Source organism: Triturus cristatus, chromosome 12 (genome assembly GCF_964204655.1).
Source record: "Triturus cristatus chromosome 12, aTriCri1.1, whole genome shotgun sequence".
Taxonomy (NCBI): domain Eukaryota; kingdom Metazoa; phylum Chordata; class Amphibia; order Caudata; family Salamandridae; genus Triturus; species Triturus cristatus.
The window spans coordinates 411,766,716-412,055,073 of record NC_140595.1 but is presented as its reverse complement, the minus strand read 5'-3'; the positions used below and the strand labels follow the sequence as shown (position 1 = coordinate 412,055,073).

Here is a 288,358-nt window from a genome sequence, read left to right as displayed (position 1 = left end):
CACCCACCCCTCCTGTGTCTGGGCACTGCTGGGAGTGATAGGCACCCACCCCTCCTGTGTCTGGGCACTGCTGGGGGGACTCTGCACCCACCCCTCCTGTGTCTGGGCACTGCTGGGAGGACTCTAACCCACCCCTCCTGTGTCTAGGCACTGCTGGGGGACTCTGCACCCACCCCTCCTATGTCTGGGCACTGCTGGGAGGACTTTCACCCACCCCTCCTGTGTCTGGGCACTGCTGGGGGGACTCTGCACCCACCCCTCCTGTATCTGGGCACTGCTGGGGGGACTCTGCACCCACCCCTCCTGTGTCTGGGCACTGCTGGGAGTGATAGGCACCCACCCCTCCTATGTCTGGGCACTGCTGGGAGGACTCTGCACCCACCCCTCCTGTGTCTGGGCACTGCTGGGAGTGATAGGCACCCACTCCTCCTATGTCTGGGCACTGCTGGGAGGACTCTGCACCCTCCCTCCTGTGTCTGGGCACTGCTGGGAGTGATAGGCACCCACCCCTCCTGTGTGTGGGCATGTACGCTCGGGACATACACGGGTGTTGGTACGCTCCATTCATTCACGGGTGGGGGTACGCTCCATTCATACACGGGTGGGGGTACGCTCCGTACATACACTGGTGGGGTGTGGGTACGCTCCATACATACACGGGTGGGGGTACACTCCGTACATACACTGGTGGGGTGTGGGGACGCTTCATTGATACACGGGTGGGGGTACGCTCCATACATACACTGGTGGGGTGTGGGTACGCTCCGTACATACACTGGTGGGGTGTGGGTATGCTCCATTAATACACGGGTGGGGGTACGCTCCGTACATACACTGGTGGGGTGTGGGTACGCTCCATTGATACACGGGTGGGGGTACGCTCCATACATACACGGGTGGGGGTACGCTCCATACATTCCCGTACCCACGATCTGCAGGCCTGGGTACGGGCCGTACCCATGCCTTTGGAATGTGGGTATGGTGCGTGCCAGCATTGTTGGGGTGCCGTAGGGGTACGCGTGGTACGACCCGTACCCACGCTCTTGAGGCCTGGGTAGGGTGCGGACCCCCATTGGGGTGCCGTAGGGGTACGCACCGTACCCAGGCCTTCGGAGGGTGGGTACGGGTCGTACCACGCGTACCCCTACATCAACCCCAACGATGCTGGTACGGCCCGTACCCCTGCCTTTGGAACGTGGGTACGGGCCGTACCGCCATTGTTGGGGTGACGTAGGGGTGGGCGTGGTACGACCCGTGCCCACGCTCTTCAAGCGTGGGTACGGTACGTACCGGAATTGTTGTGTTGCCGGTTCGCGTCAACATTCACTTCCGTTGTGGCGGACGCTTGCGTTGCTGGACACGCCCCCACCCCCTCGAGGTGACCAGGTCCTGCAGGTCAGGTATGTCCAGGGCATGTCTGATTTGGAACTCGGGTGGGGATTATGTTTCCTGCCCCTGCCTCCCCCTTTGCCCCTGGGTGTTGTTCTGACCTTCTGCAGCGTCTGCGTCGGTTCCTGTAGAGCAGGTGGACTGCTATGAGGGCCGGGATGACGCGTAGGTTGGGGTCCATGGCTGTCCGTCGCGTACAGGTGCTCCTTGTGCGCATCGTCCTGATTTCCCAGCAGTTTTTGGCAGCCGGAGAATATAATCCTTGCGGGGTGACGTCGGTGCGGATCGTACTTCCTGGTTCGTGAAACGCTGCCAGAATGCGTCCCGACGTCACGTTGGCGCTTCTCCGGATCACATTTGTATGTATTTTTTCGTCGGTCGGTGTTTTGTTCGATTCGCACGGAAATAGTGTTTCGATGTGAATCGTACTTGCATTTTTGTAATTTATTTTTGCCGGGTACGAGTCGGACGGAGAAAACGCTCCATCCGACGGTTCGTACCCGGTTTCTCCAGGATCGAAATCGGCACCTATGTCTATGATCATACATGTGGCATTTTATACATGTATATTTAAAGAATGTTGGTTCTTTCTATTGTAATACACATTCTCTGTCTCAAAAGGTGGTCAACTTAGAACATATGTATCGTCTACATATCCAATCACCTGGGGGAAATGTGCTACTTGATAGAATTGGATTTTTGTAGCTTCCAACTTCAGCAGGGGTAATTGAAAATGCAATGTGTGACTATATACTAGCCAACATTCCATCAGGAAAACATTAGAAAACCCTGCATAGGGCCCTTTACCATATCCGTCCTGCAATAGTGCATTGATAGCTTCCAGAGATAAAAGGTGCAAGCTCCACAAAACTTTAATGTGTGTAGGAGTAGAATCACAGCTTTATGTAGGCCTGCTTAGTACAGGGTCCAAATCACTAACTAAACTTAGAATGACCTCTTTGGTAAGCTTGCACCTAGAAAAACCTCAACATCTATTTATTGTCACCCTCTATTTGAAAATCCGTACTCTCCTCCTCTTCATCCTCTGTGGCACTCCAAGATTCCAAATCCTCCTCACTACAGCATATGCACAGAGGACCACCCTGACCACCTGGCACACCATTAACATTCTAGAAACTGCAGCGATTATGTTCCCCACAAACTCCGGGGCACCATAAGACCCCGATCCTTATCATGTAATTACTGAGCAATTCAATTAACAGAGCCACCTTCCTGAATGCGTAGCAACAGACCACATTTCTCAATCTTCTAAAGAAAACCTCACGAAACCATAAAACACTAGCCAACTATCAGCCCACTACGCTTTCTGGTGAAAGTAAAGGGGAAGATCATCGGTATTTGGAGAAAATATTGAGTAAAAAATATTGAGGTGCAGAAATATCAAGTTTTTAATATCATGATACACTAATATCGTGATGCAGGAATATCGTTGAGAAGAATATCGATTTTCTAAGGTTAGTAATATCGATGTAAAAAAATATACATTGTTAATATCATTTACAAAAATATATATGTTAATATCGATGTTAAAAATATCTATGTTGGTAATATCATTTACAAAAATACAGTTGTTAAAATATATATATTTAGTGTATGTTTAATTGTCTATTTTATGAATAGTTTGTATAATTATTGTTAATGTTTTTTAACCCCTTGTGTGCCACGCCCTTTTTCCCGCCCTGTGCCGGCCGTTGCATTAGCGGGCAGGGTTCATGACGAGCTGGACTCGTCATGGGCACAGCGCAACCGCGGCCCATGACGAGTCCAGCTCGTCATGGGCACACAAGGGGTTAATATAGTTGTCATTTATTATTGTATTTAAAGTTAATTTAATTGTTAATTGTTTTTTCAGTGTCTTAGCGGGTTGTGGGGTTTGTAGCGGTACAAGGACGGAAGTAAATTATTTGTAATTAAGTACTAATTAATTAATAATGATGTAAATTGTGTAAAAAAATATTTTTTAAGTTAAGTAATAGGTGCAGGTTGTGGGGTTTATAGGAGCACAGGGTGAGAAGTTAAATAATTATAATTAATTTATAATTATTTTTTAATTATTATTCTTTATTTAATTGTTAATTAATTATGTTATTTGTGCAATCAATTTAATTTTTAATTTATATTTTTGGTGTGCGTTTTGGGGGTTGTAGGTGTAAAAGGTGGGAAGGTAATTGATGATAATTAATTAATAATTAATGGTAATTAATAGTAAATATTGAAGTGATAATTATGTAAATTGTGTAATTATTATATTTTCTGAGGTATATATCAGGTGCAGGTTGTTGCGATTGAAGGGGTGAAGAGTGGAGAGTTAATTAGTATTCATTGATTAATTTATAACTAATTAGGTAAATTGTGTAGCTATTATAATTTGTTAGATATATTTTAGGTGCAGGTTGTTAGGTTTTTAGGGGTACAGGGTGGGAAGGTAATTAAGAAATAGTTTATTGATAATTAATTAATAACTTGTTATTAAATATTTCATTTTTAATTATGTACATTGTGAAATTATCATATTTGTTAACTTATATTTTAGGTTTGTTTTGTCTAGTTTGCAGAGATATAGGGTTGGACGTTATTGAAGTAATAATACATTTAACATTATTTATTCAGTTATTAAAAACTGTGTTATTTATTATGTTATATGTTAATTTTGTTATGCTTTTTAATTTCAATTGCATTTTATTTGTTGGTTGTCATTAATGGGGAAAATATATTGTGGTTTTTAATTACATTAACATTATTTGTTTTAATTGATAATAAGTATTAAACATTGTAATAAATACGTAATTTGTTTTGCTAAATGTAAACATATCATTTTAAAATTTAAATATTTGTATTTTTTGTTATTCAATAGAGTTGTTAAAATATGTTATTGATTGGAAGTGAACTACTCTCTCTCTACTGTTGCACTGACAGGAGTGGTAATAATATTTTTTACCCCTCCTGAGTCCCACACTTACCCTACTGTTGCACAGAAAGGAGTGGGAACAGTAAAGTTTACCACTCCTGAGTCCAATACTTTTCCTACTGTCACGCTGACTGGAGTGGGAATAGTAAAGTTTACCTCTCTTGAGTTCAACACTTTCTCTACTGTTGCACTGACTGGAGTGGGAAAAGTAACTTTTACCACTTCGGAGTCCAACGCTTTTCCTACTGTTGCACCCACTGGCATCGAAGTAGTTAATTTTACCCCTCCTGAGTTTAACACTTTCTCTACTGCTGTATGTATTGGAGTGGGAATAGTATATTTATTATTTATAGAGTTGATTTTTTTAACGTATTTCTCAAGTATATATTATTATTATTTTGTGATTGTGTATTTAATTTTATATTTTTTATATGTATATTTATGTAATTGTTAAGATATTTTAAGGAAAACTTGTTTTTATATATTGTTTACTTTTTATGTTCAATTGCATTGGAAATATTATTGGGAGTTTATTTGTGGCCGTTTTTAATTTGTTATGTGTATGTAAAAATATATATAGGAGGTAGCAGACTGGATGATAGACTGTTGCCTGAAACTCAATGGAAACAAAACCGAAGTGATGACTTTAAATGCTCGTCCATGGTTTGCTGACCTGGTTCCCTAGGCATCCATCCTTTGCCAAAAGCTGTGATAAAAAACCGAGGCATCTGGCTGGACAATAAATGTACTTTGGAGACTCAGGTACAGAAATTCGCGTCTAGCTACTATGGCATTCTGAGAATACTAAAAAAGAGCTTAGAATTTTTACCTTCTTCCTCACTGAGGACCGTGGTCCAGGCCTTAGCTCTTTTGCTTAGTAGTTATGGTAATTCTCTTTATTTAGGATGCCCCCACTATGTGTAAGGAGAATGCAGGGGGTGCAAAATGCAGTAGTCTGTCTGCTATTAAAGATACCGATGCATCACATGGTCGCTAGTTCATTGGCCACCCTTCATTGGCTACCTATCAAACAGCGGATCCAATTTAAATCGCACCACCAAGTTCATCACTAAAAGGGCTCTGTGCTGTAACATCACTTGTTACAATCTTATATACCCACCTGAACCTTGAGATCTTCAACTTTACATCTGGTGGTGGCCCCAATGGTTCAGAAGTGAGAAGTGGTGGGTGTTCTTTCGCTTACCTTGTTTCTAAGTTATGGAATGCTCTTCCTGTGAGGTGATGGAAGATGAACTGAGTTTTAGAAAGTAGCAAAAAACTTGGCTGCTTGTCTAATCTGGTTGAGTTTGTGTCCTAAACTAGGTCTAGTGTTGGGAGGACAGTCCTGCTTAGCTATGAGCTTTTACAAGTTAGTTCCCTGAATAGAATAGAATAGAGAATAATAGAATAGAATACATGATGTTGACATTCAGGGACCAGCTCTCAGCTGGATCTTCTCTTTCCTCACAGACTGCACCCAGTCGGTCGGCCTGACTCCTTTTGACTTGGTCACTGCCTAACTCACCTCAGGAGTTCCGCAAGGATCCTTGCTCAGTTCAATACAGTTCAATGCCTACCTGGCTCTACTCACCATGGAATCAACATTATATCCTATGCAGATGACAACCAGCTCCTTCTCTCCTTCGCTGACAAAACATCGAACATTGAACTGACTTCTCCGCCTACATGGAAAAAAGACAACTTCCTCAAGCTCAACACACACAAGATGGAAGTAGTCATCCTCGTTCAAGACACCTCGCTATGAGACTCCACTTGGAGGCCTGCTGATCTCAGACCCACACCCAACCCAACCACCCAGGAGAGAACCTCAGAATAATAGACGACAACCAGCTTGCTATGACAGACCAAGTGAAGGCAGTCTCTGCTTTCTGTATCCAAACACTCAAGATGATCAAGAAGATTTTTAAGTGGATTCTCTTCAACACCCGCAGAACCATCACTCACGCCCTCCTCACTAGGAAGTTAGACTATGGAAACACACTCTATGTAGTAATCAATGCAAACCTTAGCAGAAGACTCCAGACCATACAGACTTCTGCTGGCAGACTCACCCTCAGACTTTCCCTACAGACACACATCACCCACGCATGAAACACCTCCACTAGCTACTCCTCCACAAACAGGCATTGTTCAAATTACTCATACACAAATACAAACGCTGCCGAGTATTAGCCCTAATTACCTCAACAATCGCATTAACTTCCACATACCTACCCACTCCTCTGCTCAGCCGGATTCCTACATACACACCCCCCCACATATGTAAACCAGATCCAGCAGCTAAACCCATGCTTACATCGCTCCCACAGCCAGGAGCAACTTTCCCCTGCTCATTAGAGCCATCTCCTCAGTTTTTTAATTTGACCAGAAATTGAAGACATTGCACTTCACCTAGTCTCAGACCTGGCTCTGCCAAGGCCCCTCCTGCTTTTCTGTGGCTTTATCTTCTCCATATAAGTTCTGTGCTTTACAAATACCCATAACATAACACGCAGTCCAGCCCTTGTGCAAGATCGCAGTGCATTTTGCTTTTAATTGAAGGCACTATTCACAGGCGAAATTGTGTATTTTAATTAATTTCCCAAATGCAAATGAGGTGTACATCGAAATAGATATTCACTACTTTGAATCACATTTAACAATTCTTTATTTTCTGTCGCAAAAATAACAAATTGCGAAATATTCAGAGTGGTGTGCCAATTTAAGAACTGCACCAATAGTGATTCTTTGTAGATCGCAAATACCCTACTTAAGGGCCGTGGCGGCTCGCCGAGGGAGTGCTGTGGGGTGGTGAGGCGGGGGAGGGGTATGGTGGAGTCTAGTAAACTCTGGCATACGGCCGAATGGAGTTAAGTATATAAATAAAGAAAGAAAACAATTTACATTGCGCGCGCTGCCAATTGTTTTATTTATTTATGTATTTATAAACTTAACTCCGTTCAGCCGTATGCCGGAGTTTACTACCCCCCACCCTGCACCTCCCCCACCCCCACCACCCCGCAGCACTTCCTCAGAGAGCCGCCACTGCTTAAGGGTCATTAACCAGTTCGCCAATGGTTAGCAACTTGATATTGTTTCCTACATCAGGCCATTAATTGCTTTTCTCATTCACCTTCTTGCTGTGCCTTATCTTCCATATTGGTAGAAGGAGGCTTTAAGTCAACAAAGTATTTATTTCTTCATGATATACTGTTTTTCATAGTGTGCAATAATGACATTTTCTGGTTATTATTTGGCTAAAATATTTGGAGGATTTGGATCTGTTTATCAGGCAGTGGCACACCAGAGCAAGCTTCCTATATAAGGTGGACTACAATGTGCCAAAGGAGTGTCATGTCACGCAATTGTACATTTGCACAAGGTCACACAGATTGGGCAGCGTTGGGCCTTGCTCATGCATGCGCTCCCTGCTGCAGTGCAATAATATATTCAGACAGCCATCGATTTTTCATAACTCTACAAGAGAAGGGAATTACAAGGAGATATTGCAGTTCATTCCTAGCTTCCCATATTCCCCATCGTTTATTGACATCTTATTTTTTTCCATTGTGCAGTGCGTTTAAAATAAGGATGTATAGCTGCTAAGAGTGGGTTGCAATACCACTTCAGGAACAAGTGCAGGCAGCGTTCCCTTAGATGCTGAAAATATTCTTCAGCGTCCTATCATTCGTGTCTGTGTTCACACAGACTCTGTACTTAGCCGGAATGTCAGCCATCAGCCAGACAATGAAAAATTGTCCAGCAAGCTCCTGGTGGCTACTTGGTAAACCCTAATTAAATATATGAGGTTTTGCCTTGTCATTAACATAATTAATACTTGTAAGCATTACAATAAAAGATGAATGGTCAGAAATGTCACTGTTCTTATTATGAGGACAGGGAATATCCATTAAAATGATACATGATGACACATCTAATTAATCCACTGTATCAGTTCAGTAGTGGTCTAATACAGCTTATTATAGTATACAAAATAAAAGCAACATATTGAAGAGCATAATATTGTTGTTAGCACATTGTATGCTCTTCTGTAACAGGTGTTGACGCAAATTGTGTCAGGCACCCTATCTTAAAAATGTATGTTAACCACAGCAATTTCTTTTGAGAACTACTTGTAGAATATATCGCTATTTAAACCAAATAAATCCACAATTGCTAAACTGAAATGATTAACAGAGAAACATGCATTGATTCAAAGACAAAGACAGCCACACATTTTTAATATATTTGTTTTGTGGCCTTTTTCGATGCTGCATATCACCCCTGGCCGCCCTCCTTATGATTTAATTTCCTATACTATTGTTCTCTAGTCCAGGTGTCTTTGAAATTGACTTTACAAGAGGTGCTTTCATGCATTTATTTATTGTTCCACTTCCACAGACATTATTTTTGTTATTGCTGAGACTGCAAGTCCCCAATCCACCTTTGAGTCATATTATGGCTTTGGGGTCCACACGTAGGACCTGGTTCACTAAGGTAAACTTACACTTTTGTGTAAGTTTATGAAAGTTTGCTGTTCACAAAAGTATTTTACTAGTAGTAGCTTCAGGACTTCACATAAGAAGAAAGGAGACTCCGCAGTCGTAAAGATACTACTAGTAAAATACCTTTGTGAATAGCAAACAATGGTGTAAGCTTAACTTTGGGAATTGTGCCCTTATTGTTCCACATACATTGCTGCTTGAACGTCTGCCCATGACCGCCCACCTCTTGCAGAATTTCATTGTATGAAATTCTTCTGCAACCCTTCCTAAACATTTTAGTTTTTTAAAATTATTTTCTTGTATCAGTCACAAACAGTGTTAAACATAGTGTACTTTTTAGGCCTGGCATTAACCAGTGTACCTGTGTTACAGACAGGATTGTGTTTTTTTGCTGGAAGAGACACCTTCTGCTCAAAATCAATCTGGAGAGGCAATTCCCTCTTTCTGTATGTGATGCAAAATGCAACACGCATGGAAAGAGGAAGTAACAAGAAGACAAAGAGATATTTCTCCTCATTATGCCTCTGTCATGTAGCTGCACCATTTTGGCGCAATCACAGGTTTACAAGTCTTTGTAAATCAAAGTTTATGGCAGAGAACATGGGGGACTGAACGGGAACCCCCATGAGCCACCCATGTAACTCCTACCCAATAGTAACGCAAAGCAGAGCTATGCACTGAGTTTCTTTGCATTTACTAAACGATGCAAAGCCGCCACGCAAATTGATTTTGCTTTGCTTAGTAAATGCCTAAATGGATTTTGTGTCAAGGCTGCACCACAAAAGTGACGCAAAATTATAGTAAATCCGGACCCATGTTTTTCAAGTGCATTGCCTTTAGGAATCCTTGGATATTCTTTCCCTTTTGGAATTGGTGTAGTATTTAATCATTTTTTGTGGCAAGGAGGGGGATCTGGAACTCCCGCTTTAGCAGCTAAAGTAGGGATGTAGTTCTCTATGGGTCTCAGCAGACAAAAGATCAAAATGAACTCTATAAAGGGATATCAGGGTCAAAAGTAGAGCAAGAGGGAGCAAGGAAAAATGAAAGATGGGAAATGGAAAATGGGAAAGAAGGAATGGATATTTAACTGAAAGAATGGTGAAATAAAGGTAGACAGGATGATGGGAAGGATGGATGGAGGAGTGGGGGAACGAATGTGTGAGTAGATGGTTGAATGGGTAATAGGATAAGTAAATAGATAGGTGGATGGACTGGTGAAAAGATGGCTGAGTAAAGGGAAATCTGGGAGTGTGTATGGGGGGATGGATGATAGGCTTTATAAATGGATGGGTAAGTCAAAAGATGTATGTGTGCATGGATGGATGTATGAGTGGATGGGTGTATGTATGGATACATGTATTGATGATGGATGTTTTTCTTGAAGGGATAGATGGAATGGTCAATGGATGGAATGGGGTAGAAGTGAATGAATGATTGATGGAAGAATTAATGGATGACACAATGAAAAGGTGAAATTCTGGACCTCAGTGGGTGGATTGAAAGGTGAAGAAATACGCAGATAGATGCTTGGTTGGAAGAGATATGGGAGCTCTTTTAGGGAGGGTTGGGCTCACTTTCTTCGCTTGCTGTGTGCCATCAGAATTTTGGCAAACACTGTGGAGCATTTTCATTTTCTGGCTACCTTGGTGTTAGTGGGTGGGGCATTTTTCACAGAGGATTCCTAATGTGTCTCTTAACTGCTTTGTTGAAAAAGGAAATAACCAGGTCGACCACGCATTTCCATGTCACAGTCAGAACACCGACAGCCCATGTGTACTGCTTCAGTACAGGATTTTGGCTTTCTTTCACACATTTATGAAGAAGGGTTCTCATCTCACATGCAGAACTTCACTGGCAATGGTAGATGAGACATTTAAAAATGCTGTTGAGATGTCTAAGAAAGAGCAAATTATATTCAACTAGTTTCCAATGAATTCCATTACCCATGTTCCAGGAGATTTCCTTCAAATATTGATGAAAATGCTGTCTGCTTTTTATATTTACTTTCTAGAAGAGCACTTACAATTCAGAGGTTGTTAAACTGACTGTAGCTGCCTCGTATTCAGAAAGACCCACAGACATATCAATACTTCCTGCTTGTTTCTTCACCTTTACTAATTCCCTGTTTGTAAAAGCAAGGATTTTCTGGGTTGTAATCTGGATTCAATTCACAGATTAAGGTGTAAATATTAGAGGCCGGTCCTACTCATTCTCAAACAGAAACATTGGCCTTTGCTCTTTAAAGTATATAACTACATGACAGGATACTTTCACAATTATCTCCTATGAATTTGTTTGAATTGTAATACTCGAAAATGGTGAGAATCACAGAGAGATCATTTTGGGAATCTACCTTGATTGGAAAGGAGCGATTCTAGAGCTTGTGGGGGTGTTTTGTGTCTTGAATTGGAACACCTTGGTAAACATATATAATTAAAAAGGTGATGATGATATAAAGATCCTTTGATTATCAATAAGCACCTCCTGGGACAATTTGCAAATGATGGATACACACAGCTGATGGTAAATGAGGGCATGCCCAGTGTGATCAATAACATATTATTTGTGTACATCTCACCAATCACAAGGTGCGATGATTTAGAAAACTTATGACCACTAGGTTAGAGTCCGATAGAATATTTTAGGAAAAAAGTAAGAAAGCTTCAAGTGGGAAGACCACAAACATTTGCTTTTTCTTGAACTTAAAAATGTGTCCCCAAATATCAGATTGCTAGTTTCTCAAAATGCACATATTTTTCTATCAAATACAAACGTTAATGTTAGGTCACCAAACCGCATTTCCTCATAGAAAAGTTTGTTGTTTGATGAAAAATCAGTACACATGTCCTGAAATATGATATTTTAATTTCTGGTAAAAGTCCCCTATCTCCCAAGCAGTAGAAAGTTAGCTATATGTATTTCTGGTGGACCTGTAGAGTACAAACATATAAACCCATGCAGATAACATTTAAAACTCTCATATAAAACACATCACAGTAGAAATGCTTTATATACAATATTGCATTTGTAGACAAAACATAGAAAATACATATAGATATAATAATTTAAAATGAGGCCTACCTCTCTAACCTAAACTACCACATACTACACTAACAAACGACACTCTAATGTAACACTCACAAGCAATTACGTGCCTAAATTACTCTTCAGCCTCCCAAAACCACTAAACCCATAGTAAATAAGTGTAAAATTGACTTATCTAAACCAGAGTCAAGAAACAGGAAATCACAAATACACAGTCCACAAACAAACCAAAAGGACAAAGAAAGTATATAAAATCAAAGAAATTAGAAAAATGGCAGAAAATGAAAACACAAAAGGCTGCTTCTTGCAGGAATCAATGTAATAAAAAATGTGTTTCATTCAATAATATTTATGAAATAATAAATAGCATGTTTAAATTGTTAAAAAGTTACTATGTTAAAAAATTTACAAAACTGTTTTGTAATTATATATTAAAAATACGGATAAAAAGAATATTGTTTTTAATATTTATAATGTTTATAAAAAACATAATTAATTTGAAAAAAAATATTTGTTAAAAATGACTATGCAACATGATTTAAAAAACAATAAAGCTACAAATAACAATCCAAATACACTTAAACTATTTTTATATGGGTATTGCTAATTATCTTGAAACTATAAAAAAATGTTACTATAAAAATATTTCTGATACTTTTTGTAATTCTAGTACCCAATGTACAGTAAAAAATGGTGTATGTGAAATAAGGTGTTTAAAAATGAATAGAATAAAAAAAAAATGAAATTATACTTAGCACAAAATTTTATAATAAAGAAACAAACAATTTATACTAGAAATTACTACAATTACTAGATTACTGTTTAAGGTAAAAAAGAACAAATACAAACAACAATTAACACTTTATGGATATCACATTTACCATTCCCACTAAAAACTTAGCCACATTGGAGAAAGTGTTGTCCTTTGGAAAAGGTTTAACATACTAGTCCCACCCAAACTTAACCACATTACGGAAAGTGTTACACTTTGAAGTAGTTAGATTTACTTTTCCTTCTTCAAATTTAACCACGCTGGAGAAAGTTTTGGACTTTGGCAGTAAGGAGGGTCAGAGTTACTATCCCCACTCCAAACAGAACCACAGTGGGGCAAGTGTTGAACTTTTTAGGTGGGGGAGAGTTCACATTTAGTATTCCCACACCAAACTTAACCATATTGGGGAAAGTGTTGGACTTTGTGGGGGTAAGATTTACTTTTCCCACTCCAAACATAACCACATAGGGGAAAATGTTGGATTTGTTGGACTTTGTGGAGGTGCGAATTACTATTCTCACCCCAAACCTAACCACATTGGGAAAAGTGTTGCACTTTGTGGGGGTCAAATTTACTATTCCCACTCAAAACTTAACCACATTGGAGAAAGTGTTGGGGAGCTTTGGGGGATTCAATGTTAATATTTTCACTTCAAAACAATTACCCTTGCCTTTCTCAGATTATTTAGGGCCTGATGACGAGCTTGGCGGTCTGACCCGCCGACCGCCGCAGCGGTAGTCCCAAGAAGACCACAGCGTAGGCATTCTCACGCCCTTCTTATTGCGATGAATGGAGTTGGAGCAGTAGACTGTCATTATGGAGTGTTCCTCGTCAGTAATGCGGTGGACTGAAATGCTGGATATTAGTTCACTGACTAGACCACTGTGGCAGTCTCACCCCTGCCCAATTAATGAAATGCTGCAGTTCTGGGGGTCCCCTGATGGCGATGCTCTGATGGCGGGAAGATGTTGTGGTTCACGCAAAGCCAAGCAACAGAACAGTAGCCATTGGATGGACTCAAATACAACACACCTGGTGTTCCTTAGATAATTGGAAACACCTGCATAGCACACTATAAAGACCATGGCCCTTTGCCACTCCACAGAACCAGAGCAGTCTGTTAGGTAAGGTGTGGAAAGAGTGAAAGCAGGTTATTTCTACCCCTCACTGGTCACACTACACATACTTTTCTTGCTCCATTGTTTTTCCTGTCTCCTGGTGTCTTCTCCATTGTTTTTCATGTCTCCTGAGTGTCTTTTCATTTTGTAGTGTTAGTCCCTTTGCTGTTTCATTATGTCACTTAAAAAAACAGATCTCAACAATGTTTGTAGCAAATATTTCTCTAACTTACAAACTGGAAACTATCAGTGTCAGTGGTGAAATTATTCCTCTGTGAATGTGTTTTGCGGAATAAAGGCAATGTTGCAGCAAATCTCACACAATACCATGATGCCAGTAAGTGTACTGGAAAACCAAATAACACCTGATACATCTGATCTCACCCAATATAAAGGTATAGCTCATACCAACAGATCAATGTCTACAGGTATGACACCAACCCTCAAGATATGGCAGGCAATATGGTAATGAAATGACTACAACTACCGTGATGTCCTGTGTCAGTCATCCAAAACAAGATTGAAGTTTCTATGTGCACAATGCCAATTGTTACACAAAAAATAACGGACCCACAACTCCCATGGAGTGAGCAGGCTACATCCAATGTACTCTATACTGCCCTGTACTGTCCTGTATGTAGCCCTGGTCACATCAACTGGAATATAACATGGCACGATGTATGACACAAGTGTGTTGGGCCAACATAGAAAGCCAGAGACCCTTTGACTCAGCACTGCTCACATGAGCACAAATGGCAAAACGAAGTTGTCTCAACTACGGTCTTTTACTTGTATCTTAGAAAGTGTACCATTACCAAACACATCTCTAATGTGTTGGAGAGAATGGGTTTTAAATTTCATATATACTACAGTAACAAACCCCCTACAACTTTGGACATGTTATGAGCTGCGTATCCAAAGTTCACAAATATGTCATCTCTAATTGTCAGAATAACATGTGTATGAAAACTGAAACTATCAACACATTTATCCCTACCTATTGTTTTCCTCTCTTTAGGTCTCACTAACTGTGTTACAACATCAGAAGGTGCATATCACACATCAAACTATAACAATGTTCTCCATTACCCAACAGGTCTATCGTTCATACCAAGTGGCCAGATCTCTGCCAGCGAAGAGACCACCACTGCACCCCAGGAGCATGCCAACAGTGAGGATGACAGTGCAGGACAGGCTGATGTGGACGACGGTGCCTGTCCATCTGTTTAGACTGGGCAGACCCCAACAGTGAGTCTCACTATGCCCACAACACTACTCCCTCCTGCAATTACTCAGCCACACGTTGTTGCCACAACTTATGTCCCTAGCCCCGTTGTCCCCCATCTTGTGCCCCCAGTTTATCTCCTGTGGTCCCTGTCACCACCCCTGCAACTGAAGAGCCAGGAACCAGTGGGGCACCCCAAACTGTGCCGAAGGCACAGTTTAGTCGGGACAGGGGAAGTAGGAGGGTATCTGGGGGCTAGCAGAGTGAGGTCACTCGGGACAGTCACCCCCAGTCAAACATTGACCAGGTCTTGGGAGCATACTATCAGTCCCAAGACAAGATGGACCAGGTACTGACCAAACTCAGGGAGATGAATCAGGTGGGTGCAGAGGGACACACATACTGTGTTGCCAGCCCACAACACCAACATTGGCTGCCTCATTGGGGTGGTGGTGGACATAAACAACACTATGGCCAGGGCTTTTCCACCACCATCCACCTCTTCCTGTGGTGGCTCCCCCTCAGGCCCCTCTACATCAGCGTCATCCACCGAAGGAAGACCCTGCCAGAGGACCAAACCACAGCTAGCACTTAAGTCACTGTATCTGCAGACCCCCAGCACTGGCAAGCCGGGGTGTACACATAAACATCCAGCCTCTTTGGTTGGCCAGACCAAGACCACCATCAGCAAGAAGCTTTGGGCCTAATTGTCCCCAATGTATAACTACCATTCACTTTGTGGACTATTTCTGGACCCATTTTCCTTTCTGATGGCAGGAGCATGTTGGTCATTGGTAATTGGACTCCAAACAACTTGTCCTCTACAATAATACCTCCATCCATCACAACTGACTCCTTCACTTTTCATTTTCCTTGTTCTCCATATTACATATTATTGAATTCCTTCTTTTTCATGTAAATATATGCACTTCTGTGCATTTTCTTGACTGTTGCAATTTATCTTATATCTACTAACTCATTCATGTATTCCCATCTGAATTTTTACAAATCTACAAAGTGTTGCTTGTGGAAGGAATGGGTATTTAGCATGTACACCATTTTTACCATAGGTTCACAACCATGTGTCACAAAAACGCCCACGAAAACCTTTTGAAAAATACCTTCTTCCTTCCATGTGAAATACAATGGGCTGTCATGATGTCAGTTACGTACAAAAGAAAACAATACACCAAAATAAATTGGTAGAAAAAGTTTTAGAATCACAGACATAACATTCATGGAAGAAAGGAACATGTTAGATATATTGGAGGTGCTGAGGCCATTCATCATGGATCAATGTCATAACGTGGTTCTATATCTCCTGGTTCACTCCCACATGCGATTGGAGTCCGTGATGGTACACATAATGCATCAACACTAACAGGGAATAAGTCCATAGTACAAGTCCAAGCTCCCATTCAAATACTCTGGAAGTTGTCTTGCTTCCGGATTTGTACTCCCAAACTCTTTGACTACCAGTTCCATGAGCCAGCCATGTCGCCCTTGTACTTCCAAACAGCAACAAACGGTTGCAGATGTCACAACTCTGAAATTTCCAACTGAAGATGACAAGGTGTAGGTACCTAGAACAGGACAACATTTAAAGAGTGAATTAGAATTGAAACATATACAAAATTCAACATAGTCAATATCTGAAGAACAGAGTCTTGCCCTACATTGTAACATAAACAAGACTCACATGTGTCATATTCTTGTTCCAAATGCACCTTTGACCACAACTTATCCTCGTCTGGATTTACTTATAAATTAGCTTAACAGACTTCTGTCATCATCACAACATGAGGTGTTGTAGCAGTCTTAGTAATGTATGGTAATAAAAGTACTTATACTCAGGAGAAGAAGTTGCTGATGAGATCCTTACGAATGTCCCTTCCATCTTTTTCATCACCATCATCTTCAATTGGACTGTCATGGTCTTCACCCAGTGGGTTGCCTTGGGCGTCATCCTCTGGGATGATAGGGATATCCCGTGGCTGGGCAATGTTGTGCAGCATGCAGCAGCCCGGAGCAATTTGGCACAACTTCTCGGGTGATTAGAGGAGGACTCCCCCTGTTTTGTCCAGACATCTGAATCTGGCCGCAGGAGCACAAAATCCTCCTTCACAGGACGCCGTGTTCTCCCCTGGGCATCACTGAAGTGGACTTCCCCTGTCATTGTTGGGTACCTCAGCGGTGTCAACAACCATGGTTGGTTCGGATACGCAGAGTTGCTTAAATGTAAGTCAGACATATGTGCAAAAAAAGTAACACAGTGTGCTGACCTGCCTTGATATTACCCAAGCAGAGTTAGGATACCAACAAGCTAGGCCCTCTCTGATTGGAATTGTGACATCAGCAGGGGTATGCTACTGTCCCTCAGTATGAAGGAGTCACATGCTGATCCTGGAAACCGGGCATAGACGTTTGAGATGTACAAGGCAGACAATTTGCATGTTGATTGAATGGAAGTGTTTGCTGTTTCGGTCAGCTTGTTCCCAGTTGTGCGTTGGTACCAAGTCAATATGGGTGCCATCAATTGATTCAATCACATGTGGCATGCAATCTATTCCACAGAACTCTGCCTTCACATTTGCCAAATTTTGCTGTCTGGGGAACAGGATGTCGTTGTCAATGTGTCTCATTAAAGAAGAAAGGACTTCTCCCAGCACACGACTGAACATTGGTTGAGACTTACAAACATACATTTTCACTGTGTACTGCAAGGAACCTGTGGCAAAAGAATTCATCAGTTTATCTATTTGTGTGACACATGTTTGATGTGTTTTCTGAGGCAGGAGATCAGGATCCAACTGATGACATAAATCAAGTGTTGTTTGCCTATTTAGCTGATTTTTTTTATCACATCTCCCCCCTTCCATGGCTTGTAGGTCTGGAAGTGGGCGGCACACAGGAGGCTGCCTCCTTCTCTCTCTTCCAGGGTACGTATGTGTGGATTTACAACAGGGTTAACATTGGGCACAATGTCCAGACTGACATATGTTTCACAGAAGGGTAAAGTTATGTTGAAAAATTGTAAATTGTAAATTGATACTTGTATAGCGCACTACTCACCCGCAAGGGTCTCAAGGCGCTTGTGCGAATACCGCTGTGGAACCCATCCTGGCTTTCCCTGTGAGGCGTCCACTCCTGGGCACCCCCAAGGTGGAGGCCAGGCATCCTTAGCGTTGTGGGGGCCGTTGTGGAGATTAAGCAAGCTATTGCCCAGAGTTGCAGAGTGGGACTCCATGATTGGAATGGCACCGAGGCGAGAATTATCAGGTCCGTGGAATTTTGAGCCCAAGATCCGCTGAGGCGGGGAATTGAACCCTGGTCCCGGGCTAGACCTCTGCATCAGGGTCTGGCGCTCTAATCAGTGAGCCACACTTCTCCACTCCAAAATAGACATCTTTGTGAAACCTTCATACTACACATATAGGGTACCATTCGATGGCGGGCGGACTTTCCGTAACGGAATACAGGACCGATCGCCAAGGGTGCGGCAGTCCCGCTGTGCCCATTAGGATGCAACCGCCACCCTGGCGGTCGCATCCCGCATATTGAACATTGTGGTGGGCGGTGCTTCAAGCAGCACCCGCCACAATGTCCAATATGCATGTTGTGCATTGGCATGCACAACGTGACAGGCACCGCACGGTGCCTGCCACCTTGTGTATGCCAATGTTGGGTACCATAGGTACCCCCCAGGTGCAGCCCCCGTACGGGGGCCCACAATGGGCCCCCAAAGTAAACACTGCATGCCTTTCCATGGTGGAGTCTCCGACATGGAAAGGCATGCCGCCGCACACATCACAATATGTCTCCCTTTTCCGCCCGGTCGGCAATCCGACCAGCGGAAAAGCAGCGGGCGGTCTTTCCATCTGCCGTGGTCACCCTCGCCATACTAATATGGCGGGGGGTGATGAGGGAGCATCTGGTGGGCGGATCTCCACCGCCGACTCGGCGGTGGCGATCCGCCCGTAATCCTAATGGACCCCATAGACAATCACTATTGTGCTCTTCACATGTCTGTCATGGAAATGTGCCAATCATACCTTCTAACATGTACAATGATCCCTCTTATTTAGTTCTATGGGATTTTCCCAGAATTAAGTTATTCAGAGCCAGTGTACAGTGTGCCGTGGTAAGGTCGAGTTTCTATACAGGAATGCAAAACACTGTCCTTTTGCTGCAAATGAAAGTGCAGAGAAAAAGTTGTATAACCCTATCAACAATTGTGAAGTTACTTCTAGTGGTGCTGACCTGATTAGCATTCACGTATACTGTACTTGCAACCGGATGCCTGATCGCGATTGTAGGACATGGTGAAGCTAAGACCACTGGCTGAAGTCAACTGTGCAGAAGGTGGTAACATCCACAGCACACACAGCCAAAGGATAACGTTACTGTTTTGACGGTTGCGGTCAAATGGCTATGACCATCAATGTCGAAGACCTGTGTATACCATGTATACCGCTTTTTTAAAAATAACCCACTTGCCTCTTGGCACTTCTGCGAACAACACCTTCTCAACTTTAGCTGCTGTTTGCCACCTCTGGGACCAGCCATGTCAGGCCAAACAGGTGAGAGGGCTCGTACCTTCTCTCTAAAAGAGCTGGAGACACTGGTGGATGGAGTCCGTCCCCTGTATGGTCAGCTCTATGGCTTACCAGACGACCAGGTAAATGTCTGACATACAAATATATCTCTGTTCAGCTGCCCCATTCCAATCTCCCCAGGCTACAATGTGCATCAGAGTTCCAGAGAGTAGTTAGATTCCTGCAGTAAAAATTTCCCATGTAGGGTAAATATGTAATGGATTATGGAGTACTGTACTGTGTAAAGTTTACATCACCATTGTGATGTGTGATGGTTGAGAAACCCTATATCCGACTTGAGTTGCATGCACGTTTCAATGCATATGCGTCCTAATTAGGCCTGGGCCAAAATTCCGTTCCGTTTGCGGAAATTGCGATAATTTGGCATTTTCACGTTCCGCGGAACGCACGAAAATGTCAAAATTTCCGCATTCCGCAGCTTAGCGATAATTTGTTTCTTGCTCGCGCTGTAAAATAATACATTCTCGCGTGCGCGCGATCGCCTTACCTGAATCCCCGCGTTCGCCGACAAGTTTTCCCGATCCGGTCGCGTTCTCCACGAGATGTTGGATTGTTGGTAGCCATTTGCGCTGTCTCACGACAGTTCGCGCCCGCAGTAACGTCATGCGTCGCGCGATCACATCTTTCTTCTCGCGATCATGCACCGCGAGACACGTGAAAACTAGATGGCCGCGCCCGCGAGCAACCGCATGGGTAAGTTGGCGAGCCGCGACCACGCAGAAAATACCGCGAACGGGCGGGAAAAAAACTTCTGCATCTTTGCGATATTTCCGCGTGTTTGCGGAGATTTTTAACATTTTCGCGATAATTTGCGAAAGTGAATTTCGCAAATTCCGCCCACCCCTAGTCCTAATCATGATACCTATGATACATGTGCCAATGGGATCATGGAAATGTGCAGAGACATGTATAGGCTTTAGTGGATGAGCAGTGTATATATACTGGATGGAACATTTGAGGATAGTGGTAGTTATATGCACAGTTCCACATATCACTGAGACAATTCCATGGCTCGCAAAACGGCTATCTGGAAGCTAAGTATGGCTCAAAGACCCCTTCAGAGTGCCACACACCCATGAGGAAAAATATTCAATAGCCACTATGTGCACTGTTATGTACTGATTTTCATCTGGAATCTGTATATTTAGCCCTAACAATGAGTTGTAGCCAGTATGACCCATGGTGTTCTCAGTCTAGCACATGGGCCAGGATTGCACAGAGGCATATTGGCAAAACTACAAGTGCACAGAGTATTCTCCCTGTAGACCTTCAGATACTTCGTTGTGCACTAAATCTGTAATATGCAGACGACACACAGCTGGTAATCACCCTCAATGGACCCCGAAACTTTTCCTCCAACTTTGAAACCTGTTTGGAGACACCTGTTTGGAGAAAGTGGCCTCCTGAATGGAGCAATCCTGCCTCAAGTTAAATGGAGGAAAAACTGAACAAATGATTCGGGTAACACCTCCAAAATGGATCTCAGACAGATATGGCCCACTTGCCTTTGTCCCGCCCCAACCCCCAAGACCAGGATGAAAAGCCTGCGCGTTTGGTTGGATACATCCCTTAAGTTCAATGACCAAGCAGTGAGATTAACAGGGGCCTGCTTTGGCACCATTAGACTACTCCGAAAGGTTCTCCCTCTCTTTCCTATGAATGCAAGGAGGACCCTGATTCAGACCTAGTCCTATCGCGCCTGGATTATGGAAACTCCCTCTACTTAGGGGCACCCAAAGCAACAATAAGAAAGCTCCAAGTCGCACACAACTGCGCTGCTAGACTGTTGCTAGGGGTTCCGAAAAACCAGTCGGCCAAACAAACCCTGAAGACCCTACACTGGCCACCTGTCTTGGAAAAGAGTAAGGTTTAAGGCTCTGTGTATAGCCCATAAGTCCTTGTGAGGAAAGGGTCCTGCTATCAACAGATCTCTAATTACCCTATACTGCCCTGGGAAATGCCTTTGTTAGGCCAATCTCAACCTCAAAGTCATCCCTAGAATCAGAAGGGCAAGAAGCGGAGGAAGATCTTTTTCCTACAATGTAGCCAGACTCTGGAACACAATGCCATTACACCTTCGCTCAGAATCCCGCCATCTTCCCTTCTGAAAACTCCTCAAGACCTGGCTATTCCAACACTCCTCCCTATAATCCACCCACTTACCCTTTTGTTTAGCCGCTAGCGCTGGAATGCGCTAGGGTAGCTACGCGCTCTACAAATGCTAAATAATAATAATAATAATAATATGAACCAATAGTGGCCCTCATTGCTCATACATCGACTGCATGTTGATTAGTGGCTATAGTACACCCTGGACCAGCTGTCTCTTTACATTAGGCCACATTGTCACTGTGTAAAATATTTCTCATCATCACCAGCCACTTCCTCACAAAGGTATGTGGTCACCTTCTCATATGTAATTCTTGCACTGTACAGGCCTATTGCACATGTGACACATTCAGTTCATATCATTATTTGATCCTACTGTAATCTTGTTATTGTCAGGGTACCCTCTTAGTTACTTTTAACTCACACCACACCAATCTACACCTATTCACACTCAGTGCACTGCCACGCATACTTCACAAATGGCATCTAAATCAAAAGATCTCCCCCAAAGAGCCCCTTCAAGAGGCCCGCTGGACATTGCAGTGCCGGCCCAATGAGTAGCTGCCCTATGATGAAGCATTACACCCATTTGGGTGTGTGAGGGCCATTCATCCTGAGCAATCAGATACCCCAGTCTCGATTCTCATTTCACCACCAACCTTTGTCTCTGTTGCATTTTTCACTCCTCCTGATAGGAACTGCATACTTTATTGATTGACATAGCCTATCTTTGTGCCCTGCAGAATATTGCCCTCAATTTTGACTAAGGAGGTGAGGAAGACTATAAAGAAATAATGATAGCCCTATTCCAGATTCATCTCAAGATGATGTAAATGAAACTAAACTGAAAGTAAGGGTTGCCTTTTACAACCACATTGTGCAATACAGCAGCGCAAATGGAGACTACTCTGGAGCCCTTTTCATTTCAAATCATAAAATGGGATATCACCACAAACTAGTAGTATAGAAGCCTTCTTGAAGGATGCTGTTTTAATTGGGAACAGGTTCTTCACTGACCCTGTGCAAAGTTTTATTTTGGGTTTCTTTGTGGAATTCTAACCACCAAGAATAATTATGCCTCAAGATTGCTTCAACACACAGTGGTATTGAGTTACAAAGGAAGTTGAAATCGCATTCCATAAACATATTAATGCTGCAGTCATCATAACAATGACATTTCCAATAGCAGATTATGTTTGAATTTGCTTACCAGAAATCAATACATTATCTAGCTAGTTTGTTGCTGCATTTATATTATTTTGGGACCAGAACAAACGTTGATCATTTTTGATAAAAAAGGAAATGGGCCCATTTTGGAAAGACTTTCTCCAGCCTTTCAGACCTTATGATTTTGTATCAAATTGTAGCCTAGTAAAACAATCAAAGGCTTTGTATGGTCTCTGAGGACTTCACTTTGCCTCTGCTATCATACATATATTATAATTGCAGTCACTTCCTCTGGAGTTTGAACTGATACTTTATTAGCTGGAGATTCTCTTGAACCATTCTTGCGAATTGCAGAAAGATAAGGATTTTGACCAGATAGGCATATGGTAGACACTTTTGAAGTCATAACAGGTGTGTTCCAGGATTGTAACCGGGTGCACATTCATTTTTTAATCTGTCCTTGAAAAGAGCAGCCAAACTTCTATTTGGAGTTAAACAGTTATGAGGGGCAGAGCAGACTCTGTACCTATGTTTGCAGGCAGTGGGGTCAAATTGGCAAAAACTGAGACTTCTTAACATTTAATTCCCATGGTGCTTTTGTGAGGTCAAACAGACATTCTAAACTCTAAAACAGTAAAATCATGACTGTATGATATCCTTTTGTAGTTACCAGAAGTGGAGGTTACAGCTGATCGCTGACACCTCTGCTTATTTAGATTTCCTTATATTAATACATTGGATGTGTCCAACAAAAGGGCAATATGAACGGAATATGCTACATGTCAATGAAAAATTGGTAATGGAGCTATTATTCTTACCCTGGAGAGATCTGCATTAAAGGCATTGTATGGTACAAGGAATGAAGACATAGTTTGGCGCATGAGTGCTGTTTATTTAATACAAGACGCCAAATCAATAGTGAAGCAATTTCTATATTCTCCTTGCACATCCTGCAATGAAGTAGCTTATCTAGGACATGGCTGTTGTCTGCAGGTGAATTCAGAGCATTAGCCCCTTTGCTTTTACGGGATCAAGATTTGGTTGCTCTGAAAGCATCTTCTTTCAAGAAAATATATTGAATTGAAAAACTTTATTTCGATCTCTAGGATCATAAAAGCAACATACATTGCACAAAACAAATATCATATGAATACAAATACACACACTTACATAAAAACTTTAAATATAATTTCCCTCCCAAAATAGGTACTTTCTGAGACCAGCCCATCAACAGCTCTTATACTATTGACTTATTTAAGAAAATATATATGATATGATTACTTCTGGAGTGTCCTCCAAAGTCTTTTTTCTATGTGCCTTATGAAAAGGTCTATCTTCCAATGGTCTAGATATGTATTGCCATGAAACGCATGAAACCAGAATATTGTGGCATAAATGTCGTCTGACAAAAATATAGGGCCATATTCAAAGTTTGGTGGACTGAGTTCCCTTACCTTGTCTGTGGAAGCATTGGTCCACTTGCCTCAATTAGAGTTAGGCAGACCAACAGCTTTCTGTTGGCAGAGCCACAGCTGACTCAGGCAATTGAAAGCTTTCTCCGGAGGCACAATGATGTGGGGACTTTTGGAGAAAGGACATTGCACTACCCGCCCTATTTAGGGTACATAGTGTGATCTCCTTTTTTTCTGTACATCACCGCAAGGTGAAATCTGATGAAGATGGACATTGAAAAAGAAATAATGACCCCCACAACCAATTTAATAAACTACCTGGGTGTGAGGGTCAAATTAATTTGTTTTTCGATATGAAACTCCTGATGGGAGTTTGTTTCTGAAAACCAAAACCCAAGGTTTGTTTAACTGATGTCGGCTGACCGTTGCATTTGTTGTACCGTGACAGGAACCGCCATGACATCGGTTCCTGTCACGGTACAGAGATCACTCCAGGCCACGGTGACGTAAAGTTCTCCAAATCCCTGACCGACTGCAACCCATCCACTAAACTTTAAATCTAGCACATAGTGCCTTAAATATTGTTTACAGAAATATCAGCCCATTGTAATTAATAATAGAAAATCTGCACTCAAAGAAGTGATATGTTTTAAACGATATTTATATTTATAAAGAAGAACAGTTTTGTTATTGATTTTTTGAAATTCAACTGTGATGAACCGGAGAACCATGTCTCCCAGGTCAGTTACTTAAGAGACTACTTATGATTTGATAGGATCACTTGTCAGATATTTGACAATTATCCTAATACTTGAAAACAAACTGGGTTAGCAGTGATACTGCTTCTATGGCATCAACATAACAAACGGTCCTGGGTATTCCACGCCAGAGAAGAAATAGATGATTCTTGTTGTGAAGAAGTTCAGTATAGGAAACAGAAGGGAAGCTGACAAGTTCTGTTAAGTTTGAATTGCAAACATTCTATGTTTGATACCTCAGATTTCTAAGTGCATGCTTCTGGAGACACAAAATGCTGCCTATGATTTTATGTGTCAGAAATTGTTACGTTTTCGCTTTGATAGCTGCTGATATCACAAAAACCGAACTTGTTTTCACGGAAAAGCAATACCGATGTAGGCAATTTGTTATTGTCACTATATACGAACACTCTTTTTAACTGTAAGGATTTTGTAAACCGGTAAAAAATTGGGGGGTAAGACACATAAACAACATTCGTCACTGTTTTGCATAAAACTGTTTCCAAGTTGTTTCCACTTTGTGTATATTGTTATCAACATGTATAACGTGGTGATATGTGCAAACAAAACTTAGAACAACTGCAATTTTCGCTCACCTCTAAATCAGTACTAGAACCTAATGTCCCCTTAAGTATTTGTACCTATGGTTCTAAATGGATGCAAGTATGTATCATTGTATATTCTTAAAGTGTTAATGTCATCTTGCCTTTCATATCCATGCAATCAATTTTGTACTTGATTAATTTTCAGTTTTGCTGTTTGTTTGACTATGGGTTCGATGTAAACACTCGTAGGATTCCTTTTTCTTTAGTACTTCATTTTCACGGTCAAATCTCGGGAAAAGGGGTATTTCTTGCACCCGGTAAATACCGAATTGTGAACCTGGCGTGGTAAACACCTCCAATGTTTTGCAGATCTCATAATAAGGGACTTATTGTGTCAAATATACTGCAAATGTTGACGCGTACCTTTAATTTTTAGTGTCAGATAGGCACTTAGTGGTGTGTTATTTCAAAAACATATAGCTGTTGTTAGAGAAAAGCAAATCTATAAGGCACAAATGATAGGTTAGCATGTCGATGCAGTGCCAGACCATGAAATGCACCACTGCAAATACTTTTAGTAGGCATGGATTAAGCAGTGGCACAAACAGATGTGAAAAAGCACATTCCTATATGCGTTGGGGCTTAACATATGCACCAGGGTCCTCAGCTTTGACGTTCAAAAAACAGAGCCTAACACGAATAATGAATGCAGAGAGCTCGTGGCACGAAGATTTCAGTTTTGCATAGAAATTAAATCTTTCAAATATATTTCATTCGCTTCATACGATTTCTTATCAATGGCGTGCTTTGAAAAAATGTGGTGAACTTAAATTAACCCAGGCAGGGGATGAGAAAGGTGAACGTAACTCTCTTAGCAGCAGATGCTGAGGCACCAAATAAGCATATTGCACAATAAATAGCAGTCACGGCTTTAATTAGGAATTCAATTGAAGTTGGAGACCACTTGCCGACAGTAAAATGATCCCATTTAACATGTCTATCAACCTTTCTAATCACTGGCGTTGTGGATTTTATTGTGACTTTCTGTTTAATATATATAATCTTCTCTATCAGATTTCTGGTGGATCAATTTTCTAATTCAAAATTCTCTTTTTAGGTCTAATGCAGGCAAAAAATAATTGTTGCAGGTTTATTGTATTCTCTGTACTGTAAATTGTGGAGATGCATCTGTTCAGAATTTCTTTAGACAAAAGGCTCTTCAGCTTTTTGTCCATCTCTGTGTTACTTTTGTGTGGATTGCCTAGTGCGATTAAGGGTGTGCATGTGATTCTGTGAAGGTCGAGGGGCATTATGTGCACTCTCAGGTAAAGTTTGCTAACAACTAGGGTTATTCCAGTCACCATGTAAGATGGACAGTCAGATTTAACCTAGATTCTTTTTAACACGGCATACAAAATATTTCATGGGAATTGAATTAGGACTTCACCTCGTTTTTTATATAGAGCATTTGTAGATTTTTTTTCCTCAAACTTTTTTTTATTGAATTTTGCACCACAATTGTCACAGCACATGGCAATGCACATAATCAAACATCTCGTATACAGCTGTCATAATGATATTTCCATGTACAGAGTATTGCGGTTATTACGGGTCCCAGGGCTTCCTAAAAGTCATATAAAGATTACCAGTACGTTGAGGGCAACAAATTTGTCTTAAACTAACCCCACCCGTGTACCCCTAACCCTCCCCCTGCCAAAACCCCTGCCCCTTTGCCAAGTAATCACTCCTGCACCCACTTACAGTGAGCATATAAGGGAGCCTGAGAATGAACCCTCAACTGTGTGTGAACAAAACACCAAAAGAAAAGGAGGAAAAAACTAAAATCTGAGCTTGTGTAACCCATTCTAAATATGGCCCTGGGTGACTAGAAAGTGGGGAGCGAAGCCTGTGACGCGCTCTGATATTGACGGTAGGCTGGTTAGAATTGGAACAGGTGGAGTGCTCTGACCCACGGGGAGCATGTAGTCATAGCGAGCCCAGTGGATAAATACTTTTCTAAAGGACCCCATGTATATTCGACTTTTTTAAAAGTGTCTCTGTGAATATCACTCAGTCGTTCCATGGTTAATGCCCTCCAGAGGCGTGCTTGCCATTGCGTAATAACGGTACAAAAGGGGGTGGTGATGGACGGAGCATCAGAACCAATCAAACACTCACACCCAGTCAACAGATCTGGGTTTGATCCATCACCGTTCTTTAGCCCACTCTGCCACCCCAGTTCAGACATGGCCATATGCAAATCAGTCTGACCCTGTGCCTCATGGGAACAGTCCAGCCCAAACTGCCAAGCCATGCCTTCCCTGGACCGGAAACAAGCTTCCTAGGACCGGTTTCTGGCATTTCAGCCGCCTTCAGCCAGGCTTGCTTGAATCCAGTGGCAAAGTGAGCAAGGGACTCACGTCTGAGCATACCCTGCCAACTTATGGTGAACAAAGCGGTACAAAAGGGGGTGGTGATGGATGGAGCATCAGAACCAATCAAACACTCACACCCAGTCAACAGATCTGGGTTTGATCCATCACCGTTCTTTAGCCCACTCTGCCACCCCAGTTCACACATGGCCATATGCAAATCAGTCTGACCCTGTGCCTCATGGGAACAGTCCAGCCTGAACTGCCAAGCCATGCCTTCCCTGGACCGGAAACAAGCTTCCTAGGACCGGTTTCTGGAATTTCAGCCGTCTTCAGCCAGGCTTGCTTGAATCCAGTGGCAAAGTGAGCAAGGGACTCACGTCTGAGAATACCCTGCCAACTTATGGCGAACAAAGCGGTACAAAAGGGGGTGGTGATGGACGGAGCATCAGAACCAATCAAACACTCACACCCAGTCAACAGATCTGGGTTTGATCCATCACCGTTCTTTAGCCCACTCTGCCACCCTGCGTCATGGCTGGAGCCTCCTGCTTTTTCCAGGCTGCGGCCAGAGCCATTTTGGCTGCACCCAAACAAAGCCACGTGATGGCTTGATCCACTGTGGTTTGATACTTCAACCCCGGGTCTCTAAGCCCTAGGAGCACAAATGCAGGAGAGTCCGGGATGGGGTATCCTAAGATGTCTTTAATATGGACGAGAATTTAATTCCAAAAAGGGCGAATGACCGGACAGATCCACCATATGTGATGAAAATCACAGAGAAGGCCGCAACCCCTCCAGCATAGGCCTGTTGTGTTGGGGAAAATCTTTTTGAGTTGGGTGGGGTATAGGTACCAATCATAGAGCACTTTATAATGGGCCTCTCGTTGTGTCAGTGATTGATTGTGGTGCCGTATGTCCCTCCATATTGCTTTCCACTGGGCGTCCGTGATATCTTGGCCAAGTGTTCTTTCCCAAAATTCAAGATACCAGGGACGAGGGGATGGTAAGGTGCGTAACAAAAGTTCGTAAAAGTTAGGAGATAGCCCCTTTCATTGTGTCTGCTTTTGTCAAATAGCATTCTAGAGGTGTGCGTTCCCTCGTCGCTCCTTCTCTAATCTCGGGTTGTAGGGCCCAGTGGCGTAATTGGAGATAGTGAAAGTATTCTGACTTGGGCAAGTTGAAATCACGCTGACAGTTTTCAAATGTTAGGAAGTCCCAATTGTGGATTAGGTGTCTAAGAGCGAGGCATCCCCCCTTTGTCCATGCATCGAAAGGGGCCAGCTCTAGTGCAGGGAGGAATGCTGGGTTGTAATGTATAGAGGTGAATGGGGATGGGAACGTCGTCCAATCAGTCTGACGCAGCTCATCGTCCCATGTGTGAAGAGTCGTTTTAGTGGGAGTGCTAATATAAGCATGTGCTGGATGATCTGGTTTCGGCTTCCAGATAAGGTCCCAGATCACCCGACTGGCTATCGCCGGGTCCATATGTAGCCAGTGTTTGTCCGAGTCTCGGTGAGACCACTCGACTATTACCCGGAGTTGTGCTGCTTTGTAATAGAGTGTCAGGTCAGGCATAGCGAGTCCCCCTTCATCTGTGGATTTTCTCAGGAGATGGAATGGGAGTCTCGGTCTCTTATTTTGCTAGATTAATTTTTTAAGCAGTATGTTTGCTCTGTGCAAAAAGTGTTTCTCGAGGCTGATGGGGAGGCTCTGAAACAAATGCCGAAATTTCGCAGTATCGCCATCTTAATTGCGTGGAGTCTGCCGATCCAGGACAAATAAAGAGGTGACCAGCGCTTTAGGTCAGCCTGTAGTTGGGTGGGTAGCGGAGAATAATTGGCAGCAAACAGGCCTGAGACTTTGGGGATCAATTAAATCCCTAGGTAGGTCAAGTCCTTCTTGGCCCATTGAAATGGTGTAGATGCCTCTAAGTTTCTCATTTCAACTTCTGGCAGCGTTAGATTTAATAGGAATGATTTATGGAGGTTAATTTTGAGACCGGCTACCTGCTCAAACCGGGTCAGCTCCTCTTGTACTGCAGTCACTGAGCGCAGGGGGTCCGACAATGTCAACAAGACGTCCTCTGCGAACAAACATATCTTATGCTCGTCAGAACCAAAGGGTACCCCTCTAATCTCCGGCGATTCCCTAATAGTTTCCTAATAGTTGCCTATTGCGAAGCCCCCCGCCAAAGACAGTGTAGAGTGAAGGAATTTCGCCTGATTAGTATTGGGTGCGTATATCGTTGCTATGGTGCACTGTCATTCCCGATGGCAATCCCTCACCATTAGGACCCTCCCCTCCTTTTCCGTTTTGCAGTCCTCAGGTTGGAATTTGATAGAGGAATGAAAGAGCAGGGCCACTCTGTTATGTTTTGTAGTGGCGGAGGACTTGTTGAAAAGTGGGTATGATTTATGTTTCAATCTATGATCTTCAGACTATTTGAGGTGGGTCTCCCGAAGGGCCACCACGACGTGGTGTTGATCTGTGAGGTATTTCCATACCTTTTGACGCTTAAAGGGAGCATTCATACCTCGTACGTTCCAAGACAATGTGGTGATCACCATATTGATGATAGCGGTTTAAGTAGCCTCACACAAATATGTCTTAGATCATATCCCTTCTCACACTCCTCCCCCCATCCCTTCCCTTCCTCTGCCCCTTCGGGTCGCTGGATAATTTGTCTCCTCCACCCCTTCTGCTCAGAGCCCTCTGTGTCATCCCCATCACCCAGGGTCAGAAAGAAAAACACAAATTAAAAAGAAAAAAAAACAATGGATTTAAACAGTGTCAACTTTGGGACTGTCTGTCCCCAGTCCCTCATACCTCCAGAGTGTCCGACCGACACTGTGAGGCGATTAGGACCAAAGTACGTTGCCAAAAGATCAGTGATGTAGCTAGTTGTGAAGACAACCACCGACCCCCTATGACCAGCGTAAAATGCTCCGATCCCCGGAGCACATTCAGAAAGATGGGGTAAACAGCTACCATTTCACAAACGTCTAGTGTCCAATAGTACTGAGACTGCAGAGAGAGTGGAACATAGTCGTTTCCGTCCGTTTCATAGTATTTATAAATCTCCACTCTCCCAAGCCATATCAATGCAGCTCTTTTGATCCGGTCTGCTGTCTCTCTTGTCAGAGTCTCTCCATGGCATTCCTCAATTTGGATCAGTAGTATCTTGGGTCTTCTTTGATCTGGGGAGTCGACGGGGTCGCCACGTGCTTGATTCACCCCTACCAGTCATGTCGATGCTTGGAAAAGCCGGGGTATTCTCCCCAGGATTATGAGCAGGCAGTGGAATCCCCAAGACCCTTCACGCCTCCTGGACCTCAGTGATGTGGCGCTCCCTGTTTTTTAATTCAAAGCTAAGACCAAAGGTGTATGTCCATCGGTAGTGGATATTGTCCTGTCATAGCTTGTCTGTGACGGACCGAAATTGCTGTTGTCGTGCCAAGGTTGCCGGGGAGATATCTTGGAACAGCTCACATGCGTACCCCTGAAATTTCACCACATCCCTTTTCCTGGCCGCCTGGAGTATCGCTTCCTTAGTTTTGAAGGAGTGTAGTTTGGCGAGGATGTTCCTTGGTCAGCGTTTCTTCCCTTGTAGGAGCCTCCCCACTCTATGGACTCTCTCCATTTTCACCTTCACCGTCGTTGCTCCCAGTATTTCAGAGAACAGGCCCGTTATGAAGGCCTCGAGGCCCAGGCCTTCTGTTCTTTCTGCCAGATTGTGGATCCGTATATTGTCTCACCGAGAGCGGTTTTCCGCATTTCTAGTCTCCGCATCCAGCACTCTCATGCCCATCGATTCGATATCTTGCTGTAGAGGGGTGAGTCTACCACTTAGATCCGCCTTCACAGCGTCTAGTGAGTGGGACCAGTCCGCCTTCAGTTCATCCCTCAGCTCCTGCTTGAATGCTTTCAGAGAGGCGAGTAGGTCATCCTTTAAGAGCGCCATTCCGCCCTCCTTATGCACGCTCTGTTGTGGTTCCGTATTGGAGGTAGGTGCAAAGGAGGTAGACACCCTGTTGCTCTGGGGTTGTTTTTTAAGTGGCGTAGAGTTGTAGTCAGCGTGATCCGTGGGATGTCTTAAGCCCTGATCTCCTGAGTCGCGGAGCCTGGAAGGATCGTGAGCCTCTCTCCAGCGCAACCCTCTGCAGCCAGTCAGGATGTGGGGGTAACACACTGTCCAAGCTTCCTGCTCTATCCTTGAGTTTCCGTTCATCGTATTTCCCCCCTCTGCACCTACAATCTCTCTTGCATTGGGTGGCCTCCTCAGTCCTCAAACATGCATTCTCGGCGTGTCGCCGTTGTGGGTTGTTACAGAAGCTGCTGACTGGGTCTCCTTGCACTTGTTAAAGCTGTGCGTTGCAAGGCGCTCCAATGGTGTGTGCACTGTGAAGAGCGGGATGCACCCCTCTGTTAGGTTAGATAAACTACCTTGTTTGGGGGGCCAGTGTCCACACGAGGCATGCTGTCTGCCATGGGCGCCATGTTGAGGTCAGGTACCGCTGACTCTATTGCATACCAGGGAGTAGTGTTGAGTTTCTACCCAGAAGGTGAGGGGACCTCATCCAGTGAACAACACTCGCTGCAGTACTTGCTGTCTCTGTCAACTGGCTGCCTCCTCCCCGCTGAGCCCTACGCTCGTCTCTCCTATCTGCTCCGCGCTGCTGGAAAATGGCAGCTGCCGCGTCACCAGCCCCGCGGTCACTCACCAGGCCGTCACAGAGGGGGCATCTCTCCAGGTCTCCGTGCACGGTCCACGTCAAATTGTTGTGCCTCGCCGCTGGCCCCAGGAAACCTACTCTCCACCTCTGGCACAGCACCGCTGACAGCCACAGGGCGAAACTCTGGCAGGAACAGAAGCCACCCACTTGGGCCTCAATCACTTGCCAGCCGTCAATCCAAACGCAGTCCCAGGCATTGCAAAAGAGATCAGAGCCATCTCCACTTCATTCCAGGTACATTTCTGCACTGTTGGTAGCTGTAGCGCGATGGTGTCAGTAGTTAATTCCATTTTGGCAACGGAGCCGTTATGGATCACGTCCACACGGCTGGCCACCCATTTGTAGATTTTTATCTAATAAACAATAAAGTAACTGACACTATTTTACTCAATACCATGTCCTCCTTGTTGCCTCAGTTGGATGAAAGACAGAAAGATCTACTGCGAAGAGTGGGTTCTCCTGACTAACCAAACTTTTTTCTCATGTTTCACTCAGAGGGGCTGAACACACCAGAAACTCAGCTGGCTCTGCTACAGGAATCCCTGGACACATCTGCCTATGTGCCAGAGGACCTCTGAGTCATAATGGCAGTATCCCAGCCCTATTTAGGGCAGTGCTAGTCCCACTGGTTGTCTGTGCTTGGGTCCTCCTTGCAAGGCATCGTGGATCAATGCAGAGGAAACAACAAAGGTCCCAGGTGTAGTGAGGAAACACTTGACATCTTAGGGCCATTGTCTTATTTATTTATATTTTTTTTTACAAATTTCTGACTTAGGTGTTTATTGGTGAAAAACAGTAAAGAAAGCAGAGCAACTTGAAACAAAAATAGCAGTTCATTGGGCATTGTGCATAGTGAAAGTGTCTGTCTCACACTGGAATTACCTTTTGGCATAGAGATGCCCTCCATGGAAGCAGGGAATATTGGGCAGCTCTCTCCTGGGATCGACGTCGACGTAGTGTGTCCCGCCTGGGCCACAGCAGACTACAATGGGAAATAATAAAAGTAAAACCACAATTGTTTAGAGCCCAAGTCCAATTTAATCCTCTCAGTAGGAACATTGAAATGTGGGACAGTATAGAGTGAATGCTGTAGGTACTACACTGCGCACAAAGGAGGAAATTAGTAAGAAGTGGAATGACCTGAGGGGAACGATGCCTGACCTGGCCTCTAAGCAACACCTGGAGTCCCAGAAGACTGGTGGTGGTCCTCCCAATGCACCATTACATTTATTTCTCTGGAAGGAGAAGGTCTTGGCCATCCTGCATTCTGAGGACTTGTCAAGAACAGCTGTGGGAATGGAGTTTGGTAAGTGATATCTCACCAACTGTCACAACACTTCAATGTCCTGAATGCTCTCATCTCAGCTTTTGCTGTTGTGTTGTCTATCTACTTTTCTAACATGCTAAGTTCAAAGTATTAGAGATGTTTGATTGTCAGTGTCAATGTGTATTGTTGCATGTAAGATCACATGTATCAATCTCCATTACATGCCACATGCTGGACTTGTGTTTGTAAGTGTATTACTATTACATTTTCATTCCAGGACCCATGATATGTGTCAATATGTGAATGTATAGTCCAGCCCAACTGCATTATTGCTACAGGTATGTTACACTAACTATTTGTCAAGTGTTGGGAAGTAGAGATTGAAATTATCACAACCACCATAAGGCCCTGATTCTGTAACAGAAAACAAGATGAAATAGTGATTTTGCCCATTCTCCCTTGTCTGAAATGTTACAGCTGATGTACACTTCTCATGGAGTTAACCATTTGTCAAGTGTCAGGAAGCAGAGATTGAAATGACTACAACTACTATGAGGCCCTGTTTACGTAACAGAAAAAAGATGCAATGCAGTTCATTGGGCATTGTGCATAGTGAAAGTGTCTGTCTCACACTGGAATTACCTTTTGGCATAGAGATGCCCTCCATGGAAGCAGGGTATACTGGGCAGCTCTCTCCTGGGAGCAGAAGCTGAGGCCTCTGCTGACTTGGTGAGCTGACAGGCCACCCTCCAGAGTCTATATTGCCTCACAGGTCTAGCTACTGTGATTCTAACTTTGAAAACACATTGATGCATTGTCAGATTTAGAATTGGAATGGAATACATGAACTGCTTCGATGGTGCTAATTTTTACTTCTATGATGCATAACACTATGGCAAGGTTGTGGTATTTTTGCTCACTTTATTTTTGATGGCTGTCAGTGTCACTTTGTTATTGCAAAACTATTAATATATAATGAATGTCTATATTTATTATTGTAGATCTATAAATGGAAAAACATACTTATGCAAATGTATGTGATTATAGTGCATTTCGAGTAGAACACATGCATGTGCCTCATCTTAGGCATACTTTACATATTTGTAAGCACCAGAAATCTAAAAATAGTATGAAATGGAAAGCTGACTCACCAGAAACAAATTCCATACACAAACACTCAAACACACACTCACACATACCTGCATACGCAGACGGACTGGTCATTGACCGTAATAGAGTGCGTATTAACTATTCTAACTCCATTCGTGCTTTGAAACTGGGGTAGGTTTGTCCTGTACTCGGAAAGGCACGGGAGGCGACGTCGTGACCCAGGATATACAATATATCGGAAGGGATACTGAGAAATTTTGGACGCTACTGGAGCCCCATAAACTGAATGACTGCAGACGTCGTCTTCGTAGGAACCCCTTATTTGTGGGTTGGAATTATCACCGCAAATCAAATTTGACTACAAGGAGAACATAGCCTTGATAAAGTCGCGGGTTTATTACCCATGTGCAACGAAACACGTGTCGGCTGTTGGATGAACAAAGGAATAAAAGAAAGAAAATCACAAGAATCATCGCACTTTGTTTTACTTGATGCTCACAACGTGCAATTTTAACCAATATATTACTCTTTACGTGTGCTGGGGACATTGTTCATTTAATTAATTGGCACAGGCCGATAACCTGGGGAGATCAGTGGTGCTCCTCACCTTTCAGCACCGTTGCTAATATAGACAACCCTACATATTTTTTTAGATGGTATTCTCCTAAGTGGGACCAACAGTCCTATACTCCAAACCACTACCCTTTTCTCATTGCAGTAGGAGTAGCTTGTGTCAATGAGTACATCTATCAACACATTAATACTTTCTCCTAAAATATAATCTTGTAGGCTTTCCCGACCAATATGGCTAAAGATCCTGTGCTGGCTATGACATCTCAGGTAATCAAGAGAGTCCAACCTCACAATGTTCCTTAACTTATATTGTGTGGTATACGTCTGGTGAAGGTATTTAAATTGAATAAGCCTGAAGTGGGAGACTGTTGTTGCCTCCTGCAAAAGTAACAAATGATGGACAGAATGCTGACCAATGCAAACATTTACCCCCAGTCAAGAGATTTGGGTTTAATCCATCGTTCTTTTGCTCACCACACCACCCCAGTTTAAACACAGCCATATGCAAATCAGTCTTGACCCTGTTCCTCATGGGAACAGACCAGCCCAAACTGCCAAGCCAGTTCTTCCTGGACCGGAAGCAAGCATCCTGTGACCAGTTTCAGGGCATCACTCCTCATCTGCCAGGCTAGCTTGAATCCAGTGGTGCAGTGAGCACCCACCTGACCCACATCTGGGCATACCCTTTCCACTTCTCCACTGCAGATATCTATAAAACTGGTACTTAGATGTACTGTAGCTATCCATAATTTTGGAAATGAGCCCATGTGGATTCCTTCAAACTTGGGAATTCTGACATTGTCCTACCTACAGAAACTCTGGAGGGAACTAACCTCAAGCATCCAAGTTTCTCTTGTCAGTCTTTGTGCCAACCTATAATCCACACCCTTTCACACATAACTGTACTACTGTTACCATTGCAGATGGAAGCTTGGGGTCAATCTTTCCTCCTAAAGCTAATGTAAGGAAATTAGTATTTCCTGTTGTCCATCTCTCAGTGCTATATGTTGGCTCTGACAGCAACTCACGATAACTTCATAAATCATAATTAAACGGGTCGCAAATTAGTGTGCATCAATGTATGCCTCACCTATATCCCCATCAAAATGGGACTCATGACATTTTACCATGGTGACACAAGCAGCCATTCATCTAAGAACAAATCCTGATCATTGCATTTACATGTGCAAGAAAAGATTTAGGACTATAAAAAGGATAATTTTGGAGCTGTAGGCAACTATCTTAACTATGACAGACCTTCGCATCAGGGAGAGTGGCAGGAGTGACCAAAAACAAGAATGTTCTGTAGTCTCTTCAATAGAAACACCAAGCCTTTGCATTGTTCATGCATCAAGCAAGGTGACACAAGGCAACCCAAAGGCTTAAGTAAGATTTAAAAAGCCACGCAAGGGTTGATTTGTGCTACCTTGCATAACTTTGGAAAGAAATGTAACACAACACAGCAGTTTGCACTGTGTTGCTTTATATTTCATGGTGATAAGACGCTCCATGGGTGGATCATGGTTGTTCCCACGCATTCATCCATGGAATTTGATGCAATCCATGATTTACTGAAATCAGTCAATCTGAAGTTGCAGCAAAAGGAAGGAGAAATATGTTTATTTCTCCTTGCTACTTCCTTTTACTATGCATGATACATTCTGCCTCACACATAAACGGTATCCCTTTCAACATGGAAACAACCCTGAAAATAACTCAGGCATCCTTGCATCGTGGTGCAAGGGAGCCCACATTAGTGTTGAAGTGTGCTAGAGCAGGTTGAGAGCTGAAGAGCTTCATATCTAAGAAGATATGGTGCTGTTCAGCTCTCTCTGGTTCATGCAACGCCGCACAGAAACTTTGCTTGCTGTGCTGTGTTTTACGAACGTTTTTATAAATATGCCCCCTGGTTTCTCTCCTAAGATAGGGACTTCTCTCTAGTGGTATATATAACCAAGCACTTGAATCCCTCTGTAGCTATGTATTGTAGGGCTGCCCAATGGAAATCCCACCACGTATAATACTGATTTAGGTATGTTAATACTGAGCCCAAAAAATCTGCCAATCTTTTGAGAACATTAAGTTCCCCTGGACCCAATTTGCCTGGGAGTTGTAGCTATATGAAGGAATTAGACAGTTTAAATAATTAGCAGTCAATTAAATAATCAATTACCAATTAATAATTCATTGCTAATTCATTATTACTTAATTAACTTCATACCCTCTACCCCTACAAACGAGCAGTTCACACCTAAATATATTTAAAATAAATCTGTATTGAACAATTAACATATGAAATCAATGACATTATTAATTATTAATTGATTGACGATTAACAAGTGGTTAATTAAATTCCTCTATACCCCCTTCAAACCCAGCAGTGCACACATAAAATATAACTAAAATAAATCTGTATTAAACAATTACATAATTAATTACCAATTAATTAATTGTTAATTAATTATTACTTAATTAACTTCCCACTCTATCACTGCACAAACCCAACAACTCACTATAACATTATAAATTACTATTAATAATTAAGTAAAAAATCTAAATTACTTAAAAATACAAACTAATAACAATTATGCAAACAATAGTAACCCATAAAATAATATATTAACTAAAACACATTAAAATATTTTTAAAACAATACTTTTTACCACTATACTACTGAAAATAATGTCAAAAACAACAAAAATCTTAAAAATGACATTACTTGCACAAAAAGCGATATTCTTGACAGCGATATTTTTGCATCACAGTATTTTTGAATCACAATACTTTTTTCTGATATTTCTCTCTCCCGATATATTGTACTTGATACTTTGTCTAGCTACCTGTTGCAGCATCTCTCATGAGGTGGTATGACTATATGTGCTTTGCATTTGAAGAATTCCACAGAAAAAATAGTGTTGGGATTATCCACAATTTGTTGTTGACTCATGGATTCTGAAAATTCTTTCTCTTCGATCGCCTCTGCCAAAAGGTCTCTGTATTCATTAGTGAGTCTTCTCATGGAATTTGTCTCACAAATTCCTTCACCTCCATAAAGTCCTTGGGCCTCTTTTGGCTAAGAGGTCACAATAGAACTCTGCAAACAACTGTGTAGTAGGGTGGTGCCCCTTATATTTCACATGTATGAAAGTTTTCTGTACCTTATATGGCTTGTGGCTTCTTTACTCTGACTTAAACAGTGCAGTTGTTTGCTGGCCTTACAACCCCACTTGTATATCCAGCTTTGAAAACCCTCAATGCAATGTTGTCTACCTGTAAGGATTTGGGTTCTAAACAATTCTAATATCCTAAACGTTTCAGAGTTTGGTGATGTTATATATATATTAGGAGCCTAACTGCAGAACGGGGCTTGCCAAATAAGATATTGTTTCTTGATGTTGCTGTTTGTATCCAGTTGTGCAGCTACTGATTCTTTTACTCAAATGTGTCTTGAAGGCCTCTAGAGTGTCTCACTCAACTCCACTGAATCGTGACTCAGAAAAATATAGCTTTCCACCTCCTCCATCATATGTGTCTTCAATTTTGCCTCGGTTAGTCACCACGCACTAAGGCACCAATGGCTACCGCCTATGTCCCCCACTCTTTAAATGTGAGTTTAAGTGGTGAGCCATTAGATTTCTCATTGCTAAAATCTACACATACATCACATCGGGTAGATTAATATTGCACATCAATAGGATATCAAACCTGGAAAAAGACTTATGTGGCACAGTGTAGAAAGTGAAAGTTTATGAGAGATTGAAGTTACACCGGACAGCCTCCATACTGGGTGTTGTGAGAGCAACTAACCCACTCTTTGCAAAAAAGAAGGGGTCAGAGAGTGGGGTGGGGGCATCTATGTACGCAAAGGATATAGGTTTCCCATGCTGGACACCATTCACTGCTATTTATTTACATTGTGAATCCTGCCATGAATGTACGAGTGTTCAGAGGAGCAATTGTTCCACAGTATTCCAACTCCCCCTGAACCAGTGAAGAATACCTTTACAGGTCTCAACTTTGCACTCTATAAATAGTGGAGTAATACTATTAATACTTTGCCCGTAACTTATTTGACTTTCTGAAATTTTGCATTTGCCTACTGTAGTAATGAAGAATATAGATCATTTGATGTAATAAGTGACACTGGCTTATAAGTACCATGTATATTTATGCTGGCCCTGTTTTAAATTTGCCACAACTCTGGGCCCGATTACAAGTTTGGAGGTCTCACAGCTGTACCACGGCAGTCCGAAGAAGACCACCGAGGTGTCAATCTTCCGCCTACCATATTACGATGCATGCGGCCTGAACCGCCGATCGACGTTGACGTAGTGTGTCCCGCCTGGGCCACAGCAGACTACAATGGGAAATAATAAAAGTAAAGCCACAATTGTTTAGAGCCCAAGTCCAATTTAATCCTCTCAGTAGGAACATTGAAATGTGGGCCAGTATAGAGTGAATGCTGTAGGTACTACACTGCGCACAAAGGAGGAAATTAGTAAGAAGTGGAATGACCTGAGGGGAACGATGCCTGACCTGGCCTCTAAGCAACACCTGGAGGCCCAGAAGACTGGTGGTGGTCCTCCCAATGCACCATTACATTTATTTCTCTGGAAGGAGAAGGTCTTGGCCATCCTGCATTCTGAGGACGTGTCAAGAACAGCTGTGGGAATGGAGTTTGGTAAGTGATATCTCACCAACTGTCACACCACTTCAATGTCCTGCATGCTCTCATCTTCGCTTTTGCTGTTGTGTTGTCTATCTACTTTTCTAACATGCTAAGTTCAAAGTATTAGAGATGTTTGATTGTCAGTGTCAATGTGTATTGTTGCATGTAAGATCACATGTATCAATCTCCATTACATGCCACATGCTGGACTTGTGTTTGTAAGTGTATTACTATTACATTTTCATCCCAGGACCCATGATATGTGTCAATATGTGAATGTATAGTCCAGCCCAACTGCATTATTGCTACAGGTATGTTACACTAACTATTTGTCAAGTGTTGGGAAGTAGAGATTGAAATTATCACAACCACCATAAGGCCCTGATTCTGTAACAGAAAACAAGATGAAATAGTGATTTTGCCCATTCTCCCTTGTCTGAATTGTTACAGCTGATGTACACTTCTCATGGAGTTAACCATTTGTCAAGTGTCAGGAAGCAGAGATTGAAATGACTACAACTACTATGAGGCCCTGTTTACGTAACAGAAAAAAGATGCAATGCAGTTCATTGGGCATTGTGCATAGTGAAAGTGTCTGTCTCACACTGGAATTACCTTTTGGCATAAAGATGCCCTCCATGGAAGCAGGGTATACTGGGCAGCTCTCTCCTGGGAGCAGAAGCTGAGGCCTCTGCTGACTTGGTGAGCTGACAGGCCACCCTCCAGAGTCTATATTGCCTCACAGGTCTAGCTACTGTGATTCTAACTTTGAAAACACATTGATGCATTGTCAGATTTAGAATTGGAATGGAATACATGAACTGCTTCGATGGTGCTAATTTTTACTTCTATGATGCATAACACTATGGCAAGTTTGTGGTATTTTTGCTCACTTTATTTTTGATGGCTGTCAGTGTCACTTTGTTATTGCAAAACTATTAATATATAATGAATGTCTATATTTATTATTGTAGATCTATAAATGGAAAAACATACTTATGCAAATGTATGCGATTATAGTGCATTTCGAGTAGAACACATGAATGTGCCTCATCTTAGGCATACTTTACATATTTGTAAGCACCAGAAATCTAAAAATAGTATGAAATGGAAAGCTGACTCACCAGAAACAAATTCCATACACAAACACTCAAACACACACTCACACATACCTGCATACGCAGACGGACTGGTCATTGACCGTAATAGAGTGCGTATTAACTATTCTAACTCCATTCATGCTTTGAAACTGGGGTAGGTTTGTCCTGTACTCGGAAAGGCACGGGAGGCGACGTCGTGACCCAGGATATACAATATATCGGAAGGGATACTGAGAAATTTTGGACGCTACTGGAGCCCCATAAACTGAATGACTGCAGACGTCGTCTTCGTAGGAACCCCTTATTTGTGGGTTGGAATTATCACCGCAAATCAAATTTGACTACAAGGAGAACATAGCCTTGATAAAGTCGCGGGTTTATTACCCATGTGCAACGAAACACGTGTCAGCTGTTGGATGAACAAAGGAATAAAAGAAAGAAAATCACAAGAATCATCGCACTTTGTTTTACTTGATGCTCACAACGTGCAATTTTAACCAATATATTACTATTTACGTGTACTGGGGACATTGTTCATTTATTTAATTGGCACAGGCCGGTAACCTGCGGAGATCAGTGGTGCTCCTCACCTTTCAGCACCGTTGCTAATTTAGACAACCCTACATATTGTTTTAGATGGTATTCTCCTAAGTGGCACCAACAGTCCTATACTCCAAACCACTACCCTTTTCTCATTGCAGTAGGAGTAGCTTGTGTCAATGAGTACATCTATCAACACATTAATACTTTCTCCTAAAATATAATCTTGTAGGCTTTCCCGACCAATATGGCTAAAGATCCTGTGCTGGCTATGACATCTCAGGTAATCAAGAGAGTCCAACCTCACAATGTTCCTTAACTTATATTGTGTGGTATACTTCTGGTGAAGGTATTTAAATTGAATAAGCCTGAAGTGGGAGACTGTTGTTGCCTCCTGCAAAAGTAACAAATGATGGACAGAATGCTGACCAATGCAAACATTTACCCCCAGTCAAGAGATTTGGGTTTAATCCATCGTTCTTTTGCTCACCACACCACCCCAGTTTAAACACAGCCATATGCAAATCAGTCTTGACCCTGTTCCTCATGGGAACAGTCCAGCCCAAACTGCCAAGCCAGTTCTTCCTGGACCGGAAGCAAGCATCCTGTGACCAGTTTCAGGGCATCACTCCTCATCTGCCAGGCTAGCTTGAATCCAGTGGTGCAGTGAGCACCCACCTGACCCACATCTGGGCATACCCTTTCCACTTCTCCACTGCAGATATCTATAAAACTGGTACTTAGACGTACTGTAGCTATCCATAATTTTGGAAATGAGCCCATGTGGATTCCTTCAAACTTGGGAATTCTGACATTGTCCTACCTACAGAAACTCTGGAGGGAACTAACCTCAAGCATCCAAGTTTCTCTTGTCAGTCTTTGTGCCAACCTATAATCCACACCCTTTCACACATAACTGTACTACTGTTACCATTGCAGATGGAAGCTTGGGGTCAATCTTTCCTCCTAAAGCTAATGTAAGGAAATTAGTATTTCCTGTTGTCCATCTCTCAGTGCTATATGTTGGCTCTGACAGCAACTCACGATAACTTCATAAATCATAATTAAACGGGTCGCAAATTAGTGTGCATCAATGTATGCCTCACCTATATCCCCATCAAAATGGGACTCATGACATTTTACCATGGTGACACAAGCAGCCATTCATCTAAGAACAAATCCTGATCATTGCATTTACATGTGCAAGAAAAGATTTAGGACTATGAAAAGGATAATTTTGGAGCTGTAGGCAACTATCTTAACTATGACAGACCTTCGCATCAGGGAGAGTGGCAGGAGTGACCAAAAACAAGATTGTTCTGTAGTCTCTTCAATAGAAACACCAAGCCTTTGCATTGTTCATGCATCAAGCAAGGTGACGAAAGGCAACCCAAAGGCTTAAGTAAGATTTAAAAAGCCACGCAAGGGTTGATTTGTGCTACCTTGCATAACTTTGGAAAGAAATGTAACACAACACAGCAGTTTGCACTGTGTTGCTTTACATTTCATGGTGATAAGACGCTCCATGGGTGGATCATGGTTGTTCCCACGCATTCATCCATGGAATTTAATGCAATCCATGATTTACTGAAATCAGTCAATCTGAAGTTGCAGCAAAAGGAAGGAGAAATATGTTTATTTCTCCTTGCTACTTCCTTTTACTATGCACGATACATTCTGCCTCACACATAAACGGTATCCCTTTCAACATGAAAACAACCCTGAAAATAACTCAGGCATCCTTGCATCGTGGTGCAAGGGAGCCCACATTAGTGTTGAAGTGTGCTAGAGCAGGTTGAGAGCTGAAGAGCTTCATATCTAAGAAGATATGGTGCTGTTCAGCTCTCTCTGGTTCATGCAACGCCGCACAGAAACTTTGCTTGCTGTGCTGTGTTTTACGAAAGTTTAATAAATATGCCCCCTGGTTTCTCTCCTAAGATAGGGACTTCTCTCTAGTGGTATATATAACCAAGCACTTGAATCCCTCTGTAGCTATGTATTGTATGGCTGCCCAATGGGAATCCCACCACGTATAATACTGATTTAGGTATGTTAATACTGAGCCCAAAAAATCTGCCAATCTTTTGAGAACATTAAGTTCCCCTGGACCCAATTTGCCTGGGAGTTGTAGCTATATGAAGGAATTAGACAGTTTACATAATTAGCAGTCAATTAAATAATCAATTACCAATTAATAATTCATTGCTAATTCATTATTACTTAATTAACTTCATACCCTCTACCCCTACAAACGAGCAGTCCACACCTAAATATATTTAAAATAAATCTGTATTGAACAATTAACATATGAAATCAATTAAATTATTAATTATTAATTAATTGTCGATTAACAATTGCTTAATTAAATTCCCACTCTATACCCCCTTCAAACCCAGCAGTGCACACCTAAAATATAACTAAAATAAATCTGTATTAAACAATTACATAATTAATTACCAATTAATTAATTGTTAATTAATTATTACTTAATTAACTTCCCACTCTATCACTGCACAAACCCAACAACTCACTATAACATTATAAATTACTATTAATAATTAAGTAAAAAATCTAAATTACTTAAAAATACAAACTAATAACAATTATGCAAACAATAGTAACCCATAAAATAATATATTAACTAAAACACATTAAAACATTTTTAAAACAATACTTTTTACCACTATACTACTCAAAATAATGTCAAAAACAACAAAAATCTTAAAAATGACATTACTTGCACAAAAAGCGATATTCTTGACAGCGATATTTTTGCATCACAGTATTTTTGAATCACAATACTTTTTTCCGATATTTCTCTCTTCCGATATATTGTACTTGATACTTTGTCTAGCTACCTGTTGCAGCATCTCTCATGAGGTGGTATGACTATATGTGCTTTGCATTTGAAGAATTCCACAGAAAAAATAGTGTTGGGATTATCCACAATTTGTTGTTGACTCATGGATTCTGAAAATTCTTTCTCTTCGATCGCCTCTGCCAAAAGGTCTCTGTATTCATTAGTGAGTCTTCTCATGGAATTTGTCTCACAAATTCCTTCACCTCCATAAAGTCCTTGGGCCTCTTTTGGCTAAGAGGTCACAATAGAACTCTGCAAACAACTGTGTAGTAGGGTGGTGCCCCTTATATTTCACATGTATGAAAGTTTTCTGTACCTTATATGGCTTGTGGCTTCTTTACTCTGACTTAAACAGTGCAGTTGTTTGCTGGCCTTACAACCCCACTTGTATATCCAGCTTTGAAAACCCTCAATGCAATGTTGTCTACCTGTAAGGATTTGGGTTCTAAACAATTCTAATATCCTAAACGTTTCAGAGTTTGGTGATGTTATATATATATTAGGAGCCTAACTGCAGAACGGGGCTTGCCAAATAAGATATTGTTTCTTGATGTTGCTGTTTGTATCCAGTTGTGCAGCTACTGATTCTTTTACTCAAATGTGTCTTGAAGGCCTCTAGAGGGTCTCACTCAACTCCACTGAATCGTGACTCAGAAAAATATAGCTTTCCACCTCCTCCATCATATGTGTCTTCAATTTTGCCTCGGTTAGTCACCACGCACTAAGGCACCAATGGCTACCGCCTATGTCCCCCACTGTTTAAATGTGAGTTTAAGTGGTGAGCCATTAGATTTCTCATTGCTAAAATCTACACATACATCGCATCGGGTAGATTAATATTGCACATCAATAGGATATCAAACCTGGAAAAAGACTTATGTGGCACAGTGTAGAAAGTGAAAGTTTATGAGAGATTGAAGTTACACCGGACAGCCTCCATACTGGGTGTTGTGAGAGCAACTAACCCACTCTTTGCAAAAAAGAAGGGGTCAGAGAGTGGAGTGGGGGGATATATGTACACAAAGGATATAGGTTTCCCATGCTGGACACCATTCACTGCTATTTATCTACATTGTGAATCCTGCCATGAATGTACGAGTGTTCAGAGGAGCATATTGTTCCACAGTATTGCAACTCCCCCTGAACCAGTGATAGCCAGCACAAGAATACCTTTACAGCTCTCAACTTTGCACTCTATAAATAGTAGAGTAATACTATTAATACTTTGCCCATAACTTATTTGACTTTCTGAAATTTTGCATTTGCCTACTGTAGTAATGAAGAATATAGATCATTTGATGTAATAAGTGACACTGGCTTATAAGTACCATGTATATTTATGCTGGCCTTGTTTTAAATTTGCCACAACTCTGGGCCCGATTACAAGTTTGGAGGTCTCACAGCTGTACCACGGCAGTCCGAAGAAGACCACCGAGGTGGCAATCTTCCGCCTACCATATTACGATGCATGCGGCCTGAACCGCCGATCGACGTCGACGTAGTGTGTCCCGCCTGGGCCACAGCAGACTACAATGGGAAATAATAAAAGTAAAGCCACAATTGTTTAGAGCCCAAGTCCAATTTAATCCTCTCAGAAGGAACATTGAAATGTGGGACAGTATAGAGTGAATGCTGTAGGTACTACACTGCGCACAAAGGAGGAAATTAGTAAGAAGTTGAATGACCTGAGGGGAACGATGCCTGACCTGGCCTCTAAGCAACACCTGGAGGCCCAGAAGACTGGTGGTGGTCCTCCCAATGCACCATTACATTTATTTCTCTGGAAGGAGAAGGTCTTGGCCATCCTGCATTCTGAGGACTTGTCAAGAACAGCTGTGGGAATGGAGTTTGGTAAGTGATATCTCACTAACTGTCACAACACTTCAATGTCCTGCATGCTCTCATCTCAGCTTTTGCTGTTGTGTTGTCTATCTACTTTTCTAACATGCTAAGTTCAAAGTATTAGAGATGTTTGATTGTCAGTGTCAATGTGTATTGTTGCATGTAAGATCACATGTATCAATCTCCATTACTTGCCACATGCTGGACTTGTGTTTGTAAGTGTATTACTATTACATTTTCATCCAAGGACCCATGATATGTGTCAATATGTGAATGTATAGTCCAGCCCAACTGCATTATTACTACAGGTATGTTACACTAACTATTTGTTAAGTGTTGGGAAGTAGAGATTGAAATCATCACAACCACCATGAGGCCCTGATTCTGTAACAGAAATCAAGATGAAATTGTGATTTTGCCCATTCTCCCTTGTCTGAAATGTTACAGCTGATGTACACTTCTCATGGAGTTAACCATTTGTCAAGTGTCAGGAAGCAGAGATTGAAATGACTACAACTACTATGAGGCCCTGTTTACGTATCAGAAAAAAGATGCAATAGTGATTTTGCCCATTCTCACTTGTCTGGCACGTTACAACTGATGTTCATTATTTTCATGGACTGAGCAATCTCCATACAATTCTCTACTCAGAGACATATCTGCCTTCTAGCTTTCTATTGTCCTAGTCTGCTCAACTGAAACTAATGATGGCATGAGTGATATCATACCAAGTGTGCACCTCAAACATTTGTACGGCATTAAGGTACCTCAGCTGATTAGAAGTGGCAGGTGACCCATTGACTCTGCATTGCTCACATGATGACTAATGCTAAATATACAACCAATGTGTGTGTTTGCCTGTATTGTACACAACTAGGCCTTGGAATTGTCACATACACATGTTACTTCTCCCCTGTGTTGGCTAAATGTTTGTGAGATGTCATATTCATTCCTTAATCCAAAATGCAACATATCAGCACATCTAAAGAGCTGCTCAATTCTAGTACATGTATGGAATGTCTCCAAATGTCTTGTTAACAAGTTCAATGGAAATATATCACAATAGTAATCTCTACCTAGTTTGTTTTTCCTAGGTCTCTACTTACTATGGCACAAAGCATTTGAATGTAGATACCACACGTCTACCAATAACAATGTTCGCTATTTTGCAACATGTTGATATGGCACAGCTCCTGGGCAGAGCTTGGCAACCAAACAGACTTCCACTCCAGCCCTCAGTGATGACAACACTATTGGACATGTGGATGTGGTTGATGATCCTGCCACATCTGGTCAGCCTGGGCAGACGGCAATAGTGAATTTTACTGTGCCCACACCGACACCTACTTCCGTAGCTGCAATACCTCAGTCAACCCCCATGCCCGCAACCTGTGTACCTAGCACAGTCACTATCATCTTGTGCCCCCTAGTCCTGGATTCTGAGGTGAGAATCACCAGCCCAGTCACAGAGGAGCCAGGAACCAGAGGAAGAGGGAACCCTGGACCAAGGGCACAGGCCATGGTGGTACGGGTTGTGGGAGGGGTGACTGTGGCCCCGCTGAGTGACACCACTGGGGCCACTCACACTCAGGCCACCACCAACCAAGTCTTAAGAGCCTATCAGGACTCCTAAGATATAATGGGCAAGGTATTGACAGAAATCCTGGAGATGAAGCAGCGGCAGAGGGATATACACCAGGAGCTGGCCACCCACAACACCAACATGGGCCTGCTCATTGGGGTGCTGCAGGACATCAACAGAACCCTGTTCAGGGATTTTCCACCACCATCTACCTCTTCCTGTGGTCCAACTATATCCGGGCCATCTACATCTGTGGCTGCCACAGGAAGGGAGGCCCTGCAAGAGAAACATACGCCTGCAGACACCCCTGCCCCTGCAGCAGCGGATCAAACCTGTGGTCGCTAGCAGGGACGTCCATGCAAAAATCCAGGAGGTGCTGATGGCAAGACACCCACCACCGCCAGCAAGACACCTCGATCTGCATGTTCTCCAGTGTGTGTAACAAATTCACTCTTTTGACTATTTCTGGACTCTTTCCCCTTTCTGATGAGAGTGGTATTTTGGACTTGTTTTGTTATGTTAGTTTTTGCACAATGTATCTCTTCACCATGGCCATTTAAAAAAAAAACACAAACTTATTGTCTTCTGTAGTAAATCTCACATCTAGCAATGTATATATGTACACCCATGTGAACTTTACAATGCCAAAACAAGCTACTGTGTAAGCATGGATATGTTTAGCTCAGGATCACAGCAATGTCACACCAACACGTACATACAAATGTCTTGTCTTATAACATCTTTATTCCATTGTTCCAATTTTATTATGGCATGATCTCAGAAACACAGCAAATCAAACATGACTCAGATATTCTGTCACAGCGATCACAGTTTCTGGTGCAGACCTTACCAACATGGAAGGAGGGGATGCATCAAACAATTTCCTATCGAATAGGCAAAATAAAAATGTCCTCAACTAGAGCCATATCACCTACCTCACAAAAGGAATCCCACATCATTTAAAACAATAAACAGACACATGGCAGTACAACAGTTTCAGATCACAGGGTAATTCCAATCCAGTGTTGGTGCATCTGGTGGAATGTCACAAAAAATGTCATGAATGTGCTACAAGCACTTTAGCCTGCAATGAGGCAGCACATCAACAGCTACATACAGTTTATACACAATGAGGATTTAGCCAATGTGAAGGGAGAATATCATGATTTGGCCCCACTACAGCATTTCCGAGCAAATGATGGCACACATATTGCATTAGGACCACCAACCGACAAGGAACAAGCCCACAGATTCCACTTAACTTCAATCCTATTGCTGTGCAAGCTGTCTTGGTATAGGTTTTGTACACCCAAATTCTGTGACAGACATTCCCAGGAACAATCCACGTTCACTTCGTATGTCCACACAGCATCATATACCTGTTACTGTCACAATTCTGAAAATGTCCAACAGAAGATGCCATGGTGAAGGTACCTAAAACAGACCAAAACAAAGAGATCAACTATGAAACCATGCATATGACACATTTCATATGGTAAACTTCTGGAGAACGAAGTCCATGACAACATTCTAAGCTAGACAAAGCAATACTAACAAAATTAGCATGTGGCAAACCTTCCCCCACAAACACCTTCACCAGAATTTGCCAGAGTTTTATCTTCCTAATTTCCCCCTAAAAATACTCCTCACATCATCACAAGAGTTGCTTTAATAGTCAAAGTTATGACCTCTCATAACATACTTACACTCATGAGAAGAAGTTGTAGATGAGACCTTAATGCAAGTCACTAACTTCCTCTTCACCAGTTTCATCATCATTTCAGGTTCCTCACCATGTGGCACTTCTTGGTCTTCATCCACTGTGATATAAGGGATGTTCCGTCCAGGGCAATGCTGTGGAACATGCACCACAGTGATTTGACACACCTTCCCGGGTAAGTAGAGGAGGGCTTCCAACATCTGAATCTGGCCTTCAGGAGCCCAGAAGCATGCTCCACTGGCCGCCATGTTCTTCCATGGGCCTCATTGAAGTGGACTTACCCTGGCGCTGTTGGATTCCTCTGCGGTGCCAACAACAATGGACTGTTGGGATACACTGAATCTCCTAGATGGACATAGGTGCAGCAATAAGTTGCACGCTTTCTGATCATACTATCTGACATCCCCCACACAAAAAATTAGGGCATATCAAACTTACCATCAAGCCAGGCCCTCTCTGGTAGTAGTTGTGACATCATCTGGGGGGAAACAGCCGTTCACATTGCATGCAAAATAATCCCGTTGTTACATCGCAGTACCATCACAGCGCAAGTCGTTACAACGACTTTCACTAGAGGGTGCTCTAAACTAAGGAATAGTATAATTTACTATTCCAACACGTTCCCTACTGTTGCACACACTGAAGTTGGAATAGTAAATTATACTATTCCTAAGTCCAGCGCGCCTCCTAGAGCAAGTCGTTGTAATGACTTGCATTATAATGGTACTGCGATGTAACAACGCAGTCGTTGTAACGTCCGCGTTGTAATCGCATGCGTTGTAAACTCATGCGATCTAATTGCCTATATTCCAGTCGGCGTGTGGTGCTTTTCTGCAGTACGAAGGAATCATGGGCTGATCCTGGAACCGGCAACAGGTGTGATGTAAACGCCTATATTCCAGTTGGGGTGTGGTGCTATTCTGCAGTACAAAGGAATCATGGGCTGATCCTGGAACCGGCAACAGAGGTTTGAGAGGTACAAATCTGGTAAGCAGATATCTTGCATGTTGATAGAATGGAAGTGCTTCCTGTTACGGTAAACTTGTTCCCTGGCTTGCAGTGATACTAAGGCAATATGAGTGCTATCTATGGCTCCAACCACATGTGGGATGTGACCAAATCCATAGAAGGCGCCCTTCACATTGGCTAAATCCTCACGTCAGGGGAACCAGATGTAGCTGTCCTTGTGTCTCATCCTTGCTGAAAGCATGTTTTGTAGTACACCACTGAACATTGGTTGTGACATACCACCAGATACAGCAACAGTGTTTTGAAAGGAACCTGCAGCCAGAATATGTAATACTGCCATAAGTCTCACAATACGTGGGATATATGGGGGATTAGGGTTTTGAGGAAGAAGATCAGGCTCCAACTGATTACATAAATCCTGTATTGTTTGCCAATTCAAATGAAACTTCTTGATGACATCCATTTCTTCCATGGTCTGAAGGTCTGGAAATGGGCAGTACTCTGGAGGCTGCTGTCTCCTCCCTCTCCCAGGTTACATATGTGTGTAGTGACAACAATTTTTAACATTGGTCACAGTATCCCGAGTAACATATATGAAGAGAAAGCCAAAAGTCTTGAGATAAACATAACTGTTTCAGAAAGCATTGCACATAATTCACATAATAATTGTCTACTGTCCAATATCCACCTATAATCCCCATTGTGGTCTTCACATGTGTCTGTAGCAGAAATGTGCACATTATGCATCCAAAAATGTATCATGAGCACCCTTAGATTGTAAAGTTTGAATAGTTTTCACAAAATACCATCATCGGTGGTGTACAGTGCACCACGGTGATATAGCGTTTATGCACAGTAATGCACTACACTGATGTTTGTGTAAAGCAAATTACAGAGCAATGGAGTAATGCATCTGTAAACATGTTACAACAAATTTGTAGTCAAGTGCATGGTGAGCGGTTCCATTCACGATGGACACAGCCATAAGCCATCATTGGTGATTGTGATGGTATGGGCCCAATGTCTCTGTTGATGACTGCGTACATGGCCTACGTGTATGACAAGCTTTGAAAAATAGCTCACTTACGTTCTGACACTGCTGCTATCAACACCTCCTCCAATTTCTGCTGTTGTTTGCCACTTCTGGGAGCAATCATGCCAGGCCACGCAGGTCAGAGGGGCCGTGCATTCTCTACAGAGGAGCTGGAGAAACTGGTTGAGAAGTCCTTCCCCTGTATGGCCAGCTCCATGGCTCACCAGAGGAACAAGTAACTATCTCATAAGCATATTTTACTCTGTTCAACTCCATCCTTTCCATTCCTACAGATTCCAATGTGCTCCTGAGTCTCAGAGTGAATTCGGATTACTGTTGTAACATTTTGTGGGCCTATAATGGATTGTGCAGCACTGTACTTTGTGTAATCAACATCACCATTGTGACATGTGATGTGTGATAAGTCCTGTGTTGCATGCACATATCTATGCATGCATACATTTCATGGTACCTCTGATATATTTCCTAATCAGATCATGGTAAATGTGCAAAGAAATGTATAAGATTTACAGAATGAGCTGTCTATGTATACTGTAAGAAGCAGCTGGGGATGATGTTAGCTATGTGTAGAGTCCGATATATCACTGTTGGCTGGGAACTATACCTCACAGACCTTTGAGTGCCACACAACCTTGCAGTGGATGGCCACAAGATGTACTTTTATGTATTGAATTGGTGGAAATGTGATGTTCATGTGGGATCAGTATGCTCAGCCTGCAGAGAGCAAGGCCTGACAATGAGTTGTGCCCAGTCTGGGCCATGGCCCAGGCTGGGGAGGAGTTACTGTGGCAATACAATTGATGCACAGAGTAATCTCCCTGTAGACCTGCAGATCCTTGGATGATCCCAAAATTAGTTTTCTGAACCAATAGTAGTCCTTCTTGTTTTACATGGACTACATTTGTAATGGTGACTTCTTTCCACTGACCCACATTGTCAATGTGTGGCTTGTAGTAATGACAGACCCCTTCCTCCCACAGGTCTGTTGTCAATTTTCAATATGTAATGCTTGCACTATACAGGCTTATTGCCCATGTAACACATTAACAGTACAGATAGTTGGTTACTTCTGAAGAGAATTTGATATGATATGTGAATCACCAGCTTTGTTATATTCAACCAATCAAATAAGACATACAAAGGTATGTTGAATGTCATCCCTGTAACAGTGCCACATAAGGCAAAAGGTGTGTCCTGTGATAGCAGTACATACCACACACACTCAATTAGACATGGTATGATATCTCATTAAGTAGTCTACATGTCCACACATCACCACAGAGGAGGCTCTCAGTGACACACATGCCAGCCCTTTCATTGTGACCTAAGTCGTAGTATGTAGTCTATACTATGGTATCAGCCTGTATGGACTCTATGCATCAAGTCAATGGGCCTGGCTGTAAAGGTGTCTATACAGTCTTGCACAAGTAGTTTGCCCTTCAGAAGGTAACAATGGTGTGTTGTGTTTCATAGTAGCTCACGTCACAGTACATGGAGGATGGCCCTGGGCTACATGATGCTAGTGGACTAGCATAGTCAGTGTAGGTCATGACCAGGGTTGAGGATAGTCAGCAGATGACTACAAAATTGTGTACTCATGTATTTGTAGTCCTTAGTATCCGAGAATTACACATGTAGTGCATTAACTATTGATTCATGCTTGTGCTAGGTGTGTACAAAATGTGTGTCAACCAAAGAGATATCTTAAAACTTGCAGTTATAATCTGTTTTTTCATCTATTGCATCCATACAGATCAACGCCCATCAGAAGCAAGCCATTTGGATAGCCATCACCCGGAAGGTGTGGACCCTGGGGGTATACCACCGGTGCATCATCCACTGCAGGAGAAGGTGGGTGGACCTGAGGCACAGGACCCAGAAGATCACAGGGGTCCAACTGGAGATGTCCTCCCAGTGTGGACTGGGCGCACGCATGACCCCCTAATGGCCCGCATATGGCGGTGGCCTACCTGGAACTTGATGGACAGTTCAGGGCCACCAGCAGCTACAAGGGGGTGAGTTCCGGCAGACCTATATAAGCTGAATGTGGCACTTTGGTCTAAAATTTCAACTCATGTTTTTAATGTGGCAAGTCATTATGGTTTCCTGAGGTCTTGGTCCCAATCTAGGGGAGAGGAGTTGGCCTAACGGCTAGGGTGCTCGACCTCGGACCTGGGGAACTGGGTTCGAGTCTCGGTAATGACGCTGAACATCCTGTGATTCTGGGCAAATCACTTAATCTCCCCGTGCCTAACAAAGAATGAATGTGTGTCCTAATGTAACGTAACTGGTGCTATGTAAAGCGTTCTGATACCTGATTGGATTCGGGTCAAGTTCGCGCTATATAAAACTCTGCAAAAAAAAAAAAAATCTATTGTTATACCTGTTTTTAAGAAGGGGCAGAGAGAAGATCCACAATGTTATAGGCCCATATCACTGATTGATTCTGCTTTGAAAGTATGGGGGAGAGTGATCCTTAGCAAACTAACAGAATGGTTAGAAGAGAGTTGTGTACTATCAAATCTGCAGTACGGGTTAAGGAAGGGTAGGAGCACAACGGACCAATGCCTAAACCTGCTGCTGTTAGTTATGAAATACACAGACGCTAAGACAGGGCCACTACGCCTGCCTCTATGGACCTGTCTTCGGCCTTTTACCAAGTTAATAGATCGAAATTATAGGTCCTTTAATCAAAATGGGAAAGGACCGGTGTACAGTAAATTTCCTGTCAGATTTGCACAGAGACCTCTCTGCCATGGTAAGATATGATCAGAGGCGTAATCATACCAAGCACATTCGCATTGGAAGAGGAGTCAGACAGGGCTGTATCTTAGCTCCCCTTCTTTTTACTCTATATATAAATAATCTTGACTCCTCTCTGTGTACAGCCTTCAAAGATATCCCTCGAGCGGGAGATCGGCTATTCTCAGCTCTTTTATACACAGATGATGCGGTTTTACTAGCCCGTACAGCGGTGGGGCTCCAGAGCCTTCTGGACTCCTTTACGGTCTTTATGAGATCCTTGGATTTAAGTGTTAACTTTTCCAAATCACATACAATGACCATGGGTCTGAGACCGAAAAAGATAAAAAAGTATTTCTGAGAAGGAATCGAATTAACAAGAGTGTCAGCGTTTACATATTTAGGGGTATTGTTTGAGAGGGGCTCATGAGTATCGCAAAAGAAAGAAAAAAGGCATCCTATGGCAAAATCAACAGTAGCAGTCCTGGGATTTGCAAGCAGGCTGGGGGCTAAGCCAATTGAAGCCATGCTCAATATTTACAGAGCCAAATGTTTTGCAATCTCCAAATATGGGTCTGAAATTTGGGGCTACAAGGAGGCTGAGGAACTACAAGTTTCTTAGAAATCTGCTCTCAGTCCCACAATCAACGCCCTCTTATATTGTTCATCAAGAACTAGGTATAGGTTTTGTTTCGGATTTGATAGGTTTGGCTCCACTCATGATCTGGATCAATCCAGAACTGGTGGTGAACCGTGAGATTGCCCGAGATTGCTTATCCCTGGACAGCGCTAGCAACATCTCGTGGTTAGGGTATGTAAAGAACTTAACAAAGAAATTAGGGCGCCCGATCTATTTGAGTCCCCAGATAACCTTAGGAAAGAGGACTTACCTTGGGTTAAAAAGCATTTTTTAAATATGATGCATATTGAAAGAGCTATTGAAACCCAAGGTACAAGCCTATCTTTTGCTGAAAACAGCCCCAACGACAGAACCTTATTTAACCCCTTCAGTGCCCATGACGAGCTGGACTCGTCATGGGCTGCGGTGGCGCTGTGCCCATGACGAGTCCAGCTCGTCATGAACTCCGCCCGCTAATGGAAGGCGCGGCACTGGGCGGGGAAAGGGGCGGGCATGCAAGGGGTTAAGTGCAGTAACAAAACCTTATCACCGCTTTCTTTTAACCAGATTTAGATTTAATCTTTTGCACTGTATAATAGATGAACCTCAGGGTTGGAGAAAGGTGGAAGATCTGGGCCCCTGCTCGTGTGATAATTTTTTTACCCTAGACACCTTGCACTTTTTTATGTTTTGCGACTATTTTCATGATATCCGTAATCGTTTTTTAGTGCCTATTTGAAAAGAAAAAGGTTTTATTCAGGTAAGGCCTGCACTAGTGTACTTACAGATGCTGAATAATACATGGGAGTGTTTTAATATTGCCAGTTTTTAAGTTGCGGCCGTTAGGGAAAGGAAAAGAAGGGCCACTTTGGCATGAAATGTTGTTGTTCTTTCACAACTGCAATGATTTGTGCTTTAAATTGGATGTCTTTTTTTATTGAATGGTATCCTCGTTATGAATTCTGTGATGAAATGGTTTTTAGATTGATTGTCCTCTGTGCCTCTGAATTTTTTTTACCAATGAATTTTTGTACATGCTTATTTCAAAACAACTAAAAGGCAGAGAACTGTTTATTTGTTGAATCTTTACGGTGGCCAAAGATTACCTCATTATGACTCTTGTATAGGTTTTATTGTTGTTGTATAATATGTTTGTAGTGTACTTTTATGGTTTATATTAACCGAATAAAGTGAATTATCGCCGTGGTTATCCATGTTACATTGCCAACTTTGTGTGTTACAGGCAGACATTTCACCATCAACATGGGCGGTGGCCCATGTACGATGCACAAGAAGAGTTATTGGTTGTGTAGGTCTGGTAGTAGGTGCATGGTGATGTGCTTTGCCTATTATTTATATTTCTTTATAAAGTTTTATATAGCGCGAACATGATCCGGAAGGATATCAGAGCGCTTCACAATTAAGGTAGGCGTCAAATACAAATCAAAGGAAACAGTTACAGAGGTGACAACAAAGCAGTACAATAGTTGAAGAAACAAAAATAGCGGTAACTGGGAGGGGAAGACAAGATTAGGTCAGGGGATATAAAACATCAGTACAAGAGATGAGGGTATAAGATCAGTATCTTAAAGCAAATTAAATGAGACAAATTAGGGTAAGAACTTGCACATAAGGAATCGTTTTACTTCCATTTTGAAGGCAACCGTGGAGGTGATTCTGCGAATTTCAGGAGGGAGAGAGTTCCAGATCCATGGAGGGGAGCCAGAGAAAGCTCTTTGACAAGTTCTCTTTTTGCGAAATATCTGTGGTTTAAGAAGGAAGGTGTTAGCACTTCTTGAGGGTCTACCACCTCCCGATAGTTCTAGCTTTTGGCATAGGTATTTGGGGGTTTTGAGATGGAGAGCCTGGTGAGTCAGGCAGGCGATCTTTAGCTGTATTCTTGCTTCAAAAGGCAACCAATTTAGAAATTTTAGAACTGGGGAAATGTGCGCAGATCTTTTTGTGCCCGTGGTCAGTCTGGCTTCCGCATTCAATACAGCCTTAAGGGGTGCCAAGGTATATTTCGGGGGGCCACATAGTGTAGCACTGCCATAGTCTAGCCTTGGCAAAACCAGCGCTTGAACCACGTGCTTGAAGTCAGCTTGTGGGAGGAAAAGTTTGAGATTCCTCAGTAGTCTCATCTGGTGATTCGCACCCTTACAGACTAATTACTAATTGTCTTTCTTACCAGGAACACAGCAAAGTCCAGCCCACTACCAACTCACTGTCTTGAGCAGACACATGTCTGAGTAAAGTGATTAATCAGCTCATCTTGTTTGATGTTGTGGGTGGCTATTGTACCAAACAGGCCACTTGTCTTCGGTATGTCAGGAGTGATGCTCCCTCACTACTGTGTCTCATGTGATGGTAGCCCCCTTACATGTGACATAGCATACAGTGCACCTTGAATGCAGTCACTGAGCAATAGTTCCCCTTGGTAAGTGGGGAATGTACAGTAACATGAGAAAGCAAACATCACTGGTGCCATCAGTATTAGTGCCTACATGTAGGCATTTGTACCTTTCCCTGTTGTAGTATCATCTGCACTACTGTTTCATAAATGATCTACTTGTCTCCATGGGTTGATATCTGATTCCATCACAAATATGTGTGTAGGCCAATCTGTATTTGAAAATAGTTATTTGTGATGGGTATACAGTTCATGTGTTACCACAGCCAGGAGTCTTTAGACATTGGTAGGTGGGTCACATATACCCTAAGCCACCACTCAATGAAATTAGTTAGGTCCAATTGATGAAGCAATGAAGGACATGATAGATAGACTTATAGTAATTTCTCACAATGTGAATTTCCATGCCATTGATGTGGGAGTATTCAGTTATGTGAATTGCACAAGTTGACTTGTCAAATTTCATTCACTGAGTGGTGACATGCATCAGGTAGTAACATGCAAACATGTAGAGATCATGTGTGAGTGTCTACACTCAGTAATACAATGGAATTAGCATTTGTGAGACAAAAAGGTACTGTGATGTGCCTTCCCACTAGGACACAAGTTAAACCACCTCTTCATGTGAAGGAGATTCCCTGGGCCTCAACAACCTTCAATGGCCTATTGAATTATATTTATGTAATGTAAGAATGGAGTTCTTACCAGCACCAATCTGGACTGGGGATGTCTCTAGGCCTAGCTGATTTATTATGCTGTGGATATTTGTAGACAAATCTCCCAAATATTTGGGCCAGATTGTCTCCAGTCTACTTTGATGTGCTGCATATGATACATAGTGAAGCCACTTAAGTACAGCTTTCATGAGACTATTCTGACATATGAGGAAGTTTCCATTAGGAAGTGTCAATTCCGCGAATTTAGCATTTCCGTTTCACATTCTTCCTTCTTCTGTACAAATTGCTGCAACATAGCTATTAGTTGACCATCATATCATCATGATGTGGTATTAGGTATCTGACCATTTGCTGATTGCAGGGCCTTGTGTGGAATCTGTAGTAATGAATTTGTCATTGCCATCCTATTTTATGACATCAGGTTACGAAGGTATATTACAAGAGCCAAACTATTCAAGGTGATCAAGTATCCTAAATACATGAGTATGGCGATCAGACAACCTCACTCATGCAATTGAAGCTGTCTGTGGTTATGACTTCACTGTGAGCAATTGTTTACAGTTAATGTAGCATGCATGTATGTGTTCATTCTAATGCTGAAGCTAATATAGTGGACCTTGTAGCTAGAGTTTTCTGTATACTTTATTAATGTTCTGTGATCAAAGCTGTTGGTCAAGGGTGTTCTGGCACATGCAATAAACCTATTTTAAATGTCATTTCAGCATTGTCCCAGGCAATCGGAGGGGACAGGGCCAATATCTTTGGGGAAGCAGCTAGTCACAGTGGCTCCTGTCATCACTCAAAAGACACTGAGGAAGCCAGTGGCCCAGAGGGTGAGGGGAGTGCCACGGAGGGCAGAAACTCAAAGTCACCATCTTTATAGTCAACCTCCAGTAAACACTCCCTAGTGGTGCCAGAGCACACAGGACCTGTAACCACACTGTCCTTGTCAGCCACCCCCCTTCAATCTCCACCCTCCCTGTTCCTCCCCACCCAGTTGGCAGAGCCCGCTCCCTTAAGGGGGAGCTGTCTCCTTTGCTCCAGGAACCTCAACCCCTGTAACCCCCGCTGCCCTGAGTGACAAGGCTATTGACCTCCTGAGAAACATCTCTGTGGGTCAGACGGCACTACTGAATGCCATCGAGGGGCACGGCAGCCATCTGCAATAGATGGTGGCCTACCTGGAGGGCATCACAGTGCTATGTCAGGTCTACAGATATCTTTTCAGGCTCTGACCTCCTCCCTCATGACAGCCTTTCACCCATGCCAATCTTCCACCCCACCTTCTTCCTCTTACTCTTACTCTTCCCCATCCAAATTCCCTATTCCCATGCCTGTCACAAACACACTAACACATACGCAAGTACACACTTCAACAGCCCAAAGCAACACACGCAAACACAAAAACACCAGAAAACACACAAGCACACAGCCACTCACCTGACACTAACCACCTCACCACCACCTCCACTCCCAAAATACCCCCAGATACCACACCTGAACCCACAGACCCTTCAACAACCCCAGCATTATCCCAGGCACCACATCCGTACCACCAGACCCATCCACCACATCTCAGCATTACCCCAGACACCACACATGCACCACCAGATATATCCACCACCCCAGCATTACCCTAGACACCTCACCCACACCACCAGACCAATTAGCAACCCCCTGCATTCCCCCATCCACAACACCCAGCACATGTAGCGTGCCATCACACACACCTAAAAACACACAAACGCACACACCCACCCACACAACAAATAGCTGCAAACATGATAATCAGAAACACAGACACCTGCCACACACTCACCCACACCTGACATTTCCACTCCCTCTCCCTCCCAACACCTACTCCCTACTGAACATCCTGCCCATTTTCTCAGTTAAAAGCGTATTCTTTGCCCTTGCCCTTACCCATGTCAAACCCGACCCCCCCTCCCAAAGCCAAAAGAACCTTTTCCACACTGGACCCATTCCTTCCAAATCCCATTACACCCCTTGCAGTGTCATGAAAGGCAAGTTTAGTGGCACAGCAGTGTGCTGGACCACACACTGTGTTAATGGACTGACCATTGATGTTTGCTTTATTCTATGTGTTTATTTTTGACAAATTAAAAACTTTGCTTGTTTCAGTACACATTAGTCCTACCATTACATTTTTAAATGTTTAATATTATTGGATACTTTGGGATTTGTGACTACAGTTGTGTTTGTTTCACCCTGAATGATCATCCATTTGAAGTGGTTAGTATGATCTGACCTTGGAACCAGTGCTGGAGTCACACATGACAGAGGGAAATGTTCTATGGATGGATATGTGGGATGAATTCCAATTGGGACTGACCGCATTGGGTGGCATTTCATATGGTAAGTATTTCAGCTTGGACTGGCCAATGTCAATATCTTTTAGCTTGCACTTCTCCCTATGATGTAGGTTGGATATGTGTTTGATGTGTGCAAGTTAGATATTTGTTTATCCACACATGGAGGGTGTTAAATTGACATAACTTACTAGACATTTTTATGGACACGTGTCCAGTTTTGTGTGTGTACCTTACACCTACTGTATCTAAATGTGTGACAACTGCTGTTACTGCTGCGTTTGCTTTCATGACTTGCACTTATACATTTCCAACATATACATTGCACTTGTTTAAGCTACCAGTTGCCTTGATATACTTCAGTCCACAGGACCTGTGCACATAGAGGTTTTGAGGCATGTGCAAAGTGGACTGTGGCCCAGGACCCCAGCTTTAATGGGTCCCCCTGGTAGAGGCATCCCTATTCTGCAGAGAGTCTTTTCATTGTGACATTTGAATGCTTCTCACACAGATTATTTGGAATCCCATTGACCAAACATAACCTTTTAATGTGAGTGATATGTGAGTCCATTACAGAGATTTAGCAGAGGAGGCGTGTTTCAGTTTCATGACACATCCAAACAGATGTATCTTTGATATCACAACAGGACCTAGGATGTGAGCAATGTGAGGGTGTCACAGAGATCAATAGGTGTGATATTGATGAGGAGGTGCTGTTGTGTGACACAATTCAATGCACATATTACTATCCTTGATTATGAGATGTGAACACATGTACATTTTTGTAGAGTTTGTCTGTGCAGTGTCAGTAACCTTGCCAAAGAGGGCATCATAGAGCTGTAATTCAATGTTATGTTATGTTATAAAACTTCTAATGCGCACGAATACCCGAGGGTGTCTTAGCACTAAATTGGGTATTGCAGTGTAACAGGAACAAGAGGAAGCTAGGCATTGAAAAGCCAAGTTTTTAAAAGTTTCCTAAAACTCAATAAAGTGGGAGCTGCTTTGATATTTTTGGGCGGACTGTTCCATAGTGCAGAGGCTTCAGAAGAGAAACAGCTGCCCCCCCCCATTTGAGTCTCTTAAAACTGGGGCGAGAGATCATCAGTGTAATTTTTAAGCGTAGGCCTCGATTGGGTATGTGCTAAGAGAAGGATTTTTTAAGGTGTCTGGGACCAGAGTCATGTAAGGCCTGGTAAATAAGGCACCGTGCCTTGAATTTAATACGGTTAACCACTGAAAGCCAGTGGAGCTTCTTGATGTAAGCTGAAACAGGATGAAACTTGGGCAGATCAAGAATAAGTCTTGCTGCCACATTTTGAACGCTCTGTAATTTCCTTGTGTACTGTTTATGAAGCTTAACATACAGTCCGTTACAATAATCCAGTTTGGAAAGAATTTGTAAGGAAATAACTGTTTGTCTTGAGGTAAAGGGAATGAAAGGGAGAATCCTCTTGATAGTTCTCAAAGTATTGAAACTGGAGGGAATGACCAAGGAGATAGGCTTATTAAAGTTCAGTTTCTCATTAATGAGTATGCCCAGATATTTTGCTTTTTGGACTGGGATGGGGAGGGTTCCTAACTCTGTAGGCCAGCATGCTGGGTTCCAGAAATGGGGATTATTGCCAAAAAGAATGACCTCGGTTTTCTCTGAGTTCAGGTTAAAGCAATAATTACCGATCCAGTTGCTGACTGCTCTCATACAGTTGTGAAACTGCGAAGTGTTGAATTCTACATTGCTGGAGGCCGATGCGACAATCTGCATGTGTCCTGCGTACAAAGTGGGAGAGAACCCAAAGGATCTGAGCAGGGAGGAGAGTTCGATAACATAAATAATAAAGAGTAGGGGACTCAGGGAAGATCCTTGAGGGACCCCACAAGGGAGGGAGAAGGACTTTGATGTGAAATTTCCCAACATAACTGAGTACTCCCTGTCTGTTAAGAATAACTCGAGTAAGTTGAGAGCTTTGTCAGTGATGCCCAATTTTTTAAGGCAATCAGTAAGGGTAGCATGATCCACTGTGTCAAACGCCGCCAACAGATTGAGGAGAATAAGTGCTGCAGACCCTCCTTTATTCAGAATATTTTTATTTTCATCTATAGTCTTAATTAAAGCCTTCTCTGTGCTGTGTTCGGCCCTGAAGCCCAATTGGGCAGTGTCCAGTAACTGATTATCTATAATGAACTGTGTCAGTTGTGAATTAATACATTTTTCCACTAACATTGCAGGAAATGGCAGACTGGAGAGAGGGCAATAGTTTGCTGTATTATCTGGGTCTAGATTAGGTTTCTTAAGAGGCGTCAGAATGGAGGCCTTTTTCCACAATTTAGGGAAGGTGCCGGAACTGAGCGTCCCATTAAAGATGTTAGTGAGATAAGAGACAATAGGAATTGGAATCTTTTTATGAATCAGTTGGTGGCAGGGATCCTGAGGAGAACCCAATTTGGTGGAATTGAGTAGATTAAGGACTTCTGCATCAGATAAGAACTGGACGAGTTTGGGTTGAAAATTTTTGTCCAGTGAATTAGAGTCAGGAGTAGGAACTTATGCTGTAACAGGGATAGTGTTAAGGTCCTGATTCTAGAATAAGTAAACGGGTTGTAAATTGGTTCAACTTTCTTACAAAAATAAGAGGGCATTTTCTCACAAAGGATACTCTGCAATTATTGCCTCTATTCTCAGGGGATTTGGTGAGTTTGTTTATAACTTGAAAGAGTTCTTTAGCGGAATGCTTGGATGTTTCAATTTGTTGTAAAAAATAGGCAGATCTTTCCATATTAATGGTTGCATCATAACTATCCATGGACTGTTTATAGATTTCTCTGTCAGAGGAATTATAATTTGTCTCCATTTACTTTCAAGTCTTCTACACTTTTGTTTTTCCAGACGGAGAGTTTCAGTGAACTAGGCTGCCGATTGTTTACATTTGTGAGGGCTCCCACGCTTTTTGGGCACAGCTTTAAAGATGGCAGAGTTTAGCCTTTGTGTGTAATTTGCGGTGGCCTGAGTTGGATCGGGCCATTGGGCGTGATGCACCTGAGGAAGGTATTGTTGCATAATATCCCAGAGATAGTGTAATGTAGGGTTGAAGTCTGTTATCCTACTTTGAGCGGGGGGGGGGGTACAGTCAAATTTAAAGTGATGGCTTTAAGGTCAGACCATGTGAGTGGAAGGAAATCTTTCACTGAGATTAAATGATTGTTGGAAAAAATTGCATCTAATATGTGACCAGAACTGTGTATGGGCTGCTGTAGAAGTTGGGGAAGGTTAAAGGCATTCATTATGTTCAAAATAGCCTTAGTATCTTTATCCTCCTTACAGTCTAAATGAAAGTTGAATTCCCAAGAGTACTGTGAAATTGCTGTTGCAGGCCCCTCCCTCGACAAGAGTAGAAACAGAGTGTCGGAAATCATGTTTTGGCCCTGGGGGACGATAGATAAGCAATCCTTAGAAAGCTTATTTGTTTGTTATTTCCAAACTAAAGGGGAGAGCTTTACAATCCAGGTTAGGCTTGGGGTCCATTTTACACTTAAAATGACTTTTGTAAATTATTCCTAAACCTCCACCTTTTTTTCATCAGTCTGTTTGCTCTAATCATTGAGTAACCTGGGGGGTTTGCTGTAGATCTGGGCTGGAATGGTTAGTTTCCCAGGTTTCTGTAACAAAGAGGACATCTAACTGTTGACTCTCAATAAATTCTGCAGTCTCGTAGACATGTTTAACAAGAGATCGTGCATTAATCAAAGCCAAGCGGAATAAATGGGAAGTCAAAGACTGAGGTGCCGATCACGATCCGGCAAAAACCGGGTACGAACCGTCGGACGGAGCATATTCTCCGTCCGACGCGTACCCGGTCGTCAAAATTTACAAACAAGGAATTACGATTCGCACGGAACACCATTTCCGTACGATTCGTAAAAAAGCCCGACCGAACAAAATAAACCTACCAATGCGATCCGGGAAAGCGCCGACCTAACGTCGGGACGCTCGCAGCCTGCCATTCACGAACCAGGAATCACGATTCGCACCGACGTCATCCCGCACGGTGAATATTTTCCGGCTGCCAAAAACTGCCGGGAAATCAGGACGACGCGAACAAGGACCACCAGTACGCGACGGACAGACAGGACGACGCGAACAAGGAGGACCAGTACGCGACAGGACGACGCGATCAAGGAGTACCAGTACGCGACGGACACACAGGACGACGCGATCAAGGAGGACCAGTACGCGACGGACACACAGGACGACGCAAACAAGGAGGACCCGTACGCGACGGACAGACATGGACCCGAACCTACGTGTCATCCCGGCCCTCATAGCAGTCCACCTCCTCTACAGGTTACGACGCAGACGCCGCAGAAGGTCAGAATAACTAAGGGAGGGGGGAAAGTGAGGTGGGGTGGGGGTGGCAGGACCAGGGCAGGCCACAAAACCCCCACCAAAGTCACACACCACACATGCCCAGGACATACCTGACACCCATGCCCTGGTCACTACGAGGGGGTGGGGGCGTGTCCAGCTAAGCCAGCGACCGCCACAACGGAAGTCCGTCACCACGCGAACCGGCAACACAACCAGACCGGTACGTCCCGTACCCACGCCTGAAGAGCGTGGGTACGAGACGTACCACGCCCACACCCACGTCACCCCAACAATGGCGGGACGGATCGTACCCACGTGGCAAAGGCCTGGGTACGGCCCGCACAAGCATCACATAGCGTGGGGACGGATATGTACGGACCCTACCCCCACCCGCGTACGTATGGAGCGTACACCCACCCCAACAGTGTAAGTACGACTCGTACCCTCACCTGCGGACGTACGGACCGTACCCCCACCCCACCAGTGTAAGTACGACTCGTACCCTCACCCCCGTATGCATGGAGCCTACCACCACCCCACCAGTGTAAGTACGACTCGTACCCTCACCCCGTATGCATGGAGCGTACCCCCACCCCACCAGTGTAAGTACGACTCGTACCCTCACCCCGTATGCACGGAGCGTACCCCGACCCCAACAGTGTGAGTACGACTCGTGCCCTCACCCGCAGACGTATGGACCGTACCTCCACCCCCACCAGTGTAAGTACGACACGTACCCCCACCCCCGTAGGCATGGAACCCACCCCCACCCCACCAGTGTAAGTACGACTCGTACCCTCACCCCGTATGCATGGAGCGTACCCCCACCCCACCAGTGTAAGTACGACTCGTACCCTCACCCCGTATGCACGGAGCGTACCCCCACCCCAACAGTGTAAGTACGACTCGTACCCTCACCCGCGGACGTACGGACCGTACCCCCACCCCCACCAGTGTAAGTACGACACGTACCCCCACCCCCGTAGGCATGGAGCCCACCCCCACCCCACCAGTGTAAGTACGACTCGTACCCTCACCCCGTATGCATGGAGCGTACCCCCACCCCACCAGTGTAAGTACGACTCGTACCCTCACCCCGTATGCACGGAGCGTACCCCCACCTCAACAGTGTAAGTACGACTCGTACCCTCACCCGCAGACGTACGGACCGTACCCCCACCCCCACCAGTGTAAGTACGACACGTACCCCCACCCCCGTAGGCATGGAGCCCACGCCCACCCCACCAGTGTAAGTACGACTCATACCCTCACCCCGTATGCATGGAGCGTACCCCCACCCCACCAGTGTAAGTACGACTCGTACCCTCACCTCGAATGCATGGAGCGTACCCCCACCGTGTATGTTCCAAGCGTACATATCCAGAAATAGGAGGTGTGTGTGCAGAGTCCTCCCAGCAGTGCCCTGAGACAGGAGGGGTGGGTGCCTAACACTCCCAGCAGTGCCCTGAGACAGGAGGGGTGGGTGCAGAGTCCTCCCAGCAGTGACCTGAGACAGGAGGGGTGGGTGCAGAGTCCTCCCAGCAGTGGCCTGAGACAGGAGGGGTGGGTGCAGAGTCCTCCCAGCAGTGCCCTGAGACAGGAGGGGTGGGTGCAGAGTCCTCCCAGCAGTGCCCTGACACAGGAGGGGTGGGTGCCTAACACTCCCAGCAGTGCCCAGTCACAAGAGAAGTGGGTGCAGAGTCCTCCCAGCAGTGCCCAGACACAGGAGGGGTGGGTGCCTAACACTCCCAGCAGTGCCCTGAGACAGGAGGGGTGGGTGCCTAACACTCCCAGCAGTGACCAGAGTCAGGAGGGGTGTGTGCAGAGTCCTCCCAGCAGTGCCCTGAGACAGGAGGGGTGGGTGCAGAGTCCTCCCAGCAGTGCCCTGAGACAGGAGGGGTGGGTGCCTAACACTCCCAGCAGTGCCCTGAGACAGGAGGGGTGGGTGCAGAGTCCTCCCAGCAGTGCCCTGACACAGGAGGGGTGGGTGCCTAACACTCCCAGCAGTGCCCAGTCACAAGAGAAGTGGGTGCAGAGTCCTCCCAGCAGTGCCCAGACACAGGAGGGGTGGGTGCCTAACACTCCCAGCAGTGCCCTGAGACAGGAGGGGTGGGTGCCTAACACTCCCAGCAGTAACCAGAGTCAGGAGGGGTGTGTGCAGAGTCCTCCCAGCAGTGCCCTGAGACAGGAGGGGTGGGTGCAGAGTCCTCCCAGCAGTGCCCTGAGACAGGAGGGGTGGGTGCCTAACACTCCCAGCAGTGCCCAGTCACAAGAGAAGTGGGTGCAGAGTCCTCCCAGCAGTGCCCAGACACAGGAGGGGTGGGTGCCTAACACTCCCAGCAGTGCCCTGAGACAGGAGGGGTGGGTGCCTAACACTCCCAGCAGTGACCAGAGTCAGGAGGGGTGTGTGCAGAGTCCTCCCAGCAGTGCCCTGAGACAGGAGGGGTGGGTGCAGAGTCCTCCCAGCAGTGCCCTGAGACAGGAGGGGTGGGTGCCTAACACTCCCAGCAGTGCCCTGAGACAGGAGGGGTGGGTGCAGAGTCCTCCCAGCAGTGCCCTGAGACAGGAGGGGTGGGTGCAGAGTCCTCCCAGCAGTGCCCTGAGACAGGAGGGGTGGGTGCAGAGTCCTCCCAGCAGTGCCCTGACACAGGAGGGGTGGGTGCCTAACACTCCCAGCAGTGCCCAGTCACAAGAGAAGTGGGTGCAGAGTCCTCCCAGCAGTGCCCAGACACAGGAGGGGTGGGTGCCTAACACTCCCAGCAGTGCCCTGAGACAGGAGGGGTGGGTGCCTAACACTCCCAGCAGTGACCAGAGTCAGGAGGGGTGTGTGCAGAGTCCTCCCAGCAGTGCCCTGAGACAGGAGGGGTGGGTGCAGAGTCCTCCCAGCAGTGCCCTGAGACAGGAGGGGTGGGTGCCTAACACTCCCAGCAGTGCCCTGAGACAGGAGGGGTGTGTGCAGAGTCCTCCCAGCAGTGCCCTGAGACAGGAGGGGTGGGTGCAGAGTCCTCCCAGCAGTGCCCTGAGACAGGAGGGGTGTAACACATGTGTGTGAGGCTGGAAGTACACACATGCATACTGCCTACAAGGGAACATGTCCCCATGAACTCATGTCAACAGACTCCATACACATGTACAGTGATCACCAAGGATGCCACGAATGTTGCAGGTGGAGACATGGCCCTGCATGCATGGCCAAAGTAGAAGGGCTCCGTCACACACAGCTCATGTAGACACAGCTCTGCGCGAAATAATGGGAACACCCTGCAGGGAAGATATCAGGGTACACAGAGGGAGGAATACACCCTGGGACAATTGCACCATGCAGTAACTGCTTACATGAACAAAGAAAGTTAGCTAACACCTTGTGATGGCACACAGATCCCAGGGTCCCCCCAATGAGCAGCCCACTACTACATTTCCCACACACCCAACACATAAACACCACCCAAAACCATGTAGCAGCCCCACCAACACCAATACCAGCATAGCAGTAGTGTCAGAATGAAAAAAAAGTAAAGCTTTATTCAGCATGATCACAGTGTCCGTGGATCGCAGGCAGTTAAATATTCACAAAGCCCATAGGGCAGTCAATAAGTCTCAGCTGGATGGGGGACACAGTGGGATGCGTGTCCCCTAGCTTGCCTGCACAGTTACATGCCGTCGTCTTCCACAGGGGTGAGGCCATCAGGGGGGGGAAGCACCAGGCACCGCAGGGACATCAGGGCAAAGGGGAGGCGTTGTGGGTGCAGGGATGGAGGACTCCACCACAGGGGGTGGGGCAGGGCCAAAGGCGGAGGCCAGGATGGCACTACACACCTTTGCAAGGTCCGCCAGGGATTCCCCTGCACCCGAAGGATCCACAGGCCCCAAGGAGGGGGGGGGGGTCAGTGGGATGGGTCGCAGCGCCACTGTGGGAGGGTGTAGACAGGGGGGGGAATCAAGCACCCTGACCGGGGACCTCCTTGACCGCTTGCGGGGTGGTGTCACTGTGGGGCTCAGGGACAGAGCGGCCATGAAGGAGTCTTTGGGGGAGAGGTGGCCAGGAGAGCTCAGGGGAGGGGATTTGGAGGGAGTGGATTGTGTGGAATGCGGACTCCCACTCTGGCTGCGTGTCACACGTTTGGCCCCGACCCAGTGGGTGTGCCTACCTCACCCTGTGTGTGCGTGTCAGGAGGAGTGCGGTGGACCTTCCCTGCTGGTGTGGTGCCTGTGTCTGTTGATGTGGGTGCATGCCGACGTCTGGGTGTACGTGGGACAGGCATGGGAGTGGGAAGTGTGGATGGGGCAGGGTAGGTGGTGGGAGGTCGCGCTGCAGGAGACCCACTGCTGCAGTCAGTGTCGAGTCTATCTACCTCAGCAAGCTGCGTTGGTCAGCCTGCGATGAATGAATGCCCTCCAAGTATGCCTCGATGTTGTTGAGGGTCTGGCCGTGGGCATGGAGGACATTAAGGATCGCAGCCTGACCAACCTGCAGCTGCCGCTGGATGTCCACAGACTCGGCATAGGCGGCAGCAGTGGAGACAGGGGCAGGGGGTGCGGTGCCTGGCAGGAAGGAGACATGCGGTGACCGGGCACGCTGGGAAGGGACACGAGCAAGTGGGAGGCGGCTGATGGGAACGGAGGGGGCGGTGCGAGGTGTTGTTCCGCTGTCAGCTGCTGGTGCAGCCTCCGCCCACTCGGTGACATCCTCCTCGGACCTGTCAGCTTCATATTCTGACGTGCCAGTCGACAGGTCCTCGGCCACACTCTCCTCCGCCTCTGTCCCACTCGATGTGCCAGCCACGATGTCACAGCTGGCACTGGTGCTCGGTCCCTCCGCCTGGTCTGTGTCCATGTCTCCCTCTGTGTCCCCCGACGATGCTGTGGGCAGGGTGGAGAGACAGAAATTAATCAGACACCTGTACACATCTGTCACATGAGTCCAATCTACATAGGTTACATTGCATAGCCTGAAAAGGGAGATCCCTAACATCTACTGAACAAGGTACCGATGTAGGGCATTACACACACAGTTGGTTGAGCCACCCATGCCACTGAAATACCATGGAGAGCATGAGACAATAGCAAATGACAGGAAACGGAGTCTGACATAGCACCCAGGCCCTGGGGACAATCCAGCACTGCATCTGCACCACACAGCGTTGGCGAAAATAGGGATGACCTGGGACCATATCCATGAACTTGAGACACATGCTGCATAGGTAATGCTGAAAACATGCCCAACATGACTGGGTCACTGCACCTTGAGTGTATGTTCAGACAAACATCACACACTGCCCATACCCAGCAAGTAGACATCAGGATTTGACATATAGGCTTTGCCCGCCCCAACCACCCCCTACACGAGGCAAATTGTTGAGACACAGGTGGCACCAACATCTCATAGTCTGGGTGATAAACACAGGGGCAGGCAAAATGCAAGATTGGACGCCAAACACCCAAGGTGCGCCTGTACAAATAATGAGGTACCAGTGCCCATCCTCAGATGAGTATAACAAGACACACAGGCACTGGCAACTGTGAGTATGAAGAAGGACATTCAGGTCAGGCTGCACAGTGGACACCTGTACTAAATTTCACGTCTATATACATGGTGCCAGGGGACAATGGCACAGAGCACAACCTACGCTGTAGACACTGAGAGTGTCCACGTTTTTGGATGACACATACAACACCGAGGAAAAGGTGCCCCGGGGGACAGTAGTGGCCACACAACTCCATGCTCCTGAATGGTAATGACTGCAACACACGCCACCATCCCTGCACTATGCGTATCGCACACTCATGCACATCATGTCACAAGCCACTACATAGGACATGCGCGCTGTAAGGCATGACACTTGAGAGACTAACTCCCATGTCTGGACTCAGCATCAGTGCCAACTGACATGGAACCCACATGCAGTGAACTGGACAGGGCACAGGCAAGGTCCCAAAACCTGTTACACACCACCCCCACACATGATGCTACAGGCATAGTTCTCGTGGACAAAGCACCAGCCTACATTACCTTGTGAAGGAGTGACCACACACAGACCAGGGAACACATTGCATGGAGGGGAAGGGTGGCAGGAGCGCTGCGCTATACTGGGGCAAACTGGATCTGCACAGCACCTTTAAACCCTGGCAGTGAATTCATGCTACTGTGCCCTTACAAATGCCGGTGACACACAACAAACACACATGTACCTACCCCCTTCCGGCTGCTGCATCTCCTGTAAGCGCCTCTCCAAGTCTGGAAAGACCACCGGCAGCACACGCCTGTGGAGGTGGCTCAGACGGCGGCGCCCGCGGTTCTTGTGGCTCACAGGTGAGTCCCCCAGCAGGACCCGTGCGATCCTCCGCGTCCAGCACCGGATATCCTGCCAGCGTTTCCTCACCTGGGACAGGCTCCGCCTCCGACCATCCACACCCCTCACGGCACTGACGGCGGTCAGCCAGATCTGCTCCTTGGCAGTGGCGCCTACCTGTGAGGAAGAACAAGTGACACCACATCAATACACCAGCCACATGTCACAGAGAGACATATGAGGAAAAATTAGCTGGTTACAACAAGGCATGTCATGCAGCCAACGCATTGCACCTTTGTCATGGGGACATGATCCTCTGGGGAGGGAAGAAGCAGTACGTGCCATTGTAGGTACACAGGTGGAATGATGGCAATGTCACAATCAATGATCAAGGCTCACACTGTGCATCACACCCACCCCTCCTGTCTCAGGGCACTGCTGGGAGTGTTAGGCACCCACCCCTCCTGTCTCAGGGCACTGCTGGGAGGACTCTGCACCCACCCCTCCTGTCTCAGGGCACTGCTGGGAGGACTCTGCACACACACCTCCTGTGTCTGGCCAGCACCTCAAAGCAGTCACATGCCACAGGCCACTGACGCCACCGCAGCAGAGTACACAGACACAGGACATTCACCTGCCGTTGCCAAATGCAGATACAAACCTCACTGCACATGTGCCACTAGATCGGGGGGGCTCACAGGTGTGGGGCTGGCTCTGCACGTCAGACACACAGCACTGCTCCCTGCTCACATGAGATGTGCAGGGCATATCCAGGCCTCATGCATCTGGGTGGTCCACTACACATATGCACCCACACAAATGACATTGGACTTACACACACAGATGTCCAGGGGACGAACACATCATGTGGACACTCTCAGCATAGGTACAGTGGACAAACACACATCTGTAGGTACAGTCACCTGTCACACTGGGGTAACCACAGAATCACAGGAGGACTGTAGTAGCTCCATACCCTGGAGGATTAGACAGGCACAATGTGTAATGCCACATGCAGTGAATGTCACAGTAAACACAATGCAAGTGAGGAGAGCAGACATGCACCACAGCATGCTCTGGCTGGGAGACATCAGGCATCCCCCCCTGGGACCCCCCCTACAGTACATAGCATGTGTGTCACACCAGGACACAATGCCAGAAGTCACAGTCACAACAAAGGGACAGTCTGTGCCAGTGGCCTATGCACTCACCTGATACTCTGGTCGCCCATACAGAAGGGGGTACTGTGGGAGGATCACATCCAGCAATGCCAGGTTCTCCTCCAGGGTGAATGGCTGTGACCTCTCCACAGCCCTTGACATGGTTCCAGGGAATCAGTAGCAGCAGCTGGGTCGACGAATTCAAAGATGTGCAGGCAAGTTCTCCCTCATGGGACCTGGCTGCCTTATATCTGCCTTTCTGCCCTGTCTCATGCACAGGAGTACAGAGTGATTGGTCACTCACATTTGCATCCTATGTGTCCTCCAATCCCTTCAAACCTAGCAGTCTGTGGGTTCTCTATCGGTTTCATTCTCCTGCATGATGTCAGCCCCACAAACACATTGCAACAAAGTAGATTAATTCCAACTGACTTCTGCGGTGCACCTTCCAGAACAAATTCAAATTTTGAACTTGGTCTCCATGACAACCAGCATGCATGTAGGCCTTAATACTTGTCCCTCATGTGTCCCCTATGGAATTTGGAGCTTCACACACACAGGTACGGTGCGTTCCGGGGCCCTAGGGCACCCCAAATGCCTTGCAACGGGCCGTACACGCGTGCCTACGTTCACTATCACTATGGGTGGCCTCGCGTATGCATACTCGTAGTGGTACGGGCCGTACACACGCCTGTACGCTCCCTATCAGTATGGGTGGCCTCGCGTATGTGTACTCGTAGTGGTACGGGCCGTACACACGCCTGTACGCTCCCTATCACTATGGGTGTCCTCGCGTATGCGTACTCGTAGTGGTACGGGCCGTACACATGCCTGTACGCTCCCTATCACTACGAGTACGCATACGCGAGGACACCCATAGTGATAGTGAGCGTACAGGCGTGTGTACGGCCCGTACCACTACGAGTACGCATACGCGAGGCCACCCATAGTGATAGGGAGCGTACAGGCGTGTGTACGGCCCGTACCACTACGAGTACGCATACGCGAGGCCACCCATAGTGGTACGGGCCGTACACACGCCTGTACGCTCCCTATCAGTATGGGTGGCCTCGCGTATGCGTAGTCGTAGTGGTACGGGCCGTACACATGCCTGTACGCTCCCTATCACTATAGGTGGCCTCGCGTATGCGTAGTCATAGTGGTACGGGCCGTACACACGCCTGTACGCTCCCTATCACTATGGGTGGCCTCGCGTATGCGTACTCGTAGTGGTACGGGCCGTACACACGCCTGTACGCTCCCTATCACTATGGGTGGCCTCGCGTATGCGTACTCGTAGTGGTACGGGCCGTACACACACCTGTACGCTCCCTATCACTATGGGTGTCCTCGCGTATGCGTACTCGTAGTGGTATGGGCCGTACACATGCCTGTACGCTCCCTATCACTACGAGTACGCATACGCGAGGACACCCATAGTGATAGTGAGCGTACAGGCGTGTGTACGGCCCGTACCACTACGAGAACGCATACGCGAGGCCACCCATAGTGATAGGGAGCGTACAGGCGTGTGTACGGCCCGTACCACTACGACTACGCATACGCGAGGCCACCCATACTGATAGGGAGCGTACAGACGTGTGTACGGCCCTTACCACTATGGGTGGCCTCGCGTATGCGTACTCGTAGTGGTATGGGCCGTACACATGCCTGTACGCTCGCCATCACGATGGGTACACATACGGCAGAACTCCCATAGTGATATGGGAACGTACACAGGCCCTCTTGGCAGCAGTACAGCGGTTTTCACACATCACAGTGGTGACAGGCGGCACACAGGTAGGGATAGGGCGGACATACTTGTACATGGATGGACATACTTGTCCATTAATTGACAGCGAGGCATCGTCTGTGCATCACTACATGTGTGGGGCACAGGTGTGACGGCCTGTGATGTGGAACATTACTCCTGAGTCGAGAAGGCACCAGATGTATGATGAGATGTGTACAGATGTACTGTGTGATGGTGCGATGTGTGCCAGGCATGCCCTTGACTCCTTTGACATGTGTGCATGTCATACTGCGCACTTGGGGTGAGCGTCACTGGCATGGCACGGACAACAACACACGGAAGTGTCCCCTGATGCCCGGTACAGGGGTTATGACACCTGACTTGTCACTACCCACGGTGCACAATGTGACTATGTCATGTATGTGTGGGGGCTTCCCATCAGGTTGATGTTGGAGCACCCTCAAAAGCTGCAGCCGTTGCAGCAACCAACATGTGTCTGTGTGTAGTTTGTCATTGCACACTGTTCCGCACACCATGCCACATGTGCTATTGGATGTGAGGTGCACATGTATGCATGGGACACGGAGTAGCGTGACAAGGACATGTCAGCATCCTCACAAGGTATGTGTGGTGAGTCATGACATGTGCACCTTCATGGCAAGGTGTGTGGGCTGTCCTAGTGTAATGTCATGTGACCTGTGGCTCCAGTGTTCCGCTACCAGTCTCTGCAATCGGCATCCTACTGCTGCTGATGTGTGGGCGTATGTCACTCCTGTGTTGCGTCTGGCTGTTCACTTGCACTGGGACACAGCTATTCCCATGGCGTGGCATGGGGAGGTTCTCAATCTCCGTGTGTAGCTGGGTCTTGGAAGGAGTGTCACCTTGCATCCATACGTGTCCTGGCCATGTAGCACATACCTGACTCCCTATGTAGCATGTGTGTATTGACAGATTAACATGTGCTCAGTACACATGAGTTGTTGTCGTAGTGCACTCACTCTTCCTTGTCACTTCAAAATTACTGCAGAGCGCCGCCTCTTGCCCGAAGAATTCCAGACTTGGCTGCCATGCAGGAGAATGACAGCATCCGGCTCTACCGCTTCACCCAACCGTTGATTCTGGAGTTGACGGCGAGACTGGCACCACACCTGCAACCGCAGCACAGGTATCCCACCGCACTGACACCCCAGCTGAAGGTAATGGCTGCCCTACATTTTCTTGCCACGGGTACCTTTCAAAATACCATAGCTCATGTTGGTGGCATGTCCCAGAGCACGTTCAGCGGTGTGCTGCATGATTTCTTAGAGGCCATGTTGATTCACCTGGATGACTTCATCAAGTTCCCAACCCCTGAACAGATGACTGAGGTCAAGCGTGGATTCTATGCCCTGGGAGGGATGCCCCATGTCATTGGGTCCATAGATGGTACACATGTAGCTTTGGTACCACCACACGCACGGGAGGTGGCGTACCGCAATCGGAAGCACTACCACTCCATCAATGCCCTTGTGGTGTGTCAGTCCAACATGGTGATTTCACATGTCTGTGCTCGTTTTCCAGGATCAGCACACGATGCCTACATCATGAGACGTAGCGGGATGCCTGATATGATGATGCAGCTGCGCAACGAACGGGCATGTGTTGTTGGTGGGTACAGTCTGTCTGTCCTGTATTCTGTATAGCCTACCAGCACGACCGCTTCACCACTTCTAACGATGAGCATGTGCTTCCCATGTAGGGGACGCTGGCTATCCCAACATGCCTTGGCTGCTCACACCTCTCCGCAACCCCATCACGCCGGCCCAGCTCCGCTACAACACCGCCCATGGCCGGACAAGGCGAGTGATAGAGAGGACGTTTGGCATGCTGAAGAGCCGATTCAGGTGCCTCCACAAGACCGGCGGCGCACTCCCATATGCCCCGGCGAAGGTCTGCAAGATCTTCATGGTCTGCTGCATGCTGCACAACATGGCAGTTGAAAGAGCTGTGCCACTTATCCTGGATCAACATGACGAGGAGCATCCACCCGTGGAGGACGAAGGGCTTGGCAATGGGGCTAGTGATGTGGAGGATGTGGAGCCGCAAGAGGACATCCGGACTCAGCTCATACGCGACTTCTTTGCTTAGTGGTGAGTACCAGTGTCTGAGTGTGCACGCATTTGGCCCCGTGTGGCATGCGTTGTGATGTGTGTCTCCACCTGCATGTATGGCACGTGAGTCAGAGGTGTGTGTGGGTGTGTCACTGGAGTGATGGTGCCAGTGATGGTTGTACTTCCCCCAGTCATAATTGTGACCTAGCATGTTGTCATCCATACATGTGTCGAGTAAATGCACATGCAAGTGGCTGTGCTTTTTGTGGCTGACTTCTTGTGTGTCTCTCTTCCCCAGGTACTTGCGCATGCCGTCTGCTGCTTGCATTGTTGTGGTACTGCTATTCCTCAGGGACACGTCATCGTGGGCTGACTCAGCGTTACAGGCACGGACACGTTTGGAAGTCTCCATGGGGTAAGGGATGCATCAGGGGTGTATTGGGTGTGGCAGTTGTTCACGATGTATGCACACTGCCCCTGTCGATGTTTGGTTCCTCTGCAGCCATGTCGCATCCCCATGGGACACGACATGCAGCTGTGTACCCCTGAATAGATGGTCTGCCTGGTTGACAGTCATCAGTGATGGGATAGGGGATTGTGATGATGGCATCAATGTGTGTGACACTGCCCTCGGACACATACGGTTAGCTTTGGCTTGACATGGTGTGGGACTTCGACATCAGCGGATCTATGGTGTATGGCAGGCTCTCCGTGTGCAGCTGTGGGTATTTAGCTGTTAGCCGACGCTTGTGTGCCAGTTCCATGGCGAACACGCATGTGTGCTGCTGAAGGGGGTGCCAGTGTTGGACCCACATGTTACTCCACATGATGTGTTCATGTGTACTTCGAGTTGCCTCAGCAATCCCGAATACATGACTAATAAAGGTGTCCCTATGCCTCCAAGGTGCCTCTTCTCAGTCAATGCTGGTGTGTTGCCACGGTGCATCCTGCTTGTCTGGCATGGTATTCCCTGATTGTGGCTATGTGTCAATGTGTCGAGTGGCAAGATGCAAGCTGTGTGTGTGGGCTGAGACTGTGTATTGGGCATGATGTCCATGACTGTGTGGGTATTGTGACATGTGCCATCCCCATGCATCCAACGTTGGCCAGGCCCCCATTCTCTGCATCCACCGGACTCAAGCTTGCAGGACATGGTTCTGCCACCTGTCTACACATACCTGGGTGCCCCCCAGGACACTGGACTGGATCCCTGACCTCTGCGCATGACTGTTGCTGTACTCAATGTGTGTGTCAGCACGGTTGTTCGGTAACCCCCTCAGCTGGTTGGGCCCATCACGGGTGTGTATGGTGCTCCATGTCTGTCTTGCCTAATACACTGTGACCCATGTGTCCTGTGCCAGACTCAGGCCCCAGGGTGTGTGTGATTGAAGACAAAAGATGACTCAGGCATGTTTTGACTTTACAAGACACATGTTAGATAATAATGCTACCAGCAGGCATCTACTCTTCATAGTGTGATTTATTATTGGGGGGGGGGGGGGGGGGACAAAGTGAGGGTCTTTCCGGGATTTTGGAATCCAAAGTTCAGTAGGGGAGTTGGTGTCCTTGCCATTGGAAATCCTCAGAGTCCATGCCACAGTCTTTGTCAACATTGGTCAGCCAGTGACCAGCAGGGCCATGTGGCAGAGAATGTCTCTTGATGCTGTGATGCTGTTGCTCCAGTGGGCCAGGTGCCAGGCCAGGTGTCCTGGGAGATGGTGATGTAGCGCCGACCCTCACGGTCCTTTCCGTGGACGACCCGCCCTCCTGCGGGGAACCTCAGCAGCAGGCTGTGACGACATCTGGGATGCTCCGTCGGATGTTTCCTCCTCCTCCTCCTGATCCCTCCCTGTGGGTGGTGATGTTCTCCGCCTTCTGGCACAGGGAGGGTCGGCCATGTTGTCGGCCATCCGACGGAGTGTAGCGTGAATCCCCTGGAATGCCGTCACTTGCTCAGCCTGTCTGTCCTCCATCCTCCGTTGGTGTACCAGTAGACAGGCATGTAGCTCCGCATGTTGCTGGGCCTGCTGGGTCTTTATCTCATCGAGGCTCCCCTTGATCTCATTGAGGGTGGACACAACCTGGGCCTTGCCCGTGGTGTCCTGCCGGTATGAGTCCAGGATGTTACGGACATGGGAAAATACCGGATCCCCAGCCAACTGGTCAGGCTCGCGCCTCCGCCGTCCTCCACTCCCACCACCCCTGCCCACTTGTGCCTGGCCTGCCCTTGTGGGCACATCGGGTCTCCGGGACCCCTGAGGGGTGGCATTGGCGTTGTCGCCTGCCTCCTCCTGGGTGCCCGGGACACCGTGTCCCTCCTGGCCAGCCTGGCTGCATTGTGGTGTTGGGGCAGGGATCCTGGGTGTCTCCTGGGATGTGGCAGGAGTGGGGGTGGTGGTTGGCACAGTTGTACCTGAAGCAGGTGCTGCAGGTGGTTGGACACCAGAGGGGCCAGGTCGGTCGGGGTCGTCCACAGAGTGGTGAGAGTGGTCGCTGCCGGTGGGATCGGGCTCCTGCAGATCCAGGTCCTGTGAGTCTTCCCCCCCTGTGTTGGGGGGTGCACCACGACGTTGACCTGTGTGTGAGAGAGACAATGTTAATTTTGGTCCATGCAACATCCATGTTTCATCAGTTTCAAAGTTGGCACATTTCCTCTTGGAATTAGGATTTGTCTTGCATTCCACTCACAGTGCACTTGTGCATGGGTGTGTCCCTTGGGCACCACTTTGGCCCCTTTAACTATGTGTGGCACAGTCTTACTTGCTGCGTCAAGTGTGACTGCAGGCAGCAGTGGAGTGGGCAGGTGTGGCGAGCCATGCATTGGCGCCTTCCGTGTAGCACTGTACATGTGCACATGGAGTGGATCCACACACTTATATGATCCAGGTAGCTGTCGTTGTGCTCGTGAACAGGTTGTGACATGGCCCTGTGTTTTGTCATGGTGAAGAGGGGGGGTTCTGGGACTGGCCACCCTTGTCTACATGCACGCAGTCTACCTGCTGACGAGCAGACATTCGCACACGCCACACGGCTGATTTGCTCTCCCTGTGTCTCGCTCCCTCTCTGTCCCCCTCTCCCTCCCTCTCTGTCCCCCTCTCCCTCCCTCTGTGTCCCCCTCTCCCTCCCTCTGTGTGTCAGCCTCCTCCCTCTGTCCGTCTCCCTGTGTCTCCCTCCCTCTGTGTCCCCCTCTCCCTCCCTCTGTGTCCCCCTCTCCCTCCCTCTGTGTGTCAGCCTCCTCCCTCTGTCCGTCTCCCTGTGTCTCCCTCCCTCTCTGTCCCCCTCTCCCTCCCTCTCTGTCCCCCTCTCCCTCCCTCTGTGTGTCAGCCTCCTCCCTCTGTCCGTCTCCCTGTGTCTCCCTCCCTCTCTGTCCCCCTCTCCCTCCCTCTCTGTCCCCCTCTCCCTCCCTCTGTGTGTCACCCTCTGTCACCTCAGCCCAGCTTCCTGGGAACACACTGTTAGCAGATCTTTGAGTGGCCCTTGGCTTGTTGATGTGAGTTTGTTTCTGATCTCCAGGCACCCATTGGGTGTGATGTGTGTCTGTGCGCTGCTGCTGTGGTGGTGTGTGCTGCCACTCTTTCACAATGTTGGCTGTTCATTAGCTGCTGTCATGTGCAAAACAGTGCCTTCACCCCCATGTGTTGATGCAAGGCGTCCGCCATTTGCTGGCAAGTCATTCCTGTGTTGGGACACACTGTTTGTCTGGCTGTGACCTAGGCCATATGGGCAGAGTGCATTGTTGTCTGCTTCGGAGTCGCACTATGTGATTTTTGGTGCCCAGCCTCCCGCCATCCGGGTTACCGTGTCATGTGTTGTTGTCTTCTGTGGCCTGTGACTTGACATTGTCCAGCTGGGTGCATGGGGCATGGTGGCAGCAGTGGCATGTGCGTGCTCATGAAGTGTGGTTGAGTCATGCGATGGCTTGTGGTGGTTGCGTGCCTGTTAGTGATTTTGGTTGTGGATGCCGTTCCCCCCATGTGAGGTGCGTTGTTTGTGTACTCACCCGGGTCTCGGAGTCCTTCTAATCCTTCGACTGCCTCCACCGGCAGTATGGCCATCACCCTCTCCTCCCAGGGATGGTAGTGTATGGGTCTGCGGGAGGGCCCTCCTCCGGTGGTGTTGGCCTGGTCGTGTTCCTCCTGCCTCTTGGCTCGGACCCTCCTCCGCAGATCGTACCACCTGTTCTGGCATTCCTGCCTGGTCCTTCTGGTGTCCGCAACAGCATTCACAGCATCGACGATGGTCTGCCACATGGCTGTTTTTGCTGCCAGACTGGTGTTTCTGACCAATGTTCCAAAGATCTGTGGCTCGACTCTGAGGATTTGATCAACAAGGACCTCCAACTCTCGGTTACTGAACTTTGGATTCTTGGTAGTGGGCATGGTGAGGGGTGTGGGTGGGGATGGTGGGGGGGGTGTGGATGTTGGGGGGGGTGTGGATGGTTGTGGGTGTGTGTATGTGAATGTGATGAGGGGGTGTTTGTGAAGGTGGTTGTGTGAAGGTGTGCAAGTGTAAGGTGTGGTGTAGCTTGTAGTATGGTTCTGTGGTGTCTGGCAGCAGTGAGTCTGTTGCAAAGTCTCATGGTTTGTGTGTGTGGGCCCTTTTTATTGGTCCATGGGTGGGTGTGGCAGTGTTTGAAGTTTGGGTGGGTGTGTTATAAGTAGTGGTGGTGTTTTGGGCCTCTGTTTGTCTTTGGCAGTTGCAGGTCAGTGAAGGTGTTTTTGTAGTGTTTGTTGGCCATGTTTAGTGGCTTTGTGCCATTCGTATGGTGTATTCTTGTGTTGTTTAGTTTTGGCCTGGTTGCGTACGTGTGTTTTGAGCGTGTGTACGGTGTGTACATGGGCCATTTGGTTGTACGGTGCTGTCCTTGTGTGTGGGTTGGTACGACTCGTACATGCGGGTGTGATGTTGGGGCCTGGGGTGCGCTCCGTACTTAGGAGGTTGTGTTGGGGGTAGGACCGGAACGTACTGGGGTGTAGGTACACGATGGTACGACACGTACAGGGGTGGGGGTACGACTCGAACGTACTGGGGTGTACTTAGACGGTGGTACGACACGTACAGGGGTGGGGGTACGACTCGAACGTACTGGGGTGTAGGTACACGGGGGTACGACACGTACAGGGGTGGGGGTAGGACTCGAACGTACTGGGGTGTAGGTACACGGGGGTATGACACGTACAGGGGTGGGGGTAGGACTCGAACGTACTGGGGTGTAGGTACACGGGGGTATGACACGTACAGGGGTGGGGGTACGACTCGAACGTACTGGGGTGTGGGTACACGGTGGTACGACACGTACAGGGGTGGAGGTACGACTTGAACGTACTGGGGTGTAGGTACACGGGGGTACGACACGTACAGGGGTGGGGGTACGACTCGAACGTACTGGGGTGTGGGTACACGGTGGTACGACACGTACAGGGGTGGGGGTACGACTCGAACGTACTGGGGTGTACTAAGACGGTGGTACGACACGTACAGGGGTGGGGGTACGACTCGAACGTACTGGGGTGTAGGTACACGGGGGTACGACACGTACAGGGGTGGGGGTAGGACTCGAACGTACTGGGGTGTAGGTACACGGTGGTACGACACGTACAGGGGTGGGTGTACGACTCGAACGTACTGGGGTGTGGGTACACGGTGGTACGACACGTACAGGGGTGGGGGTACGACTCAAACGTACTGGGGTGTACTTAGACAGTGGTACGACACGTACAGGGGTGGGGGTACGACTCGAACGTACAGGGGTGTAGGTACACGGGGGTACGACACGTACAGGGGTGGGGGTAGGACTCGAACGTACTGGGGTGTAGGTACACGGGGGTATGACACGTACAGGGGTGGAGGTAGGACTCGAACGTACTGGGGTGTAGGTACACGGGGGTATGACACGTACAGGGGTGGGGGTACGACTCGAACGTACTGGGGTGTGGGTACACGGTGGTACGACACGTACAGGGGTGGGGGTACGAATCGAACGTACTGGGGTGTACTTAGACGGTGGTATGACACGTACAGGGGTGGGGGTACGAATCGAACGTACTGGGGTGTAGGTACACGGGGGTACGACACGTACAGGGGTGGGGGTAGGACTCGAACGTACTGGGGTGTGGGTACACGGTGGTACGACACGTACAGGGGTGGGGGTACGACTCAAACGTACTGGGGTGTACTTAGACAGTGGTACGACACGTACAGGGGTGGGGGTACGAATCGAACGTACTGGGGTGTAGGTACACGGGGGTACGACACGTACAGGGGTGGGGGTACGACTCGAACGTACTGGGGTGTGGGTACACGGTGGTACGACACGTACAGGGGTGGGGGTACGACTCGAACGTACTGGGGTGTAGGTACACGGGGGTATGACACGTACAGGGGTGGGGGTACGACTCGAACGTACTGGGGTGTGGGTGCACGGTGGTACGACACGTACAGGGGTGGGGGTACGACTTGAACGTACTGGGGTGTACTTAGACGGTGGTACGGCTCGTACAGGGGTGGGGGTGCGACTCGAACGTACTGGGGTGTACCTAGACGGGTGGGGGTGTACATACACGGGGGGTACGTGTCGGACGTACGGGGGCTGGGGGGAGTGTTGGGCGCGTATGCGGGCACATGTCTCCATGGTTGCTATAGGAGTTCGGTGCGGACTGTGTTTTTTCCATACGGTTGTACCCTCGGATGCACGGGATGGATCGTGATTCCTCGGTCGGACTTCACTTTTCACGTTTGTACGGTAAATCGTCCGAGGACGTGTCGGACACATTTTCCTACCCGAGGACGTGTGGGGAATGATTCCCAATGCGGTTCGTATGGACTTTTTACCATGCGAATCGTGATTGCCAGTTCGTACGGCACTTGTACGATTCGTACGGTAAAAAGACCGGATACGAGTCGCACGGGGAAATTTTTTACCGGATCGTGATCGGCGCCTGAGTATTTTTAGGGAGAGAATGTTTGACATAAATCAACGGCTCATGGAAGGATACCTGAAATTCACAGTTATTACATTGAAGATTAGGTCGATCCTGACTGGGATCAGCCCGTAAGCAGCAATGATCCAGTATATTGAGCGAGTGAAGATCTTTTCCTGACCTGGTGATCCTGATCTCTTTTTCAGGGGAAATTGGGTAGCTTTTTTGTCCCTCGCCGTGATCTTGGCACGGACAGGCGCAGACAGGCTTGCCTTAGGCGCATCCGCTGCGCGTCCAACCCAGCATGTGGTTTTATCGCTGGCCGAATGCGCCCTATGACTTCCCCACCGGAAGTGATTAGGGAAAGGAGGAAGGACTGCAACCCTCCGCACAAACAGCAAAGCCGTGACGGACCAGGGGAACAGAGAGTGCAAAAAAGCAAAGAGCAGCCAAGAGAGATAAAATTAAGTTGTACTTTAAAAGGTCATAGTTTAAAAAGAAGGTGCTGCTTACTCTATGAGCCTGTACTACATCAATGGGTTCCACCTACACACTGAACCCGCTGTGCTTCCGGCCAAGCATGTGGTTTTATCGCTGGCCGAACATGTCTAATGACATCCCCACCGGAACCTGATCATACATTGAGAACAATTCCGAACAGGGGCCCACAAAATATGTTTAACTCAGGGATGCCAAACCCCTTGCATCTGTTTGCTGAGGAGTCAATGGAAACAGGTAAGAGTATAGCTTACCGTTGGTTGTGTCCACAACGGTGTTGGTTTTGGACATCATCAAGCAGGAACAGCAGCAGCAGGATGTGTATGATCGGCTCCATAGCAGCACAGGATGTGTGAATTTGAGTACAGGTGAGTTTCAGCCGTATATCCCTCCCTTTCCGCCAGCTCAGATGTGGTGGTTGGACACCCACAGTCACATCAGTGGGAAGGTACATTGCAAATGTGCAGGTTAGAAAACTGGCAGTCCGGCCTCCGACAGATGCATTGGCCTATCCCGCTGTGGTTGAGATTTCCTGGCGGTGGCAGTGGAACTGCAGCAGTCTTTGGTCTATGTAACTATGTGCATTGTAATAGGGAGATCAGACCGCCAACTGTGCAGCGGTGATTCCGATGCCGTTTTGACAGCGGTACCATGACTGCCAAACTCGCAATTAGGCTCTCTGTCTTTCATGTTGCATAATACTTTTCCTTGTTCACCTACTCTATGAAAAATAAGAAACCTTGCTTTCTGTTGCATCATCCCTGTTTTGGACTGTTAGCACAGCCAATAATTCTCCTGGCAAAACTCCTACAGCAACCTTTACTCACAGGAATTGGAGAAGTTGACTGCTGTCCCTACTCAGGTGAGAAAGAAGAGAAGTTTGAATTTTCGGGACAGCCGTGTAATGTTGCATAAATTCATAGATATGTTTACAGCTCGTAATACAGAATAGATGTGATTTAAATTACTAAGTTATTTCAAGATAAGTGATGGAATACAGAGCAAGTTTGCAGTATCACTCCATCTGAGTTCCAACAATTCAATCATGAACTAAAAGACAAAACAAAAAAGATTTGTATCCTTTTAAGTAAGCAGCTAATCATGAATAAATTATAAGTTCTCTGAAAAGTCCTTTAAGAATACAAGATCAATTGAAAGTAGTGAAGAGGGAGATCATGTAAAAAGTTGTTTTGGAGTAGGTTAGAGGACAAATTGTTGAATAAATAATATTGTGTCAAGAATATCGATTTGTCAAAAATATCTTCAACGAATATCGAAGGTAAAAATATTGTTTTAAAAGTTGTTTTTAATATTGTAAAAACTATTGGTTTAGAAAATATCATACTTAATATTGTTTGTAAGTGTTATTTTGCATGTAATTTATTGCACTGTGTTTGATTCATATGTTTATTCATTTTTATTTATTTGAGTCTTTAGTAAGATAATTTATAAATGACAATATTGTTGAAATTATTTTTTTAAAGTTATATTAATATATAAAATGATGGTTTTATAATTTCTTACAGCAGCAGGATATTGCGTTTTTAGAGGATTAGGGTGGGGAGATTTTTAAATAGAGGATATTTTAATGTATATTTAATGTTGATTATTTTCATGATATGCAAATTAATAGTGTAATTTTTAAAGTGCTTTCTGTTACATTAATATTTTTTATCAATAATGATTTCTACTTAAATAAAACATATTATACTAAATTAAAACAAATTTATGCTATTATAAATATTAAAATAATTATTTCAATTAAAAAAATCTAACATTTTAGAAAAATAAAATTAAAGAAGTAAATTGATTTTACATTTTTAAATAAAAATATGCATTTTATAATTGTTGTGGAAAAAAGTTCATACCTGAAATATTATTACTTTTTTATGTAGAAATTATTTTACTGTAGAAAGATTATTTACATTTTTATTTAAAAAATTGGTTATATATTATGTTTTATTTTATTATTGTGAGTTTTGGATTATGATTTTATTTTCTGGTTTAAAGTTTAGGAGTGGTAGTAAATATTTAAAAAATATATTACTCCTTAATAGTCAGAAAATAGTATTTGATATGTTAATGTTTAAATATGTAGATATAGGTTTGTACTTTTGGTTAGTGTCTTTTATGTAACTTGTAGCTTATTTTATAGATGAAAAATGATGTGTGAGTATGGATTAATGATTGTGTACAGAAAACTTTTCGTCTGTAGCACTTTGCATAAAATGTTTTAGATTGTAGTAGAAATAGTCTTTTTCACTGTTTTAGTTTCCAAAACCTTCCACAAATTGGCATAGATTGCAGTTGGAATAGTAAATGCAATTCCTTCAGAGTCCAACACTTCCTCAAATTGGTTTAAATTGGAGCGCGAATAGTAAATGTCACCCTTTTAGTGTGCAACATGTTCCCCAACTTTGTACAGATTTGAGTGAGAATTGTAAATATCATCCCTTTAATATCCACTCTTTCCCCAAATTGTTTTAGTTGGCGTGGGGATAGTAAATGTCATCATGTCAGTGTACAACATCTTACCCAAATTGGTATAGATTAGAGTAGGAATAGTAAATGTCAACCCTTTACTGGTCAACACCTTCTCCAAATTGGTATAGATTGGAGTGTTGGAGTGCGAATAGTACATATCACACTTTTAGTGCCCAACACCTTCTCCAACTTGGTATATACTGGAGTGGGAAGTTTAAATGTAACCCATTTAGTTTTAGTTGTTTTGTCAGTTATATCCTTCTATGGTAAATGCTAATTTAGGCTTTCTTATAATGTTGGTATATAGTTTGATAGTTTTGAATATTATTTTATTTATGTGTATATGTATATTTATTAGTATGTAAGTTGTTGTTTAAATGTTTGTAGTTATTGGAAATGCCTTTTTGTTTATTGTAACTATTTTGGTGATCTGATATTTTTCTTTTTAATGTATTAAATTATTCCATTACTACGATGCGACTTCCTTCATGGCGGCCGTAAAGTGTAATTATTCTATTGCGGCTTGTACTGCAGGCTGTATCACAAACCACAATACAAAAAATACACTTTTAGAACACACGATGCATGGATATTTGGAGGGACACCACAGGTGCCTTCCAGGCTTCAAAGCGGAGGCCGTGGGGTGGATAGAAGCCCTGCTAGGGGCTCCCACTAGCACTTTCCGATAACCTTTTCATATCGGAAAGGCTGACATGGAAAGGCTGTCGTAAACAGACATCATAATCCCTATGACGGTGCCTGAGCAGGCACCGCCGCCATGTGGAGATTATCTGTGCGATCAACACCCCAATGGCAGAGAGGTGGTCCTTTGCAGGTTTAACTCCAACCTCCAGTATCGTAACATGATATTGGTCCCCATAGTAATGTATTGCTTGTGTAATATTAAGCATGCAAACATACTAGGAAATGCAGGTAATGTGTGCATCCCAATGGGTAACTGCGAATTACCTCAGTTTAGGCATTGCTTACGTGTTAGTCATACAACATGCGTAAAAAGAGGAACAGATTTTTGGGGACTTTGTGAATCAGGAACATTGGTTTACAATACATCAAAGCACCACGTGTGCAGAAAAGAAATCAAACCAGCAAAGTACCACTGGACATACTCAAACATGGCCATTTGCTCTATTTCTTTTTTTCAGAGTTCAGTGTTGTTTTTGCCTCATCAGTCAAAAATCTTAATATTCTTTCACACCAAAAAAATCAAACTATGAATGATGACTTTATTCTGCCAAAAGAAAAGTACAGGACATCACAAAAAGAAATAACAGCAAACCCACAGACTGTTACCATAAGCAATATTGATCTTATGATAGAATGGTTCAAATTCTTATAATTCAGGTAATTCATAAAATCGTGCACTACCTAACAAAAACTAAGCTTTTAGAGTTCTGGCTAAAAAGCCTCAACAGAAAAATGAGTGAAACATTATTGTGGTGTTCTCCATAGTCATCCAGGTGGTGAAAACATAGTTACCTTCCAAATGATGGTCGCTACAGCTATGCATTATCTCCCTGCATAAGTGGGGAGGGAGCTGACTTTATTTGCTGAGTGTGCAGAAACAGCTAAGCAGTGTCCTCAGCTATGAAGGATGTAGTTAGAGAGGTTCTGTGAGATCCAGTTGCAGCAGACATGATCAGAGCCTTAGACCTTCCAACACAGAAGTCTGAAGCAGTCATTAAACCAACAGCGCTTCCAAACTGTAGGCAGAGATGCCGCCATAATTTCTCTTCTTTGAATTTTCCTGCTGTTGTTCCCTTTATTAGGCATGGGTGATCCTGGGCCATTAGATTATGCTGTGAAATGTTATTGCACTAATCACCCAAGATTACATGACTCACAGAATGAGGAGGAAACAAGAGACAGCACGTCGTACATTTTGTGAGGGTTTTATTTGTAAGACCTGATTATGCTAACATGAAACATTCTAAACTGGCTAGTGAAAAGACAGAGGAAAATGGAAGGAATACTAAAAGCACTTGAACTGGGTATATTGCGAGGTTAGAGAAAAGGTTCAAGAAAAGGCACATTGGAAAAGTAGATGATCTAAAACCTACACGTATTAAATTACACAATCTAAAAGCAAAGTTGCAACAAGCACACAACAAAAGGGAAGGGTGGACAAGGGAAAACATACTCTATCAGATATAGGTAGATTCCCCCCTCTGGTTGTTGACACAGTTATTGCATATAAGCTGCCCACTTGGAGACGTGCAGTGCAAAGAGAGACACGACAGTCGCGAACACAGTCTCAAAACAGATGCAATGCAGTTCTCATTACATTGTGTTCTAACCTTTACACTCCTACATATATAACACCATCTGTGAAAACCTAATAGATAATACTGGGGCAGATATAGCATAATATTTAACACAATCCCTTTTATCCATCCAATTCACAGCTGATATTCCTTCCTCTGTCACACTGCTAAAAATTCCAAAGAATGTCTATATTAAACTGATATGGTCTCAGTACTAAACACACAAGGCCGTATTTAAGAAGAATTGGCCTATGGCAGCACCACAATTAATTTTGGTGCGCTGCCCTACTCCAATATGAGAGGGCAGGAATGCACTGTATTTACAAGATGTAGTGCATTCCTGTCCTTTGTGCAAGTGTGTCTGTGTTGTTGGCATGATCACAAGCGACATTTCTCTCATTCTATGCAAGCTGCAGAATGCAGCATACGTGGAAAGAGGAAAAAAGGAAGAGAAATGTAAACGATTCTCCTCATTACGCCTGCTCTGGGGAGGCGTATGTTTTGGGCACTGCCCCAGGTTTAAGTGATGTTGTAAATCTGGGGCAGTGTCGAATTCCATGAATGTTGAGTGGGAACTAGACCCAGAAAGTATTTTACTTTTCATCCAGCATCAGTTTTTAACGTACTTCATACCATTCTAGCAAGCGTTTCTGATAATACACTTGGCTCTCATTCTGTGTCCTTTTTGAAGTGGCATTGAGGTATGTGACAGTCTGTTGTGCAAACTGTGTCTGAAAATGTAACATAAAATCTGTCTGAAAAGTCCAATGTAAGTGGGGGTAGACCCTTTGTTATCAATCAGTGTGGGCTAAATCTCATATTATTGAATGAAGTCCATTGCTCAGTTTTCCATTCTAAAGTGATTATCCATTGCATATGAACTTTAAGTCAATTAGCAAGCTGTTGATTGAAATGAATCGATTTACTTAACTGGTGAAATCCCATATCATGTAAGGGATATTGCAACTCAACACAACAGTCAGATTGAAAAGTATGATGTGTCCTTATGAACAATAGATTCTAAACTAGAAGCCTCTGGAAATCAGCAGTGGGAACAAGGAAAGGGTTGTTTGTAAAAATGGTGCAGGAGGGAATGGACATAAAATGTATCACAGATATATTTACACAGATTGGTTTTGTCAAGGTAACAATGGGGCTTTGCCAAAGAGGTCCAGAGCAGTTCTGGGAGGGCATTTTATTATGCCTGTATGTTCTAGTGAATTCATGGAGTTTCACACTTTGGGCCAGATTATAAATCTGGTGGTCCACAGACCGCCAGACTCACAGTGGCACGGCAGTGGTGGTCTAGCCACTGCCGCGCCGGCGGTCCGACTGCCCCATTACAAGTTGGGCGGTTGGACCTCCATTGCACCACCACAACCGCCAGGAGCGCGGCAGTCTTGAGGCCGCAATATGCTTGGTGGTACGTGTTTCCTCTCCACCACAGTTTTCATGGTGGTTCCTCCTCCATGTAACCGCCTTCATATGGTCATGCTGGCAGTCTGTAGTACTGTGTGCAGTACATGTGCTACGTCAGAAAATCAGTAAAATAGCACTTTTTGTTTAATAATGTAGCCCACAGACAAGTTAGGGCACCTAGAGAGGGGATGCTTGTTAAGCAACAAAGACGGAAACCCACCATACATATTCTGAATTGTTGGAGTTTTGGAGAAAGAAACAGTCTCAGACCAATTATTGAAACAGAAATCAAAAGGGTGAACTGCTGGAAAACTATGACTATGGTGAAACAATTGACATCTGTGACACAGCAAGACAAATCCAGACTCTGAAAGACTCTGACTAAACTGCCTGTCTAAAGATGAAGCCTTCAACTTTTAATTACCACTTGTCTTCTTCTTTGTAATAGGGATGCTTTGATACAGTGATTACTTGTTTTTCTTCTTTGTCGTAGTGATGTTTTATTGCAGCGATGACCAGGTTCTTCTTCTTTTTCATAGGATGGTCCGCGGTTGAAGGACGTGTCCCCCAGGAGGCTCAAAAGAAAGGAGAGAGGGCAGTAAGAATTTTAGACTTCCTTACTGTGTTTATTGGGAAAGGCCTCCACCACACCGAGAAGAAGTGAGCCAGGACTGATTTTGTTGTAAGTGAGGTAAAAAAGAAAGTGGTAAAACTGAAAGAGGTAATCTCCTAGGTTTTCCTTACTTGGGAGAATACCTAGCCCTCACGAAAAAAAAAGAAAAAAAGTTAAGAGGAAAAAAAAGGGAACTAAAAACAGTGCCTTTTTTTTATTAAGCCCAAATATGTGGAACATCTAATATACTGAGGGTTCAAACTGGCACTCCTATTTGTTGACATAGGTTGCCTTTTTTTATATTTAATTCGCTTTCGATACGTATTGCGGATCCTGAGACAAACTTCAAATTAACACAGCACACAAGAGGCAGAGAAAGAGGGAAAAGAAAAAAAATAACCCAGTAAGGGTGCTGTGGAGACGAGGAAGAACGGTGCCCCAATACAAGGCCGCATTTACTGACACTTGTGTCGAGGAGAGGTAATGGTACCTTCTGTGTGCTCCCTCTCTACCCCTCACTACCTCCCCTCCTTTCAAACAGAGTCCCACTCCCTTTCCTCCCTCCTGGTCACTCACCACCGAGGCCGCAACTCTCCTGAGTTGCAGCTGCACACAGGATTCTCCTGGGGGCGTCCACCACTGTGTGCTCTAGTCTTCTGGAGCGTCGCCCTCGGTGTCACCATCTCCGGTCTGGGTGCTGGACACGAACTGCTCCTCTTCTTCCACTTTCAGCATCCGGGTTCCTTCTCAGCGTCTTGTTATGGCATCTTCCGGGTCTTGGTGTCTTCTTACGGCATCTTCCTTGTTTGGGCCCTGTTCTTCCTGCGGGCCCTCCTTTTCTGGGATGTACTGAACAGCGGATTGGCTCTCCTGTTGTGCGTGCTCACCATTGGACTGCACAGGAGAGTTCAAAGGTTTAACCCTTTGGTTGCCTCTCTCTTCTCCTTCGCACCATCGCTCTGCCTGTGCATCGGGGAGGGTGACATCAGGTAGGTGCCGGGGTTTTGGGGCTTGACCCTCCCTCACAAACACCTTCAATTAATTAATGTACAGTGAGACGTAGCTTGTTAAGGAACTGTTTTGGGTGGTAAGAACAACTGCCTCTATGAACCTACATTCCTTCTCCTAATAAATGTGCCTCAAAAATATGGGTTCTCATAGCTCACTCTGAGCAATGCCATCCAACTAGATTGAAGTCCCAAATTGCTGGTTTGATTAGGCCCCTGATGAAGACAACAATATACACAAGCTTAAAACAACCTGTACTTAACAAAATCTCTGTCCATTATCTAGGTGCAATACTTGTTGAAGTACAGATTTATGACTAAAGATACTTATAAAACATTTAAAAAAAAAAAAAAAATACAACAGCATAGCTTTTTATTAGTTGGTGATAAAATTAAAGCTAATGTATCACCTACATTATACACTTTCAAATTATAAAATTGGGTCTATGAACTTAGCACAAAATGTACAAGCTCTGCACACTTAAAAAGATATGGTCCAAGTTCTGTATTCCATTGTTACATAAAGGACAAATAATAAAGTTCAGTTGGAATCCCATTCCAAGCTCCTAGAACTGCTGCAATGGGCACTTTGTCTGCTAATAACATAAATAAAGTGCTTATAAAATTATGAGCAATCACCATTAATAAAATAAATGTGAGTGCATCTTGCCCATTAATGATGAATTTGCAATGACGTTATACTTTTTCAATGAAGAACAGTACAATCTATCAAGATTAAAATTAGTGAACGGAATTCGGGTTTTTTAGGCACATCTTTGATGCTATATTTTCAAGCTAGTAGAAAATCATACGGTATTTTCAGAATGGATAAAGCTTGATGCAGATTGTGTTTGAACACATTCAACTATTTTCTATCTAAAAGAAGTTCTTACATTAAAACCCATCTTAAACAGCCTGCTCGGAAATGTAAAATAGTGTACCCTCAGTGCACTACAGCGGCACATAATAGAATAGGTATTCGGAGTTGCAATTTTATTTGCAGTGCTTGAAGTGATATGTTTTTTAACTAAAGACCAATGTTTGTAGGAGATGTATCCATCCCATAAGACAGTGTAGGTGGGAATTTGACCTTTTGATTTTGGATGTATAGATTGTTTTAAGTGCCTTTTCGTAATGGTTTTATAGAAAGTATTTATTGTTCCAATATGACTTTAAGCCTTAATACATCTGTGCAATGTGAAGTTTTGCAGCTAGATTTTAGCAGAACATTCTACATAAATAGGCATGAATTTTCTCACGACTCAATGTATTGTCCCCAATTTCCAGCACTCTGCTCTGTTCTTCTTGCTTACATCAAAAACTTACATTTTACTTGTCTGCTCATTGATTTTAGGGAAATGTCTCACAGTATAATTCTACAAAACATTTACATTTCTTTGCAAACCAATTGGAGTTAGATGTCATAAAATTAAGTCATCAGCATATAAAATAGAATTGCAACTAAAGTTTTCTAATTTAAGAGGGAAATTGTTAATTGAGGATATTAAACTTATCAGTCTTAGAGTGGTCTTACCGCAAATATTTTGCCATCCTCCTCCATTTTTACTGACCTTGTTTTCGCTAACCATAGAACTCTGTGCACTTTACCACTGCTAAGGAGTGGTAAAGTGCTTGTGCTCTAAACATTATAACATTGGCTTACACCCAATTGGCATTTTTAATTTACTTGTAAGTCCCCATTAAAGTAGCACTACATGTGCTTACGGCTTGTAAATTAAATGCTACTAGTGGGTCTGCAGCACTGATTGTGACACCCTCTGAAGTAGCCCTTTAAACATGTCTCCGGCATGACTGTTGCAGCTTATGTGTGCAGTTTTAAAACTGCCATTTCGACCTGGCAAAATTAATCTTTTGCCAGGTCCGAATCTTCCTTTTTAATATATATAAGTCCCTCCTAGGGTAGGGCCTGGACTGCCCAAATGGGAGGGTGGTAGTATTTAAAATGTTGGATATGTAATTTTAAGATTTACATGTCCTGTTAGTGAAAAACTCTTAAATTCATTTCTCACTACTGTAAGGCCTTTCTCTGCCATAACATTGGAGTTATCTTATTATATTTTATACGTGCAATTTCCAAATGGGAAGAGATAACCTGTTCCTGTTTGGTGTCTCCAGAATCACAATTAACAATCCAAACTTACGGCAAAGTCAGATTTTAAATAATAATTCTAAAAATGCCACTTTTAGAAAGTTGCCATTTTCCTGCCTGAGCTTTGTGTATTCCTCCTAGACAGCCACACACAATATGGAGCTTAAGTCTGCCTGGCTCGGCCATCCCTGGCAGGATGGAAGGGCGGAGCTGGGTACAGCCCCAGGAACACTTGAATAGGCTGTGCACTGCCTCCAAGCAAAGGGCTGCATACCTTCTACAGATAGCCAGGAAAGGGAAGGAAGGATGGCTGGGGACTTCAAAGGCAAACCTCTAGAAGCTTCTCCCCCACTTCAAAGGCACAACTGGGTATAAATACTGCACCTCAGACACCAACTCTTTAGTACGTTTCTCGACCTATTAATACTCTGCCAGGAAGAAGTACTACTGTGCTGCTACAAGGACTGCCACTCTACTGAACTGCTGCTCTAAAGTAACTGCTGCCCTGCTGTGCTTACCTGCTACCTGCTGCCCTCTTACCTGAGATGAAGAATTGGACCTGCAACTTTATCTTGAACCCAGGATCCCAGAGTGACTCCAAGGGCTAGTCTGCTGGTTTCCTGATCTGTGCCTCAGGGACATAAAACCTCCCCAACCAGCTCCTGCACCCAGCTGCACTGGGCTTCTGACTCCCAAGTGGTGCTTCTCAGGTCCTGGATTCTTGGTGTGGCTCACAGGCTCTTAAATCAAGCTTTTGGGCTCTCCGCGACCGCAAACAGACCCGTTTGCACCAAGAATGAGCCGCTCGCTCCGAAATCCAGCGCAAGCTGCTGCTGGTCTGTCTTTTCAAACAGCAGCAATGAAAGCCCACAGGGGACTGCCAATGTGAAGCTCCAGCCACCCATTTGCAATGCCGAGACTGCTCTTTTAGCTACACTGCCGGCAACATTCTCCTTGCTCCTCCCGGTCCTCTGCAACACGCACCGGACTCTTGCACAAAACCTGAGAAAGTAAACCTTCAGCAGGACTAATCTGGGACTGTATCTGACCTACGTTCCATCACGGTCAGCCTAAACCTTTGACTTTGACGCAGTCCAGCTTGACCAGATAGCTGTGGTTGGTGCTTTATGCTTTTAGGTGCTATTTTACAGTTTATACTTTACAAATTCATAACTCCGGTTCTACTGATTGGTATTTTATTGTTTTGGTCTTGTCTTATTTATTACATTTTGCTCTATTTTTCATTTCTAACTTGGTGTGGGATTTGTTTGTGTGGCGTTTTCACTGTTTACTTGTTTGAAGTGTTGCACAACTACTTTACACATTGCCTCTGAATTAAGCCTGCCTGCTCTGTGCCAAGCTACCAGAGGCTTGAGCACTGGTTAATTTGGGGTTCGCTTGCGCCTTACCCTGACAAGGATTGTGGTTGCTGCTTGACCAGGGCTCACACCCCAGTCAACCAGCAACCAAATTTCTTTCAGAGGAAAAATGGTTAGGCAAATCACTTAAATAAAGGAAAAATAGCAAAGGAGCTAAAAGGCATCCTTGTTTCAATCCATTCTCAGTCATAATCAAATCAGATAGCCCTCATCTCCTCTCAGAATAACATTACACCAGGTTGATGAGTGCAAAACAGCTATTAATTTCAAAAGTGTCAGAGAGTTTCATAGCTGTGTTAATTTTTCCTTTTTGTCTTTTTCTGTGGGCTGACACCTAAACATTTTTCTGAGTCCACAATGGACCAAAACTTCTCCGAGTTGCAGCCGCACCAGCAGCATCATTTCATCTTGTTTCTTTAGAGTTACTGGTGGCTTACATATGCTTTCATGTTTTTTTAAAAGCTTACATAAATGTGACTTCAGGCAAAACTTGGGTACCTTAAACTGCTAGTTTTTTTGCAGACTTTTTAATAACCAATGGGAACATATGTCTCCAGTGAAGCAATATGTCACTGTTGCAGTAATACACAACATGTCTGATTCTAAATAATACCTTAAATCAATTAAACTAATATTTTTAGAACATTAGAGTGACAGTATATTTCTAAAACGTTTTATGAAAACAGAGTTTATTGCATTTCGGCTGCAATTCAATTGCCATTTCGGGTATCTGTAAGAATGTTGACTTTGTGGTTTTCCCAAATTTTTCACCATTCACCATACCTATTTTTGCTAATAATAGGACTCTTTAACTGTGGAACTACCAATCAGTGCCACAGTGTGTGTTCTCTGCCCTTAGAATGGTATTGTAAAATTGGTTTTAGCCAAATTGGATATTTACCTTGTCAGTAAGCATAGTGAAAATAGATGCAGAAATTGCTCCAATGGCATAGAAGTTAAATATTATAGGTGGACTGTAGTTTGTATTTACCCCACCCACGTATATTACATAAATTGTTTATTGCCAGGAGCATCATTGTGCTCTGGTTGGGCTACAGTGGCACATGGCATAGAAAAGTGCCTTTGCCATGTAGGAAAATCTATCATTATCATCTAAATATTTTGTAATCCCTAAAGTTTGACTTGTAAGACCACAGTGCTGGGTGCTTAATATCTCAAAAAGTGATACCCTACATATTAGGAATAGGTTCCCCGCAGAGTGAATAAATACTAAAAAGCTGTTTTTCACTTTGACTGTTTAGCTAGATTTTCCATGGACAGGTAGGTCTATGTGTGATTAAAATCTTTATTTTACTTCCGTGGGTGGTAAAGAGCTAGAAAATGAATTCAAAGTTATTGTTCACTTCGTTTCAAAATTCTAATTTAATAGTTGTTGCTAACTTTAATAGAAAAAAATGTTTTTAAAGGTGCTCTTTATGCTGCCTGAGACAAAACTGGCATATAATCAGTTTGGCCCCCTTAGCCTATCTCAGAGACCCAATACATATCGCTGGCTGAGATTTATTGACCCTGCTCTCAGAGGACAATGGCTTTGCCTCTTGGAAGAGGAAAGTAGGAATGCTGCCAACAACTGCCCCTTAACAGGGATTAGCTAATGGGGGAAGGGACGGATGTCAAAATAAAGGACAGCCTTCATACTTCACCTCTGGACTTGGAGAAACCAAATGGGTCTATACGATCTGCTCCCATTCATTCCCAGTTCTTCCTAAATTTTAGACTCCAACCCCTACTGGAGGTAATAGCAGATTTTTGCCCAGACAAAGAGGAGGGTACCTCAAATAGGTAGTAGAGAGGCTAATGGAAGACGAGATTAGGAATTTGGTTTTAGGTCGTCTGCGAACGTTTACAGTAAAGCAAAGTAAAAGCAAGAGGAGGTGGGTTTACGGTGAGAAAATAAAATTAGGTAAGAAACATTCTCTGATCACTGCCTATTGTACAGGATAAGATCAACAATATCACATCACTCCAGGACTCAGAAAGGCAATACATCAAGAAAGAAAAACCTCCTGGAAGAAATGGATTTAAGGGCTCCTCACTCCATCTGGCACCCATGGATTGGAAGTGCTCTCAGATTGTCAGGTGACAGGTCTCCTGCTTGCCTACTCCAGGGACACAAAAACAAAAAAGACTGCTGACTTCAAGATGGACCTGCTGACTCCAGAGGACTGGACGCTGCAGGAACTCTGGTTCTATAGAGATGTGTAACTAGACCTGGGGTCAGTAGGAGTGACCAGAAAGCACTTCTCCAGTAGTTGGAGAAAAGTAGGGGGGTGTCATTTGTTTCTGCCTCCGGAGGACTGGGACAAGATGTTGACACTTGCACAGGAAGGTCACAACCTGGGTGACCAATACAAATAGGTTTGCCCCACTCTGAGATTTTTGATACACTGAAAATGGATTCAGCAGGATTTAGTGGTAAAGGTTGGTAGCCCTGTTGAACCCCACCTAGCTACAGTTTGAAGCCTTGCGCCACTGTATATATGATGTGTACAATGTACTTTATTTCCAATGTAAAATATATACAAATGTTTAAAAAGTACACATAAAACTGTAAAAATAGCATATAATAAAATATAGTTGAAAATATAAACAAAAAGAATTAATACATGTAAAATCCCAAACCCAAATATACACAAAAGCTACAAAATATTACCCTAGAGGGGTAAACATACAGAATGTACACTTCAATCTAAGCCACATTAGGGAAACTGTTGTAATTTAAAGGGTACTAACTTACTACTCACCTCGCCCTTCAACCTAAGCCATATTGGGGAAAGTGATGGACTTTGAGGGGTATACATTCACTAATCCCACTGGAATCTAACACGTATTGGGGATTGTGATTTTTACGATTCCTAATGGATTACCAATTGCGACCTACCCCATTATTATTCATGAGGTAGATCATTTGCAACCCACTGGGAATCGCAGAAAGTGTTCAACACACTTTCATACAAGCCGTTTTGCGATTTTCTAATTGCGAATCGCAACGATTCACATTTAGGGAATCGCAAAATGGGTTTTTAATACATCTGGCCCTTACTATTCTCGCTCCAATCTCCCCAAATTGGTCAAAGTGTTGATCATTGACGGGTGCATATTTAGTAAGATCTCTCCAATCTAAGGCTCATTAGGAAAAGTTTTGAACTTTAAGAGGTAATACTGATTTACTATTCCCACAACAATCTACATATATACTACTTTTTAAAACTAGGAAGAGGGAGATTTCAAAAAGTAAATTGGATGACTTCATATTCCAAATTGACATACATTATAACAAAAGCAATTTTAGTCGGGAGGTAACTAAAAATAAAACCAATTTGGCTTACAAAAACAGGAGACTCTTGCTTGAATCACGTTTGCATATATACATCTAAGCCATATTAGAAAAAGTGTAGAAAAGTGAGGGGTACTCATTTTCTATTTCCACTCTAACATAACACATATTGGGAAAGATTTGGACATTGAGTAGTACAATTTACTATGCAAACTACTAACTAACACATATCGGGGAAAGTGATGGGCCTTGAGGGATGCCGATTTATTATTCCCACTTCAATCTAAGCCACATTTGAGGAATTGTTGAACTTTGAGGGGTACAGAATTTGTATTTCCACTCCATCCTAACACATATTGGGAAAGTGGTGGACCTTGAGTAATATAGATGTAATATCCCCACTTCAATTTAAGCTACACGGGTGGAAGGGGGGGGGCTCATATTTATTATTTCCACCCTAATCTAAGGAACGCAGGGTAACATTTTGGAATTTATGGGGTACAGATTTACTGCTCCCACTCCAATATCATAAATATTGTGGGGAATAAATAAACTTGAAGGGTGGTATATTTACTATAACCACAAAAAAAAAAATCACCATTCAACTAATATTTTCACAAAATAAACTCTTAACTTAGTAAGCAAATTACACTACACAACATAATGAAAATAATAATGATTCTCAAACAGCTCAATATTTTCAAAACAAAAATGAAAAATAAAATGCATCATATATAACAAATATGTTTACAATAATTAAATATTTATACTTAAAAACAAATATTTGTGCATATCATTAAACATGCCATCATGCTACATTAATTAAAAAAATTTATTAATATATTAACTATTTTAGAAATATGTTTATGTAATGATCAATAATTACTGTACCAAACTTTACAAGGTTTATATAAAGTGCTAATATCATAAACTACTTACAAGTGTAGTATGTTCTACATTTAATTAAATGTATAATAAACTATTATCAAGCATTATGGAATGTAAAAAATGCTAATATATTTTTTATTGTACATTGTACATTAAAACCAAACACATTATTTTACAACAGTGCTCACTCTTAATCCTATATGGCCAACACTCTGAAATTAAATTGCAACCAACTTATTATATTAATGGTTAGTAAATATAAAAGAGTAAACTAAACTTTAAAATATGAACATTTAAACACATTTATAAAAAGAAAACATACACATAAATTATCATGATATGACTACCTACCCCAATACCCCACTATAGTCATCACCCCAATTATTTCAACAAATACATTACAAGAAAACAAGTATGACTTTACAAAAACATTAGTGATAAATATATTAATTAAATGTATACATCATAAAACAACATTATATAACAATAAGAAATTCAATAAAAATATAGAAAATGATATGAAATATACAAATATTAAATATTTTGACATTTTGAATTTTGATATTATTCATCATCATAATAATTTTATTTTGATCTTTAGGATCACCGGAGATCAGAAACATGTGAGACGTTCATTGTCATAAAAACCACAATCTTAATGTACATGAAGTTAAAAACATGTTGGCATGGTATTTGATGCAGGTTTAAGGTGCAAAATTGGACCACAGAAAGAGTAACTACTCATAAAATAAATTATAAGAAAAAGAGAATATTCATAATGAAATAATAGGGGCCTGGTGTTGAGTAAAAAAATAGACATACAACTACACAACTTCTAATTAAACATTAAAATCACAAGTGCAAACAATTGTAATCCAGATACTGCCTTGTTAGCATTCCAGTGCGTGTTCTAGCTTGTACCTATTGGAGACAACCCCTATAACAAATGTGCAAAATAGCATTAAAGTGCAAAATAAGCTTCCTACATAGGACGTGCAAACTGAAAACTCAATAAGCACAGAATGGTCGACGGATAAGAGAACATTAAAAACCATGAGTGGGTTTGCCGCAATCAGCATGACACTTTCTTTATTGGAGGGTCAATACTTAGCCATATCCTAGACTGCTGCTGCTTGGAGACACTTACAACGTCAGATACAAACTAACATTAGGAATCTGGCAATTGAGAAATGCCATCAATCTACTTGTGTCAGTGGAGAGGATTCTATGTGCCTCCATACATCGGCCAGTTCCCAAGTTTCCAACTTCCAACAGAGAGGGGCTATCCACTTCCTCCTCTGTTATTGATATACTAAGAATAAAATAGAAAATGCATTAATGATTCTATAGCCTCTCCACAGGTAGAGCATAGGTCTTTCTCAGGTACAGCTCTAGACCACTTGCTACAACATTTCTTAGTTGGGTGAGTCCTGTACTTGAACTGAAAATACAGTTTCTGACCCAGAAAAGGGTAATTTCATCTATAGTGGGCTCACTGCAAGTGAATGATTTTACATCCATAAAATCCCTTGTCAAAGCACCACAGCTGTATAGAATAGTTAGGGTGATAGCAGATTCCCAATATTTTTTTTTTAATCAGGCTTTCGCAATTGAACATGTCTATTCTGGAGAGACACAAATGTTTTTCAACCTGAATTTCCCCAGTAGCAATCTTATAGAATTTAGCCATGGAATTTTACAGACACATGCGGGGGACAGAAGGTCTTCAAAGCCCACACAATAAGAACTTAGCTCTGCTGTCGACCACAACTGATGCCAATATAAAAGAATTCCACTCATAGCTTTAAAGGAAATGCATAATTGGACCACATCTACGCATAATAGGCTCATCGGGGTACTTACACAAAGGTCTACAAGTGATCTAATGAACATATTTTCTACTTTAGTTCAAATTTGTGTACTCAAAAATTCCCATATTTCACAACCAAACAAGGCCGCACACTAGGCCTTTATGTTAAAGATTTCTAAGGCTGGTGCAGCACTCCTGGAAGTTGTCTATGAATGTTGGCAAGACAAGCAGAATGCTGGGTTAGAACTGAGTGCGATTTCTGCAGTTGCATACCCCAATTTAAGTTTGTCGTTAGCCTAACACAAAGATAATCAATATAGGATACCTGATCAATTGTGTTGCTACCAATTGACATTTGCTTCTTAGGATACATTTGTCCAGCTGAGCTAAAGACCATACATTTGGTTTCTGAGCTGTCAATTTCAAGCCCCTCTCCAAACAAAATGCATCAAAATCATGTAAAAACTGCTGAAGGCCCTGCAGAGATTTTGAGAGCAGCAAAGTATCATCTGTGAAGAGAAGTGCTGGCATCCTCTGGCCACCCACCTTTGGGGAGTCGCACCCATCCCTAATCAAGTACTTCACCACCCCATTAATATAAAATTAAAAAAAAGTGTCTGGGGCCAAAACACAGCCCTGTCTGACTCCCTGTTGGATTCTAAAGGGCTCAGTCAGTTGTCCATGTCTTCTCCATCTCACATGAAGCTGTACCACTATATCCAAAAGTTTGCTGGGATACCCATTTCATCAAGGATGTTCCAAAGCTTGACTGTAGGGGGGGACAAGTTTGAAAGCAACAAAGACAACATACAGTTTTCCCCTGTTGATTATCGATGTCTGCCAATTGATACATGTAAAGTAAAAAACCTGGTCTACAGTGCTCGCTTTACTTCTGAAGTCTACTTGGAATTCAGATATCACTTCTTGATTCTCCATCCACTCTTGGAGATGGGAAAGCACTTTTTGTACAGCGTCAATCAGGCTAGAGGGCCTGTTGTTGCCCCAGTCACTGCATTGCCCTGTTTTAAGAATTGAGATTAACCATTTTCCAGGAGGGTGGAATCTCCATACCTAAAAAAATTGCGCTGGACAAAAGATTCATTTAGATCCCCAGACTTCCACATTAGTCATGTATAGGCGATTGGGGATCTTGTCGGGCCCTGGGGCTCAAGCTGCAAAACAATAGTTAATAGCTAAATTAATTTTTTTTAGATCTAATTCCATATTGCCGGAGTCACTAACCTTGGTGTATTCATAATATGGTGGCAAATCTGAGCCATCCTGGGCCAAAGTGCTACTGCCTATGTAGAGGTTGCTAAAATGGGTGACCCAGTGTTGGTGTTGGACACAAAATTATAAGTTCCTTTTATCCCCCTTGTGCGTATGGCAGCAGTCTCCTAAAAGATTTTGGTTGACAATGTATTTTGGAGGTTTGTCCACAGGGAACTCTCTTTTTGCCTTCAACAATTTCCTCCTATACAAAAACCTACACTTCACCAGTGCATCTCTATAATTGGCCTTGGCTGCTTTTAAAAGCTTGGCTTTTGCATCCCTGCATGAATTTTTAAACCATGCCGTCTCCTTGAGGTCATTTTTTTCAATTCTGCTTTTAGTGGCTAGAGAACTTCTGATCTGGGTATAAAGCTGATTGTGCTCTCCTTGTAGTACCTTTATTCTAGTATCAGGGACGAGATCAACCAGGTTCATTACTACCTTGTTTACCTTAACTAGACCTCATTTGAGCCTAAAACTGATTAAAAAATAATCAATTCCACTTGAGTGACCAACTCTATTGTAGATAACCTTGCCATCTCTATCTGATGGGGTCCTTCCGTTAGCCTCTCTAAGATCAAAGTTGAGTGTTAGTGCTGTGACTTGTGCTGCTCTAGCAGTCCACTTCACAGCGGGAGTTCTACATGTAGGATCTGCCACTGAGAATCTTGTTCTAGAGTCAATTCTGGAACATATGCTAGTAAAGCCTCCAGAATTGTGTTAAGGTCCCCAGCTACTATTATGTTTGAATCTACGGGAATTTCAGCTGGTATACAAAGTAGCTCCATTAATACACTAGTTTTGACTGAGCACCCTTCCACCCGATTATAGACATTGAAGATGATAGGAGTCGTAGCTGATGGAAGCTTCAAGCTGACTGCTAAGAGATCAGGTGAATCTGTACTAATGGGGGTAATTACACATTGAAGCGTAACCGTGACCCAAATTGCTAGGCCCACCTGATGGTCTTCCCCTGCATAACTGCACTGCATTAGTACAAAAAGATGAATACCCATATTTGAAATAGGATCAATACTTCATGTCTCTTAAAAGAGGCAGATATCATGAGCTTCAATAAACTGTCCCGAATCAGATTCTGGCAGTATGCTTCTTATCCCCGACACTTTCCATGACAATTTTTTTATCATATTTAGTTGTTCTTCTCTATACCCCTCGTCCCCTGACATAGCATCCCTACAGCTCTGAGGACCCTCCACAATTGGGGCTAATTCTATTGGAGAACATCACTGTCCCACCCTTCTTGATACTGATCGTATCTTCTGTCATTTTGGATGTACCCGCTCCTCCAAGTCATTTGGGTCTAGTAGGTACTGCTATTTTGGAGTTGTTTGCATTTACTAGGTTTGGAGGGGCTTGCGTGTCATTAGACATTCTGAAACTAACTGAAATTTGTGTATTCACATTACAAATCGTATGTGCCTCAATTGACATTAGACCTACCACCAAATCCTTGCTAATAAGGGATCCCTTTAGCACACCAAAAGGGTTCCCTGGAAGGTTTATCCTCTCAACACTGCTAATATTCCTCCTAATGAAAGAATAGCAGAGCTTTATTTCATGAAGCCAGTAGATCACTTTGTTAATTAAGGAATCCTGTTCTGCCTTGGCACCACAAGACAATTTGGGGACCTAGTTTAACAAAACTGAATATTTTCCTACATGGCACCGATGTTTAGAGTAAACCCCATTGTGCACCCTTCCCCATAAACATGGCAAGTTTAAAGTTCATGAATATCGATTCCACAGGGGGAACAAGAATACAAGGGGATATGTTTCCTGATTGAGCTCCCTCACCGCCTACGTGAAATAATCACTTATAGGGTACCCCATCTGGTGGATCTCAGGGTAATCTCCCCAATGACTCAACACCTCATCTGGTTTGTTTGCCAAAGGAGGGGATGACTTGAAAGGATACACTCAGGTTGTAAAATAGAGCCACAGCTCTAGGTGCAGGGAATTTGGACAGAGCTCCCACCCAATTAGTTGCCTCCCATCCCCATCTTTCCCATGCCAACTTCATAGCTATAACTTCCCTAACCTTTCTTTCTAGGCCTTCAACTGTTTTTTAAGTGAGGAAACTTCCTCTTTCATGCCACTAATTAGATTAAAAAGACTTTCAATGGTTTTCTGTCCCAAGAGAGAAGTACCTCTCTTCTCTGTCACTGTCCCCAACTCCAGATTTATCTCATCACTAAAAGGTGCCGAAAGTACCGAAAATGGTTATGACACTCCACTACTAGATTGGCATACTCCATAGTCAGAGCCCCTGGGTCTACAACCTGCCCATTGAACTTTCAGGGGGTTCTGGTCAGGTTAGCTGTTACAGCCCTGTTTGCTATTTTCTCAAACATTTGTGGAATACGCTTATTGCTAGTGCTTAAGGGTGGTGATTTCATTACATTCATCAAGCAGGGAATTAATTCTGTCTAGTACGCAGTTATCTCCTGCCGATATCAGGGATTTGTTTTGTTTGCTCTCCCAGGGCCTTTTGCCCCCTTCATTGTCTTTCTTTTGCCCATTAGCTAAATTTTACTATAAATAAATTCACACTATTTAAGCTGTTTCAACAATGTGTTTAGACAACCAGTAAAGAGAATAAAACCGTCCCACCACCCAAAGTACTAAGAGGGGCAGTAAGACTTCACTCGGGTCGCCAACAGACAGCATATAGAATCAATTAAGAGTCCCAACTACAATAAAATACAACTTTAGGTCACTTAATAAGTGTCACTGTAACCATAATAAAAAATACCAGCCAGGTTTAACAGTTAGACAGGTCTTGGGGGGGGGGGGGTTATGGCCCAGCCCATGCTCTGATGGGTGCTGACAGGCCCACCCTTGCCCTGAGTACGTCCCACGCCACATAATAGTTGCACCCCTTTTCCAGGTACTGAGCGTGTAAAATCAGTTATTTCCTCCTCTGTGGAAATGCGGTGCAGGGTGGGATATGGAGTCCCCCCTGTTGCTGCAATCACTGTTTTATAATATTATACTAAACACAAATACAATATACTTACCTCGATATAAATATGCTCACGATATTCCATCTTTGATATGTAGTGCTATTGATATTTCGACTTCAATATTAAGGGTGCACACTATGACAAATTAAGCAGTCAGCGTTTAGATTAAATACTGCAAATATATTCATGTAAACTTCATAATTGCATTGCAGAACATTAATACTACAAACTAGTACATATGCCACATTCGTATTAGCACATTTACGATAAATAGGTCGCCACAGACACACCATTTGGCCAGACCTTTGCACACGCAATTCACGGAGAACTGACACTACCTGCACATAAGTATTAAAATGAAACAATGTAAGTAAACATGGCCCAAAGAAGAACAAAAACATGAAATAAAAGAAGTCATGTGAGAGATGAAAACCCACTGTTTAGTTCCACCAATACAAGAAAGTAGGTGAACTGTCAAAACTAACAATGGCAGATGGCATATGGAACTTATATTAAGTAGTTGGCAAGTCCTTTATGAAAAAAGGAGGATAGATGTTCGGGTCCCTCTTTTTTGTCCTAGCACCAATGATAACCATTAGGTTTCATTATACTGGAAAATCTTCCTCTCTGTTGCATGCGTCATTCAGCCGGGGTCTGTGCAGGTAACAGCGGTAGGGTGGTGGAACCGCGTGGGGGGGATTTCGAGGGACGATGCAGAGGGAAAATTAAATAAATAATTATTTTTTTCTCTGCATCATTCCTCGAAATCCCCCCCACCCGGCACCACTGCCCCACCGCTGTTACCTGCGCGGACCGCGGCTGCGTTCATTGACTACACACAAGTTGTTCTAACTGAAAATGAGGAACAGGGCAACAGATTGACAGCTACTAGAACCACTCAACACACGAAGTGACAAACATGAATATGCCCTTAAGTCCCAGAATCATGTTATAATTGCCATAAGTGGGTGTCTTGGTTTGACAAGAACCCATAGCGCACATATAGAGCTTGCTGGATTGGACAACAAGAAAAAAGCCAAGCACAAATGTGAGCTGATGAAAGGAGTGACCTGTAAAACTGTGGAAATCGGTTTTTGGTTCCAGTGGCCTCAATTTTGAAGACTCTCAATCCAGGATTTAAGTATAATAAACAACCATATAAAGCAAAATTTAGATTTGAAATGGATTTTATAACTTGTCCAAAGTCATTCTCCAACACTCCTTTTATCGTAAGCAAACATTTTTTTATATATGTGACATGAATTCATAACAAAAGTTTTAAAATTGCATTGAATTATATTTTACGATATGTTTTGGATTTATACTTAACCGTGTTGTTTTATACGTGTTTACCAATTTGTAATGACTCTAATTAGCTGAACAAAAACAAATAAACTTGAAACTTGAAGCAAAACTAGCCATTCATAAGACACTATGAAAGTGCTGACCTAGGAAAAACAATTCTATAGGTGAACTTGCAATAATTTGGGAAAATAAGGAAGCATCAGGGACACCTGGGATAATCGTAGGGCGCACTGTAGTGTCACAGGAAGAAGGAAGGCTAGACAAAATAGGTATGTAATAGAAAGGAATGATGGGCTGATCCTCGAATAACTTGATGCTGGACCAATCATTTTACCTGTATAGTTGTAGGGGCTTGAAGGTCAAATGAATACAGGACACTTATTTGCAAAAATATATTAAGATACTATGTCATTCAGCAAATACATTGCTGTGCAAATAAGATCTTCAGTGCAGGGAACTGAAACTGACAAAGCCAAACACTTTAGTTCGTGTATAGTGCTTACACACAGAGACACACAACATATTGTCAGCGATACACACACAGCATGCTCGCCTTCACACAGAGACATTCACCCACTGATCCTCATTTTCGTACCGTTTGTCACAGGTGCAGGCCCCTATTCACACATACACAATCAATCATACAGGAATCAAAACCCACAGGCACACAGTCATATAGAAAACCTGTGCAGCAGAAGTCACAGTGTTGTGCATCAGTGCAGCACAGTATGGTGTGCAGTAGAAGCCACAAGATGGTGTGTGCTGGGATAAATGACAGAACTGGTGCACAGGCTGCATTGCACCAAGGAAGTACTTGGGGAGGCATCTTTTGAGGGTAATGGGTGTTGTGTGCCAGGGGAGCATTGAGTAATGCACCTCAGAGAAGCCCAGGGTGATGTGCTTCGTTAAAGTACTGGGTCATATGCCTCCTTAGAACACAGGGTGCTGTGAATCAGAGGAACACTGACTGTTACGCATAGGTAAGCACTAGATGGAGCATAGGATGGTGCACAGCGGAGAACATAACGCCTTGTGCAGCAGGGATAAGGGGCGATTTACAGCAAGGGGTCACAGGGGAGTTCCACCAGGGAGAACTGGGTGATGCATCTCTAGTGAGCATGCCATGCCAAATGTTGATCCCTGTGCAAACACAGAACCAGAATTACGAGTTGTGTGATAATCATCACACCTTCACAGTTTTCCCCCTGGTAAATTCCTTCTGGCCATATCCCCCAACACTCCTGGGAGGAAAAGGCCTGTTAAAAAGCAAACATGCAGAATGCTGTGTGTTAAATGCCAATTTCGCATGTTATGCCTCGTTTGCAAGGTCAAAAGTTGGAATAGAAGGTATTTCTCAGAGGCGATAAATACCTCACTCCGGGGTAATGGAATTTGCCACATATGATATGTGCCTATCCTATTTCATATAACTTGTAATGAGCGCCTTTATGTGGGACTGGGTGCTATGCCTCAGGGGAGACCTCAGTATTATGCCTCATGAGAAACAGTGGGCAAAGTGACTCATTAGAGGACTGAATTATGTCATCAGAAGAACTCTGTTTTTAATGCCCTGGACATTGTGCATCAGTGGAGCACTGGGTGAAATCTTGTTCATAGGGACAAAGAAGTGCCATTAGGGGATACAGATGGTGTGCAAAATTCAAAGTAGGGGCACAGATTGATGTATAATGTGGGTACATAATTAGGGGACGTGTTTCAAGGCCTCAAATATACTACACTAGGAGCCAGCGGCATAACCAGTCCTTTTTTCCTTTTCATTCAAGGACTATGAATATTTTTAGTGTGGTATACATTGAGTTATTAGTGCAAAAACAAACACATACATATTGACAGACATAACTCACATACAGACACAAATGAATAGCTTCAGGAGGCACCATGTCATGTGTGACAACTTCAGACAATCCAGCATTTTGCACGCAGACCTTTTAAGCCCATACCTATAATAGTAAGAGCAAAGTGCCAGAAAGCAGAGTTCTGTTGGCTGAAAAGACAGAACTTGATGAAGTGTCTGACAGACATATGCCTCTTGGAAGCTATGAACGTGGAAGGATGGTTAGAAAAAAACACATTTTTGCATTTCCATTTTATGACTTTGAATGTTTGAGTTGTTCGGTTTTCTGCCTTAAGTGGTCTCTGCTTTTACAATTTCCGACATTCTGAGCAAAAACAAGTCTTAAGTAAACATGTAACTCTTTTTTGTTACTCTCATACTTAGACATGTTTGCCTCTCAAGGCAATCACAAAGGCCCCGATGCAAAAATGAACGGGATGTGAGAAAATGCTATACTCGACGAACTCTGTTAAAGCCAGGCACAGTAGTGTCTGATATAAATGATTTTTAGAAGTCTGTATTTTCTTTCTAACCACTCCCTAATAAAAATGACACAATCTTAGCATTCAGATAGAGCCAATCTTCATTACTAAAGCAGTCAGATTGCACACCGACCAAAACTCAACTAACCTTATAGCCAACAAAATGACATAGTATATCCAGGTCCCTTATCATGGTGATGCTACCAAAAGGCGTGGTCTGAACTGTACAACTGCAACTAAGCAAAACCTTAAAAGGAGCATGAGCGACACTCAACAGTAAAGCTATGCAAATAAACAACTGTAGACAAGGCCAAGAACCCATCAATGGCATTTAAGAGGGGAACACCACGAAGCTGGACTTGACCAAAGTGAGGGTGACTGTCTCGTCATTGACATCTGTAGGCCGAGCCTTTTTCTTGGGCCCCGTCTGTGTGCCTTTGGGGAGTGCAACTTTAAACAAATGGTCATTGCCCTTGGGAAGGGATGGAGCCTCTGTACATAGTGTTTAATTTGAGCAGGTTGTTTCCCGTGTTCCACAGCGGCACTTCATTTTTAGCACCAGGGCTTATGACAGTCCAACACATGGTGGGGCAGTTTGTCTAATTTTTGGATGATCATAACAACAGGGGCTGTATTACATAAGGTGCCCTAGGGGCGCAACGGGCGTTTGCGCCCGCTTTCTGCACCCCCGGGGCACTTTGGTATTATAAAAGGGGGCGCAGGCTCTTGTGCGTCCCCTTCTAGAATAACAAAAGCACTGGCGCACTTAAAGCGCCAGCACTACCAAGAGAGGTTGTTCCCTCATTTGCATAGGGGTGTGCCCTATGCAAATAAGGGAATTCCTTTGACTCTGCGCTCGTGCCATATTACAGAAGTGGGTGCAGTGTCAAAGAAGCCCCCAGGAGGCGCACTGACAGTGCGCCATTTAAAAAGTGGTCCTGACAGCAGCCCTCTGCAGGGAGTAAAGGGGATCTCATGGACCCCCCAGACATCCCCTTGCAGGTGGGTAGAGTCACTGACTCCATCTGCCTGCAAGGGGATCTCTAAACCCCTTTGAAAGTGCAGGCGGGTGCCACCTGCACTGTGAAAACACGGAGCAGCTGCTCCATGTTTTCACATGAATGCGGTGCCCCCAGCACGGGTTCGCGGCTGCCCTTGGGGCAGCGCATTCACCCTAATAGGGCGCATTGGCATTGTTTGCGCCCAGCGCACCTTTTCAAAGGTGCTCAGGGCGCAAACAATGACAATACATAATATGGCCCCAGTTTTTAATAATTCAATATATTTAAAAAATGTCTAATACCTTAGTCATTTTTAGGTCACAGTCTGCTGGGGCCATTCAGAAAATTGACCTAGGAATGCATTCAGCCTGTTGCTTACCATTGGCTTTGTGGTGTGTAACTCACATTTTCTGACTTTTTATTTGCTCTGGGCTGTCCAGCCCGAGTTCTTCCCTCCCGTTGCCTAAGCCTTGGTTACTATATTCTCCAACAAACTAGCTTTCTGTACACAGGCTTTTAAATCTTGCTCTTATCTTGTCACATTTGCTGCACAAAGACGGAGGTCAAATGTTAGGCTGTGTCATCCAGGGAACTTGGTGTTTATTTTTCTTTGTCTGACTTCAAAGTGAGAGGATTTATGGGACAATCATGCAGGCTACTGGGGTCTGCTTGAGGATGGTTGTACAATGTTATCTTTTTTCTAGCACACAACAAAATGTTAACGTCTTTAAATGAGAACTGAGCTGATGATCAACTCAATACATTGGGTAACAACCTTTCCACATAATATTGTTTGTGCTCTGTATACTTTCATCAGTAAACTGTATGTGAGTGCAAATGTAATGGACATTTCAATTGAATATGTGTTGTCTGTAATGGCAGTGTGCTACCACACCATGCATACTCCACTTTACCACACTCCACTGTACTCTGCACCACTCCACACCACTGAATTCTACTCTGCACCTTCCACACTATGCCACTCTACTCCACACTGCATCACTGCACTCTTATCTGCACCGCTCCACGCTATGCCTTTCTACCCTATACCAATCCACTCTACTCTATGCCAATGCACTCTATCCAACACTACTCTACTATGCACCACTGCCCTCTTCACCGCTGCACTCTACACCACTCCATGCGACTCTATGCCACCCTACTCTGTAACACTGCACTCTATGCCACTGCACTATATGCCCATACACTCTACTCCATACTACTCACTATACACCAGTGCACTCTATGCCAAACCTCTCTACACTACACTAATCTACGCTGCACCACTTTACTCTACTCTGAAACAATCTATTCTATGACACTGCACTTTGCGCCACTCCACTCAGTGCCACTCCACTCTACTCTGCACCACTCTATGCCACTGCACTACACGCCAATGAACTCTACACCACATTACTAAAAAACAATGCACTTTATGCCAATCTACTCTGCACAATACATCACTATACTCTACACCACTGCACTCAGCACAATTGTAATGTCAGTGCACTCTACGCCACCCTATTCTACTCTGCATCACTGTACTCTATGCCACTGCTGTCTGCGCCACTCTACTTTGCACCACTGCAATCTATGCCAATGCACTCCATGCCACTCTACTATGCTCCACTGCACTCTACAACACTGCACTCTGCCACTCTATGCCACTGCACTCTACATCACTTCATTTTGCATCGCTGAATCTATTGTGCAACACTGCACTCAGACATTGCACTCTACACCACTTCATTCTATGTCTCTCTACTATACTCTGCACCACTCTACACTGAGCCACTGTACTCTACCCCACTCTACTATGCACCACTGCACTCTTCGCCTCTACATTTTACTCCACTTATTTCTAGGACACTCCACTCTGCATCACTATACTCTGCAACACTGCACTCTATGCCACTACTATATACCACTCCACTCTACCCTGCACCACTCCACACTATACCACTACCTTTCCTTACTTGGCATTAGTTCCCATTGAGGCTCCATAGCCAGGTGTGTCCCCCCCTCTAGCCATTGGTGGTGTGTACAGCTGAACTTTAACCTAAACGATTAGTTTGGCATTGCTACAAGCACAATGCTGCTAGTCTTGGGTTTTCATGCTGGTTTCTGCTGCCCATGGTTTGTCTATACACCCATCGGCTCATCTGGCAACTGTGCTGGTGATTGCATTGAACTTCGTCTTGCAACACTCATGGGTGATTTCTGAGCCTACTCTGGAAGAGTGGCTGAGCAAGATTTCTGAATTGTAATTTGTGAGACACTGATGTAATTAACAATCAGCTGACAATATTGTACTGAATCTGGGCCCAGATTTGCCAAAATGATCACACAACGCAGCACAGCAGCCAAAAATGCTGTGCTGAGTTGCATGACAGGGAGAGAGCAGGAGAGCACCATATCTAAATAGATATGGCACTCTCCTCCCTCTCCCTAGCACCTAGAATTTACTGCTGAGTGCCACCCACGCTCACACCTTAGCGCCATTGTGCAAAGGTGCATGCGTGAGTGTAGCATCGGCTCCTTCCAGAACCAAATACTAAGCTTAGACTTAATTTAAAACTTTTCCTACTTTGTATGTGTACTGTACAGTGCAGCACGCACGCAAAGTCGGAAAAGAAAGAATAAATAATTTTTCTCCTTTTAGAGCCTCCTTTCAAGTGGCATACATTTTGGGAGCAAAACCCAGTCTACTATTGTTAGTGGAAAGGGTTTTGCATTAAAAAAAAATGTAACATCTTGGTGCAAAGTAAGTGCTTTGCGCTACTTTTAGGCTACTTTCCAGTGCAACACAAATGTTGCACTGGAAAGTTAATTAGAAAAAAACATTTTGTTCTGGTTTGCGTCACTTTTGTGAAGCAAACCCAGCACAAAATGTTTGTAAATCTACACCCTAGAATCGGTTCTTAGACATCTGAGAATCAGAAATGCCAGGTGTGCTATTGAATTAAGGCATCTGTACCAACGTCCACTACCTTCCACAATTTTATGCGACCTTTCCCTGCTCCTTACCCTGTTGGGATCCCACACCAAGAAACTACGGGCAGATTTACAAGAAAGTGACGCATCTGTAGAGATGCGTCACTTTTCCTGCGCCACCATGCAAAACCCTTGCGTCACCATGGATGCGCCGTATTTACAATACAGCGCACCATGGCGCAAGGGTTGACAGACACGTCAGAAGTTCTGATGCATCTGTTGACGGAAAAGTCACGCATTGCTGGAGTCGTGTCGCAAGCATGACGCAACACCAGCAATGCGTGTTGCGGCCTATTCCCAATACACTGCGTCCCTCCTTACGCCTGCTTCAAGCAGGCGTAAGGTTTTGACACAGTGGCATCCTAAAAGTCAGGCAGTGAAATCTTGTAGATTTCACTACATCACGTTTACGAGACTTCCCTGCGTGGGAACGCCTACCCTGCATAAATAATACCTGACGCAGGTATAATGTCACGCAGGGCTTTACAACGTGACGCATCTCCCTAGATGCGTCACATTGTAAATGGGCCGCAACTTTTACGCCGCTGCTGTGCCACAAAAGTGACGCAATGACGACGCAAAAGTGATGCAAAGGGCTTGTAAATCTGCCCATTCGTCTTGGGGACACCCCTTAGCCCTAACATTTGGATAGAACACACACCAGTCCAACGGAGTGTAGGCTATGTTGTTGGTCAGACCATAGCTGAGATCTTGGGAATAAGTGCTCTACAATCCCCTTGGCACGCCCCTCCTGTAGATCTATGTTGAGCATCCTCAAGATCGCCCTGTAATAGTGGCCTTTGGACCTATCATTGCTTATTTACCCGCTGGTACTTGTTTTATGTTCCTTTGAGATGTGTAGAGGGATCTCTATGCTTGTGTGGCTCTTTATTATATGCACTTTATGCCATGTCTGTCTTGACACTTATTCACCATGAATTTCCCTTAATAAAGAATTGCTGCAAAAAAAAGGTCAGTTGTGTGGAACTCACTTCCTAAATCCCTCCGAGACTGTACTTCTCTGCTTGCATTCCGCAAAGGCTTAAAGATGCCAATTGTGGCACTTGTTATGCTTAGCGCCGGGAAGCCTTTTTGGGTAACTGGGCGCTTTATAAGATTATAATAATAATATTAATAAGTGTTGAGGGAGAACCTGCCGATACTGCTCTAGCTGGGTTCTCAACTGTAACGCTTGTGACAAACTCCATGGCTGTAGAAGGTGGAAGGAGCAACAGTGATTCTGTGAGTATAGCATTCCAACATAATCTGTGTCACACATTCTATGAAAGAAATGAAGCAGACAGAGTTAGCCGCATTAGAGAGTATGCGTCTCTTCCCAGCGTCCAGCTGCTTGCATTAGTGCATGCTCCGGTTGCTGCATGCCACAAAGGTTGTCTTTCATTAGCCAATGTGCAGCCTTTGTGCTGCGTCGCTTTGTAGCATATTGTATTTAAGATCTGCTGATTGAACAATGAGGGAGAGATTATCTCCCTTTGTGTGCTTTGCCCTAGGTATTATGGGTACGCCTATCCATGCCTTTTCACCCCGTGGTTTATCATACCTTACTGCAAATAGCATCCTGTTTTCACATTCTAAAGGCTGTTACAAGTGTTACATTAACCAATTTAATGTGATCACTTTATGGACCTCAGGAGATGGGGCTGTTCTAATCCTCCCAGATCACACCTAAACAATTTATGCTGAATTTTCTTCTTTTCCATTATATTCTCTAATGCTAAGAAATCACACTGCAAACCCTCCTTAGTTGTATTGACCGACAGGCAGAATTCAATTTTTTTCTTCACATAATGTGCGTAATGTTTATGAAAACTGTGCATGCTGCACAAAATGGGGGTCATATTTACAAGGGGTTATTGCCACCGGAACTTCCTTTTTTGACATTCTGGTGGTGAGAACCCCTTCGCCTTATTTACAAGGCCACACTAAGTGGCTTAACGCCGCTTTCTAAAAAATACCCCAACTAATACAGCACTAAGCATGAAAGGGGCGGGCAATGGGTGTTGCAGTGGGCGTCCTGCCGCAACACCCAATGCTTTTTGGCGCTGCCCCCTATTTACAAGGCTGACATAAATATGGGGCAGGACCAAAAATAGGCCCAGGGAAAACCTAGTCATAATCTGGCCCAACAAGGAAAAATTATTATTTTCTCCTTGTTTTTGCTGTTTCTATGTGTGAATATGCCCCTTGGTTTTGCTGGTTGTCTGCAACAAAGCAGTACTCGTTTGAATACTTTGCGTGAAAAAGGTAGGTACCAGAGAGAGACGGCTTGAGTGCAAAATGCCTCATTGCCATGTTACAAACAGATCAGTTTCACAGTTCCCAGAAGATATTTTCTGCCCAAGCTAGCCTCCCACATCTGAAAACTACAAGAAAAAGAGAACAAAAAACACATGAAGTAGGCAAAAAAAAAAAAAAATTACAACACTTGCAATTGCATTAGTAAAGAGCTTCATACCCCTTGCTGGTTGAGGAAGTTTGGTGTCACACAGGAATTATGCACAATTTCACCAGCATAACAAATTCACCTAGAGCTAGTCTTATTCAATCATTCTCATGACAGCCTTCAGTCTCTGACATCACAAGGTTCAGCAGCTCAGATCATCAAAGCGCCTCTCGTTACCAGTCATTTTATAGTTGTGTATAAAAATGTCATCTCCATTGAGCAGTTCACAACGTTTTGGGGGCTCATTTGGCGCTGCTGGGCTCTTATGAGAAGCTAGGGTGTTTATCGATTAATAGTCGGGGTGGCAGGGCTCCTAATTTCAGCCGCCCAGCGTGGATTTGGCAAAACTGCATTAAAATCGAATGAGTATTTTGTCTCATTCTGCTCCACTGACCTTTTGCTTAGCTTTTCACTAATGTCATGTTCACTCTTGGATGGGCTTTCCTGACAGCCGAGATGGCTTCTTTATGCAGATGCCGAGCTACGCCGGGGTCGCGCATTCATTCACATCAGTCAGATCACTTCATCAACTGCTGCTTCCATCCGAGATCTTCCTAATTTAATCACAAACCCATCACACGTCTGCAGTTCTTCCTTGCTAATCTTGATATTTACATCTTAGACTACGCCTTAAATTTTAATTTCAAAAATAAAAAGTGTGCTATTTTTAGAACGTTCGCAAATGGAAAACTTGTAGTTAAAGAAGTTACAGAGTGTGCATACATTATGGAAGTATACCAAAGTAAGGGGGATATTCTCAAGAATGTGTGATAACCATCTCAAAATTAGCTTAACGCAACTCTTCACATTGCAGTCTATCGCGGGAAAATAACTCAGTGTTAACGTGGTATTCTCAACACGGCGGTAATATGCGATAGACCCACGATAACGCGTCAAATGAATGCACTAAAATCAACGCAACGCCGCAAAAATGCAAAACACCAACATGAAAAAAGTTGCGATGCCCCAAAATCGCGATACAAAAATCAGCGACAACCAGCTACAGGCCTGCAATTCCCACGCTTCATGCGGGAAAATGCGCTATAAAAGCAAAAAAACAAGCACACCAAAACCAAATCAAACTGCGTAGCACCATGGATGCACCCGGACTGAGTGCAGAGGACAACCCAAACCCCACAAGCCCCACGGGGGACCAGCCAGGAACCCCGTGTTCGGGGAAGGGCAAGGAGGACAGGAAGAGGAAGACGGAGTTCAGTCCGCAGGAAGACCAGATCATCGTCACGGAGATGATAGAACACTACCAACAACTGTCCCTCACCTCCACTGCGTCATTGGCAACACAAACGGAAAAATGGCAGTCCATCATCACCAACGTGAATGCAGTCGGAGCGTTGAGGAGGTCAAGAGGCGCTGGCATGAAGTGCACAGCCAAACCAAGGAGAAACTCGCTGCCAACAGGAAGGCAGCAAAGGCGACTGGAGGTGGGAGTCCTGCGCACAGGAGGAGCTGGATGAGCTGGAGGAAATGGTGGCCACAGTCATCAGTGTGGAGATGGTGGCAGGAGTTGGGGGTCTGGACACAGCTCGATATGATCTGACCCAACCGCAACAGGGTGAGTAATGACCAGGGACTGGACGGACGGAGGGAGATGGGCACAATGACACACATGCACAATCATGTGCAGCACATTGCACACCCACAATGAGTGTGGAACATGTCCCTGATACCCTTGGCACACTGCAGCACACATAGAAACACCAAATAGGCCCCAGTCCACAAGGTGCACAAATGGGTCCCCCTCCATGTCACCAATGCCACAACCCACCCATGCACATGTGCTGAATCCAGAAAAGCAGCAGCTCTGTGAGCCACACTGACAATGCAAGTGACACTGCATGACAGATAACATGGCTGCAGTCACAGTACATGACATGGTGCACTAGACGACATTGAGGTGGCTGAGTGTGGACCACATCCGTAAAGGAGCAGGTCACACTCTGACACATCCACGTGCACCTACAACCCATGTCATCAAAAACACATCTGCAGACAAACAATGCAGAAGAGTACAAAATTTGTCCAAGAGCACAAATGACCCAAGTCGCAAACATCCCAGCACCCGAAAAGCACACAAGTCAAAGTCACAATGACTCAAAGGGCTAAGGGGCCGCTAAATCATAGCTGCAGGGGCGACTCAACAACAATGCAGCACACACACATAGCAATCACAGTACATCAACATTGACGACAATGTGGTACAAAGTGCAACCCTTATACCACAGGGCAGAGGACACAACTGGTGCCGCTCGTGCGTAGAAACTGGCCAGTCACATCTGGCATTGCATGACACTGTGAGATGATAATGTACGAGTACAACCACACATCTGTCATGTAGTCGAAATGTCCACTGTCTCCCATCAAATAGCCAGCTTTACCAAAACAGCCACAATGTACATGGTCATGCAATCTGAATGTAAACATCTACAATGTGTCAACATACATGGAACACACTGTTAACCTGCATCTCCCCGGTACATTGCAGAGGGACAATCAACACCTCCTGCAGAGCAGACCACATATCTCTACAGTGATGATGAAGAGGACACCCTTCACATTTGCTCAGACACACTCCCACGGCTAATGTACAGCCTCCGCACCCCACCCCCAGGAGCAGGGCAGCCCAGCTGCATCGCGGTGATCCCACAACCTGCACAGACCACACAGCAGGAAGCACACGACGGCTGGCTCACAGGACCCCCACGACCAACACATGGAATTCCAACGCCGTGTGTTAGGGTGCCAGGAGAAGATGGCTGATCAGCTGCGGGTGGGGTTCGATCTCATGGCAGCAAAACTTGATGCCGTACGTTGATGTCTGAGTCCCATCAGGGACCAATTACAGTCCCTAACGGACACCCACTGTGCGTACCATGCGCACCAACAATCCTTGGCTGACCTCGCTGGGGCCATTATTCAGATACAAGAAGTGTCTTGTCAGACAGGCTCCAGCGATGAGTTGGCACTGATGTGGAGGACAATGGAGACCATGGAGCCGATGCAGCCTGGAAGGATGGCTGCCACGTCTGAACACCAGCGAGACGTGGCTGGGATCTTCCATGCCTTGCAAATCCTCATCTTGCAATTGCTGCCACTGAGCCTTTACCAGATGAGTGCTGCAGGAACTTTGACAAACACATCTCCGCCCCCTAGCGTGTCATTGCCACATAGTGATGCAGCCCTACCACCTTTGCACCCTGATGTGTCAGTGGCCCACAGTGATGCAGCGATAACACCACCACACAAACCTGATACACTGGACACAGAAGACGTCTCAGAGGAGTAAGATGCGTAAGGTAATGACTGTGTGAGGAAGCAGGTAGTGGCATCCGTCCCCACCACATGGGCTGTTCCTGCCTGGTTCAGCCCTATGCATCATGCCCTGGAACAACACCTCCCACTGTCCCCCGAAAAACTATGCGACATTCACCTGGACCCCGACATGGCCTGCCATATCTGCTCTGGCACCAATGACACAGCAATCCGGCTGCGGACTGAACTCTTTCTCTTCAGATTAACTTTGCATTCCCCCAAGAACTCTAGTTGGCCCACCACTGGGCAACCATGTTATGTGGGCTTGAACTGGCCATATACTGCTCCAGCTCCGACATTCCCCAGAATGTGAATAAAACATTCCAAATCACACTGATGTGTCATGTCTATGTTCACTCACGTATAAAAGTATGGATGAATGTAGGAACATTGATTGCACAAAAAGGTACACCCTGGTAAATGTCATCAATGCGCATGGTTGACCCTGACCCACATGGCCAATTAGATGACTGTGAAGGTGTGAACTAACTGTGGCCTCATTGCACATGAGCAAAAATCTCACAACCCCCCAACGTAGCCCCACGTCCATGTATTAATTAGGGCATTGTGTAGAAATGTCAAAATCGGTAGCACGCCTGAAGTAGTGTCCCCCATTGTATGTGGCTCCAGAACATCTCTTCGCATGACCTACTCACACACATCAGTGTGGACACAGCCTCTTTTAATGGATCACATTGATCCACATGGCAAGAAGTTGGACACCATACTCACATTGCTGAAGACACGTAAGAGCACAGGTCTATCAGCAACTATTCCAAACACAATGTCTGTCTCACAGAGGTGGAGCTGCCAATAGGGACTCACCACCAATGTACATGTAGCAGTCTGTCCCTCCCTGTCTGTGCACAGACAATGCTCATTGAGGCACACGATTTGTCATACTAATCAACACTCATCACAGTTGTACACTGGTGAAGTTGCATAGACTTTATTAGCTTGTGCGTGTCAGTACGGGCAAGGAATGGGCCACAACATGCAGACAAATGCTTAAGACACTTACAGGCAGCATGGGAACGTGTCGAGGTGCAAGAAATGGGGAGGCAAAAATGAACACATATCATTACGGATGGCAACGGTTTCAGCCCACCTTGCCTTGCTGGACGAGTCATGTGATGTTTGGCGTCTGTTCATTGCCCCGTGTCACGGGACACAACTCACAGCCCATGATATCTGCATGGAGCTGTACCACCAGACTGCTCCGACTGTGTGCTCTGCTGATAGTGAGCAGGTGAAAGGGACCAACAAGGTCAAATGTTGTGCTACATTGCCATGTGTGTAGTCTCCCTCCAGCAGTATCTCAGATTTAGGAACGTTGCCAAATGACGCTGTGCAGCTCCACTCATGGGGCTGCATCACCTTGCACAGGTGTGTAACAACACGCGTAGGTGCACACACATGCATTCTGAGTCCGGGCGAATGCAGACATGCCCACTGTTGTTCTGGGATATGTGACCTGTTCTCCACGATGCAACACCGTGTTGGGACCTGTGCTCTGGGTGTCAATCAGTTGTGGCTGCAGGAAGGTAGTTACTCGTCCGTGAATGCGAACACAGCTTCATAGGCAATCAGTTCCAGAAGTACGTCATTCTCGAGTTCAAGGAACATGAGGGAGAGCCAATCCATTAACTGGTCCGGACAGATGTGCTCCGTCCACGCAGTTTCACCAATCCACAACACAGTCCAATAGGGGAGTGCCTCGATGTGGTCACTGCACACGATGACTTGTGCAATCTCCCATCCAATACTGCCAGCACATACGCCACAGATCAAGGCCTCCCATGCACTCCTGTTCGTGGGCCAACAGGGGGTGCACACACAAGTCATAATCCAATTCAGCTACCATTGTGTTGGATAGGCAGACATCCATGGGCCACTCGAATGTGCATGATTGACTGTAGAACCAGGGCTGGACGCATGTGAAGTACGCAAGACGGAATCTCAGACGGTAACTGATTCACAAAACTGCCAGTGGCAGTGATCCCAACAGATGCAGCATTCGTGCATGGTACAGTTCCACGTGACAGGGGTCGTGCATGTGCCCGGGATTGCCTGCCATTGCGTTTGTTGGTCTCGTACCACCGGCACTTCTCAGACTGGCAGCAGTTCTGTAGATGATATGCCACAGCTCAGAGTAATGAGTCGTATATGTGTTCAACGTTTCATTCATTCTGGCACGATGCTCCTATCACAAAAATTAAACCTCAACAGGAAGCACTTACAGATATAAATAAAGCAGGTGCCCGAGTTGAAGCTCAAATTCAGTAACGCATTAATCAGCACAAAACATTCGTCAGCACGGTCGAGGCTAGGCAGGTGTGCTTTTCTCCCCATATCTACAGTCATCAATTTGCTGTAATCCTTGATGGAGCTCTGTGCATCCATGAGTTTCTCGAGCGCAATCCGCCTGTAGTTCCTGACACCAGGAGGGTCTGTCTCCTCATCTGCTGCTCTGATCGGTCTCTGGCCCTTAATAAACAAGAGGCATGTGAACTGCATGGAAGCCCTGCCCGTTTGGCCCCGGCCCACACACCAGCGGTGTGCAATGTCTTCCCGCCCTTTCCCCCACTATGATGGACAGCTCACTCGAGGGACCACGGCACCCGTCGGCGCAATGGCAACGTTAGACACACATGGTCGCTGTAGACAACTCTTCTGGCCCTTTACGCAGCTGTAATGTAGGAAAAGCACTATACATTTACCCAACGAGGTAGCACTTACTGATTAGCCAGCAGAAAGTACTCCAGTTGAGTAGAGGTATTGCACAAAACGATGGCATCTTCTTGGGTAAATATGCAGGGCAGTATTCATTCTGGCACGATGCTCCTGTCACAAAAATTAAACCTCAACAGGAAGCACTTACAGATATAAATAAAGCAGGTGCCTGTGTTAAAGCTCAAATTCAGTAATGCATTAAAATCAGCCCAAAATCTCCGCGAGCACGTGAAATTTTGGGTGTTCGCGGAGATTTTTTGCCGTTTCGCGATATTTTGCGAGAGGCAATTTTGCAAGTTCCGCAAATTCCGCACACCCTTAATATTTTGTTTGGACTTTCAATGGTGAATGATTGCTTCTGCTTTTTCTTTACTCACATGAAGGTTATTTGTTGTAATTCTGCGACATCAGACGAATGATTTTGTTCATGATTTCTTGATGTTGGTGTGCAATCTCTTGGTACGGAAGAGGTGGGGGGTGCCCGGGGTAGGACCCCGGGGGGTGTGGGGTGGTCCGGGGTGGTGGCGGTGGGTGTTGTAGCTCTCTTGGGGGTCCAAGCTTCATGTTCGTTGGCTCCATGGCATCTGTTGTTCTTCAGGTGTGGTTCTGGGCTGGGCTCCCTTTTCTGGTGCAGGTTGTAGTCCAACTTTACACCAGGTGAGAGCAGCTATTAAATTCCTACTGCTAACGCGCCTTATTGCCTGTTTTGTGATCTTATCGCAGATCTGGCTGGTCGTTGAGAATGTTGTGACATGGTGTTGTCGTGGCTTTTTGCACGGGAACGCCTAATCTGCATCTCATTAGTGTTAGTTGCCGGGGTCATTTGTGGCGATGCTTTTTGTGGCTGCTATCGCAGGTAAACTGGTGATATGACCTGTTAGCACCAGCTTGTGAATGGGGCGATATATGTATTGCGACTTTGGCTGAGATAAAGTGCCGATAACTCTGCGATAGATTCTTGAGAATATGCCCCTAAAAGTCTTAAATAAAAGTGTGACGGCTGCACTCCAGGCACCACAGACTCTTAAGAGACTGCAACAGGCAGTAGACCGGTTCATCTGGCCTAGGAAAAGGCCTCGGATGCCTAAGCAAGGGGCACGTATGCATTCAGGTGAGGGAGGTCTGGGTATCCCTGATCTCACTAAACATTACCAGGTGGCACAGCTCCACTACTTGGTTGAATGGTACGGGAGGGAGCCGGAGAAACACCAGTGTTTTATTGATCTACTTATTGCTGGCATCCGTACCTTTAGGGGGCCCTGGCTCCCGCAGATACACCGTCCCTGGGGCCTATATGCCTCACCAGTCACATTAGGGGTATGAGATATTGGGATATGGTGGCAGTATATGGGGTTGACTACTTCCCCCTCTTATCCCTTCACACAGCAACCCAGTGTACCTGACAGCAATCCAAGGTAAAGAATATGCAATATGGAGGGACCTGGGTTGCAAATTGTATGCAACCAACACGCAAACACACATCCACACACACACACCCACACACATACAAACAAGTACACATATTTTCACTGAAAAAAAGGTAACTTTAGAGTTAGGTGAATATGCCTATGACAACATTAACATTTTTAACTAAAAAAGCACAGAGCTATCTATAACTTGCACCCCTGCCGGGCACCGCTTATAACTTCATATATTACATCACTCATGACATGTTCTATGACAAAGTTTTTTTTATACAAAAGCAGATCTCTTTATCACACCAGATTATAATGTTACGTTAACCTTTGCTTTTTTCAGTGAATTTCTGGTTTTGTTTAATGTAAAGTGATATTTTATTATCACACATCAAGCCAACCCCCTGCCACACATGGCCTTCAACTATGTGCTGTGAGTGGTTGTCCACAGGTCTAGCCACAGGTCATGTTGCCATCCCCCTGCTGTCCACAGCCTTGTTGTATGCAGTGTGGGTTTGGCCACAGGGCCTGCTTCGCATCCAGGCCCTGCGCCCAACTCCCCACAGGCAGCCACCCGGAGGCAATCAACCCCACACTACACATGACCTTTGGTCATGCATTGTGTGGGGTTAGATGCTGGGCCTGTGTAGCAGCCAGGCCCAGCTTCCAATTCCCCACAGGCTGTCAACCCCATGCTGTGCACAGCCTTTTGCAGAGCACAGCAGGGGTTGGTCATAGGCCCTGTGGCGAAATACCCAGCAGGCTGCGCACCCCACACAGCTTTTAGCATGTGCACCATACAGTTGGCCTTTGGGCTCAGATACCCCACTCCCTAGGGCCAAAACATCTATATTAAGGGAATGACCCTTAATTAGCCCCAGGGATCCCATTCCATTGGCCAAATACAAATAAATAGGGGAGGCGGGTGTGTAGCCTCCCCTACCTGAGCCTGAATACGATAAAAATGGGAGGGGGCTATACGGTTCCCCACACCTTCTTGGGAGGGGAATATGTAGACCCCCTCCCGAGCCTTATTAGGCCCCAGGGAGCCCATTCACAGGACCATTTCTTGTTTAAAAGGCGAGGGGGGCTACGTGGCCACCCTCCTGAGCCTCAGGTGGCCTTGGGTACCCCATCCCCCAAGGCCGTATTTATTTTAGAGGGTAAGGGCCACGTGGAACCCGATCCGTGAGTCTCATTAGGCCCTGGGAACCGCATCCCACAGGGCCGTATCTACATTAAAAGGGGAGGGGGCCATGTGGCCCCCTTCCCCGAGCCGATTATGGCCACGGTACTCCATTCAACAGGGCCCACAATATTTAAAGGTGGGTGCCCCAGTGCCTACCCATGGCACCCACCCTGCACAATCTGGGGGCAGAAGGGGGGTGGTGCCAACCCCTTCCTTTTAAAAGGTTTATCGGGCCCAGAAGATGTGGTGCCCGGGGCCTTTAAAGGCTCTGTAGCCCTTCCCTTTTTCTGAACATTTCAGCATGGGAGTGGGGTCCCTAGGGCCTATATTGGCTCCGGAGGGGGTCCAGGGATTTGCTTCCCCTCAATTAAAGAAATCGACCCCAAACACATATCAAGGTTCCCTTGAAGCAATCATCCCTAAACATAACATCCTATCCCTCCACTCTATCCTACCATCCCACTGGTCTGATCATCATCAAATCCTCTTCAATCTCAATACCACCCAACCAATGGGGCACCCCCAAGCCAATCGACCCAAGTCTTGGGTGAGGAACATACACCATATCCCCCAGGCTGAGTTAGAAACATTAAGCAGTTCCCAAATCATACCTCCACCTGATCTCTCCTCTGCCAATGACCTTCCCAACCACTACAACACAAAAGTAGAAAAACTCGTAGATTAGGTCGCCCCTCTGAAACTCAAGAAATCAAGAATCATCCCCTCCAGATCATGGTTCAACTGAGAACTTAGCAAAGAGGGGAGACATCTCTAACTGGCTGAAAGGAATTGGAGGCAGGAGCCCTGTTTTCAATCCTCTGGGCTGAATGGCTAAAATACAAAAAAACACATCTACAGACAAAAAGCCTCCTTTTTCCCAGACCTACTAGACAGGTCTAGGAACAGACCCAAAGACCTCTTCAACATCATCAAGCAGCAAACCTCCTCTTTTCCCCAACAATTAATCAATGAATCTATCAAGCACTGCAGAGAATTTGCCACATTTTTCTCTGAAAAATTAACTAACATTGAACTCTCTTTTAAACCACCCACCTCCACACTCTGCACCAAGGATGCCCTATTGTGCGAAAAGGGCCCTCCCAAAGCCCTTCCCCTAAATGATGGATGTCCCCCACTCCTAGCTAACTGAAAAAAGCTGCAACCTGGATGTAATTCCACCATATCCCTGAAGAAGAAGTTCTCAAATTAACCGTAGCATGAAGCCAACATCGCACATCACCGACACCCTCCCTGTGGTGCTGGTAAAAAAAATCTCAGTCACATCATCTCACCAGTGTGGACCAAAATCATCAACTCCTCCCTATCGAGCGGCTCCATGCTGGCACCCCTCAAACTTGGTCAAACTCACCCACTCTTCAAAAAGCCAGATGCCAATTAGAACAACCTTAACTAAAGACTAATTATTAACCTCCCTCTCCTGAACAAAACCATTGAAAAATGTGTGCCGCAACTCAACAACCTTATTCAAAGATACAATTTACACAACACCAGGTTCAGGAAAGGCTGCAGTACAGAGACTGCAATACTGAGCATCTTAGATGACCTACAAAGATCTCTGGATAATGGCCAGGCCTGTCTTCTAGACCTCCTGGACCTCTCAGCTGCCTTTCATACTGTCAGCCATGACATCTTCCTAAACACCCTCTTGTAGTGGACAGACATCAACGGAACTGTCCTTGAGCGGTTCATGTCCTTCCTGAAACAAAGCTCACAGCTAACCAAACTAAACAACTCAACTTCAAAAGTGATGCCAATCTCACAAGGAGTCCCTCAAGGGTAAATCCTGTCTCTGGCCCTTTTCAACCTCTATATAGAACCCCTTATAATGATCCTGTAGCAAGTTGGAATTGCCTACCATCTCTTTGCAGATGACATCCAACTTTACATGTAAATCTCATCAGTCACAGACATGCAGCACTTAAATAGCACTCTCTCCACAGTTCAATCCTGGCTGTCCAGCAACCATATTAAGATCAACCCACACAAAACTGAACTCCTTTGTATCCAACCCAAAGGAAAATCCTTCCCCATAGACGTCTGGCTCAACAACCTCACTGCTTTAAACTGCAAACTATCTATCCGCAACTCTGTTAAATCTCTGTGGATTACACTCGACATTCCCCTGAACATGAAATATCATATAAATGCCTTTGCCAAAGTGCCTTCCACATGCTGAAGTACCTTAAAAAAGTCAAACTCTTCATCCCTTTCGAAGACCTAAAGACTGTGGTGTAATTCTTAGTCCTCACCTAGTTAGACCACGGTAACGCAATGATTATGGGTGCCACAAAAACACATAGCCCCTTTGAAAGCCACACTTCACACAGTGGCTAGACTACACTCGGAGAGAGCTGCATTGACCACATCACTCCAACTCTCAGGAAACTCGACTTACTACCAATCGAAGTGAGAGGTATACTCAAAACCGCTTGCATAACTCACAAAGCTCTCTACATTGAAAAACCAGTCTACATCACAAATAAATTATCAAAAGTTGGTCAATAACAGGCCTCTCTGAAGTTCTCACATTCTTCTCTTGATTCCACCAAAATTTAAAAAAGAGAAATCATTCACCAGCTCCTTCTATGGTAGTGTGACAAGAAAGTGAAACTCACTGCCTAAGGATTTATGTGACTATCACTCATTCCCTTACTTCAACAAGAAACTGAAACTTCTTCTCTTCAACAAGTATCTAAATCCTAAACCTTGTGACTGGTCTGTTTGCCCCCACCCCTCACCCTATGAATAACTTTGAACATCAATACTGTGGGAAAAACTGTGCCACAACTCTCCGTACCTGCACAACACCCTATATTAGATACCTCCAAAGGCATATCGTCCATCGATTTCACTGTCTGTCGCAAATCTCCTTTGTATAGTGTTTCATGTTTTTTATTTACCCCACATGTAGCTCATGCACCTACTGATGTGCTAACTCTGTAAGCCTCTTTATATATACATGTTTAGAATCCAACTACCCCAAATGCCGCCTTTTTTTATATACCATCTCTACCTCAATTATAGTCTATATATACTACTGTTTCATCATAGATTTTTCTTTATATACTGTCATTATGTATTATTGTATTTGCTGCCCATGTAATCTCTGCACCTGCTGCTGTGATAACTTGCCAAAGTATTTTATAGGTATACACTGTACATACCTCAAACCTGTATCATCAACACATCCGGATGTCTGACATATACTTTGTTTTCACTCTATCACTTTGTATTTGGATTTACTATAAACGTAACTCATGTATTTGCTGCCATGCCAACTCTGTAAAGCGCTCTGATATCTTTGGGTCCAGTTTGTGCTATACAAAACTCAAATAATAAAATAATAAATTTCAGTCGTACAAAACCAGTGAAATTCAGCAGTTGTAGTTACATGAACTAACTATAACTCACGCTCCCGCAATGCACTGCCTATGACCTCACATATTACATCACTCATGACATGCTCAGTGATATCACTCATGACATCACTGGTGACATTTCAAATGACATCACGGATGACATCATCCACAGAACCATTCAGACACTGCAAAGGGGCCGCGGGGGAGCCTCAAGGCCCTCGCGGACCTAGGTGGCTCCACGTTGCCTACGGGAGCCAGCATTGCTGTCACAAGCAAGGAGCTGTGTTAAATAGCAGCTGCCTGCTTGTGGGAGCAGTGTATTCAACAGTTTCCCTGAACGCACATTTGTGTGCAAGGAAACAGATGAAAACTCCACTTTCTGCAATCAAGAGCTGTTTGATAGCTCACGCTTGCAGAAAGAGGAGTTATGTTTGCTTTTCGCTTGGTGAGAGCAGTCAGCTCTCACCAAGCAAAAGTAAACAGCTGCCTCGGGAGGTAGCAGGAGCCAGCCCTGTGGGGTGGTCATCCCCAGGGCCATCTATGGGTCCTCTAGGGGGGCAGCACAGCCTCCCTCCATCATAAAACTTAGCCCTGGGGAGGTGGTGGTCCTTGGGGCCAAGGGTCCGTGACGGAACACTACATTAATTTATTTCAGCCCCCGGGAAGTGGCAGACCCCAGGACTTTTTACGTTTAGCCCCGGGGATGTGGTCGTCCCTGGGCTGTGGGGGCCACAGTGATCTGGAGAGCCCCACACCAGTTGAGTTCATCATGTCTTGTGCCACATTGGCTATGAAAGAAAACTTTTTCAAATTTGAAGATGAGTTATTTCTACAGATCTCCGGAACATCCATGGGGAGTATTTTTGCTCCTTCTCTTTTTTGTATGTCCACCAAATTGAGCAGACTGAGATCCTTTCTACAGCCAATCCGTTCCTGTGTCACATTCTGACCTGGAAACGATATATTGATGACATTTTAGTCATATGGAGAGGTTCCGCAGATACAATCAAAAATTTCCATTCCTGGTTGAACAACAGAAACGAATTCTTGAAGTTCACTTGTGAATTCTCCAAGAACAGTTTACCCTTCTTGGACTTACTAATTGGTTGTAATGATGGAGTGCTCAGCACAGAACTATACAGAAAACCGATGGCACATAACTCCCTATTACACTTTCAGAGTTTCCATCCAAGATCTCTGAGGGAGAATCTGCCATTCGGACAATTTCTCCGTATACGCCGGAATTGTTCCGACGTTTCTAAATATCGAGAACATGCCTCCCAACTTTCAACACAGCTTATTGATAGACAATATCCAAAGAAAATCATCAGGACATCTATGAAAAGGGCTGCGAATAATCATAGGGAGGCTCTTCTAGAGAAGAGGATTCGTAATCCTACTGATAAAGATGAAAGAATTACATGTGTCAACACGTTTTGTTGTTACTCCAACGCCTTGAAGAAGAGCATCCTAAAGAACTGGAAAGTGCTCAAAATTGAAGGAAAAGTTTTGCCTCCCCCCTCTTTGCTTTTAAGAGGAGCTCCAACATAAAAGACCAGTTGGTACACACACGTCCCAGAGTAATGAGAAATCCTGAAAATACTACATTATGGGGCTTACCCCCTGTGAAAGGCCATTTCCCCTGTGGTACCTGTTCAGTGTGCCCCTAAACCTCGCATACAACAGAGGTAGACATTGGGACGAATAGACCTTGGGTCCTGAATAAACACACCAATTGCAATAGTGAAAGGGTGATTTATCTGATAAAATGCCCATGTGGGAAGAACTATGTGGGTATGACATCTCGTAAGATCAAGTTAAGAATATCAGAGCACAAAAGCACTATACGGTGTAAGAAAAGTGCGACGAAACTCACAAATCACTTTATTGCAGTAGGCCACAAAGAAACTGATTTACACTGGGTTATCTTAGAACAACCCCAGATTCCTTCACACACGACAGATGTCCAACGTTTTCTGCTACGCAGAGAACAACGATGGGTACACCGATTACGTTCGGAAATCATGGGGCTGAATGACGACATTCCTTGGCTGTTGTTGTAGTTCCAGCGCTATCTTGAGCGTATTACAACCAGATAGAGCATGATCCTGTGCCCCTTTCTGTAGTCTTGTCTCTCTAGTCTCTGTTACCCTCTGTTTGAGGGGTGCAGTTATACTAAGGACAGAAGGATAGCTCATCTAATATTGTATCCCCCCCTACACGCATGCGTACGTTTGTTTGTTTTCTATCTAGGAAACACGGAGGTTCATATACCGCTGTTAACTAGCGGCTGTGTCCCACACATGCATATAATAACGAGGTTTTTCTAGAAACTAGTGCTATTTTTCCACACATGCGTCTGGGGCTGAACTCGGAACAGGCACTATTCTGGCCACCTTTCCGGAAAGACGAACCGGCAGTGTCCAACACATGCGTACAATAACGAGGTCTTTTTAGAAACTAGTGTTATCTTTCTACACATGCGTCTGGGTTTGAAATCGGAACAGGCGCTAATCTGGCCACCTTTTCGCAAGACGAACCGGCAACCAATTGAGTTCCTTCGGCCATAAAGAGCGCATAGACCTTCTCGCCGATACCTCCGGTCTTTACTCAAAGACCGCCCTGGGGTACCGACGGAGAGGTAAGTTTAGCGCTAGTACCCTTTCTCTCCAATTATTTAGAGTACTAGACTTTGGCTGCATGTACGGTCATGTGCTGACTACTTAAGTTATCAGATGTGAGAGAGGCTGATATTCCATCGTGGGCAATTTTGAACGCTGCATTCCATGAAGACTATTGCTAGTCAGTGAATGTGATTTCATTAGATTAAATAATCTGTTTCTCTAGTATACTACATAGCTAGAAAATTTAGGGTTCAGATCATGACCATGTTTCCCATCCCTTTTGACAGTGCACGAACTATGTCTCGTTTTTTAGCCACGTTTATTGGGAGGCTATACTTTAGGCATTATAACTAGTAGCCTGATTTTGTCTTCCTTTCAAATAGAGCGGGGCCCCCTTTCCCTGAGTAAGGACCAGGTTGAGGTGAGGGCATCACCCAATGATTATGGGTAAGTGGAATTTAATTCATCGATTAAGTGCTCTTTAGCATCACCGAATGCTTTCTTCTGAGTCATTGAACAGAGATGACCGTTTGCTAAATCTAAGAATACCAGGTAGATTGTTATTACCGACCATTCCTTTTTTCTTCCTAGGTATCCGGTTCCGATATCTTTTGAATTGACCGGTGCGGTAGCACTCCTTTACTTAAGTATTTTTTCAATGAAATTACTTTGTCACGTTTTTTCACTTAACCACAGCAGCATCTAAGGTCCTGAAGAAAGCCCTGATACTCGTAGATCACAATGGGCAGAAACATGTCGACCATACTGCTATAGACATTAGCATAATGACAAAATATTTGTGCTAAATTGCCATATTGCTTTTTAATTATGACAGGGGCACTCTACTGAATAAAGCACATTTGAGTTCCTCTAGCCATTTTTATTTTCACCATTAATATTTAGTGCTGCTCACTTTAGGATCCCCTTTACAACTTTTGGATATACTGTCGCTTTGACATTGTTTGAGATCTGACAGCAACCCTCCTTTGTTGCATTCTCTCTGGACGTTACCTAGTCGTTATGTCAAGACCTGGTTCGTCACATTGAGATATACAGACCCAAATGATGATATTTCACCACCTTTTGTGATCGATGGGTCCTGTCCTAGAAGGGTTCTCTCTTAAAGAGATGTCGGAATAGGTAGATATACTGTCTCCTGGTTTAGTCTTTTGATTCAGCACCAGATCCAGGTTGTTTTAGTGGTTATTGTGGCCACAGTGGTCCCCATGCATTCATTTTATATGTTTAGCTCAGAGAGGTGGCAGTGCCCGTACCCAGGCAGGGCCAAACAGGACTGCCCGCATACAGATTTGTAAGTGTCCCAAGGAGGTGACAGGCCCTGCAGCTGTAGGGCCACCCCTAATTCATCCTATATTTTTAGCGCAGAGAATGGGGTGGTCCCTGTGGTGCAGGCGGGCCATGCGGGCCCACCCACATACATATTTGTCAGTGCCCAGGGGAGATGGTGGTCCCTGGGGCTGCAGGGCCAACCAGGCATTGATGTTATCTGTGTAGCCCCAGGAGGTGGTGATTGCTGGGTTGCTGGCAGGCCCAGCAGGCCCTCCCGCATACATATTTTTAAGTAGCAGTCCCTGGGGCTGCTCGGGTCCGTGTGGGTCCCCGGCATTCATTTATACATATTTGCACTGGGGAGGTGAGGGTCCCCTGGCCTGCGGGGTGCCACACTGGCCCACTCGCATTAATTTTATGTTTAGCCGTGGGGAGGTGATGGTCCGGGGGCACGGGTGGGCCCAGCGTGCTCATCCACCCTGGGCCCCCTCACATTAATTTTATGTTTAGCCCCGGGAAGGCTGAATGGGCCCACCTACATACATATTTGTAAGTGCCCCAGGAGGTGTCTGTCCCTGGGGGTGGGTGGGCTCATATTTTTATGTGCCCCGGGAAATTGTCGGTCCCCGGGATGCAGGGGCCCATACAGGCCATGCTGCATTAACTTTGCTTGTTTAGCCCCTGGGAGGTGCTGGCCCCTGGGGCATGGGCATGCCCACCCGCATACATATATTGTGTGTTTAGCCTCGGAGAGGTGGCTTTCTCTGGGGCTGCGAGCCATGCGGCCCCCCCCGCATTTACTTTATATGTTTAGCCCCAGGGAGGTCTCGCAGGTCCTGGCTGCATTCAGGCAGGTTTACTGACTTTGTCAAAGAGTCAACATGCAATGTTCAATAATAGTCAATATTATAAAAATGTTTAATAAAGTTTTAATAAAAAGAAATGCATGTGAGTCGTTCTTTTAGCATAGTTTTTATTATTACATTTTGTGGGCTGAAAAATGTCAAAAGAGAAATTCTGAAACATATAGTTATTTTGTCAAAAACCAACAAGTGTCTGCGATGTTCCTTTAAAAAATTTCAGCCTACATAATGCAATTTTAAAAACAACCAAAAGAGGGCTTTGCATTCCAGCTGAAGAGCATAGAGCTCCAGCTACCAGTGTTTTAAATGGATTTAATAACCCAGGAGACTTACTTACTCATGAGACTGAGATGAGGTTATACTCCAAAATTTAAAACATCAAGAGGTTTGTAGGTAAGGAGAGTGTCACGCCGAAGAAAGAAGGGATAGGAATCAATCAGAAGTAAGTCAAGGTGAATTTGGCATGAAGGGATTAAGGTGTATAATGAGAGAAGACATTTTGACATAGCAAACAAACTGAGTATGTAAGCTATAGAAATAAGTATTATATATATTGCTCCATGCTCAGGACAGACAGTTTAAACATTTGAGTAGGTTCTTCTTCTTTAGTTATAGTCTTCCCAGCTCCACAAGGAGGTTATGGTAAATTACTAGTTATCCATGGGGCATGCCCAAGATGGCAACTGTGTAAGTCGCAATAGCTGAAGATCCTGGGACAACAGCCCTGTAATTCGTTATCCAGTTGAATTTGTTGAGTACCACCTGTTGCCAGCCACCCCTCACCCTATAAATAGAAGATGGAACCAGTAGCCTGCACAGTAGGGGAAGAGGTTGGTAGGGACATACCCCTGACTGTAAGAGAAAGAAGATGGAACCAGAAGCCTGCACGGTAGGTGAATAGGTTCATAGGGCCATCAGCCAGTTACTGGATGCACCAACAACATGGTGTTCGAAGTGCCCTGATACGCCTAGTATCAGGTGCAATGAGTGACGGGGGACTTTGGTGCCTGGCAGATGAGTCAGGTAGCACGAGAAAATGCTGTGCCTGATGCCATCAATGTGGAAAGCGGCCACTGCACCTAAGCCTTTTGTTTGTGTGAAAATGAGGGTCCCAGTGACCAAGAGGGTGTGTGTATATACTTGTAAAGCACTGGTATCAGGCCTTGGATAAGCAGCAGGTCAGGTGCTGCAACAGCTCTTCCCACCCTCTCCCCCTCCCTAGATCGCTATGAGTCGGTGGAGGTTCTCAAAGAGACTCTGGGAGTCACGAAAGGCCTTGAGTGCCTGCAGCTTGTGAAGACCATGTGGAAATGCTGGTACCTGTGTCATGGAGTGTCGTAGAGTGGAATGCTGTGGAGTGGCATGTTGTAGTCGCATGTTGTGGAGTGTTGTGCCATTTTGTGGAGTGGAGTGTGGTGTTGTAGATTGTCGGAGTGGAGTATCATGGTGCACAGTGGAGGGGACGGGCATGTCATAGAGTGGCATGTCGTTTAGTGTCTTAGAGTGGATGAGCGCAGAGAGGAGTGCCGTAGAGTGGAGTGGGATTGTGTAGAGTGGAGTGGCGTGTCATAGAGTGGAATGGCGTGTTGGAGAGTGGAGTGACATGTTGTATTGTGGCATGTCACACAGTGGATTGGTGTGTTGTAAAGTGGAGTGGAGTGGCTTGTTGAAGAGTGCCTTTCCCAATGTGGAAATGCTGGTGCCTGTGTCATAGAGTGGAGTACTGTGGAGTGGCATGGAGTGGCGTGTTGTAGAGTGGAGTTTGATGTCCTGGAGTGTTGTGGCATGTTGTGGAGTGGAGTGGTGTGTTGTAGTTTGTCAGAGTGGAGTATCGTGGTGCCCAGTGGAGGGGCGTAGTGTGGACTGGCATGTCATAGAGTGGTGTGTCGTTGAGTGTCTTAGAGTGAATGGGTGCAGAGTGGAGTGGTGTAGAGTGGAGTGGGGTGGAGTAAAGTGGAGTGGCGTGTCATAGAGTGGAATGTCGTGTTGAAGAGTGGAGTGACGTGTTGTATTGTAGCATGGCGTGTCATACAGTGGGGTGGCGTGTTGTAAAGTGGAGTGGACTGGCTTGTGAAGAGTGCCTTTCCCAATGTGGAAATGCTGGTGCCTGTGTCATGGAGTGTCGTTGAGCGGAGTGCTGTGGAGTGGCGTGGAGTGGCGTGTTGTAGAGTGGAGTTTGATGTTGTGGAGTGTAGTGGCATGTTATGGAGTGAAGTAGTGTGTTGTAGATTGTCAGAGTGGAGTATCGTGGTGCAGAGTGTCATTGCAGGAGAAAGCCTTACTACTAATGGAAGAAAAGGACTCAAGTACTCCTGGTAGCACCCAGTGCTCTCTAAGGGCCAGTATTTTATATCCTGCTTACCTATTTCAGTGACATAAAAATCAGAAGGTTGCCTAACTTCAATAGATCCCAATAAATCACAGAGGATGAAGCCTACAGGAATCCTGACGGGAGAGTGATCTAGCGCGTAGAAGCTTACAGACATGAGAAATAGGTTTGTCCCAGTTTGGGCTTTTTGCCTTGCTTAAAACAGGTTCAGCAGGACCTTATGGTATGAATAGCTAGCCCTGTGGAGCTCTGCATGAATACAGCCTTGCTCCACTGGAGGAGTTAATGAACTAAAAAAGGTGACTCCGTTGAAAGACAACAAATGTATCCCAGAAATGATGGGACCTTTGCGGCTATAAAATCCAGCTTTATCTCCTTTGGAGCTTTTGGTGCCAAAAATCAATGAGCTCAGCAGAAGCACAACAATGACATATCTGTATTCAAGGCACTTTCACTTGCCCATGCCTCGGACCATGCCTCACTGAAGTAGTTTAATTTTCATTTAAGAGACTAAGGGGTCTGATGTACAAAGGTTTCATTCAAAAAAATTGGTTGCAGATTGTACACAGAATTTTTGCAATTGAAAAACGATTTGCAGAACAGACCTATGTACTAATTCATCAGTTCACAAAATTCCAAATTGTAGTGGTCTGCTGTAGGAGGCTGGCTTAGTATATGGTGCACACTTATTCAAGTGAAGGACCCTGCACTAATCCAGACAACCCTTATGGTGATTTTAGGGGTCTTGGTCAACCATAGAAATGCTCTCTAAGTGACAGGTGTGGAGAGCAGCCTTCAGGCTTATCTTGAAGGAGTGTTAAGCAGCTTGTTTTACCAGATCTAATCATGTAGTGTAGGTCAAACGAAAAAGAACAACACAGAGTATATATAATAATAGTTCTATTTATTACACAACACTTACTAACACATTGGTATATCTCCTACCCGGAGATTTGAACACAAATACACAAGAATTCTTTAATTGTAGCAGTTAAGTACGAACAAAATACAGTGGTCTCCAGGGGGAGACCAAACCATATATTAAGAAAGTGGAATGCGAACTGCAACCAAAGTCAGGACTTGGACCAGGAGACTCAGAGGAGCTGGGGGCCCAAGGAACCAGCCAAGGTAAGTACCCAGGAACCCCACGGAGGCTGTGTGCAGAGTGGAAACACAGCTGCGTGTCCAATAGAAGTCAACGGGGAAGTAGTGGTTGCAGTTTGGAAGAAGAAGGACCCTTCCCGGTGGACCATGAAGAAACCCATTGGAAGGCATAAGGTTGGAGAGTCACCCCACCCATGGATACCCCAGGAACCAGGATACCTACACCAGGGAAGCCGGGTGCATTGGTGCGAACTGACATCTGAAACCACCGTAGACCACAATCAAGACTTCAGGAAAGATGCCGCTGGAGAAGTCTGTGCCAGAGTCCAGTGGAATCCAAGGGTGGATTCTTGAAGAGAAGAACCTGTTAGCAGAGGGGACAATGCCTATTCCATTCAGAGGTGACCAGGAGGCATGGAAGAGAAGTGCCCACCGATGACGGATGGTTCAAGTGAGTTGACGGTGACCTTGTTGCTGTAGATGTGAGGAGCAGACAACACTGAAGACCAGGAGCTGTGTACAACCTGTCCCACATTGGAAGCTGAGAACCAGGGGTTGGTGTCCAGCGAGAACACCAACAAACTTTAAAAGTTCGTACGTCCATTTCCCCTTATCAAACTTTAATGATTTAAAAGTATTTTTGCTCATTTCATTTTCTATATTTTTGTAAACCAGGACTTTATTGCGTGTGGTTCCTGACTTTAAAAGTTTTTGATAATATTTGAATTTAACATGCAGTTCTCTGGTGAATTGCCTGCTGCTTGAGGCAAAGCTTCCAGGGGTTGAGAAGAGTTTTTCTAAGAATTTTGTTGAGGCATAACCAGTTAGGGTTTGTTGAATTGTGAAGGGCCCCCTTCCAAAATGAATGACCCACTCTCTGACAATAGGATTCTGCATTTATTCTGCAATGCTCTGGGTCATAGATAGGTGGCACGGAACTGACAATGAGCATTCATTTGCCAGCCACAAAGGATCCCTATATCCTGTTCAACTACCAGGGGCCGTATTATAGAATATGGCGCATTCTCTTTGTTGACACCCAGCGCACCTTTCAAAAGGTGCGCTAACAAGGAGAGTGTGCCATGTTATGTTGAATGCGCTTCCTTCAGGGCAGCCGCAAACTCATGCTGCCCTGGGGGCAGTGCATTCAAGAGAAAATGGAGCGCATTTGAAGCAGTCTCGCAGTGTTTCATGGTGCAGGCAGCAGCCCGCCTGCACTTTTAAGGGGGATTAGAGATCCCCTTTCAGGCGGATGCAGAGAGTGACTGCACCCGCCTGTAAGAGGAGGTCGGGGGGTCCATAGGGCACCCCCCCCCCCCTAGAATACTACCATCACCTTTGAGGTGGTGCACTGTCAGTGCGCCTCCTACAAGCTTCATTGCCTCTGCACCTGCACCGGAAATACGGCACGGGCGCAGAGGCAAAGGGTTTCCCTAATTTTTATTAAGCCACAACCCCGTGCAAATGAGGGAACTCCCTCTAGTGATAGCGCTAATTGTGCGCCAGCGCTATCGTTCAAAACTGTCTGTGAAACGTATATTTTCTAGCAAATGTATTTTCATATTGTGCTGGAAAACCTATCATCACACAAAACAAAAACAAGCGTAATCAGGAAGATATTCTGTTGGGAAAGTCTCCTTGCTTTTTGGAAACCATAGAATAACCACTTTAGATCAGCCCCCACACTTTTTGTACAAAGGATTTTAAAACCCTCACCCACTAATGAGAGGCATGCTTCATCATAGGACTTCTTTTTTTCTGGGATCAGTTCGTTTCGGTCTTCAGAGACCTCCATGTGGAGCACAACTACTTGAGGAGCTTATGAAGGCTTTTCAGTATTTTGTTCCACTGGTCATCAGATTTTTTTAAATACCAAATTACTCCATGTTTAGTGGGGATGTGATGGGACCCTATATTTAAAAATGCGTTGTGAATGGTGAATTTTATTTATATCTTTACTTTGCACATGATTAAAAGCACTTTAACCCCTAGGAATCTGTTAGTTTCACCTAGGCACTTTTCTGGCACTATTTTATGCCCTATACACGCCATAGGCCTTCATCAGGACTGAACCGTGGGTGGTGTGGTCCAAACCATAACCTCCTAGACACTATGCCGTAGGATAGTGCTAGAAAACACAGCACATCTACACCTAGAGCTAGAGAATCTTGCGGTGTCTGTTTTTAGACCTGTGGGTTCTTTCCTAACCACACATCTGAAAGCTACTTGTCACCTAGCTTGAGTATCGACCCCAGTGGCATACTCCAATACACGTCTCTAGCATCTCGCTCCTACGGCTGAATTACTATTCTCATCTGTAAACAGGAAACTACAGTGAAGGAAACAATAATGCACTTTGCAGGCAAGGTCTGTCTTATTGGCTTTGACATTGCTTGTTTGCATTATTTAGTCAGTGCAAATGCCTCTGAAAACTTGCACTATTTATCTATTTACCCCAGAAATGTTGGTAAAAAAAAGTTGTGCGACCACCAGTCGAGTATATGTATTCCGGCCCCACTAGACCTAGCAGCCGATTTAGAAATCTAAAAATGTGTGTGGGGTCAGTTTACAATGGTCTATACAATTCTGATCATTGCACTCAAAAGTTAGATACTAAATCATGTAACTTAGTGGTATGTAAAGGAAGATATAAACTCACTGCTGAACTGAGTTACAGTTTACAATGTTTTTTTATCTTGTAAAAGTAACAAAATGCCAGCCATTATTAGAACCAGAATCATTGTTTTCGGATTAATCAGTAACTTCATACTTTTCTGATTCAGTGATGCATTGACAGTAAATTATACCTTTCCTAAACCAGCAATCAGTAACCGGTCACTACTGTATAATTAATGGTCACCGTGAACCAGAAATAATTAACTGATTCATTTCCTGAAGCGGCAATCAGTGTTTAAGTGCATCTTGGGTGACTGATTGTTGTTCTGATCTACCAATCGGTAATTGATTGCATTTTGGTCAAGCAGTCATTAGGCGACCACTTCCCCAATCCGGCACTTCGTCAGGAGTTATCTTTTTGATCTGGCATTCAGAAGCACATTTTTTTTCTGGTCGTGTAAACCTGAATTAAATACTCCTAGATGGTAGATTTTACCTGAAGTGCCTGTCCCTTTATGATAAAACGCCGACTTAGCTAAATATGTGGCATATCTTTTATTGATGTTTCTAACATATAATCCCAGGGTGTTGCTGTGGTATAATTTAAGTTTATATGGATTTATGAGACATTATCAATAGGTTAAAGAATGCTAAAGGGACACATTTCGACATTGTTTAAGATTGCTGCAAAGTGCGGCTCAGCACTTTCTTCAGCACAGAGAATGCTTATAAATCACTCGGCTGGGTTCACAGTAGCTTCCTGTTATTCACTGCAGTGGGCATACAGAAATATATTAACCAGTAGCATGGGCCTGGGGTGTGCTTCCCTCCTCCTCCAAGGGTAGAAGGGAGGCTTGGAAAGGACAACATAGACTTTTGGTTGTGCAAGGTGATAACAGTGGCTTTGTGTTTGTACATGTATATAAACCAGCGGGCACGAGACCTTTTCAAGTGTGTTCAAGCCAATCTGATTTGATCTACGTGAGAGAGAAAAATATGCAGCTACTTTCGACAGCTTTGAAACCGACGTGATTAAGTGATATTACCACCTTTTAAACTAAGCTTTCATCTGATCAGCCCTTGTTTTAGAGGCTGATTTGATTTTACACGTTTTAGCCACTGTTTATTAACATGATGCAGCTTCGACTGCACAACAAATAGTGAACAAACAAAATGGCTCAGAATCAGGTACAAACTCCATATGATGTCACTTCCTGTCGTGCCAAGCTAGAAAAGGGAGTGGGTTTAAAGAATAAAAAAGGTATTGTGGTGTCACATTTTCAAACCCTATAAATGTATTTTAAATGGTGCAACCATAGCAGAGGAATAACATTCCAACGCATTGAACGCCTTAGCATGTCTCTTCACGTAATATGCAGCAACAGAATTAAACAAGCCTCTGTAATGCTAAAAGTACGGTGTTGATCTCCACTTATTTGGCTTTGTCAATGCTTGGTTTGTCGCGGATCTTGCAAAACGGTATTGTTGGGAAACTGCTGGGCTCTTATCAATCAAAAAATATATAGATATATCAGCTAAACGCAAAAATATTTTGTTCTGAAAAAAATGCACACGTTGCCATAGTAGTAGTCCCTGGCATTATATGAAACCAGCGTGTGTGAGGATATACTGCGTGTGATATGGCAGCAGAGTGAGTTACACTGAGGTTAGCCAATGGCAGAAGTGGGCTGATTCACCATTCAATGCTGTATGCTTTAGTGCACACATTTTAGTTAAATCAAAAAGTCTTGGCTAACGCCAGACGTAGCTAAATCACTCATTTCTAAACGGAGAAATCGGGGGTTCCAACATCCGCTACCCATGGCTTTTATTTGCTTACGCACATTTTCACTAAGTGGCTGCCACTTTTGCTTTTCAATAGGTTATTAGGTTCCCCTCCTGCCGTTACTATGGGCTCTCTTCTGCCGTCGGTTGCCTTTGTGTTGCTATTGGAGAAGGCGAGGGCTGACTAGACCGTGCCGCCATTATGGCAGTCACACCAGTCCCCGGCCTCCAGAAGGGGGAGGGAGGCCGCGTCAGCAAATTACGCGGCGCTCCCTCCCCCCTCCCGCCACGACCAATTGGCAAGGCACGGCCTCTGTGAGCCGGACAGCAAAACACACAAGATGATGGACGGAATGTTGCACATTGGCAAAACATTCACCCCCAGTCACAGATCTGGGTTTAATCCATCGGATTAAACCCAGATCAGTTGACTGGGGGTGAGTGTTTGATTTGCTCAAACGCTCCGTCCATCATCCCCTTTGGTATCGCTTTGTTCGCCCTAAGTTGGCAGGGTATGCCCAGACGTGGGTCCCTTGCTCACTTTGCCACTGGACTCAAGATAACCTGGCTGATGAGGGTTATGAACCCGAAACCGGTCCCAGGATGCTTGTTTCCGGTCCAGGGAAGACATGGCTTGGCAGTTCGGGCTGGACTGTTCCCATGCGGCACAGGGTCAGACTGATTTGCATATGGCCATGTCTGAACTGGGGTGGTGGAGTGAGCTAAAGAATGATGATGGATTAAATCCAGATCAGTTGACTGGGGGTGAGTGTTTGATTTGCTCAAACGCTCCGTCCATCATCCCCTTTGGTATCGCTTTGTTCGCCCTAAGTTGGCAGGGTATGCCCAGACGTGGGTCCCTTGCTCACTTTGCCACTGGATTCAAGATAGCCTGGCTGATGAGGGTTATGAACCCGAAACCGGTCCCAGGATGCTTGTTTCCTGTCCAGGGAAGACATGGCTTGGCAGTTCGGGCTGGACTGTTCCCATGAGGCACAGGGTCAGACTGATTTGCATATGGCCATGTCTGAACTGGGGTGGTGGAGTGAGCTAAAGAATGATGATGGATTAAACCCAGATCAGGTGAGTGTTTGATTTGCTCAAACGCTCCGTCTATCATCCCCTTTGGTATCGCTCTGTGAGCCGGAAGCACTTCAGTGCTTCCGGCTCAGAAACGTCCAGCTTGCGCCCAGGCTGACCGGTCTCATCCGGTCAGCCTGGGCGCCCTCTTTAAAAGGGGGTGGTGGGGAGCAGAACAGTCTCTTGTTCTTGCTCCCCAGAGGCAGCGTTCACAGGGCCAGCTGCGGGCCAGTAACATCTTCTTTCTTTTCCCACCCACCATCCCCTAAGGCAAGTATTGTTGGAAGGTTGGTTTTCGGTTGTGTGTTATGAATAATTATTTTTGTTCCCTTTTTTCCAAATTTATTTGCAGGGAACAAAGCGAATGCATGTAATTGATTCGGTAGTAACATTTAAATAAAGGCACGAGTTTGAATTTCTCTTTCAGTTGGATATTGTCGTATTTAGAGTGTCTCTGGTCAGGTGGTAAGGTCATGACTGGTAAGCATAGTCTTCGGTCCTTAGCGGTCAGCACTATGTAACTCCAGGGGGTAGTGACAGCCGGTAGGTAGGCTGTCGGGGTGCGGGGGCCGGGGGAGTCATCCTTCCCAGTGGGCCTGGGGCCACCCCGCACGCGCATGCGCATCAAGGCGCCATTATGCAGAAGTCTGCATCCCCCCCCCCGTAATGGAGTGTAAGGCACAGGGCGTAGGGGGGGCCCGGGGGAAAGTATCCATCCGATAAGCTGTAACCCCCTGCGCAACCTTATTAGTACACTGGGACCGGGGGAGCTGCCAGTCATTGACTTTGCCGTAGGCTCTAGATGGGACATGCAGAAAGTAAATACATACTTTGATAGATTTACGGTAGGAGTGTTTTGTGTATTAGACTGTGTTAAGGTTAGCCGTGGAATATCTGACTATCAAAAATGTATCTGTACTTTCTGCGTAAAGTTTCTGTATATAATGTTTTTTAATTTGTTTGTTAATGTTAATAAATACGGCCGGGGGGGGGGGTAACTCCCCCCCTAATCCAAATATTTAGAACTATTGGTGTGGTCTCCAAATTGTTATGCGGGGGGGGGGGGGGGAATGCCATCCATAACCCCAGGGTCTGTAGTTTGAGTAGGGGACATGGGTAAGTACCAAACCATAAAGCGCTGGGACGCCCCTTTGCTGGGGCAGCTGTACGCTCTTTAAAACTACATAACATAACATAACAAATCTGACCTGTAAAAACATTTGCATACAATCCAAAACAAAAAGCCCATTCGTAGCACTTAAGTACACGTTTTACTGCGCGCTCACTGCATTTTTTGATTCCTTGTAAATAAGAAACACATTACCTTCCTAACAGGGAACCTGACAGAGCAGCTCTCTCTCGGTCGGCTTAATGAAGTCCTACACGGTGTAACGGATCAGTGCTCCGCTGACTGCATATTCTATACCTTAAAACTTTAGATCTTAATTGAGCTATGGTGAACGAACAGCAGGGGGGTCGCAGGCATTGCAACCAAATGTCTGCAGAAAAGCTGCCATGTCAAATGCTGGAAGGCTTCGAATTTAATTGTCTTTTAGTTTTAATCACCGCCCTCTGCCTCTCTCTTGAAAGGGAGTTGCGTGACATCTCTTCCCTTGTGTGTCGACACTGGGCACGAAAGCCTGGGAAGTGATTCTAAACGACGTCACTGGTTACAGCTGAGGACGTGAGTGACGTGCACGCAGATATTCTGCACGTTACCAAATACCGTTGGCACTGGGGCCAAAAAATCGTAGCCCACTTTGAGAGCCAGGGTTTTCAAATGACGGCCGGGAGATTTGAAAGCATCCCTTCCTTACAGGTTACTGAAACCGCACAGTCAGGGAGCGGAAGATCTCTCGTCCGGCCCTGTCATCTTTCACCTTAATGAGCACGCAGAGCAGAGAGAGACGCTGCGCGGAGCGGTTCATTACAGAAATTCTACATATAGTCAAATTAGCCGCTTTCCTGACATGAAGGTGACGCATCTTAACTTATTTTTCAAATTGCTTAACTTTATCATTCTGTTTAACAGATCATTATTTTATTTGTGGTGTTACGTGATTAATCTGCTAGAAAGCACAGATATCAATGAATAGTGAGGCGTATGAGAGCTGTCAACCAAAACATTTGATTTATAATTGACGGCTCCGTCACAGAAATTATTCAATGTAAGCAAAACCTTGAATAGAAACACCAAAAAACATCTTATTCTTATTGTGCAAGCTACCCCACTGGGTCCCTCAGGGCTCCTCACTGAGCCCTACACTGTTCAATATTTATGTGTGTCCTTTGGCAGACATCTTGGCGAACCATGGACAGTTGATCTGCCCTTACACTGAGGACACACACTTTATTATATCTTTTTCTTTCAGATTCCAGTACTTACGCTAATTTGGCAAATGGCCTAAGAATGTGGCAGACTGGATGAGGCCTAACCCCCTGCCACGTACACGGAGGGGGCCCCACTCCAGATACTCTTGGGCCTGAGTTTTGTGCTGAGGGGGCCCTCTGCAGCGCAGGGGCTGCAGGGGTCTGTGTTACGCCCCTGCCTGAAGCTTAGTGTCAGCAAGACAGAAATGTTGGTTCTAGGCAATAAACCCGTGCTATGGGGGAGTCGCTGTTGGCCTGAGGAATTAGACAACTGTCCCACCCATAAGCAGGTGGTTAAAGACCTGGCTTTTCGGCTGGATAGTAAATTAACTATGGAACAGCAAACTTAAGGTTGCCGACTGCTGCTTTGGCCTGCTAAGATGTCTCAGAAAGATACTGTAGCTCTTTCCCCTCGAATCTCAAAAAACGATCATGCATTCTTTGGTAATTTCCAGGCTGGATCACGGCAATGTGCTCTATTTGGGAGCCACAAACTCCTGCTTAAGGCATCTACGAACTGTTAAAAATGCGCCGGCACATCCGCTATGCCATATTCCTTGTCAAGCTTCAGTTGCTCACTATCTTCATCGCTTCCACTGGCTTCCAATAACTAAACGTAGTAAATTAAAAAAATGATTATATGTTTGTAAAGCTTTGCACCAAGCCAGGCCGGCATGTATTCGATTTCTGATTTGTCCATATATTCCTATGCGGACACTTTGTTTTAATGAACTAAATTTCACCTACCTTCCTAAATTCAGAATGTCTAGACAGGGCAGAAGGTCATTTAGGCTGTTAGGACCCATTCTGAAGTTTATATGTCCAAATGCAGTTTCCCATAGACACAAAATTAAACATTATTTGATACATGGATCCATAAATTCCTTTTGGCCCACTTGAAGGGTTGTCAGACAAAACAAAAAGGTATTGTGAAATGATGATAAGAGCCATTAGATTGGTTAGCGAGAAAGCAGTCAGGTTACGGTTTACAGATGGTAGGAGTAGTTGTTATGAGTACTTTATCCTTGAATTTGAAAGAAAAGGATGTGGACCGTACTAAGAGATCAGTGAGTTAGTAAAATTGAAGTGCAGCATCATTGGTTGGTTGTATCCAAATAGAAGCATAATGGTCTTATCACCATTGAGTGCTAGCCTGTTTTGGTTCATTCCGCCTTGGATGATCTAGAGGTATTTAAAGACATATAAGCGAGCAAGTGTCCTGCTCCTTGAATCAGCTGTGATGTTTTTGGTGTAGACCAGATCATCATTTGGGCACTATGAGCATTTAATATTCAAGATTAAAGTATTTGACAGTCTCTCCCCAGTAGTTGCTTATTGGCTTTAAGAAGTAGATGGTATTATGAACGGTTGTAATGGAGTGTTGACTATCAAGGTGCAGAAGAGAGGAAAAGGGCAATTATCTCTATCAGGAAATGGACGTGAGAGAAAGGATTTTATTCAAGCAAGGCCATGGCCGGACATAGCACATCAGAGGTATCTATTTCAAATGGAGTTAACACATTTAATATGCTCTCCATTGTCATGTGAACCAAGGATGCAATGCTTGATCTAGACAACAGAAGGGTAAAAAGGGTCATTTGAACTCTGATTGAACGTCTACTAGGGTTTAAGGCCAGCAGAAGCCGTTGCCTGCATGTTCCCTGAACAAATTCTCTGTTTTATGAGAGATGTGCCCCACATACCTAGCGAGGATCATTTTGATGAAAGTGCTTCTGCTGCTGTGGCAGAAGGATGTTCATCAAAATAAAAGCCTCTGGGCTCGCATGTTGTTATGACCCACTCAGCATTTTTACTATTTCGTAAATAAATCCACAAAGCTGGGGATTGATTCTGGAGAAAAAAACAAGGACTCTGACACTAGTCGAGTTTTCTCGCTGCACTTAGGGCCATTTTTAAATTTTCCTGCCCGAGTCCAACATCAAAATATGCATTGGCAGGACTACTATATACAGGTCAGTCCTCTTGATGAACAAAATATAGGGGCCAGGTAGCAGAAAGTCTGCCACCAGTGACTGTGCACCTGTAGAGGCTTCTCCTGACCAAAATCAGTGTCCCTCGCCTCTAAAGACCTGTACACCACAAGAGTAGCGGACTAACATTAATTTATGACTAGGCCCCCATTCTGGCAGAATCTGAATGAGACTCTAAGTGCTGGACATTGGCCTGAATCTTGTTGTGGCCCAGGTTGCTGCTAGCTAAAAATATCTTTATTGCAAGTTTTATATGGACCATCCTTTTGACCTTTTGTTGATCTCTCTGAAAGCAGGGCTCTCTGAAACATTTTCTTGCAGTTCGCAGTCATAAATATGAATATATGAGACAGTCATAACAAAGATTCTTTCTCCCACCATGTCAGACCTGGGCCCCAACCACAGTGGATCAGGTTGTTTGCCACAGGAGTCCTGGGCCCAGATTTAGGAGGCCCTTGTGTTGCCACTGCATCATGCAAGGCAGCGCGAGGCAACTTAAGTACTTCAGTGAGATTTAAGAAGCCACGCAAAGCCAGATTGATCGTTCTGCAGGACTTAGTCCTTTGCATGTAACACAAGGCAGCGCGAGTCACTGACTTGCTATACTTTGTGTTTGGAAGGAGTTCCATGGGTGAGCAAGGATGTTCCCACGCATCCGCCCATGGATTTTGACGCATTCTCAGGATTAGTTCTAGCAAACTTGAGAATGCATCAACATTGTACACCTTCCCAAAAGAGGTATGATGAGGAGAAATATGTTTAATTCTCCTTGTTATTACAACAGGTGTTTGCGAACACTTTGCACGTCCCTGAGGCACTTAGGTATTACAGAAGGGGCCACAGACTCTTGTGCAGCCCCTTCTGTAATACCATTAGCACTAGTGCACATAAAGCACCAGCGCTGTCTTTAAGGAGGATTTCCTTCATTTGCTGGGGGCATCACCCATGCAAATGAGGGAATCTGTTTTCCTCTGTGCCCGTGCCGCATTACGAACATGGGCACAGTGGCAAAGAAGCCCCAGGAGGCGCACTGTCAGGGAGCCTCCTGAGAGCAGCCCTCTGCAGGGGGTAAAGGGGGTCCCATGGACCCCCCCAGACATCCCCTTGCAGGCGGGTGCAGTCACTGACTGCACTCGCCTGCAAGGGGATCTCTATTCCCCTTTAAAAGTGCAGGCAGTTTGTCGCCTGCACAGTGAAACAAGGAGCTGCTTTAAAGCAGCCACATTAATCCACTGCCCCAAGGGCAGCATGAGTTCGTGGCTACCCTGGGGGCAGTGCATTCCCCATAATGCAACACATTCACTGCGCCAGGTGCACCTTCTTAAAGGTGTAACCAGTGCAATGAAGGAAAGTGCGCCGCATGTGTAATGTGGGCCATGATGATTAACTTTGGCATGAATAGTCTATTTTGGAATGCAACATTCTTTTACAAGCTTGTTATCTGCACCAGTATAAGCATTAATGTTGATTCATTTGATCGGATATTTTCTGAAAGAAAATATTTTCTTATTTGGTAATACCCCCTACAGCAGACAATTCAAGGGAAGAGCTATGGGGATCTGTTGTGCCCACACCTTTCCAAATCATTGCATGGGTTAGTGGGTGGGAAAGGTGGTTTGGGAGACAGAATTAGAGATCTTCCAAAAATATTCTCTTAAGGTTGCATTACATTGCCAGTCCATTTTTCTGGAAGGGGAACAGAATTTCCAAATGAAATGAGAATTATATGGATTTAAAATTCACATATGCCATTGATCAACACTGATCTTTCTGGATCTGGTATTGAAAGTCAATGGCAATATCTTCAAATCTGGCATCATTAGAAAGAAAATAGTAGGGTACGCCAGAAACCTCAGAACCATCATAGATAACAAGCTGACCAAGAAATCACAGATCAACGCCCTCTGCATTTTGCGATGCATCGCGCGCGACGAAATTCGTTTTATTTATTTAATCGTTTACTTACCTGCAATTATCCATATTCCGGTTTTTAGAACACCCCACCCTGCCCCTCCCCCGCCCCGCCTAACCGCCCCATGGAACTCCCTCCACGGGCCGCGGCTGGCCATCAGGAATAAAGATAACACTTACACTGTGGCTAGACATTTTGAAAAATTCAACCAGTGGCAGCTCCTGGAGGGAGTGTTGCGGGGCGGTGGGGCGGGAGAGGGGCAGGGTGGGGGGTAGTAAACTCCGGCATACGGCAGAACGAAGTTAAGTAAATAAATAAATGAAACAATTCACACTGAGCGCGCTGCATCGCCGAGTTGGCGTTAGAGCGCACGCAATGTAAATTGTTTTATTTATTTATTTACTTAACTCCAATTGGCCGTATGCCGGAGTTTACTATCCCCACCCTGCCCCTCCTCGCACCGCCCACCACCCGCAGCACTCCCTCGAGGAGCCGCCACTGAATTCAACAGTAGTGATAGTGATCTACTAATATTCTTTGCTGTAGATAGATGTCCGAAAAATGTCTGTGGGGTAGTCAGGTTTCATCATTACACAAGCTACAATCCAGGTATTTTTTGGATTTTGATGGCAAGCATCCTGAAGGGCTGAATATGTATGACGAATACACAGGAAGAATGGTCATTTGTTACTGGCTTTCATTTTAGCGCGTTTACTCGATTTTGAATGTTACCATTATTATGTCATTTGTTCATTCGCCCAGTGGGGTTTGATTGGCATGTATTTTGGAGGCCTGTTTGCTCATGTGCATTGGCTGTAAAGCAATTAATTGCACTTCCAATGAGAAAATTCATGTTTACAAGTATTTTGTTTTTCTTAGCACTAAGCACATTGACTTGTAGGATTTATGAAAGCACTGTTGCAGGAATATTATTCGCTCACACACATAATTCTTCTTTGCTGTCATCTGTAGGAACATTTTTATTAAAAACGATATTGACCCAATCCTCCTTCTCGATTTGAATAAGATGCTTTGTTGTGCTTAACACGCAGGGTATTTAAATCCATTAAACAAGTAAATAGGACATTTTTTTCCGAAGGGGAAAAATTGACGTTTAATTAAAAAAATGAAAATTATCTATACATAGCAGAGGTGTTCAGGGAAACAAACTAATCGCAATTTTGTTTCTTTTGTGTTCTTGCGGACCTCAACATTGTGTAAAAGACAAATACAAACCCAGTCCTTTTTAGGTCTCGCCTGGCTATCGCGTATGCGATCGCACAGCGAGACTTATGTAGGGGGTTCAGAAAATGCTCCAAACGTCTTCCCAGGCGCATCGGGTGGCGGTTACGCGCACAACCACGTGCATTCCATTTGCCACCAGCTACTTCCTGCACATGCGCTGCCTTCAGAGAGATTTAGTAAAGGGCACAAGACCTTAGGAATGCGGTTTATGGCCAGTGCATGTGAGGCATTCAAGCACGAAGCTGGCATCTGACTTGAAAGCAGCAGACTGCTTTCGCTAGCGCGTGCTCGGCCTCACTTCCTGCATCCCCTCTTACAACAATTAACTTTCGTTATAACTCACACCCCATATGCTCGTTCCCTCCCACCCTTCCTTTGATGTCCGCTTTTCTTGTTGTTTACAAACCACGCCACACACTGCTGCACGCCACACACTGCTGCCCACCGCACACTGCTGCACGCCGCACACTGCTGCACCTCGCACAATGCTACACGAAACACTGCTGCACGGCACACACTGCTGCACGACACTGCTGCACGCAGCACACTGCTGCACGCCGCACACTACCGCATGCCACACACTGCTGCGCACACTGCTGCATTACACACTGCTGCATTACACACTGCTACACACTGCTGCACGCCGCACACTGCTGCACGCCTCACACTGCTAAATGAAACACTGCTGCACGCCTCACACTGCTGCACGCCTCACACTGCTGCACGCCTCACACTGCTGTACGCCACACACTGCTGCACGCCACACACTGCTGCACGCCACACACTGCTGCACGCCTCACACTGCTGCACGCCTCACACTGCTGCACGCCGCACACTGCTGCACGCCCCACACTGCTGCACACCACACACTGCTGCACGCCACACACTGCTGCATGCCGCTGCATGCCACACACTGCTGCACGCCACACACTGCTACACGCCGCTCCCTGCTGCACGCAGCACACTGCTGCATGCCGCACACTGCTGCACGCCGCACACTGCTACACGAAACACTGCTGCACGCCACACACTGCTGCATGCCACACACTGCTGCACGCTGCACAATGCTACACAAAACACTGCTGCACGCCACACACTGCTGCACGCCACACACTGCTGCATGCAACACACTGCTGCACGCCACACACTGCTGCACGCCGCACAATGCTACACGAAACACTACTGCACTCCGCACACTGCTGCACACCGCACACTGCTGCACGCCACACACTGCTGCACACTGCTGCATTACTCATTGCTGCATGCTGCACTACACTTCTGCACGCAGCACACTGCTGCACGCTGCACACTGCTGCACGCCACACACTGCTGCACGGTGCACACTACCACATGCCACACACTACCGCACGCCACACACTGCTGCGCACACTGCTGCATTACACACTGCTGCATTACACACTGCTGCACACCGCACACTGCTGCACACTGCACACTGCTGCACGCTGCACACTGCTACACGAAACACTGCTGCACACCTCACACTGCTGCACGCCTCACACTGCTGCACGCCTCACACTGCTGCACGCCTCACACTGCTGCACGCCTCTCACTGGTGTATGCCTCACACTGCTGCACGCCTCACACTGCTGCACGCCACACACTACCGCACGGCACACACTGCTGCATGCCGCACACTGCTGCACGCCACACACTGCTGCACACTGTTGCATTACTCACTGCTGCATGCTGCATGACACTGCTGCACGCAGCACACTGCTGCATGCCGCACACTGCTGCACACCACACACTGCTGCACGCCACACACTACCGCACGCCACACACTGCTGCGCACACTGCTGCATTACACACTGCTGCATTACACACTGCTGCACGCCGCACACTGCTGCACACCGCACACTGCTGCACGGCGCACACTGCTGCACGCCGCACACTGCTACACGCCTCACACTGCTACAGGAAACACTGCTGCACGCCTCACGCTGCTGCACGCCACACACTGCTGCATGCCGCTGCACGCCGCACACTGCTGCACACCGCACACTGCTGCACGCCGCACACTGCTGCATGCCGCACACTGCTACATGAAACACTGCTGCACGCCACACACTGCTGCACGCCACACACTGCTGCACACCACACACTGCTGCACTCCTCACACTGCTGCACGCCACACACAGCTGCACGCCGCACAGTACCGCATGCCACACACTGCTGCATTACACACTGCTGCATTGCACACTGCTGCATACCGCACACTGCTGCACGCCGCACACTGCTGCACGCCTCACACTGCTTCATGAAACACTGCTGCACGCCTCACACTGCTGCACGCCACACACTGCTTCACGCCACACACTGCTGCACACCCCACACTGCTGCACTTCACACACTGCTGCACGCCACACACTGCCACACACTGCTGAACGCCACACACTGCTGCACACCACACACTGCTGCACGCCACACACTGCTGCATGCAGCACACTGCTGCATGCCGCACACTGCTGCACGCCGCACACTGCTGCACGCCGCACACTGCTGCATGCCGCTGCATGCCACACACTGCTGCACGCCACACACTGCTACACGCCACACACTGCTGAACGCCGCACAATGCTACACAAAACACTGCTGCATGGCACACACTGCTGCACGGCACACACTGCTGCACGCCGCACACTGCTGCACGCCGCACACTGCTGCATTACTCACTGATGCATGCTGCACAACACTACTGCACGCAGCACACTGCTGCATGCCGCACACTGCTGCACGCCGCATACTGCTGCACGCCGCACACTGCTGCACGCCGCACACTGCTGCACACCGCTGCACACCACACAGTGCTGCATGCCTCACACTGCTACACGAAACACTGCTGCATGCCGCACACTGCTGCACGCCGCACACTGCTGCACGCCACACACTGCTGCACGCCACACACTGCTGCACGCCTCACACTGCTGCACGCCTCACACTGCTGAACGCCTCACACTGCTGCACGCCTCACACTGCTGCACGCCGCACACTGCTGCACTACACACACTGCTTTTATGCGAGTTTATGCTACTGACATTGTAAATGACAATGCCTTTTATTTGTTTTAAAACCAAAACATAAATAAAAGGCATGGTAATTTTACAATGCCAATAGCTCAAACTCTTATAAATGCGAAACCTATTGCATTGCAAATGCTTGTTTATGTTTTGCACATGAGCACTTTTTTCAAAAACACCAGAAATATGGGTGTAGCCTTTTTCTATTTTCATGGTATGTTAATATGCAATGATTGGAGAATTAATTTTCTAAAATGATTGGATTAAATAGATATGTAAAGCATTGAGGTAAATGAATACAGTTTGATGTTTATATCATACGTGTTTGCAAGGAAAAAAGACTAGCCATCACATTGTTTTCTCTCTCCCTATGATTAACTCGTTGTTCCGCTTTATCCCTGGAGTTCCAGCGTCATTTGTGTTAGAACAATACATTTGATTATGGATGCTGGTGGTGTTTTCCCTGCTGTGCGCCAACATTTTCCCGGATGAGACTGTGATACACGACAACAGAGAGAAGCACATGCATTCCAACGCACCCGATTTTGTAACGCCAAAAATAGCTTCATTTTAATTGTCTGTAACCTAAAATTGCATTTGCTTCAATTGACATCATTGAGGAAAATGAAGATCCTCATTGTTTCTTCAAAATCTCCCTCTTTCTAGTTACAAAATGCTGGCAGTGTACGTCATGGGGAAAATGAAGCCCCCCCCCCCATTTTTTTCTGAAAATGTCCCTCTTTCTGGTTGAAAATGTTGATGTTCGCAAAGTATGTTGTGAAGTTAGGTGCAAAGTCTACAAAAGTTCCAAACAACTGCGAGGTAGCAGGTTTTATGCTTCAAACAAGATTTATTCCAGAATAGAAGAAACTCCAGGCAGGCTTGCACCAGGTTTTCCCTAATAACTGCCTCTCATGGTTTCCACAATCAAGAATCAACATTCAGGGCTTTAAGTGGGATGAAAAAACTAGGGGGTTCTCTCAAAGGGGCGTGGCCAATGTAATTAAGGGCGTGGCTTAAAACGCATAAGCTAAAAATCTGTGTTTAACATAGTGTGGCGCCCGACTTATATTTTGCTGTTTCTGCCATTACATCCAAATATATGATATAACAAGTAACATCATACCTATAACAAGTCAGGACTATTGGCTTTGTCAATGGTTGTTAGTTGCATAAGATAAAAAAGCAGCAACTATGGCTTGTGTAAAATATTGAAAAAGCTTTGACTTAAAGCCCTTAAAGCCCTGGTGACACCACGACAATGTTGCTGTTCCTGAGTTTCAAATAGAGAAGGGAAATCCAGAGAGAAAATTATTCTCTTTAAAGGATTTTCTTTCTCCTACAACGCTCACCTGGCATTATGTCATGCCGTAACTTCTCCCCTAGTGAAAAGTGAGCAGTGTGTGCAGGCGCACATCGATGTGCCTTCTGTCACAGCAGTCCGGAAAAAAACGGGCACAACACAGAGACAGATAGAGACCCGTTTCGAGCCCCGTTTTAAAAAACTGCCGGGGAATGCAGAAGTAGAATAAAGAAAAGAATATACCATGTGGTTATGTAAAGAAGATTGCGGAAAATATCTACCCATTACCTCACACGTCAATTAAGAAAATGATGTCCCCCGATTCATTTTCCAAATCTCCCTCTTTCTAGTTTCAAAATATAGGCATGCATGGAAAAAAGCTTTTAATTATGGTATGTTTTCAGGGGCTTATTTATGAGCCCCTTGTGCCAGTTTTGTACCGCTGTTGAGTCACTTTTAGTGACGCAGCGGTGGCGTAAATAATGCACCATGTTGCGCCATATTTACGAAGTGATATAAATCACACAAGGAGGGGGAAGAAAGGGGAGACCACAAGGAAAAGGGAGAAAGGAATATATTGTAATGTATTGTAAGTAGTTATTACAGCACTACAGTACAAGTCAAAGTACATGTGACCATAACACTCAAGTGAGCACTGGGCGTGCTAGTGGTAGTGAAAGGCGCAGTGACACAAGGGTGAAGAACAGCGCGAACGGCGACAAATGATAAGGTAAACAATGTGGTCAAAGGAAACAAAGCATTATATACAGTGTGGTTACTAAACAATGATTAAATTGCCGACAGCAATGCCAAAATTCTTTGCTGGGGAGGGTCGATGGCGTTTCAGCCTGATTGATTCCAGGCCATCATCAGGACAATGGTCACAATTTAAAAGGAGTGCTGAGCTTTATGCAAATTAGAAAGCCAAGTGAACGATGTCAATGATTTGGAGGGGAGGGAGAGAAGAAAGCGTGTGATGTAAGTACAGCACGTGGTTGCCACATGTGAAAGGAACATTGCTGGAATTGCGTCAGGCTTCCGCCACAACTCCAGCAATGCGCCACATGTTACACTGAAAGATACGTCAGTTATACTGACGTATCTGTCCTTCCTTGTGACATGATGCGTCATATTGTAAATATGACGCATCATTGGTGTCGCATGGAGGGCGCACTGAGAAGTGGCGCATCGCTGCTGTCTAATGGATCATATGACTCAATAATAAATAGAGGGGCCTCAATTACTAATGAAATTTGCTTTTTGTAATAGCCATACAACTTGCAGATATTTACAATATTAAGGCAACGTAGTTGCAGTGGTTTTTACCATGAATTAATAATCTTTTTTGTTCCACGCTAGGCACTGCTTGCTTGGTTGATGTAGCTTGCATGCTATTTGCCCCACGTCGAGACACCTTTTGATGTATCAGTCGTGAATTTGAAGCATCCATTTTCTATATATAATAAATAAATAAGTAAAGAGCCCAAACTTTTTTTGAACACTGGTAGCTTTGAGTTTTACACAAAGCTAAAGATTTGGGGCATCAGTGCTAGATCTGGTGAAAAATGACATGGCAACGTGGCCAATCAAACCCGTTTTTTCCTTATATGTTTGATGAGGCCTCAATATAGATTTTATTTGACTAGATTTCATCTTTCCTTAATTCACTTTCTGGTGGCTTTCCCTCAGCAATGTAGTTGGTCCAATGCCCTATGTCCATGCCCATGTGATAATTCCACAGCACAGGGCACTTTGCTCTTTATTCTCTTTTGTCCTTAATACAAGTCAGTAAGAGCTAAATATCTACTTCCAATAATAAAGTCTCTCTGACTGTGCTCTTATACAGAAAGTTATAGGTTTTCACTCTCTTTGGACTCAATGGTCGTCTGTTGTGCAGTTGTAAATTTTATAAGAGGAGCAATTGTAATAATAAAGAAACATGGTTAATTAAGGGTTGGTGTATTCTCTGTGAGTTGACCCAAATTGCATTGAACATTTTGGAGTGATGTTATCTTAATATGTGAAGATCCCTGTTGTTTTTTAAATGTGTTTTTTCACGATTATTTTACCAGGCAGCACTAACCCCCGAGGAGGAGGAGGGGCCATGAGGCTTGTGTTATGCACCGGAGTGCCCAAAACCAGCTGAGGCTTCCCACTGCATGGGAGCCCAATTCCAGGCAGCACCAGCCCCTGAGGAGGAGGAGGGGAAGTGACGCTCGTGTTTGGTGCCAAAGCTCCTAAACCAGCCGAGACTTCCCACTGCATGGGAGCCCGGTTCCAGGCAGCACCAGCCCCTGAGGAGGAGGAGGGGCTGTGATGCTTGTGTTTGGCACCTTCATAGCCCGTCATAGCCTGGAAGATGCTGAGCAGGGACACCCCCATGAGAATTTCCTTCGGACACTCAGGAGCATGGTTAAGGGCAGATAATGCTGATTCCATTTATCAAAGGTACTGTGCATCTGCTTTTTTCTCCTTACATTTGTTCGGAGGCTTAAGCTCTTTTATTGCTGCCTTCACCTTGATTCATTCTATTGCATCCTTTGAGTATGGGCAAAAAGAAAGGATCATGTGGCGCTACCAGTACGCTACCACAACCCGGCACTCACTCAACAATTGACAATTGTTTGACCCGGGCTGTGGGCATGGTAACAAATGAAATAAGGATGGTAGAGCAGCGTCTTTCTCTAACTCCTGAAGATCTTGCCCTAGTTGGCCCACTGGCCAGTGTAATATTCATAGCCCAACAAAGCCCCCCGGTTGAGTTCAACTAGTGCTGTGGTCATAAGTCCTTCTGTCACACCACCCGGTCACTCAGGGGAGAGAGGACAACCTATCAAAAGTTCCATGGTTTGCCAGGGGGGTGCGTCCTCAATAAAAGGAAAGGGAGCTGAGTCTATTGATCCTGAGTGCAGCCCTACTGGCATGGCAGATAGTGATAACCACTGTGAGTCTGATTCAGAGGGTGGTCCAAAATCCAAGCGCAGAAGGAAACTTTTAAAAATAAATATCCAGATGCAAAAATCAAAAAGCCCCCGTAAAAGGTCCAGTAATGAGGATGTGTTGCCAGCACCTGCTGCTGCCGAGAATAACTGGGATCTACTTAGTTGTAGGTTAGGTGACTTACCGGATGTTAAACTGTGCCCCATCATTGACCTCCTGATTCAAATGGAAGCTAAATTAGCAGAGCTACCTCCATCTAGGGCATGTACCTGTTCTCAGGTTACCCAATGTATTTCTATTCTCCCTCTAATTCATCCTCCTAACTATAGGGGCGGAGAGGTCCTTGATAACCAAGCTTCTGTCTCTGACACCAGCCCAGCTCCTATTAATAAAGAGATAGTAATTGACTTGCCTCTCGCGTCTGCTCCCTATGTTATCGTGTTGGCGAATATACCCAGTCTCACAGCTGGCAAGATGGAAACAACAAGTGGCCTTATGAACAAATGTATATATTGGCTGAGCACGAATGTGACTGGAGACTGGGGCATTTCTAATGAGATATTGTTGGCAAGACATGTGGATGGGGTTGGCGGTATGGGGAACGGGTACAAGGGCGATGATGTTGTGGTTAACTTTCGTAACCCGTGGGTTGTGAAGGAAATTTTGTGCCAATCCAGCGTAGGTATGGTCAAAACTAGCTCTGTTAAGGTACGGCCACCTTTTTTTTTTCTATAAGCACCACAATACTTTACAACTTAATCTTGATGGGGTAGTCACCCCCAAAAAGTGTCTTTTTTGATTTTCCTTCCCAACCGATAGTACCCTTGAAAAATAGATTCACAGTGTTGTCAGCATTGGAGGACAACGCTTGACGCCCACATAAGGAGCGCAAGACCACTGACTCCCTGGAAGAGGGCGGAGCATCCCCTAGGGCCAACCCTGTAACTCTAATGATCCTCAGCTCAGTACAGATCAAAGCCCCAAAAGGTACGATAGCGAGTGTAACAATGGAAGAAGGTGGTCCAGATCGTGCTTGCATTAACTTTTTACGCTGGAATATAGCAGGTTTAGCTTAACAAATTCTGATCAAAGACTAGCAACTCTTTAGCTTGAATTATGACATTGTTTCTATGCAGGAAACCTGGCACGTGAAAGATATACTTGTTTTAGTTTGCCAGCAGTATCATCACCAGCGGGAAGAGCCAAAGGGGGGCTGACAGTCTGGTTTAAAGTAAATATTGGTTGTTCGATTTCTCTACTTTTTCTGAACCAGGGTGAGGCGCAGGGATTTTGCCTCAGCTGGAATGATACATTTAAGATTTATATGGTTAATTTTTACAATAATAATTTCTCCAGCAAGGGCAACTGTAATTTTCAGGGATTTTCGCTCTAATTGATATGCTGATGGATAAAGAGGCTCAGGTAGAATGCCCCCTAAATCTGTTGGTGTCAGTTGACTTTAACGCTAAATTATGGTATTTACCATCTTTACCATCAACCATCTTTGATGTTGTTATCCGTGAAGCAGATTACAACATAATGGATGCTCGGGGCGGGTTCTAATCCATTTACTGGCTGAACGGGGCTTGGTCGATAAGAGCAATAACCCCATTGGGTGTGACATCCTAACCTTTATAGAGAGGGGGACAGGAAGCACCATAGACTACATCTGTACCTCCTGGAGTATGTCCTCTGTCTCTGTCATTAAAAACAGTGAGGTCCTTCCCCAGCTTTATAGTGAACATAACCCGATTGCTGAACTAATACTGACTCCATTTGTGAACCATAAGCTCAAGTTACCACCGCCCCAGGTTTTAAAAACAAAGGATGCAGGGCATAAATTGGCTTGGCAAACCACGAATCTGACGTACATCATGTCAAAGGTAGTTCATAATAGTTGCAATTTTTTAATTAGCAATCCGGCCCTTATTTTAACTCATTATGCAAATCCTTTACTGTGGATAAAGGAGAAGTTGTCCAGGCCTATTATTCAGCTGTGTCATCAAGTTAAATCATGGTTTTACAAGGAATGCAGGTCAGCTAACGTATCCTTACGCAGGGTCTTAAAGCAGTCCCGAGAGACCAGAGTGCCATTACAGCCTGCAGAAAATCCTACCAGCAAGCAGTAAGGAGAATGAAACAGGCCATAAAAGAGGAGAAATGGGAATCTGTTGTTAGTGTTTCCCAACCAAAAGACTCACAGGCCTTTTGGCAAGCTGTGCAATCTGTTTTATCTCCTCTATTACACCAAGATAAAGTAACGGTCCATATTTCGGGTGAGGCTTGGTTGGTGCATTTTGCTGGGATGTATTCTAATGACAGTGGGGACGTGGATGTGCTCCTTCCACTGGTCCCACTGGTTCAAAAATTGGAGTTTAGCAAAGAAGAGGTTTTAAAAGCAATTTTGGACAGTAGGTGTAAGAAGGCCCTAGGTCCTGATGGTGTTCCACTTGATCTGCGTAAGGAGGACCCAGGGTTTTTGACTCCTGTTCTTGCTTACTTCTGTTTTTAACACAGTTAGTGCCCAGGTCGTGGCGCACTTCAATAATAGTCCCTGTTTTCAAAAAAGGCAATGTGCATGACGTTAAATGCTACTGCCCAATATCTCTCTCAGATTCCACCGTAAAAATTATTGTGAGGGTAGTTCTGGATCGCCTACTTGACTGGATTAATAAAAATAGCATACTTGCTCCAAGCCAATATGGATTTAGAAAGGGGCTTGGGACTATTGAACGGTGCCTCAATCTTCACTTAATTGTGGCAAAATACAAGTTTGTAAAGGGCATTTCAACACATTTGGCATTTATGGACCTGTCAAGCGCCTTTGACTGCATATCTAGAGCAAAGCTGTGGACCATTTTAGAGATTATAGGTGTTGACAAGGGGTCGGTCTCTTTTTTAACACATTTACAAAATGACCTAACGGCAGCAGTTAGATATGGCAGTGCAGGGGAATGTACAGAATCTTTTAGGATTAAGCGGGGGGTGCACCAATGTTGCGTGCTTGCCCCAATTCTTTTTCTCCAATACACGAATGAGTTGGAAAAAACCCTGGTATCTGTGGGGCAGACGTGCCTTGTGTGGAAAAAAGCCTGTACCAGTGCTCCTATATGCTGATGATGCAGTGCTCCTGACAAGGACAGCCAACGGCCTTAAGAGGATAATTTTTAGGTCTCGCCTATGCAGCGTGCATGTGCTGCTTAGGAAAAAGACCTTTAGTAATCGGCACAGCTTTGCGGGCAAAAACGTGCACGCGTTTCATTGCTTTGAATGGCAACGCGTGCACGTTTGGCAAATCCCTTGTGGGAGCGAGCTTTAAAACCATATGTTTGTAATGAACTTGCTCGTTCCCGCAAGGGAAACAGGCCCAGGCTTCCTCCTCTATCCCCTCCCCTGCTGCTTTTTACTTTCAGCGCCCGCTTGTTTTTTTAGAGCAATCTACGCGAATCAGCACGGTTTTTGAGCGATCTGTCAAAGTTTTATTTTGTCTGTTAAGTGTTAACATATCTGAGAGACAGGGCAAGACACAAACAGTTTCTTTCATAGCAAACGGAAACCAACCAACTGCCCCCCTCCCTGGACTCCCCTGGAGGGGTGAAAAACAGACTAGAGGAAGGGGAGAGAGAGAGGGGAGAGTTGGACATCGCCTGCAAAGGGCCACCATACCCATCTGTCTGCCTTTTGCGGCCCATGATTCAGGGAGTTTACACGGTGCCCAGCTATGCCAAGGGGTTCTCAGGCTCTGTCTCTCAAACTGTTTTTATTTTGTAATTAGCTGCGTTTGTGCATTTTTTTAAAACAAGTTCTGCAAGAGGTTCAACATATCACAGGATGACCGCTGTGTCTGAAACTCACCTGCCCCCCCCTCCTCCCCAAGGATCTCAAGCTCCCCGCGTCAGGTGCACTACACGTCAGCTATCGCCCGCTTAATGGCAGTTTTGCCTAGACCAAATTTCATTGCATTCTTCCTCAGGGGTAGTTTCAAAGCCTCGTCAGGGTCAGTAAGCGGCATGTAAATACAATTTACAGTTACTGCCCAGTAGCCGGTGCCCAGGTGAGCTCCCTCGGTTGGTGCTCGAAGTGTGGGAGCTGCCGAGGCTACGGGGTCACATAGGGGAGCTGTAGTCTGTAACTCATTGAGTAGTGCTGGCTTTTTCCAGATTCTGCACACTGGTCTTTTGCTGATAAATGGCCACGTGATAACATGTATACGAGGGAAATGCGTGTCTGTCTTCGCTGTTCAGTCTCTCATACAATGACGTCCACGCTCCACAACTCAGCCTTACAGATTTTGGGGTGTGTGGCTTCTATATAAATCCTCGGCCTAGTGTCGCAGAAGAATGTACAATAGAAATGTGATGGTCCAGGGCTCAGACGAATGGGACGCCTTTCTGAAGAAAGCAGACTACAGGCGCCCTTCCCCACGCATGGGTCACGAACCAGGGGCATGTAAGGCGTGGGCGGAGTGTTTTTTTTTCCAAGGCCCCTTGCAAAGGCCTCTTGGGAAAGTGATATTTCTCCATTTCACCCCCATCTACTCCTCTTTCTGAACTGTAAATGTAGAATTCTTTATTGTTTTGTTTCATGGGGCTTGAGTTCTCAGAAAATGGGTAATAAAACTTAAAGTCATTAAGAGATGATGAAGACACTGCTCAGAACTCACTCCGAGCCTAGAAGTGGGCTTTGTGTTCACTGCAGATTTCATTTATGTGTAGACTGTCTGTCTCAGGTTCAAATCCCAGAAAGACCGCTCAGTCAGGTAATGTACATGTTGAAGAGATGTGTGTGGAACATACATGCCACATGTTCCACTCCTGGTAAAATAGCTCAATAAGTTTATCACCTGTTACCAAAACTGTGTGTCACTTGTACCTCATGGCAGTAAAACCTCCACTAACATAGCTCAGCAGGTTTATGTTCCAGCTGCAGAGATCCAGTGTAAGCCACCCGCAAGTCAGGTCACATGTTTCAATTGCTATGGGACAGCTCAGAGGATATATGCCTTCTGCAAATATGGACGAACCATCAGAGGTTTACATCCTAGGGAGATAGCGGAGGTGGTTAATGTGCCTACTGTGGGGTTGGTGAAACCTAAAGAGCTGCGGCAAAGGAAGATTAAGCTCGGATATGCGCAAGATGTGTATTTCCTGAGTGAGTTTCAAAACAAAGGCCCAAACTAATACACAATGACAGACCCGGTCTTAATGGAGGCTGAAACCAATATTTAGGGGATTAGCGGATGAGACGCACTGGAGCCCTCCCAGGATGTAGTGTCTCCTGAGAAACTGGCACATGCAGTCCTGGTGGGAACCTCTAGATCCCGACAGTAACTGCATGACAATGCCTTATCCCGGGCCCGCCTTGTGAATCATCCAGTGCGCTGCCATGTTTCTCCGGCCCACAGAGCTAGCATCCGACTGACACATTCAGAGGATAAGTAATACCTCCTTTTGTTCGAGTACTGTCACTACACAGGGAGGTGAGGGGCAGCGGGTGGGAAGACGTCATCGCTGGAGGAGCTGTCACATTTCCAGTGGAGCCCCGTTGGTTGCTTACACCTGGCCGACAGACACCGCTAACCTCTTAAGTGAATGGAAAACAAGCATTGGCATAGCCAATAGGTCACGCCTTTGGGATCTTATAAGTGTTTAGCCATGCAACAGTTGATGTTGTTGCACCAAGGATATTGTGCTGCATAACTAAATCCTTAAGGCCCCAAAGGCGAGACCTATTGGCTATGCCAATGCTTGTTAGTTATGTCATCTTCATGAGAGACCTGGGATTGGAGACTAACCTGAAGAAAACCTTTACCGTGGTATGAGGGCCCAGAAATACGAAAACCCGTACTCTAAATATTGATGGTAAATCACTAGATAGGGTTAGCTCTTTATCGTATCTGGGCCTGGATTTTGATAATGGCTGTACATGGGCTACTTCTACTAAAAATAGGAGACTGCGCTATACTCAAGCTGTTGGTACTACTGCAGCACTTGCAATATCTATTGGCAAAAATACTTTTGCCCCTATCCTTGAGATATATGAACGGAAATGCCTGACAATTTTAACATATAGAATGGGTATCTGGGGATGCAGGGATGTTCATGTAATCCAGACGGAAGAGAATAGATTCTGCCGCCTGCTATTAGGCGTTCCTCCGTCAACTCTGCATTTCCCATTGCACCAGGAGCTAGGCTTGGAGTATGTCCAAGACACTGTCAATGCCACCCCCCTGGCTCTCTGGTGCTCAATTTGGTTCGATAAATAGAGCAGTAATCAGAGATTGCTTATCTTGTGGCCAAGGATTGGCCATCCCATGGTTAAAATACATTAAAAATTACTTTATGGCCCTGGGTTGTGCTCATTTGTTTGAGCACCCAGAGACAATTCTGAAAAAAGATAAAATTTGGGCTCAGTAGTGTTTCTTTCAGCATAAACGAGTTCCCAGGGAATAAACTGAAGCGTCTAAACCTTCAGTCCGAGACTACTGCATTATTCAAATGGTGCCTACTATTGCCCCATATTTATTATATGTGACTAATGTGTATGAGAGGGCACTGTTGGCGTGGTTCAGGTTAGGTTCCTTTCGCTGGCTAATATGTTGCCCCTTAGGTCAGTGTTCTTCTGCTTCAATTTGCACTTGTCCATATGATGAGCAATCTAGTCAAACTATTTTACACTTTGTGTTCTTTTGTCAATTTTATCTTGCGTTCACAAGAAAAATGTTATTACCTCTTTTACACAGGCATAAATTCTCCAAGTGTAAAGCTGCATTATTTTACCTGTTTCAAATCAGTGATTACTGTGTATGCCATGCAGTTGCTAGTTTCCTGAAGAGAATTTCAGCTAAAAGAAGGAGTATGTTGTTTTAACAAAATCATTTTGATATCCTTTTCTTTTTTTAAGTGTGGTGGGTTATATGCTCGCATCCTTTACCTTATCTATTACATTGTTTTAGTAGATTCAAAGTTTTCGGATTCAAGTCGTATGCACTGCCACTTTAGAAGTTGTAGATTACTACATTACCCCTTTATTTAATTGTGGATGTTTTTAATACATGTGTTTATTGTTGCATGATTTTTATCATTGTATGTATGTGTGTATCTTTTATGATCTGCTTCTGCGTGATCGGATAAAGACACATTGAATTGATTAATTTTTGTTTTTGTGGTAAAATGGAGTGCTGAATCTGAGAAAGTGATTGCAATTAGGGCTCTACTCATAATCAGTGGCAATTTCAAAAGGGGCATACTAATATTTACGTTTGTATTTACCAATAATGCCTTTAATTGAAGCCAAGAAACAAACTTTTCGAATCGCTCTTGGAACAGCAAACACGTGTGATCACCATTTTACAAAGGTATAATAGAGAACACAAGTGTGAAACAAACAGTTGTATAGAAATTTACAAAGCAGATGTGAATGCCATTTGTCCATGAAAACACTTGCAGGGGATTTCCATTATGTAGCAAATAAGAAAATATCCTATACTGGAACAGACATTTGAATAGCATTATCAGGTATTGAATAAAATAAGGGTAAAAACGAAATTTTACCAAATGTACGTTTCCATCACCAAACACCAAGAAAAACCAGATAGTGTAGTACCAAACCAACAAACACTAAACACGCGAATCTCAGTAAGAAGCATCAATTCAATGCAAGGAAAGGGAGAACAGCAAAATAGGAGAATTTACTTATAAAGTACATAGGACAAGACTCTCGTGAAACACAAAACACCTGCTGCTGTGTAATGAACACAGCACAGCATAGCAGCATTCATTTGATGGAGACAAAAAGCACATTAAACCAAGGTCCATTTTGTTTATATGTCACATACTAAGTCGCCTACGGCTTGCCTTGCTGGTGGCACACATGGGTCTCTACCAAGTTTTCTAACAAATATAGAACAGTGTGCGAAAAAAGAATTGTGCAGGGCTCATAAATGACAGTCACAGTCAAATAGCATGATTTCCACAAAAGACAAATTCTGGGCTAACGCCATTAATACATATGTTACATGTTGCTGGTTTTGTGTATTGTGGTTGTGGAGTGCTAAGGAATCTATGCTGAATCTACTTTCATGCTGACCCGGCCATGAAACCTGATGCACTGTACACTGAGATCTGAGGTGTGTTGTTTGAAGTGAGGCCTATTCATGTTTTTTTCGTTTGTTGACTCTATTTTGGCAGTTTAGAAAGCCCACTTAAAAAGACATATTCATTAAATGCAGTCTAGCAAACTAACTGAAAACTTGGGGCTAGATTTACTAAAGTTTCATGCAATGCAAAGCAGCAAGGAAAATTGCTGCTCTGCATTGCACGAAATGGTGAAAGCAGAAATCTACTAAGATATGGTGACTTCTGCTCTCTCCTTGAGCTGGTGTACTGTGTGCTGCCTAATGCCAAGGAAGCACCCTTGTGCCATGGTGCAAGGGTTCCTGGCAGGATTGTTTTTGTGCAGGAAAAAAGGGACACCTTCCTGCACAAAAAACATTCTAATAGGCAATTTCCTCTTTCTAAGTGTGATGCAGAATGCATTTTGGCACAACTCCAATTTTACTGATTTTAGTTAATCTGGGAGTGCATCAAATTCCATGGGTTGATGCACAAGAACACCCATCTTCCACCAATGTAACACCTGCCACTATGTAATTTATTGCAACACAACATAAGCCGCTTTGTTGCATTGGGTTTCTTTACAAAATAGGGCGATGGGACGCAAATCGCGCTTTGCATAGCTCGCAAATATCTCTTAACACAAGTCCTCTCTAAATCTGGGAATATGTTTCTAATGAACAATGTTTGGAATACAATGGTCTTTTATACTTGCAATCATTTTGAAAAAGGTCTTGTCAACATTGAGTTGCTTCATAGATGTTGTCTATGAAGGTCTGCTTTCTGTCATATTAAGAGGAAGAAGTGAGTACTTCTTTTAGGATACAAACTTCACTTGCATGCAGCTATTTGTCACATCACCTAAGTGGCATGGGAAATTCTAGTCCATTTCCTAATTGAGGCAGCTGATGCCTGTCATTCAGAAAACCTGCAGATTCGATTTGGTCAGTCAAGTTTTTACACTGAACAGGAAGTTAAAAGGTGCATTTAGCATGCCATGAGAAACGTCAGGTTCGATGAAGCAAACAGTCTGTGAATTCACTTGAACAGTGGTATCCTGGAGTGCCAATCTCAGTCAGTGTGTGGGCAGTAGGAAAGTATCGCTAGCACACGATTTTGTGGTAATTAATTGAATGTTATTAAGCTGTGAACATTCATGATTCAAACACATTGGATCTACAGATTTCCACATTTTGATAATTGGATGTCTTCCTTAAACTTAATTCCTCACAACAAAAGAGATTGTTTTACTGCTGCTAGGAGAGCCCACACAGTGAATAACAATATGGCTGTATATTTTATGGTAGCAGCTATTTACCTGACCACCAGGTAAATAGTGAATTCCTGCTGCTATTTACATGTCTGCTGGCTAAAAAGCAAACCTAATGCACCATTTCACCGACAGCCATGTAAATATAGGTAGCACATTTTATTATTAACTCGGCCGCTGACTAAATAGCAGGGATTTTGTACTATTTGGCCGGTGGCTGTGCAAACAGTAAAGAAAGATCACTATTCATTCAACCACCGACTAGATAGCAGAGATTATGTACTATTTGGCTGACAGCTGTGCAAACAGCAAAGGAACTTCACTGTTTAACCAGTCTCCAACTAGATAGCAGAGATCATGTGCTATTTGTGCAGCAGCCATTCAAACAGCAAAGAAGTTTCACTATTAACGTAACCGCTGACTACTTAGCTAAGATCATTTACTATTTGGGCTGCTGGGTAGAGAGCAGTGATCATGTACTCATGTACTGTGCGGCCAGTGACCGTGAAAACAACATAGAGGCATCACTATTTATCCAGATGGCGACAAATCTAGTAGAGATCAGAGACTATTTCACCAGCAACCATAGAGACAGCTAAGAAACGTCATAATGTTCCTGTCCTCTGAATAAATAGCAGAGATCATGTACTATTTGCCCACATCTGTGCAAATAGCACAGAAACTTCACTGTTTACCTGGTCGCTGACTAAAAAGTAGATATTGTGGATAATTTGGCCACTGGTTGTGCAAATTCAAGGAAAGTTCACTATTTAGCCGCCTGACAATAAAATGGTACAGATCATGTACTATTTGGCTGTCAGCCATGCAAACAGCAATGACGCGTCATTATTTGACCGGACACCAACTAGATAGCAGAGATCATGTACTATTTGACTGTTGGCAGTTCAAACAGCTAAGAAATGTCACTATGTACCCGGCCACTGACTAAATAGGAGTGATCATTTACTATGTGGCTGGCATGTGTTGTGTCACAAGAACAACTCTCTATGCCCACGAGAACAAGGGCCAGAGTTAGCCGGCGGCATGAGGCACTGTTGCCAGGCGTCAATGGTGGATGTTGACCATCACTGCACAGAATAGCAACAAATTGGAGCAGACCGATTGGCTTGTTTCAGAGAAAGAGTGGCTTATCGAACACAACCACAATATTTTCAAGAACTGTGTCATAACAATGACTGATTGGAGTCAAGTGAGAAGTGTATTTGAAGGAGTAGACTCTGTTACCAACACAGTAGGTTGGGACTAAGTTTGAGATCTCAACGTTTGTGTTTAATTGGTGGTCTTTAATACACAAAATACCATTCTTCTTTATGATACTGAGCCAGACGACTTGGTCCTGAGGAGGCTCGTTAACTCATAAGGGATTGAACCGTCAACTTATATATCTTTTTTGATTATCTGATTATTTATAAGCTTTATCAGCTATATTATGAGCATGAAACTACTTTGCTAGAACCAGAGAGCATTGATGGTGTCTTTTGTATATATTTATACACACACTTAGGCACTGCGTAATCTGCACTTTTTAAATATTATTTGTACTTTCATTTGCAAAATGTTTGCTTCTGCTCCCACCAGCCTGTAACCATCCCTGTACATCTTTGTGATGTCTTACGTTCTCAATTACTGTCTGTTGTTTCTGTTTCACCCACACTCCTTTGCAGTCTGTGCCCTATTATTTGCTCAGTGTTTTTTCACTGTAACACTTCTGTAGCTTTGGGTGCCTTCTGGCGCCTGTCCATCTCCGGCTACCCCTGGCTGTCTCTGCATATGGTATATTTTTTCACAAGCACATGGCACCTGTTATTCCCTTCAGTTGTGTGATTGTTTCTGAATGTAACTGCTTCCCTACCTTATACTTGGACTCCAAGTCTTTGTGGGGAGGATTGGTGGGTGATGCAGGGTATGACCGTTACCATAGGACAATTGTTGGCCCAAAAAGTGGATTAAGCCTTCATTCTTTCCAAATTGTTCAATTGAGCTTGCTAGTGACACCAGTTATAAAAAATCTTCCAGCAGTGGCTATTTAGCAGGCCACCAGGGAAATAGTGAATTGTTTCTGCTATTTACTTGGTCAATTGCTAAGTAGTACAAAATAGTCAGCTTAAGTGGACTGGTTTGACCAGACGTATGTCCTGTGCACACTGTGTCACTGGAACCAAGATAAACCTGGCTGGTGCAACATAACTGGAGAAACTGGCCTTAGGTTGATTATGTGCCAGTTCAGGAAGGATCTGACCTTTGGTTTTTTTGTGGTTTTTTTTGTCCTCATTTGCCTCTATCGCACCATTTCGCTTTTCTTGCGAGCCGAAATGTCCAACACCTCATTTGCTGACATAAGATTAACAGAGGTGGAGTCGCCGAAAGACGCCCTGGAATAATAGCTCCCACCATCTGAAATCCAAAACACACCCGAACAAAGTGGAAGAAACCTACCACAATGGAAAAGGTGCTGTCAGCCGAGGCAGAGAAGGGCTTAATCATAGGACCCAAGAACTAGTAGATTTAGGAGTGAAGTACTTGCATCAATTCAGAGTAAGATGGGTGCCCAGAATGCCTGCATAGATCGGCCCTTAATTGACCTATCTAGATTTGCAACATTTCTTACTGACGATAGCCACTCTTGACAGCTTGGTGGAGTCGGGGATACCCACAACTTGCAGATCTCCCTGCGGGCCAATAAAATCGCATAGAAGATCAACTTCACATGGTCCTCGTTACTTACATTTCTAGTGTCCAACAGCCCAAAAATAACTAGTGAAGCGCTTACCTCCACTTGGATCTTCAGAGCATCGGAAAGTGCTTTACTCACAGCACACCAAAAGGGTTGGATCTTTGGGCAGAGTAGAAACATGTGGAGATCGTCTTCCTTCATGCTGCCACATTTTGGACACGGCACATCTCCTCGACGACCAAACTTCGATAACCTCTGGGGGGACCAGTAAGCCCTATGAAGGGTGAAAAGATGGTCCCTTCTCAGGTCTGCAGGTTTAACTATTTTGTATAATGTAGACATAGATACTTGCCATTGGTCTTCAAGCATAGCTAACGGCAAGCATCTCCCCCATAGATGACTCGGGAGGCTGAAATCTCCATCTTCCATCTCCACCATGAACCAGTACCAAAGTGCGACTTCCTTGATAGGAGACTGTCTGGAGATCAATTTCTCCTCGAATTCGTTATAGACCCCATTTTTGTCCTGGATGCTTGGAACCAACTTAGAACTTGGAGGTATTTAAATCTAGATATTCTTAGATTTGTCTTCTGCCTACAATCCTCCCAAGAGATTAAATGATCTTCGTGTAAGAGATGATTCCAAACTACTATGCCCGCTTCCCTTAATGGTGTGGCCAACGCATCTTTGACCCAATCAGGGGACCCTGGAGAATCCCAAATAGGAGCAAAATGACTGAAGTATGGCAATTTCACAGCTCTTCTAACTCTATACCATGTCTCAGCCATACCTCTTAACATTTTTAATCTGACCTTTTTGTAGTATTTTGGGTCTGCATACTCACTCAAGCTGTGACTTCTCAACTCAACCTCAAAGAGTCTGCCGATTTCTGAATTAGATGGAGTAACCAAAAGCATCCTGCCGTTTTTTAACAGAAAGGACCAGGAGTACACAAGCAGATCAGGTAACGCTAGTCCACCTTTTTCCAGCCTCCTTCTCAACTTCTTCCAGGAAATTCTAGGCCCGTTAGAGGCCCAAATGAAAGAACTGATCTGACCCTGGAGTTTTGAAAACCAAGCTTTGCAGAAGGGGAGAGGAATGGCCTCAAAAAGGAAAGTAAACTTTGGTAGGATTACCATTTTTATGAGGTTGACCCGACCAAACAAAGTCAGCGGGAGATGCCCCCAGTTCTTCAACAGACCTTTGTTTTTTGTTTCCTATCCCTTATAGCCAGGCTCTACTTTAAATAGGATGGACAGTGTAAAGTCCATCCTTCAATAATCCCTACTACGCAATAGGAAGAATTCCGTCAAAGAACCATGAGCAAAGGAATGGGACTACTATTAATTGTAATGAGTGTCATTGGAATACAAATTAATATTCCCAGTAAATTAGAGAAAGATATGTAGGCATCAAAGACACAGAAGAAAAGATTTTCACAGAGATATTTTATGAATTGGCTTTATTTTAACTATTATACGAAATAAGCCACTAAGTAAAAAGTGATTTTTGTTACTTGCATTTTTGTGACCTACAGATTAGTCATTTCACATTTCCAATTTTATACTCATTTTCCAGATAGGGGGTGTTGATCCACTATTGAGGCTTCAGAACTGGTTTGGGGAGATTCTTGTTTAAATGTAGTTTCCTGGCTGTAGCCTAGACAAAGTCTTTGTGCTGAGATATGGCTCTCACACAAGTAGCAATAGTGTTGCCACAAGCAAGAGTATCCTAAACAAGGATACAATGAAACATGAGATCTCAACACCTGCCTCTCTTCAGCTTGACTGATCAGTCATGAGGCATAGACAAAAGGGCAGCCCTGTTAAGAAACTGTCACATTTAACAAGAGACACCTCTGACCTGCCCATCACACACTCTTAACATCTACCATTTGTCATCATTCAGGAAGAACTAATCAGCAGACCTTTGCAAACATCTACCATCAGTTCAATATCTGGGTCTCCACCCTCCAGCCACAGGTATGCAGTCAATGCACTTCCACAGTTTGGGCAAGCAGAATCTACTCTAAAAAATGTCATATAGAATGCATTCCACTCGCCCAGGTGATTAGACTTTCCTCACACAGCGAGTCTTACCACTACACATTTGCAACATATTCACTGCACATACACACATATAGAATGTCAACTGAAAGGTATGGTAGTCACACAGACTAGTCTACCGGTCTTCACACTCATTGCCTCTTTGCTGGCTGTCCAAACACGTCTGCCACATATCTATCTCAACACCTTTCATCTAGCCCTTAGAGTTTCACACATAACTGGTCTAGTGCCAAAACTGTCACTGCTGGCCTTGGCTCCCAGTGATATCACAGCTGGCAATCAGAGTCCTTTGTTACACAGAATCAAACTTTTATCCATCTGAGATGATCTATCTAGAGCCTCCCTCACCACCCTTTTCTGCTCATCTGAGCCTTGTGATGATCCTGAGCACCCCTTTGCAGTTTGCCATAGCCCTGACCACCAGTGTTAACCAATAACCATTTTGTTTTACTTCCACTATCCGAGTTCATCAAACCCTTTCTGCCTTTCTTCACAGGCCCCACTCCTTTTTAGCCCATCCACCTTCAGACTACTCAAAAATGTTTCAGTCCCTCTTCCATCAGATACACCCACAGACTATTGTGCCAGCATCAGACAGTGTCTGCTATCACTCAGAGGTCAGGGTGTTACAGTCCTGGCGTTCCATTCCCTTTGATTGCTCTGATTGTTCAGCAAATACTTACTAGTTCTCTAAGTGGGCTTAAAAATGTGATGCTTTTTGGGGATTGACAGCATAAGAAGCATAAGTAAGAACCATTTACAAAAGGGATATCCCAATACATGTAGCATAGAATCACACAGATGTCCTGCTCCTGTTCTTCTTCCTTTGCCTCTGGGCCCCTCTGTGCCTTTTGAGGGTTGGTCCTATACCAGGTCGTCTTTTTCTGGGTTGCTTTGGCTGCCTGACCCTCATCCTGGCCCTGGTTCAACTAGTTCTGGCTACCCTGATAATGGTTTCCTGAATCTTCTGCTCCTAGTTCTAGTCCTTTCTGACCCTCATCTTCCTGGTCCTGCTCCTGCCCCTTCTAGTATTAGCCCTGCGTGGGCCTCCTAATCCTAGTACTACTGATCTCCAAACTAATATTGCTGGTTTGCTGGGCCCTTCTCCACCTAATACTAATGTCCTGGGTCTCTTAGATCTGGCACTCCTATTCTTCCTGGTTTGGGTCATCCTGATTTTGCTGGCTCTGGTCCCTATCTTTGTGGTTCACCTAGTACTGCGTCCATGGGTCCTGGTCCTCCTTATCAGTTCCTCTTGGCCTGGGTCTGTTCATTTTGGTCCTGGTGTGGTCCCACTAATCCTTGTGGCACTGGTTGTCCTGGTCCCCTTGATCCTCTGCAGTATGGTCAACATGCCCCTGTTTGAATAGGACATGTTCCAACGCACACGTAACAATGCGTGTCATTACAACGATTTCTTTTACAACGTGAAGTCCATTACAACGCATGTGGTTACAACGCATGTCATTACAACGCATAATCCATACAACACAATTACTATTCTAACTCCACTGGGGCGTTACTTAGGGGACTGTGTTGTAATGGATTATGCGATGTAATGACATGCGTTGTAATGGATTTCGCGTTATAAATAATTTTGTTGTAATGACACGCGTTGTAACGCATGTGTTGTAAACAATGCTTCCCCCCTGTTCAGGACCTCAAGTTCCACTTGGTACTTCAGGTTCTGCTCCCCTTGGTTCTGATCCCTCTGGTCGTTTTAGCCCTGTTCCTGGTGCGACTTATTTTGATTCTTCTAGTCCACCTAATCCTCCCAATCTGGTCCCTAGTCTTAATGGCCCTACTCCACCTGCTCCTGCCCTGACTAGTTCGCTTGGTCCTCCTCCAACTCGACATAATACTCTTGACCCTGGTCCTACTATTCCTTGTCATGCTGATTCTGCACTAATTTGTCTACTTAGTCTTGATCCTCCTTGTTCAGGTCATCCTGTTGTTAGCTAGGAGGTTTTTTTCATCCTGGTTCATGTCATTCTGGCCCTCCTTGTCCTAGTCTTATTTTCCCTCCTCATCCTTGTCTTCCTTGTCCTGGTATGTCAGGTCCTGATACTCCTGGGCCTCCATGACTTGATCTTACTTTTCACCTTGGTTGTGGTTTGACTGGTCTTCCTTGCCCTGGTCCTCTTAGCTATTGTCACGCTAGCTCTGGTTGCCTGACAATATCTTTATGATTCTCCAGGTTCTGGTCTGCTAGTCTTTCTCACTCTGGTTTGCTTAGCACTGGTCTTTCTATTTCTGGTCCTGACAGTTTGTTCATGTTAAAGGATGCATGTGTAATTGTTTATGGGATTAACTGTGTAGGGAAACAAAACAAATGTGGAATATTATTTTCTCCGCAAATTATTTTCTTTTCTTTTGCTGAAAGAATTTGTTTACTTTTTTACCTGCAAAGAGTATTCAAAATATTTTACCTAAATACTAACTGTAGTGTTAAAAATATTTTACTTACAGTGCAAAGAGATGATTTTGAGGAGCAAACACTGCACTACTATACATCACTGTATAGACAGAACGAGGTCTTCATTTTCTTCCTTGCGCTGAACATTGTTGAATAATAATCCCGAAGAGTGGGAATACTCAAAGACCACATTTTCCATTCTTCTGCTATGGAATTGAATATGAGTGCCCCTTCAAGTTTTAATATGCCAGGTCAAACCTACCAATGTTTTCTGGGGGCAAATACAGAGACGAGGATTTTGGTGCAAATTCTGCATGGTATGCCCCGTTTCTTGGGCAAGAATTGGTATCAGTGATAGTTACTATATCCAATAAAATCTGAGCTACTTGGCATTGGTAGAAATAAATATCGCTTAAGATACTAGGGCACTCATTATTGAGCCCTATGTGCCCCTGATGTTTTACTGCCAAAACAGATATGTCCATTACATTTAATATGGAGTTTGAGGAATTGGGAATACTTGGATTAAAGAATGTTTATTTTATGTAACGTGTAACTTTCTGCTATTTTGTGGTACAATTCAAAAGAAGGAGGGGCAGGCTATGGACCTGGCCTGGCAGTTCGGGCTGGACTGTTCCCGTTGGGCGCAGGGTCAAGACTGATTTGCATATAGCTGGGTCCAAACTGGAATGGCGAGCAAAATAACGATGGATTTAGGCCCAGATCTCTGTACTGGGGTGAATGTATGACATTGTTCTGCATTCTGTCCATCAGTTGTACTTTTTGCAGGCTATGGGTCAGACCAGTTGTGGAAATTATATTCTGGACATTGTAGTTTTCTGCACTAAGCACTTTCCATCTTCAATAACATTATTGGTGTCTTTTGAAAAGATGAAAGGGACTGGGTTAAGTCACCAAGTTTTTTTATTTTGAAATGTTGGGTAATTTTCTTTTGTTGTGTGGAACTAGATGGAGGAAAAATGTTTGAAAATTGTGCATTGGTACGCCTTGATTTGGGAATCCATAACACCAGCCTCATACTGTACTGCCTAGGTTGCTGAGAACGCATCTCCAGGATCCTGAAAAAATACTACCAAACCCCAGCAGCATTATGTGCTCCTAGCAGGGCTTCATTTACTCTACCTGATCTTGGTAGTATCCTCCTATTTCTATATAAGCCCAGGACTGAAAGGTCCCCATAGAAGTGGTCTCTCAGACACTATCGCTTAGGCCCTTAGTATAAGTCATCTTTTAATTTAGCTGAGGCCGATTATAGCAGTTATAGTTACCATGAGATTGTGGGAACTTTGGGAACACACACAATCATGCACTTTTGTGGGCATTCCCAAATTCCTATCAATCTCCTTTCTACCTTGGAAATGGCCAGAAATTTACTCCAGCCAAAAGCTGGATTAACTCCATTTGCAGGAAGTGATGGGGAATGGATCATCCCCAATTTACTGTGGAACTGGGGAATGGCTTTCTCCACTGGAAAATGTTTTACAAGCAGACAAAAAAATAGAAAAATTGCATTTGCACAGGTGGCTTCATTCTGCTATGAGGTGTGATTCCCTTCGGAGAACTACTCACAAGGGAAATAGGAGCTCCCTCTAAAAGTCATATGACATACACACTACTATACAAAGAAACCTGTGCCTGCTTCATTCTTCCATGCATTCTACTAAGAACAGAAATAAAGCAGAAAAATATTCTCTGGCAGAGATGTACATTTTTGCCCGTACTTTTAAATTCATAGATATATAGTGGTACAGTAGCAGAACAATAACCCCATAGTGGTTACATTTAAGTTGAACTTTTCATAGTTTCCAAACTTTCGAAATCTCTGTCTAAATTTCACCAAATTTCACACATCTGAAGTTTGGAGAAAACTAATCAAGGATTTCTTGACTAAAAAGATGATTTTTTGAAGTCGGGTTGAGCACAAATCTAATATAAGTTTCTTCATAGAACACGTTAAGTATACATTTTTCAAAACTGTTTCTATCAAAGTTCACTAATCTTGACATGTATTTATCATCTACTTTTTTTGTTCGAATCTGTTTTATTGAATTTTACAGGTACATACAAAGAAGCATATTTTCACGTTGTTCATGCATGTTGCCATGCATCGACAATAAAATTGTGTTTTCATTGCATGTAAGTTGAGCCCTTTAACATACACGGCGCATTCGCCGCTCCAGATTGGTTACAAGTACAATACGGCTCCTTACATTAGTGCGATGCTTCACAAGTCGATGACTGGTTAGTTACGGCAGTCCCACAAGTACAATCTTTCAGTTAATTCAGCGTGGACTTCAATACAGACAATGTAGAATAATAACAATTATGAACAACTAACCAACTCAACGCAGACCGGTATTAGCACCCCAATTTCCCTTCCCCCCGCCCCTTTCCCCGCCTCCACCACCACACGTCCTAGCATTTCAGAATGACTGTTAAATTCCTTCAATGGCGACCACCGTTGTCTTCACAGATAACTATACAAATCAGCTCCCACATGAGAACACCACAGCTGCACACGGTGGGAGACTCCAGTATCCACCCTGCGTCCCCGTCCTCCCCTTCAAGCTGACCCCCTGATCACTCTTCCCCGGTTCTCTGTAGTGCCTGAATCAAAACCTCCCATTGGGTAGCTATGGGTTCCTTCCACAACCCCATTGTCTCCTCCCTCCTGATGGCTGTTCCCGCTGCTCTGGCCCACGCAAGCAATAAATTTCTCCATGTTTGCGCGTGAGGTGGATCCTGCGCCTTCCATCTCTTGGTGAGCAATCTCTTAGCGACTATTATACCCAGATCTATAAACCGGGACGCTAGCTTCGTGGTCGGAGTTCTGCGGAACAGGTGTAACAGGTATACAGTCCATTCAAACGGTAAAGTACGGCCAGTGCTTACATGCAGTAACCCGCTGATTGTATGCCAGTATGTGTGGAGCCGGCGACAGCTCCATAGCATGTGGACTATACCCACGCGCATCTGGGACACTCTGCATCTGTGCGGTGGAAGTACCTATTGACTGCCTCCGGTGTAAGGTACGCCCTGTGTATAATGAACCAGCTGGATCTGCTGGAACCTCATATTTCTGGGTATGCGCACTGGGCTCCCCAACACTCGCTCCGATTCCTTATCTTCCAATGGCCTCCCCATGTCAGCTTCCCACTTATGTCTGAGAGGTTCCAGCGCGATCGCTGCATGGGTGCGTAGTGATCCAAAACATACAAGTAGATGTTTTATCATCTACTTGGACTACATCCACATTAATACTGAAAACTACCTACACCATCTGATGGAAAAACATATGTAGGGAAAGAACATATGCATATTCAATGATTATCTGAAAAACAGTATGTGGGCAGGATTGCACAGCCATCATCAAAGCAAGTTTCGGCTACTATCCAGTGGGAATGAAGTGGCATTCCTTAAATAAGCTAAAGGAAGTCCACTTCATTAACTACAACACATGGAACTGAGCCAAATCAATTTTACAGTCACTCTAATGAATGTATAGTCAGTCAAACAATTATAAATTCATTGTAATATATATACATTTGAAGCAATAAAGTACATTTACACCTGCAAATGTACTATCATACCAAAGAAAGTGCATTTAAACCAGTGAATGTACATTACAAATTATAATGGAAATTTCACCAGTATCAGCAAAGCATTGCATCTACAGAATCTACAGAATTCAACCATTTACCAAGTGAAGTAACCAAAAACAAGCCTTATTACTTAAGGATAACAGTGCTCCATGTATTGGATCCTTACTAAATAAATGGAAGAGCATGTTCCACGTATCAACTTCCTAGAATACAGTATATAATTAACTCTGCTGGGACCCTAACTTAGGGTCAGATGTACAAACAACAAATAACCAGTCGCTAAATACTGGTTGCAAATTGCCACCGGTATGTTTACAACCATGAATTGATGAGGTAGGTCGGAAGTTGCCACTTACTTTGATTGGAAACCATGACAGGAATGGTGGGCTGCAGGGTTCAGCCGACCACCATGTCTGTGATTGCTTTTAGGTTTCTCTCTATTCATTGCATTTTGTCAACATAACACATACTTTCACCTGCAATCCTCCAGCTAGTGAAGAACATATTTTATTATATATATCCCCATGGTCATCTTATCAATAATATAGTGAATGCTGAGTGTCGCCTTGTCTCTGTGTGTTTATGTTAGCGGAAGTGGAGACTTTCTGGAGTTTATCTCGGTAGTAGCTGTGTCTCTTCCACTGAGATGAGTCTGGTTGATTTAAGATAACAGGGGCATAAGAGCTCTCAAATTTGTGAGGTAGGATTCTTATAAATGGATTTCAGTTCACCTCATGATGTTAATTTGCCCGCCGTTACTAGCGTGATCTTCTCCATGGTCAAAGTGTCCACTAGTCTAGATAATCACTTGGAGGGCTTTCCCCAGGATAGTAGATATTGTATACATTGTATACTACCTACTATCACCATTGCCAACTATTTGCCTCTAAGGGACTCTGGAGATTTTTGTGAAGGGTACGGACATCCTAGTAGTATTACACTGGGATTGGTAGGGACGTAGGAGTCAAATCCTCTATTCAGTACCGCTATGACCTCATCCCAATACCTCCCTAACTTAGGACTCATCAAGGAAGGACAGTGTACCCACTGCCGTAAAAAGCAACAAGGCCTTAACCCATGGCATACCAATAGGTGAGCTAACCTATTGCATATATTAGTCAGTGCTGCCTGTTTGGTATGTCTACTAATGTCCAGTTGTTTTTCCCCCCAAAAAATATGTCTCATTTTCAGGCATGTGTGTATGCATTGTACCTGAGATTAAGGTAAATAAAATATATTTGCAGTTAAATTGTGTAGTGCATTGTCTCATCATTACTCACTCTAACAATAATTCTGTGTTATTTCTGTATGTCTTTGTCTACCCTCCGCTGCTCTTGAACCATCTGCAGGTTGCCGTTCTCTACATGGCCCATCGTCTTCATCTGTATCTGTATCTGAAAGATCCAAGGGTATGCCTCTGGTCATTTTAATGCTGTGCAACATGGCACGTGTGGCCACAATTTTACAGCTAAGTTTTGTACTGTACTGCAGTGCACCTCCACTTTTATGTAGGCAGTGGAACCTACCCTTGAGAAATCCAAAGGTTCTCTCTATCACATTAAGTATAGCTGTGTGTGCAGAATTGTAACGGTGCTCACTAGGAGTAGTTAGTTTCAGCTATATGGGGTGAGGATAAATGAGCACACATCATGTGCACTGTCACTTAAAGGAGCAAGAGATTACTCACTGTAATGTGTCATTGCATCCATAGAGTCTGCAGGACTGTGTTACATGCATTACCTAGTAGGTATCCTTCTCCAAACTCACCCCCAAGGAGACATGTATGTATACCACTATGTCTAAAGATGAATGAATCATGCGTACTACCTGGATATCTTGCCACTATGTCCATGATGATGTGTGCAGCATTGCATATAACTTGGATGTTAAGTGAATGATAGCATTTCCTATTCCTGAACACGTACTCATTGGCTGAGGGGGCACATATTGCTACATGTGTTCCAACAATGCACCCAATTACATGCAGGAATAGGGCTAACTGGTAAAATTGTAATTTTGTTTGCTGCAATTCCTGTGGTGTTGCAGGAAATCTTATATACTGATGTATCCTCTGCAACATTGCATCCAGGAACGAATTGAAAAAGCATGACAGGGCACTTTGGGAGACCCCTCCTGCTACTGCTATTACCCCCTGTAGCTCCCTGAGCTGCAGGGAATACAGGACCTGCACATGGGTGGGAATGGCATTGGTCCTGCCAGTGTGATACTGCAGTTGTTGTTGCAGTTCAGGTATTAAGTCTAAGATTGTAGCTGAATTTAATCTATATTTGCTCTATATTTCATCCTCTGTCTGCCCAAACAACGTGATGCGCATTCTGCGTTCTTGTCTCCTCCTCCTGCTCTGTGCTGCTGCCTAAATCCTCATTCTCCTTGCAATTACGTAGAACACCGCCATTGTGGAACATTCTGAGGCCCACCTGGCCTGTTACAAGAGTTTCCACCAGGTTACCATCCAATTTGAGTTGGTGGTATTTTGCACGTGCAAAATTGCATTTTCTCATTCATTCGCAAATTGCGAATGGTTCCTACATGTCATTTGTGATTACCTAATTGCGATTTGCAAGCCGCAATTTGGATTTGCAAATTAGGGAATCTCTATTTTAGTGATTATCTAAGTGTAGCCTTCAAATGCTTTTCGTGCATTCAGTAAGGCAATTTTGCATTCGCAAACGGCTGATTTTACAGATTTGCACCATTTGCGAATGCAAAAAACTTTCATACATGTGTTTTAGATTTCTAGACAGTGTCAAGGAGGAATTTATATAGTGTAGAAATAAGGCTGTATCGTGAGGGCCGTCCTTTAGCCACTTCTCTACACCTGTTAGTGGTCACAAAGCCCCCTTTACGAATTGTAGGGTTAAGTCCTTAGTGATGAGTTGAGTGTTATTTGACCTTTCAGGTCCTTAGTGATGAGTTGAGTGTTCTTTGACCTTTCAGATTCTAGTAGGCCAAATTCCAATTTGAGATTTTCGAAGGAGAATACTAATTTATTAGCGAAGAGTGAGCCCACCATGTGGCATCTCTTCTCACACCAGATCTTACGTTGGGGTGGTTAAGTGCCAGGCTGAAATCAGGATTATATAAGATAGGGGTGAAGGGTGTGGGGAAGGTGTTGAATCCCTGCCTTGATGACACCTTATCTCTGGTTGCAAGTGTAGTCCTGGTTATGGGTGAGGCATATAGTCCCCAACTACAGTGCACCTTTTTTAGCCAGAGAACCTGCCATAAAGATGTGCCAGCTAAAAGATGCTTCATAATGTACCCCTGGTAGAATGTGTCTATTTCCCCATTCTATGAGACTAGGCAGCCAGGAAACAGCACAGAATGTAAGGGACTGCAAGACCTCCCCGTAATACTGGCCTACAGGGAATCATGCTCGCTATACATGGGGTTTGTTTTGCCAAATGAAGGAACAAATATATTCCCGTAAGGAGTAAGATATAGCCATGTAATCATAGGCCATAGGTCCATCTGAAGGAACAATTTTGTTGCTCGGTCTATGTGCATGCGGACCCGCAACTGTGCAGCTCTGAGTTTGCCCACCTTATTAGAAACAGAATAATACCCCAGCTCAATTCATAGCAAAGCGTATTCAGTTTTATCCCAAAATTACACCTGAAATTGAGACCTGTCCGCAATTACTTTGCACCAATTTAGTATTAAATAGGGGCAGTTGATTCAGTTTGACTGCGTGTTTAAGTATAGCTACTATTTTCTTTCTATTCTGATTTGTTTGTACCTCGCTGCTTGGGTAGCGAAAATGCCTCTGATATAGGCTTTGAGGAAGTCCCAAAGGATATTGGGGCAATTTCTGGGATAGCATTATGTTTAAAAAAAGATTCAATTCCTTCCTCTATTTCAGCCTTGTTTGCCTGGTAATGCAGAAGAAATTAATTAAGATGCCATGTAGGTGACTTAGCACAAGTGTGTTGCGTTTTTTTTAGGGTGGATTCAATCAGTGCATGCTCAGATAGTCTCTCTGACCTATGTCCACTGTTGCGTGGAACCCCATGAATCTATCCCCCAGTAGAAAGTAGTCCAGCCTATGACTTTTGAGCCACAGAGTAGAAGATATATACCTTATAGTCCACTGTATTTCCCTCTACCCATCTCACAGACCCATCTCTTGAAGCCAGTCTCTAAAGTGGGTAGAGGCAGTATTTGAATTTAAAAAAATTTGAATTTTGAATTTAAAAACATTTATTGAGCGCACGTTTACCATGCGGTTTCATGGCGCTTTAAGTGATGCAGTAGCGGTCGGCGGAAGGGCTAAACAGTGTAAGCTTGCTCAAATAACAGGGTTTTAAGGTCTTTCCGAAACTGAGTGTATGACGGAGAAGATCGGAGAGCAGGAGGGAGAGAATTCCAAAAAAACGGAGCCAGAACAGCAAATTTCGCTCCACCAGATTTCTTTTTCTTAAAGCGAGGAATGTTGAGAAAGGCCCTGTGGGCAGAGCGAAGTTCACGGCCTGGGAGGTACGGTTTTATGGCGGCGCAAATGAATTCAGGGGCTGTACCTGCTCTAGCCTGAAAGGTAAGGCAACCCAGCTTAAAGAGGGCACGCTCCCTCACCGGGAGCCAATGCAAAGCTTTAAGCAGGGGAGTGGCACGATGGTATTTGGGTAGGCCATAAATCAAGCGAGCCGCTTGATTCTGAATGAGCTGCAAACGATGGACCGCATATGCTGGAGCTCCATTGTAAATGATGTTACCATAGTCAACTCTCGACAGTACCATGGCCAGCACAATGATTTTTAAAGCAGGAAGGGAGAAAAAACGGGATACTTTCCTAATTAATCTTAAAGAAAAAAAACAGGCAGAAACCACTGAACCCACCTGTGAGTGAATAGAAAGTTGTGTGTTAAGAAAAATCCCAAGTGTTTTGACCTTAGAGACAGGAAGAGGGGGAGCACCAAGTGACAAGGGCCAGTGAGCAGAGGTCCATGGACTGCAACCACCTCCGGTCAGGACTAACTCAGTCTTGTCCGGATTGAGTTTGAGGTGGTTGCAGTTCATCCAGTCTTGAATGAAGGTCATTACGGTCTGAACATTGGAGGCAGATGAGGGGGAGTTGGAGAGATTAAAGATTAGCTGGAGATCATCAGCGTAGTTAAACACCGTGACCTCCATCTGCTGTAACGAAAAAATGAGGGGGTAAATGTACAAATTAAATAAAAGTGGGGAAAGTGATGAGCCTTGGGGAACTCCGCACTCCACTTTGCGAGGGTCAGCAGTGAAGTTGGCCAAATGGACGGCTTGGGCCCTCCCTGTGAGGAAGGACTCAATCCACGAGAGGGCAGAGCCTTCTATGCCCGCCGCCCTGACACGGCTAAGAAGAATGGAATGATCCACTGTGTCAAAGGCGGCGGACAGATCTAATAAAATCAAGGCTTGCGGAAGGTTGGTGTCAATGCCTTCACGTAGCACGTCCATAACCGAGATCACCACTTTCTCGGTGGAGTGCAATGGGCGAAAGCCTGCTTGACGGGGGGAAAGACAGTGATTGGTTTCAACATGAGTACTTAAGGTGGTTGTGACGTGAGTTTCCAAAATTTTTGCTAGGTAAGGCAGTAGGGAAATGGGACGGTAGTTGGAGGGGGAGGAGGGATCAGCGTCAGGCTTTTTAATAATAGGTATAACAACCGCTGATTTGTGTAGATCAGGAACATTTCCCTTCTTTAGCGAGTCATTGAGGAGAGTCAGAGGGGGAGTGGGGGAAGATAAGTAAATTTCCCTGAGGATATGGGCGGGGGCAAAATCTAAGGGAGAACCAGATTTGACTCGGTGGAGTAATGAGAAGAAGGCGTCCTCCGTTAATGGTGGGATAAGGTTAAGTTTGGGGACAGTGGAGGGAGGGGAGGAATTGACAAATGCAGGGGAGGGAGGTGGAATATTGAGTTTGATTTTGAGTATTTTATCAATAAAAAACTCATTGAGCAAGTTACAGAAGGACTGAGAGGGGGGGATGGTAGTCGTGGTTCGAGTGGATAATGCTAATTCATGAACCGCGATAAAAATTTCCTTTGAGCGAGACTCAGCTGCCATGATCCTGCTGGTATAAAATGCAGTTTTGGCCGCTAGAATGCTGGCTTTGTAAGTTTTTAAAACAGACAGGTATATAGTTTTTAGCTCTGGGCTGTAGTCTTTCCTCCAGGCTCGCTCGGCTCTTCTAGCTGCTAGTTTCTGTTCTTTTAGCTCTAGGGTGAACCATCGGTTGGCTGCATGGGCCCGCTTGACAGTGAGTCGCCTCATGGGGGCGAATTCATCGCCTGCCAAAGTCAGCCAATTCTCAATGGCGGCCAGTTGTGACGTAGCAGTGAGGTCTGTAAGGTCGGGAGCGGTTTTGGTCAAAGTTGAACAGAAGGAGGGCATGTCCGCTTTACCCCATTTCCTGACCCAAATGTTTTTAGGAAGAGGAGGTTTGACCAATGCGGTCAGTGCAAGGGAAAAGGAAATAATAGAATGGTCGGACCAGGACCATGGGGAAATTATGGGGGGTGTGAATGGGATATTTAGCGCCCAGATTTGATCCAACATGTGACCATGGGTATGTGTGGGGCCATGAGTGAGCAGTGAGAAGTTCAAAGAAATCATGAAATCTGTAAAATCTTTGGATTGAGGGCTCTCGGCAGGTTCATTGGGCCAAAAGTTTAGATCCCCTAGCACTAGTACCGATGAATTATTAACCACCAAGGTGGCTAAGAGAGCCTGAATGCTGGGGAGAAAGGAAGGGGTTAGCTGGGGAGGACGATAAATTAAGACGAAGGTGAATGGTACCTGATGGAGAGTTGAACGAGCTACAAGATAGTCTACCTCAGGAATGGGTAAGGAGGGGAGAATCTGGAAGCAGAAATCTGTCCGGGCTATTAAGGCTACTCCGCCACCCCGCTTGCCCTCAGGCCGATCTGCTCGAATAGCAGAGTATGATGGAGGCAATGCGGCTAATACATTGGGTAGGGAGTCTGCCTTAAACCAGGTCTCCGTTAGGAATATGAGGTTTGGATTATGGGTGTCAATGTAGTCAAATAGTTCGTATTGATGACTGACCGCAGACCTGGTGTTTAAGAGTATTGCTGAAGTATTACGAATTGGTGCTGGGAGGGCTGGGGGGGGCAGGATGGTGCGGGATGGTGTGTTGGGTAAAGAAAATAAGAGTGAGCTAATACTAGGAGGACGGTAAGGTGGGGAAGAGTATAAATCAAGCTGTTTCAGGTAGGTACTGATCGAAGGGTCAACCGTTCCAGGGACCCAGAATGAGAGTAGTAGTGCAGGTGAATACGTAAGTAAACGGGCAGCCTTTCGTGCCCCTAGCCCCGGTCGGCCGCGGACGGGCGCAGACGGGCTTAACTCTGGCGCAACTCCGGCGCGCCTACGTCGCGCCCGCTGCGCTCGTCCGCTGCGCTGACACATGCTGCACGATTAAGTAGGGGCGGAGCGGTGGAGGACGGGCAGGGCTAGGGAGGAAGGCAGCCCGATCTAAGATGGCGCCCGTTGCTGCTTAGAAGCCCGCAAGTGCACCAACCCGCCCTGGCAACCCACCTCTGAAACCGCAAAAGGTAAGATACCTGCACAAACTTTGAAGATCAGTTATAAAGCAGTAAAATACAATATAAATGTACGTCGCCTGCGCTCGTAATCAGCGGGGGCGGAAAGCAGGATGATCGCGACCAGCAATCCAAGCGTCAACCAGCAAGCCCACTGCCACCGGGCTACTGGCAAACACAGTGGAAGGGCAGGTCAAGGGTCTTAAGTAGGGGCGGAGCGGTGGAGAAGGGGCAGGGCTAGGGAGGAAGGCAGCCCGATCTAAGATGGCGCCCGTTGCTGCTTAGAAGCCCGCAAGTGCACCAACCCGCCCTGGCAACCCACCTCTGAAACCGCAAAAGGTAAGATACCTGCACAAACTTTGAAGATCAGTTAAAAAGCAGTAAAATACAATATAAATGTACGTCGCCTGCGCTCGTAATCAGTGGGGGCGGAAAGCAGGATGATCGCGACCAGCAATCCAAGTGTCAACCAGCAAGCCCACTGCCACCGGGCTACTGGCAAACACAGTGGAAGGGCAGGTCAAGGGTCTTATGTAGGGGCGGAGCGGTGGAGGAGGGGCAGGGCTAGGGAGGAAGGCAGCCCGATCTAAGATGGCGCCCGTTGCTGCTTAGAAGCCCGCAAGTGCACCAACCCGCCCTGGCAACCCACCTCTGAAACCGCAAAAGGTAAGATACCTGCACAAACTTTGAAGATCAGTTAAAAAGCAGTAAAATACAATATAAATGTACGTCGCCTGCGCTCGTAATCAGCGGGGGCGGAAAGCAGGATGATCGCGACCAGCAATCCAAGCGTCAACCAGCAAGCCCACTGCCACCGGGCTACTGGCAAACACAGTGGAAGGGCAGGTCAAGGGTCTTAAGTAGGGGCGGAGCGGTGGAGGAAGGGCAGGGCTAGGGAGGAAGGCAGCCCGATCTAAGATGGCGCCCGTTGCTGCTTAGAAGCCCGCAAGTGCACCAACCCGCCCTGGCAACCCACCTCTGAAACCGCAAAAGGTAAGATACCTGCACAAACTTTGAAGATCAGTTAAAAAGCAGTAAAATACAATATAAATGTACGTCGCCTGCGCTCGTAATCAGCGGGGGCGGAAAGCAGGATGATCGCGACCAGCAATCCAAGCGTCAACCAGCAAGCCCACTGCCACCGGGCTACTGGCAAACACAGTGGAAGGGCAGGTCAAGGGTCTTAAGTAGGGGCGGAGCGGTGGAGGAGGGGCAGGGCTAGGGAGGAAGGCAGCCCGATCTAAGATGGCGCCCGTTGCTGCTTAGAAGCCCGCAAGTGCACCAACCCGCCCTGGCAACCCACCTCTGAAACCGCAAAAGGTAAGATACCTGCACAAACTTTGAAGATCAGTTAAAAAGCAGTAAAATACAATATAAATGTACGTCGCCTGCGCTCGTAATCAGCGGGGGCGGAAAGCAGGATGATCGCGACCAGCAATCCAAGCGTCAACCAGCAAGCCCACTGCCACCGGGCTACTGGCAAACACAGTGGAAGGGCAGGTCAAGGGTCTTAAGTAGGGGCGGAGCGGTGGAGGAGGGGCAGGGCTAGGGAGGAAGGCAGCCCGATCTAAGATGGCGCCCGTTGCTGCTTAGAAGCCCGCAAGTGCACCAACCCGCCCTGGCAACCCACCTCTGAAACCGCAAAAGGTAAGATACCTGCACAAACTTTGAAGATCAGTTAAAAAGCAGTAAAATACAATATAAATGTACGTCGCCTGCGCTCGTAATCAGCGGGGGCGGAAAGCAGGATGATCGCGACCAGCAATCCAAGCGTCAACCAGCAAGCAGCAGTACCTATGGTATCATTTCTCAAAGTGGTCCTGTTTATCGTATTATGCATAACAATGTTCCAGTGTTTACCGACCAACAAGTCACCCTAAGGTTATTGGAGCACCTTGGAAATAGCAATCTTCAGAAAACAGTCTGGTTGTGTGTTGGGCACATATACATTTAAGATTGTATATGAGATTGAGCACTGTTGAATCAATATCCCCAAGCTTTTGCCCTCTCACATCCAGGACCACATCAAGGATAGTTCCTGATAAAGTTCTACTACAAAGTATCACTACTTCTGCTTGCCTTTTGCTGACTGAGAAAAATAATTGTTGTGGGAGAGGCAGGAATTAAGCCTATGTGTATCTCACACTAATGTGTCTCATGCAAAAAGCAAATTTCTTACCAGATTGTTTTTGAAGGTTACATTTTGCCACCCTCATAGTTAGGGTGATGTCGTAAGCCACATTTAAACTAATGATCTTGACCATGTGAAAGTGGTTCAATTCTATCTGTGAAAGGTAGCAAAAAAAGTGCAGTAGCTTAATTTTCCCCATAGCCCTCCCATTCCCTTGTTCTGAGGTCAATATCCTGCATGCTTTACATGACCATCTATGTTCCTACTCTCCTAACCTCGTTTGACAACTGTAACATGTTTGAAAACAGCGTCTTCAATAAAACTTGTCTTCTTTTTGGTGAAATTCGCCTTGGTCATTGTCAGAACCCTGTTTGGATGGTCACGGAGCAAGCAGGAGCTACTGGACCCAACCACAGGGGCTGAGACCTTTTACACCTGATATCTCATGGCTCGACCCACTATGGGTCCTGAGCAACTGGGCCAAGTACCCATTCATATCATAACTCTCAGTGGTAGCACGGGTCGAGCAGTCCCAGGCTTCTCGGGGGTGGTAGACACAGAGGAGTGAACACAAACTCACAACTCAAAATACTTTCAGCAGCAGCAATAAATGATTGTACAGTCAAATGCTTGGTTTTAGGAAAAAAATAGTATCTATATATGAACACAAAGTAAAATATGTCATCCCCAAAGTATACACAGAGTCCCCATGAGGTCAGAGCTCTAGTGTTTTATAGGCTGGTTTCTGAGTCCCGTTCCCCTCTAAATTGTGGTAGTGGTTATTTAGCATTCCCTATAGGTGGCACTCAGGTTAAGCCCAACTAGGAGTCCAAGACTCAGGAATCTTAAATTGACTCCTTATCAAATTTAAAGGTTCTCCAGCAACAAAATGATATATGAAAGGCAAGTTCTCCCGGGGCCATCTGGCTCGTAAATCAGTCTTACCCACACCAGCGGGATCTGAATGACTGGAGTCTCAGAGTGTGCCTTCTACATGGGTGCTGGAGCTGCAACAACTGTCTTCGGTAATTTGTTCACAGGCAGCCTGGGAAGGGCAATGATCAGGGGTCCTCGATGCTCCTTCAATGCTGGTAAGTTTCCAGGAACCTCCCCACAGGTGGGGGAGGAGGGTGCAATGTTCCTGGTACTAATCATTAGTTGGGACTTTCATATTCTGGGGCACTATGGCGACCTCCTCCTCATGATGATGGTTTCAACCAGACCAGGCTCCTTGCCTTGTCCCAGTGCCCCCTGGAATACAGGGTCACAGTCCTTAATCTGTACATTTTTGTTGCGTGGGTAAGGGATTAGCACAGACACCAAGTTGGGGCAAAGAATGTTTTATTGTTTTCAATAAAGTTTTCCGCCTTCTATTCAGACTTTCTGGGGAATGTCTTACAGAGTCCGCTTTAGAGTAGGGGCTCCTTTCTCTTCTGGTTTCTCTTCTCACTTGCTCCCTTCTGGACTGACGGCGGCTTCCTATAGGCTCCGAGTCCATGCGGCAGGAAACATAAAAAAAAAAGGGAGAAGCGCGTAAATTTCCCTGTCCCTTGTTTTGTAGTGCAATGGGAGGTAGTGAGGGGGCACCCAAACACATTTGTACCACTCGTGAACGGTTTCCGGTAGGCGATGTGCTCAAAGTGGATGTGCCCATAAAAGAAAACAACTAACAAGCTGAAATGAAGGAGAAAAAAAAAAGAAAAAAAAATTACGGCGAGGACGCAGCTTCTAGAGCTACGGGGGCGCTCTGTCCCGCCTCCCCACCCAGCCCGTGAAGCATTTGCATACCTGCACAAGCCACGCTTCTCCAGGAGCGTGGCAGGGCGGCTCATGGGGGTGTTGGCCTCCTGGCTCCTCCTGAGGTCATCGGTTCCCGGTCTTCGCGCCCTCTCCCTTTTTCTCAGGTCTCGTGTCACCATACAGCACCACCGTCTCGCCTTTCTCCACGTCTTCCTTTTTGGTGTTCGGCCACACCTCCTTCCGGGATTCCCTTGGAGTTAAGGACGCGTAGGAGGTGATGTCACGGGGCGGAGTCACGTCTTTCGGGTCTTCCCATTCGAAGATGCTTTCCTCCAGCGAGTCCTCGAGGCAGGGAGGGCTTTTGGTCACGGAAGTCCACGGGTCCTGTTGGGGAGAAGTGAAAGCTGCAGAGGGAGGGTTTGCGATCCACCAGTCCTCAGTGTCTGTGCGTTTCGTTTGGGGTAAGCCTGTCATGTCACACACCTCCTCCCCTGGTTTCTCCCGATTGGGGAGAGGGAAGACTCTCGATAGATAATCTGCACTGTTGTTGTCCTTCCCTTTTCTATGACGAAGTACAAACGAGAAGGGTTGCAGTGCCAGGAACCAGCGCATTACTCTGGGATTTTGTGACTTGTTATACATCCACTGCAAGGGGGCATGATCCGTATACAACATGAATGGATTCCCTTCTAAGTAGTACCTCAACTTGTCTTTTGCCCATTTAACCGCCAAACACTCCCTCTCTATGGTGGAATACTTGGTTTCTCGAGGGAATAATTTGCGGCTAATGTTTAAGATCGGATGTTCTACTCCTTCCTCCGACAGTTGGGACAAGACAGCGCCCAGACCGTAGTTGGAAGCATTGGTATGCAGTATGAAGGGTTTGTTGAAGTTTGGGGAAGCTAAGACGGGGCTGGTGGTGATTATTCTTTTTAGGGTGTCAAATGCCTGTGTCATGGGTTCACTGGGGTGTAGGAACTGTGACGGTCGGCTATTTTTACGTAGCATGTCGGTGAGGGGGGTGGTGATCTCCGCAAATTGGGGAATGAACCTCCTGTAGTAGCCAATTAAGCCTAAAAAGGCCCTGAGTTCCCTTTTATTTTGGGGAAAGGGGGTTCCTGCTATCGCCTCTACTTTGTCTGATTGAGGAGCTATAAGTTCTCGTCCTAACATGTACCCCAGATACCTTACTTTCTGATAGGCCACCCTGGATTTTTTTGAGTTTATGTGTAGTCCGGCTCGTTTCAAGGTGGTCAGGATGGTGTGTAAGGGGTTTAGGTGATCTTCCCATGTTTTGCTGTATATCACGATGTGGTCCAGGTAGGCAGAACAGTATGTCAAATGGGTATGTAGTACTGTATTCATGAGCCTCTGAAAAGTGGCAGGTGCTCCGTGTAAACCGAAAGGGAGGACGTTAAACTCATATAGGCCCTCGGCTGTGGCAAAAGCAGTTTTTTTCCGGTCTTCTTACCTGAGAGGTACCTGCCAGTATCCTTTGGTCAAATCGAGTGTTGTTATGTACTGTGCTTCACCCAACTTCTTGATCAGTTCATCTATGCGAGGAATGGGGTATGCATCAAATGAGGAGATGGCATTCAAGGCTCTAAAGTCCATGCAGAACCTCGTTGTTCCATCTGGTTTGGGTACCATTACTATTGGTGATGACCAATCACTGAAGGAAGGAAGTATAACACCCAACTCCAACATAGACTGAACTTCCTTTCTTATGGCCTCTCGGTTGGCTGCAGGTATTCTGTAAGGTCTTAATTTCACTATTTTTCCTGGAATGTTCTGTATTTGATGTTCTGTTATGGTGGTCTTCCCGGGAAGGTCCAAAAACAAGGGAGAAAAGGGCTCCAATGTCCTCCGTAGTGAGGTCTTTGCTTTCATTGTCAAGTCCTGGTTGACTACAAGTTGATCCAGAGTATTAGTTTCTTTACCTGTTGTCGGAACTGTCAGTTTTACCACTTTGGGAGGGTCTCCTATCCATTTTTTTAGTATGTTTATGTGATAGGTTTGTTGCCTACAAGGAGTAACCTGTAGACGGTGGTCGTTTTCCCTAGGACTTCTATCACCTTATACGGCCCTTGCCATTCAGACAAGAATTTTTTCGTTGAGGAAGGGAGCAAGACTAAAGCCCAATCACCTTTGGAGCGGCTTTCCCTGGTCGTAATGGGTCTTCTGTCTCTTCTGGCTTTTCTCTAGGTGAATATAGGCCAGATCTCTCAGTTTCCATAGTTTAGACTTTAATTGTTGGGTATATTTGAGCGTCCCTCGGTTTTCTCCCTCTGTTTCCTGCTCCCAGGCTTCTTTTGTCATCTCCAATAGAGAACGGGGTTGACGTCCATATAAGAGCTCGAAGGACGAGCAACCCAAACTGCTTTGGACCTGTGACCTGATGACGTATAGTGCCAATGGTAGAAGCCGGTCCTACTCTTTGCCCTCTACTGCCAACATCTTCTTAAGAGTGGTTTTAATGGTTCTGTTGTACCTCTCTACGAGGCCATCCATTTGAGGATGATTAATGAGGTCCGGATGTGGTGAAGGTCGAGTATCTTGCACACTTCCGTCATTAGGCGTGGCACAAAGGGCGTCCCCTGATCCGTGAGGATCTCTCTAGGAAATCCGACCCTTGTGAAAAGTTCTACTAGTCTGTCTGCAATAGCCTAGGAAGTAGGGGCTTTCAGGGGGAAAGCCTGGGGAAATCTGGTGGCATAATCCACTATCACCAGGGTGTACTGGTTCCCTTTACTGGTTTGGGGTAATGGCCCAATTATATCCATTCCAACCCTCTCAAACGGATTTCCAATAATGGGCAGAGGCTGTAATGGAACGTCTGGAGGTCGCTGTATGTTCTTCCGTTGACACTCCTCACATGCTTGACAATATATTTTGATGTCTTTATATATACCAGGCCAATAGAAATGGCGAAGTATATTTTGGGTGGTTTTTTCAGCTCCTGTGTGTCCAGCCGTGAGGTGTGAGTGAGAGAAAAAGAGAATTTGTTCTCGGAATGATGTTGGTACTACCAGTTGTTCTGGGTCCTCGGGGTTTCCCTGTCTGTATAGCAAATCACTTTTTATGAGGATTCGAGGGTAAGGACGGTTCGGGACATCCTGTCCTACATGGGCTCCTCCCATGCGTTGAAAAGGGTGGGGTCGTTGGACTGGGCAAACCTAAAACTTTTGTCTAATACCCATGTCTCTGGGGTAGTCAATGCCGAAGGGGAGTGTTCTTGTTCTCCTCTTTTATGGGGTTTCTTAGCTTCCCTCTCAATGGTGTGAGTGAATAGCCTAAGGAATTCAGGATTGTCAGTTCCTAATATGAGCTCCTCTGGTAGTGCTTCTAAAACCCCAACCCGTACAGTGCAGGGAGGACCTTGTGGTGGGAGGATAGTGATGACAGCTAAAGGATAAGGTTTGATATCCCCATGCACACATTTGATATGGACCACAGTATCTGGGATAATTTGCTGAATATTGACTAGGGACCTACGTTTAACTGACTGTTTGCACCCTGAATCTAGCAAGGCTTTAACCCTTTTTCCATTCACGTGTACACTTACATGGAACGCGGGCCCCATCTCAGCGGTGTATAGGATTGAACGGGGAACGTAACCCACTTCCATGGGTACCTCACTTGTCTTACGTTTTGGGCTCATCCGAGCGATGTGACCCCAGTCACCGCATTCAAAGCATTGTGGTCCATGGATTGGTGGTATCTCGGTTCTTGCGGACATATGTCGAACAGGTTCTGCCACCGGACGAGGTTTCTTCTCTTGCTTGGTGGATAGGGTCTTGCTTTGTTTATCGTTCTCCCAGGGTGAGGTGCGGGGCTGAGCTCCATATGGTAGCAACTTCAAAAACTGTTCCAAGTAGATTTTCTTCATTATGTCTTCCTTGGTACTTGAGTGTGGCCTTAACCATTTATCTGCAGCCATTTTAAGGCGAAAATACAAGGTTTTAGGATTCTCTCTGTGTTGCCCCCGTTCCTTCCGGAAACGAACCTGATACGCTTCTGTGTCTAAACCAAGGTGATCCAGGATCATGTCTTTGATCACGTTGTATGGGGTATCGCCCATGGCGTTGGCCACCTGGTATGCTGACTGCGCTTCTCCTGTTAACAAGGGAGCTAAGAAGAATGGCCATCTATCCTCTGGCCATCCACATGCCCTCGCAGCTCTCTCAAAATTCAGTAGGAATGCGTCTGGGTCCTCACCCGGGACATACTTTTGCAATGCCACCCCGGCGTGTCCATGCGACAGACTACGGGATTCTTTTTGGGTGGTGACCTGAGGGGTTCCAAACATCTGCTGCAGTCCTTCCATTTGCGCAGCGAAGGTATCCTTGAAGGCGTCTCTGTCTGCTTGTGCAGAAGACATCTGCCGCTCAATGGCCCATTCGAGCTTCTCTTGTCCCTTTATCAGATGCTGTATCAGGGTGTCCATCTTTGTGGTTCAGATGGATTCAACAGGGGATCCCACTTCTGACACCAGTTGTTGCATGGGTAAGGGATTAGCACAGACACCAAGTTGGGGCAAAGAAGGTTTTATTGTTTTCAATAAAGTTTTCTGCCTTCTATTCAGACTTTCTGGGGAATGTCTTACAGAGTCTGCTGTAGAGTAGGGGCTCCTTCCTCTTCCGGTTTCTCTTCTCACTTGCTCCCTTCTGGACTGACGGCGGCTTCCTATAGGCTCCGGGTCCATGCGGCAGGAAACATAAAAAAAAGGAAGAAGCGCGTAAATTTCCTTGTCCCTTGTTTTGTAGTGCAAGGGGAGGTGGTGAGGGGGCACCCAAACACACGTGTACCACTCGTGAACGGTTTCCGGTAGGCGATGTACTCAAAGCGGATGTGCCCATAAAAGAAAACAACTAACAAGCTGAAATGAAGGAAAAAAAGAAAAAAAAGAAAAAGAATTACGGCAAGGACGCAGCTTCTAGAGCTACGGGGGCGCTCTGTCCCGCCTCCCCATCCAGTCCGTGAAGCGTTTGCGTACCTGCACAAGCCACGCTCCTCCAGGAGCTTGGCTCGTGGGGGTGTTGGCCTCCTGGCTCCTCCTGAGGTCGTCGGTTCCCGGTCTTTACGCCTTCTTCCTTTTTCTCGGGTCTCGCGTCTCCAAACAGCACCACCGTCTCGGCTTTCTCCTCGTCTTCCTTTTTGGTGTTCGGCCACACCTCCTTGCAGGATTCCCCCGGAGTTAAGGACGCATAGGAGGTGACGTCACGGGCCGAGTCACGTCTTTCGGGTCTCCCCATTCGAAGATGCTTTCCTCCAGCGAGTCCTCGAGGCAGGGCGGGCTACTGGTCTCGGAAGTCCACGGGTCCTGTTGGGGAGAAATGAAAGCTGCAGAGGGAGGGTTTGCGATCCACCAGTCCTCAGTGTCTGTGCGTTTCGTTTGAGGTAAACCCATCATGTCACAATTTGCTATGGCCCAATCACCACAGCTGCGATTTTCACAGTAGCCCCACCTGGCATACTGCCTCGCTGACTTCACTCGGCACATGGCTATGGCCTGATCAGCAAGGTTGTAATTTTCACTGTGGCCCCACCTGGCATACGGGGTGGCCGACTTCACTTCGCACATGGGCTACAGTCCGATAGGCATGGCAGTAATCATCACAGAGGCCTTGGCATAGTGGGTCACCAACTTCATTTCTGCATACATGTGATGATCCAATTAGTGCAGCAAAGTTCACTGCTCACTTTAAGATGGTCCTCCTCTGGCTTATGGAGATCACCAACATTTTCCTGCACACAAACCAGTTCGCTGCAGCAGCCCTCTACTCACACCTTGCTACAGGGATCCAATCACCAGGATCCCCCACTGGACTTCGCTTCCTCCCATGCTTTCATCTTCCTCACAGGGCATAATGATGTTGGAAAGGAGGCAGGTATACGTGCACCAGGCTTGGATCCCTAGGTGAAGTTCCCTCACCCAGCTGGAAGACTGGCAGGCCTTGACCCCCAGTCCTGATACAGGCAGCGGTGCGGCAATGCCCGAAGGGCACCCGCGAAGGGGCTCTTTGACGGAGATCTTTTGTTGATGAGGCTGTATAGTGAGTGCGGGTGTGTGGGCTGGGTAGTGCAGTGAGTGTGAAGATTAAAATAGATCTAGCGCAACCCTTTCTGATACTTTTATTCCTGGAGGGCACTACCCTAACTAAAAGAAGTTAGCCCCGGCTGAATGTAATGATCCTACAGGGCTTGTATGGTGCATATGGTCAACATGTTTCATGCCAGTAGTAGCCCCTAACGGGTCTGGTGGCAATTCATCAGGACAGTATTTGAAGAATTAATCATAATACTCTAGCACTACAGCAATGCTGGTTCGAGGATTTGAGTGATTTCATGGTAACCGGCTTTGCAGTTGGGAAACCGGGTTCAATATGGCCCAGTAATCTGAGACCTGAAAGAGAGGGGAGCTGAAAAGGAAATAAAACAAGAACAACCATAGACCTAGTTAAGGAGATACGTAACAAAAGCATAAAAATACATACTAAATCACCCAGAGTTAGAATATTGTCTGTGTGTGCCTTAGTATAGGGGTTCAACCACGTGCAGTAGCTAGATACCTAGGTTATTCCTATACGGGTACACACATAGAGTAGCCCAACTATGTGCATGGTGGTAATCTATTCATCGTGGTAATCATGACAAAAAGTAGCCAAAAGCGCATAATCGCACCTGAGTACAGTGCCCAGTATAGACTTGTGGACTCACCCCTAGAGAAGTAGGACTGAGCTGACGGGGTGCGTGACAGAGCACTTCGTTGCTCGTACCTGTAACAGAATTGAATATGCCAAGTGTATGATCATTGCTAGTGGTGCAGCGTATCTCTTACCGGTAAAGTTGATTGCAGTCAAGCGGCTTGTCCGAAAAAAACAGGCATACTCACAAACGGAGGCACAGCAACTAGTTCTGATCCTATACTTCCGGGGACGTGGTTTATGTAGTGTTACTTACTCTGATGCTCGTGCATGATGGTACTAGACCGTTAACTATGGAGTAAGAATACTCCAGGGTCTGCACTAGTTGCCATCACCCATGATTTGCGAACTATTTCTCTGCATAATTCAGAAGGTTGTCAGTACTTTCCTACATATGTAAGTAAGTGTAGCAATACACCTTTAGGAGTAACATAAGATTTTTAAGTAATTGTGCTGGTATGTGACTATGTGTCTTAGCAGCTCTATGGTTGTCTAAATATGTATGTAGGTGGCTGCACAAATACTTCTGTGCCTCTGTAAAGAAATAGAGAGATATGAACGTGTGACTGCAACTACCTTTGAGTCTGCTGCAGGCATAAGTAGTTTCTTGTAATTGACTGGATGAATACGTACTTCTGTAGCTGCCTGAACAGGTTGCAGAGGGGGTCTATGATTTTGTGAACATGTATTTCAGTTGCTCTAGGGGTGCATAATCTGTGTAGTACTTCGCATATGGGCCTACAAGTGCTTAAGTAACTTTTTCAACTCAAAAGGACATCTGTCAATCTCTTAAGTACTAAACAACATCCTTTATGGCAAACGTATAGCATATCTAAGAAGTGTGTTATGTGCACTAAAATGTGGTTTCAGTACTTCAGAAACACCTATAACATGCCAAGTGAAACTTGCAGTGACAGTGCACAGACAGGATCTGCACTAGTAGCCATCACCCATGTTTGAAGGACTATTTATCTACATGGTTTAGAAGGTTGAGTCTGATGCCTGCACTAATAGTTTCTGGTGAGTTACTGAATCTATACATTCTTCTGTAGCTGTCCCAATAGCAGAAAAAGAGGCTTTATGTTTTTCTGAACATTTATGTCAGTTGCTTTAGAGATGGCATACTCCATGTAGTACTTTGCATAGGGGCATGCAAGTGCACAAGTAACTTAGTGAACTGAAAAGAACATCTCTCATCATTTAAGCACAAACCAGCATGCTTTATAGCACACCTACAGCATCTCTCACATGTAACTTGTGCATACTGAAACTTGGATCTAAGACTTGACAATCAGTTTTTACATGGCAAATCAAGCTGCAAGTGAAAGTGCACACACAGGACCTGTACTGCCAAGCATCTTTCGTGTTTGAAAGAATATTTTCTACATGAATGAGAAGGTTGTGTCAGTAATTACCAATGTATCTGAGAAATTGTCGGAGTACACATGTAGCAGTGCCATGAGAAGTTTAAGTAAATATACTGGTATGTGAATGTCTATATTAATATCTCTATTACTCTCTAAATATCTATGTAAGTGGCTATAAACAAAAACCTCAGTGCCTGTGTTATGGAAAAGAGAGCAATATAGTTGTGACTACAACTATGTTTGAATCTGCTGCATGCGCAAGTAGTTTCTGGGTTAATGACTATATATACGTGCTTCTGTAGCTGTCTAAAAAAGCAGTGAAACTGAACTTCAACACCCAGAATTCAAAGAAAAATACTCGTTAAGAACAGCACATCATACAGACACATGTAAATATTTCCACATCTTACAATGCCTTGGTAACTAAAAGTTGAACTCTTAAACTACAAATTATTTACTACCAATTACACCATGTGGTAAGCAGAAAATGTACAACAATCCACTAATTCCAAGCAACAGATTGTGAACCAATGATAAAGTGTCACATTCTCATACACTCATAAAGCATCTCACACACCTGTCATTAAACATACAAAGCCACTCACAAAACCCATAATACAGTACCTCATATTATTCCAATATTTTCTCAAAAGAATTTGATACTCTCTTATAACATTCTCACATACACAAATACCTTTTCAATCAATTTCTTTCTCCAAATTAAATGTAATTCACATACCTGAATATTGAGTTTGTTTATCAGATACAATTTTTTAGTCTTATCAGATAGATACAATATTGTCAGGGAATGTAAAAACTAAGCATACGAATGGCATACCACTCTCACACAAAGCAGGCATTAATGGCAGCATTGTCAACTTTGCAACCTATGATTTTGCAGAAGGCAGCAAATAAAATCATATCTTTAATTTTTTCATTTTGTCCCTTCATTCCTGAATGGTGAGTATGTGTTAACCCTTCCATGCACATTTATAAAGAAGTCCAATATGTTTGGGTGTTTTGCACACTTCTGACATTGGGATATGCTGGGGCTACATTTGGGCTCTTTTCTCTCTGGTGCCCATCTTGGGAGACTTATTTGTTATAAAGCGCCCTAATCTCCTCATTTACTGTAGTATCCTCAGGAGAAAATGCTTTCAGTTTTCCACTTCGATTCCATCAAGATAGCTGTCAGATGTGCCATACTTTTGGCATGCATTCAGAATGTTAGAACTCTAGTTGCTCATCAGAACACTGCAGTAAACTGCTGATCACCAGAGAGTTAACTGTCAGTCTGCTGCTGGTGTTAAAAGTGCATGTTTCAGTCTACATGTCAGAATGTTTTAATGAAATAGAAGAGGAATTTATTTAAGAACTCACTTAAAACGTGTCCTAATGTTTCTTTTCACAACACTAACCATAATTTCTATGTCAAAATGAACCCTTTTGTTGTGTTTCTTTCTAAATTAAATGTTTTAAGTTTTACCTGTTTTATATAATCAAGATGGCTTCAGGTGTGCCATACTTTTGCCATAAGTAAGGCTGTTAGCCGCCCTTGTTGTTCTTTAGAACACTCTGGGAGGATGCAGGAAAACACATAGGAATCAACTGACAGGCTGCTTCTGTTGAAAATATATGTTTCACTGAAAATGTCAGACTACATTCTCCTATGACTGAGAAACACTGTGTGAATTTACAGAAAATATGGTCTCTATTCAACTTCTGGAGCACCTTCTATAACCTCTATGGAAAATCATGAGAAAACTGTTCTCTCTCAAACACGATTGATGCACTCAAAGCCGAAGGCTATTTCACAAAGTAAAATCACCTTAAAACACACCACAATTCCAAAAATTAGTAGGGTACCATCAACAAATGACATCTCCTTTTTATGACTCTCAAACCCTGCCAGTCACTACAATGCATTTCATTGGGGTGCTCTCATGTATATTGGTCCCAAGATGGCTGCCAGCAATTTTTGGTTGAAGTTCTGACAGACAATCAGACCTCATCATAAGATCTGTACTTAGGCTCCACCCAGATATCCTTATTTGCTTTCCCTTACATTTCTCAACAACTATGGAATGGATGTACACCAAATTGCTGAGAGCATGATCTGCAAACCAAAATCTACTTTCCTGCCAAATTTGGTTTAATTCCGTCCAGTGGTTTGGGCTGTAGTTGTGTTCAAAGCTCCTATGGGAATTAACATTAGAAATACAAAAAAATAATCCCCCTTTTTGTCTTCACTCGCTTGACGGATCACCCTGAAACTTTCCAGGCACAAAGTCACTATAACACATTTTTGGGAAAATTTTGTGAAGATTCGTCAAACAACCCCAAAGTTATAGGCAAGTCAAAACATGCTTTTCCTATATAAATATGGTTCTAACTATAACTACCGACTGGTGACCACCAGCTTGGGACTCGTCTTCAGGGATTACTATCTTTATGTCTGCACTTGGGCTGCATCTCTAACCTGACTGAGAGCCGCCCTCGACTGGATCCAATCCTTCCTCTCCGGCAGAACCCAGAGGATTCGACTCCCTCCCTTCCTCTCCAAACCCACAGAAATCAACTGCTGAGACCCCAGGGATTATCACTCAGCCCCACGCTCTTCAACATCTACATGGCCCCCCTCACTGGCATCGTCAGACAGCATGGGCTCAGCATCTTATCCTACGCTGACAACACCCAGCTCATCCTTTCACTCACGAAGAATCCCAAAGACACCAGCCTCTGCTTCCAGGAAGGAATGAAGAATGTGGCAGCCTGGATGAAAGACAGCTGCTTGAAGCTAAACTCAGAGAAGACCGAGGTCCTCATCCTCGGACCCTGCACCTCCACCTGGGACAACACCTGGAGGCCCACCACCCTCTGAAGCCCACCCACCCCTACAGACCACGCTAGGAACCTCTGCATCATCCTTGACTCCTCCCTCTCCATGAACTGCCAGATCAACGCCATCGCCTCCACTAGTTTCAACTTTCTTCGCATCCTCCATAAGACCTTCAAATGGATCCCCCCTACTGCAGAAGGACTGTCACCCTCGCACTCATAACCAGCAGACTGGACTACGGCAACGCCCTCTACGCCGGAATCAAAAAATCTCTTCTCCACAAACTCCAAACCATCCAGCACGCCGCAGCCAGACTTGTCCTCAGGACACCGCACCACGAGCACATGACCCAACACCTACGAGGCCTCCAATGGCTCCCCGTCGAGAAGAGGGTCACCTTCAAACTCCTCACCCACGCCTACAAATCACTCAACAACATCGGACCTAAATACCTCAATGAGAGAGTATCCTTCCATGTACCCAACAGGAACCTCCGCTCTGCCAACCTCGCCCTGGCAGAAGTACCCTGCATCCGCAGAAACAAAACCGGCGGGAGAGCTTTCTCCTACATTGCAACCAAAACCTGGAACGAGCTCCCTGTGAAAATCAGACACTCCCCGACCCTTCACACGTTCAGGAAGGACCTTAAGACCTGGCTCTTCGACTGAACCGGAGCCACTCCCCCCCCCCACAAGCACCTTGAGACGCTCACGGTTGGGTAGCACGCTTTATAAATCCCTGATTGATTGATTGATTGATTGACTGTGGACATAAGGATAGCATTCATAAAAATAGGAGGGGGGTGCATAGGCCCCCTCCTCAGGCTTATAAAAGCCCTGGGGACCACCACCTCCCCGGGGCAGTGCTTTTAATTTATGCAGAGGTTGCCTGCATGAGAACCCACATGCCCTGGGGTCCACCACCTCCCCAGGGTATATCTGAAATAAATGATGAGGGGTTCGCATTTAAAATTACCCTAAACCCTAAGAACACCCTTGCCACCCAAAATCCCTTACCCACCCTAAACCCTAAAAATACTCTTGCCACCCAAATACCCTTACCCACCCTAAACACCCAAAATAACCTTGCCACCCAATACCCTCACCAAACCCTAAAAACTGGCATAAATACATACATACATGTACATGCTAACGACTTACTTAGGGCCCGTATATGCCCTTTGTTAATTCCCAAAGTCATAAACGTAGATGTTTGGTCTAAGTTTAGACCAAATGTCTAAGTTTGCCTATGTGAATCTGGCCCTATAATTTTTGCTGTAAAGGCATGCATGGTAAAGGTATATGCGTGGTAACATTTTGCATGGTAAAGGCATGCGTGGTAAAGGCATATGCATGGTAATGGATGCATGATAAAGGTACCATGTGGTAATAACCGTGTTGTAAAGGCTGTTTGCCATTAGGCTATAGGGGCCCGATCTAACGTCCATTTTCTCTGTACTCGTTTTTATAAGTGCTTTTTCAGCATTGTTGACATGAGGTCTCCCAGACAACTAAAACTGTCAGTATCGAGCCCCCAAAAGGTAATATCTATTCCAATATGGATGGTGGTGCAACTTCCACAGAAAAGCTGACAATTGGATTCATCCACTTCTGATGGTCTTCCAAAACATTGCTGCTTGTTGATTTAAAATTTGTGTGACTAAGCTTCACTTTAGCAAATTTAAATCTTTTCATAGCCAAAAAATCTACAGGTAATTAAGTAACATTTTTATGATGTGTTTGGGGAGGGGGAACCATGTGAGCCTGTGAAGCTTTAGTAAATAATAGCATTCCTGAAAAGGTTTGTCTTCTGTGTTTTTAAGATTGCAGAAGGCTAGGGATCTTCATGAGAGCATGAGGTAGTGTTCATTACCGTGCAACCAGACGTGAGTTTTGACACAAATCCCTATCTACAAAGAGTGGTAGACAGGGATTTGGGCCAACATCCTACACCTCTTTTGATTCAGGAGTAACACAGATAAATGTTCTCCTCGTTTTTCCCTCTTTGCATGTATGCTGTCTTCTAAAGCACACATACAAAGATGCAAAATCCTTAATGAATAGTTATTGTACAGGAAAGGACCCCTCTTGTACAAAAACTATGCTTACCATGATGCAGACACCCTTGCACTATGTCACAATTGTGCATACATTGATTCATGGCAGCATAAAGTTCACCAGCGCAGGAATATAGCCGAACAGCACCACATCTTAGTAGATATGGTGCTTTTCTGCTCTCTACCATTTGCGCAGCTCAGCACAGCAACTTTACGTGCTGTGCTGCATTGCATTGAATGATTTCTTGATTTGGGCCACGGTGTCTCAACTAGGAAGGTCCAAACCCCTTCTGGCTCCATGGATGAATAGGAGAACATACATATTATGTCTTGGAATAAAAATTGATACCGTCTAAAAACACCATTTTGATTAATTATATTAGATTCATTTTTAATAGCTATGCAGCATGATGACAGGCCATTGGAATGCATACTAAGAGGAGACTTTTTGTTCACTACTTCTAGGTTTCTCAACCTAAATTCTGAAAAAAGAGATGGCACTCATTTTTTGGAAGATGCATAGAAATAATAAGAAAATAGTTCAGAAACAATACTGCTAGGAAACCAGTCCACAATAAAAGCCCAGGTCAAAATTATTTTTATTACATGAGCAAAATCTCACAAAATTTCATGATATATGAATTGTGTACATTTTTGCCATTTCACAGTCATGCAATTCTGAACGGTTTTCTGGCACAGGTAATTGGTTAGTGAAGAACATGTCTTACAGAGGTACTTTCATCTAAAAAGCAGTATACTGCTGGTATCTTGCTTACTTTTTTGGGCACGACTAATGGGACATTTTTTCATCACATACTGGCCGCATTATTTTGCTCAAAAAGTATATTCCCACGTAATTTTGGCGTCCACCCCTTAACAGTAATAAAGTACAGTGGGACTCAAGAATTCTTGCATTGAATAATTTTTCATCATGATATGGAGAGCAAAATGCAAGATAGAGGGATTTATTTACAAGTCCCTTGTGCCGCCGGTACGTTTCTTTTTCCCATATTAAACCCCATCATGAGTGCCTCTGTGCAGAACAGGTCTCCATTGTGAAAATGTCATCAGTGGCACAGTGGACTGCATGTCATATATCTGGTGTGAATGTCTAGGTGGCATTGTTGTGCACCCAACAGTTACAAACATTGGGGGATATTCTCAAGAACGTGTGATAACTACCGCAAAAGTAGCTTAACGCAACTCTTTACATTGCAGTTCATCACGGGATAAAAACTCTGTGTCAACGTGGTATTCCCAAGCCGGCGGCACCATGCGATAGTCCCACGACAACGCATCAAACCAACGCGTTAAAATCAATGCGATGCCGCAAAAATGCGAAACGCCAACGCGAAAAAAGCAGTGATGACGGCAATCACGATACAAAAATCAGCGAAAACCAGCCACAGGCCTGCAATCCCCACGCAACATGAGGGAAAATGCACTACAAATGGTGAAAAAAAACACATACAAAAGCCAAACAACAGCGAAGCACAATGAAGTCAGCCGGAGCAAGTGCAGAGGACAACCAGAACCCCACAAGCATCCCAGAGGACCAGCCTGGGACTTCGGGGGAAGGGAAGGGCAAGGATAAGAAGTGTAGGAAGAAAAGGTTCAGTCCGCTGGAAAGCAGGATCCTGATAATGGAGGTGAAAGAACACCATCAACTATTCTTCGTCACCTCCACTGTGTCACTGGCAACTAAAAATGGAATATGGCAGACCATCGTGGACAAGGTGAATGTAGTCGGAGTACTGAAGAGGACAATGGATGAGGTCAAGAGGCGCTGAAATGATGTCAAGCGCAAAACCAAGCAGAAGCTCGCAAACAACCGGAAGGCAGCAATGCAGACTGGGGGTGGTAGTCCACAGGAGGAGCTGGACGAGATGGAGTAAATAGTGTCCACAGTCATCAGTGGGGAGACGGTGGCAGGAGTTGGGGGACTGGACACTGCTCAACTGAACCGGACACAACAGCAACAGGGTGAGTAACGACCAGGGACTGGTGGGAAGGGGGGAGATGGGCACAATGGCACACATGCACAAGTAAGCATAGCACATCTTTAGACAAACCATGCCCCAGACCCCAAACTCCCACCAAGATAACAATGCACCCAAAAATGCAACATCCCAGCACTGTAGAAGCACAGAAGTCAAAGGCACACCACATCTAAGGGATCAGGGGCAGCCAAATCAGAGCTGCAGGGGCGACTCCCCCAAAAAGCAGCACACACATCACATGCAGGGCACATCAACATTGACAACGATGTGGCACAATCTGCAACACATCCACAACAGAACAGGGGACACAACTGGTCCCGTTTGTGTGCAGTAACTGGCGAATCACATATGGCGTCACAGGGAAATGTGAGTTGACTATGTACAAGTACAAACACACATCCGTGAAGTTGTCAAAATGTCCACTGTCCCACATCACATAGGCAGCTCCCCACAAAGTAACAATGTACACTGTCATTCAGTCTGCATGTAAACATGTACAATGCATCACCATACATGTGAACACAATGTTAAACTGCATCTCCCCTTCACATTGCAGAGGAATATTCTACACCTCCTGCAGAGCAGTCCCAACCTCTCTTCTCTGATGGCGAAGAGGACAACCAGACCTTCGACTCAGACGCCCTCCAACAGCTCGTGGACAGCCTCCACAGCCGACTTCCAGGAGCAAGGCAGCCCAGCTGCTACGAGGAGAACCCACCCCATGCACTGTATGCACAGCAGGCAGCACCCACCCCCACGGCTGCCTCCCAGGATCCCCACGACGAACACATGGCCTTTCAAGTCCATGTGTTGGGGTGCCAGGAGAAGCTGGCCAAACAGGTGCAGGTGGGGTTCGACCGCATGGCAGCCAAACTAGGCGCCATACGTGGGTGTCTAAATCCCATCAGGGACCACTCACAGTCCCTAACGGACACCCACAGTCCGCTCCATGCTCTCCAATGAACCATGGCTGAAATCGCCAGGGTCCTGACTCAGAGGCAAGAACACCTGGCCAGTCATAGTGGCTCCACAGAGCTCGCCTGGGAGTTTGGACTCATGCGGAGGCTAATGGAGGACAGGGAGCATAAGCATGCGGAAACAGCGGCTGACACAGCTGCACACAAGCGAGAGTTAACTGGGTCCCTCAATGCCATAAAGACCATCCTCATGGCATTGCTGCCACAAGGCCTGGCGCTGATGCATGCTGCTGCTGCCACTCCATCCACATCTCCGGCCCCTGATGTGTCAGTGCCACACAGTGCGGCGGACATTCCACCTCCGGCCCCTGCGGTGTCACTGCCTCACAGTGCTGGAGACAGAACACCACCACCCACATGTGAGGCACATGCAACAGCTGAGGACGAAGATGCAGATGAATCTGCCCCCGAGGTCAGAAGAAAGCGGCAGCATTCATGTATGCCATATGGCCTGTTTATGCTTGGTTCTGCCCTCAGCATCATCCCCTTCCACTGTCCCCCGAGGCATTCTGCGACCTCGACGTGGACTGCCATATTCTGTTTTGGCACCAAGGACACAGATATCAGACCATGAACTGAACTCCTCCACTGCTGATGTACATGTCATTCCCTGAAGGACTCACTCAGGCTGGTCCTCCACGGGCCAGCGCTGAACGGTGGGGTTTGCATTGCCCTGTACTGCTCCAGCTGCAACACTCCACTGAATGTGCATTAAACATTCATTTACACAACGGAGTGACATGTCTATGATCTTGCAAGTGTGGAGGTATGGATGCATGTAGGGTCAATGATTTCACCTTACGTCCATGTTGCTTATGTTGTGGGACTTGGGTCACAGGGTGACAAATTGCCGATTGTGTGCCGGGTGGCGCCGACACTGGAATGGGGAAACACGCATTTGTTACTTCCTTGTCCAGGTCAGATTGGAAGCATGCCTACAGCCCCGATGTCATTGTTAACACCCTTATGCTGGACTGGCCTACGCCAGGCCAGCCCACTCCGCTCACAGGGACGACGACAACGATACATGTCCCAGGTCTTCCCTGTAGGGATCTGGTGCTCACAGGTCTAGTTGTCCCTCACGGCTGGTTCACACCCACACCACACCTATTCAGCACCGGCGTCACAGGACATGTGACCCTGCCAATGAAAAGGGCCTGGCACAAGTGCTGGACACCATTTTCACTCTTCAAATGGGTGTCTCCGTGTGGGTATCCATTATGCATGAGGGCCTAGGGCCCTGCTACAGCACATTGCCCAGTGCCGGTGGTGACATGATGGCGTCCGCACCACGGGACTCAGTCATAAAGGGTTCATGGCTAGCAGTGCACAGACTTGGTGGCACCGGATGCACTGCGGCCGGCACAGGCACACCGCCACGGGACGGTGTCTTTCGGTGCACTGAGATAGGGGCACCGTCAGTGCTGAGCGGGTGTGCAGCCTGCGATGATGCGCTGTCTGGGCGGTTCTGAATGGTCGCATTGATGTGAGCTCTGCTGGACCACAGTGTAGGCTTAAGCCAGCGGGCAGTGCGAGCCTACCGCCACGTGGTGTTGTCTCGCGGTTCACAGAGTTAGTGGCACCTATTGGGCTGAGGAGGTGTGCAGCCTGCGATGAGGCCTGGTGCACTGATATGTTCTCTGCCATTGTGAAATCAAGAACCAGAATCAGGTGTGTGACCTGGTGGCCCGCGGTGTGTGGCTGCATGATGTGGAGGGTGCCATGGTTGCTGGGCCCGGGGCTTGGAGCTCCCCCTGGCACGTGGTGGCCCCTCTTGGAGACACGCCGGTGGCGGAAGGTGAGCAGTAAGGCCTGGTCGTGCAGGGGCGGGCAGCCTCCGCAGGGCGGCATGAGGGGCTGGGGTGCAGTGGCCTGTGTGCGCAGGGGGGGCAAGTGATGATGGCGTGTACTACTGTATGGATTCTGCCATTCATGTCTCTGACAACTGTTTCATATGAGTGACCTGGGGGACTGCAGTGTATACCGGCACGTGGGTGGAGACACACCGGTGACTGTTGGTGAGCAGTGGGGCCTGGGTCCGCAGTGTCCGCACTCTCCCTCCCTCTCTCCCTCTCTCTCCCTCTCTCTCTTTCTTTCTCCCTCTCTCCCTCTCTCTCCCTCTCTCACTCTCTCTTTCTCTCTCCCTCTCTCTCCCTCTCCCTCTCCCCCTCTCTCTCTCTCTCTCTGTTGCTCTCCCTCTCTGTCCTTTGATGGGCGCATGTCACACCTTCTTATCTGTCTTTCTGTCTTGCAGGCTGTGACTTACGAAATTCCCGGAGAAGACCCACCGTGCCTCTTCATGATTGTTTTTTTTTGTGTCATCTGTAATAAATTGGTTTTCTTTGGTCTTGTGATGTGGATGTGTGTTTTCATTTTGGTGGCTGCACCTGTATGTTAGGTGTTGTGGTTGTGCGACTTCAGTTGATTTGTTTGGGTCATGGTTTCGTGGAGTTGATGTGCATTCACTTTGTCGGAAAGGAGGGGGAGAGGTGGGGTCGGGAGTGGTGGCGGTGGGTGTTGTTGCCCTATTGGGGCTCCGGGCTGCCTGTTCAGTTGCTGTGGGGCATCTGTTGTTCTTCATGTTTGGCTATGGGCTGTGCTCCCTTGGCTGCTGCCGGTTGTCTGACTTTGCACCAGGTCAGAGCAGGTGTTAGTTTCCTGCTGCTAACGCACATTATTGCCTGTTTTGTGTTCTTATCGCAGATCAGGGTGGTCGTTGTGAATGTTGCAGAGTGGTGTTGTTACGGCTTTTTGCTCGGGAACGCCTACTCTGCATTTCATTAGTGATAGTTGCCGGGATCATTCGTGGCGATGTTTTTTGAGGATTCTATTGCCAGAAAACTGGTGGTATTGGCTGTTTGCACCAGCTTGTGAATGGGGGGCGGTAATTTTATCGCCATTTTAGTTGCACTAATTCGGTGTTAGCTCCTTGAGAATATGCCCCGTTGATTTATGTAGAATGTCTGGAATTATATCTACACGCCCCACCTTTAAGATAATTATCTGTGCCACTGAATTCGGATGTCATACACCTGGAATGCAGGAATGCAAAAACACGATCGGTAATAACAACTCGACCATGCACGTTTTCGTTTTTTAGGAAAGAAAAAGTAACTTCTGGTTGAGATGTGTGATTATTTCAAAGTATAATTTGTGACATAAATATGTTCAAGCCATAAAATTGAAAAGTACTAAAATGTCTAGTCACTTAATGCTGTAGTTGTAATGTTAACTGCGCATTTTGTTTATTGACTAACAGAGTAAATAAGACGGTATCATATGCATAAATTGTTAACACAACATTTACTGAAGCCCTGGGGCTTTGTGGATTAGATACGATCCTCGACTACTTTTCATTGTATATATCTTTCGTGCCATTTGTTTCTGTTAAATCTAGAATGTTAATGTAAAATGGTTAGCTCCTCGTATTTCCTATCAGTGTATTCGGTGTCCATTTTAAATGTTTATCATTTTGAGGAGAAAGAAAACTGAGTTGGAAACAAAATAATAGACTGGGATGTAGTTGATATATTTTTTGTCTTAGTCTCAGCAGGTCTGCTCACGTCACCAAATGCCCTCTCACCAAGACTATAAAAACAAAAGGAAAGCAAGAAATATCAAGAATGTAAAGAAAAAAAAGGAAAGAGGTAGTAAGGGAAAATGTGAAGGCGACGCTATGAAATTATCACCGCTTTTGCGTCCGTTTTCGGGCGAAAAGCAGCGATAATTTCATTGCCTTATCAGCAAAGACACGCTATCGCGTGTTTTGCTGACTTAGCGCCCGTCACAACAACGCCACAACAACGCCCCGCTTTGCATCTCTAATGAGAAGCAAAGTGGGCCTTCCTACCCAAAATAACTGGAGAAATGTCGCTAACCAACATTTCTCCAATTATCAATGGGCACGCTAACAAGCATAGCAATAAGAAAAGTAGCGCTAACCGCGGTTATCGCTACTTTCCTAACGCCTGCTTTTAGTCTGACTTAGCCATGATATCCAATGGAAGGTGGATATCATGGTTAAGTCTGCCATGCCCTATGAAAAACGTAGTGCCATATGTTGTGCGATTATCGCTGGAATCCCACCGATAATTGCACATTTGGCAGCTAACTCAGTTATTTTTATCGCTCTGGAGATAAGCGTCGCTGATAGCGTGCTGTCTCCAAACCAATCGAGCTGTAGCGAAGAGAAATCTCTTATATTATCCACGTTACTTTCTCTTTCCGTGTGTGCTGAACTATGCAATACACATGGAAAGAGGAATATGCTTCTAAGGATTATTTTGTGGAGGAAGGTATTCCTCTCTGCACAAATACAATCCTGCCTGTGACGGAGGCATTCTTGCACCATGGCTTAAGGGTGACTGTGTTGGTGCTAGGCTGCCTGACTGCACCAGTAGAATGACAGAGCAGAAATGCAGCATATCTTAGTAGATATGCTTCATTTCTGCTCTCTCCCTTCGCAGCACAATAAGTTGTCTCACTCTATTGTGTTGCATGAAAGCTTAGTAAATCCAGGTCGTAGTGCTCTTCTGCATAAACATCCAAAGCCATGCTGTCCAAACTTAGAGGTGTTATGAGGAGATTTGATTTTGTCTTATATTTGTTCACAAACCCCAAAACTCATTATTTATGTACATTAAGTGTGATGTTTCTTGAGATTTAAAAAAAAGTTTGAGCTTAAATGACACACTTTCATGAAGTTTATAATGTTTTGTTTTAAACTCAAACAATTTTATTTTAAGTTAAAAAAATCATGCATATCAGTAGTCCATTCTCAGAAGGCATTCAAGGAATAGAGTAGCCTGGTAATCAATGAAGATGTCACAGGAATGATGTGGTATTGGTGGCTAACACAACGACATTGATGGAATTGACCAAACATCATGCATTTAATCTTACTCGTGCTGCTGTTGTAGTTTTCTAAATCTTCATTTTTAATCAGTATTTTGACTCTTGTGGCTCTCATGTTGTCTTCATATGTAATATGTTTAGTTGTTAGTCAGATTTCTGAGTGGTTAGGCAACATATCATATCATGTGAAATTTAAGTGGTTGTGTAATTCTTCTGCACCATGCTGTTGGTATTATAAAACAAAACAAACCAGGGCAAAACCTCTTGCTCAGGCCAAAGAGCTAGAACAAGTGTGATTTATTTGAGGAGTGGGCTTGTAGTTCCATAGTTCTGTGAACAAGATACGTTTGTGTGTAATTTATTTAAAAAAAATATTATTGCTGACAGAAAGAATCTCCATCATATGTAAAAAGAAATATCCCAGAAATGTGCATGTTTAAAAAATATATGAAAATGTTATGCAGATGTAGATTTATATAACCCAGAGTACGACATATCTCGGGGTCAAATTCAATATAACAGTAATGCCAAGGTAGCCACTTAAAACAAGAGTGCCATGTGCCACTGTTGTACTTTAAATGTGTCAGGGAACAGAATGGAAGAAGAAATTTGGCAACTATCAACTGTTAAGTTTCAGCTGCTTAAGTTGGAAAAAAGTGACTGAGTAACTAAAATTCACTGCTGAATTTGGGATTTTTGAATTGTGGGCCATTCAATGCCCAAAAGAACATGTTTGGTTGTACTTCCCCTTTAAGGCAGTGGATGGCAGGATTCACAATGCTAGCTAGCATTGCATTTGCAAGTGGTCTAGATGAGTGTATACCAAGTGATAGTATTGTTTTTTCTTGGATGTTTGGCTCGTCCTAGCAGTGCTGAGTTAAAGTAGTGCCAGATATTATAAAGACTGAAATTCTTTATCTAGTATATCCATAAGTGTGTTGATGAAAGGAGTCTTATGGAAGCCAGCCGTGATTGATGCATATGTGCCTTTTATTTTCTCATTATGTCTGAAAACCAAACTTGACCTAGAGATATTTTCTCTGACCGCCATATTTTAGGAGAATTTGGAGTGGCGATGTACGGGTAATACCACAGATGGTAGCTAGAGAATCTGTCTATCAACAATAGACTGACTATTTTAAGAATGCAATACAAGGGTTGACCTATTCTTGAGTATGACAGAGGTAAAAACATTAGAATGTTTGAGAATAGCAGAATTAGAACGTGTGCACACATGAGGGTCCTTACCAAAGTTTCTCTAACAACCAGTCATCTCTTGGGATTCAATAACTGTATGGCTTAAGGGTAAATTAGCACAAATACCTTACATTGTCTACGATCCACTGGATTAATATTGTTACAGTTAATTTATTAGAAGATGGATGCTATGAACATAATATGAAATGGTCTTACTTTCTAAACTGGTCCTGAACCTGATATTTTTACAGCTAGGATGGAACTAAAAATAATTGAATGAATTCATGTATTTATTCATTGCATTAGGTGATCACCGTGTTAACCGCAGAAATGGTGTGTTGATGCTGAGCACAAGAAGGGAGAGAGATTAGACATTACAGCACATGAGAATTGAGACTAAAGTATCCACCGTAAGTCCGAAGGGACCAACATCAATATTCCGGTTGCCAAAATGACCGTTCCAATGGGTATCGGAAATTTCAGGAGCTAGAATAACAGGGGAGTACAAGTTTGATAAATGGAAACCCATGAGGAATTGGAAATTACTATAGGAATTTGGACTGCCACACTCAATTCTCACAGTAATTCCACATTTTATGGATTTTAATTTGGGAAATGGCTGGTGCGAGTGACTGGGAATGTAGTATTCCCATAGCCCTTGTACTTCCTGATTCAGTCCAAACACTATTTCAGGCTGAATCAGGAAATGCCACAGACCTCATAGAGGGCCTAAAGGATAACACCAATACATGCCTGTGGTAAAGTGAATCAATAATCCTTCTCACCCTGTCTTTCTGATCTTCTCAGTATGCAGCCGCAATCTAAAAAATAATAATTTGATAAAAATCTTCACATATAGTGGCAACTTCGCAAATGTTAACCACTTTTGTTACATCTAAGAGCCCAGAAACATTACAGTTCACCCTGTTCAATCTGCACGCGATGAATCCTCTTTAAACACAAATGATTCTGATATTTTGCTGTTTTTTCAAAACTTTCAAGGAATGATATAGTATCTGGGGACCAGACATCTATGGGTACTTTGGTTGTGACTATGAATGTATCAGCATTTTGATCCACCTTTGATTTTTTTGGTTAATAGTTTGAAACGTGAAATATGTTACAGATCTGTTGAACTCATTTTTACAGATTTGTTTTTATCTGTAAAGTAGCTGATTTGTCTTTTGAAGGGTTTCAGTGTAATTAAAACGATTACAGAAGCAGCAATCTCCCATCTCTTAATAAGGCAATCTGCATATTCAATATTTTCAGTGTAAGTTGATGACATCTTGGAATAGTATTTGTATTTATTTTCTCTTAATTTTTTTCTAGTTTCTCCTACACTGTTTCAAGTTACTAAAAGAGATACATGCCCACAAGTTTTACATACTTTGTAAGAAGCAGAAAGCAAACAATTTTATAAGAGACACCCCGGCAAATGTAAACCTAGCTAAATCTAAGGGTGGATCTTTACTCTCTAAAAGAGGTCTCTGATCTTTAGCATCTTTTACATTAACATTACAGTTTGTCCCTGGGGAAGGCGTGCACCAGAATTTACAAGGGTTGGTTTAAATACAGTTCTATAAAATCCCAATGTATCATTTTTCAATCCTGCTTACTAACAAGTTACTCCAAGTTTGAGTAATGTTAGCTTGCTTTTCTTCAGTGCTTGAAACTACAGTTTCGTAGCACTTTGAAGGACAGGTGTTTTAGAATGACCCAATTATCGGCTGGAAGAACGAACAGCTTTGTGGGCCTTGCTCGGCTTTTACCATATGATTTAAAGGTCACAACGCTTGTGTCAGGAAGCCTAAAATGAGTGTTATTCACAATGAACATTCAAATAGTAGAACCTGCTCCTCTGTGCCTAGACTTCAGGATAAACATGCTTTACGTAGTGCTGTAAAATAAATGTGCTTTTTAATTGACGGGAAACCTCTAACGTTCCAAAAATGCATGATTACTTTTTAAAATGGGGGGGGGGGGGGGGCATGTTTTTGTTTGTACCCTGAACGAAGCTGTATTTAATACCTGGTTTAATGTGATCCAGGCTTGCCAGGCTACAAAAAAAGACATTGTTAATTTTTTCTTTGCAACCTAAAAAATAGGGTTTTTAATTAGATCACAAAGAGCCAGATGTATGACCCTTTTTAGCAGTCGTAAATGAGGAATTGGCACGTTTGCTACCGCTAAAAAGGGTTGTGGTATGTACAAACCATTTTTTGTGAGCCGGTAACCTATTACTGACTCGCAAAATAGAGTCACTATGAAGGGGTTTGCCAAGGGCGTCCCTTCCTAATAGCGAGTCGCACTGAAATGTATGATTGTTTTGTGACCGCAAATGCAGTTGCAAAACAATCACAGTTACCAACTAGTTCAAGTAGGTGCCAATTGCAAACTGCAAGGGATCCCCAGGGTACCCTTTCCCCTTTGTGAATGTATGCGAAAATTATTTTTAAGAGCAGGCAGTGGTCTGATGACCCCTGCCTGCCCTGAAAAAATGAAGAGAAAGCTTTTCATTCTTTTCTTTTAAACGCATCCCATTTTCTTTTAAGGAAAACGGGCTGCATCTGAAAAAAAATGGTTGCTTTATTTAAAAAAGCAAACACGGACATACTGACCTGCTGTCCCCAGTAGGCCACCAAACCTGTGTTATGTGAGATTCCTTACGGGGTACAAATTGCGACCTACCTCATTAATTTTAATAAGGTAGGTCTTTAGCAACACCATTTATAATCGCATACTGTGTCTGAAACACTGTTGTACATTCTATTTTGCAAGTTGCAAATTGCGAGATGCAAAACATCGCAATTTGCGACTCGCAAAATGAAATGGTCGTACATCTGGCCCCAAGGGCCTAAACAAATTAACGTGAAAATCTGGCTGCCTGAGGCATCGCCGAAAAGAACAACCCACGATCCTTAAGGAAGCAAAAGGAAACAGAAACATAATACGCACAAAAATATGTTTGAACAAAAGCCACAGATCGCCAATCCAAATCACTAATGCGTTGAAGAAAATGCAACAGCAAAAAACAAAAGACAAAGCGGTGCCATACAAAAATGTTTCTGCGCAAAAATGTTTAATAAAATAATGATGCACCTCATGCTACTCAGCAAATACAAAACATACCAGTAATGTTGTACTTATTAATACTAACAGTATGTACTTGTTATAAATAACAGTAAGAGTCACCAAACCGTGCAACTAGTAAAACACTGCCTAACACCCTAGTGCACAGGCAAAGAGCCACTACACCCATCATGACAAACACAGTTTACATGTATCCACCAGGAAATACGTGAGAATCATAAATGCAACAGTTAATGATTGAAAGGCTGTAGAAAACTGTAGTATATCAGAATACTGAGGAGAAAAACATTGTGGGATCAAAATATGGAAGACCAAAATATTGTGACGGTAAATGTATGAAGGTAAGTATAGATTTAACCCCTTCGCCGCGGCGCAAATTCCGCCGCGGCGCCGGGGGGGTGTGGAGTGAGTGCGGCGCCGCCATGCTCGTGACGGAACCACGCCGTCATGAGTCACGGGCGAGCTGTGCTCATGACGGCGTGGTTCCGTCACGACTCCGCCCACTCTTTATTTCGCCCGCACAGGCGGGAAATCAGCGACGCGTGGGCGGAGCGGCCGCAGCATGACGGAACCACGCCGTCATGAGCACACGCCACCCGTGGCTCATGACGGCGTGGTTCCGTCATGCGCACGCAAGGGGTTAATATTCGCAGGTCCACGGCTGTGAATCTTGAAAATATAAGGTGTGATTCACAAAGGGAAAGCTTACATTTGTATTTAAGTTTACTGTGTTTATTGGTATTAACAAACAAATAGTTTAATTTAAATAATAGTGGAGACTCCGCACTCAAACAATCAAATCAAAATAAGCTTTATTCGAATTCACACATGAATCATAAAAGCTACAATATTGCATCTGTGACCAAATTAGTTAAAAACCAGTATACAAGTTAAAATAGATTAAAAAGCTTTAAAAACTACAGTACATAGGTAAAAATACAATCGTCATGTGCGCAATCAATTTCAAATTCAATTACAAACTATAAACAGTAACCTTTAGCTGCTTCCTGCTATTGATAACGGCCCACAGAAATCAGTTTTTTCCGCACTCATGGCAGAGACCCCACACATAAAAAAGATAGGCCTGTCCTATCTTTGTATGTGCGAAGTTCTGCGCCCCGACTGCGAAGTCTCTATGACTATGAATAAAATTAAGCTCATGGTTTGTGAATACCAAAAAACATAGTAAATAAAAATTTACGTTTACCTTTATGAATCACATCTTATAATTTCAAGGTACCAGCCGTAGTGAATAGTTCAATTACACAAAAGAGTATGTTTACCTTTGTGATTCAGGTCCATATATATATATAGTTGATTGCAATGATATCATATTGTCTCAGCAATAACTATTTTTTATTCTCTAATCAGGTTTTTCAGCATATAAGAGGAGTAGCTATGGGGCTTGTTTTTCCCCTTGGGTTGGTGGGAGGAAATGATCTTGAACCGAGAACACAAGGGAATGGTTGAGAATCATGTAAAGATGTGGTTATGTTACATTGACGATTTATTTGTAATATGGCAACGCACAGAACAGTCAGCTCAGGAGTTTGTCAATAAGATCAATCAAAACAGTATTAACCTTCACTTTACACCCAATATAAGTAGTACCCATGTATACTTTCTGGATGTGGAGGTTTACATAAAAGATTAAAAAATCCAAACTAAACTATACCGCACACCAACTGCTGGTAACAGTTTATTACATGCGACGAGTCATCATCCTCATCATCTCATACACAGTATATCATATGGTGAGATGTTGAGGATACGTCGCACATGCAGTAATGACTGATCTTGTTGAAGCTCAGCATCTGAGTAAGGAGAGATTTTTGGAACGTGGCTATGATGAGAAAACTATAAACACAGCCAATAGAAAAGCCAATGAGACTGACAGAAATAAGCTATTATAGAAAGAAACCACAAAAACTTAATGCACCAAACATTAATGATCCAGAAACCAGACTTATCTTAACTTTCAACCGCCAACAAAATGCATTACGCAAAATAGTTAACAAAAATTGGCCGGTGATAAAAAGTGATCCTGTAATTGGTAGATTACTGCCAAAAAATCCCAGTATTGTGTTTAGAAAATCCAAATCCATTCGGGACTCATTAGTTAAAAGTAGTACGGAGGTTGGAAAAACAACCAATTGGTTAACTGCCCGCAAAGGGTTTGTTAAATGCAATAACTGTCGGGCATGTAGAACAGGAACGAATAAGAATGCGTACAAAACCCCGTTCTCAGAGGAGTTTGTGAAAATCACCAAATTTCTCACATGCCGTACTGAATATGTTGTGTACGTGTTGACTTGCTCTTGTGGGTTGCAGTATGTGGGCAGTACCAAGTTACAAGCCCACAAACGTATACTGCAGCACACAAGAGCAATCACCAACAATGACCCAACATATCCCATAGCAATACATTTTGAAGAAAAACATGACAGTGACCTTAACCACCTTACCTATTTGTTGATAGACTCTATTCCAGTTTCCAGACATGGGGGCCATAGAGAAGCAAAATTGAGATGTCTGGAAACACAAAACATTATTGAATTAGATACTAAGACCCCGAATGGGCACAATTCAAGTGAAGATTTTTGCACATGGATGTAAATAATAGAGTCATGGTATCCATAGCAAAATAGTACAATATCGGCCAATATTTCCAGAAAAATCTAAAATGATTAATTGCTATGATAATGAAATCATGAATTTTACATTCAATCTGCTGCTATTAGCATTTATGCTTTAAATCTATGCGTCAAATGGATTTTAAATTTGATGAATACATTCTAGTTATATTTTAATGTTTTTATATTTTAGGAACAGTGGTTTAGTTCCTGGGTAGAACTTGGTTAATTTTGCACACTTTATTAAACGCATTAGATTGACATAGAAGATGAAGAAATACTATACAGGTAAAATGTACCTTATGGATTCAATACAATCACATCAGCCTGAATGGATGGGGTTAAAGTTATGTGATAAATAATGTATTATACAGATATTATATAACAGACTTTTTCCTCATTGAAAACATATGTTTTTTTTCAACAATATGTTTTAAAATATGTTTTTAAATGATGTAATTTAAAACATTTCCAGAAAAACAGTTTTTTTGTATTTTACATGAAATTGTAAAATGTAATTACTTTACATTTTATTGGATTTACCCAGACAATATATATTTATATTTTTATATATTTATATATATTTATGGCTGGTTTTGCAAAAACATGTTAAAGCTATGATTGTATTACAAATTTGAAAAGCTAAAAACAAGCGTGAAGAGTTAGAAAACAAATACACAGAAAAATATAAGTGTTTCTTCTATGTCTATGCAATAGTAATCACGTGTATGGCACTGTGCACTTTAAATTAAATGCCTTGGCTACTAACACGTGTCATGTGATCAAGGCGGTGTTTGGCAAAACGCGTCAGGGTGATTGTGGTGGTTGAGCAATAAAAATACCTGCAAGCACATCAATTGGGTTTGTGTCCATCCTTTCTCAAGCGAAGGGAAGCAAAGAAGAACGACATTCGCCATATAAATAAATATATATATATATATATATATATATATATATATATATATATATATATATATATATGTGTGTGTGTGTGTGTGTGTGTGTGAACTTAAGTGTACTGAAAGTATCCGTATATTCTTACCTATATTACGATATGTAGACCTCAAAACTTTGGCCACACAATAATTTGTTGTTGATATTCTGGGGGAATATTGGGATCTTTTAATAAAGGGAGTGTGATGGTGCTTTACCACATTGATTAAACAATAAGGACCAGCATACTAGCATCCTTACACAAACTAGCATTGTCAAGTCTCGGACAGAGAAAACAACCTAGAAAGAGCCGTAGAGCACTTTATACAGAAGTTGTATTGTAGCAAGAGCATCTCAAACATGAGGTGATCTAAAAAGAATAGTGCAATGCATGGGTTGCAACTAGATAACGTAATAACGTGAAAGGGAGGATGTGAATGTGGAATTAAACTACACTAGGCATCAGTCTTCACTGTTTTATATATTTGAATTACTTATACCTACTATATATTTGCAATGTGAGGTAAAGGGCAACAAAGTTGCAATCATAGGAGCTGGAATTAGAATGGGATATACAGTAGGAAATGCGATGGAGAGCAACAGGTGTTTTTGCTCATTTTCCCACTCCTGAGGCGCATTCTATTTATGGAAAGGGCTAGAGAAGCTTGTGTTGCCTTTCTGAAATACTAATTGAGTGGGCAGCATTTGTGTCTAAGCAATGTAGAGTTGGCATGTTCTCACTTACAGTGGTGTGGCCTCTTGCAAATGAGGAAACACCTTTGCCTATGTAATCACAAAAAAAAAGACTTAAATGGCACACCCAAACGATATTTGTATTTGTATTTGTATTTTTGACTTGTAGAGCGCCTTATCACCCCGGGGTCTCTAAGCGCTTAGCAGACGAGTGAGTACTGGCAGGAAGAAAGACCAACTAGATGTTACCCCATGCCTCTTGAAAGAGCACAGTTTTTAGCTCTTTCCTAAAAGGCAGGAGTCTGGTTTCTTTGCGCAGATTTTCAGGCAGTTGGTTCCAAGCTTTGGGCATTGTGTGGGAAAATGTCCGACCACCGATGGTGGATCGTTTGATCCTGGGGCAGATCAATAGGGCGGCGTTGGCTGAGCGTAGGTTCCTGTTAGGAGCATATGGGACAAGGCGTTTTTTGATGTATTTCGGGGCTTGCCCATATAAGGCTTTCTGCGTAATGCATAGGCCCTTGAACTTGGCTCGTTGATTCACTGGCAACCTGTGTAGCTCCCGGAGGAGGGGGGTGGCCGGTGTCCTTCTTGGTTTATTATATATAAGTCTGGCCGCGTCATTCATGACGATCTGGAGTCTCTTGGTGAGTTTTTTCGGAATGCCGAAGTACATGGCATTGCCATAATCCAGTCGGGCCAGAATTAAGGCTGACACTGCTCGTCTGAGAGTGTCTGCCTTTAGGATGGGAGCTAGCTTGCGCAGTTGTCTCAGGAGGCCTACACAAGTGCCCACCACCGCCGAGACCTGGGCTGACATAGTGAGATTTGTGTCGATGATTATGCCCAGGCTTTTTACTGCTGTTGCCGGTATTGGGGCGTTACCTAATTCGGATGGCCAAAGGAGGTCGCACCAGGGGCTAGATGACGTTGTGATAGGTAGAACCTCCGTCTTGTCCGGGTTGATCTTCAAAAAATTTGCAGTCATCCAGTTGACTGTAAATTTTAGAATATTCTTCAATTTTTGATCAGCCATAGGGGAATCGCCTATCTGAATGATGATCTGGGTGTCGTCGGCATAATTATATATGTTGCAGTCCATCTGATTCAGAGATGAAATGAGGGGCTGCAGATATGTGTTAAACATCAAGGGGGACAAGGCAGAGCCCTGCGGGACGCCGCATGTGATTTTAGCAGCCTCTGACACCATGTCATCCAGTTGTACTTTCTGAACCCGTCCACCAAGGAACGAGGTCAGCCAGGCGTGGGCCGTGCCCTTGATGCCAAACTCCCCCAACCGCGACAAAAGAAGGTCATGATTGACCGTATCGAATGCCGCGGAGAGGTCGAGTAGCACCAGGGCACAGGGATCTTTATTATCTGTTTTAAGACGTAGGTCATCTAGTACTGATAACATGACTAGTTCCGTGCTGTTGTGGGCTCTAAACCCTGCTTGGTTGGGTTCGAGTAGTGCGTTACTCTCCAGGTGGTGCGAGAGGGCGGACAGCACATGATGTTCTAGTATTTTTGCTAAAAAAGGCAATTGAGATATGGGCCTGTAATTCTTTAAAATCTTGGAATCGGCACCAGCCTTTTTTAGCAGGGGGATCAGTCTCGCTTCTTTAAGAGTAGATGGGACTAGTCCCGAGGTAAGGGAACTATTTAGGAGCGATAAAATGTCCTCCTCAAGGCCTGGCCATGCCTGTTTAAATATCTGTGGGGGGCAAGGGTCCGCTGGGGAGCCTGATTTAACTTGGTTCATCACTTTTGTCAGGGAGTCCTTGGTAAGAAGGGGTAGGGAGGTTAAAGGCTCTGTGATTGCGGGCGGGAGAGTTAGCGGAGTTTCCGGGCAGTCGAATCTAGGGGTGCTTTCGATCTCTATCAGAAGGTCAGATATCTTTGAGGTAAAGAAGGATTGAAATTTATGGCAGTCCTCCTGAGTAAAAGAAGGCGGTTGTTCCTTCTTTTTCCTCAGTTCAGTAAGTACTTGGAAGATTTCCTTCTGAGGGTTAGGTGCTGTGGCAATTCTGCTCTCGTAGAACTCACTTTTTCTAGTTCTGATGGCTTGTTTATACAAGGCGAGCTTTTCCTTGTATAGAGTCTGGCAGTTGAGATCATACCCCTTCCGCCAGGCTCTCTCGCACTGACGCAGGGCCCGTTTTAGGAGTCTCAAATCGTCATTGAACCAAGGGGCGCCTTTGCCTTTTTCCCTGATTTTTATCTTACGAGCTGGGGCTACCACCTCAATTGCAGATTCTAGTTTTTGCGATAGCTTTTGACTGGCCTTCTCTAGGTCATCTTCAGGTAGTCTGTTTAGGTGGGAGGGTTGCAGTAAAGTAGATAGCAAAGTATCCGGATTGATGGAGTTCCATCTTCTCACTACCCGCCATTTGTCGGCTGAGATGCTTACTTGTTTCGGGAAAGCTAAGCTACCCTGTAAGAGGTAATGGTCTGACCAAATGCAGGGCAATGAAGTGACTGGGCGCAGGGCAGGAACAGAGGTCCATATCAGGTCCAAGGTATGGCCCTTCATGTGTGTTGGGCCTGTCACAATCTGGGTTAATTCTAGTGCGGTCATTGCGTCTTCAAGCTGTTTAGACGTAATGTCTCTAATGGGCTCCTCCCAGTGGAGGTTAAAATCGCCCATTACCACAAGACCCTCATATCTTGTACGGAGGTCGTGGACCAGACCCAAGAAAGGTTCTAAAAATGTTGGGGGGGTTTTGGGCGGGCGATATACGATGATTATCGTGAGGCAATTTGTGGGAGAGCAGAACTTGACGCCTAGGATGTCAGCTCCCTCAATGCATTCAGCACAGATAGTTTCTGCTTTAAAGGCATTATTATATAGCAGCGCTACTCCTCCCCCTTTTCTGCCATCTTTTCTGTTATGGGAGATAGCACCAAAGTTGGGTGGGAGGGCGGCCACTAGGTCGGGTGCGGAAGAATCATCCAACCATGTCTCCGTAACTCCTAGAATATCTATATTCCCCTCCTGGAGCAGGGAGAATACCTCTAGATGGTGTTTTTGGAGCGAACGAGTGTTCAGCAAGCTGACGCTCAATGACGTTACCGTTGCTCTCCTTCTCTGATTGGTTTTTTTTTTGGCTGTTTCAGCTGCGGGTTTCAGTATGTTCTCCCGCCTCAGAATCTGCTGTGTAAGTTGGCTGATGGAATAGGTAGTGCTATTAAGCGCAATTAGGTTTTCCTTGGAATACCACGGCGCTGAGCCAAGGGTCCTGGCCCCTGGTCCCGGCCGGTCGCGGACGGGCGCAGACGGGCTTGCCTTTGGTGCGCCTTCGGCGCCCCCGCTGCGCCCGTCCGCTGCGCTACCTGTATGAGGGTTCCATTTTATGCCCACGAGGGCGGGAGGGTGGGCGTGGCTAAGTGCTTGCTTCTTAGTCCCCCAGCCTTCTCCTCATCTAATATGGCCGCCGCTAATAGTCCTACCTCGAGGTCAGTGACCAGGGAGCAGGGATAGCTTAGGATAGGAAAGCAGATAGATTTTGAAAAGCAGGACCCGGCTTTCCGCCTCAGGACACTGCAGAACAGAGCGTTTTAGGCAGAGGGTAGGTGCTGTGCAAAATAGCAGTATTCACAGTGCAAAACACGCAGGTTAAAAAAATGCAACAAGTATTTTTAAAATTTGTTAAAAATGACCAAACGCTTTCGCGCACAAATCGTAGTACTCACTCACTCTCAATCAGTGAGGAGAATGAAGGAATCGATTCTTTTATGCCCACGAGGGCGGGAGGGTGGGCGTGGCTAAGTGCTTGCTTCTTAGTCCCCCAGCCTTCTCCTCATCTAATATGGCCGCCGCTAATAGTCCTACCTCGAGGTCAGTGACCAGGGAGCAGGGATAGCTTAGGATAGGAAAGCAGATAGATTTTGAAAAGCAGGACCCGGCTTTCCGCCTCAGGACACTGCAGAACAGAGCGTTTTAGGCAGAGGGTAGGTGCTGTGCAAAATAGCAGTATTCACAGTGCAAAACACGCAGGTTAAAAAATGCAACAAGTATTTTTAAAATTTGTTAAAAATGACCAAACGCTTTCGCGCACAAATCGTAGTACTCACTCACTCTCAAACTGAACCTATAAAGGTTCAGTTCCCCACTAATGTAGATTGCCAGCTATACTCAAGACACATATATTTGTCAAAGGAGAAGATAAGAGGATCAGTTCCATTAGTTGGTCGTCTTGTTTGATAACAAATCCGAGACCCCTTAGAAGTTCAGTTGCTTGTCATCTTTATTTTTTAGGATAGCAAATTCCAATACACGCACCAGCCGACACGTGTTTCGTCTTACAAAGACTTTTTCAAGGCACAAATTGTAATAAGGTTGTATTGATGGTGTTCGTAGTACTCTGTAGAGGTTCAAATACACGACGTCCAAACTATCCAAGGTCACTATAGCGTGTGGTAGATCATACCATCAATAGGAGTAGAATGTAGTCGGTTCCAATAAGATACGCAGAAGCTATTCAGTAACGTTCTCGGAATTAGTGGCGTGCAAAATCCTTGATAAGAGTGCACCCACTGTCTGTTTCCACAAGGAAGGAGATACAATCGCAATCCGCACCGTCTCACTACTTGTTAGTGAGTGCACTCTTATCAAGGATTTTGCGGAACACTACTACCTAATCAATTTTTGTACCTTTGCCTATGTGCAGGACCACTAGAAGTATGGCTTTTTGCAGATGAGGCATGTTCCATACAAGTATGCATTTGCCACACGTGCCACATAATCCATGATCTTCTGCATAATTTGCAGAGTTTAACAAAAACAAATTGTATCCAGCTCAAACGGATCAAAAGTTACCTAAAGATTCTACCATCTGTTGCTGTGCAGTGTCATGACGTTTGCTACACAGAGTTAGGCCACCTTTGAGTTGCTGGCTGCTGTATTTAAGTATTGAACTAATAATAATAAGGTGAAACCTTTGCCATATTGTATTACCATGTGTAAAAGTGACAAATTAATGAAGTACTAATGCTTACAAGTTTGCTGCATTATGGTCCATAATTTACATTTTCTTTCCACACAATTAAGTTAAGATCGCCACATAATTTGTTCCTCCCTCATTGCATAATTCCTGTGGCCCCATGCTTTGCCACTTAAATAAGGAACTGGATGGAGATTCTAAATTTGCACCATTTAGAAAATGGCACTTTTAATATGTCCTTAATAGCACCCACTGCTAGGGGCACAGAAGGTCCCTTGCACCATCTAGGAAAACCCAATAGGGTTGATTGGAAAGGTGAAGCCTTGTGTGGCAGGGGCTGTGCTGTCAATATATATGCACAGGTAACCTGCATAATAACCCTTAACGTGGTCTTCAAGACCCCACTAGAGTGGTTGCAGTCTGTGAATTTGCTTAAGATCTTGGGCGCCTTCATATCCCCAAGAGGGAAAGGTTCATTTGACAGACACACTAAGTGATGGATGAACTTCTGCGGCTTCTGTTTCTCCTTCACTCTCTCTCTTCAACATATACTCTAACTCAGGTACTCCATGTGCTGAACAAAAGCACTTTTTACGGTTATGAGGTGAAATTTATTTTTTAATATCGAGCTGTTGTAATTGCTTACTGTACATGCACTCTACTTTATAAATTTGGTTAGCTTCCTTGCAATACATTGTGGGAGCTTTCTCAGCAGTCTTGTCTTCCATGTCCGTTTTTGTTGTAGTATATGAATTGCGATTCAAAATGGCATCTTTTATCATGATCAGGGCTCAGGTGAGATGAAATGGGTTGATGTCCTTCTTTACTTTACCGAACAGCGCAGTGGCCTGGAGCCTGATGGCATTCTTCCATTTCTGTATTTATATATAAAATCAAACATGTTCCAGTGAGCCAGTGCACACAATTCACTGAAAAACAAAACATGGCATAATACTAGATAAGTACTACAGCAATATGGGCCTTTATTTTAAATTCCAATTTTTAACACTCTTTAAATCATGTAAGATTTGAACTAGTAATCATGAATGTCTTGAGAAAGTGATGGAAATTTGATAAAATATGAGAAAGAAATTGCATGTTACAAAATGGCAGCTGCAATATCACAGTCCTCGATGAAATCTTTTGAATACGTTACCTCTTCTATGTTGATGAATTGTGATGTCACTAACTATTAAACCAATGGAATGTGATATATTGTATTGAATTGTGCGGGCTGACTAAATGTTGAGAAAGGAGTTAGCTGAAAAATATCCATCTAACATCTGTGAATCGGTTTCTTCCTTGGGAAGTTCTAAAGCTGCGGTATCCACCCTCACATATAACCAGCACCCGCCCATGAGTGAGTGCAGTGGTCTTCTGGTGGTTTGGAGCGTTTACATATATATATTCTCTGAAAAAAACATAGGTTTTACAGACGTGATAGTTAGGAATTAGCATTTAAAAACACTTGAAATTCACTAAAAAACCATAGGTTTCAGGGACGCTATAGTTAGTTGGACATTTAACTCATATAAAACCAGAGAAATTCTCCCGTTGTAGTTAGTTGAGCTAACTATAACTCACGCACCCACAATGTACTGGTGTTGACGTCACATATTACATCACTCATGACATGGTCAGTGACATCACTGATGACATCTTAAATGACATCACTGATGACATCATCCAGTAAATGTGTGTTTCTGTAAAGCTGAAATATTTTTCATATATATCTATGCCAAGGTGTATTGAAGAACGAGTGGATTTACAAGTGCCTGAAGGGATTATTTAGTAGGTGCATGACTGAGTGTATAAGTGAGTGATTGAACGTGTCTTACTGAATGCCTGGGTTAGTGACTAAACTGTGTGAAAGTCTGTATTAGTCTCTCAGTTGGTATGTAAGCAGCTGCATGGGTTGGTGAGTAGCTACATGAGTGTCTATATGGGTTATTGATTTGTTGTCTGAGTAACTGTATGGGTGCCTGAGTGTCTGTGTGGGTGGGTGGGGGGTGTGACTCTGTGCATAGATGTCTGAGTGGGTGATTCACTGGTTGTATGGATTCAAAAGTGCATCTGGGAAGGGCTGTATGGGTGAGTTAGTGTGTGTATGGGTGTGTTGGTGAGTGAATGAATGTCTCAGTGGTATATGTGTAAGTAACTACATATGTTTTGAGGCAGTATATGTGAGTGTTGGAGTATATAAATGACTATACGTGAGAGTAAGTTATTTGAAGAGTGGGTGTATAAATGAGTGTCTGCTTGTATTAGTGATTGTATAAGACAGTAAGTATGTGTTAGTATCTGCATAAAGAAGTGATGCGGTGTGTGTATAAATAACGGAGTTGGTGTGTGTTAGACCTGACATCCTTGGCGTGGGTTTTTCCCCTATCTTTTGCCTCTGCTACCTGGATTTTGATGCTATGCTGGATTTCGTTTTTGCTGGTTTAGATGCTTTGGACACTCTGCCACTGCTAATCAGTGCCAGAGTGTAAGTGCTCCCTGTGTAAAATATCATATTGATTGGATATACCTGATTGGCATATCTGTATCACCATGAAGTCCCTAGTAAAGTGCACTGTGTGTGCCAGGGCTGGTGATGACAGATGCTACTAGTGGGTCTGCAGCGCTGATTGCGCCACCCACCTGTGTAGCCCTAAAATGGTGTCTCAGGCCTGCCCCCGCAGGCCTGCCTGCAGTCCTCGGACTGCCATGTCCTCCTGGCCAGTGTCCACACTGACCGGGCCTAACCCTTCCCTTTTTATACACGTCAGTCATCCCTATGGAAGGCCCAAGGTACCCCCCGGGGCAGGGTGCAGTGTATGTAAAAGGTAGAGCATGTACTAGTGCAGGTAACATGTTCTGGTAGTGAACAACGGCCAGTTTGTGTGTTCACTGCTGCAAGGTTATCTTGCTCCATAGGCTAACATGGGGATGGCCGGTGCCAATGGCTATCGGCCTATCTTCCCATAGGAACAAGATAAGACATGAGTATTTGATATCCCTGAGCTCAGCATTTAATAACACATCTTGTAGGAGAGGTTGTTTCTAAATCCTGAGTTGGAGGACAGTACTTTTTAGAGAGTGGCTGTTCTCTTGTCTGACCCTTCTGTGTGCATGGGCGCACTTGTGGATTGACTGTCTGGCTTGCGAGTGACAGGGGCTGGGGATTCCCCGGGAGGTTGGCTGAGTCAGCCCTCTGCTGAATGGCAACATTTGCAAGGAGAGCGGAGGGAGGAGATAGCACCTGGGAGTGAATAGGGCTGTGCCTGCCTGCCACACTGCTGGCTTCACCTCCTGCTGGGCGGCTGACGACTCTGCCCCTCACTCTGAAAAGAAAGCAGAAGCCAGGAAAACAAAGTGCTCCAGCAACACCCAGAACTGGATCAGACCGGGCTCAGGACCCACTTGCACAAAGACTTCAAAGACTTTTAGGGGTATAAGTACAAGACCCCTGACAACAGATTTTTAGATTCTACCATCAAGAGGAACCTCTGCTGAAAGACGGACCGCTGAAGAACTAAAGGAAGATTGCCGTGCTGTGTGCTCTAAGGGCTGACCTGTTCTGCTGGACAACTGAAGCTGAGGAGGAGAAGGGGTCTTGCTGTGTGCTGACCCTACCCACTTGACTACAGAAGACTTTGCTGTGTGCTGTGTCTTAAACCGAATCTCCAAGGGCCTGAGAAGAGCTGGCCTCCTGTTTCGCAACCCAGGGATAGAAAGGTTGCCAAAAACTCAAGACTCTGCTGTGTCCCCCCTGCGCTGCTGTGTGCCGCAGGGACCGTGGACTGTTCTACCAAGCTTCTCAACATCTGCCTGTGAAGTGGGCTGGCTGCTCTCTGTCTTGCTGGAGAGTGCCGCGCTGATCCAGGCCTGACACCGGTTGCCGCATCAAGAAGACCGACGTGCTCATCGGCACGTGCCTTGCCGCGACCCGGAGGCCTGAAGCAGATCGAGAGTCGTACTTCCCTGCTCTACGAAGCCGCGCTGTGAGTGGCTGACTCCGGTGACGTCGACATCGTCACTGGGGGCTCGTCGAGGGAGTTGTGGAAACCTTGCACCGAACAGCCCGAGGAGCGCTTTTACAACGAGTGCAGCGACACCGCCTGAGCAACGTAGCTGCCTAAACAACAAGAGCCTACAAACTGATTCATTCTCAGTGAGTATCGAATCACACAAGAGACTAGAGACTATCGTCTTACGATCCCGACCGACCAAGAAAGCGAATATTGTGTAAACCTGTGATGCTTGATTTCAACTGCGGAAACTAGATAAAGAGATATTAATTTTGATATAACTCACCTGTGTGGTCTAAGTTTGTGGTGTACGGAAGGGGGATCATTGTGGTGTCTACGTGCAAATACCTTACACATTGCCTTGGGGATAAGCCTGTCTGCTCGAGCCAAGCTACCTAGAGGGTGAGCAGGGGTTATCTACCGTGTGTGTCCCTGTACCCTGACTAGAAGCAAGGGTCCCTATTTGGTCTAAGGTGTATACCTCTGCCAACTAGAGACCCCCAGATCTAACATTGGTGGGCAGCGGTGCGGATTAGAACCAGTATTTGCTCTTGACCTGCAGTGATTCTTCGTACATCACTAATCTAGTAAGCAGTTGCATTGCACGAAGTTTTTGCGAAGACTATTCTTGGAGGATCGACGAAGCATCATGTCTCTGAATGGAGTAGGTGAGGAGTCGGAATTGCAATTCGAAGTGAAAAAGTTGCTCGAATATAAGAAGGAGCAACTGAAGCAATTCTGCAAGCAGCTTGGATGCCCAGTGAAGGGCGGCGCCAACAAGACGGAGCTACAGAAAGCTCTAAGGGCCTGGTGGGAGGCGAAGAATGGCGCAACAGAGGAAGCTACTGGAGGGGATGGCACACCGGAGCACGGATTTGGATCCGATGATCTGCCAGTGAATAGACCAGCGTCGAGGGCTGGCAGCACCCATTCCAGTAGGAGCCTTTCTCCAGAGGAGAATGGTCAGTGTCATCAGTGATGTCACTGACCATGTCATAAGTGATGTAATACGTGACGTCATCACCAGTGCATTGCGGGCGCGCAAGTTATAGTTAGCTCAACTAACTATAACGGGTGAATTTTTCTGGTTTTATACAAGTCAAATGTCCAACTAACTATAATGTCCCTGAAACCTATGGTTTTTTTAGAGAATTTCAAAGGTCTTTTTAAATGCTAATTCCTAACTATAACGTTTGTAAAACCTATGGTTTTTTCAGTGAATTTCGAAGTTTTTTTTAAATGTTAATTTCATATTTTAATATTTATTTTAATATTTATAAAACCTATATTTTTTCTATTTTTTTATAATATTTTGGAACTCTATTATCCTTTTTTTTTAATTTTAAAAATTATGTAATGTTTTAAATCTTAAAAGAAAAGTATGTATATATATATTTTTTTTGGGGGAAAAAACTGGAGTCCCGTAGCGGTAGTGCACCAAGCTCCATCAGCAAGTGAATCCTACCCGCCATATTGCTAAACTCATAAAGGATGTGCATTTCGTGTCTGACGGGTTCGTGGCACCGCGTCCCACCTAACATCATATACGTATAAGGTCGCGCCAGCTGCTAGTTTGGTATACGACAGGTGTGCGGTACCAAGACGCGCGTTACGTCATATACGTATGGGGTCATGCCGGCTGCGCGTTCCGTATGCGATGAGTGCACGCTGCCAGGCCCTGTGTTACGTTTTAGACGTGTGGTCTCGCACCGGGTACGCCATTCCCTCAGTTTTAGGTTTCGCCTAGGCAGCGCATGCGCTGTCTCGGCAAGAGATGCTGTATGCAATATTGTTGGGGAAGCTCCGCCCACTTTCTGCCCATGCTTTTGATTGGCTCAAATCTAAAATGCTGCATTCTCATTGGTTGCCGGAGTATTAGTCCCGCCTCCTTACGGCCATGAATTTATTTTTATAATTCCATGGCTATCAGCCCCTTTACTTCAAAAACTCTTTTGTTCCCCTGCCTCCCCCTGTTCCCCCCCAAAGTCCGTGACTTCTCTGACCACCAGCCCCCCACCCACTCCCGTTCCTGCCTACTTCGGCACCCGCATTTTTGTTTACAATGCAATAGGACTCGCGTAAATACGAGTCCTATTGCATTTGTAAATGCTTTTTTAATATGATTGCCTGCCTGCATTCACACTTTCTTTTGCCTGACCTGTCCCGACTCTCGCATGCGCGCGAGGCTTTATATCATGCGCATGCATGCCAAAAGTGTTACTCTGTAGTGCAGCGGCTGCCTCCGGCTCGGCATGCAGTGACTCGAACCACGCTCGGCTGGCTGGCTGCAGGATGCAGGCCTGTTTGCCTCACTTCTCTTCATAAGCGGGTGCCGAGGCCCTGTGAATGAGCCCCTGTATAACCAGCCGTCCTTTGACACCAAACACTCTGCCCGACTGTGAAAACAGAGGTTTAATGTCTCTCGCATGGGCGGAGGCCGCTGGTGATGGATAAGAGATCTAAAAAGGTGGCTGGAGTGGTTAGTTTAGGGACAACGGGGCCGGGCTCTTGTGATAAGAGAGGCAAATAGGTCCAGTGAAAGGGGTCACCTCTTCAAACAAGTGTTAGCTGCCATCTCTTATTGGGTCTTCATTTAAAGGACAGACCCCCACCTCTGAACACAATAACAAAGATAACAGCCCCCTTATATTTATTTAAGTAATCTCTTATATAGCATCTACTCCACCCAGCGGGGCTTCATAGCGCAGTATGACGCATTCTTAAACACGGCCGGTCAACCATTTATTGATTGCTGTAAACACGCTCCTAATGCAGTTGAAATCAGTTTTGCCTTTCTTTTAAGAAATAAGTCCTAAACGCTGACAGTGTGCTAGTTTCTTTATGTCTCAAAACTATATCTAAATAACCTTAAAGTGTATATTAGAGCAAGCGATAGTCTGAAATATTTTAAACATTTATATCTTTCTAACTGTGAAAAATTATGGTAAATATATTTTCTCAAAATCACGTCTGGTGCGGTCTCCTTGCGCGCTGGGTGCATGATTGCCATGTGACCTTAAAAACAAGCATTTGATTAGTTCATAACATTTCCCATTGTAGCAGTTGGAGAACGCCACCCATTTTAGTCATTCTCTCTACAGCATTTGATGAGACACACCTCTTCTGCTTAGAGAGCTTTTTTGAAAACTTTTTGCTATGTACACATATCTTACACTACACACAACATGAAACCATCATCTTCATCAATATTCATGGTCTGTAAAGTAGCCTTCCACCTGTGATAGCCATGAAACTAAAAGTTACATAACCAAAGTTTTCCCCACTGCCAGAGGTAACATGGTTGCATACGCTGTCCATAGCACAATGTAATGTGGTACGGCCCAGGGGCAGTATCATGCATAGATAATGAACACACTGACACAGATAGATAGTGGGAGTGGGAGTGGGTACGGGCACGTGCGCTCGACTCCTTTTTATTACCAGGGTCACATATCCAGTGACATCTGTGCTGGATGCGTGTGGGGTGAGTGTAAACCAGCCCTCAGGGAATGATTGCTGCTAGCATCAACTACAACAGTAATCATTGGATCACACACAGAGATTCAATAATAAAAGGGTCAATAGTTTTTGCTGCAGTAAGGTAGGGACAGTAGATGTGAAATAATACACAAAATATTCTATCGTAAAAGAACCATAACTTGTGGTATACTGAGATACAGGCAGTAGATCTGAAATAATACACAAAAAGATTGTATCATAAAGGGTCCATCAGTTCTAGTGCACTCAGGTAGCCACATCAAAAGCATTCAGCATGTGCACAACCAGCGATGATGCGTGCTGCGGGCGGGCCGTACTAGGAGCAATGTCTGTTGCCTACAGGACTGCATCATCTGCAATAGCGACTCGATCTGAATTGTGAACACTGCTGTTTACAGTGTAGGCCAGAGAGAGCGGTCAGCAAGGGCCCACAGCCACATGGCGTTGACTTGAGCTGCCCAATTTGTAATACACGAAGCAACAAAAAGCGTATGTAGAGCCTGCGATGATGTGTATGCGTAGTGCGGACAGAGCGCACTGGAGCAATGTCTTTTGCCTACAGGACTGCGTCATCTACAATAGCGACTCGATCTGAATTGTGAACACTGCTGTCTGCAGTGTAAATTGAAGGCAGTAGTCATCACAGACATCCATTAATACTTTTTATCACTTCTTCTTCACAAAATACAACAACATAACTTACAAAAAACTCTGTAATAAATAAATCAAAACAATTTGAATTGCGATCTATGCTGTCCACAGTGTAGACTGTTATTCAGTGTTCTTTTCCACTACCAAGAAGAATTTGGTCATTGTACTAAAGCTATAACTCATCTAAAAAAAGTTCTTCAAGCAAGTATACTAAAAGGATATTGTGTATATTTCAATAGATGTTGTAGTTAGTTGCCTACTGGATTCTGTAATTTAACAATCACCACTCGATCTGAATTGTGAGCCCTGCTGACTGCAGTGTAGGCCAGAGGCAGTGGTCATTAATGCCTCACAGCCACGTGCCATTGGATTCGGAAGCACGGATCGGAGGGGGTACACAGAAATCATCACAGACTTCAACTTCTGACATCCTCAATCATAGAATCAAGACCCCATTTCACTGTTCGGACCTGCTGTACCGCGGTGTAATCCAGTGACTACAGTCAACCAAGCCCAATAATCATGTGCAGCAGTTAGCTATGGAAGCACAGAGTGTGATGCACCTCAACGGAGGGAGTTCTGTGAAAACCAAGCAGCAGGTAATATCGGACATCGTCCATTGTGGGATCAAGACACCGTTCCACTGTTGGGACCTAGAGTTGGTTGCACCTGGTCGAAAGGAGTACCTTCATCTCCACTCTCAGATGCAGTTCTAACATCGTCCATTGTGGGATCAAGACACTGTTTCACTGTTGGAACCTGTTGGACTACTGTGTTAGTAGTATACAGAGCACTCCACGGTGCTGAGCCTCAGGCGGGGCGCTGTCTGCCTGTGTCGCGGTAGCCAGCGTTGATCTCACCAGCACGTGGTGGGCCCTCTTTCACATACGGCGGTGTCGAAAGGTGAACTGTGGGGCATATGTGCATTGCAGTGGCCATGACGGTTTCTGGGTACCAGCAGGCTGAGAGCATCATTCACGCACCCCCCTTCACTCACGGCGTCAGCCTCGTGGCGATGTAAGCTGTGCAGACCTGGCAGACACGTTCGCCATTCCGGAAGACAACCACACCCAGAGAAACTGGCCTTTTATTCATACCCCTATGATTGCCTTGTGTACGGCGAACCAGCCCACTATACTAAAGATTTGGGGGGGGGGGGCACGCACGCGCTATGTTTTGGTAATCTTCCCTACTGACTGTACTATCATGGTTGCGTCCACTGTCCACTTCACTCAATAGACCATCACCGTATGTTGACATGTACATCTCTGTGCTCTGCATACTCAAGTTTCTCCGGCACATCCCCTCAACATTTGCATTGTATACTTTTATAATCGAGAATCACTTGCCACCTTCGCACATACTTTGCTCCCATCTCTCTACGCATTCTGCATTGTATGGCAGAGGTGCCATGCCATGTTTGGTTTGTGTACATGGCTAGCCACGGTTCCCACAGTATGTAGTGTTGTTGTGTCTGCTAGGTGTACATGTTGTTTGTCATGTTGTATGTGATTATATAAGGTAGCACGTTTATTCACGAGAAGTGGTTTCTCCCATTTACATATCGCTGTCTTAAAGAGGATACAGAAGTTTTTCTCACAGGTGGAAAGTGCGACCACAATGGCAGTCATTCATTACTAAGCAAGAATGTCCAACTGCACAACGCTTCTAAGCTTACAGCCCCCAATCTTGCGTGGCTATGATGGGCAAGAAGGAGGGTGCAGGGGCATGCACAAAGGACCATGGAGGATAGAAGGGAGGGTCAGGATCTGGGCACAGACAAGAGAGTTCAGGGGAAGGGGCCTCACAACAGACCACGCGGGGCAGGCAGGAGGAGCAGTTGCAGTACAACAGACCAGGGAGGGCAGAAGGGCGTGACAGTAAAATGGACCATGGAGGACAGGAGGAAGGGGATAGGGGCATGGAATGTGGACAGGCAGGGTGAAGGTGGCAGGGACAGGTTACAGTCACCTGACAATGCTAGGCAGGTGGGAGGGGAGTGGCAGCTCAACAGAACACTCAGAGCAGATAGGAGTGGCAGGTCCATGGAACAAGGTGGGCAAAAAGGATGGAGCAGGGGCATGCACAAAGACATCAGAGGATGGGGGAAGGAGAATAGGGGCAGCAAGCTAAGCACAAAGGCTAAGCAGGAGGTCAATGATGGGCATAGAATTGGGCAATGGAGGGCAGGAGGAGTGGACTGTTACATCATGCTAAATGGAGGACAGTGGCAGCACATCAGACCATGCATGGCAGGAGGGAGGAGGCTAGTCCATGGATTCAGACAACAGAGGATAGGGAGGAGTTGGATGGGGCAGCAAGCTAACTGTTCAGAGAAGGTGGGAAGGCCAGTAGCAGAACAACGGCCACACAGGGCTGTAATAAGGGAGCAGGGATATGGACTTGGACAATGGATGGCTAGGAGGAGGGAAGGCAGGAGCATTAAGCTTTGGTGGGGACAGCACAATACCAGGCCCTGCTTCCAACCCCCCACCATCCATTGTGATAAGCATCTTACTTAACGTTAAAAAAAAAATTTGAAATTTGCTGAAAAAAACAAAGATTACAGAGACGGTATAGTTAGACTCAGATTTCACTCATACACAACCAGTGAATTTTAGCAGTTATAGTTAACTGAGCTAACTATAACTTACGCCCCAGCAAGGTACTGCTAATGACCTCAGACATTACATCATTCATGACATGGTCAGGTACATCACTCATGACATCACTCGTGACATTTCTAATGAGCTGTGAATGGAATGGAACTATAATCGCTAGAACTTTATTTAGGGATAGTGTGTGTATATTAACACCCCTTTTTTCCTTTTCTTTTGTGTAAGAACCATTATAATACGCAACGTGCCCAGATTAATATGGCTGATAGCCTTTCGCTTTAATGTAATGTGTAGTCCACTGTTTATGTTGATGTTTATAATTCTAAGCATGTTTATTATGAGTAAGTCACGTTGACGAACATACAGGTATGGCGGTCACGGGGCAAGATATGCTGAAATGACGTGTGCATATTAACACTTGTTTTCTTTTCTTTATTGTATCAATTCCTGAATTTTCACATCGTGACCAGGCCAATATGGCCGCCAGCTTTTTGGATTAAAGTAATGGACTGCTGATGACATCACATATTACATCACTCATGACATGGTCAGTGACATCACTGATGACATCACTGATGACATCTCAAATGACATCACTTATGACATCATCTACGTGATCATCTGATGCACCTCTTTACACCCTAAAATATAGACTGCCATTCTCGAAACCATAGACACACCAAAACAATACTGTGCACTATGCATGCAGACCTCTAATCAGCTACACAGCTTTGATACAGTCTTTTAAATACTCAGTTAGTACCTATGCAGTCTAGGAATCCTTCTGTCTGTCCCATGCACTTCTCCAGTCAACCATCCAGCACTATCTACGTATCCTATCACTCTGCCAATACCTAAGCACTAATAAATTTAGCATGCACTCTCTTTGCAGCACTGAAATGACTCCAGTTATTAGTCATATACTTAAGGAATGGCGTTGTCAAAAACACAAGTGCAGGTACAATATTTTGTACACTATGCATGCACACCTCTAACCAGCTACAAACTATTGATACGCTCTTCTAAATACCCAGTCAGTACCTATGCAGTGTAGGAATCCTCCTGTCTGTCCCATGCATTTCTCCAATCACCCATCCAGCACTATCTACTTATCCTACTGCTCCTCCAATACCTAAGCACTTATAAATTCACTATACACTCTGTTTGTAATACTGTAATTATTCTAGTTACTAGTCATGAACTTATGGAATGGCCTAGCTACTAACACAAGTACATCTATAATATTTTATGCACTATCCATGCAGACCTCTAACTAGCTACATACTATTGATACACTCTTCTAAATACCCAGTTAGTACACATGCAGTGTAGGAATTGTCCAGTCTGTCCCATGCACTTCTTTAATCACTTATCTACCAGTATCTAATTATCCTATCACTCCACCAAAACGTAAGCACTTATAAATTAAGTGTTCACTCTGTTTGCAACACTGTCATCATTCCAGTTACTAGTGGTATTCTTATAAAATGACCTAGGCACCAACACAAGTACACATAACATATTTTGTGCATAATCCCTACAAATCTCTAAGCAGATACATACTATTGGTCCACTCCATTAAATACTGAAGTAGTACCCATGCAGCGTAGGATACCTCTTGTCAGTCTCATGCAATTCTTCAATCACCCATCCAGCACTATGTTCTTATTGTATCAGTCTGCCAATACCTAAGCACTTATGGGGCAGATTTACAAGCACCCTGCCCCACCAGTACGTCACTTTTTGTAACGTAGTGATGGTGCCAGGCACTCCTTCATATTTACAAGGAGAGGAAAAGCCACCCCGTGCGGTTTTTCCTCTCCTTGTAAATACGACCCCTTCATACACAGAACTTTACATTGAAGGGGCGTCCCATAGGTGTTGCTGTGGGTGTTCCCACGCAACACCCAAGACACATCTCCAGATTTATGAGAAATCGTAAATCTGGAGATGTGTGTGAATGCTGCGCCATCCTAGAGTTAGTGTAACAAGACGCAACGAGGAGAATTGTTTTCATATCTCCTCATTTTTTCCTCTTTCAATGCATGCTGCATTCCACAGCATACATTGAAAGAGGAAAATGCCTTTACTGATTCTTTTTGTGCAGGAAGGTGTCCCTTCCTGCACTAAAACAATCTCCACACGACACAGACATCCTTGAACCATGGTGCAAGGGTGCCTGTGTCACCGCATGGCTGCAGTTTGTGCAGCAGTGCAGAGGGAGGCACAGAGTTGCAACATATTCATGTACATATGTCACATCCCTGTGCTTCGGAAGTGCCGCAGTGCAGCTAAAGAGCTTGCAGTGTCACGCTGCAGTACTTCCTCATAAATCTTCACCTATAAATTCACCATACACTACTAATGCATTCTTTCAGTCAATCATGCTGTATACATATATTCAACCAAACTTTCACATATTACCTAGCAATTATAGCTCTTCCTTTAACCAGATAAGGTAGTTCTGATAAGAACTTTTTTTTTCTTTTGTATTTTTTTTAACAATTTTGTATTTGTTTGGTTTTATCAAAAATTGAACAAAAAAAGAACGAAGAAAACAGGAAACATTTGGAATTACTTATCATTCCAAAAATAAAAAAACAAAATAATTAACATTGATGGTTGCGTTGTGCAGCACAAACTGCATCCACCGACTGCTCACAGAAGCATATACGTTTCTTAAACTTCACGCAGTGTTGCTCGAGAAAGGCGAATTCTGGCTTAATGTCCATTTCAGGTGTTCCTGAGGACGCTCCAGATGTACTTGTCACAGCAGGTGAGGGGTTCAAAGCAGCTCGCCTCATTTCCTCCAGAGCAAGATGGAGAGGATGTGTGGTCCGGAGATGCTTGTACATAGATGCAGTGCCACAAGAGTATTTTTTTCACTGCCTCTTGACAGGACTCGGTCACAAATTTTGCATGTCACCTTTCTCGCATTTACTTTCTTCTCTCCAGGTGGAAAAGTGAAGAGTTTCCACACAACAGATTCCGGCCTCTGTGGACGTGGTGCCTCCTGCAAGAATTCTTCTTCAGAAGATACTTCCTCCTGCTGCTGTACAGATGCCATTTTGTTTGATATTTTTTGCAAAAACACCAAAGAAAACAAGCAAAAAGGGTTCTTCTGGAAAAGAGATGTCTCTCTAAAGATGCTTCAACAAGAATGATTAAAATGGGTGGGGTCCTTCAATAGTTACAGTGGGAAATGTTATGAACCAATGAAATCTTTTATTTTTAGGTCACATGGGATCCGTGCACTCTGCGCTCACGAAGCACGCAACCGACGCGATTTCGCAAAAATATATTTAAAAATAATATAAGTTTATTATAAGTACAAATATATTATTTTTATGAATATCTTAGATAGTCTCTTGCCCTAATATGTATATTAAACAAACAGGTACAAAAGGGGGTGGTGATGGAGGGAGCATCAGAACCAATCAAACACTCACACCCAGTCAACAGATCTGGGTTTGATCCATCACCGTTCTTTAGCCCACTCTGCCACCCCAGTTCAGACATGGCCATATGCAAATCAGTCTGACCCTGTGCCTCATGGGAACAGTCCAGCCCGAACTACCAAGCCATGCCTTCTCTGGACCGGAAACAAGCTTCCTAGGACCGGTTTCTGGCATTTCAGCCGTCTTCAGCCAGGCTTGCTTGAATCCAGTGGCAAAGTGAGCAAGGGACTCACGTCTGAGCATACCCTGCCAACTTAAGGTGAACAAAGTGGTACAAAAGGGGGTGGTGATTGAGGGAGCATCAGAACCAATCAAACACTCACACCCAGTCAACAGATCTGGGTTTGATCCATTACCGTTCTTTAGCCCACTCTGCCACCCCAGTTCAGACATGGCTATATGCAAATCAGTCTGACCCTGTGCCTCATGGGAACAGTCCAGCCCGAACTACCAAGCCATGCCTTCTCTGGACCGGAAACAAGCTTCCTAGGACCGGTTTCTGGCATTTCAGCCGTCTTCAGCCAGGCTTGCTTGAATCCAGTGGCAAAGTGAGCAAGGGACTCACGTCTGAACATACCCTGCCAACTTAAGGCGAACAAAGTGGTACAAAAGGGGGTGGTGATGGAGGGAGCATCAGAACCAATCAAACACTCACACCCAGTCAACAGATCTGGGTTTGATCCATCACCGTTCTTTAGCCCACTCTGCCACCCCAGTTCAGACATGGCCATATGCAAATCAGTCTGACCCTGTGCCTCATGGGAACAGTCCAGCCCGAACTACCAAGCCATGCCTTCTCTGGACCGGAAACAAGCTTCCTAGGACCGGTTTCTGGCATTTCAGCCGTCTTCAGCCAGGCTTGCTTGAATCCAGTGGCAAAGTGAGCAAGGGACTCACGTCTGAGCATACCCTGCCAACTTAAGGCGAACAAAGTGGTACAAAAGGGGGTGGTGATTGAGGGAGCATCAGAACCAATCAAACACTCACACCCAGTCAACAGATCTGGGTTTGATCCATCACCGTTCTTTAGCCCACTCTGCCACCCCAGTTCAGACATGGCTATATGCAAATCAGTCTGACCCTGTGCCTCATGGGAACAGTCCAGCCCGAACTACCAAGCCATGCCTTCTCTGGACCGGAAACAAGCTTCCTAGGACCGGTTTCTGGCATTTCAGCCGTCTTCAGCCAGGCTTGCTTGAATCCAGTGGCAAAGTGAGCAAGGGACTCACGTCTGAGCATACCCTGCCAACTTAAGGCGAACAAAGTGGTACAAAAGGGGGTGGTGATGGACGGAGCATCAGAACCAATCAAACACTCACACCCAGTCAAAAGAACGATGGATTTAGGCCCAGATCTCTGTACTGGGGTGAATGTATGACATTGTTCTGCATTCTGTCCATCAATTGTTGTTTTTGCATTTGTCACCCCGAGTGGGAAGGGTATGCTCAGACGTGAGTCCCTTGCTCTCCATGCCACTGAAATCAGGCTATCCTGGCTGACGAGGGCTGAAAGCCCGAAACCGGTCCTAGGATGCTTGTTTCCAGTCCAGGGAGGACCTGGCTTGGCAGTTCGGACTGGACTGTTCCCATGGGGCACAGGGTCAAGACTGATTTGCATATGGCTGGGTTCAAACTGGAATGGCATGGTGAGCAAAAAAACGATGGATTTAGGCCCAGATCTCTGTACTGGGGTGAATGTATGACATTGTTCTGCATTCTGTCCATCAATTGTTGTTTTTGCATTTGTCACCCCGAGTGGGAAGGGTATGCTCAGACGTGAGTCCCTTGCTCTCCATGCCACTGGAATCAGGCTATCCTGGCTGACGAGGGCTGAAAGCCCGAAACCGGTCCTAGGATGCTTGTTTCCAGTCCAGGGAGGACCTGGCTTGGCAGTTCGGACTGGACTGTTCCCATGGGGCACAGGGTCAAGACTGATTTGCATATGGCTGGGTTCAAACTGGAATGGCATGGTGAGCAAAAAAACGATGGATTTAGGCCCAGATCTCTGTACTGGGGTGAATGTATGACATTGTTCTGCATTCTGTCCATCAATTGTTGTTTTTGTATTAAACAAACATACATATCACTTTAGAACTTAAAAAAAATTAGCGGCAGTCGCACACCCAGCGCGCCCCAGCACGTATATGACGTCACGCGGGATCCGCCACCACGCAAGCATCACGTACCGTAATGCGCATGTTTCGCGAATCTGCGGGAGCAGGAGTTGCGGACTGGTCGCATACCAATCGCACACATCACGTAATATTAAATGTATGTGATGTAAATGAAAAACATGCAGCCGCCGGACACCGAACGCGGATCCTTCATGACGGTTTCTAAAATGGCAGCTAGAATCTGCGCACCGACCGTGATGTGTACGCTTTGGGTGCGCGACTCCGAAAAATGTTGAATTTTTTTTTTACAAAATAAAATAATATAAATAAGAAAATAAAACAAAAACATTAAACAATATTTCAGTTTTACCTTTTTTATTTATTTTTTTGCAATTTTCAGAAAAATATATGTCATTTAATGAATAAAATATTTATAAATAAACAGTTAAAAAACTTGTGAATGATGAGGTGTATCAGATTGTCACATGGATGATGTCATCAGTGATGTCATCAGTAAAGTCATTTGAGATGTCAACAGTGATGTCACTGACCATGTCATGAATGATGTAATATGTGACATCATCAGCAGTGCATTGCGGGCGCGCGAGTTATAGTTAGCAGAACTAACTATAACGGAGGAATTTCTATGGTTTTGTACGAGTGAAATGTCCAGCTAACTATAACACCCCTGACACCTATGTTTTTTTCTGTGAATTTCTAAGGTTTTTTAAATGCTAATTTCTAACTATAACGTCTCTGAAACCTATGCTTTTTTCAGTGAATATATATATATATATATATATATATATATACATCTATATCCCGAGAGAGAGAGAGACAGAAAGAGAGAGATATGTTTGTGTGTGTGTATGATAGGTGTGCCCAAGCACTTTTCATGTTGTTGTGTTAGGTTTCCATGCGGGGGCCTGTTGCAAGCTCAGAGTCACCGACACCCAGCCCAATATATATACAACGGAAGTCCGAAAAACAAGACATACATTCGCAATCTGAGAATCTGTGTGTTGCTTTCAGGTAGACTGAATCGTTACAACACTCTAAGGGAGTCTTGTGAACAATTGTATGTTGAATATATGATTGCAGTTGTTTATTATGTTTCTTAAACCTACCCCGTTTATATTTAATAACTATCTGCATAGAATGTTTGTACGTGGATCTTGTAGTGTCCTGATTGTTCCAGTTGATCGAGAAATGCTGGGAGACATACCAATATGGAATATGGCACCGATATGAAAATTTACTTATTAAAGATTATATTCACCTTCTGCACTAGTAAGTGTTTATTATTGACATTTCTTAAGTTTTAATATTTTGCACTTTTAAAAGCTATCTGAACACATAGGAAAAACAGAAACAGGATCAAAATCCAGACTCTTCTGTAGTGGCTCCATTGACCTCATGGATCGCGAAGAAGCGTGAACATGACGCGGGTTCACTTTTAGTGATTGCTAACTTCCAGGGACTCCTCCGAGCTTGTGTAGTTTCATCAGGACTATGTCTTTCTTGAGACAATCCATGTCGTTTAAAAAACATGATCCTATTAAAATGTATCATCTGTGTTATAATATCAATAAAATCTTTTTTAAAACCTTAAAAAGAAAAGAAAATATGATACCAAACAATTAATGTTGCTATTCAGGGACATCCCACATTAAGTATATGCTAGATCCTAGCTTGTGTTGCAGTGCTGCTGCCCAAGTCTAATGAAAATGACAGATAATGCAAAGCCCTGAGTGTCTGCCAAAAAAAGAGAACATTTCCCATGAGACTGCACCTGGCGATGCAGAAATAGATACTATACATTTTTGAATGGCGCATAATACCTTCAGTTCTCATATTTAGTCATTACTAGGAAGCACACAAAATCACATTCTCGATAACAACAGCAACAATTGAGCACATAAAAAATTACTGCAGCAAAAAGAGAAAAAAATAGATCAATTATGTCAATTAGAGGCTGGCACTTTTCTCTCCGGTTTCAGCACTGGAATAGGTGGCATCTATCTCTGATCTAATGATTTGCATGCTTATTCATTTTATTCTTTCACGTTTCTCCTCTAAACACATATAAAGCCCTTAATTTTACAGGCGAGGAAAAAAATAAAATGTGCATGGAGACGTGTGGGACTTAAATTTAGCAGCTGAATAATCACCTGCCTTAAATGGAAGGAACAAAGGAGCCTGCTTAGCTGTAAAAGTAGAACTACTGTATGCCAGCTATTGATTTAAAAGCCATATGTGGCTTAGGAGTAGCACTGTATCAAGGAGCAGGAACACAATAATGCTATTTATATTCTTATTTAAATAATATGGCCTTTTAAAGTTCAGAGATTAAACAAATTCAAAAGCCTCTGCAAAAACATAGGACTACAGCAGTGTATTCTCTCCACCTATCTGGCTTCTGTAATCTGCATTGTACCAGATGTAGGGAATTCTTTGCACACTGTTCTTGTAAGATAAAACACTTCTTTATTTGTGAGATGAGGCTAAATGTACTAACATAACATATTTGTTTTTAACCTTACCTACTATAAATCTCCCCTGACATAATACTCTTAAGTAGTAATTTATGTGCTTTTTCACACCTCCTAAAGAAATCACTGTACCCACTCTGTCCTCATGACAATCACCCAGAACTCATGTTCACCCCAAAGCCCTAGCTTCCTCTTACCAGATCACAAAGTTTCCCACCAGGCTTCCTCCCCAATCACAATTTTATCTGACCTAACACTCATTCGTTCTCCTTTTTTTTCCTAACCAATCCTCAGGCTGCCCTTCCCTCTTGTGGACCAGTACCAGCCAAGTCCTAACTTTTTACAAGTACTCAGTTGAAACCACAATTCGCCGCTTAATGTGCTGTATCTTGGTAAAGGCTTGGTTTTCAGTGGGACCCATTCAGGTGGAACAGAAGTCAGGATCGGTGATAATATCTCTGAAATTCACAGCAGTGGGTTTATCATACCTTAGTGTGTGGTAAGAAACTTTGTACAATGTTTTTCTGCTGCTGGTCAGTTGGGCACACAGTCAATTTTTCAGCCTGTCCTCCCTTCCTGCGTAGGTACATGCTGTCTATTTTTCGGATCCCCCCTGAGTAAAAAAGTACTTGGAAAAGGTTTTTTAGCTCATAGCTAGCCACACATGCTACCAATCTTCCAGGATTTACCTCAGCAGAGGACGACTTGACCAATATTTCCACATCAGCATTTTTTGGCTCTAACTCAGGGAAGAGTAATGAATGTCAATGTAGAGACAAAGCTGACGGGGAGAGGATTTTTAGAATTCTTTTACATAAATTTAACATGGTATCACTTATTGTAAAACATCATTTCTAAATATCAGCTATGCATAGATTAGCCATTAAATTTACCATCATAATCTGAATATTCTTTGAGAAATGTTAACTCATCAGTCTGCGGAATATTAAGGCTGAGGGAAGAATAGATGGCACACAATCGTTGTTGAACTGCTTTTCTAGAGACTGGTTGCATACAGCCAATTTTTGTGGTGTCCACATACAGTAGAATCAGAAATGTGTTTTACAGGACAGTCTACCCAATCAAGTAACCATTTGCACCTCATCTAGTAAACAGCTTGCACCAACCCTCAATCTCAACAAGTCAGATCACGATGACACAACCAAGAATCTGTATAGTGCATGTTTCCTTTCCTAGGGCAGGTCTTGTGTCTTGTCTCAAACCAACACAACTGACAAGAAGCCTAGGCAGATGCATGCATTTTTTGTACTTAAGCTAAAATTCCAGAGCCATAGCAGATGCTTTTAGCAAGAAACGTGTATGCATTTGATGTTCGGTAAAACACTGACGCCCTCAGCAACAGTATAGTAATGTGTAAAGTAGCAATGTATGATACTGAATCGAACTCAACAGACATGCTACCGGAAAAGAAGAATGAACAATATTCAGAAAGAGAAAAAGTCTAATACAAAGCTAGTATTTACAGTGAGTGCTTATTGTTTTACTGCAAAGGGCGGCCACTCCAATAATGTTCGTCAAATCTTCCAAAAAGATGTGGATCCAAAAAAAATCAATTAGTCATGTGTGCCAGTGAAAAAACACAGACTACACTGGTGTTATGATACATTCTCTGGGCTGTATATTCTGCTTACTTTGTCATTGGCCTCCACACTGTGGTTTATGTTAACCTTCCACTGTACGTATGGTGGGAGAATGCTTGCTTTGGCTTACAAGGTATTGTCTCATTTCAGTGAGACACAGAAATGCTTTGGCTGTATTTCATAGGCAAAACAGGTTGATACTACAACTCATTGGCATTAGAACCAGCCGAAGATTGAAGATGCTGGTGTTTAGTTCCGAAATAAAAAGTATCATTGTTGTCCTGTTGAATTCTACATTGTAAATACAGCATTACCTGTGTGACCAAAGCTTAGAAGTTCCAAAAACCTGTTCCCCACTAGCTCCATGACAGCTGAAGACTGAGCAGTTTTGAGGGAATCATTGAAAATGAGCCACTGCAAACCCTCTCTTCCACAAAGCCATAGCACATATCTGTTTTTTTAACAAATGAGAACCACACAGTAAAGGCTTCCTAACACTACCACAGTGTTGGGTACACAACCTCTGCCACAGGTATGTTCTCAACATGACCCCGCTGGACAAGCGGGGAGAGGAGCTAACTGGTGAGACAGAGGTACCAAAACTAGTAAAAGAAATTATATACACTTATTTGCTGATTTCTTTGCAATAGGCATGAAGACAATATTGCTTACTATTGCGGAGATTAATTAAATGTCAGCATTTAAGTCTCGAGCCAGGTAGGTTTCACATGTACTGCAGCTCACATTCTGCATAACTCTGGGTGTAGTTCGCGTAGTCGCTCTACGCGTAGCTACGCGATGTGCACTTTGCACTACGCATGCTACGCGTAGCTATGTGAACTGCGTAGTGCGGTAGGGAAATGCTGTTCGCAATGATTGCACAGTGCTAGATGCTTGTCCGCACTGTGCAATCATTGCGAACGGCATCATGCACAGTGCAAGCGGTCGTTTTCTACCGCTCGAGTAGATTTGTACTCGAGCGGCAGCTTTCTCAACGCGGACTGGTAGTTTCTCATCGCGAGCGGTCACGAGCATACACGACCACTCGCAATGAGAAACCTGACCTCCCCACGTTGAGAATCTCGCCGGGAGGTTTATTTTCCACGCTCGCGATCGGCAACTTGATATTGCAGATCGCGAACGAGGAAAATGTCTCGCCGGGATGTTGATTTTGCTCGCTCGCGGTCACCAACTTGACGTTGAGGACTGCGAGCGAGCAAAAAATGCTACACGTTTTTGCACTGTGCTACGAGCGATTCGTTTAGCACGTAGTTGTGCAAACTACGCACACTCCACGAGCATCGCATAGTTTTCCGGCCAGGCCTAATTCTGCAGAAGGCTTCTAAAGAGGTGAGCAGAAGAGGAGCCGGATGAGCAGAGGACGAAAGGACCTACTGAAAAGCATTATAGCCAGCAAGGCAGCAGTTTGTCTTCTGTTGGTTCATTATTCTCAACTCAATTTGTGTCACTGCCTAATTCAGGAAGAACATTGCCTCTTTTTCATTATGTAGTCAGGCACAGATCCCTTTGAAAATATTTCAAAAATTCTGAAGCGCTTACTGCGTTAGCCAGTGCTGAAGCCACATTATGACCTGAGTCGACTGTTGTGCATTGTACTCAATTATAGACAGGTATACTGTGTCGACCGTTTGTAAATACGTAAAATGTAGAATTTGGGCTAGTTTAGTCATGGTGGAGGGAGTGACGACAACTGAGTGAAGAATAATAGATGTACCACAAAAACAATGTGATGTAGCTCCTCAAAAGATGGCGGTACACTGTCATTTTATCTGTTACTCCCATTGGAGAGACTTACATGAACAGAAGATAACAGCTAATGATAAGTAGAAAGCTGCTGTTCTGAGGGAGGCAGTGGTGTATTTTCTCAAAAATGACTGATGGGTCCTCTCCAGCTGTCAATGGAAAATATTTATCTACCGATTTGAAAGGTTATAGGTAATCCTCGATGTTGGTTGGAACTGACATTTTTTTGAGAGAAACAATCTAATGTGCTCAAATTGGCCTGCTAGATCCTTTTGACCAGATTATTCAAAAGTAATTGTGACAGAGGTACAATATCCTTCACTTCCACCTTGATAAACAGCATGTTTTGTCACATCAGAAACATTTGAGTATGGGATACCACCTTTTGTGTGGTGATGCAGAAGGTGAGGTACTGACGGAATCTTGCAATTCTGCCCCATGCTATGATAAACACTTAACAAGTAAAGTCAGTTTTTCAGGGTAAAAGAACATGGCAGCACACCAAAATGTATGTGAAACATTCAATTGTGGGAGTAACAAAATCTAATGAATAATTCAGTCCTCTTCAGAAGATTTCTTCTTTTGCTCCAAATCTGTTTTTCATTTAAGGGTTCCAAAAACGGCTGGGCAATTTTCTACGGCATAACCAAACGAGCCAGCACTTGCTTTCATCTTTCACAAAGATATCCTATCCAGTCTTAACCATATTGGGTTGTCTGTGAACAAATCTCTGCTCTAAGGCTGTTTGTGGTATTGTGACTATTAGGCACACAATGGTGCTTGTATGTTCAAAGGTGGTCACAAACTCCAATACTGGACATGGAGAGGCTTGTCCCTCTCTAGCATGAAAACGCAGGGTGGTAGTGACTCTACACATAAAGTTAATAGAATAGGAGGAGGACTTGAGGCTACATTACAAACATCAAAAGAAACCGATACTCACACCCCTTACCAGATTTTAGGCATACTTTTGAAGTTCTGTCAAATGTACCAAATTACACTCCATTGAGAAGCTGGAAATTCTGTCTCTATACTTTTAAGCGGTAGCAGGTGTTCTCACAAATATGACTATGGACCCTTTTTACCTAAGCAGAGGCAGTTAGGTGAACCCCCTTTCAGATGAAAGAAAACAGAGTGTTTCTGTTTCTACCATGTTAAATATAACATCATTTATCAAAGTTGAAAAAGCTTAGGGCAGATTTAACAAGGCTTTGCTCTAGTGCAAGGTCCCAAAAAGTGATGTAAACTGGCACAAAGTCTTGATAAATTATTTACTTTCCAGCACAAAGCTTGTTTTGTGCTGGAAAGTTGCCAAAAAGTAGCACAAATAACTGTCAGATTTATCGGGACAGTGTGCATTACTTGTGGTTAGAGTAGAAGCGGTTTTCTCACAGATGCCAATCAAGGTAGAGGGAAATAGGTACATTTTCAGTTGTTTATATTTATTCATTCAGGGCATTTATATCTTGAATACTGATTTCACATCATTAATATTAAATGCAGATGTATGTTAAATGCTATAGTTCTAAGATGGAAGCAGCATGTTGGAGGCTTTCTGAGTCACATCGTAGGTTTCACTTCTGCCTGCAGCATTACAACACAGGTGGTCGAAAGTGAATCAGGCCGGTCATTCTGGCTCGATTCTGCCAGGCTCAAGGAGCCCGTCCGCCAGTCGGAGGCCTCACTGTAATCCCTAAGGATCTCGTTTCTGCCAGCGAGATTCAGTCGTGGCCGCCACACTAAAGAGGTGGTGGGCGGGTGGAGGGGGCATGGGGGAGTGCGGGAGGGGAAGTGCGCCATGGGGGGTCATCATAAAAAATACAGTTAAAATAAATACTTACCTTGAGCTGCCTCCCACCTCCCACATGGCACTCGGCATAGGCCTTCCCTGTCCCAGCAATTACTGGGGCCACGTCACTGACTCCTTGCAATCCCTGCGCAGCTCTCACGTGGGAGCAGCACAGGAATTGATCTGAGTGGGAAGGAAAGCCGCCCTGTTCAGACCAGGGAGACTGTGGGGTTTCACCAGCCCGGCTGCTCAATGCTGCTGGGCTGGAGAAAACCTAAGTGCGCATGTGTGTGTTTTGGTTGGCCTGAGACGGCTGGCCAAAACACATATGCTCACTCAAGGAGTGGAGTGCACATCATATTCCTCCTCCCAATGCCCCACTCCTCTCTTTGCAAGCTGGCTCAGAGCCAGAAAATTAACAATAAAACGATGACATTGTCTTATCTTTCATTTACTGGCTCTGAGCCAGGCAGTGGGGCAATTCTCTTCCGCCATTGCCAAGGAGCCTCCACTGTTGGGATTACGATGTTGGTTTCCGACAGGGTTTCCACGTCAGGCTTTCCGACATGGAAAGCCTGTCAGAGAGTGACTTTGGGAGCCCCTAGCAGGGCCCCCCTCTCCCTGGGGCCTCTGGTTTGGGTCTGAGTTTAATCCCTGCACTGTTTGGCAAGCACCATGATGCGCCTGCCACACAGGGCAGGGATTAACAGAAACACTCATATCTCTATGAAAGCTTGTGCTACGGCCGGTATATAGCCGCAGCACAAGCTCCCATAGAGAAATGGGATTATACGACCGCACCATGTAAGAGCATGTCGGGACTCGGTGGGTCCCAAGGCCCGACATCATAATAAGGCTCTAACTGTTGTAAACTAAATGATGCATTTTGTTTGTGGAGTGAGTATCTCCCATTTTTTCAAAAATCTTTGACTCGCATGCTTGATTTGGTATTCTGCATGTATTAATAACTGAATTCTATATTATCCAAGGTAGTAAATGGATTAGGTTCTGCATACATATATCATCATACCTTAGAAGATTTAGACTAACATTTACTATTTTATGTTGCAAGTGAACCATTTATATTCCTGAGCACACGTAGCTGCAGAGCATTACCCTACTCTAAGAGGTATATTATACACATTATCTTAGATAGTGTGAGATAGTTAAGTTCAGAAGACTATATAGTAAAGGTTATTTATTCTCCTCAGGACTTGAGTACATGAGACAAATCCATACTGGTTCCAAGAGATTGTGATATGCAGTGGATTGTGCCTTTCCCAATTCCCCTATCCCCATGTTAGTAGGAGGGACGTTATAACCTCCTCAGAGTACCAAGTGGGCGTGGAGAAGCAGCATTGAAGTCCAGACACCCAACACTGAACCCAAGAGTCTGACAGTAGTGCTTTGCTCTACATTGCGGCAAGGAGGCATTTTATGGCTCCTACATGGGCATTCACAATCAACCATGCATGGGATTTGATGCAATATATATCTGTTAAAAATATTAGACAGGGCTTTATATAAAAAAATAACACCTCCTTGAGGCAAATGTTAAAAAATAGAAATATTTTAATTTCTGCAAAGTTTTCCAACATTGCATGTGTGCTGCACTGTACAGCACACATACAATGTGGAGACATTGTAAATCTAGACTACGCATAGGATTTGTACTGGTACGGTACCCTTACAGTACAAAACCTCTGCTAGATAAAATGCACACACCCTTGCTCTCAAGGAGCGTAAGGCTCAAAAAGCACCAGCACAGGGTGAGCTGCCAATGTCCATGCATTCTGACTCTTGCGTTTTGTGTTTTTCTAAAGATAGTGTAGCAGATCATGGCATGCAACTACTTTCTGAAGTAGATTTTTAGTAGAACGTAAGAACAGACAGTATCCTTTTTACACTGCCTCTCTGAAAAAGGACTCAGAATTATTACAAAAATTAGTTAATGAATCATTTGTATCACTTTATCAATATCATAATATTCCTTGAATATACTTCAAGGAAAATTTTTATTTAATTCCAGTTCATGTATGCTCATGCAGGAAATCAAACCGTATTCTGTGCCAGGGCGGACAGTTATGCTACCACTGTGCCACCTCATCTAGTGGTTGCATTGTGTGACTGAAAAAAGAGCCAGATTAAGCTCATGTGGGCCCACTGATAAAATTTAATTAAGCCTGATGGGCAATTCACGTAAACAGTCCCTATCATAATTCAGGGTTTCAGAATTCATAATTACAGTCCAAGTAGGCAATAGTCCACAAAATGCAAGGGTACCTGACTCTACTTGAAATCAGTTTTACATTTGCTTGTTCAACAATTGTTTCAATTAAGAATCATCTGTTTGTCGTGGGAGTCTTACATTCCTTTCAATCACTTCTGCATACCTGTGGACAAAAGGGCATATCAACATATTCCACTTAAAATACATATTTACAGTATATTACAGAGGCTCTCAAACTGGGGGATACAGAAAATTGATACTAGCAAAACAAACATTCATTTTATTCTAAGTCCATGGCAATGTCAGTCTTCAGGATGTTTGTTCACATAAGGGTGGTCAGTATCATGTGTGAATCAGAGTGATTTAGTATTTATGATGAACCTCAGTCTGAAAACACCTGATTTTAAGTCAGATGGCCATCATTGGATGTGGAGATGTCTTTACCTGTTTTCGAATATTCGGGAGGGAGTTAATGTTGGTCAGGTTGAGTTTTAGGAGCATGAGTTACATAATTTTCTATATGACAGAAAGGCCGGGCTTGAGTTGCTCAGTCATTAGTTCAGTTAGGGTTGCTTATTGTTGGTTTCTTGTTTGATCCTGATACTATTATAAGTGAGGGTGACTCCAAGAGACTACATATAAAGGTTGAAAGTCATGAGGGAAAGGAATGCTCTTGTGGGCATTGTGTTGATAACTCAATCCCTTTAATATTTTTAAAATCTTACATAGGACTTAATCGTTGATGATTCACTAAGCTGCAAAGAGAGCAAGCAGGGTTAATAGACAGAGACTGGAATTGTGAGTGAGGAAGAATATGTCCTCTAGTTCTATGGTTCCTGTTTCAGTGTTGCATCATGAGCTAAAGCTGTACTGGTTTTCATAAAAGAATTGATCACTGTTGATTTGATCATGCAGCTACATGCAGAGGGATTTCTCATTTACCTTTCTGAGGAATGGCCGGCGCTCATTTGGTTGGTAATTGGTGAGGTAAGTGGGATCCAAGGGTGCTTTTCACAGGAGTGGTAGCATCTGTCCAGGCAGATGCATCAGGGAAAAGATGCCTTATGCAAGAAAAACTTTAATAGTTTATGATAGAGGTGGATACAAAATAACTTCACAATGACTGAGAAAAACATGTCTACTTACCAAAAGTTGGCTTTTTGCACTGTTGGTTAGATCCGGATTAAAAGAGTATGAAGTTGAACCGTTTGTGGACATTACAGAATGAGATCAGTCTTGTAAGTGAAGAAATTATTTGTACCTTTATTACACTTGTTGTTGAAGTGCAATGCGGGGGGGTCAGAAAGCAGGTTGATGTAGTTATTCTCTACTATGAAGGGGGTTCATCTATTGTTGGATGTTTCTAAGATGGTTGATTTGGTGTCTGAGGATGGAACCGACGGACAGAATTTTTCTTAGACCTTATTGTGACTTATTTTCTCTCTTTTATTTATTGCTTGTGGTTAAAGCCCTTACTGTCAGGGAGTCATTGGGAGTACTACAGTATGTAACTGTGAACAGCTCGGATACGTTACCCCAGCCAGGAAGTGGAGTTAGCGCTCCAAGACTGTCGGGAGAGCTGGAGCAAAAAATCCTGGAAATCAGAGGAGAGCGGATTGCGGGGAAAAGGAGTGCGGAGAGGAAGACGGATGATCCAACGGAGACGGAGAAATCACGAGGCAGCGGAGGAAAGGAGGAAGAGGACCGAAGTGAGTCAGTGAAAGTTGGAGAGACCGCTATGACGAGGAACCAGATGAAGCTTGAGATTACAGCTCAGGGAGCAACACGATTGAGTCCAGTACTCCCCCAAGGTAAGCAGAGGCTGCGACTCCCCTCCCCTTCCCTTCAGGCAAGTGTCTTGCATACCCTTGTTTTCTTTTAAAGGGTGGTGGGCAGGTACACCGCCTTAATTGTCACTATTTTACTCCTGCACTGAGGCACGAAACAAAACAGGATACTGTTTTGTACACTGATTATTAGTTGGGTCATATCCTTACCCTCATTTTTTTACTTCATCATTCCGGATCCCTTGTGAGGAGCGGACCCCGATGGCGTGGACCTCAGGAGTTTGAGACAGGACCGAATCCTATTCCATGTTTGCCTGCTGACCCGGACAGAGATTGAGGCCGAACTACAGAAGTATTCCTATTTGATATTGTTCTAAAGCCAACCTATCTATCCTCAAAAGCGTTGGGACTATTTATGTGGTTAATAAATATCACTGACCCTAACTTAGGCTAGCCTATCAATGAGGGAAAAACCTCTCTGGATTACCCCTAGAATGAGAACCCATTACAAGTGGTGTCAGAAGTGGGATAAGTGTCTAGGCAACATGACACAACCCATTACCATCAAGTCCATAATAACCGAGCGGGTGGAGGGCCAACAGCACTTGCAGCTAACATTTGAACAACAGGGTAAGATAGCCCAGAAAGAATGCAACACCCTCCATTTAGCTCTGAAAGACCAAGCGACCCTTTTGACTACTAACCAGCAGGGACAGGATACAGCTATCCTACGATTAACTGACGCCATCTCAAGTGCCCCGGTACACCCTAACATACCAGGGAGTGTACTACAAATGTTTCAAGAAGGTGACAACCCCAACTTCTTCTTTGTGAACTTTGAACGGGTCTCCACCACAGCTTCCTGGCCCCCAGAAAGGTCGGGTCAGTACATAGCCCCCTTGTTGTTGGGTGAACTTCAAGCGGCACACCAGGCAGCTAATACTGCAGGGACAACTGCATGGGAAACAGGACTCAACAACTAAATCCCATGGCTACAACTATCTTGTTAACTATCTCATTAAAACACTCCCTGTCCTCTGGTAATTGATTGAATCAGAGGCTCATCTCCTCTATAAAGAACCATAGCTGATGAAGCTCTGCACCCCTGTGGGACCCCCCTGTGGGACATGAGAGACTCATGTCAACATATCTGGCTCCATAAACAAACAGAAATAAAACATATACAATCACCTTGCTGAAGAAACTCTTTAGTTCTACAATGTGGCATATCTAAATATGGCCATTTAGTCATTACGATTTAATCATATGCCAAGACATATCCAGAATAACGGGCGATTCTCACCCTGTGTTTATGAATATGGAAAAACAAAAGCAGTGCCTTTTTAAAAACCCCGGCCCGTAATTTCCATAACCATCGTATGGGTATATTTTCATGCACAACTAGGAATACACTGTTTCCTAGATACACTTAGAGGCGGCCTTTTTTACCGCTTTGCGCATGTGCACACAACGAAGCCGCTACACACATGCGATCCCCGGCCTCTGCACGCGGATTGCAAATCATGCGTCTTTCGGCATCAGGAAAAAGATCAGTGTAGTGCCTTTCACGCACGTGCTAATCTGCACCTTCTTCCACTCCGAGAGGGAGCGCTAGTTCATTCTCTGTCATGCCCAAGATCAGGCAAACAGGCAGGATACAGGCCATACACCGGAACTAACACAGGCGGGGGCAATCTTCCTTCAATTAATGACTAACAAGCCAGCGCGTAGGAGTATAACTCGCTCCCCTCTTACCATTATTCACCGGCGGGGAGGCGAAGAGGACGACTTTAGATGCAACTGCTGGAAACGCTAAAGATGACAGTAAGAGTATGAGTGTCACGAATGAATGAAGAAGCGTACTTTTACGCTCCATGTGCATGCACTCACCATGAGGCATGCACCTATATGAATGTTTGTATGGATGTTTTACTGTTCTTACATGGACCATGATGCAACCAACCCATGTCTCCATGTATTGTTCTCATTCCAGAAATGTCATAGTAGGCCCTTCCACCCTCGACCTCCCATGGGGTTAGTAGGATAGTGTCTTTGGGTAAGCGGCCAGGAAACCTTTTCTCCATGTTTTAAGTGTCAACACGTATGACTGACACTTGTTTCACTTAGAAACCCCCATGCGCGGCATAATGTGTGGTGATGTACGTTTAGCATATTGTGCTTTTATCAAACTTACATGCTCAGTTTGTTTTGTGTGTTTTGTTCCTTTTTCCTACAGACACTTCTCACATTTTAGTACTACACTACACGGGGAGTTTTTATCCTCACCCCGGTCCTTTAGTGGTTGTCGTTGCATACACAGGCAGAGCATTTGTCACGGTCCTGACAAATGCTATGTACCCTTTTGGGACAAAAAGCAAAAACATGTTGACCTTACTTACGGTGAGGGGATAATGATTTTCCATATCACCGTCCACTTCTTTTATTACCATACATTTGCTCTTTAATTAAAATTGCCTGCAGACAAATGTAATGGTTTTTAGATCACTTTTCACTAAATCACGGGCCACCACTTAGTTTTAGAAGTGCATCCCTGTCTCCAGGTGTATGTTCGCCCTCCATCAAATGGAGTTTTTAGAGGGCGAGGACGGCCTATGATGAAGCATGACACCAGGCGGTGTGTGAGGCCAGTCCTTCACTTTTTGTGAGATGCCCCCATTGGATTTGCATCTCTAGAGACCCTGTAGGAACCATTACTAGGGACAGCCCTATTTTGTGATTACATAATATATAGGAGGCTGGCTAGTCCTTAGGCCCTGCGCCTCTTGTTCCCTTCCCTAGTTCAACACTAGGGCTGGTGTGTGTGACAACTGCATATCCAGACATAAAAAGGGCTATACTAGAGCGCTTGGGTTGTGACCAGGAGTACTACCGCTGTTGTTTTCAGAAAGAAAAATGGTCTACAGGAGACAATGCACAAGCCTTATATTACCGCATACGAGATCTAGAAAATCATTGGTTACAACCCGCCTCTTCCTCCATAGACGATATCACTGAAAAGATCTACTTGGAGTAATATCTGGAAGCACTCTCCTCCAATACCAGGGCATGGATCAAACAACACCCCAATCTCACGGTAGCCATTGACCTTGCCTGTGCCTATCACTGGTCTCCCGAGTTTAAACCCCAACCCCATTGTCTTCCCCTAAGCCTCCCCAGACCAGGAAGTAGGGCCCCTACTCCGCTCACAGATCACAAAATTCCACCAGCATTAAAACAACCTTCCAGACCCACCTTGGAAACAGGTATCCTACAGGGACCCCAGTGCTTCCACTGCGCTGAGTGGGGACACATTACTCGTCATTGTCCTAGACATACCCCTCCCCAGGAACCCATGGAAGTGGGGTATAATCGTGGGCGGGTGTTAGTGGCAGGAGAGCCCCCAGAGAGGTACACAAAATAAATACATCTTAATGGGAATTCGCAGTGGCCTTTCTGGATACCGGGTGTCACCACACAGTTGTTCGTAAAGAATTGGTACCCGATGCTTTACTCTTAGGGGGCGACTTTGTACAGGTCTCATGTGTACATGGAGAGGAGAAAATGTATCCACTAGCGGAAGTGTTATTAGAGATTGATGGAGAACCACAATTGGGAAAGGTTGGGGTAGTACCTTCTCTACCCGAAATTGTTCTGAAATGCACCGACCTCCCTAGATTCCATGACTACCTTTCATCACTCACCTCCCCTTCCTCGATGCTAGCATGTTTAGAAAACACCCCAATTGCCATGGAAGACATCAGTGGGTCTTCTCCCAAAGCTCCAAAGTCTCAAAGGGAAAAAAGGGAAGAAAGAGCCCTATATGGTAAAACTCATGTCTTGCCTATACCTGTTTTTCTTTCCTCAAACGTACCACAAACACTAATTCAGAGCTCTTGAACAGCCCAGAGGGACGATGATACCCTGCATCACACCTGGAACCAAGCACAAGAAGACCCCCCCGAAAAGGTAGTCACCTTCTTTTGTGAGAAAAGAGGCCTGTTGTATAGGATTACTAGGAAGAACGAAAACACCAAGGAGCAGTTGTTGGTCCCGAACGCCTTTCGGGAACAAGCACTAGAACTAGCACACAGTCAGACAGGGGTTGGTCATAATAGCAAAGAACATACCCTTAAGTATCTATTAGATTGTTTCTACTGGGCAGAGGTATACCAGGAAGTTGCTCGATTTTGTGCTTCCTGTGTTAGATGTCAGTTAGTCAATAAACCGGTCTTTCGCCGTACCCCATTAGAACCACTCCCCATCATTGAAGTTCCCTTCAGGAGAGTGGGTATGGACTAAGTGGGCCCATTGCTTCCTTCAGGCCGAGGACACCAATATATCCTGGTATTGGTGGATTACGCTACACGCTATCCAGAGGCAATACCTTTAGCTAGTACTACCACATCAACAGAAGTTCAAGCCATGGTGTCTTTCTTTTCTCGTATTGGGTTCCCTCACAAGATATTAACTGATCAGGGCACTCCATTTGAGTAAAAACTGATGAAACAAGTGTGTGACATTTTAGGAATCAAACAAATACAAACAGCAGTATATCACCCTCAGACTGATGGTCTAGTAGAAAGGTATAACAAGACCATTAAAACAATGCTTAGAAAGGTCATAGACAAGGCAGGACACAACTGGGATCGGCAATTGCTTTTAGTACTGTTCGCCATTCATACACACAAGCAGAAATCTATGGGATTCTCCCTGTTTTAACTCCTATTTGGAACAAAACCCCGTACCCTCCTTGACGTGGCGGTTGAGCAATGGGTAGAAGAGGAAGATGAGAGCAAACCCCTGTTATAGTACAGCACAGCTCTAAAAGACACCCTACGGGAGGAGGTACACACTAATATGGAGAAGGCACAAGACCAACAGAAATGACACTATGAACAAAAGACAAAATTAAGGAAATTTCAGGTGGGAGACCATGTACTCATCCTTCTACCAAGTACAGAGAAAAGGTTATTGGCCACGTGGCAGGACCCCTATCGAGTCTTAGAGCGGATCACTCCTGTCACATATCACGTGTCTATACCTCACAAACACCAAACAGGTCAAGCATGCCATGTTACCCTCTTGAAAGCCTGGGAGGGACCCCTCCCTGTGTCTCTATGCACAAAAACACGCATATATCAGGTATCCATAGAGAAGCCCCCAGAGATTTCCTTGGCCCCAGAATATCCCCACAGAAGAGAGCCTGTTCATTTCAGACAACAACTCACAGAGGAACAGAACCACCAGTTACAAGGTCTCTGTGACTCTTTCTCCAGAGTAGTCTCTGGAAATCCAGGACGCACGTCGTTAGTTGAACACAAGGTAATCACAGGAGGAGCTGGTCCAATGTGATTAAGACCCTACCGTATTCCAGCCGCCAGGAGACAGGCCGTTGACCAGGAAATAAAATCCATGTTAGAAGCAGATATCATAGAACCCTCCCACAGTGCCTGGTCCTCCCCAATCATCCTAGTACCAAAACCCGACGGAATTATAAGATTCTGTATCGACTTTCCGTCAACTTAATGCTGTATCAAAATATGATGCGTACCCAATGCCTCGGGTTGATGAGTTAATAGAGAGGTTGGGAAACGCCAGAGTGATGTCCATTGTTGACTTAACCAAGGGTTATTGGCAAATTTCCCTCTTGCCTGCAGCCAAAGAAAAGACGGATTTTTCCACCCTTTCGGGTCCCTACCAATTCAGACTACTCCCCTATGGTCTTCATGGCGCCCCCGCCACCTTCCAAAGACTAATGGATGTTCTTTTACGCTCCCACCATGAATATGCCGACAACTATCTAGACGACATAGTGGTGTACAGCCTAGACTGGGAAACACATCTTCACCATCTAGGGGAAATCCTACACACACTCCAACAAGCAGGACTCACTATCAACCCTAAGGAAACAACAATTGGCACAAACCACATAGAATATCTGGGTTACGATATTGAGGGAGGATGTATCAGGCCACAAATAAACAAACTGGAAGCCATCACCAAAATACCTCGTCACACCACTAGGAAAGATGTCTGTTCTTTTTTGGGGCTGGTAGGTTATTATGGGAGGTTCATTCCACACTTCTCAGATATAGCCAGTCCCTTCACAGACCTCTTGACAAAACCAAAAATAGGAAAACCCATTCTCTGGTCCAGTACTTTGAAAAGCATTTTTTTTCAACTAAAAGAGTCCTTATGTAGCGCTCCTAACCTAACTTGCCCTGATTACAAAGAAAACTTCGTCCTGCAAACTGACGCCTCTGATAGAGGTCTCGGTGCAGTCCTATCCCAACCTGACTGTAAAGGGGATCTACGTCATGATCTTTTCCTTAGTAGGAAGCTCTTCCACAGAGAAACCCGGTACGCGACTATAGAGAAAGAATGTCTGGCAGTAAAATGGGCCATGGAGGCACTTCAGTACTATCTCTTAGGTCATTCCATTTTACTTCTCACAGACCATGCCCCTTTAACTTGGCTCTCCTTACATAAAGACTCCAATCCTAAAATACTTCGCTGGTTCCTTTCTTTACAGCCATTCACCTTTCAGACCCTGCATGTCCTGGGTAAACTACAGTCAACTGTGGATTTCCTATCCCGTTACCCTGTTTCCGAATGACCCTCACGTCCATTCTCGGAGGGAAGGCAGTGTGAACAGTTCGGGATACGTCCAGAGAATTCCAAGATGGCACCCACGTTACCCCAGCCCTGAAGTGGAGTTAGCAATCCAAGACCGGTGGGAGAGTTGGAGATAAAAAGCCCGGAAATCAGAGGAGAGTGGATTGCGGGGAAAAGGAGCGGGGAGAGGAAGACGGACGACCCAACGGAGATGGAGAAATCACGAGGCAGCGGAGAAACGGAGGAAGAGGACCCAAGCGAGTCAGTGAAAGTCAGAGAGAACGCCTATGACCAGGAACCGGACGTTGCTGGAGATTACATCTCAGGAAGCAACACAGTGGAGTTCAGTACTCCCCCAAGGGAAATGGAGGCTGTGACTCCCCTCCCAACGTCCCAGGAGGGTTATGGGTTCAGGCAAGTGTCTCACATACCCTTGTTATCTTTTAAAGGGTGGTGGGAAAGGTTGCGGTCTACACCACCTTAATTGACTCTATTTTACTCCCACACTGAGGCACGAAACACAACAGGATACCAGTGAAGGTTGCACTATTGCCCTCTCCCCCTGTTGTGTACACTCATTGTTAGTTGGGCCATATCCTTACCCCCATTTTTACTTTATCTTTCCGATTCCCTTGTGAGGAGAGGGCTCCAACGGCGTGGACCTCAGGTGTCTGAGAAAGGACCGAATCCTATTCGCTGTTTGCCTGCTTACCCGGACAGAGATTAAGGCTGAACTACAGAAGTATTCTTATTTGATATTGTTCTAAAGCCAACCTATCCATCCCCGGAAGCATTGGGACTATTTATGTGGTTAATAAATATCACTGACCCTAACCCTTACAGTAACACACTTTTTTTCGGACCTTTGTCTCAGTATTATTTTTCAAGGAAGAACTTAGTGGGTCATGTATTGCATAGACATTGTGTGCAGGGTGTGTCATGATTTCTGGGATATTGACAGATTCTCATCCTGGTACCACCAAGTCAGAACACATTTTTCATGTTTTCCTAATTTGCTTTTCTTCTGCCTTTTTTTTTTTTAACCAAAAACAGTGTTTATCAAGTGTTCCTTGTGTGGAGTTTCCTTATGCTGATAAATACATAAACTGATACAGTTGGTATGTGGTTTCCATAATGATGAATGTGTGTCTTCCTTGTGTTTGTCCAAATCTTTTAAAAGGCAGAAATCATAGGGCTATTGTGAGTGCCAGACGATAATAAAAAGATAACTGCCTTTTCACTTTTTTGCAGATGAACCGTTAAATCTAGTATCCACGGAAGAAAGCGTATAAAAAACCTATTCCTGTGGATAATCTGGCTAGAATAGTCTTAGGTTCTCCCATCTCAATAAATTTCACTAGGGCTTGATGTATGGTCTTTATTTTGCACCAGTTCCAATTTTTGTACACGGCCTATCAAGTGAATCAGTTCTCTCAAAATGTGGCAGGAGAAAGCTGCATTCAGGATTCGTGGTTCTTCATGTAGTGGCAAAGGGAAGTACCATCCAGGGCCAGACTAGGAAACCACAAACAGCCCTGGCAAAAATGCTCAAACCAGCCGTGCTCCGTATCTTTTCATCCATCTAATCTCTCTCTCTTTCTCTCCTGTCTGCCTTCTCTCTCTCTGATCACGTTCTGTCTAACTTCCCTTCCCCCCATCTTGTCCGCTTGCTCTTCAGCCTCCCCGTGACTGCTGCAATTAACCAGGGGAAGCTGGGGAAAGTGACATAGGCACCAGGAGTGGCCACAGGTTTTCAAAACTGGCCTCCAAGGCTCCAGCCCACCACGAAATGGCGGTGGAATAAAAGGCCTGCCTGGCCCTGATTTAATCAATTTTTGTATATGCCGATTTCCCCACTGCTACCTTCCTCATTTGTAGTAGTGGGAGCTCGTTTAGACTACCTCTTTTTCTATTGAATGCATTCTAAAGTGGATATTGTGGTCCCTGTTAATGCTTATCTTCTTGTTTTTTATGTCTCTCTTTTTTTCCTTTCTTAGTAATGGAGTTGTTCACTAATTTCAAATTGTAGTTCTGCACAAGTTTGTACTCATGGACAGATATTTCACTCACTCACTCACTTACTCACTCACTCACTCACTCACTCAGTCATTCAACATTCCACAGTTTTTTTTTAAAAAAAAACAGTTAAACAAATATTTGTTTAGTGTAGAGGTGATAGATGGTGGGTGCGTTGAAATGTATTCTCATATTGTGCTCATTTCTTACCATAGCCATAACATGGTACACCAAGTAGGAGGATTTTTAACAAGCACTGGCACTTCGAATTCTGCACTATTGCAGACTGCAACTTTATAACAAAGATCATAACTGCCGGATGCTAGCATTATTATTTCTTGGAAAAACTGCCCCTTTAAAGAACACTCTATCTTTTTCTAAAATTGACTGTGAAAATGTTAAGTAATGGTGTGACATGGTCACACTCACTTTCCGTAGTTAATCCTTCACCAGGGTCAGGCGCTTTTCCCGTTCAGTGACTCATTTGATTGTCATCTACGACGCGCACAAAACACAAAAGAACAAAACAAGGAAGCCCCGAGCTGTGTCTGGTAAGGATGACAGGCAGTCACCGCGCTGAGCTCTGTGCAGGAATAACTGAGTTAGAGAAAAGCTGCTGGCGCTGTAATAAAGCGTTTAATGGACACACAGCATCTTCTGCCTTCCTTGGGGTAACACTAAATCCCTTTTTATTGTAGTTTGCACAGATGTTAGTGAGTTATCCATTTCTATAATCATACTAGAAGTTGGCACATCCATCTTAAACAAGAAGGCCAGCACACATTGTTTTAGAGAGTCCTTTTTCTAATAAACTTGTGTCACTTTCAGGTCAGTTTTACCAATACAAATACAATTCAAACAAATAAAAAGTATATTGTCTCATGATGAAATTTATGCAATTATGTCCCTCAGGTCACTTTAAATTTATAGGTGTTAGACCATGTGTGCAATACAACCAGTTTTTGTTTTATTTCTTGCTGTGCTCTCTGCTAGAGTTGCACAATATTTTCAGTGGTACATCGGCATGGAATATCATGTGCGTTTATCCTTTGCCCTCGTTAATTATACTCAATTGCAGTTTCATAACATGCATTCGCAATACTTCATAATTTTGATTCATACATATACTAAAGACTTCACATTTAATAATCATATTTTAATTTCAAACAATTTAAATGTGCTCACAGTAGCTCTATGTACCAAGTGTGCCCCTTTGTTGGGCCACAGAGATTGATTAATTGCAAATCAGATGTGAGAATTAGCTAGAGTGGGTATATTTCACTGAAGTTTGCATTTCTCTTGTAATTTCGGTCTCAAACAAATAGGAGTGCTAGTGCAAAGTATCTTAAACCACAAAATCTCATGTAAATAAAGAAAGTGAAGAATACACCCAGGCCTAGACTGAAGTGTGATTACTGCCAATATGGCCCTTGGCTGAGACTAAAAAAGCCTATGTTACATCTCTGGTCTAGGCAACCATCTACGCTCACAAGGTGATAGACATCACATGTGAACCATCATGTTAGGGGAAGAAGGAAACCTACACACAATTATGTAACAGTTCTACCAGGAAGAGATTCATGAAATCTCCAGGCCACTGTGGGTGTTGGTTTGCCTAGGGTGGAAAAGTCCAAGCAAGTTACCATTGCAAGTGATTGCAGTGGAAGTATGAGCAACGCCTTGTTACACTTGTCTCAGAGCCACTAAACTCATTTTACATACTGGAAAATGAGTTACTCTTCCCTAAGAAAGTGACAACAGGTGACATCATCCAGCTCTTGCTTTCAAATTTAGTGAGTCCTGGGTGCCGGTGTGGAACACGTCTGCAGTTTACCTTTCCATCCTAGGTACCTGTTCCAGAACTCTACTGCAGAAGGCACTGCCTGGGAAATCAGACTGATGAGACAGTGGGAGTTTTTTTTTCTCTGGGTCTTCAGGTAGTCAGTCTCTAGTGGTTACTGTCATACACTGTATGTGTATAAGGCCATTGGGTATGACTTCACTCGACTCTCCAAAGCAAGTTAGGTGGATACGTCAATGATTACTCCAAGAGGAAATAGCAGGTTTGGTGTTCAAATCCAAATAGACACAGTATTCAAGTAAGCTTGCATTGGACACCTCTGTAGCACCCATGACCTAGCTGTGAAATGTTGAATCACCAAACCAAGCAATAACCTATTTTTCCATCACAATCCAAAAGGCAATCAGGGCTGTGTAGGCATAAACGTGGCACCCAGCAAAAAGTGAACAAATTACTATCTCAAAACCAGCTAATCCAAGGTGAAGACAATTTTGCCAACAGTGCCCTGACATCAAAACCAGCAAATAAGTACAGTGAGGGGCCATTAGAGCACGGAAGACTCTCTGTGTAATCCACTGTCACATGACTCAGCCATTCTCATTGCCAGCTGTTGTGTCGGGTGAGTGCTCGCGTTGCAAGGCAGCTCCGACACGAGTGGAGGGACCGGGGTGTGTATAGAGGCCTTAAATAAACACCGGAGACAGGAGTGAGGTTTAGTAGGTTTGCCGTCCATAGCCCAACTGGCGTACGGTCCCACATACCCTATTTATTTAGTCCAGGGTCACCTGACCCTCAAGTAGCGTGCCTGTTGCGTCACAGGCACAACACAACATCAGCCAATCCAAGCTAAAGTGTAATTTTCGGCCAGGATGTATATCTCAGAAAGAGTCATTTAAGACCCTGCTAGATTAGTGGCACACCACAGACACCATAGAAGCCCACAGGGCTGTCAACCAATCCAAGAAGGATGACTATTTCTTGTCTGGAACAAAGAGGAAAATGTACTAACATTTTACGCAACTTAACATTTTTGCTGGGATACATTGCAGCAAAGGGAGAGAGTAAAGTAGTGCAACCTCAACTAAGATGTGGTGCTGCTTTTCTCTCTCACTGTACTGGGTCACTTTTGGCTGCCTTACTCCAAGGAACACAACCCTGCACCATAGTGCAAGGTTGTGTGCATGATGCTAAGCATAGGTTTTGTACTGAAAGGGTACCCTTCCAGTTCAAAACTATGAATTAACATAGTTATATTGTTCCCATTTTTAAGTATGATGTAGAGTGCAGGGCACCCACAATATCTGAGGAGTTTTGAAAAAGAACAATTTTCTTCACCCTTTGGCCTGCCTAGAGGAAACTTAAATGTTTGACACAAACTCCTGCCTAAATTTTTCAGTAACTAAGGCCCTACATCAAAACCCAAGTGTGGCTGCATGGGAATGCTCATGTTCTCCTCTGTGGTATACTCCTTTGATGGAAAGTAGTGCAGGGTAGCACATAGCATTATTTGCGTCACTCTAAGCACAAACACTTTCTACGTTTTTCAGTAAATTGTGCTTTGCCTCAAAACCCACAGTTGGTTGCATGGGAATGTATTACCCAAAGGTGACTGCATGGATAGCATGTGTTTAAGCCATGGTACACCCCCTTAATGCAAAGTAGTGCAAAATAGCACTTCTTTGTGTTACTCTAAGTAACTTTCCAATGTAAATCAGGGTTTGAGTGCAAACTCAATGCTAAGTGTTAATAAATTTCCCTCTGAATATCCAAATTATCTAATAAAAACAATGCCAGATCAACATAGCACTCCCTATACCAGAACAGCATACAGGGACAAGGGACTATGTATTGTTGTTTTTCCACTAGCAACTTAACCTCATTAAAAGCTAATCAAGACCCTGCCAAATTTGCAGGGCAATCCAGATTCTGCTGTATCACAAAGAGTCATGTGATCTCTTGAAGTCAGATAATCCAAGTTTTAGCTTACCTTTCCTGTTAGGAACCAAATCATAAGGACAGCAAAATGGTACAGTTCTCCAGATACTGTTGCAGCGCATAAGGTCATGTGACTCATCTTTTCTTCTGTTGTCAGACAGTCCAAGAGAGAGAGTCTGATCACACAGTGGGAACTCAACCCAATAAACAGCCAGTTGGGACCCTGCAGAACCAGTAGACAACTCTAGAGCCCACTGCAGTGCACAGCATGTTGTGGACCACTGCCTTCCCAATATGAGCAAGACTCTTTTGTGCATGCAAAAAGGCATCCATAGAAAAGGGCAGATGTAGTCAGTGGTCTGTTTGGGGCTAATGAATCTAGACCCTTCATTGGCACACAAGAACTTACATCAACCAAGACAGTAACCTAACCTGCTTTACCCTTCATCACCATCTCACCTATATAAGAGGTGCAGACAGGTGGAAGTTGCATAAGACGTTCCTTTGCTCCTTCTGGGTCATTTACATATTCAGGACCCCTTACCCCAAAAGCATCCATAAGGTTAGCCCCTGGTTTGTGCTGCTCGTATTGGGTCAGTAGTTACTTGGTGTCTGGCGGGGCGCCCTTCCCATACTCTGGGTCGGGAGGGTTTTGGAAAGGTCCCTCACTGATTCAGGTGCAACCACTAGATAACTGCTGGGTGTTTTTGAGAAAGTCACCTTGGTGAGCTTGGTAATAGCTTGCTCCAACTCAGCTCTACTTAGTGCTTTGATCTTAGACTCTAATTTCTTGTGAAAGTCATTTAATAAGGAATCCACTTTAAGTAAAAACTTTTCCATTAAATATTTACCAACAGTCGCCTGACCTTGTGTGGTTGCTTTATTTTTTTTATTTGGTCAGGGACCTTCAGGGTAACTTAATGTGTTCCTTTTTTTATTTGAATTTACTAGAAATCCATTCTTCACTTCCCTTCTCTTTTTGGGGAGGAAAGGCATGTCAGCAGGGATATTTCTAATCCTTTTGTGATCATCAATATCGCTTCTTAAACCTGCGGGGGACATGGTACTTCTCTGGGGGCCTGAATGCTCTATGCCAGCTCTTGCATAATGCCATGTGGGCATGGAGTGGAGGTGGAAATTGAAGTGGCTATCCTCCTATCATTAACGACTAACACATCGTACTCCAGAGGAGGTTTTTGGGCCAATTTCTGTGTCACATCGATTCTCTCTTCCACTTGTTCCAGCTCAGTTGTTAAAACCTCAATGGCCTGGGATAAATAGTTGTTAATTTTTTACTTTGAAGGTGGTTAGGCCACAGCCTTAACTGACAGTGGGGGCCAATTTTCTTTTCCCCATACTGATGAAAAATTATGAAATCCCTTACCTTCCACAATAATAGTAGTCCTCGTTTGATGTTCCAGGTACTTGAATCAAGAGGGGTGGTCCGGCCTGACCTCTTCCCACCAATGACGATCCTTGCCAGGGCAAATCCTAGTTGCAGGCAGAGAGAATTGCTTTTCAAGAGCCCAGCATGTCTATGAACTCTTGCAAAGTGTCCTGTGCCACGGGTAGAGAGATGCACTTTTCAAGTGCGGTGCCCCCTCTTCCTGGGCAACAGGGAGAGGAGCTGTGCGGCAAAGCCTGCTGAGTGACGCAGTCCCACCCCACCAGGTCTAAAACCTCCTGTAAAGCGTCCTAATCCAAATTCTGTAGGTTCCACACAAAAAAAAAGTTTACAAACGTTTTTAAAAAAGAACCACTCCAGGAGCCCGCCCCGAAAAAAAGAAATCGAAGAAAAAAAACATTGGTTTAAAAAAAGTAAACACTGATTTCCTTTCAAAAAATTGTAAACTCCAAATTCCCATAGAAATCATTAGAAAACAAAAACCTATCAAAGAAAGGTTAAACACCCACCCACACAATGCATTACAGTCCCAAATGTTCACATACATAACATTTAATCATCAATAACATCACATAATTTAACATAAAGCATTCATACATTAATATGGCAATTTAAAAAAAATGGAAAATGGCAAAATAATGCAAAACACAACCTAAAACACATCTAAATATAGCAAAAACCCAAAAACAACACTAAAACCAAGATTTAAACATGCATCCTAAATCCCCCCACCCTCAAAACCCTTCACGTTTCTTCAAAAAGGACTTACATGTTCCGACAAACAGCTAACCGTGACTTGGTTCCTGGAAAAATTACCTAAAATAACACCAACAGATTGAAAAATAATAGGTAGTGGTAAGAAAAAATAGACACCAGATGAAAACTAAAAAAATACTATCTCCCCATAGAAATGCATTGGAAATATAGTCAAAATGTTTAATAAATGTAAAATAAAAATTTGAAAAAGTATTAGAATTGCTGATCATGTCAAACAATGTTGTGAAAAATTTTGAAAAAATTGTAAAGTATAAATGAAATAATAGTATAAAATAGATACAATTATTTATCATATACTAATCAAGATTGTGTTAGAATAATGTTGAAAAACTGGATTTAACAAAAGTTTTAAAAATTGCAATCAATTAAAAATAACATATGAAAATGTACATTATAGAAATATATATAACTAACACAAATATTTTATTTAATTCACTTTATAATTGTTTTGATTTTTACTTATTAAAAATATGTGTTAAAATGTAAAACTGTCCAATAAATTGAAATCATAAAAAAATAAAATTACATATCAACTTGTTACATCGTTTTAATATTTTAAATTTTGGGAAAATCTTGGACACTAATAGGATGACGTACTCAGGGGCATAGGTTCAGGGGAGTGTTTCATGTGTTACACCCCCTAATAATTGTATTTTGTGGTAAATAGTTGGGTACAGCTGCTTTCAGTCGGGTATGGTAAGGTGTCTGTCTGAATTCACCAGGAATTTCAACATACACAGAGATCAATGTACACACACTCTGTCCTTCTCTCGGTTTTAAAAGTCTTCAAAGATGTTGGTTATGTTGCAAAATATTGTGATTTCTTTCACTTAGTATCTCTACCAATCCGTGATCCTCTTCTTGTCTAATGCCTGTTAATTTCCCCTCATGTGCCCTGCTTGACCTTGTAATGTATTTTAAAATGAAACGCCAAAGTGATTGTTGGAAAATCTGACACTCACATCCCCCAAATTTTACTGAGCAAGCTACGCCTATGGACGTACTATTCCCACTGCAGTCTAAACCAGCTTGGAGAAAGTGTTGGGCACTAATATTCCCAATCCAACCTAAATTAACTTGGGGAAGGTGTTGGGCACTAAAGGGGTGACATTTACTATCCCCACTTCAGCCTAAACCAACTTGGAGTCGATGTTGGTCACTAACAGGGTGAATTTACTAGTCCCATTCTAATCTAAACCAACTTGGGGAAGATATAAGGCACTAAAGGGATGAAATGTATTATTCCCACTCCAATCTAAACCAACTTGTTTAAAGGTCTCAAACACATCATATAAAACATAGAATTTTAAGATATTTCAAAAAAGAATTTAATAAAAACATTTTAAAATTCAAAATAATTAATTTACATATCTTTAAAATCAACCAAAAATGTAGAATTCAAATACATATATATATTTTTAAAAATCTCACCATCCTTATCCCCTAATAACCCAACATCTCACTACTAAGAATACATTTTCAATAATTAATTAAAAACATTACTACAATTTAAAATACAAATGTAAAAAATCAAATGAATAAAAAATGTATCAAAAATAAATACATAGCATAAAAATACCGTACATTACATACTAATTAACTCTGAAAAATGATATTATATGCAGCAATAATTACGACATCTATATTTTTGACAACAATATTAAAAACAACACTTAAAACTATATTTTTGCTTTCGATATTCCTATCCATGATATATTTGAAGTCCCAATATTCTTGACACAATATTTCTGTAGCACAGTGTTTTTTATCCTATATTTTGTCCTAACACTGTTCCATTTTGACCTAAACAGTATTTGGACATTACAAGGCCTATTACAATGAGAGAGTTTCAAGGAGTCTCATTTCATATACTTCAAAAAATGAAAGTGGAAACTATGAAGTGCCATTTATTCAATTTAAATATCAATAGACATTGTCTTTTCACCTTAAAATAGTATTCTATCAGTAATGCTAGTAGTACTACTTTTAGTTGTACTTCTCACCCAACTTCTCCACACCTATTGCTACTACTATTTATAATAATACATACATACAGACATGCATACATACATACATGCACACACTTGCCCTGCTAGTTATTCATGCCCCAACAATATTAACAATATTGCCTGTATACCAGTGTTCTGCCGGTACTGTTGTTAATATATAAATGCTGCAATTAACACAAATACAAAAATTACCATTGACATCACTGCTAGATCTATTAATATGAATAATAGTACTGTTACTGTGGGTGTACTCCATTATGAATGGAGGTATACTTTGCCCTCCACACACACTTGTGCTCTGCCCGGAAAACGATCAAAAGCAAGTAGAATGCTAAATGGCCTTGCACATTTCAAAGGCAGGTAAATAAAAAGTAAACAGGAAGATATAGGGGCTGATTTAGAGTTTGATGAAGGATAATCCATCTCAACTGCAACAGAGTACTCTTTCTGCCAACGTCATGGTCCGGTCACCCAATATAGAGACGGATGGAGTGAAAGTATGTCGACAATGGAGCCTACTCTGGTTCACTTGCTGAAATATCCCTCCGATGGCCCTTAATCCACCAGGTGGTAAGAGGTTAGCCATCTAACTGTCTGCCCAATTTAGAGTGGGTGATCGGATCACTTTTGTCTGTTTTCCTGGTGGTAAGGGACAGTTAAAAAAATATATAATGACACTCCCTTCATGCAAAGAAAACTCTCATGGTGTGGGGGGTCATTAGTTTTTCATTTTTCAAAAAAAAACTCCAGCTTTGCAAGTATATGTTTGAAAAATGAAAAACTGTGTACAAATTTGAAAAGGCAGCCGTGCTGTCTGACTGAGCCGTCCATCAAATGTTTTTAAATTTTACAGGAACTATCATGACTGTGGTTCCTTTCAGTGTTAAGAGTTGTCCAAAGGGGTGGTGGGCAGAGGTTCTTTGGGATGGCAGAGACAATATTCTCCACCATTCTGATGGAATACCCTTTGTCTGCCAAACTTTAATTAAGCCTCATAGTTGTAATCTATTATTTTTCTACTTTCACCTAATATACAACTTAGCCTAATGTGGGCACAGCAACATAGAGGTAGATTTATCAACGGCTTTGCAACACACAAATATGAAAAGTGCTGCATAGGGGGTCAAAGTTTTGATAACTGGAAAATAGCCCTAAAGTAACGCAAATAGTGCTATACACTGCTTTTCATTGCCTTGCAACAAAGAGGCACCCCATTGGTGGTTAGTGGCTGTTTCCATGCTACAATTCATGGCTTGTGATGCACAGCCCTATATATTAAAATTGGTAGACAGGGCTTTGCAGTAAAATGTCGTTTAAATTCTCCTAATTTTTCAAACACTGCATATGTGCTGCACTGTGCAGCACAAATTCAATGCGAAAAACGTTTTAAACATTTTCTAGCCATAGTATTTTGCACTGCAAGCATACCCTTCCAGTACAACATTTATCATACACAGCATGCACACAGTGGGCATGGCATTAGTTTGTTTGTGTACCAGCAATAGGAGACAGAGCAGCAGTAAATATGTCCCCTAGTTCCTCCTGAACCCCCTTAGAATGCACAGTTGGGTAGGGATGGTTAAGAAAGCAGTGTCTCAGTGTTGATGGTGTTTTGTGATGTGTAGACAATGAAAAAGAAGTCGTGAAACAAGCAGAGCCACTTTTAGGAACAAGAAACTGGTATCTAAAGCAAGTAGGACAGATGACACAAAAAATGAAAAAGAGGGAAAGAGTGAATAACATAGAGAGTCAATTTGTTAACGGTAAAGTATGAAAAAACCAAGCCATGAGTTATTATGGGCATGTGTTCTTCTCTATAGCACAGTCATTGCAGTAGATATTCTATCAGAGCAGGCTGCCACAGAGCAGAGAGAAGAACCCCAGAAAGTCTGTTTGACTGGTACATGTGAATCAGACACTCCTGTCATCGACCACCCAATGCTAACGCAGTCTTTACACCACATTGCATCTTGCAGAAACTTGTGCAACAGTGGAAGGAGGACGAGGTTGAATAAGATGCTTCGGGGCATATGGACAAGTCCCTATCGTCACCCCAATGTCACTTTTTCTAACATTGTGGTGGTGATAGGGGCTTAGCCTTTTTGACAAGGCTGTGTTAAGCCACTTACAGTGGCTAAACCCTGCCTTGTTAATAAGGCCCCCTTTCACTGAATGCTGAGCGTGAAAGTGGTGGCAGTGGGTGTTGTGGTGGGCATTCCACCGCAACACACGTTGATTTTGGTGCTGCCTCCTATGCACGCTGCCCTTGTACATAGGAGGCAGCGTCAAAATCAATGTGTGTTGCGGTGCAATACCCTGGTGGAAAACCTGGTCTTAAGTTGGCAAAATGAGGAGAAATGCATTATTTCTCCTCGTTTTTGCTTTTTCCTTGTGTGCTGCCTTGTAAACAATCCTCCCTTGCACGCAGACAAGGTGCAAGGGTGCCTATGTTGGCCCTACACTGCTGAGTGTAGCACCAGTTCAGGGGGAAACGCAAGGCTACACCATATTCTTGTAAATATGGTGCAGCCTTGCGTTTATGAAGGGGCGGAGTGAGGCGTTAAGCCATGACGGCTAATGCCTCACTCCGCCACTTCCTCGTACCACTTCATCGTACATATGCCCCTTAGTCCTCAAGAACACAGTTACTGGCATATCCTAACACTTGAGAATCATCAAACAATTAACATGTTACATAGTAAATTCACCAAGCAAAGAACAACAACAATAGGGTGGTTAGTCCCACTGGGAAAATATGAGTGAAGGAACGGATAGAGAGGACAGCTCTTTAGGTCACAGGGAAACAGCTATTGGTTGAAGGAAACGTCAGAGGATTTCTCAAAGCCAAAATGCCTGAATTAGACAATGTGCATCTGTGAAGTGGAAGTAAAAGACATTGGAAGAGATGAAGAAGTTTCATGGGGTTTATTGCTTCAGTATTTGAGAAGGGGAGGAAAAATATTTAGTCCATGGCGAAAAAATGTACAAGAACAGTGGACAAAAGAAGAGGCTCCAATGGATGTAGGACAGACCCACCATTACTGTACCAGCCTCCCCTTCTGTCCAGCATAATGCTGATAATCAGAAATCCAACATGCATCTCTCAACAGTATGGAGGGATATGAAGAATGTTGCTAGGAAAATCCATAAGACAGTCCAATTACAAATTACAAAGTCTTGGCCCCTCAAAAATATTTAAATCTGGGCTACCCGAAATCACAGAAATTAAAATTCTTAAAACTCCTCCTTGGCTTGATCCCGTGCACTCAGAACCTTCCAGCATGGAAGAGGGAGCCATCACGAACATCTTGTAGTCTGTTCAAAAATGGCCAGGGTGACATTACCCATTTATTATGCTCCTGCAAAGAGCTGATACAGGAAAGGAGACAGCTGCTAAGAGTCCCCTTAAACCAAAGGAACATTCGCTCAAGGAGACAAGCAGTTTTTGCATGCTTTGACCCAGCAACACCTCAATTAAACTGTAGTCTAGTGAGATTCCTAAATGCAGCCGAGAAAAAAATGCCATTGAACGCGTAAACTCCACCTATGCTAAGGGGAAGCTGCGACTACTGTGTGCACTCTTAACTATGACATGAGACTGCCACCATTAAGGTCGACCTGGGAAACCTCCATACAAGCACTTGGGTTAGGTTCTCAATAACGTCTCCTTTTCAATAATAGCACTGCACAGACAGAGTAATGAAGCTGGGCAGAATGCATAATTTACGTCGAGAACTATGTGTATGAAGAACAAAGCAATTTTTATCTAATAGCAATTTAACTGTTTTAACTTTTTTAAGGACACATGAATTTTTGCAAATATGAAATTATTACCTTATCATGATTTTATTGTATTTTCTGAAATTTGTATTGCAATGGTTTAGAGTAACTATACAAATGTAATAAATTCAATTCAATCCATAAGACAGTCCCTATAGAACTATTATGGCTATGCAATAGCCCACAAACCTTCACATCAAGAGAGATGGAGTGCAGGGTGATTATTGTCAGAAGCATTTTAAAATACCCTCTCCTACACAAAATCCGCAGAAAAGTCATTTTACCCTATTTATATTGCCATATTAATTCCTGCCAAAAAGTATGAGTCAATCTAAAAAGCGTCAAACAACTGCTATGAGACTAAGGGCCTCATTATAATCTCAGTCCGATCGCCATCATATAGGAGATGGGACCGCCAGACTTGCTGTCGGTGGTCCCACCATAGGAATCACAATGTGACCGCCTTCAAGGTGGTTGCAATGTGTATAATTTGTATTGCGGTGGTGCTGCAGGCCGCAGCACACACAGCAGTACCAATAATACACATCAGACATACCCCTGCAGAATATGACACATTACAACGCGTACTAATACCACCTGTGTCACTACAACAAGGGTATTACTATGCGTTGTCATTTACCACGATCTACCATTACACCGCATACTTTTACCACTAATATGCCTTTACCACGCAAGCCATTACAACCCAAAGGCATGCGCAGTAAAGGTATACTCTTGGTAAAAGTATCTAAGGAAAGTTACACTACCCTGCCCTACCCTAAACCCTAATTTAGTATCCCTGCAAAACCCTCCCCCCAACCCCCAGTCCTCTCCCTACCCTAAAACACTACCCAGCACGACCCCCGACCCTACCCTAAACCCTAAAACACTACCCTGCATGAACCCCGACACTACCCTAAACCCTAAAACACTACCCCTGCACAACCCTCCCCAACCACAGTCCTCTCCCTACCCTAAAACACTACCCTGCATAACCCTTCATCACTACCCTAAAACACTACCCCCTTCACTACCCTCCCCTGACCCCCTGTCCTCTCCCTATACTAAAAAACGACTCTGCATGACCCACTATTACTACCCTAAATCCTAAAACACTACCCCCAGCACAACCCTCCCCAGACCCCCAGTCCTCTCCTTACCCTAAAACTCTGCCCTGCACGACCCTGACCCTACCCTAAACACTAAAACACCACCCCCTGCATGACCCTCCCCGACCACCAGTCCTCTCCCTACCCTAAATAACTACCCTGCACGAACCCCCCCACCCTACCCTAAAAAACAGTACCCTGTACTAAACAAACACCCCACCCCACCCCCTTTTACCCTAAAAAAGTAAACGCCACCCCAGGCCCAATCCCCCTTACCTCTCTCTCTCCTCGTGGTTCTTCTCTCTCCTCCTGGTTCCTGCTGCATGTCGGGTCGGAGGTGCGGTGCACTTCGTTGTGAGGAAACGGAAGAACCTCTGTTTCCTCACAATGAGGTGGATCGCCTATATTTTATTACATCCCAGGTGCTTTTACCACTCATGCCTTTACAACAAAAGTCGTTGTAAAGGCATACGTGGTAAAAGCACATGGAATGTAAAAAAAAGCATAGTAATGACTATGCGTTGTTACAACTCATGCCTGGTAACGCTTGTGATTTAATGGTATGCGGCGAAACAGCTACGTTGTAATGGCTGTTTCCCATCCCTGCACTATGTGGCAGACACCATGCGGTGCCTGCCAAATAGTGCAGGGATATGTAGGGGGCAACACCAAAGCTGAGGCCCAGGGATGGAGGGGGCCCCCTACGGGCCCCCAATGTCCCTCTCCACCATCCTTTCCATGGCAGGTTCACCGTCATGAATGGGCCGGCAGAAAGGAACATTATAATACCTATGGCGGCAAGTATTTCAGCACCTCCAACAGTCCGACAGGCTCCTTGAGCCCATCAGATCAGTGGCGTTTGGCCTCTCTGCCCGCCAAAGAACCGCCTTCCATCATGATGAGGTGGGCGGGAACACAGTCACCGATGGCGGTGGGACCACCACCAATGAGGTTACGGTGGTGGTCCCACCGCAATCATAATGAGGCCCTAATTCACCCCATCCCGCACCAATCAAAATCCAACTAACTGATGTAGAAAAAAAACAATACCTTAATGAGATTATTATCTAACACAAAATCTAGTAAATAGTGCAAATGAGGCCATTGAATACCATAACTCTTACTTTCCATCCAGATGCAAATACGACTACTGCCAAAACAGAGAAACCAAAAGGGAGCATGTCACTAGTAAGGGAGAGAACTATGTCAGTTTAAATAAATAATAATTGGAGTATCATCATTACTAATGAACAAATAATCAAGGTTCATGAACTATGCAAGGCCCAACCGGCAATTAGGAGATGTCGTAACCAGGGGGCGGCAGTCTTCTAAAAATAATTGTTTTAAAGAGCTCATAGCCACAATGGAACATGAAAAATGACTTAATTATTATAGGAAGTGAAGAGAGCCAGAGACTCTTTGGAACAGTAAAGTACAGGTGAGGAAACTTTCAAAATTCACTATACATTTCAAAATCTGAGGCAGCTACGACTGACATTATAAAGTACAAAAAAAGTCTAGTCTCTAGAAATAACTGTCCTCTAAAATCTTGCAGATGCCATTTTCTAATATTTTACATAATGTACAACCTTTGCTTGTAGAAAGCTGTACTCTTCCCAGAAAATTCTACAATGTTTTGTTTGCAAAAATCGGCAATTATTTCAGGACATCCCATTTGCAAGCAAAGAGCAAAACTGATTGCTGAAATGAACAATAGCAGACATTCATACCATATAATCATGTACTCTTGATATTGTAATGAAATAATATATGCTTGGTATAATTGTCAGCAGTCTGGGCACATAATGTAGAAATCCAATATTTAGGGCCAATATAGAGTTTGGCGGACAGGGTACTCTGTCACAAATGTGAAGAACTATCCTGTCTGCCAGCCCTATTTTGAGTTGGGTGAGCCGCCACCTTTCAGTCAGAAGTGCCCCGTTGGTTCCTTTGGTGGAAAACCTCTCTGTCAGGCTGACTGATTGCTGGTCGTCAGAGTAAGGGGATCACACTGCTGGCCCTATTTAGTCTGCTGTCCTTTTTTCTGACAAAAAACTCCTTGGGTGTGAAGGTCATTAGTTATTTGTTTTTCAAAAATAATTTCTCACTTTTGAAGTTTGTTTTTGAAAGAAATGTTCAGTGGATAGTTGCCAAACAGAACTGTGGTCTTCCACCTAACTTTTAATACCTTCAGATATACCGTTGTGACAACAGTTTCTTTGAACATTGAGGCAGGCAGTAATCTCTAAATGTGGCAGTTCTCTGTCCATCAGGTTGGCAGATGTAATGTCCTCTGCCACCATGATGGACAGAGAACATACCACCATACATTAAAGAAGGTCTTCTTTCTTCCTTCCTTCCTTCCTTCCTTCCTTCCTTCCTTCCTTCCTTCCTTCCTTCCTTCCTTCCTTCCTTCCTTCCTTCCTTCCTTTCTTCCTTCTTTCTTTCTTTCTTTCTTTCTTTCTTTCTTTCTTTCTTTCTTTCTTTCTTTCTCTTTAAACACTTTAAACAAATCAGTGTCAATCTTAAAAGTTCCAAACATTAATTCATACAAGAAAAGCAAATTACCTTATGACAAAATGGAAGAGGTTAGGCAATATGAAACCTGGGACTTAAATGGCTTAAAAAAAATGTTAATTTTAAACAAAAAAAGATGATGATATAGATCTGATATGCATATATATTATAGTTTTGGCACAATATGAGAAAAGGCTCTGAATCTAAAGGAGCCCGGGAGGGCAGGGAGTATTGAAATGACTAGCAAAGTGATCTTGAAGTTGTAAAGAGTAACAAGAAATCATTCATCTAGAGCAACAAAAGAATGAACATATTAAAAAAATAATACACGGGAAATTTAACAAATAAATTACTGGTAAACAGTGTACATGTAGATTTGAACTGCAAAACACAAGACTGAAAAGAGCATAACAAGAATAGATGAGGATTGATTGGAAAGTTAGAGAGGCATAAGTAGGCACACCAACATGCACTGAGGAGGAATTATCAAGATGAGAAAGTACACAAGTGTAAATACATGTTTTCAAATATGAAAATGTGAGAAAGGAGCACATTTTTGTGAAATTAGATAACAGAAAATGACAGGTCCAAGTTATAGTAGAGATTTGATTAGATTAGGATAAGGAAGATTAGAAAGGAAATATCCACTCAAATTGACCTACTTGGAGGCCACTGTTTTGTATAATTTGTATAATTCTGTGTTCTCTTTGTGAGAAAAAGATGTAACCATTCACCGTTCAAGTGCTAGACTTGTAGAATTTGCATTTAACACCCAAGTCAACCTAGAGTAAACAAAGCAAACTACTCATACTTCTTTCACGCCTCTTTCAGGTCATCAAAGGAGTGTAGTTTAGCCCAGAAGGTCGCAATAAATCAGGAAAATGAATCTTCAGAAACCAACAGTGATGCATTCCTTCAACCATGTAAAGATAAAAAGATAACTTTTAGACTTCCTTCAAGTGAAAAATATCAGTATGCCAGTGGCACCTTGTTTTACCAACTCAAAGGCCATTTTTCTGGTCTTTAGGCTCATTATGTTACCGTACAAAAAGTAGCAAACATATATTGTTCAATTATGCTGACGATCACGCCAGATGGTGATTTTGTTGTGTATTGAGATGTGAAACTTTGTCAATTGTGATGTCATCTCTGAGCTCCCGAACAATGGTTTCATATGGATTAATGGTTTTGTACCAAACTATAATTGTCAAGTTTCAGTGGTTTAATATTTAGTATCCTTACTATAAAATGTTATTATATAAAAGTGCAGTCATTGAGATTCAAGGTTGTGTTCCTCACCATAACTGGCAAATAACAACAGTTTTAAGGGTTTGTAACCTTACTGCAGCATTCATTTACAGACATTACATATAACATCATAATTCAGAATGTAAATTACATCACAAATTTAAATGCATTTGTGAGAGTACTGAACTACTGTCAGCTACTTGATGTTGAGATAAATGGCTGCTGTTCTTATCCTCAATCTTAATACATACCCGAAGATTTGTATTTGTAGTTGCAGCACACTTTCATCCTATAAACACCATCAGAACGATTACACAGATAATTATTATTGTAATCGCACTGTTAGAAAAGGGGGGTAGGGAAAAAGCTATTTTTTGCAATTTCAGTCATTTCACCTGTTGCGAACAGTTATGTATATTTTACAAGTGATGCCATTAAATATGACATTTCTTTGGTCACCAGTGTACAGGGTTAATAAAGCGTGCTGCAATTTCTCCCACTAGGTTTACATATGGTAATAAACATTAACTGTATTTAGAAAGCTGGAGCATGACTTGTAACAGACAGCAGTCTGTATGTTTGATACAAATAAAATAAAAATAATTTCCACTGTCAACAGATGTAAAAAAGAGGACTTATTTGCTGCTTGCATTGATGGGTGCTATTGACATCAGTTGTTCTTTTTAGTGTAAAACTCACTTTTAAGAGGGATTGCAGGCATTTTCTGGTTTTTCAATTCTTAACGTATCGTCTTTTTAACTGAATTTTGCCTGGGGATTTTTACCCTTTCACTGGTGAACTATCTATGCTCCCCTTTGAAAAAGTTTAAAAAAACAGACTCAGTGCATGGTTATTCAAACACATGTACCTCTTTGGTCTTTTCTTCACCCGTGCAAACTATATGAATTTAGAGCATTCAGGAAATGTATGTATTGTGATGGCACAAAGGTAATTTCTGACATGTCATTTTACAGGACCTAAAGAAAAAGAAATCAATTTCTCACATTCTGGGCAGTGATGATTGTTCGCAAATCTATTTATAACAGCAGTCCGGGTTTTTTGTGTGAAACAAATGTGTATGAAAGCGGCTTCCTCCCACTTTCCCCATGTGGAGCATTAGATGCTGGTTTTCGACTCTGACAGTCCACTGAAGCCTGCATACCAGGCTCCAGTGCCAGTGCTCTCCCCCTAAAACTGTTATGTGTAAATTGGCAATCCCAAAGGACAAGGACTTCACCTTATATAAGTCTCTAGTAAATGGTACCAGTGGAACCCAGGGCATGGGTGGTAAAGGGGTCTCCAGGGCTTGCAGCACTGTTTGTGTCACCCTAAGTGATCTAAGTAAACTGCTGACAGCAGACCTGTCATTCCAGACTGCAAGAGCAGTGAAAACTGCTCAAACTCAACATAGCCCTCATCATGTGTAGCAAAGCCAATTCACTATCTCTGATATATATATGCCAGTCACCCCTAAGGGAGGCCTCTTAAAGCCCAGGAGGCGGGTGCCATACATCAAAAGTGTGAACATAGTAGAGGGTTCTGGGTAGAAAAGGTGACATACATCCACAGATGTGGTCACCTCAGGGGCAGAGTAGCTGCAGGGACTAGCAACTCAATGGCTACTTGCTCCCACACCCCTAACTCCCCTAAATCTAGGATTTAAGGGACAACCCTGACACCAGAACCTCAGTTCTCATTCAACTTGCATCGAAGATGACACAGAAGGGACCCATGTCATCGACAACAGGAACTTGCACAAAGAGAAGGATACTCTGGACCTATGGCAACACGTACTGGAACTGTATGAACTAGGCTCATCCTAGGCTAAAGGTTGCTTCCCACAGACTGCGGGACCCCTAAGAGAGCCAGAAGCAAACTCAGGCTCCCTTAGACTAGTGGAACTAGTCACCTGCAAACTGCAGGTAAAATACGCTCACAAACTCAAGAATCACTGTCCATCGGGCCGAGCAAGAGATCGGCTGAATCCAAATGGACTAGTGTATTGTGTGAACTGTAGTCTGGCCTTCAATGAAGTTTCAAGTCACTGCCATCTTTCCCTGGGCCTCATGGCGCCAAAGATGATCCCAGCTGAGCTTACCCCTGCTAAGGCTTGTTGGTCACCATTCCGGTAACCAATCCCTTAACTCGATGCTGCATCCAGAAGGCATTCCACAAAACCTGCAATACCCTGCTGTTGTTATTTTGCATTTATTTTCAGCAGCCCAATGTAAAGCAGTAAAAGCAGCTCTCCCACTTCTCCCGTTCAGCACCAGGACAGCCTGGCAACTCTACACCGGACTCCACGGGCCAGGTAAAATTGAACTGAAAGTTGTGGCTTGGTCCTGTGACCACATCACCTTTACCCTGCAAGGGTACAACTCAACTCTACCTGCAAGTGACTGATTGTCACTAGTGGTTTTTCCCATTGAATGCAATGCTAAATTGTCACTGTATTATTTTGCACTGATTTTCTATTGCTTCAAAAAATGATAACTCCGGTCTCATGTATGCTATTCCATCTTTTTTGGTGTCGAAATTACGATAAAAATACACTCTATTTTAATAAATTTGTGGCAGATTTCTCTTGAGTCGTGTCAATTACTCATCGTTCATATTGGTATTATAAAATTCTTAACACATTCTTCAAGTAAAGCCTGACTGCTTTACCACACTACCAGGACTGAGCTAAGGATTTATTAGTGTGAATCCAAGAACTATCTTTGGGGTATCGTGATAGTATTCTAAGGTGAGGACTAACCCCCACACCACATAATACTCCTTTTCCCTCAAAATTCATTGTCACTATCGATCTATTTGTTCTCCAGCTGCTCAAAGTTTGTTTGTCGACATTTGGAGACCGAGCCTTTAAGTCGAATCACCCAAAATCTGGAACACTCTTCCTTTCACTCTTAATTGTCAATCAACTCAGAGCATTTTCAGGAAATCGCTTGAAACATATTTCTACCAAGTAATTATTACTTATTCAGAAAGCCCATAAACACCTGTGGTGAATGTTGTGCTACACAAAAAATGTAAGCCTAGCCACAAGAGGTTTTAGCCATTTAAAGCCTATTTAAAAATCTCTCTCCATCAAAATTTTAAAAAATACATAAAAAAGTTTGCTTTGGGGCTACCTGAAGATCAGTCTCTTTCCTTACATGTTAAACAGGCACCATACGTGTTCTGTTAAACTCATGTTTTATGCAAGCAAAATTTCAAGTGAAGAGCAAAAATCCACAAAAGACTTTCTTATGCTGCGCTGACAAATGTATGTGTTTTGACACTGCCTTTGTGCACATGGGTAATGGTGGTACTGTTCATACATACAGAAACAGAACATTAGATAACTATTCATTCTTTTAGGTTAAGTATTACACTTCCGGATAAGTGAAATCACACCCACCCGAATACGGAGAACCATAATTGAGGATTGCTGCTAATGATATTCCATTTAAGCGATCCTTATATTAGCTGGTCACTCTGAAGTAAAAAGAAACACTTGTATGTATTTCCTTTAAGCTATTTATGTATAATATTTTCATCATTCACTGTGTGCACATAAAATGTAATTTTGGCTTTTGTGGCTTTCCTAGTAGTGTTTGCTCTGAGTCAGGACCAACTCTTTTATAAGTTGGGGGAAGGCAGCAACCCTATGGCTCCAGATAGATATAGTATAAAAAAAACAAAAAAAAAGGCACAGAAAAATTGTATTTTTCTATGAATTGGTAGAACTCCAGAGGCAAACTAAGGTTTTTGCTAGAAAGTAAAAAGAAATCCTTGCAACTCTTCTCCAAAGAGGGGCATTCAATTCTACACCTACAGTTTGTTTTGATTTTAAATAAAGGATACAAATGTTTGCCCTTTACTTGAGTGTTTTCAACACACAAAGCCACTGGTGAGACATGACTATACAATTGCTTCTATGTGTGTAGATAAACCAGTTCTTCTGGGGAATATATAGTTTGAGAGAGTGCAAAAATGATTTATTGCAGTATAAAAAAAACAAAATGTATGTTCTGGTTTAGAAGATCATTTACTCCAGCATGGCTTCATGTGTAAAGAAAATTTTGCCAATTTCAAGTAATCTGTTGTGCATAAATATGTCTGTGTTTCCTTAGCCAAAAGTATAGAAATTGTGATCACTAAACTGAACTAATGAGACCATCCTTGGTAGATAGGTGTGATTCCCAGCAATATATAAAATAGTGCACATGGAAAAACTGGGGCAAGATGGCCGAACGGGCATAGATCGTTTCGGCTCCCGGCCCACGCACTATTCCCGATCTGTTTTCCGCGGCCTGCTGATGCCTTGCAGCTGAGACGCCGTGGCTCCGGGGACCGGATGATATGGGGCGCACTTGGAAAGCCCTGTCCTGCCTTGTACTCGCCGTCGTGAGCAGAATGTGCGGCCGTTGCCGGATCGCCGGAGTGGACAAGATGGCGGTCGCGGCTCGGAGCGCCGTAGCGCCTGCACCAGGAGCCTATGAGCATCACGGCACCAGTTACCGAGACCGGGGGTGGGGTAAGCTGAGGCTGTGGACGCCGCCACCTACCCGGAGCAGCGGAGTGAGCCGGGACCGCTGTCAGGCCGAATTCCGAGGTGAGGAGGGGCTTTGCGGGCTGAAGCCAGTATTCGGACGGTGAGGGAAGAGACCGAGGTGCTGTCTCCTTACACCTTCTAGCGCCGGTCACGGAGGGCCCATCAATAGCAGCGGTTGCGTTGCGGCCCGCGACGAGGGTTTCCCCACCTTGCCTGACTTCAAAATGGCAGCTCGGGTGTGACATGGTGCGGCGGAGCTCCACTTCCCGTCCTGGCCAGCATGGTCTCCTCTCTGGTGGCAGGGAGATAATCCAACGGCCCAGATTCTCAGTACCAGCTTGACTGATAGACCTTAGGGCAGTAGCATTCATCTGGGCTGACTGCTTCTTCGGCACCTGGTCCGCTTTGTGGTGGGGATAGCTAACGGACACACGGCCTGCGACCTCTGGTGCTTGCTGATGGGCCTACTCGTAAATTTGCCAAGCCCTCTCCTTGGAGACACGCCGCTGTGGTGCACCTCATGGGTCCCCCGAGAGGTTGACGCGCTCACGAGACTCACCTCCTGCCGTCTCCCTTACACAGCGGCCCGGAGCCCATTCCCGATATCGAGGGGCGGGTTAGTCCTCATGCGTGGGTTAATTGTGCCTTTCCAGGCAGCGCCTCGGGGGTCCTCCTGGGCCCGCCCTTATGCCGCCAAAGAAGACATCAGGCAAAGCACCCACCAAGGTTTCACAATCTTTCACCCCAACTGACAGGCACCTAACGCAGCATTCCAGTGGTGCGGACAGTATGGCCCTCATGCGGGAAGATCTCCTTGGCATGTTTAAAGACTTTAAAACAGAACTCAGGAACGATCTCGGCCAGGGTATAAAGGCATCCATAGACCAACTGCGTACTGACCTCACAGACAGGCTGTCCTCCTTACAGCGGGATATGGACTCGGTGGGTGCGAGACTGCTCGACCTTGAAACACAAACTCAGAGCCAGGAGGCATGTACCACTGAACTGAGAGAAGACGTTCGGATCCTCCAGGACCAGCACCATCAGACACAACTTCAGGCGGAGGATCTTGAGAACCGGGCTCGAAGAGATAACCTTCGCAGACGAGACCTGGAGGAGGGAGCGGAGGGTCCCGATCTGGAGGCCTTCTTGGAGGGGCTCTTTGCAGAAATCCTGAGCCCTCAAACTCTCAACATCAAGTTGGAGCGTGTACACCGAGTGAGTGGTCTGTCCACTGGCGAAAAGAAGCGCCCCCGGGATATGTTGGCCAAGTTCCACTCCTATAAAGTTAAAGAGGCGGTACTTCTTGCCACGCGTAAGAAAGGGAATGTATCCTTCCAGAATCACTCATGCGCTATCTATCAGGACCTAGCACCCACCACTTTGTCCAGGAGGCAACTGTTCAGGCCTATCACCTCAAAGCTGCGTGAGGATAAGATACGATACAGATTGACTTACCCTTTTGGCCTAAGCTTCGAGCTAAATAACAGGCGGCGCCATATCACTGACTTGAAGGACGGTCTGGAGATACTGGGCCTTCCCCCCGAGGAATTGGGCCCACCCCGTGTCGCGGAGAGGGGAGTGCTGCGGGGTGGCCCGCCGGTCCCCCCCTGGTCCATGGGCCCGCGTAGGAACCGCGGGCGGCACACAAAATCTCCTTCTCCTCAAGCTGCCCTCGGAAACGGCGATGTTGCTGTCGACTCATGATGTATCACCGTAGCAGTGGGATGACGGACTCTCTCCTAGGTTGTTTTGACCTTACCAACGCCTGGTCCCATCACAGATTCCTTGGTTTTGACCTCAATGTGCAGGCTGATAGCTGCTGCCGATGGATTGGTGAACTGGTTCGGAGATCGCTCTTATTGGCAGAGACTGGCTTTGCGCTCCTGTAAGTTGCTTCACAGACTTGCTGACACTGTCGCAGCTGTCCAGGGGGGCCATTTCATGTCATGTTCTGGATGGGCATGGCCGGGGGGCCCTGATGGTATAGTTGTCCCAAGTGGGCCGTTTACAAATTTTTACCTAAGTTTTGATCAGGATGGGCGTGGGCGGGGACCTCGGTTCTACCGCTCCCACCGACTTCTCGTGGGGAGTATCTTTCCCTTTTTGGGACCATATTATTGTTATTCTGATTTCAACTTTTGATAATGTTTATTTTTATATTGTTGGGGGAAGGTGGGAGGGTTAGGGACGGGAATGGCGGCGGCTCTTTGCTGTTACAATGGGCAGAATTCGGGTGGTACACCACCCCTAATGGCGACATTCGGAGGAGATCCACCAGATATCTTGGCGGGACGGGACGGTACACAATGCCCAGAGGAGCGCAGGTTCCCTTGTTAGATAGATGACTATCACCCTTGGCTCGTGGAACGTCAAGGGCCTCAACTCACCCCAAAAACGCCAAAAGGTCTGGAAATATCTCATCGACCATCACCTTGATATAGTGGCCTTGCAAGAGACCCATCTGGTTAGATCTGAGGACACGCGTTTCCGCCACAAACAATATCCTTTGATATACAGGTCCTCTGCACTCACAAAACATAGAGGGGTGGCTCTCCTGTTTCACTCCTCAGTGAAATTCCAGCCACATGATGTTCAGGCCGATAAAGACGGTCGCCTTATTATGGTCAAAGGCCTCTTGATGGGCAGATGTTGTACATTTGTGGCAGTGTATGCGCCTAACACAGGTCAAGCGGCCTTCTTAAACACACTAAAGGGGAAAATTCAAGATTTCGCAGAGGGACCTACAATTCTCATGGGGGACTTTAACTTGATCTGGCAGAAGGACTTGGACAGCACTCACCCACAACGTTCTGACGCAAGCACATTTCCCGCTGACACTAAACAGAACCTGCACGACCTGGGTCTTCTAGATGCTTGGCGCACTTTATACCCTCAATCCCGCGACTACACCTTTTACTTGCACGTACACCGTACATACTCCCGACTGGATTATATTTTTATAAGCCAAAACCTCTTGGGAGTACTGCAGGAAGCCAAGATCTTTCCTCTGTCCGAGTCGAACCATGGCCTAGTATCAATTTGCCTGGCCTGGAGCTGTAACGCCTCATTTCGCCCCAGGTGGTACTTTCCGGCGTCCCTCACATGAGACAAGGTGTTCTGTACAGAGCTGAGAGAAACGATAGCAGATGTTTTTACTAACAACAACCCCGTAGACACCTCAGAGTATAATACTTGGGATGCGTTTAAGATCGTCTTTAGAGGGAAATGCATTGCCCTGAACTCGGCTTTAAACAAACAGCGAACCAGGGAGAGGGAGGCTTTGGAACAAGAGGTAGCCACCACTGAACAAGCTCATAAGATGAACCCCACCAGGGAGACTCTCCGCAACTTAACGGCTCTAGGGGGCAAGCTTAGAAATATCTATAATAACAGGGCGGAACTCACCCTTCTTAAACTCCGCCATTTCTCTTATCTCCAGGGCAATAAGATTGGGAAACACCTGGCAAGGCAACTGAAGGAGAAAAGGGAACGGGAGTACATAGGGGGTGTACGGGGTGCGAATGGAGAAATCACACACAAAGACGAGTTCAAGGCTGACATCTTTAGCACCTATTACAAGGCCCTGTACACTGCTGATCAGCTAGATACGAACAGGCAACGAGAGTATCTCCGGTCGTTGCACCTCCCACAAGTTTCGGCGGAGTGGAACACCACACTCACTGCTCCCATAACTTCTGAAGAGATAGGGATCGCCATAAAAGCGCTTAAACCTCACAAGGCCCCAGGACCCGACGGTTATACCGCTCACTTCTATAAAGCCTTCGCCCCTGATCTAATTCCGCACCTCACGAGACTGTTTAACAAAATGGCGAAGGAGAGGGAGACCACTAGACAATAATAAACAGTATCCCTCTAGACCTAAATTGCTTACTTATTGTGGGTACACATGGAGAAAAATACCGCAACTATGTTTGTATTTTTTTATCTATTTTATTCATGTTTTATTCATTTTATAGTTATTTTTTTGCTTGTTTAATTTCTTTTCCACATTGTTTCCTCATACAATAAAAATTCATCTCTTTTTTGTGAATGGACGTACTATACAAAAATAGTTATGTCTTTTTTTAGTACAAAATGAGAGAAAATTTGATTTATGTCAAAAACATACAAATCGCAACAATGATTCAATTAATATCCCCACACCAATCACACCTCTGAATATACTACATGCATATCACTTTCATACAACACCTTTCATACTACACCCTAAGGAGAAAAGGAACAGCGTATATGCTGCTCGTCCGACAAGGGCGAGCCGCTAGATCCTCTGATGTTGTACTAAACGTTGGGGTGTTTCATTCAAGCTGGTCGACGCACGTTTCGGTAGCCTAATTTTCTTTAGATGCCACCTTCCTCAGGACCTGTTGCTACGTGTTTTTATCACGGGCAAGGGTGGGGGCCTGATTGTCTGAAAATCAATAGGATAGTATTAGAAACATATATTTATATAATATTATTTTACCATGTATGTAACCCACAGGAGAATATACAATTATTCTCCAAAAAGTTTTTCTTTGGACTCATTCTAACTGTCAAGCTAGCAATAGCGCTACTGAATTCATTGCTCTCAGATTAGCATTTCAAAGATTTATTAGGATAAGAAAAGAAAGCAGGATAGATGAGAAATGGGAGGGTGTAGGATCTTAGCACCTAATTCTACATCAGTTCTTATATGATTCTAAGGAGCATTAGTATAGTTAGTTGATGTACAGTATAATATTTAATACTAGCATGCTCCCTATTCATTCTGAGTCAGGTGAATAATAGTCGAAATAACTTAGTCTACCTGTTTTGTTTACAATGCTCTCGTAGCCATGCCTCATGGTTATCGTTCTTGATCAAATAATTTCTTTTTTAGAACAGCTTAGCTCTAACTGGTGCTGTAAGAAACAATTATAGTTGATGTACAGTATAATATTTAATACTAGCATGCTCCCTGTTCATTCTGAGTCAGGTAAATAATAATCGAAATAACTTAGTCTACCTGTTTTGTTTACAATGCTCTCCTAGCGGTGCCCAATGGTTATCGTTCTTGATCAAATAGTTTCTTTTTTAGAACAGCTTAACTCTAACTGGTGCTGTAAGAAACAATTATAATGTTGTAGATAGCTAGACTAGTTATGTATAGCATGTCTACAATACCTACATCATAGCCCCATGTATCACTATCTAGCATACCTTGTATATACCTTAATCGCACTATATCTGTGGAGTGGAGCCGTAGATTCACCACGTAATATGTGTTCGGGGTCTTGTGTTGAAGGAACAGGGTTACATTCGACGTTCATATGGTCATTGCTTACCTACATTTGGTAATAAAGACTGAAGGTTATTTCCTCATAAGATATAACTAGTACTGAGAGAACTACGTATTGCCAATTTCAAAGGAATCAGTCTGTTATTAATATAAAATCTACTTGTTTTACGCATGTCCTAGTCTCTCTTCCTTGTAGTCTATTCTTGTTCCTTTATTCCACTCACACCACACCTAATGTGGGTGACTGCATCGAAGTTTATAGTGTATTTATTGGCACCCTAATCAATCATAAAGGAGAGAGAGAAAAAGGGGGGAAGATTAGCTAGTTTGGATTATCACGGGGCCGGTTCCTGTAAATATAGAATTCATGGTTATAATACAACAGCCATTGCCATTGCAGTATATATACTTCACAAAGAGTTTGTTGTCGAGTCTGTGCCCTGCTCCTATCCCACTAGGGCCTCTCAACAGACATGAGCTAAAAATTAAAAATTAGTTACCATATTGTCACTCCCCCTAAGTTGGATAGGTATCTCCCAAGCCTTACGAGCAGTTCCTTGTTGTGCGCTGCATCGATTACGGTCTTGTTACCTTCTGTTTAGAAGGTTATTTAAGGGTACGCTAAGTTGCCGATCGCAGTGCTGGTTCGAAATAAAGATGTAAACGTACTCTCCACTAGGTATCTTACCTGTTGATACGTAACGTGTGTTCCCCAGCAAAAATTCTTGGCGTGGTCCAGCTCTGATAAAATGGTGAGCGATACTGTTGCCTTTTATATATATGCTTCCCAGTCCTCCTACTAAGTGTCTAATATGAGACACCTGTAGCTTGCTCCGGCGAGCTGCATGGCACACTACGTGCATTTCCTATTCATAAGATGTTAGATTAACATGCCTCCATCTTGTAGTGGTTTAGAGCAGAGTGAGCTCTATATAGACTCCGTCTGATCGCCGAAATATTACGGAGTATTGATACAAATCTTTGCCCAATTCTACATAGAAACCAGAACATAAAATCTGGTCCACTCATGTATTTTACTTAAGCCATTATCTAGTACGTTAGTAATGTTGTATTTGTATCGCGAAACATGGGCGCCATTTTGGATAGGGTTGGTACCGGTTCAAATATCACCAGTGATTTAGCTACTATAGGTTATTTAGACAGAATTCTATACTCAGCGCTAAAACCATCCTAAGTGCAACTAATATTTATATCTTTATACTGGGGTTAAGCAGATATCAACATATATTTAATCCGCTTGTATATTTGGCTGGAGCTATTGCCTAGTTACCTCCATCATGTAGTGGTATAGAGCAGAGTGAGCTCTATGTAGACTCCGTCTGATCTCCGAAATATTGCGGAGCATTGGTACAAATCTTTGCCCAATTCTACATAGAAAACAGAACATAATATTTAGTCCGCTCATGTACTTAACTTAAGCCATTATCTAGTATGTTATCAGACCCAGAGTGGTAATAATATTATATTTGAGTCGCGAAACCTAGTCGCCATTTTGAATAGGGTTAGTACCGGTTCAAATGTCACCAGTGATTTAGCTACTTTAGAATTATTTAGACAGAATTCTATACTAAGGGCTGACACCATCCCAAGTGCAACTAATGTTTATATCTTTATACTGGGATTGAGCAGATGTGAACATAATAATTAATCCGCTTGTTTGTTTCGCTGGAGCTATTGCTTAGTTTATTAGGAGACCCAGAGTGATTGTAATGCTGTGATAGTATCGCAGAGCATAAACACCATTTAAGTTAAGGTTAGTGTCGGTTTACATACTACCAATAATTTGGCTTCTTCTGGTTAGTAAGACAAAGTCCTATACAGAACGATGCCACCATTTAAGGTGCGACTAACCCTTGTATACCTATACTAGGGTGAGACAGGTAAACGGACATAGATGATGGAAAATATGTTAAGCCTAGCACATCCTGGACGTAACGTCAAACTATCAACACTTTCATAGATGGTCCTAGAGAATGTGTGTTAGTAATAGTGTGCGATGACCTCTGGTTACTTGTCCAATAGTCACCTTCCCTCTTACCTATATTTGTGCATCTAATGGTGATCCACCACACAGTAAAAAATATAGCATACTCTGCATGTAGTAGAGGGAATAATATTTGTAGTCATGTGACAACTTATTATGTCTAATGAAGATAGATGGTTCATGGCATAATGGACATATGCATGGGGTGCAGAGGTCCCTTATCTTGTATGCCATACTATTTCCTCATTCAGACCGTTTTGAACTGTATCTAGGGTGTAGATCCAATAGGTCTCACGTATTTTTCTCAATTCTTGTGTATCCTTGCCTGGGATGTTTTTTATCTTTTCTAGGATCAACCATCTCAGCTCTTTTTCATTGTGATGAAGGTCAATACAATGTTGGACCATAGGGCTTAATAGTTTTTTAGTTTTAATAGCAGATCTGCGTTCGCTGAAGCGAGTTCTAAACTCACGACCTGTCTCGCCTACGTAGCCTAGGGCACAGGGACACAATATGAGGTACACAAGATTGTGACTCCTACAATTGGTAAAATCACGTAGTTTACCTGTCTTTCCTTGGTAATTCCAAGATTGAGTAACTACGGCGCTCTCACAGGCAATGCATGAACCACATTTGTGGTTGCCAAGGATCGGGGGTCCTACTAGCGTAGTTTGTGAATTTAGTTGTCTCTGTTTGGGCCTCGTTTTAACCAGGCTGTCCCTAAGGTTACGATTTCTGCGGTATGCGAGGATGGGCTTAGGGATGATCTCTTGTTCTTCATCTACGTTTAAGATGTGCCAATTTTTATTCAGGACCTTTTTTATTTTGAAATTGAGAGTTGAATGATTCACAACACAAACCAGTTTGTCATTTTTGGAGCGTGTATTACTTGCTAGGAGGGCATCTCGGTTGTAGTAGCGTGCCCTTTTGTAGGCAGATCTAATCAGACGTTTGGGGTAACCTCGTGCGAGTAGTCTCTTTTTTAGGTCTTCCCCGTATTTGTCAAATTCTTGGATGTTGGAACAATTGCGTCTGATACGCAAGAACTCCCCAAAAGGGATGGAATCTTTTTGGCAATTAGGATGGTAACTGGAATGTGCCAGAATGGTGTTCTTAGAAGTTGGTTTCCTGTAAAAACTGACGGAGATCTTACCATCCTCTGATTGTATGATAATATCCAGGAACTCTACTGATACCGTACTTCTGTGACCGGTAAATTTCAAATTCTTGTCACTGGCATTAAGCCAGTCTATGAAGGTGGTCAGGGTTTCATCATCTCCCCGCCAAATGAAAAAGATGTCATCGATGAATCTATGCCATCTTTGAACATTCTCGTAAAATGGGGCTATTTCATTGTAAATATGTTGCAGT

At 44.3% G+C, this 288,358-nt stretch overlaps 1 pseudogene; it reads left to right on the top strand.

Moving 5' to 3' along the window:
• Positions 1-46,514: 46,514 nt before the first annotated feature.
• LOC146776038 (uncharacterized) lies at positions 46,515-48,700 on the top strand (annotated as a pseudogene).
• The last annotated feature ends 239,658 nt before the right edge of the window (positions 48,701-288,358 follow it).